Genomic DNA, 231,217 nt, shown 5'->3' with positions numbered 1-231,217 from the left:
CCAGGGTGGAGTCTATCATTTTGTCTCCATACTGCTTCAGGTAGCTGGCTGTAAATCTTGCTTTTTGCAACAATTGTACGTAATCAAAGTCCTCACCTTGTCAGGACCAGAGGTCACTCATTCCCTGGCACTCCTCAGAGGAGCAGCAGGCATACCTGGCTATCAAAAGGAGACACAAGCACACTGATTATTTTAGTGTTTATGCATGGCTATGTGCACCAAAACCAAGACCACACACACAGCAGTGATGCTTCTTCCCTTCAATCCTCAGTGGAGGAACAGAGTTTTTCATTGTATGCGCTCTCATTTCTCCCTGCTTGAATTAATTTCATCGACCAAAAAGCACTATGTGTTAGACTTGGAATGAACTTTGTTCCTTAGAGCTTCTTAGTGATATTCTGATACCCAGTCACAGATGGGGCCTTGACAGATTTTGTACTGATTTTCGTGATTCCTTTTCTCTTCTTTTTTTTTTTTTTTGAAGCAGGATTGTTGCTGCTTGAGAATTCACATGCAAATGGAGACGTTCACTGGCACTGTTTCACAAGGCAGCTTGGTTGGTTGGTTTTTAGAGCTGATAAACTGAATAGTATATCAAAGAGTACTTGGAAAAGGATGATCTTAATATATAACAGTTCTTGAGAAGGATGGTTACAGTAGTAAAACAGACTTTGGACAAATACATAATTCTCTATGCATCAATATTCTTCTGGGCAAGAATGATAATAATAGTATTTATTTATAGTAATAATTAGCATTATTATCTACCTGAAAGCTAGCTATGAGGCTAAATCATTAATATTTTCAAATTATTTCACAGTCCTTAACTAGAATTTGCCCTGAGAGTACTAAATATAATCATTTTCTCTGTATGCCAATTTCATTTTTCTTTGGGAAAAACACACTTAATGTGTTGTTCTCTTTATATTTTTCTACATAAAACATTTTAAAATTCTAGCCGTTAAGCTTTTCTAGAAGTTAATAACAGAAAAATTTGACATTATTGCATTTATTGCTTATTTCTTCCTCTTTTGTCATAGTATTTTATCCCCACATAGATATCATGATATCGTTATCGTCTGGGAGCTTGTTACTGCTTGTACAAATACAGAAGTGGAGACCTACACTTGCTGTTTATTTCCTTGCCTGAATTTGGAGTTGACAATGTAAGCACACATTGGTTCTCTGGAGTCAGAGATCTCTTGATGTACCACTTTAAACATATTGTGTGTACCAGAGAGTTTCTTTAAGTTGCACACTGTTAGATGCTACCCCATAGTACATGCCTGGATATATTTGTAGGTATCTCAGATGATATTTTTTTTTCTTCTGCAGTTTACCAGGTTCTGCATTTATTGGCAAATGTGTATCAGTTACTCACAACTGAAGATAACAACTAAAGGAAATGGATCTGGGTGTCTGTTGGATAGCTAGACTCCAATGGCTGAAATCTACATCTACCAACATAAAAGCCACAGGATATGACACTGGTATCTTGTGGTTCCAATCAGCCTCCTGGTATTATAGCAGTACTTTTATTTAACTGTGTTTCTACTGAGTTCAGCGTGCTCAGCCACGCTGGCTGTTTTACATAGCATCTGCACTGTATATTGTGGTAATTGAAAACTCAATACAGCCTGGAGGCACTAGCACAACAGGACAGGAGTGGGCTGGGGCATAACTCAGAAGAATAAGGCAGGCAGGCAGCAGCAAGCAGGGACGAGCCAGCCCCAACACGTCTCCAGCAGCAGTCGAGCTGGGTCAGGCATCCGGCAGCTGGAGGTCCCGTGGCGTATGGCAGCTCTGAGAGCAGCAAACACGCAGTGCAGTGCATGGGAGGAGTGGATGTCCCTCCATCTGCCATCGTGGGGCTGTCATCTGGAAGCACAGACAGTAGGCAGAGTCCAAGGCTCACCTGGAAAATTACATGGACAGATCAAAACCAGATTCATGGCCACGCACGTCACTGACAGCTCCCATCCTGCACATGCCCAGCCCTTCCCAGGGTGGTTCCCGTTCCTAAAATGTCATCTAGGCATTAACAGAGAATAGGTCAGATATTTTTTATAGTGTTTCGGAAGTGTAACATGTATCAACAAATGTCACTTGCTATTTGAATGCTCATAATTAGAATCAAGACAAATTACGTAAATTAAATGACTGGAGTAAACCACAGCATTTCTTCCTATTAGCCTATGTAGAAAGAAAAAAATGCCTTGAGTGTAAAAAAGAGAAAAGAAATAATGAAAAAACAACTTGTGGCATGAAGAAGATAAATATTTCTTGCCTGTCCTCTTGGCTCTATCTATGAAGATTTTGTCCAACAACCTCAGCCAAAACTATTTAGTGAGTGATTTGTGTGTCTGGCTGATGGAAGGTCCAGTTGTCTCAGGGGCAGCCTTGCAGGGTTTCCAGGAAGCAGACAAGTAGGTCTCAGCAGTGGGAGTCACGAGCTTTTCATGTCAGTAGCACACCTCAGTTGATGGGATGGTTTGAAGGAGTTAGATGTGGCCCTACCTTGTAGCAGCACCCCCAGAAAGTTGCTGATGTTAGATTGTCTCCACAGACTGAAGATCTACAGCTTTCCATGAGTCATTTGGCGAGGAAGGAAGGTGGACTAGTCCAGGAAACTTAGGCTGTAGGGCTGTAAAATTGAGAGAGGTTGAAACATTCCACCCTTTGGGGTTCTCCCTTGAAAGTATATTTGTATGAGATATTAAACCACCCAGTATGTCTTTACAAACACATTTAAAAGCACCCTGAGGAGCAGATCACACCAGTTCCTGCCCTCCCTGGTGTTCTGGCTTTGCTCTCCACTCTGCTCCAATTTGCCAGCCACAGCAGTTCAAGCTCCCGGCCTCCTGCTCCAAGCTGGGGAAATGCCGTCCCGAGCTCTGCAGGACAACCCACACCATGTCACAGGGCTTCACCACCATGGGCTCTGTGCCACCTCTTATCCCCAAGCTCTGCCCTCCAAATGCCAGTGGCCTCTGAGGCACAGGTACAGTGGGTAGGAGCGGGAATCTGGGTATGTGTTCATGTTTTCATCTCCAAACTTTCTGCTTGAAGTGAAGCCATTTAGGGCTCTATTCAGTCTCTGCATTAGGGGTGTGATCATGTATATTTTCTGCTCAAGGCACAGTGTTAATTAATCATTATTTCTAAAGTTCTTTTAAATTCTCAGACAGTGGCATCCATTATTTTCCTCTGACTCTTCTCTTACCTTTTTCTTCTTCTATTTAGTATAAGGAGTCATCAGTGGTGAACTGATTATAAGAAACTAATATACATCATCAGTTCAGTAGTAGGACACACTTCTTAAATCATCTAAGAGAAATACTTTTAATTAAGCAAATGTCCTACTCAATTCACTGTGGACAATCCCATCATAATGGATATTATTTCTGCATGCTAAATCTTAATCTTCATCAATACTGAATGCACAACGCAAAACCATTATATAAAAAAAAAGTAGGCTTACTGTAATATTGCCATTTTGAAGCTGCCAGCTTTTATATTCATTAATATGATGACAACAGACACCTGGCTAACGAATTTTACTACAGATCAGAATTTTTATCAGATATGTATATGAGATCAAATCTATGCTAGCCTATTATTTGCAGTTTTTATTAAAAAGTTAAATTGGGATTATTATAAACTCTCTTCAGGTTCCTTAATAAAAGAAAATGAAAGTTAAAATCTAATGAGATTTCCTGGAAGCATTTTAAAAGGCTGCAACAGCAGTAAAGTCAGCAGGCACCACACAGTGAATGGAAGTATTTACCGACCAGAAGATGAATGCCTCTTCACCCAGAGTCTGACAGGTTTACTTTATATGGATTTTGAGAGACAGAGAGAGAAGGAGAAAGCAAGAAAAACTCCAAGTCAATGCTCTCCTAATCTAAGACATCATATTGCTTCCTGATCAAAGCTTTCAAATTCTGGTGTAAACTGACTTCTTGCTCTTGTGACCAAAATCTCCTCTCTTTTCCCCCCTCCCTCCATCTATTCAGGCTTGGGTTGGGAAGTTCCTACTGCAAAGGAAGAAAGCCTGATCCCTATTGCTTCAGCTGTGGAGTTGAAACCCATTAATATTTCTCTGGCAGGTACCCTGACCCTGGTGCCCTTGAACATGCTCAAAAAAACATAGGGTATTCCTGAGCCTTTGTCCCTGAGAGGATTAACAGGGTTGCCCTGGAGCCAGCCTGAAGGTGCTTTAATAGGTAATAGGGGTGGGCTTCACAGCCAACTTCAAGTTTTGCCTCGGGCTGCCCCTGCTCAACAACACAGATGCAGCCATTGGAATTAGGGGATAAAGCATGGCTCTGTGTGCGAGTTAGAGCGTGAATCCTCAGAATCTGGTGGAGGGTATCTCCAAACATATCCTTCCCCCACCAGGACAGGCATCGAAATCGAGGGTACAGGGACTGGAGACCTGTGATGCTTCTGCCACTGACTACTTCTCTGACCTAGAGAGTTGGTTATGTAAGCTGCCTCTCCCTCTCTCTATTTTTCTTTCCTGTCTGGCCTCTCTTATGGCTTATAAATTGTCTGAAGGAGAGACTGCAGCACTCTCTGTGGTTTTGCTGTGCTTAGCACAAGTAGGTCCTGTGGCTATATCATGGTAAAAGTAAATAAATAGATAATAGTGGTAACAACAGTTATCTTTTTGTGTGTGAACAATAGGTTCCTAATGGAGAAGCCTCTTCTCTAACTTTTTTTATCTGCAAGTAAAGGTCTCTCTTTCCTCACTCAGCTGGAGAAGATACTGCTTTTGTAAATCAGATAAAACTTATGTAAAGTGGAACACATCTTTGATTATGCTGAATACTATCCTGTCTGTAATTTACCCTTGCTGCTGCAAAGGACACAACATGGTTAAGCTAAGAAATGATAGACCGAACATTATGTGTCAGGATGGTAAAAGATTTTTCCTATCTAAATAGGAACCAATCATCAAAAAACAGTGCAAATACACAAGAAAATGTTTGAACATATTATAAACAAGCCACCTCGCTGTTGCCTTATATTGATTTTGCTTTCCTTGCTCAGATTCCTGCAGATACTTCTCCTGTAGCCTACAATATTTATTTTTAAAAAACTACAAACTGTCATGATTTTTTAATGATGTGAATATCCTTGCTCTATAAGTTTATATATACTGTTACCTGCTCAGTCTGTCACCTCTTCTGTGTATCCCTGGGTGAGTCCAGTTCCTCCCAGTGACACTTCTCAAATTGTAGATCTGTGCAGTGCATTTTCCTGGAGCTGTTAAAAGCATTGCTACTTTACTTAATGACAGTGTTTAGCAGTAGCAGCTATCACTCACTATTTGGTATACACCAGGTTCTCTGCACAGGGGCAGAGGGGTCATTATCCCAATTTTACAGACCAGAGAAACTAGGTGTTGCATTTGGCAGCAATTAGCCCAGAACATGCTGCAGAATGGGAAAAGGACAAAACACAACTTCAGCTCACATTTTATTCTTTAGTGTGTTGCTGCTTTTGTTTCCTCCAATATTCCCAGTTGTGCTGTGCCCTCCCAACAGCATTTCAGAGAATGATCACAGTAGAGCCAAGTGCTTTTGCAATAACACATTCACATACTGCAGCAAACAACGCAAGTAACTTTCCTAATTTTTGACTTTGCCATGTATGGTGTTTAGTAACTTCTACCATGTCTCTGATGATTTCTGGGTCTGCTGCCAATAACATGATACATTCCTAGCCAAATTAGCATGTGATATTTTGTGCTCATACTCCAGTGGTAAGGTCTGTTTGTTGTCTCCGTATAGATGTATTTTTGACAGGAAGAGCAATTCTATAAGCCCAGGATGAAAAGCCCATCAATTGAATTGGTACCACATTACCATGGCAACAATATAATGCTAATGAAATTGTGACTGTTGAACCTGTTTTATGGAACTCTACAAAATGGGCTTCATAAAAGGAGAAATCTTGTTGATTAGTAAATGTTTCAAAGCATGATGAAAACCTGAGAACCACATGTGCTGTGACATACTAACCATGTTATCATCGTCATTTAAGATAATACATTGCTCTTTGTATGAGCAATAATGCTCTCAAAAAATAAAATTATATGAGAAAATCTGTGTTTCTCCAGGTTTTAACACGCACCGCAGAAAGACTTGCTCACCTCTCTGCCCTGGTTCACTGGATCAGTTGGCATAGGTGTGTATTGAGTCATGCAGTTTTTGTTGCTTATTTAATCTCTCTCAGAATCTATAAAATTTACTGCTACTGCAGCTGTGATAAACACCTTTCTGTAAGAAAAATGTGGCTTAGTTTATATAAAGTTATTCCACAAAAACATATCCTTTTATATTGAACCCTACACGGAGAAGGTGTGATAGTAGGAATGCACTCTTCACTTCCCACCTCCCTTCTTCTTGGCCCATTTGGCAGCTTCCTGCCATATAGACTCCCAGCACAGAGGAGAGAGCCACCCCCCAGAGGGACAGCTCTCATCCCTCAGCACAGCAGTTCTTGCTGGAGGCAGGGTTTGATATTATGCCTGCTTTTAAACAAAAAAATGCTGAGCACTGGAATTTCCTGGTCGGTCATGTCTCTGGACAGGCTTCTGGAGAGCTGCCTCACCTCTAAGTGTCTGGGGCTTCTGCATCGAGGTTTCTACAGCAGGATTTAATTTTTAGATAGATAATAGATAGATAATAGGTAATATTCCTCTTTGTTTTCAAACCTTGGAAATAACAGTGTGTCTCACCCTATGGAGTCCATCTCCTAATTTGCCAGGTAAATCAGAACAGAAAAGCAGGTGTGCCAGCAAGCATTGAGCTCAGTGAGGCAAGGGGGCTATGAACGTGCATTTACTGTGTTGTGTTGTCTAGGTATTTAGTAGAGACAACTGGGGGGAACACTGCTCATTTTAGTGAAGTCCTGATCTACATGGCACAGAAGTCAGCAGAAATCTTCACGACATTAGATTTAATGGGCTTTAAATCAGGGCTTTAAAGGGCTGTTTCTGAAAGCTCCATGTTTGATCCTATTTGGAAAAGGAAGCCCTGTCTAGCATTTCATTATTTCCATGGTTTTTGGGAAAGCAACACACTGAATTTCTGAGTTGATAGAAATATAATGTAATGTAATTTCACTTAATATATATTTTGCATTGGCTGACAGTTTTATTAAGCAGAAGCAATAATCATCATTATTCAGTGTAATAACCATCTCATTAGAAATGGTCTAATTTTCCCTAATTTTAATTTACCTCTCAGACTAAGCTGTTCTAAAATTACTGAGGTGCCTACAGTTCAGTTTCATAAGACTTCAGCAGAAACATAAGTCTTCAGAAAGCAACTACTGACTTACTGCTGCTAAAATAGTGGTATGCCAGACCTGAGAGAAAAGGAAGTACAGAAAATTCAGATTAGGGAATTGCTATATCACTTTTTATTTCCTTACTGTCTTGGAAGTAGCACTTCCATTTTGCACAATGATAAATTGTATGGTTGCCTTCGAGCCCTGCATGCACTACCCTTTAATAAAGGACCTGGCTAGGGATCACACCAGAGACTCCTGGTAAGGGGGAGCTGACAAGCAGAAATATTTCTTGGAGAGACAGAGAAGGAGATGAAGACACTGATCAAGTTTCATTACCATCCAATGAAAATAGGATGTAAACTGTGACATCCTGGCAGATTATATATGTCAGGCAAGCAGATGTGAGCAGAAAAATGTAGATGCTAAACCTTACCTAATAGGCTTACTCTGTGGATTATTCTCAATGAGCAAGGCTATATTAAGTGTTGCCCTGTATGTAGCTATAGTTAATATACAGGATATAAGGAACATGCATTCATAAGTGAATCTGGGGACATTCCCAGCTGTGCTGAAGTTAATGCTCTTTGATATACCTTGGAGCATCCTAAAAGCACTTTGAGTGTCATATACTTCTACAGATATCATAAACAGCATTATGGCATTTATATAGCTTTAGTTCCAAAATTTCAAAGGGCACTCTGTTTTCTCTAAAAATGTGCTCAAAAAATTCTACACTTAAACAGCACTTGTGCATGCAAACTGCTATAGCAGCTCAGCTCCTTGATTTGGTTGTGCCAGTTCCAAAAACACGTTTGATCAAAAGCATTTTGTTGCAATCATAGCGGTAAGTAACCTCATATGAACAAGGAAGCACTTTTCAGGTTATATTATAAAATAGACAAATTGTCTAAAGGTTTTGTTTATCATCAGATGTTATTCTGTGTATTTCCGAGTCATAAAAAATAACTTTTTTGGTTTGCTGGGGGTTTTTTAATGTTCCCCTAAAACAACACAGAAAAGGCAGTCTCTCCCATGGAAGTGCTCTACTTATAAAATCTCTTCTCTTTGAAATGCTGAGCCTTTTCCAGCTGTAGTATTCTTTGCTCAGCTATAAGAACACAAAGTACAGCAGTGAAAAGCATTACTCTATTATCCCAAGATAATTTGATCGTCTGTAAATGTATTTTCCTGCCTGTGGTTCCAGACATTATGCTCTCATTTGAAGTAATGATTTGCAGTTATTTATACAATTCAAGTTAGCCCACACTGGTTTCACCCTGAACATTTACCTGCATGGTACAAACATGGCTTATTTGTAGTTGTACAAGCTAGATTAGATGGGTGATTTTTGCAAGCCACACTCAATCAGCAGTGCAATGGGTGCCTACTGTAGACAGCCAGCTCCTGCAGGAAGTGGTGCAGTGACTCACAGGCGGCTGTCTCCTGCCCACATCAGTGTTATCACAACCATACATCAGCATGAGTCTGCTGGAGATGTTGAATTTTAAGTTCTGATATAAAACCATAGCTCTGATCTGATGTGGTCAGTAAATACAGCAGGCCACTTTCCAGAAGTACTTACCCTGCTTTTCTTTTTTGGCCTCTGTGTGGGATGTGAAAACTCACCTTAAATTCCTCTTGCATTTCTGGAGTTTATCATACCATTCCCCCCAAAGCTGTAAACAAAGTGGTCCAGTGCTAACTGAATAGTTGTTTCACCTCTGATGCACCCACATTTCAGGGTTATACCATTTTTTTGTAGAATTTGTAATGTTAGTGAGTGTGGACACAAGGCTTTGGTTTTGCATGGGCTCAGAGTTCACCTCCCTTACTCTCACTTGGGAGCCTGTGTTGAGAATGGATTTACATGAGATGATAGTAATTTACTCCTGGCTCCTAACTGGTCAGCAATGGATGGAGCACTCTGTGGTGCTGCCAAAAAGAAAGTCTCATTTCAATCCCTGGTGAGCCTCCTCTGGGAGCCCGGGGTGAATTCAGAGGAGCCATGCACTGGTAACATCCATTGAGCTGCTTGCTCTTGTGGGCGTGAAAATGCTCAGCAACACAAAAGACATAAAATATGATTTTCACTGTCTTTTTCCACTATCATACATTCCTGAGTATCACCCTGATTCATATTCGATACTGGGGAAAATATTAATGTCAAGGGAGTGAATTGCAGAAGGGTGCAGTCCTGACTTGGGGTGGTCAGCAGCCAGGCCAGGAACTTCCACCTCTGCCTTCCTGCTTCTCTTATCTTCAGTTGGAGTGGCTCCCAGAGTGTGTCTGAAAGTGTGTGTGAAAGTTACAGTTCAAATAAAACAAGGGGGGACAGTAAACAGTCAGAAATTATTGTGTTTCTCCTCTCATTTGTTCATGGTATCTTGGATTCTGTTGTGACAATTCAGCAAGTTTCTTTAAAATAAAATTTTTAAAAACCCAAACAAATATTTGGAATACTACTTCTGTTTTGCCAAAAATCTTTAAAGTCTTTTATTTTGAGAGAAAAATTAATATAAACTTGTCTTTCCAGGACACAGTATCATTTAAGAACAGCAGCACTTTTTAAAGTGCAAGAATCCCAGTTTACCATCCTGATGTTGGTTTATGATAACATTTATGACATTAATATAATGGATTATGACCTTTCTTGGCTTGTCTGACAGTTATTCATATATAACACAGTACTTATCACCTTGGTCCTTCCATAATAATAATCCCTTCAATTTTCTGAGCTGTGTCATCAAAACATGGACTCGTAAGTGTTGATCTCATCTGTGGGAAAGTAGCACTAGGAGCTCCTTTTGAGCTTTATGTCACCTAAAATCTAGAGCGAAATTGAAGACCAGTTGCAGAAAAATACCCTGTCTCTAACTTTATCACACAGTCTGCATAATGGCCCTTATGATTTTAAATGATTTACTGAGTCCTGTCAAAATGCTGTGCCTTTCTGTGGTGGAAGGTATTGAAGTTCAGAAATGCCATTATTCTGTACAAGTGGAGCGATCTTGAGGAAATACACAAGAGATGGTGTGCTACAATTACTTACCTTGACCTTCCTTTTTTTTTTTTTTTTTGCTCTTTAATCTCCTCAGGATAGACAGAATAAAATATATTTTCTTCAATATTTAGGGTGAAACTTTGCTGTGCCATTTGTACTTGCTTTCCTCGTGCCCATTTTTACTAAACAGGGTGTCAAGGTATTTCTTTTTTAGATTAGCAGTTTCACATGAATCGTTTGTAAAAGGTGGACGAGGAAAGTGAAAATTTTGTATGTTTCCAAGGACTGATCACTTAGCAAATTCTAATGATGTTTGGGTGGATAAGGGGTCGCTCAGAAGTCCTGGATTAGACACGAAGGTTTGTCACAGTCCTGCTCTGTAACTGTGTTCCTCCCCTGTTTGCACTGAGCCTTCCAGTCTGCTCAGGGGGCACCAAGGCGTTCCCTACCAACCTCTGAGCATGGGAGTCAGGCTGGGGCTGGTGCTGTGGCAAGCAAAAGATGTTCATGCTGCAGGATCGGGTCTGCTACAACAAGCTGATGGTTCAACTCTATCCAAACAAACCTGGGAATTGCGTGAAACACCCCATACCAGCAAAGCAGGAGCTTCCCGTGCATGGAGATGACACCTGCATCTCCCTGAACATGGCAGGCTGTGAGTACAGCCACAACAGCATGCGGTCTTTACATAGTACCAGATGTTCTCATGCATGTAAGGATCCTTCAAACAATGAATGTTAAAAAGAAACATTATGTCTTTAAGCCAGCTGAACAATTCCGTATGCCATTTAGCCACACAGAGACAGGACATTCCCATTCACAGTGGGGCTCTGCTTCCACAGACACACAGGCCTGCCTCTCCTGGGAACGCTGAGGCTCTCCAGCCCTCACTGTTTCCCTGGGGCTGTGCACCACTATCATTCTGGCACAAACATCCCATCTACAGGAATGTCAAGTTCAAGTGAGGACAAGCCTATAGCACAGCAAGGCAGCCCTGGCACACACCTGTGACGATACCGATACCTCTGTCTTCTCCCCGGTATTTTGTCAAGAATGTGGCGTGCTAACTTTTTTTGTTTCTAATTATTTTTTTTAAAATAAACCAGCACTGTGACAGGGTAGCTGCATGCAAGGTAGGAGTAATGCTGTTCTGTGGGCAGAACAGAGGTGCTCTGGTGCTCAGCTGTCACCTTCTGAAGCTGCCTTCAACATTCTGAGTGAAAACGGTTCGTCAGCGACAGATCCTGGGCTGGCCTTTCAGGCTGGGTGCTGATGAGCAGCCATTTCTATCCCTGGGCCTGGTGATTAGTTTTATTCAGCTGAGAGACAAGTACTTGGGCATTTGTCACTGTTTCTTTGAAAAATGTGTGCATGTTTTCTTGGGCTATCAAATGGGACGTATGGGAGCTGGATTCCGTCTTTCATTAGATCTTGGAAATTGTGTCCTCCTGAGACAATTAATTATCATGATGTTCTTGGCTGCTAATGTTTGATTTCAGATTTCAGTGGCAACAGACTTGGCAACACAGATTTTGTGAGGATGGTCTAATGGTTGATGTTATTACCCATGGCCTCTACACAGTTTTCTTCAACCCCTCAGCTTTTGCAGAGTTCCCTTAGGCACGCAGACAAGTCCTGTGGTTTCTGTCCATGTCTTAGATCTCTCTTTGAAAATTAAATATAATAGCATTTTCCTGTTTCACAGGACAGGTGCAGTACAGATTGTACCTCAGCAGAGGCCAGGCAGCACTGCTGCAATCCTCTGCCACCCCAGCTCCATGATGGAGAAGTTGTTCTGCAAAGCTTTTCTTAGATCCTTCCACAGTTTAAGGCAAAATCATTTACAGTAGAAATTTGTCAAATGAACATATTTCTATTTGTTTACTTTCATTTTGCCCACTGCAGATACCTGCAGGCTGTACACACCTTTATCTTTGGAAAGGACATCTGTGGAAAAAGGCTACGTGAGCTATTTGATGTAGGCTCATGTGTGAGGTATAGCCCCTCAGCTGGTGTCTTCCACATGTGACCATTTCCAAACTAGACCCTTCCAAAATCGATGTGATATACAGCAAAACCACACACTTCTAACCTATGAATACAATTCAGAGATATAATCTAGACTGTTTGCTTTGCTTTTATTACCTCAATTATATTCATCATCTTATATAAGAATTCATGGCTAGAAAACAGTGTTAGTTACAACTCCAAAAAAATGTTACGCCTCTCTCAGAGGGAGACCCAAGCAAAATACAAAATATCTATTGAGTACAGTTATACCGTAGATAACACATCCTCTGTGAGGAAGAACACAGGCTTTCCTTCAGTATCCTTTACACAATAACAGAGGGCTGAATTTTCCAGGGGAATGGAGAGGACAAACCTATTTCAGAACACCGAAAGGCTAGTGACATTTTATAGATGCATTTGGTAGTACTGTTGCAAATAAGCAGTTGTGTGTGTAGGAGCTCACTTAAGTGGTCATTTGTGATTTGAACTCACAAAAGGCATATCACAAACCTGTTTGAAACAGATGTGCTCCTACCCTCCATTTAAAATAAAATTAGTCGATGGTCTTAATTTAGGTAACCTTTGCAGTCACTAATCATGATCACATATACAATCACACACTTTTTAAGCATGGATGAAAGGAATTAGATAGAAGAAAAGAATGAAGATAAAAAGAATATACCACTACAATGTTTGATATTCCTTCCAGATAGCTCATTCACATTTAAATGGAATGACAAAAGGCAAAACATTAAATGTAGTATTGCCTATTTTCACTTGATACAGCTAGGAGTCTAATTCAAACACTCTGGGATTGAACCTTGTTTTCATACCTGCCGGACAAACTTTTGTTAATTAAAACAAAAATACAAGCAGGAGAGCTGAATAATTGAAGGTAAATTTATCCTATCTATCCGATTTACTCATGGCATGCTTTTCTATACTTTTTATACTTTTTATCCCATGTTATCTTAATGCAGTGCTTTTTTCAGAATCCCTTATTTCTGCCATCAATTCAAGCACACTGATCCATTTCCACACACCCAGCATTCACCTCCAATGCTCTGACTTTCAAACCGTATCTTTTGCAGACCACCAGGTAGGAATTTGCAGAAGACTGGCTGAAAGACACTTATTGTGCAACTAATAAGGAAGGTTGAAATACCATTAACATTCTGACTTATGCTTTAAAATGTCATGAAATTCAGAATTACGGCTCTGCCTTGCATCCCCGGTTGCACAATCTCTCTGAAGTACTGCCGACGCTGCCGTGCGATCGCAGGCTGCCTGCAGCAGCTGAGCCACACAGGCACTTTGGACCACTACAGCTTTTTGCTCAGGCTCCTGATGGCTTTCCTGGGAGATGATCACCATTAAGGCTACAGAAGAAAGCACTAAGCTAAAAGTTTAAGCTCTGAATTTCTCTGATAGTTTTACTTCAGCCCCTCACATACCACTGTCTTTGAAGCCATAGGAACTCCCTCCCTGTTCAAATATTTAGTTTTGGCCTCAAAGTTACACTTGCCCTTAAATTATTATCAGCTCACAAGGGCAAAGTAAAATGCCTAAAAGTGAATATTTTATCAATCAGCTTCAAAAATTGAAGAGAAAACATATCTACCATTTCATACTGTTCCTTTAAATCACTGGTTTGAAAGGATTTGGTGAGAGGGTATCGCATCTATATGATGGGACCGAGAATTTTCAGTTGATACATGGTTGGTGTGATGGAATCTTAAGATCTGCTGTATGGATGGGAGTATAAAGTTTGAAAATTAAGATCCAAAGAAGCTGCATGAGAAAAATCCTTATGATTAAAAATTGAAGAACATTGATCTACATTATTGACTGACAATTGTAAATCTTTCATTTTACAGGAGAGCTGCTTCCTAATTTGCACACAAAAGTCTTCAAAACCATTGGCTACTTTCTGTACAGGTTTTAAAAATATATTTAACTGGATATGGCATAAATATTGTTTGCATGTTGATTATGGGGCTAGACTAAGCAATACCAGCATAAGAAAAAAAAAGCCCATATATTCCCGTGGAATTGCTTACAGAGCCAACAGCCAGCCTGAAGGGAGCTGCTCTTATGACAAATGTCCATGCATGATGTAAACCTCCTTTTTGGTGATGGTGTAGTAATTTCCATTGCAAGAGGGTATTACATTTTTAATTGATTCCTAGCAGCAAAATCTGTAACATTCACTGATATGTGTCCATTTCACACGGTTATTGAATTTTGACATATCTTGTTAGATGTTATGATGAGACAGATTTTTTTTCTTTGCACAGATTGATGTCTATTGATATTACATTAGTTCATCAAGGTTACAAATCACACTGCATTGCACTACATTTCACATTTTCTGTATCATGACAAGAGGTTTATAATATTCACTCTGGGACATATAAAGTGCCTTCTACCCATCCCTTGGATAAATAATTTAAGAAATTGTTGGGAAATCATACCTAATTAGTAGGATCTGCACTCAATGTGCCCTTTGATTTAAATTGTATTTGTATTTTGATAGGTATTGATTTTAGGAGTAGGAGAGATGAATAATACATTTTGCATTTCTCCACTGTTCACAGCAATAATCTGACAGAAATAATGGAGGAACACTCCAGGAAGCAGCCTCTTTGGGGACCTGCATGCCTTTCCCTAGGAAGCCCATGGGACAGTTAAAGGCACTCCTCTGTGGAATGGCCTGATCCCCTTTTCTCCCATTGATTTGCTGCATAATCCTGGACAAATCACTCAGCCTCTCAAAGCCTCTCCTTTTCCATCAGCAAAATGGAAACAGAATGGTTCCTCATCAGTTCACAGATGGCCACAAGACCTATGGAGAAAAGTAACAGATACATCCAAGTGGGTATTAGAGACATCCTAACTGGCACTGCCACATGGAGCACGGAGCCAGCAAGTGAGGCTTCCTGTGGGCACAGGAGAGTGTGGTTCCCCACAGCAGACCTGTGTACCTCTGAGAGCAGTGTGGCAGAGCTGGGCAGCATGCAGCACACACAGAACACACCCTGCCAGGCTCCTTCTGCACTCAGTTCTGCCAGCAGGAGTGTTCTGGCTGGTTTGGCAACTCACTTTCCTGGGTGAATTGATACAAGACTAATTTGGTTTTCTTTGGATGCTAATCCCTCAGATTGCGAAGAGGGAACAAGGTGAGGTTGTACCATGCAGATAACCTGGGTAACAGGCTGCTATCTTCCCGAGGCAGTGCAGCTCAGCATGCAGGCAGGCAGGCTGCTTGTACGAGTGGCCAGGGGTGAGGAATGCAGACAGACAAAAACACCTCTGAGACTGAAAACAAATCAGAATATATAGGTATTTACAAACACCGATTTCCACCACCCCAGCAACTGTAACAAATGTAGACTTTATGAGATAACCATAATTAGAGAAAAGCTTTATTTTTGGTTTGGTTTTTTTTCACCCAGTATGCCAGCTCTGATTTGAAAGGAACACCATAGGTTCGACTGTGCAACACAATAAACCATGGCATCAAAGCAAGCATCAAAGTGGCCCCTCGGCTGCTGGCAAACAGTACAGTCATAAGAAAAGAGACAATGAAAATACAATAAGTAGAAATAGTGCTTTTTTCCCATAACATAAACACCATAGACATTCTTTTAATACAAAGAGAAGCAGGATCCAATGTGACAGCTTTATATTTGCCAAGTATCATGGGAGAACTGTAAAATACATCCTCCCCAAACCAAGCCAAAGGAGCAGAACGAGCCAAGATGTTCTCATCAGAACAAAGACATCCCTTTTCTTAGGTCTCAGACAGTTAGCAGGATTAATTTTGCTTTTTATTTATTTTAATCATCATCTCTGTCTCCTGTTAGCTCCAGCAAGATGTGCCAAAATATCTATTAGTGCCTGTCTACACAGGTGCAGTCCACTGCACCAAAATCACTTTATGGTCTTCAAATAAGTGAAATTATATTTAAGACTTTTTTTGAATATATAACTTAAAAAAACATTCTCAAGTAGACAACTGAGAGCCAGGACTGTGCAACTCTGATGCAGAGGGATTGCTGTCACATGGAAGAGCAGACGGCTCGTATGTGTTTGAATCCTCAGCCTCTCACAGGGGGAGATTCAAATAATGTGTAGTGGGCTTCTTTGTGATGCTTTTCCTTCTCTCTTTTTTCAGTTAATATTTTACAATCTTTTGGAAGTATCACCTGTACATTAAGGCCTATATTCATATAATCATGAGTGACACTCAACTTTTGTGTCTTGCCCTCTACTTTCAGGCAGATTTAGAGAAATTGAGGCCTGACAACCCACAGCCGAGGTGCACAGGAGCAAACAGCTGAAAGCATAAGGATGGGGCTGCTTGAACATATTTTTTCCCTTTTCTCATTAAAGTTTCATCTGAAGAATTTTTGTGGGAGCGTTAGCCAGTAAAACAGCACCCGTCAGTTTTAAGTTCCCAAGCAGCAGTGGCACAGGGGAGAACAAGTGTCAGATACACACAATCTTTCTTCTTATGCCTGCTGTACCCTCCCAGGTGCAGTAATTCACCCTCTTCTGTATCTTTTCATAAGAGACAAGCTATATTAATTATCCTGAGGTATTTTTAAAGAAGATGAATATTGAAGAAGTTCTTACTTATTTCACAAGACATTCTACTTTTCATGTAAAATGTAATGATTTTCCATGTAAAATTAATGAATGTAATAAGTTTCATTTTAAGGCAGGTCCCTCCTGGGTAGCCCCTCTAGTAAAGTCTGCTTCCAGGTGAAGCCAACATGAGAACCATATTTGCTTTTATGAATGCTGAAATGGCCCATGAATCTCAAATAGTATTGCACCCTCTGTTTTATAAATATTTTATGTGTTTTTCTTCAGTAAATACATATATTTTGCTTTTTGAATCTCAGGGCACCTTTTGCGCTGTGTGGCTCTTAGAATGTTAATAGAGAAGTAGCAACATGAAACCGAAAATAAATGCTTTTAACAAACAGGGAAAGTCTGTATTTCACCAAGGAAAGTGTGGTTTAAAATAAAACAGACTCCTGCAACGTCTAAATCCTGCATATTTTCTGCAGAGCATGCCCCAGCTATTGACATGCTGTTGGTTTTATATGTCCCAGGATGCATGAATTATTACTGTCATTTGACATTTTATATTCCTAGTTCCATAGCCTATAGCAACACTTACCAGCAGCTGTGGTAGACTATACCAGACCTCTGGCAATGCCTCTTATTGATCAAGCACTGCTCAGTGTTTGCCTGCTCAGTAATGCAAAGACATCCTAATTCTCTAAGACAGAAAACCCACAAGTTACTGCGTTTGGGATTTCTAGTCCTTTCAAGAGACTCAAGACACGAAACACAGATTACAGATACCTTCTCCCCCATTGGGAGGCACACTGAGTTATCTCACAAGCTGTAGGTACTACAAAAGAAAGCACATTGTGTGGTAATACTAGAGAGAAAAGCTGGCTGGATGCTAACTAATAGTGCTAATTTACAAACTGGTAATGAAAGGGACCTCACAAATGAGAGAAGTGTTCTGCTGAGAGTCAATGGACTTGCACTGCCAGGTTTATTAACTTCTTTAAAAAGGACCTATACAAAGTAATACAGCGACCCCAGTAGCAGAAAAACTCTGTCAAAGGTGTTGGTGCTTATGATTTGAACGAAAGTTGCCCAGCGTTTACTTAGGTGGAATTCCCCGAAGACAGCAAGAGCCTGAGTTCATGTAAATAATAAAACAGAAATTGCAGATCACAGGGCAGCAGAAGATACCATGACTGTCCATGAAAAGACCCAGTGCAGCAACGACTGGTTACTGGGTCTAGCAAACGCATCTCCCAACACCCTCTTGAGTCAAAGGAAAGCTGACCTACCCTTGGCATGGGAAAAGTCCTGTCAGGCACTGCAGCTCACCACAGCAGTATATCAACCTCAGCCCCTGCCTCGAGGAGCTGGTTTATCACCTGCTCCCTTCTCCTAACCCACACTCTCCCCTCCCTTTGGTACCTCCTCTGATCTCTCCTCCTTCCAGGGAGCAGCCATGGCCCCAGCGTGGCTGTCCAGCACAGCCCTCTGCATTGAATGGGTCAGCAGGGAACAGAGGCTGTGTCCATGCACTGCCCAAGGAGCTCCTCAGTGAGTCACCCATGTGGGAGCATGATGGCCAAGCCCTGACAGTAATATGCTCCATGTCTGCATGCTCTTCCTGCCCTAGCAAGGGCCCTGTACAGGGGCAGCCAGGAGCCAGCTCTGACGCACACCTGGGACCTCTGTGAAAGTTGTGATGAAGCCAAGGTAAGGGACATGCTCAGCTTGGCCAGCCTAAACCAGCAGAAAATTTGTGTAAGACCAGCTTGGCTTTTGCCAAGACTCACAGCTGCCCTTCCTCAGGGTCTAGGGGGAGCATCCTGGCCCTGCACCCTGCACAGGTCACAGCTCACACTCAGGGCACCAGTGCCCACATATTCCCAGGGCTAGTTGCTCAGGGACTGAAACACTCTAGTAACAGCCCATCCACATTTGCCTGGATAAGGATCAGCTTTGATGTGGTTCTTGCGTGGTGAGCGTCCATCCCAGCCTGCAGCAATACCCTATCCCAGCTGGTACTGACTCCCCATGTGGGGAGAGGGCCTGAGGGTCTTCCCTGGATATGGAGACCCATTGGACCCAACTCTCAGGGTGATGCAGATCTTGAATCTGACCCCTGCAGCCCAACCCCATCAGATTGTGACTTTGCTCCTCTCTTTGGCTGCAGAGACAGTGGCTGCAGCACTCTCCTGGCATTCTCTGCTGGTCTTCAGCTGCTTTTTCTGCAGCTATTGCTTTTTGTTCCCCAGCTTTGAATGCAAGAGTAAGCCTGAAGCATGGCAACGGGGTTTTCTGCTTGCATTGCACCTTTCTGTTCACTCTCTCCCACTGTCTGATCCTTCTGCTTCCCTTTCCTGTCCCACCAGTGTTACTCCCACACAAGGAGCCCCCAGCATCTTTGTTTCCTGGTTGCATCTCTTGGAAAGCATCATTGGGTCATGAACCATTTCTCCAAACACTGACTGCATCTGCTGCCTTAGCACAATGATGGAGTTGCTTATACAGTTCAAACTTCCTACAGTGAAAAGCCCCATTTTTTCAACTTATCCAGTGATTTTTTATGATCACTTGAAATACAGCAGCACAGCTCTGTGCCTGTAACATCTTCAGAGCCACTTAACAGCATAGACAGAGAGCACGATTCCAGTTGAGCACAGAAGGTGACTTCTGGTGCTGGAGCACTTCATCACTGGGGTAAGATGGGCTGGTGAGGGAGGCAGCATTTGACTTGCAAAGCCTCTTTCTTTGACATCCTAAGAGGGCAGCATGGCTGCACGTGAGTTAAACTCTTGCCAGCAAACAAAAACGTTTTGCTTTGCCAAAATGTTACAATGGTGATTTTGTTCCTGTCTTTTGAAGAGATGAGATTTAATCGACAGATCCTGTCAGCTCCTCAGCCAGCTTGAAGAGAGCTGATTAATGACAAAGACCGTTGGCATTCACGAAGTCCCACCTCCTTGAATGCATAGTTCCTCTTTGGTTGACTTCTCCCAGGGAGAAACCATTTTTCTGCCTTACTCCTGGAAATGATGGAAGGTGCAAACTTCAGGCTAAATGCTGTTCTTCTCTGCTTCACGAGGCTCAGCCCGCTGGCCTCACATTCCTGTGGTCAAATCTGGCAGAGCAAACATCTGGAACATGCAAACAAACCCCCAAATTCAGACACCTGGTCATAACAAGGACAGGGAGGGTGTTTTCTGCTGCAGTTCATCATTGCTAGGGTGGGAAGAGTCACATTCCAAGCAGGACAGTCGGAGAGACTGCTACAGGCACTGGTGGGACAGGGCATACTCAGAAATGGCACAGACTGCAGGGCCAAAAGCAGCCTTTGGTGCTTCATGACAGTGCAATGTGTACGCAGGTATTTAGGTTTAGAAATATATATACACACACACTTACACACATGCTCAGCTACACATCGTACGTATGTGTGGGTGCACGTACAGGCACACATGATGGTAGCCCTACATTTTCAGTGCATTTTCCAGGGCATCATATGCATCTGTGCAAAAAGATCACAACTCCTGCAGATAATTTATCAGCTGAAATAGGAATTTTACAGCCGTCCAAATCCTTACTTTTGAATCTTTCAGTGGGTTTTTTTTGCAATTTGGGAAGTCTAATTTTGACTTATTGACATCAGTGCACTTTACTCAGTGAGGACTATCTCCTACCATGGTTTCCTCTGAACCCTCATATGAGGAAACAGAATTATTCCATTTATGCAAACACCAGATGTAGTGGTTTTAACAAAATCAAATGCCTTTAAATAAAATACTTCATATAATTTGATTTATTTGTAGTCTTGCTTCTAAGATTAAAAATATCTACTGTCTTCCCATGATCAATAATCCAATTTTTAAGGGGCTGTTACTTTCATTATAAACATATAAAAGCAATCCAAGCTACTAAAATCCTGTATACAGACACATTGTAAAAGCCAAACTACTTTTTACCCAGCAGGCAAAAAAAGAGACATAAACAGGTCTGAATTGTTGCAGGCATAAATATTTTAGACAGACTAGAAAAACCTTTGGGAATTTGAGACCGTAATTAAGCCCCTTTGCAGACCATTCAGTAAACCACAGCCTGAAGGACCCTGTGGTGGGTCCCAGTTGAGTGAGACATTGAAAGGGTGTAAAAGGCAGCACACCCACTTCGCCCAGGGGCTGTTCACCTGTTACTGTACACAGGTCACAAAGTCAAGAATGGCTTCATAAATGTGCCACAAGCATTCCATGCTCCTGTGTGCAACGTGGGGTGCTTCAGCTGACAGAAGAAAACAGAGAAGACGAGTTTCTCCTTTGTCTGCAGTCAGCTGATCTTTCTTCTTCTGTTTCCACCTCTTTCTGCCCACCTCCTTCATCCCTCATCCAAGCTCTGCAAGCTTCCTATTATTCCATATGATTTTAAATCAATTTGTGTTAAATTATTACTGTTCTAGATGCTCTTTCTCTCTTCCTGTTGCTCAGTAGGAAGTAGACTTAGTGGTGCCACCCTAACTAATGAAAGTTTATTTAAGAACAGCTCAAACCCATTAAAAATTAGCAGCTTGATCCCACAGATCTGTACTCAAGCCATCAACCTCCAGCCTGGATTGATCACTGTGGTGTCCAAGAAAGTGCTCTTGGCAGATCCCACACTGTCTCAGATGCATCTTTACATACATTAGTTGCATTAAATAAATCATTATCACTGCACCAAACTACCTTCTGGCCTCATTACATGTTGAAATCTCAGGACCTGCTTGGGACTACTCTGCACTGCTGATATCTGTGACAGTGCCATCCACGGAGTCACCCCGAGCCAGACACTGCAGTCAGGCTCACGCAGCAGCTTGGAAGCACAACAGTATTTTTAACATCCCAGAAACAGTTACTGCATCATCTCTCTTTATGGCTTTCCTGGAATATTCTTTTTATTCTCTGGTTTGTACAAAGCACTGTGTCTAGGACCTTAACTCTGCCTGCTCAGACCCGATGGGTTATTCCTGCCCTGTGAAGAACGCATGGACTTCCTCTTGAACATGATTTTAAAACTGTGTTGATGATGAGGAGAGCAAAGCACAGATTCTGATCAGAGCATTTATCAGATCTCTACTCTTTGTGTGACGGTAGACAATGTTTCTGATTACCAGAGAACAAGTGTACTGGTCTCTCCAAAACACAAAATGAAGATTTACAGAAGATACGCTCTTTACTTTTGCCAGCCTGAGTCTAGAATTCATTCTCGACAGGTTGGAAATGCCAAGCCAAACTCTTTGAAATCTTTTCTTAACCTAGCTTTTTATGAAGGCTGAATCTCATTGACAGGTCTGCTTTTACTATCAGTAGTAGGGCAAAACTCCTCAGGTTGCTCTTTCACAAGGATGCTATTAGTTTACTCCATATTGAAGTTTATTAGGCTTTGGCTTTTTATAAGGCAGCAGCAAGTAATTGCATGGAACACGTGTTTTCATTGTCCCCATCTGTAATTTTAAGAGGGTACAATGAGAGCAGAGATAGTGTATAAACACCTTACAAAAATAATCTTTGGGCTTGGATAAGGATGCATTGATTTCAGTCATCTGGTTATCACCAAAACTTTATGTGAAAGCACTGAATGTATGTTTTATTTTAAACACTTAGCTCCTCTAAATCACAATCACTGATTTTTTTTTCTTTTTGACAGTAGCAAGAAACACCAGCTAGCTCTCCTCTTAGAAAAAAAAAAAAAATAAAAAGAGGACCTACAGCCCAGTGTGTGGCCAGATAGGACATTACTTCATCTTTTGCCAGTTTGGTAAACAGTAAGCCTTATGAGATTTAGCTGGGAACTGCTGCTTACTCATGTTCCTTGTAGAGCTTGGGCTGTCTGAACATGGATGAACATCAGACAGTGCCTCTGACCAGCAGCAGCTCATTAGGGTGGCCATGGGGCACATGAGCCTCTGCACTCTCTTACTTTTCATTCCCTTGTCTCCATTTGCTTCTGTTTTCTTTCTGTTTTTTCCCCCCATTTCTTCTCTTTGTCTGCTATTTCCAGTCATTCCTGTCTGCCCTGTTCCTATTCTATCTTTTCCCTTTGCTCAGGTGTTCTGTCCCTCTCCTCTGCTCCCTTCAGGAGAGGAGAAGGGGGTACTGCTGTAATTTGGTGTTGATTTCTTACCTAGCCTGGGGTAAGCAGCCAAAATGTAAGGAAACAACAGCTATTTTGTTTGAAAAATGTCACAGGTCCTTTAGGGCCCCGATTCAATCCCTCCAAAAAAATTAATCAATTGCAATTTTTAATAGGCATCAGATCACAGCTCAAGGTACCATTCCTTAAATGCAATAATGAGTCAGCTCATTCCAGAAGTTGCCGCATTTGGAAAACATTTTGCCAGTTATTCATGAACAATTCTACAAAATTAATCACAACCATTATTTAGTGAGCTCTGTCACATCAACTTTGCCATTATTCAATCCCCTTGTTCTTACATACCTATTCAAACCGTGAAAATAAAGACTTCTATTTACTTAAGCACATCTTTCTAAACATCTTTAAAATGCAGTAAACTCTTGGTTTTTTGCCTTAAGTCACACAAAGGACGAGACAATAAGAGCTAACAAGAGTTCTCACAAGAACACTAGAGAGATGATAATGCTACTATCACATTTTTAATATGAGATAGGGTTCTGCACCTCAGATTTAATGCACACAGAATAGTTGCAAGTACAATGGCTTTTGGATAATGACATCTAGAAGCATGAAATTACAAGTGTACTGACAGGTTTTTCTGTGCTTCCTTATAGCACAGAAGCTGCTGCTCTTTGTCCCCCACATCCCTTGTGTCAGAAGCAGCCCAATACTAATAAATCTTGAACACACTTTTGAGATTCATAGCAAGGGCTGCAACACCCGGGTGGAATTTATAAACATGTCTTAAAATTGTTTCTGCATCATGCTAGAGCACAGACACAGAAGGAAAGGTCTCTTTGCCCTGTTACTGGGCATCATAAATGAAAATAACTTCCTCCCTCTGCCTGGGATGTGATCTCTGATATGCACAGTTCTAGCTGGACGTGAAGGGGGCAGGTTCCCAGCTCTTGCTGGAGCAGCCCTGGACAGAACTGCATGTCTCTTGCGACTAGTAGAGATGGGGCAGCCCTGCAATGCTGCCTTCTAGCTCACTTGGGGAACCAAAGATCTTTTTAGGACACTTGCTGTAAGTATTTATGAGTATTTATGTAAGGTAGCAGCAGGGCTTTAAAATCTGGCAGTGCCTAGACTTCACAGGCCTCAAATCTGCTACACAATTAAGATTTGGGGTTAAATTTCTTTTTAGGCATTTACATAACCTCAGAAAGTGCTTTACTCAGAGCTGTCAGTCAGAGAAGTTCCAGCATAATTTCTAAAACATTAGCGAGTTTCACACCCAATGTACAGCAATCTGTTTGGATCCAAAAACTAGAACATGCTGTAGTAAACAGGTTTTCTTCCTGATCTCATTTCATGTAATTGGGCAGGAAAACGGAGGTATCAGGGGCTTGAATCCTTCCTGGAAGAACAGCGCTGGGCAGAGAGGGTGCTGCATGGGTTACAGTACTGGATTGTGACTCCTCAGCTCATCAGACCAATTCCCTCTACCTTTCTTCACTCACTTGGTAATCTGGTGTCCCCAGCTTTTCACTGAGCAGCAAGTTAACCCAGAGAACTGCAGGGATTTATTTAATGCAACAAAAGCTTTTGTCTTGTGACTATCAAGTTTAAGTCATTGTATGGATAGATCCTCTGGAAATCATACTCAGACTTCCAGAGCTTTAAAGTAGCTATTTGGAATCCATCAGTAGAAAGATTGGAAGTTCCTAAAGAGAGAGGTCCTTAGCTGCTGTTTCTTTAACCAAGACTCCTCTCTCTTATGATTTCCAGTGAGTTCCTGCTCTCATATTCCAAAGGTAATACTAAATTTCTGGAGGAAAAAAAAAAAAAAATCACTAAACTTTTAAGATTATATTAGCATTAATATTTACCGTAGAAAATAATTTACTGGCTTCCTCAGTTTCCTTCCATGGACACCCTCTTACACCACACTGTGCTTTATGCATACGCAGGAGGAAATCCAAGGCGAAAAGCCCAGGGCCGTGCTGATGCCCTGGGCGCCATCCTTTGAGCCGGGCCGGGAGGAGCCGTGCTGCCCCGGGAGCTCTGCACAGCCTCCCGGCAAGGCCGGCTGCTGCCGCACTGCTCGCGGGTGGCAGCCCGGCACAGAGCCCTCCCCAGCACCGAGCGGGAGGGAGTGCTGCAGCACTGGCTGTCCCCGGGCAGCCCCTGGGCCTCCGGGCAGAGCCACGGCACAGCAGCGCCGACACAGCATCACGCCCTGAGATGAGGAGCAGCGGCACGGGACAAACCCAGGGGGCCATGGCCTTGGCCTTTGAGCAGGTGGTTATCTGCGATTTTTCTGGGGGATTAGGTTGTATCTGCTCATTACAGTAATCTACCACCCTGACCACTGAAGCTCCCTGAGCTCCCAAATGTCCTGGCCCCAGGTGACCCCGCCTGGCCCTCTGTGAACCCCTTCCATCCACCACACACACCTTGTGTTCAGCAGCTCCATGTACCATCAGCCTTTAGCAACATGCATAGAACTGTTGTCCTGCCAAGACCTTTTCCTTCCATAGGAGACCCATTTCCCCCCCACCCCTTTTTCCATTCAGCTTAAAGAAATAAAAGGAAATAAAGGAAAATAAGGGGATTGTGAAATTACACATTTATCACCTGCACATTTGTGTGGGGGAAAATATTCTCACCCAGCACCACTCACACTTCCACGCTGTTTTAAAGGTACTATGCTTGACCCTGTGGGGAGCTGATAGTACATTTTGTACTGCTAGCTTACTACAGCACCTAACTCCGGGCAGTGCTGCAACACTGCAGTTATTCCGTTCACGTGTGCCTGCACAGGCAGGTGCACACTCTGAGTGTAAAACACAGCTGTATTCTTAAAACAAACATGTTCAAATTGCGTCATATTAACAGAGTATCTTTTGGCTTGAAGAAAGAGCCACCTATTTTATATCCTTTATCAATCATGATATCTAAATTTGGAGCATCCAGGTAGCATACTCACTGATATCTCAGTCAGCTCCTGTGTTTTCATTTTGACAGTATTTTTCAACCCCAACACCGAGTAGAGAAGCAATTCATGATCCGACTTGTTAAAAACAAGAGCAATTGCTCATGTACCCTGTGCAGCAGAGCTGCCACCCCACTGGGGACAGCCTGACAGCCTGCAGCCCCTGTGCAGGCAAGGGAGCACAATTGCATGTCCCTAATACTGTCACACCAGTCTCATTATTTGGGGACAGGCTTTTCTGCATGGACAGCATCTGGGGTTTTTTGTTGTAAAAGAAGAGAAATGGCTAAAATATCAGTCTTCCCAAAAGCTGTCAATAATAATAATAATAATAACAATAATAATAATAACTCAAATAAATCAACCTGTTTTGGTTTTCTATATAAGGCCATGCTGAACTATCAAAGGACGATAGTGTTCTCTCTTCCAAAGAGAGACAGGTGATGACTCTTCCCATATCTCATGTTAGATAGGGTTATTCATATCCTAATACTTGTGCTACGTATGTATGCTTTAATGTCCTTTTTGAAATGGTGCAATTGAAGCTCTAATTGCAGTGGCCAAACCCTCAATGCTGTTTCAGTCCATGCTCATGTAACATCACAAACTCAGCAGGGTTGTCCTGCATTTAGACTGCTTTAAGAAACTTTGGTTCCCATTTTTCATGCTGTCCTGTCTTTCCCCCACTTGCACCTTGGCACAGGGAGCAAACAGAGCAGCACAGGCTGTAGTGTGCTCCTATACTTAATTCCCTGAGCACAAAGCAAAGATGCAAGAGCCTGGAGCAAGGATCTATCCTGAAAGAGGCTGGTATGGAATTTGTCACCAGATACAGGAAGCTGCAGAGTTTGGTTTTTTTTGTACCCTGCAGGAGCTCTGAATCAAAATATCTAGAAAAAGTGCAATTCAGTAAAAATTAGATCATCCTTTTCATCATTGTTTTCATCTCCTGAATCCTTGCAATAGCTTTAGCATTTCAGAAAGAGCTTCACTGAGAGACAAAGAGGTTTTGTCCTGAGGAGCCACTGCCCAGCAAGGGTAGATCTCCTTCTGTCACCTCCAGGCAGCAGATCCATGCCACCCCACATCCTGGCTTCCCCTGACCCTGCGTCCAGAGGACCCGCTATAAAACACTTCAGCAGTTCACACAGGCATCAGCATCTGCCTGAGCCCAGACATCCAAGAAGCACCAGGAACAGCAGACATTGCAATGTTTAAATGTGCTAACAAATAAAACAATGCATGGCAGCAATGTTCCAACTGAAAGGTAAAACTCACAGCTGGAGCAGGCTGTAGGGTGGTGGCTCTGTGCACATCGCAGACTCCGTCCTGCTGAGAGGGGACTTGGCAGCTGCCTGTGCCTCTCCTGTGGGGGTCAGCTCAGACCTGCCCGTGGCAGAAGGGATGCCACACAGCCTGGCCCTCCCCCCTGCCACCAAGGCAAGCCACAGCTGCCCCTGCCTTCACTGACTGCATTATTTCCAGCCATTAAAGCATTGCTCTGCAGGCACAGATTTTCATGTCAGAATCTAGGAGCTACAGAATAACCCTACAAACCAAATTATATGGCTGAGACCCCCTTTCCCCACCAGGGCAGAAACAATTTTGATCCCATTTGTCCTCTAGCACTCTTTTCCTACAGGTGAGTGACCCACAGTGCTTCACCACAATTAACCATGGCCACAGCTTTTAGTAGCAATTTGTTTTCAATTACCTCCTTCAGGCAAATCTGAATGATTACCACCAGTTTTTTCAAATTTCTTTCTGCTGCAAAGTCTGCATCAAAGTGTTCAAACGCATCAACTGTTGATCCCGCAATATTCCAAAGAAAGCATCGGTTGCCCCCGGTGGAAACCAGGGTAGCCCAAACCCTGTGTTGCTTTGCCTGGCACAGATCCATGGGCACGGACAGAGATTTCTCCCCAGTGAGAAGCGCAGGTCTGAGTGCCACAGGGCCACCCTGGTGTGAGCCCTGCTAAGTCCAGGGCAAGTGCACACCTACTAACAAAATCACTGTTGCCTGGGGCTGCAGGGCCAGCAGGCAAGTGGCAGCAGCTCCTGTCCCAGCTGAGCCCTCTGGGGTGCTGACTGCTCCCAGAGCAAAGGGTGCTCACACAGGCTTGGGCACACGCTGCCCTCCAGCCCTGCAGCATCACCATCACTCTAAGGTAGCAGGGACCAGACTTAAGCTGATCCTAACAGTAGTTCTTCCAAGGTAGGGAAATGAAGAAAGGAAACTGCAGCGCACTGTGGATCCTAATTGCATTTGCTCTGCAGGCTCTGAAATGTCAGTCAAACAAATACGCCATTGCCTTTACTGCTCTGCAGTTGCCATTTACTATTTTACTGGGAAATTGTCCAGGAAAGGGATACTACCTAGAAGGGACCATTATGCTAGCACTAGAAACCAGCAATATTTCTGAACAACCCCATGGGCCCATTATCTGTTCCTACACTGCGGAAAGACAAGAAGAGCAAGAGTGAGCCAATTTGTGTTTGTGGTAGCAATTGCAGCAGTAGAGGAGATGGAGACAGCCCAGGACCCAGCGGGCACATCTGAACTGGTGCACTCTCTGGAGCTGTGACAATTCACACCAGAGAAGAGCATGATTCCGTGAGTGAAGAAGAAAAAAAAACCATCTTAAAATGAGCTCTTTTATGAGCCTGAGTTTCATTATGCAACTTTATCAGAGTTTATGAGGACCAGAGTAAACAATATGAAGACGCAGAACATGCCCACTCTCCAGCTCTATCAGTCCACAAACCCATTAATTTCCAGGACATGCAGAGACCATGGGCCAGATGGGTTTGCTGAAGTGACGAACCCCCTTTCCCTGGGAACAGCTCCACTAAAACCATCACTTTATCTCTGGCAATGCCTCCTGCCCTCCAGAGAGCTCAATTCCTGCTATAGGCAGCTCCTTGATATTTAACTACCACACTGCTAGACTTGGAGTGAGTGATTGAGATATTTAACAAGCAGAATCATTCTGAATCACCCCATTTTACCAGTACTTTATTTCTCCTCCAAGTCAAAAATGCATTAACAAGGGGTACTCAGCCCACTTCTGCTTACTGTAATTCCCCACCCACTCCCCACAAAGAAACAGATTTACCTAGACTAGATCCCACTGACTTCTAAGCAAAGCTCAGTCTGTCTGTCCTTCCCCCTCTTCAGATAGTTCATCCCAGAGGGCAGCCTCAGACCTACTTATATATTCAACCTCTGTGGGCAGGGTAAGCAGGGGCTGTGCCCAGCACAGGTGAGGAGGAAACCATCCATGGCCAAAAGAGGCAGCTCCCACCTCCCTGGAAATCAGCTTAGCCAGGAAAACTGTGCCCTTCACACCAGTACCTGTGGAGGCTCACTGTTTGCAGAAGGTTCAGCAACCATTTCATTTCTGACATTTTTTGGGTTTCAACACATTGTCTCTGGCCCTGAAAGCACAAGTGGATCAATGCTCGGTTAAGCTCTTGTGTCAGGGCACCCTGTCCCTGGTACTGGGGCAGCCCTAACAAGGCCACAGAGTGTCCTGCAAGCAGGGGACAGGGATGGGGTCACCACCAGCAGTGCTGTGGCTGCTGTCTGGCACAGGGACGGCTGTTCTGCTGTGGTCTGCCGGCTGCGTTCTCTGCCTCACAGGGATGTACACCATGAGCATTCAGTCCCTACCTTATTCTTTGCATACTTTTTTGGCTCTAGGTATATTTTCTGCAGACATACAAGCTGAATGAATGCTATTTTTTTAATCATATTAAACAAAACAAGTGTCATCTTTTATCACCCCTTTGTCTCTCAGATTGGATTTCTTCAATTCACATGGGTTACACATTTTCATAAACCACATTGCTGCAGTAAGCTGTGTTTGAATCATCATTTAGAGAAGTGAAGATTTAATTTCATGGTGGAATTAAGGTTGACATTTCCTTTTTATTTACACTACACCAAGGATTAATAAGGCTACTATAACCTTAATCTTTGATAGCTCAACAATAGAATACTCCGGGATTACCGCAAAAGCTGGATTTTAACTCTTTTAATCCCGTTATTGTTGATAACCTTATCAACACTGTGCTCCACCACAGAGGTGGAGTGGAAGGATCTCAGACTCTGAAATTCCTTACCATGGAGCAACACTCATAGTTTAAACAGAACAGCCAGAGACAGTTGCTTAGTTGATGCCTGCAGTGAGGTTCACAGTTTGCAGTAGGGCTGCAATGCTGGTTTTAAGCGCCTTGTCAGAGATCTTTGCCAAGAAAAACATTGGTCCAGTGGCATATGTTGGCGGAGCAATGCAAGGTTGCTCTAATTCCCTTACTTTGTTTTTCCCTCCTCCCATGCGACAACTACTCCAAGAATCAGACTGGCAGTCTGGCAAGTTGAGATCCAGAAACTTACTGCTAATTACCATGTTTACAATTCCCAACCTGTCTGTTGGTGCCAACAATCAAACTGCATCCTCTTGAGTGCACCAAAAGACACTTCCTGGCAGTAGTTTCCTAAGGTTCCAGGCTGGCTACATTAATTACTGTTAACTTAATTTTTGCGTATTGAAAAGCAGCTTTAATTAGCAATTCCATGGATCAAAATCATCCTTTTACGAGTTTCAAGGAATAGCAGCTCAACTTATAGACTACTTACCAACCTACGAGTCTTTGATTTGGAAACACAAGTGGTAGTAAATTTATATGTGGCCTGATAAATAAGGTAGGCAGAGGTTTAATAAAAATCGCACCAGGAAACGAAAGGTTATGCCTTCCCTTTGAAGTAAAAGAAGCAGCTCTTAAAAGGCAGGTTGGATATATTTTATCATCCTCAGTAAACATTTGACTGCACAGAATGAACTACATTCTGATGGTATATCACTGAATCAAAGTATTTAATAAATTAAAAGAAGAAGCATGTATTTTATGAATTCAGTGAAAGAGAGCCCAAACTCAAATAGCTGCAAGGCAGAGCCTGAGCAGAGAGGATCCCATTTGTGCCCTGTGAGTCCTAGCCTGAGACTCCTGAAGGCCATCGGACTACTCAGTTGGGATCCCTTTTTGTTGAGCACATGCTTCAACCCTGCTGGAGTCAGCAGAGCCCACAGGGCTGAGCAGTACCTGGGAACTGGCTGCCTGCTAAAGGTCTGTGCCCACGGCCATGCCTGCAGAGGCCACCCAATGCCCACAACTCCCTCTCACAGCAATACATTTCTAACCCGGATTTTCCATGGCAATGGGATTCAGTCTCCATGATGGGGCCTTTAAAACAATCAGTTGCTGAGAACTGCACTACATCGGCTCTCTGAAGATGTTTTCCTCTGTTCTCTGGCTGGTGTGAAGCTAAAAGACTGAGAGCAGGGCTAGCCTGAGCTCTGCCCCGATGTAACTTGGTGCTCCTGGGGTGGACGGGCTGCTGGCCGCAGCACAAGGCTGCTCTTGGTCAGTGCTGCCCAACACTCTGGCAGCATGTGGACGCTGCTGCAGCCAACGCCTGGCTGTGCTGAGGCTGCAGTCAGTCTCATCTCTTAGGGACAGTTTGGTGTGTCACAAGCATCTGAACATGGACAGTTTTAAGAGGACCCTGCATTCAGACTAGAGCAGCACCATGCCCATATCTGCTTATAATAACACCGGTCCTCCCTGTAAAGATAGGCCTCGGGGTCTGATTTTAGGCCCCTTTTTCTGAAAACTTGGTCTAACTGGTGCTGTAACAGGCCAGAGTGAGACTGTCTTTTCTGCCCTGCAGCAGATTCTCCACCATCTTACCAAAACCCAAGACATCAACCAACTTCCCTGCTCTCCTGACAGTGTTTCACAGGCTGCCAGCCACTGCCAGGCTCCTGCTCTTGCACCACAATCCTAATCTGTGAGATTGCAGTGGGCTACTAAGGAAAAGATAACCCAGGGCAAGACTCAGGTGTATGAAAAGCAGTGTGGGGTAGGGGAAATAGAGCCAAAGCAGGGAGTAAGCCAAGGAGACAGACATTAAAATCAACAGGCATTTTAACTTACAGGGGAAGAAGGGAAGGAAAATGAATCAGTGCTCCCAGAGGAGGCAGTCTGAATCTACTCAGATCCTAAAGCAAGAGAGTGGAAACAAGCATTTAAGAGCAGTTCATTTATACAAGGCATACTGAATATACTGAGCAAACTACCAAAGGAGGCAATAAACCTGCATCTTGGAGAATGGTCTAAAAGGAGTTAGATTGGCACTTTAGAGCAAAGAAATATTTGAGGCTGCAAAGGCAAGCAGCAGTACACGGAGACACATGGACACAGCTCACATGGCCCACACTATTGACGTGTTTTCCCTTCCCAACCCAGCCTGCTCAGCTTGATTACTTACATCTTGTGTAACTTACATAGTCTAAAGAGAGTCGGCCAATTTCCACTCAATTTATAATTTAGCAACCAGAGGAGCTTGATTCTTCTAATTTACATAAAACATACATAAAACTGAAAACAAAATAGCTTTAGAGCATATGGGCAAAGTACACAAGAGCCACAGAGGAAAGCAGGAGTGGAGAAGGATATGGAGCAAAAGCACTGTCTGGATTATGCTTTGCTAAGGGCTTCTAAGTGCCTTATTTATGATAAATCTCTCACAGACAAACAAGTTTTCATCATCACAGACACGTGTTGGTGGACAATCAGCACACAGACCTACCTAACCAACACCATAACGCTGGAGCGGGCTTTTTTACTGCATCTTTCTTTTTCTAGGTAAAGAAATATTGTTGAAAATCTTCTGCAACCGTATGGCAAGACGGCACCAGAGTGTATCAAGGTAGAACTGCCTTCCTCCCGTTCCCTCTTGGACATCTCCTTTTCTCATGAAGAAAGGCAGGGAGCTCTCACGCTGTGGGTAAACCGAAGTCAGCATTCAGCTTCCCGGGAAGCAGCAACGGGGCTGCACTCTTGTGACCATTTCTCCTGCATTCCTCCTCCATGACTGCTGGGTTCTGGCAGAGCCAGCAAAGGCATTCTCTGAGAGGAGACACCACCTGCCAAGTGTGGAAGCTGGTATTCCTCCCATGGCATGGTAGGCTCCAAATCGTGCCTCTCTTCCCCATTTGCCTGAGGAGTCATCCTGGGTACTAACAATAGACTCCATGGAGGCTGGTGGAGCTCAGGCTGCCTCACCAACTTCTGTCTGAATTCAGTCATTTCCAGTGAGCAATGTATAAATAGATGCTGCCTCATTATTGATGTATCTTGTGCAAAGGGTTTAGCCAGGGATGAAGCTTGCCTGCTTTCCTTTTATGGATGAAAAGCGGGATCCCATAGCCTTTATGTGAGATCTCTGCACATGTCAATCAAACCACACCAGGAGGAAGACTCTGTGCTCTTAGGTCCATGTTAAATGGCAGCCATGCAGCCACAAGAAAAGTCCTTGGGAACAAAATGCAGCTTTGCACGTGTGTGCATCTGTGTATAGGCACATTTAAAAATATGCACAACAAAATCAAATGAAAAAAGAATTCTAATGGTTGCAGCCTAATTTTTCTATTCCTTTTCAAATCCCAAGATCAGGCTGTAGTCTGGGCTACTCTGACACAAATCTCATTTGACATCGTTATAAACCACTGATTTGCACTAATGGAAGAGTTAGCCTCTGATTTAGGAAGCAGACCTTAGTGGCTGGCCCAAGCCTGAGCCTCTCAGCCCTGCAGTCTGGCTGTAGCCCATTGATACTTGCCAGCTAAATTTGATCGTGAAATCCAGTGAAGGTGAGCTATCAATATTTCAGAAAGCCATTCCTCACACTTCTGGGCAGCAAACGGCCCATCACTAAGAAGGCCAGACCCTTGTCAGCATGAGCTGACTTATATGAAATGAAACACTGACCTCACTGCTAGCTCCAGTGTTAATCTCAGAAGAGAGATTTTATTAGAGAAAGCAGAGCTACTCTTCTGAGCCTCTCTATGGGGCACACATTTAAGTTTTGTATCCAAGAAACATGGAATACTTAAAATAGAGTTGCATTTGGTAAAAAATAAAACCTGAAAACTCCGGATAGGTATTGTGTGTGTGGATTTCTTTATTTGATTTGTTTCCCTTGCATTTCTCATCATGCCCATTTCAGCATCCTTTCCCTCGCTGGAGTTTTTCATCCCCCAGTACCAGGGAGGCTGGAGCAGAGTGAGCAGCACCGCCTCACTGCAGCTCCAGCAAAAGAAAATTAAACATGTCTGTGTTCATCTCTAACCAAGGGTCTGGACTGGCCCTGTCTGCTTTGCTGGTAAGAATTTACACAGACAGAAATGACAAGCATCTAAACAAGAGGAGCAAAAGGGAGTGGGTTTGGCTCTTGCTTCATAGAGCAGGACTTGCAGATCCAGTTTTCATCAAGGGGCTCTTTGAACAACCAAAGGCAAATGGATTTATGTTATCACATGTGCGACAGCCACATGATGTCACAACACAAAAAAGGACAATGAGCAGTCAAAAAGAAAAGGATTGTACTGAAACCTTGAAAGTAATTATGTTATTGTGTTCTGCATAACTCATACCCTCGCAAACATGCAGGGAAAAAGGTCTTTTTCTTAAAAATGGAAAAATCACCACCTCTTAAACTGAGGTCTGAGAAAGTTTCCACTGCTCTCCTCTATAGTTCAAGATATTGAGAAGAAGAAATTAGGAGATTAAATCATCCTGACATTTCTAAAATAAAACACATTGAGAAAGAAAATCCCTTCAATCCCCTCAAATCTTTTGCATGTGTTGTAAACAGGAAGGAGGACAGTGAGGCAGCGGAGGAAAGTAGGGGAACAAGAAACAGTTTTTACCATAGCGGTCATTTTGAACAACCAGAGCATCAAGACTGTAATAACAGTTGCTCCAGTAAAACAGAAAGCAATAAATTGTGTAACAGAAGAATGTTTCATGGAAACTTGATGAAGAGGTAATACAAAATGCATTTTTCTTGGAGTAACCAGGTAAGTTATCTCCTGAAGAATGATTGTTAAAGGAAGAGTTTCCAGATGGTGGGAAGCATTAGTGCATCAACCCTCCCTGCTCTTACTATTTGCCACTTAAATTAAAGAAATAAAATAAATCCTTAATAATGCAGTAATTAGTGATGCCTTTTTATTTCAATTTTTATCAGCGTCTTGTTAGGAGAATGTGAATACTTGCACAGCTATTACTATCAGATAATCTAAAAGTAGTCATATGAAATCTACATTATCTATGTAAATGCCTCTGTAAGATGCAGTGAGATGGTTCTTTTTTTGGTAACAGGCTGCACAATTGCATGCTGTACTGTTCTGGTTCAGAATGTTCCTCTTTCTCCAATTAGAGAAGACCAGTCCCATGTTGATCACTTTATCTTTGATTTCCAGTGATTTAAAAGATTGGTTTGACCTGTGATCATAAATAAACGTTGTGATATTGTCCTGATTTAGTAAGGGAACTGCTAATATTCCAAACAAGGTTATGAATCAGCAATTGTTAATATTAAAGTCAGCTATGTTTTTCCAACATTTCATGCCTCATGCAATAATGTGAAAGGGGGGTACACTGCGTGCAACTCAGGTGAGCTGATACAGAACAATACGGTGGTGACAACTGACCCCAAAGCAGATAAAAGATCTACTTAATCTGAAATACTCTTGAGTAGTTTGGAAAGTATAAGTTACCTCTTGTGGGCCTAGCTCTTTCTTTCTAGTGGTATAAAGCGTTGAAAAATTATCGGAGCCATTTCAGCTCTGTGGAGCTGAGTTGCAACAGTCAGAGGCAAGGAGGCCTCCCCAGATGGCTTTCCATCCCTGGTGGGGTGAATACTGCCTGCTGTGTCTTGGCCAAGTTAATTTTACATCTCCCAGGCAAGAGCTTTCCTGCCTGAAGATTTCTCTGTTGCTTTATATCATCCCCACTGGCTAGAGGGGTATTGGGTTCACTGAAAGGAAATGTTTCTTGATAGCCACACTGCATCCGTGCATAATTTCTAGGTCTATTTGCACACACCAGGCTACACTGCTTTCCTGCAGACAGGAGAAATTCTGAACCCCCTGAAATCAATGGAAAATTCCCACTGGTTTTTGCAGAAGAACAATTTCAAAAGCAGGATACTCATTTCATTTATCTATATGGGCATTATTATGTAATTTTGGCTAGGTATGTATATTAATATACATATAAACTGCCTTTCAGCTATATATTCAGGGCTCTTATTTTTCCCATCAATCAACCGCCTCTAGTTTCTGGAACATTTCACCCAGTTTTTTGTTGGCTGCTTATAACTAGATACTGTTTTTCCAGGAAGCAAACTACCAAACGTGTGTGATGTTCCAGCCCTGGTTTCAACATTTCTGGTGCATACTTCCAGCGCCACACTGCGATATCTCCTCACCTACAGTCCCTGGTGCCTCACCTCTCCTCTGCCCTCTGACTCTGAAAAGCTGGGTCACATCTCCCTTCTACCATTACTTCCTGAACTCTTCTCTTTACCTTCCTCAAAATCCTCTCTGTCCTTTGAAGTCAGACTCTTTCCATCACCTCTATGAATTCTGGCTTGTTTTTTCACTTTTAGACTACTTATTTTTGGCCTGTCATTTAAATTTCTTTTGAGTCATTGTTATTATCGAGCCAACATTTATAAATAGCTCTATGCATTGCAGGTATGTGATAATCAAGTCCTTTGATTTTTGAGCAATTCAGTTACTAAATGATAGCAATAAAAAGCATGTAATCATCATGGGCGTTAGCCCAGGAAATGTTTCTACCATTAAAGCTTTCAGGAGGTAGACCATGATTCTGGTAAAAATTTATGGTTCTTAATAATGAGTGTTATGATTTACCTTTACAACACTAAATGGTGAGGTGTCATAACAGCTACGGGTAATACCTGGGGGCGATACTTTTCAGAAAAATAGTAATCTATTAAAAGGAAGAGAAGAAAAAGCCTTTTGTGTACATAAAGACATTATTTATTTTAAAAAAATGCACAAAAATCCAGTTGTGTACATTACTGCTAGTGTGATGTAGAAAGGCAGAGAAAAAGGCTAGTTAGCTTATTCTTACAGCTGCAAAGTATATGTAGAGCTGTGTGGATATTACTGTTTTCAGTTTCCTCAAGAAAACCCTATGAACACTAGAAGCCACCTAAATTAACACTAAAGACAATAACTTGTCATGGGAAGAAAGTCTACACTCCCCTCAAAATCATATGTAGTCTTAAAAGCAGAAAGCAAGCAGAATTGAGCCCAAGGAAAAACATCTGCATAACCGTACATATCTACATGCAACACTGTGGGCATTTATTTTAGGCAAATTTGCCGCAGCAAGAGGAACACAGGTCATAAATACGCACTGCAACAGCATGGTCCCTGCTGAGGTGAGTGGGTGTTGTGCCTCTGTCAGGTCTGAGAGAATGGGGCTTTTCTACTATGCTCTAGCCTCTCCTCAGAGAGGGCTGCATGTGTGTGTATATATTCCATTCAGGGATATATGCATATATAAAGACTACAGATTTAAGTATTTCTGGAAAGAGCACCTGAAATCCAATGGCAGTCCTTATCACTTGATTTAGGGTACCGCTAAGCAGAGAAACGCTTCACGTTATGGGCAGACCCAGGCAGGGCCGTGACCCTGCCTGCACAGGACAGTAGGGAGCAGAACTACTCTTGGTTCTCTCTCTCCCGCCATGGGGCATGATGTGCCCATTGTGCTCGGGGACACAGCCCTTGGGGTAGCTCCCCACTCTGGGAAGGCCCGGGCAGGGCGGGGGACAGCCAGTATCACAGCGTCACCTGCGCTGCACCAGGGCCACTGCCACACCAGTGTCTGCTCTGCCATTAATGCCTGTGCTGCTCTGGGGGCCCTGGCGTGACAAAGACTTACCTATGGCAGCAGCCTTCGAGGCTACTCCAGTGGAGAAAATTACCAGAGATATAAATCTTCATAGGATTATGGCCTTTAAAGACAAGGCTAAGTTCAAGTAATTATTTCTGGGCTAATTTTTTAATTTAATTTTCTACCAGGATGCAGACTACAAAAACCATTTTAAAACACAAATTTAGCATTCTGAATTAATTAAATATGCCCTCACCAAAATAGCTGTTAATGCACAGCTGGTGCTACCACAAACCTCATTCTATAATGTCCTAGGAAATGCTCATACTGGTACAATTAAACCCCCTTATTTATAAAGTAATTTCTTATTATGTTCCGCTATAAACTTTTAGTGTAATTTTTACCATTAATGAAATATCATTAGACTAATAGAGGCAGAGAGGTTTTAGAGTTATTTTTTCAGCACACGGGATTCACAATTTCTAAAGCAAAAAAAAAGTAGGAAGTGTAGCATTGTAAAAAATCCCGTTCACTAGGGGTCTAATCTTTCCCACAGTGAAATCAATTGGGACTTTGCTATTGCATTGGATAGTAGAATTTGGCCCTAAATATTTTGGATTTAACATGAGCAAGCTTGCTTTCCTGACCAGTCCTGGGGAAGCTATGTGCATTTCCAGGATCAGACCCACAGTACGAGTAGTCACTACCTAGAGGTCTGTTGTTCAGAAAGGACCACTTCTGTCCCTCAATACACACAGACCCCTGGAACTGCTAATGAATGGGGAGAGTCTCTCTGAGATCATGCTATTGGGAAACATCATTCCAAGAGCCCTTATTCTATTGAGCATTTACACAATATTCTAGAATCATTTTGGTGAGCATTCCCAGTATTTCTCCGATCGGATCTTACACTTTCACTCTTTTAACCCACATAGCATAGCAATTCCCAAAAGATTTTAGGGAAGAGAAATCTATAATCATCAAAATGTTAATTTTGACAATGACAAAGAATACATGCATTAAAAATGCATCAGCCCTGTCATTAAGGCATTATTCAGCAAAACCATCTCATCATGCTTTACAGAAAGCAACTAGAAGAAACCAAGTATAAAGAACCATTTGCTAAGCTTGTATTTATGGGTACTAGTCCAATGCATACTACACAAGGTACTCAACCAAGCAAAGAGCAAACAAATCCACGTCCATTATGTGATGAAATGGGAACTCCTAATAATAGTCTAAGTCATGACTCAAGGGAAGATGTCAACTAAAAGCTCTGACCAGAGGAAGGTTTGTAATACAAACCTGGATGTTTAAAACAGTGTTTCCATCGCTGTTCCTGCAGCACTTGTGAATGTGGTTGTGTTATGGTGCTGAACTGACTATGATTTAGCAGCTGATCGTGTCTTTTTAAAGCATAATTTAACATTATTTCTGAGGCTGTTGAACATACTAAACTACAAGAAAAAAAATCTGCTTTCAAGTGGTATTAGAGAAACACAAGGATCAGAGTGCTAGCATCAAAGATGTGTCTAAAGAATAACAGATCTGCACGTCTGTTACAACGAGCACTCCACTCACTACTAAAGGCAACAGACTAAGATTCCTTTGGCAGTTGTTGGAAATTATTAAGTAGAACATAGACAGCCTTTCAATCTCTAAGCAAGAGACAGAGAGAAAGACATTCTCCATCATCCCACCTCGCACTCTCAACGATCACCCCACGCCTGGCTCGTCCACATTAAAAATAATTCCTAGCCCCATCATAGCTGAGGTTGGGGAAGGATCCATTCAAAAAGGCTGTCTTATCACAGGACTCCAGATCTTGCTTTAAAATGGCTTCTGATCTAATTCACTTAAGGCTGAAATCTGGTCTCACAATTGTGACTACGTAGCAACAAGACCTGGGATCATATGGGCATGTGGAGAGGTCTTGAATGGCAAAACACAGGGATGATCACACCCTGCTCCTTTTCTCTGCCAGGCTTGTGGGCAGATGAGTAGGGGAAAAAAGACTGGAACTACGAATGCTATGCCTGGACTTTCCTAAGCACAACATCTGACAGATTGATCAGGCTTTTAACCAAAGCCTGTGCCCTGCTGCTGAGATTGGAGAGTGGGACAGATGCACCTCATCTATGTTAAAGCAATGGGGCATGTCTTGGCCAGTTATGGGAATCAACGCTCCCTTAGTTGTGTCTCCCACCCGTTCAGCTGCAAGTAACATTTGGGGAGTCCTGAGCTCTTAGAAAGGGCACAAATAAGCCACCACCTGAGCTGCAGAAGGGAAAAATCCCCTCAGCTCTGGCCCTGAACACGTGTCTCAACCTGGGGCCTCAGATGCTGACAAGCTCTTCTGGGCGGGAGCTGGTGTGAAGGTGGATTCTTAATCCTGCCCTCACCAGGTTGCAGGGTGAGGATAAGAGAGCAAGAGGGGCATCGCTCTCATTGAAAGCAACCGGCCTCAAGCTGCTCCCCAGGAGCGGCCCCGCTGGATGGCCGAACCCCTCCGCAGCCTGGGAAGACGGGCTTCCCCGGGCGTCGGGCGTTCTGCGCCCGTGCGGGGTGTCCCCGGCCTCGCTAGCACGAGGTGCTCGGCATCTCCCCGCCCGCGGGCACCCCCAGCCCCGCACGACTCGGCTGCTGCGGGCGCGGGGGCCATGACGGCCAGGGGGGCGGCAGCCCGGGCTCTACCGGCGGGTGCGGACGGAGCCGGGGCCGCCCCGGCCCCGCGGGCACTCCGTGTCCCGGTGGGAGGGACCCCTGGCAGGCGACGCCGGCCGCCTCGGTTCCCCCATCCGCGCTCCACGCCGGAGAGGGGCGAGGGGCCGCGGACGGAGCGGGCTGGGGGCTGCCGACCGAGTGCCGGGGTACCGGGGCTGCCCGGACGGGGCGAGAGCCTTGCCCCGGCCCCGGCGCAGTCTAAAGAGCGCTGCCCCCGAAGGCGCAGCCCGCAGCGGCCGTGGCTCCCCCGGCCACCCTCTGCCGAGGGGCTTGGCCAGCCTTGCCGCGGCCCTCCCCAGCTCTGGGCTTGCTCCCACGCACACGCACACACCGGGCACCCCCCTCCACAAGAGACAGGGCGTTCGAGCTCCCCCCGCCCGGGCAGAGACACAGAATGAAACATTGCAAAGCGTAGGAAAAGATGGAAAAGGTGCTACCTTGGCAACTAGAGGAGATGAGGAGCCAGCTGGTGGGCTGGGGGCGGTCGCGCTGCCTGCCTGCCTGCCCGCCGCCGGTACTCTCCTCGACTACGCGTATTCTTAAGCAATAACAACGTAATCCGTATTATCCACCCAAGAATACCCGTCACCGAAGAGAGTCAGAAAGCTGCTGCTGTTGCTGCTGCTGCTGCTGGTGGAAGTGCTGCACCGGGACAATAAATCCATAACTATAATTCGCCTCTAGAAGAAGGAGAATCCACAAGGGTTGCCGAGTGATCTTGTCCCATATCCAGTGGACGCTGAACCTTCCCATCCTGAGGAAGCGAACGAGAGGAGTAGGCATTTAATACACACACGCAGTCTCTCTGCTCTCCTGCTCCCTTACTGGAGCGGGCGAGGGCTTGCAGGCGAGGTGAAAGGAAATAAATCAAAGTAAGGCTGAGTTTACCTGGTGATTGCCTGGTTTCTTCCTCTGTGCTTCTCTGGTATCCTATTCCCTAGCTGTATGCTCCATCAATTCTCTCTGGGAGCTTGCAAGAGATGTCATACGCAGCAACAGATTCCTGTAAAAGAGATGCACGGTTAAGCACACAAATATTACAAATCTGTTTGCATAGGTGGGCTTGGGAAAGCTCCGATAAAGCAGCAGACACGCCTGAGAGACTTTTCATCTGGGCTTTGGAAATGCATTTTACAAGTCCTGACTCACACTGACTCGATGTGCTACCAAGAGGAGGGAGGGCGGAAAGGAAGGCGATGGAGAGGAAAAAAAAAAAAAAATCAAAGAAAAAAATAGCAAAGGCTCCGATCTCAGCAGAGGCACTCCTCTGTCAGGCCTCCTAGCACCATAAAAATCTAAGGCGAAAAAGGCTTCAAAGTACAAATTCAGCGCGCTCCTCTCCCCGCGTGTGCCCGAACGGCGGAGCCCGGCGGCTGCGAGGCGCCGAGCCGGGCAGGCGGCTCCGCGGCGACGGGCGGGGGCGGCGGCAGCGCACCTCCGCCCTGACACCTGCCGCCGCCCTGCCAAGGTTTGCAAAAGGCGAACCGGGGGGGGAAAAATAACAATAATAAAAGAAGTTATTTCCGAATGGTGCCTGCGGCTCTGCCTGTCACCCGGAGCAGTTCCCTTATCAGCAGCGCTCGTGCCTGGGGGAGGCGGGAGGGGGAAGCTTTGTCTGATGATCTGCCGCGGTGATAATAAACGTTTATTGTTCGCCAACTAAATAGAAAGGATCTCTGCAACGTCATGGCACAGCACACTTTGCCTAGCGCTAAAGAAACTTCTCCGTGCTATTTCACCCCGGCTCCTGATGCTAAGAACAGCTTCCGTGCGAGTGATGGGGAGGGGGCAATGAAATTAGCACCGCACGGTCCGAACCCGCGCAGGGCAGGGGTACTCCGCACTTCTTCAGCCATGAGTAATTACGCAGCACACAGAGCTCTCATTATCCACTGCACTCGGTGACTGACCAGCTTGTTGATTAGATTCCAATTGAAATTAATACAAGATGCTTGCTTTTGCTACAGATTTCTTCCTTAACATGAGCCCTTGCCTCCGCTGACGTATTACCACTATGCTTCCTACGAAAACATACGAGAAGACAGCATTTGTTTTGTATCACTGAATCTTGTTTGAATTTAAAAGAAAAGAGAAAAAGAGAGAAAGAGAAAAAATACTTTGATAGCTACATTACCTTAAATAATTAAAAAAATATTTCCAACACACTCTCCTCTATTTTAATCTCATTTTAGGTGTAATTTCCTGTATCCACTAGCACAGCAAGCTTTCAAGTCGTATTCTAAATGGCAGCTGGAAAGTAAATAACAAACACTGTAATTTTTCCCCGCTGTGAAACTGAAGGCTATAACCCCATTAGCTGGCGTTGGAACTCAAATAACTGATGCAGTGGGTTTCCTTCAACTTGAACAAAAGCCGTTTGAAAAAGTGAAATGCACCGAGTCGTGGCGAAAACACTCTACGGTGATACCCTAGACCGATATTCTCCGAAATTGGGAGGCGCTCCACAAATGCATCGGGAATTAGGCAGAAATCCAAACTTTGCGTGGGGCTTTTTTTGTTGGTTGGTTTTTCTGGGGGTTTTTTGTTGGTTTTGTTTTTTGGGGTTTTTTTAAATATTAAATAATGCGATTCTCGGGGAAAAGCAGCCCCGCGCGGCGCCAGCGCTGTTCTCGCTGTGTCCATCTGACACTGCCCTTCCCCTCCCCGAACAGCAGCCCCCCCTACTCCCCGCCAATACAGCGCCTGCCGAAACTTCCCGTGCCCAGCCCCGCCGCCGCCGCCGCCCCGCACCGGCCCGGCCCGTCGCACCCCCCGCCCGCGGGCCCCTCAGCACCCGCGGCGACGGACAGCGCCGAGTGCCGACCGCCGCGCCGCTCCCGGGCCGCCGCTGCCGCCGGCGGGGCCCTGCCAGCCCCGCGCCCCTGCCCCTGCCCGCCCCGGCCCCTGCGCTCCCGGCCGGCCGCACGCCCTCGGGCACCGGGGGAGCGAGCCCCGGCCGCGCTGCCCCCTCGCACCTTCTCCGCGGCGTGCGGGAGGTGCCCGTGGCGGCGCGCCGCGGCACTAAATACCTTTGTTCACCGGCTCCGGAAAGCCATGTTTATCGGCGCTGCCGCCCCGCTCCGCGCCGAAAGAGCCCGGGTGCCGGAGCGCTAGCCCGGCGGGGTCGGGGAAGGGCCCCGGGGGCACCTCCGCCTCCTCCGCCGTGCCCGCGGAGGGGGACGCGCACACCACACACACACACGCAGAAGGGAGGGGATCGGATGGAGGGAATTAAACAATTAAGCTATCAGGAGCGGAGCTCCGAGCAGAGCTAGGGCTCTCCATGAAAAGCAAATTTCAGAAGGGGGAATATTGATCCCATCCGTCAATAGAAGGGCACGATGTCTTTCCGTGTAAAAAATTGTTTTGAATTAGGGGGCTCGCTGATGAAAGGGGTGGGGGCACAAGAAAAAAAAAAAAAAAAAGAAGAAGAAAGGAGGAAAGAAGAAAATATTCATACCCGCTCAAAGGGAGCCTCTTTTTAAAATCGCTGGAAGCTCGCTCTTTTTGCCACCTACCCAAGTAACCACCAGAAATCCACCTCTATTGAAGCGCTTACCCTTTAAATCCAGGTTTCGAGCAGAACTCCAACTGTGTGTAAAGCCAGGGAGTCATCTGATGTGTGATGGGGAATGGGCTCTGGGCAGCAGAAAGCAGCTTTCTCTCCTGGTGCCGGATTACCATGTTAACAAACCCCGTGAAGGGACCCCGGCGCCTCTGGCTGGCCATGTCTCGTTGCTTTCACACATCGGCGGCTGCTCTTGCTTCCCATGTCCTCGGCGATCGCCTCTCAGATGAATGTGGGCTTCCAGAAAAGGAGTCGGGGGGGAGAGGAGGAAAAAAAATCGCCTAATGCAATCAAATCGATCTGATCTACACCATCTGTCGCCTGCCACTACACACAAGCGTTAAAATAGGAAAACGGGAGACACTGACAGCTCAGGAAGGTTGTTCTGCAGAGTTCATTTTTAGCAGAGCATAATTGGGTATGGACAGCATACAGTTACCAAAGCTGCTGTTAACCATCCAGTAGAGGATCCCGAACATGCTAATGGTGGATTAATTGAGGAAGATCTGACGTGCAAGCTTCATAGTCTCTTATTCATGACTTCCCAACGGGAAAGGACCAATGCCGTGTGGGACTATGGTAACACAGAGTCAAAGAGCTGCTAAGAAAATGGCTCTGTGTTCATAGCACCTCTCTCTGATAACAAACATATGTCGACCAGAACCGTTTAGCAGGATGGGGAAAATGAAATTTTCTTAGCCGAGGTTAGCAATTCCCATCGCTTGCGCTTAAAGACAAGTGAAAAATGGACTGCGGGTCTAAGGCGCTTTCAAGTGCTGGTCTCAGGCTTTAAGCTAGTGAAAGCAGACGGATCCTGCTCAGACGTGGGGTAAAACCCCAAATCTCTTACTTCTTACTGTGACCAAAGTGCATCCTTAGCAAAGCTCTAAAACAAGCAGCTCTGCTAATTTCATCAGGAATGACGCAAGGTCGTTTTAATGCCAGGAACCCTTTTGACTTTTTCCAGCAGGAATGGCTCTTGGGCAAGATATTTCCGATCACTGAAATTTGACATAATCTCAGATAAATATGATTTGGGGGGTGGGGGGAGAGGAAGGGGGCGGCGAGTTGGGAAGAGACGGAGTATGCATCCAGACCTGCAATCAGCCCTGCTGCCAACACTCCAATTTGGTCGCGTTTCCTAGTCTTTCCTGAATTACGAGGTTACAGAGCCTTATATGTAATTATTAAAGCCATGTATGTACACAAACCACAGACGCCTACGGCAGCCGCGTCTACACACACCGACCGGGAGACAAAGTACGCCCGTCGGGATGCTCTTTTCCACTCCCTGATGAATCCATTGCCAGGGGGGAGAAGGACTGCTAGGACAAGCGAAGACGAGTTCTCATCCGCCCGCCCCAAGCCCGGGCGGAGGCTCCGGGCAGGGCCGCGCGGCTCGGGGCCGGGCCGGAGCTGTCCGCCCGCCCGGTGCTGAACGGCGGCCCGGCCCCGCACACAATGGCCCCTCTCCGCCGCGCAGGGCGCCGGGCGGCTGCCGCCTCCTCCTACAAAGTCTACGCGGTCGCCCTGACAATCGCTACAACAATTAGGAAAGTTCTCCTTCGTTTCCACATCTCCTGTCTGAGTCGCAAGAATAATAACGCCAATAATACGAATCCAAGCAGCTGAATGTAAGCGTTCCGGTAAACAATTATCGTTTAGGGTAATTCTGGAGTCAACCGCATGATTCTCCTGGAAGTTTGTGTTAATCTCTTTAAAATAAATCTAACAGTTATGAACTAGATTAGCCTTGAAAACGTAGCCTAAAGACAAATCAAACACTTTACACGATCTTTTGTTTCAATATACATTAATTAAGCACTGCTGCCTACCTACACAGCATTTTCGGGTCCCGGCCGCGGCGCCGAGCCAGCGAGCCCCGCTGCCTTTGTTGGCATTTGCGTCCAACTATTGCCCTCTGCAGGTCAAGTCCCAGCCGCGGCGAGCGCTCCGCCGCTGTCGAGAGCTCCACGGACAGGAGCCGCCGGGCTCGGCGCCCCCGGCCCCCTCTTCGACAAAGATCCAACTTTTGTTGGGTTTGGTTCTTCACCACGAGGGCTCAGACGTGTTTTCTTTAGGAGGGGCTACGAGTGGGGAGAGCCGGCACCAACACTGCTCAGGCCGTCCTCAGCCTCCATTTCAACCCTAGCCAGGAGAGAAGACAGAACAAGGCGAGGTGCCACTCTGAAGACGTGTTGTTTTCTTTCTCCCCTTGTCTCCGTATGACTACGGCAAGCTTCCTAGGCAAAGCCTGCCCTTCCCCTGCGTTTGCAGAAAAAGCAGGAAGAACCCAGCACCAGACAGGATTGAGCCGGTGGCGACACTCAGGATCCCCCCCGACTTCCCCAGTCGGGCAACTTTTCTTCGGGCACAACTTGAGAGTTTGCTTCTCTCACTCCCGATCCCAGGGCGACCTCACGGGAAGCCAGGCGGGCTGCGGCGGCGGCTGCGAGGGGGCAGCCCGGCAGCAGCCCCTCCCTCCGCCCCAGCCTCTCGCCCCCCAGCCCAAAGGGATGCTTCCTGCTCCTGCGGAGACAGCGGGAACTTTGGGCCCCGCCCGGTGCCGCTCAGGCAGTCGCGCTCTGCCGTGCCTCCGTACGCATCGGCACCGCTCACACGGTAACGAACAAAATGCTGTACCAGAGAAAAAAAAGCTCAACCAACCCAGTGTTACGGCGATCTAGTTACGGTTTTGTTACTTATAATTCAGGAGATTCAGTGCCCAATAAAAGGGGGCCGCTCCCTGTCTTTTTCCCATCCCACCTACACACGGATTCGTAAGGACCCGCTCTAATACCCTCTCTCCGCTTCCTACCCGGGGTTAACACTGTGCACACGGGCTTCGGCATCAGCTCGGGAGCCCGGCACCGAAGCCGCCTGCTCCCGCGGGCTGCCTGCGCCGCGCTGCCCGGCGCGCACGGCCGCCTATCACCGCTGGCATATGACGGTCTTTTCCCGGAGCCGCAGCGAGGCGGGGAGGGCGGCTGGGCTGCGGGCAGGCGGCGGACCGGGGAGGGGGAGCGGCCGCGCACCCCGCGCTGCCGCAGAGGCGGACACGCGCCGGCCTTTTGTCTCCCGGCAGCCGCCGCCCATCCCGGCCGGGGGCTGCCGCTCCGCCGGTCCCGCTTCCCCGGCCCCGAGCCGCACCGGGCGGAAGCTGCGCGGGGGCGTTCCGGGCCCGGCCGGCCCGTTCCGCACCCGCGGAGCCGCGGGAGCGCCGCCGCGGCGGGGGCTGCGGGCAGGCGGGGGCACGGCGGCGCTGCCGGGGGGCTGCCGGTGCCCGCGGAGGGGAGCCGGGCCGGGCCGGCCCCGGGCCCAGCCCGCCTGCGCGGCGCGGGGCGGAGCGGCGGAGACCCCTGCTGGCCGCGCAAGGGGCAGCAGCCGGGCGGGCAGGCGGGGCCAGGGCCCGCCCGAGGAGCGCCGGCCCCGCCCGGTCCCGCCCGGCCCCGCCCGGCCCCGCCCGGCCCCGGGAGCAGCGTAGCGCGGGCGGCCCTGGCCGCTGCGAGGAGGTGCCCCCACCCGGGATGACGCCAGGGGACGAGGGTGTGGGCACAGGCAGGGCTGGGAAAGGAGGCGAGCCGGGTCGCCCATCCCTTCCCGAGACAGGGCGAGAGGGATGCGGGGCTGCGCCAGCATCTGCACTCTCCTATTCTAGCAGCAAGAGCGGTCGCCCGCCCTCGGGAATGAAGGCACTGAAGACACCACCAGCTGGCTCTCGGCAGGGTGTCCCCTCCAGGGGGCTGCTCGGTGGGGGTAGGGTCCAGCCTCTAGAAGAACGCTCTGTGTGCTGCCCTGCCACCTGCCCCTGCTCGCACCCACCCCGCCTCCCATCCTCAGCAGCCAACACGAGGAGTTCCTCGTTCAACGTTACCTTGACCTGTTCCAGGTCTGCTCCCGCATTGGCTCTTGAGAGCAGGGAAGAATTACCTGGAAATGTTGAATAACACTTCAAGTGCGAGGCTAGTGAGATAATCAGGGAATTGAAGAGACTCTGAACAGAGGAGCCTAAAAAAAACCAAAACACACATGATGGAATTTGAGATAGAAGTAGCCAGTCACAATGTTTTCCAGAATATCACCTGATGTTACATCTTGGTGATGTCCTGGCTGTTACCTGGGGACACTGGATTTGCCTGGACTGATAGCCTAGTTCTCTGGTTGTCTCAGGCATGATAGCCAGTTCACAAGCTGATTGAGATCCATTTAGAAGCCCTTACTTTCTCTGGACCTACTATTCCCCTTGGAAAACTGTTCCAGAATCTCATAACTTGGCTTAAGTTTTCCAGGCTATGTTTATTAGGGGCCCGTTTATTTGTTCCATTTGTTCAGATGCCAATTTTGTCCTTGACCTTAATTAGTTCTGGTATTTACTCCCCTCACAGTGTACTAATATTCCTTCTCATAATTTCTTTTGTTTAAATCAAGCTTTTCGGTCTTGTCTCATAAGATAGAATCTTCATTTCCCTGATTATACCCATATCCTAGCAACTTATAAAAACTGGGTCATGACCAACACCCAGAAATTACGGTTTTCAAAAGGGTTCATTATTCTATCCATTTTCAGTTTGACCAAGACACAAGTAGGGAGAATGATTAGCATAAGGTCAGACAAACCACAATTCTCCTGACTTCAAGTTCTTTTGTAATCTATCAGGGACATAAGTTCTGAAAGGCTTGTGGTTTATAACTTGGCATTACATCATTGCACATTTATATACCTATATATCACTTTCTGGAGGGGAAGAATGGCCTTGTAGTTAAGAGGGTACATTAGAAATCTAGAGATGTGGCTTTGAATGCCAGGTCTGCCACAGGCAACAGAGGTATCTTTGGCTAGTCCTTTAGTCTTTTGCCACATTTCACCACTTTTAAAATGGGGACAGCAATCTTCCTCTTGTTGCTTTTTTTTTCTTTCCCATATACTCACTTGCATTGTATGGTCTCAGACCAAGCACCTCCTTTCTGGGTACTCCTGGTGCCTGGCACTCTGAAGCTCAAGTGTGTCTGTGACTTTTAACCTGCAGTTAAAAATAGACCATACTTATAAAGTCTACTTTAAGGGTCTATCATAAAAGCTCTTAGTCAGTAACCATGCTAGCAACTGGAATTCCTGAGATCTTCAGCCCCTTGATTACATTAAAAACATCTTCTGTCATTAAACTAAGCCCAGGGACCAGCAGTAAAACCAGAGACATTTAACTGCAAATCTGCATCCTGGCTCTGGTTTTCAAGTCTTTGCCTGGTTGAAAATCAAGTCAAACTTTTATACTATTATTATTAGTAGTAGTAATAATAATTTAAACATAGGTGCAATTTAACACATTTTCTTCACTGGTTTTCAATTCAGAAGGCTATTTTTGATCAACTAATACTGCACAGAAACAGAACCAGCCCTGGAAGCCCCAACAGCCCCATAGCTGGAGTGGTTCTGGTAATAACAAATGCTATCATTGTTCTTCCCCAGCAATCCAAGTGTGGAAGGTTGAGACTGAACACAGAAACAGAGAGCACTCTCTTGAGCTGAGGTGAAGCGATGATATTTATGGGAGTAATTATCACAGAGAAAAACTGGAAAAATATGATTACAGCAAATTGTAACTCTCTCAGATATGTTCTTTGTTGTTAGAAACAGCTCAGCTGAGACCAAACCAATATGAACAACAGACTGGGAGTGTCAGACACTGATTCTCTGGAGGCTGATACCATCAGACCCTCTGAGCAGAACATGATCCAGCTTTAGCATATTAGAGAGATTGGTGTCAGCAGCCTGCATCTATTCCCAGCCATTCTACTCACTTCAAAACAACCTAACAAAATGTGAGCTTCTGGGCTCCCCACTGGAAAAGCTGACCTGGAGATGCTGTCCCTAAAGACCACTGCCAAGAGAGGCAGCTGTCTCTCAGAGCTGGACAGATTCCTTCCACAGCAGCTGTCTGGTGAGTGCTGCTGAGCAGCCGGCAGAAGACACTCAGGTTTCAGGGTGCGGCCGTGTAGGTGAGTAGGGTGACATGGCCATGCACAACACTCACCACTGAGCTGGTCCTGCCTTCCCATTTGATTCCTGTCTGGGCTTCAGCTGCACTGTTTCAAAAATACATGAAACCTTTGGAGAGCTTCTGCCGTGGGCACAGCCATGGACTCACCTCAGCATGAGGGGAGCGAGGAGCACCCTGGGTGGAGGATGGGCTCTGCTGAAGGAACTACAACTGCCCAAAACCTGTAACAGGGGGTGGAGTCTCAAAGACCTTAGAGGCAATGAACTATATGCTCTGCAAGCTTGGAGGCTTGTGTTGAAGAAGACGATACAGTGAAGAAAAGGAACCTTCAGAAGTTGCTATTGCTCTGCAGCGCTTCTGTGTGCCCTGTATGCAGAAGGGTCTGAACACAGCTTGTGCAGACAGCTTTTGTGCCTTCATATTCATGTGAAGTCCTGGCTTAATGCAAGTCATTTGCACCATGGTAAATGTTGTCTTGCCAAGTCAATTATACTTGGGGAGGGATTTTCACCACACTTTCATGGCTGAGTATTTTACGTTTCATGCAACTAATGTCTTGCAAATGATGTTTAGGAATTTTTAGAAGCAATAACCAATCTTGTGTAAAAACAAAAATATCACCTAACAAAGTAGTCAACAGTTTTCATTTAAATGTACCTAGCCCATTGATCAGACGCATCAAAGAAGTTCTTCAGGTGTCTTGAGAGCTCTGTAGGTGTTATTTCTGCTCTCAGTCTGTGAGAAGAATTATAAATGCTATTTACCTTTTAATTAAAAAAAATACCTTGCAAATTAAAGACATGCTCCTGCACATCAAAATTTAGTTAGCATCCCTTTTTATTGCGCATACTATGGCTCTATAACAGCCTATTGAGTCCACAGCCATCCGAACACACATTGCTGCTTCCCTTTTCCCCTACATTTTGGGCATCATGTGTTAGATCATGTGTCACATCCAAGGGGAAAAAATTCTGTAACTGACTGCTAATACTTAAGCAGATCTCCTGCTTAATATTCTTTCTGCTTACAAACCCCTCAAAATATATTGGTGTGTCCTGACAAAGGCAGAGGAGCAGTTTTGGACACTTGTGTGACATACGTCTTCCTATCTTACGTAGAAAATTTGACAGTGAATGACAGAACACCTTAGAGGGATCTAAGAAGACGATAAAGGCAACAGCTTTCACATGAATACAGAGTCTAGTTCCTAACAGTTACAAGCTTTTTTTACATGCATCCTTGTAATTTGACATTTATAATTCACTGTAGTGCTGAATCGCTGTCATTTTCTCACCGTCAGGTTCTCTATACATGGATGTACATGTCCTTTCTAATTAGTATATCTATTTGAACATTTAATCTCATCTCTCAACCTTATTATGCAGTTGCATATTGATCCGTTATGTATCAACAAATGCTCTTGGTATAACATATACAGTTCTGTGTTGCTCCTCTCTCTGAACAGGTACCTGTATCTTCTCTTTTCCTTGTTGTAAACCCATTTTGTAATTAAAAAAAAAAAAAAAAAGCACATTAATTCACAATGGATTGAATAACAGGTAAAAATAAATATCCTGCAGAGAAACATTAACTCTTGAGATTATATATATGTGTATATATATATATATATATATATGTACATACACACACAGAGTAAATCTTTTATTGTGCGTAACATCTTCCTCATAGGGAACACCTAAGACCTTTTCCGAGACATTGATGCCTTTGCAACACTGATAAACCTTAGACCTATTTTATCCTTAGAGAAGCAGTACAGAAATATTGCAGAACTTGTTCAAGGTAAGCAAAGAAAACAGTGAGACAGCTGCAGACAGAGCAAGCCCCAAGGTCTCAGCACCTGACCTGAAGCCCACTGGAAAACACAATCAATATGAAAATCAGGTTGCATCTGCAGGCCCCAGTTCCAGGACTGACCTTTCAGTGCTCACTCATCATTTTGCATTAGCAACTTGGGTGGTGCCGTGCCATCGCCTGATATTCCTGTTTATTAGTTAACTTAGTTGAGATTTAATTCAATTGAAATGAAAGCTTTTCAGTGTCATGTTAAAACAGGCAATGAAGGACACACCTTTTATTAACAGTCATACTGATCCTGAAGTCAAAGAAAGGATTTATTTTAATGTTTTAAATACTATGGCTTTGTATTTGAAACAGGGGATATTCAAGTGGTTATACTGCTTAAAGCACAGAATTAAAACTTCCCTTCTACTGGTATTTAAAAAGATATCTTAGGGAAGAATTCAAAGCAAACTTTTTACAGCTTTCAGCTGTAATTTATTATATACAAAATACTGCAAACCATTTAAAATGCTCTTAATGTAACTTGTGGTTTTGACAGATAACAGGTTTACATTGAAAAGAAAACAAAAGCCAGTAGCAGATCAGAAGAACTTACCCATACAGTTTAGAAGAGTATACAATGGGGATAAAGACTATTTTAAAGCAAAAGAGAGCACGGTCATGGATGTCAGTCTATTGTTCATACTGTTCAGTGGAAGAGCTGGCAGTGTTACAAGCAACCAGCTCTGTCCTGACAGCCTCAGACTGGGGACACAGGGCAGATCCTGCACTGCCTCTTCTAAAGGTTTCCCATTTACTCACACAGTATTTTCAATGGGGAAGAAAATCTGCTCAGGACACTACTTTCACAAATATTGATCTTTACTTCTGCTAATGTATACAGCAGATATAAGCAGCACAGCAGAGATTTTGTTTATATACTTTTTTTTTACCTTGGGTCTAATTATTGGTCTGCAAAGTTCCACAAAGTTTTCAAAAGTTTAATAAAAGAAATGGAACAAAATACGTTTGTTTTTTCAGCTCTCTAGTCTGAGCATCTATTTCAAATTCCCTTGGTGGTGCTGGTTGGGGGTTTACCTCTTTATATGGCTTTAAGTGTCATCCAAAACACAGTCCTAGTAGCACCTATTAAAATAATTGTTCTTACGAAGAGGTTTCCTGGAAAATATAAATAGCATCAAACAGCATCTAAATGTTCCTAAATGCAAAATGGAAAGCAAGTGATTAATTTATTCATTCTAAATTTAGAAAAAAAATATATGCATCATGTTTGATATTTATACTCTCACTGTGCTTATATACATATATATATGTTAATCTTTAAGAACCACACTAGAAATCCCTTCTCTACTTTAATATCTGACTTGGGAAAAATTCCTATTCAGTCAGTGAAGATTTTCAGTAAGCAGAAAATTATTAAGGATTTTAGAATACATTGCCTGGGTCAGAAGTGTCTTTGGAAACACGACAAGTCTGCGAATTTTTAGGATCTTTTCCACAGCAGCTGAATATGAATTGGAAGGCTTCCAAATCCAAGAAGAACAATGCCTTGCCACAGCCTTACTCACAGAAAGCCATGGAACAGCCCCAAAGAAACAGCCAGAAACACTATCGCTTCATTGCAAAAGTTTGTGTAGCTTAAAAAGTAGGGTAAAAAGTTTTTTCATGAATGTGAAATACAGCTTTTCTTTGAAGATAATCTGGTTTTTGATTAAGAGTTCTCTTGGTCCCAAGTCCCTGTTTTGCTGACTTTTTTGCTTGGTCAGGCTTCCTGTTGCCATTTCTGAGATCCGAGAGCATGAATCTCCACTTCCAGCATCCTTAAATGCAGAGCTCTTCCAGCATTTTGTAAGCCTAAATCAGGCCACGCAACAAAATTACCTCTCGTGTTCTGCTTTATGGCAGAGAATCTGTGCTTTGCCCTGAGGCAGGTGGGCTGCCCCCCGGGGATCAAACAGCCAGGCTTCTCAGAGCCCATGTCTTAGCTTAGGTCTGCAGTAAAATGAAGCACACTTTGTACTTGTGAACATTTACATACAGTATACGAGAAGTGCTGCAAGAGAAAGTTCAGTAGTGTGAGCCTATGTATCATTCTCTTTGATATATCTCTCCTATTTTCTGATCCTAGTACTTCAGATCAGCCCTAAGTCTCATATCTAAACAGTCAGTCCAAAGGGAAAGTGCCTATTTACAAGCTGGATTAAGAGCTTTAACAAAAGGCAAGGCAGAAAGCCATTCATTTACTATATAAGAAAAAGAATGTCTTTGTATTTTATCACTTGCCAGCATCTTCCAAATCTTTTTCTTTGTGTTGCTGCCCCTCCAAACAGAAAGTAGAATGGGAAGTTCCCGTTTTACAGAATGGATCAAGAAAAGGAAAAAAAGCATATTGTGCAACTTTCCCTTTTTGCCTCTAATGGGTTTACTTTTGCTTCACCCCTCAGGGCTCCTGCAAGCATATGTGTTCAGCTGAAACCCCACACTGCTGCCTTGTTAGACCTTTTCCCAAGACTTTTTCTTAAGAAGTAGGCATTTGGAAGCAAACAAGAATGGAAGATGCTGGAATGAGGGGAGACTGAGTTCCCTAGCCAAGCCAAGGACCAGTCCCTATCCAGAGCACAGGCAAAGGGAGGAGATGCCCCAGACACTGGTGGAGAGGACAGGCAGTGGGCAGAGCATAGCATGGCACAGCAAGAGCTACAGCGAGAGAGAACGAAGCAGGTCCAGTCCCAAAGGGTCAATAACACAACACATGGAATGAGCATGGAGAGGAGCAGGGAGCCTCTTCTCTGAGACAGCCACTACACTGCACAACCTGCTCAAAAAAGCACTGCAGGTCCCCAGATACTTAGCAAGAGAGGGGTGAAAAAGTATCTCTCCATCTTGCATTATTTATCTTGGGGGACAAGCTAAGATAGAAAACAATTAAGGGCTAGTTGAGGGTAATCAAAACTCTCCATTTTTTGAGATATCTAAATGTTTGCTTTCATTTCTTTTTCAATCTGTTTGCTGTAGCACTTTTTGAAACAAAATCCGTAATTTCCAAAAGGCTGAAGTGGACCATTTGTAATTATCAATGAAAAAAAAAATCCCTATTTTTTAAAATAAAGAAGACTCAAACTTTCTTTTACAAAGCTTTCGATAAAACAGTAGTCAGTAGTAATTAAGGATGAAATTAAAAAAAAATTTCCAATGATACACCTGAATGGAGAAAAACTGAAGGCAGGCAGAACAGAGTGGAGTCAGAAGTAAAGCATTACTTTGTGAATCTTTACACAGGCTAATACCTCCAGTCTGGCTCAGATTTGCAAGATTTGGCCCACGTGAGCTTATAAACCCTAAATTCTCATTAACTTTACGACTTGCAACTTGCCCCACGCTAGCCTGCAGTTTGGTGAGCTACACCAGAGGCTCCACCCTGCAGCCCCAGATGCTCTCCTGGGCACTGGGGCCCTGTTCCATCACAGCCCTGGCAGGCCCTGCAATGCCCTATTTTTTGTATGTACTCCTGCATCTCCTTACAGTTCCAATTCGTGGCTCCACTCTTCAACCCCAGCACCTTTCTTCACCTTCTGGTAAAATTCCTTTGCTCCAAACTCCACCCTGGCAGGCAGATTCAGGCAAAGTAATTCCCCAGCCTAATGGCCTCTTTGGTGTGTGTATTAACCCAAATCACCGGCCTGAGCCATCCAGGGTGAATGACCCCTCATTACCTCTGCTCTGGGAGATGGATAACACCATCCTGACAGCTCAGGGTGGGTTTCATCTCTACAGACACTTTTGTGATAAAGCAATTAATCATGTCAACCAGCATTTTTCATTAGAACATCAGTGTGGGCAGCATATTTTTAATAGTATTCATTTCTCATCGGTGCCTGTTTGGTTCATCTTACCTGCATTCTCACAATTAACTGAATTACCAATTTCAGAGACTGAAGGGAATTTCTTCCATGTTTTTCCATTTTTCAATTCATCACAACATTGGCAGGGATTCTTCAGGCATTTTGCTCTTATCTGTAATATGACACTTCAGCAAATTTCATTTAAGAGAATCCCTACCCTAGCATGTGGATACGGACCTTGTTGCCATCTAATCTCTTTTAATGGCTCGTTACTGTTGTGGCATTTGATCTCTTGGTCTTTATCTCACTAGCTGTAAGGCTCTGAGATGTGGTGTACGGCACATATTCAGTAGAAAAACACACTTGACTGCAGCAGGAGGGAACTGGCTTTGGTGGCCCAAATGGTCTCTTCCCGAGTGAACTTCCCTAGGACCTCTCCCATCGTCCAGTACAGCTTATGCAACACCTCTGGCTTATTCCAGTAGGAGCTATACCAGTCCAGGATTAAAGCACCTTCTGCTTTCCTCCATTCAAGCATGAAGAGGCACATGACCAACGTGAGCTCCTTCTTCAGAAACAATAAGAGAAATCCTTCATTTTATTGTACTTTTCCCCTCAATGCACATAGCTTCTCTATTGCCTTTCTTAAGTCGCTCGCCTTTTTGCAAAACAAGAGGACTCATCACAGCTTTTAAGTGGTCATAGGCACTGCAATACAAGGTGGTGCATTCCACGTTAAATCAACATTAGAGTGAGGGATGAATACAATCTACTCAACAAATACTTTATCATGAAAATTATTAAAATTCATAGCTTAGAGGTGAGAATGCTTCTTTAAGAAAGGTACTTATGTTATCCCCAAAATAGCACCAGTATCATGTGATGTTCCAGTTACTATGGTTACCACAAATTTGTTATTTAATAGCAAAGAAAATAGATGCACAAAACATGCTAATTATAACTGGTACAAATTTTTCTAAATGTTTTATATGAATATGCATGCATGTTTTATGCATAAGGAATAGGAATGCCCTTTTTCAAATAATTCTTCAAATTTTTAGAAGCATTTTAGTAACAGGCAGGGAAGTACATTGTGTGGTTCTCAGCAATGAAGGAAAAGGAGACTGAAAAATTGAAGATGAGCACTTTGTCTAAAACCATGCAGTTTTCTATTCAAATAGCAGAAGAATCCTGAAAATGCAAGAGGTTTAAATTTGTTGAACCTTGTACTTTCCCAACAGAATTTGCTTTGTTTCTTCTTCTCTTTGCAATGTTGAAATTGCAAAGAGATTGAAGTGCCTGAGAAACAGTTGCAAGACCATTTGAAGAGAAGTTACATTTTATGAAATTATAATGTTAATATAACCCTGATACAGATACCAAAGTGCTCCAGTCACTGCCAGAATCAATACTGCTCGATACAACTACAGCCTCCCTCTGCCTGGAGCTCCCGGCTCCCACCTGCGTGCAGCGGTGTGCTGGCTCCACAGGCGGGTCCCTGCTGCTCCTGCTGGTGCTGGCTCACAGCAGGATGCACCTCAGTGTGCCCCACTGCTGCAGGCTTCTGCTGCAGGGCCTGGGGGGGGCCTCCATGGGCTGGGAGCTCAGGTGGCACTTGGCAGAAGCACAGCCTGTGAGCACAGCATGGAAAGATGCTGCTGTGGACTCGTGTGTATTGCAAGGAGAAATACATGGGGCTGGCTCTTGTTGTGAAGAGGAGAGATGGAAGGGATATGTATGCAAACAGATCTCATATAATTCCCTTCCTCTTTCTGTTCTCCACCAGATGCTCGGGGAGATAAGCCTGGGGGACACAATGCATACAGTCCTTCAAATGCTGGAACTGTAAAACTTGCCAGCCTGACAGGGTTCCTGGGGAGGAGCAAGAGAAATCTCATTCCTTTCCTTGGGCTGTCTTTGGCCACAGTGAAAAGACTCTCAAGCCTAAACTAAACAAAGATATGATTGCGAGGAATGAGATATAATTGTGGGAAGAAAGTAACTGGCTCACGGCTAGTGCAGGAAAGCTGTAGGCACTCATGCTGGCAGTGGCACCATGCGCAGAGCCAGACACTGCTCAGGGCTCCGCTGGGTCGGTGCCTCACCACCCAATGCTGGGCAGCCCTGGCCACTCATCCAAATTCCCACCTCTTCCCAGAGAGAGGAGGATATTGCACATGCCTTTGGGGCAGGAGTGTCATACAGCAGACTCTGCCACACTCGGGGGTCATTGCTGAAAATGTCACCACTGTCACTTGAAATCAAGCCCTCTCCTCTCATGGAGGCTTTTATCTCTTCCCTTATGAGGATGCACCAGCCACAGGCAGAATTAAAGTCGTGTGCATGCATTTTGCTGTCAAATGGCCATACTTAATGGCACCGATACCGAAGGCACTCACTTATGCTGCTGGTCTCTCCCTTTCACACTCAGAGCACATGCTTGCTGGCTGCCGTATTTCAGATGTTGTAGAGTGTCAGCGATACCGACTGAAAAACCTTCTCTGTGGCTTGCTGTCATGCCGTGATTGATATCAGCTGTAACAAGAAAAAATGTTATGGCACTGTAATTCTGCTTGATGCAAGGTAGTCTTTGATCTTTACCATTTTGCAAAGATTGTAATATATGCTTAGTTTGATAAATAATACCCTTTCACCAGAGTCCTGTAAAGTGGAAGAAAAATTGACAACTAAACTTTTGAAACTTCTCTGGTGCAGGTGTTGATGTTTGCAAAGCAAAAGGTTAAATAATAGGATAAAACTCCCACTTGCCTACTCATAAGCAGATGTGAATAATCAGAACTTCCTAGACCAGCCCTTTTGGGCTGGTTTCTATGCATGCATCATATCAGCAGCAGAGTGGCCAGCTCCTGGCAGAGGCACTGCAGCCAGGAGAGCAGTGAAGGAGCTGGGGGCTGCTGGGCCAGCTGGAACTCCCAGCCTCACACAGAAGCAGAGGGGAGAATTCACTCTGGATTTACTTCATATCTCTGTAGAGAAATTCACCCAGAGAAATTCAGAGCTATGGGAGCCACACACATAACAGTGCTCACTCAGTCATCTGGCTATAGAATGGACCCCCAGACAGGGATGGAGGCCCAGCTCTTCCAGCCCCCCAGGACAAACAACAGACAGCATAGGACATCCCCAACATATCTTCTTCAAATTAGAGCTCTTTAGGTGAGCTGGGACTTAAGTTTCCAAGTGCCTTTCTAAAGATTCTAAGAACTTAAATGGTGTTTTTTTTTTCCTGCTTTTTAATTTGAATAGTTATTTGGATGCGGCAAAAATGAGCAAACTCCAGCACCATAGCCATGAGAAAGTGTTCTCATCAGGTAATCATTTATTAAAACATTTTAACCAGCTGGTACGAATATGATTGTCACTGGAAAATGACAGGGAAATATGTGCTTCCATCTGCACTACCAAGCCAGGAAACATTCCACTGTAGGAGTTTTTCTTCATTATCATTGCACTTCCATACACAGAACAGTGCACCTGAGCATGACCCCTCCCTCCCTTGGTGGGGCCTCGGGATGGGAGCAGAACTCCGAAAGGGGAGATGCAGGCCCATGCACTCCTCTGGCTTTGTGGCTTTGTAGTGCTCCAGACTGCTCATCTCAGACCATGACTCTCACACTGCCTGGGGGGGCAGGTCAGTTTTATTTCACCCAAAGGTGGATAGCCTTTCACACAAACCTATTTACAGCTGAGCTCAGGTTTCCAGCAGGGATTTGCCAGGGCTGTCTCAAGGGAATGGGCACACTGGCAAAGGGATTTAGCATCCAATGGGTACTCTGCCAAATCCATGAAAGATTTTGCATGGCAAGAACAGGGTGTAACTCCAAGGCCATGATTATTTTCCATGTAAATGTCTGTTTCAGTTTGTGCTTAAATGATTATCTGTCATTGATTTGTGTGCCTAACTACAACTGCTTCAAGCTGTTTTCAATTATTCTGTTCTCAATACGATGCGATCCCAAGGATTAGCCATACCGAGTGCCACAAACCACCTTGCAGCAACAGAGTCATAAACTGAAGAGGATAGAAAGGATTTTAATAGGAGATTAAAAGGAAGAAGTGACTCACTGGATGAGAGAAAAGAGGGAGTGCGCAGGCTTTGACTGCAGGAGAGCTGCTTTGTGATGCCTCTGAGTGCACTGAGGACCCCAGGTTAATATAATAATTCTTCTTTCCTTATCATGCAGGTCTTGGGTAATGATTTCATAATTAGGGGTGTATTTAAAAACAGGTTTTAAATGAAGCACGTGCTCTGTCTTTGCACTAAGAGGAGCTGGCTAGCTGCAGTGTAACAGGGCTTATTTCCTTGCCTGCTGAATTCTCTTTGCAAATTTTATGCTTATTTTTCTGTCTTTCTAATTAAAAACCTGCACCTTTGGAGAGAAACTGTATTTCTCCTTGGCAGTCCTCTCATTCTTAAAATATCAGGACTGATATTTTAAGACTAAACAACGTTCATCTACCCCAAATCCTGTGTCCTCTGGAGGGGGTAACCTGAACTCTCCCAGACCTAGCACCTAGGTCATACACAACACTGCTTGTCAACAGCTGCTCCAAGGTTTATCAGCTAGGATTGGTAACACTCCTACAGCAATCAGGATCTGAGAGTGCTCCAGTGTTTCTCTTCACACACACTAGGAAAAGTCTTCATATATTTGGGCTAAAACCCTAAATGTTACAGAGTAATTGACTACCTACACTCCTGCGGTAGCCATTTGTGACAGTATCCATCAACTGGGAAAATGTAACTGTTACTGAATTTCTAAGAACAGCCATTAATATTCTGACTTCCAACCAATTTAAATATTTGAATTTTCTGAGTGCACAGTTGAGATGAATAACATGGAGAAGCACACTCAGATGGATTAAATCCTCTATGGATTCTATCAATACAGAGGGTAGAAGGAGAAGTTATTTGTCTGACACACAAATATATATATATATTTGTAGCAGATAAAATCAAATGTGTTATCACTATCTGCACTCTGCTATGTATATTTTAAAACATTATGAGTGGATAGGTACATACACAGCAGTAGTTTACAAGAGATAAGCATCATTAATTTCCACATAGCTATATGTTTTCATGGGCTTCTTAACCTTTTAATACATAATAGCAGCTACAGCACTATTCTATATCCTTGGGAATATCACAGTTTTGAAACATTTCAGTTTAAAATACAGAAAATGCCACTGCAGTAAAGATTTGGAAAGTGAGGTACATGGCGTAGGGAGTTGGGGATTGGATTCCCAGCTGATCTTCAGGATGTGCTTGAGCTGAACTGATCCAAGCCCCAGAGGGAAGCACCGTGCCAGCAGGAAGAGAAGTGCCTGCAGAGCAGGATGCTGGACCCAATGCCACCTGCCAGGCTGCCCTGGCAGAGACTTTCTACCTGACCAGAGTTTCTGGGCATTGGGAAATCTGGTGACAATGTGGAGTGATAACTCTTCTCCTGGAGACAGCTGTCTCACCTTATATGAGAAACTGCTATTTCTTTTTCTAGGCCAACATTCAAAAAGCTGTCAGATCACTTTAATCTGTTGAATTTTGAGCAAATTCAAATAAAATATGCCAGTATCCAAAGCAAAGCCAAAATTTAAATGCCCTAATACTGAATCTATAAGATCAATAAAAACAACAGGGCTGTCTGCAGTAGCTTTTTCAGAACATGGAGCAGTTGACTCTAAACAAAGCTTTTTTTATAACTAGGCTTTTCTCATGGCACACCATATCCTTGTAATCAGTCTTTAATCTCTTCTCTAACTTTCAATAATAATAAGACGCAATGAAGCTTACCTAAATGAAAAAAAAAGAGGAGTATATGCACAAAGGACCAAGCATCCCCATGGGGCAGTGGTGGAAAACAGTGTGAAACAGCATGTCTGATCTGACATTCTCCCATTGCCATATCATAGGCAGAGTGAATGATTATTTTCAAAAAAGAAAGGTAGCCAGCTGAATCTCAGTTATCCTGGTGAGGTTCAACATATCACTACTTTTAAACTGAAAAGGAAAATGATCTGAATAGAAACAATTAGTTGAAGGGGCACGGTAAATAGCTCAGGTATATTTTGGAACTCCAGCTGCAAAAGTATTTCAGAACCTATCAAGCTATGCTCTTTGACCCTCCATGTAAGCAGGATTGCATCTTTTGTGTCTCAAAGTTCTCACTGACAGTTACCATTTAAAAGAAATTGCCTCATTTTTACACAGTCTAAAGCGTACGTTGGTAAAGAAGAATTTCCTGAATGCAGATAAGTGAGCCCAGAGTTGTTTTGACACGACTCAAAGGCTATTACAGATGTAACAAAAGAAGATGAAGAGATTTATCTTACCTTGTGACTTGTACTTGCTTATTAAGACACACAGCAGAAAACCCCAGAGGCAGCGAGGTGCCAGGGGGCACGGTGGGCAGCAGTGGGGCAAACACACCCTCATGGAAAGGGGATTAGAAACACCTCTCTGAAAGGACCCGGGGGTGTGTATGTACAGTGAGTGAATCAAACCTCCAAGTACCCAGCTCACTTCTGCACTGAGAGAAAGCTGCTGACACCAAAAAGTGACTAAACACTGAAAGAGATGAGAGACAGCAAGAGGGAACAGAAAGGGATGGGACACTCCTGCTGGTGGGGGCAGCCTCAAGCTGCTTCAGCTGTGGCTCTTGCTTATGCAAAGCTTGCAAGATGTGCATGAGGAGGCTAGTGGAAAGATGGGGAGGAGGGAGTGTGTCTGTTCCCTACAGCACCTGAAGTGCACCGGTAAATACAGAAATGCTTCAGTAAATACAGACACAGGGCACAGCCTGCAGTTCAGCAACCTGAAATACCACTGTGAAAAGACAGCAAAAAGGAATGATCAAAGTACTATCACTTCTCCGCGATACAATGTGTCCATCCACAGCAATGCCAATGTTTTGGGGGCTGCCAAGTTCTCCACAGTAAATGCCCCTCAGGAGGCAGGAAGACCTGCTGCCCTGGCAGGGCTGGCTCCTGCCCCCCCCAGTCACACTGGGCCAGTGGCCAGCTGATGTGTCAGTGCACATCATCCTTAAATAACACAGCTATGGGAGTGCTTTGAATTGTCATAAAAACACCAGAAATGTCTCAGACCGATGCTCAAATATATGTATTTCATGAGAATTGGGCCATTTGCTTAAGAAAACCCTTGAATTGAATAAGCAATCTATAAAGCAAAATCGTCTTTTTTTAAATGGAGTGCCTTGTCATTGGAGAGCAATAGAGAGCCCTCACCTTATCATGGAGCTCCCCTTCAGCCACAACCCTGGGGCTGGTAGATAGCTCATTCCTGTGATATACTTTAATGGGTGTCATTCCTTTTTAATAAGTCCAAACAAAACAGTTAATAAATCCAAAGAGCTTCCTATCAGTATATCTCTAATTCTTGGCTTTTGCTTCTTCAGCAGTGCCGATCATCTTCTTGAAACCCATGGCATTCTCATAACTCTCTTTGAATAATGATCTGTGTTTCAGGCTTTGATTCAACACTGACGCGACTTTTCTGCATGTTTGGCTGCGCAGCGTCTGCCGCTGAGTCACATCTGATTTACACTTGAGATAAACAACATCATCCAGGGTAGCCTCTGACTCCGAGAGGAGCACCCACTAATCCACAATGCCAACAGGGTTTGCTATCACCATCAGTCTGGAGGATGCCAGCCTGGTTTTGGTCTCCATGGAGATTGTTATGAAATATATTAATCCATCATCCCTTGGTTCCCAAAAGGATCTTTGGGAGTTTTTTAGCACCTCCATGGACCTCACACTCCCTGAAAGAGGCAATAGCTATGGATTTCTCAGCAGGAACAGAGAGGACTCTCTAAGAAGTGGTCACCTTTGCCATGGCTTAGGGGAAATCTCTGCGGGAAGATAGCTCTTCCATGTGTGTACAGTGAATATATCTTTCACAGTATTTTTTTTTCCTTTTTTTTTTGTTGGCAGTCCTCAACATTTTTCTCCTCCCACTTTCTGGTGACATTGCAGAATATCCACACTAAAGTGCATTCTGTTAGCAAAGTAAAATGGCAAAATGGTGTATTTTAGGTGGAAGTGTAAATGATATACTTGCAAGAGTTGGTCCAAACCCAGAACTTGAACAACGGTTCATGGGAAAGGCAGCTATTTCACACCCACTGTAAATGAGAGCATCGTCAGGTATCAAAATGTGCCAGAATAGAAAGAATTAAAAAAAACCCAACTATAACAGTGCAAACCTGAGATTTCCCAAAGAGGCTCTAGTGTCATGCTAGCAGCAGCTATGGATTGCACTAGCTGGATCCACAGAAACCCCCTGTAATCACCCTTTGCACAGCAGGACCACCACCAACTGTAGCATTGGCCTGGCTGGACCTTTCCATCAAAGGAAGCTCCCAGCAATGTCCCCTCAGCTTTAAATTCAAGTTTTGTTAGAGAGTTTGGTACTGAATAGTGAAACTCACAGCATCTGAGGTGGGGGACAGGGAGGCTTCTGACACACCTCATGTGATGAATAAGTTCCCCCAACATATTCTACAAATTATGCAATATAATAGCTGAACTTTCCTGTGATTTCACTTTATATTTACAATGTATTTTATTGTGCTAGATCTTATCTTAAAGATGAAAAATTAATAGTTAAAATCCTATTCTCTAGATCAAAGCATCTCTTCATTGTTTGTAATGAAACACTTTGACTCTTACCTAAGTTTTCTGTTCAGACTGTCCAAGAATCCAAGTGTTTCATTATAACAGAAGTGGGAGATGCTTTGATCTAGAGAATAAGAGGCTTCAAATATTTGCTTAATAGCTATCAAAGCTAATTATTCAAATAAAAATAATAATATAAAAGTTGAGGATAATAGTAGAATATTAAATAAGTAATAAAAGGGCCTGGGTTGATAAATACCTTGCCATATTCTCACACTAATAATATTAATGAAGAATAACAGCTTATATTATCATAATGTGTATGTGTGTGTGTATGAGTATAATGGACTTCTACCCCATGAGACCCGATTGTGGGCTGAGCCTCAAACTATTAGGCAAAATAGAAAGATGGTACATGCTACAACATAAGGCAAGAGACAGACATGGGGCACAGAAAATAAATGGTGTCGTACACAAGGGAAGGTAGGATGATAGTGAGCAACAGGACAGGCAGGAAATGAAGAGCTCAGCCCTAGTTAGGAAAAGCGGGCACAGAGCCTTTCACTGTGGGATGGGGAGGAGGATGAAAGGTGGCTGCTTGCAGGATGGTCCCCTCAAAAGTGGGAGGAGCTGGGGATGCAAGTCTGGGCCCCCAGCACAAGGGCAAATGGAGCTGGCATCAGGGTTACCCCAGCTGGCAGTACTAAGCAGCTGTAGATAACTGGAACCAAACTGTGATAGAGCATGAAAATGAGGACAAATAGGTAACTTTTGGTGCAATGCTGAAAGAGGAGAGGGAAGAGGGATGGACATAAAAATGGGAGATTGATGGCTTAAGAAAATAGTACTTACAGTGTCACTTTAAGTGGGCACCAAAAGGCCCATGTTGCATTTGTCAAGGCTGGATAAAAAATATATGTTGCACTAATTGAGACATAGAAGATGCTAACAAGGGCCTCAGCCACGGGGATGGACAGGAAAGGCAACATCTTAGTGATGCTAAGAAGGAGCAGTCAGCGGGATTATGCTGTATCCTGGATGTGAGGACCTGAGAAAGGGTCTGAGTCAAAGATGACACACAAATTATGGGCCTGAGTGACAAGCAGGGCGGTGAGGTTGTCCGCTGTGATCAAACAGGGGACTAGCAGGGAAGACATGAACTGGGGAAGATTAAAAGTTCTGTCTCTTCCACATTGGGCTTGAGTTGACAGACTGTCTTCTACATGAAATGACAGGGAAACAAGCCCAGAGATGAGGCTGGACAGAGAAGACAGGTCAGGAGCACACAGGTAGATCTGCAAGTTAGCTGTGCAGGGACAGCAGCTGATCGTGTGCTTGCAGATGAAATTACCCAAAGATGCAGAAAGGTGAAGAAAGAGAAGGTAAAGAGGACTAGGTTCTGTAAAATGAGCACAGAAAATAATAACACTAGTGACATAGCATAAAATGACACTGAAACAATAAATACACATGAATAATTTAATTCCAAAAGTGCTTTTAGTTTTATCTAATTTTCCCAAATAGAATTTTCCAAAGGGTCATTTGAAAAGTAGTCATTTTTTGGAAGAAAATGTCATCAAAATTAATGTAATTTCATGAATATGTCAATTTTGACCAAAACCTTATTTTGCAGAGGAAAACCTTTCAACAACAAAAAGCCCCAAAAATTCAGAGCAGTTTGCTTTTAGCTCTAAACATAGATCCTACTACTGCCAAGTAACATCTTTCATGATCATCTTTATGTCTCAAACCACATTAAAAAGGGTCTAGAGGTTTTGCTGATTCTGTTGTAATCAATCCTGTCACAGCAGTTATTGGATTTATCTTGGGATCGGAACACCAGCATTTTTCATTGTTGTTTTACATTTTCTTTATGACTGTACAGCTAAACAGTCAAGAGTATAAGAAAACCTAAAATACGCTAAAGAGAACAAATATATTCAACCACTATAAAATTATCTATAAAGCTTTCTTGGCTCCAAATAAATATCAATGACTTATTTAGTGGACTTTAGTGAAATGCAGGTCTATCCAGGTATGAATTAATTTTAAAATCATATAAGAGTAAAGTGGGCTCATACTTACCTGGCTTCATTTGGTATAGAGGTTATTTTATTTATCAGAATAATAGCATGCAAGCATGGCAGAGCCAAGTGACACCATGAATGAAATCAGGCAAGATTCTTACACTGCAGAAAAACCCACCCAAACCCAAACATCACATGTGCCTCAGCCTTTCAGAGCCCTATATAAAACTGCTCAGCTGATGCACAGCACTACTTATAAATCATGCATACATCTTGTAGGCTTCAATGCAGTACGGACAATAAAAGGGAATTAAGACGCTTAATGAGGTGAGATGCTTCTATAAACTGGTGTCTGTCTTTCCTTATTGCTCACATTCTTTAGGATATCATTTTCTTCTTTTTTCTTCCTATCTTTCATCATTTCTCTGACTAACAAGTATCCCAGCTTTTCTACTAAAGGATATGATTAGTTACAGCATTAGGCACGTGCAAAAGATCCATCTTCCCATTTCAGGTAGTATATGTGCCCTTCATAACATTACCAGCCTCGCTGTATGTGTTAGACAGGTTTGCATGGGCTAGTTCTACTACTGCTGTGCTATTTCTCCAAAGCATATGCAGCTGGTTAGAATTCCCTGACTAGAGCTGCCCTCCCTGCACGCAGGGGACAGAAGCTGATGTGCCTGGCACTGCCTGTGGCTTGCTGCCCCCTCACTGCCATTAGACAGAGTCACATATAATATCGTGTCAGTTGTGTCATTAATAAAACGACAAAATAAAACTTGAATTACCACTCTCGGATGTGGTTTACTGGAGCATTAATACATTTCTTGGGCTACTGAAGTCACTCAGCCTTTGCAGTCATGGCTCACAATGCACCCGATGTATTATTAATGTCCCAGTAAAGCACACCCTGTTGTGTCTTAATGCTGGGGCATAAGATGCCTGGCAAAGTAAACAGCTATGTAAAGCAGAGAGTGATGAGTGCTAGAGAGATGAACAGGGGGACATTACGGCTTCGCTCACCATGCCTGTGGCTCCGGCAGTCTCAGGGATGCCTCGGTAAGGCTCCACTGTGTATATTCTACAGAAGGCTTTTTCCTGAGTGTTTCTAAACATCTATTATTTATAAAGCACTGCTGCTCTGCATGATGCTTCATGGGTAAGTAAGGGAAACATTTCCTGCCCTGAGGAGCTTACACTGGCTGCTCCAGGTGCCATGACCATGCATGGGGCCAAGCAGAGGTGCAGGCAGGACAGCTGTCCGTTTGCAGCCCCCAACCCCGCTGTGCCCACCTCCCCACACGGGCCATGCCTACACCGGCAGAGAAGAGCCTAAGTGAACAGAGGCAGCAGCGTCATTCTGGGCTGCTGGCATTTCCATACTGCTTATGCAGAGTCTACATCTGAGATAAGCTGTACCTCTCTGAAACAAGTGCTCAGATAATCTGTATCCTCATGTAATTCGCTGCTATGCCTGCTGCTACAGCTGCTGCTACACAATTTTCTCCCTCCAAAAACAGCTGTGGATCTAGCAAATTTCTTCAGTGTTGGAGGACAGAAGCAGTGGGTGGGAGAGAGGGAGACAGGAGGCAGAGATGAAGGGGAAAGCCAAGGCACTGTGCAGAGAATGGGAAGGAAGAGCAGAGAGGAAGAAGGAGCCTCGGTGGGGAGCGCACTGTGTGCACTACCTGACACACATACAACCCACATGCTGCCTGAATCAAAGCATCTTTTATAAATAATCCCTGGGAAGAAGGTCTCCGCAATGACAACTGAAAAGATTCAAAGCAAAACATACATGGCAAAGGCAATCCTGTACCTGAATATGAGAATTTCCCTTACTTGCTTGATGATGGGTTATAGATGACTCCAGAATGACTCAGAGAAGCCTTCTGCAGAAGTCTGGAACCTGAGAGTCAGGAATTCATGAAAAACATGGACAACCTCCACCTGTGAGGTTGCAGATTCCCAGAGCAGGAGGAAGACCACATCCCCATAGAAGCAGTGTAGGATCATGCCTTTGAGAAAAGGAAAGCCACTGAGACAGTGTTAATATTACTTCTTGCATATATATATATATATTTAATATCAGTGATTTTGGCCCAGTTTTTGAGTTAATATACAGTCCTTTCATCTTCTAAAAAAAAGGCAAAATGTGGGAAAGGAGTGGAAACAGATGACTACAGTTTGGGGGTCAGACTGAGAAAGAAACAGCCAGTATGTACATTCAGTACAGTTCGTATATGTCACCAGGGGCTCAATGGGTGAAGCTGGGAACGTAACACAAACTTGAGTTCTGCAACTGAAAAAAACCCACAGTTTTTTTTCAAATCAGATCACTCACTCGTTGTCATTCAACTCAACTCCAGACAAAGTTTTCCTTCAAGTTTGGGATTATTTTAATCCTTTCTATAATCTTTTCCCCTTTTTCAGTTCAGTTTGGAATTGAGAAATGCATTTCAAAGCAAAGAGTCAACAGGCTTGGGTTTTTCAAATGTCAGAGTGAATTGTCTCAAGGTTTTCAAAATTTCTTGCCACCTGCTACTTTCCAGGTATGTTTTCCCTGGCTGAGAATGTGTTGAGTCTCATCCTAACCTATTTTAATTTCCCTGAAATGCTGTTTTCCAGAAAATTTAAAGTTCACCACTAAAAAAACTGTCTATCTACCCCTTCCTCTCCTCTTCCTGTGGGCTGCTCAGTTCAGTCCTTCCATGCCCAACTGCCCCTAGTGCCCCTAAGGCTCCCTGCAGGCATTCCAGCACTCCTGGAACTAAAGCAAAGATTTGGAGAGGAGTAAAGCCAGAGAAATTAGATGGAGGGGGTAGGAGCTATGACAGCCTGAAAAGGGAAAGGCCTGGAACACAGAGGGGTTATAAAGGAAAATACAGTAAAGAAATGACCTGCTTGGTGAATAAAGCGTATGGGAAGTAGACAGTCCCCACTCTGTGCTGTAAAAAATGTTGTAAAAGAACTGGTGAATGAATGAAATTATTAAATCAATATATTCTTCTCCTATTTATAAAGCCTTTGCTTCCAGTAGTTTTTGAGTTCGATAACGTATGTGCTGTGAGAAATACAGAACAGTCAATATTAACAGCCCCCCTCCAGCTGCAGTTAAACTTATTTCAAAATAATCTCCACATTTTCATATATGAAGTAGATGTTTAAAATTGATCAGAGTTCAACATATTTATATTAAAACAGATCCTTTTTTATCAGGTGGTTGGAGATTTTCTGATAGTTAGAGCCATGTCCTTTAGCTATCAATATGTTTGTCCTTCAATGAGTAACTGTCTTCTATGCAGACTCTGCATGCAAAAAAGACTCTCCAGACCCTGGATATCCCCCTTTTTAACCACTTGTGAAAGAGAAACAGATCACAGACCTTCTGTGTCCTGAGCACACAGAACAAAATGGCACAGTTCATCCATATAAAGGGTGCTGGTCAGCCCTCATCCTGACCCTTCAACGAAATATTGCTTTCAAACAGAAAGGCGCAGAGTAAGTGACATCTGTTAACCTTTGCAGTGTGTTTGTCTGCTGCCATAGCCTAATCTCTGTGAAAATCAAAAGGGTGTAATTTTTTCAAGTACCAATTTGGCAGGCCCTTACCCCCACTTAACTCCTCTCCACGCTGCCTGCCCAGGGCAAGATTTCAGCGCTGTCCAGGAAAGCTCAGTCTGCTACCACAGACAATGGGCAACCAACTGCCTGTAACTTCCAAGCTGCCAGGACAAGTTGCAAAGATCACTAAACTCTCAGAGTGACAGGTGATCGATATGCTGAACAATTAGTATCAAATATACAGTAAATGATGCATAATATCATTGGTGAAAAATGTTCTATTTAGGCAGAATGTAGACTGATGTCAGAAAATGCTCTTTAGTGTGTGGAATAATCAAGTCAACTGCTTGATGGATGTACTATATAGTCTATTTACATAGTGTGGATTCAATACACTTACATGACATTTGCATCAGAAACATATCTATAGTCAACCAATGGGAAAGAATACATGATTTTAGCAACATGCTTATACATTAATAATATTACTTGGCAATCTGATGTTTCAAGACCCAGGGTGAATTACTTATTAAAAACCCATATACAGCTATCTGTCTTTATCTTTCTTTCTGTGTGAGCCATAATGGCCTTGATTGTTTTCAAAATTACATTTGGCCAGGATATGACTGTTACATGAAACCTCTTAAACCAATATCATTTCCCTCACTGATAAAATACATTATACTGCTGGGTGCATTGAGCCAAACCATTAACGAAGGAAGCTTAACCTAACCTTTGTGCTTCTGACCAGCCGTTCAAGCAAACTAACATTTCAGAAATGGTTTAAAAAGTGGAATTGACATGATTATAAATTTTTATATTAAGTTCACTCATTTCTTGGAGCTTCTCCTATCACACTCACTTTTAATGGTTTGAATTTTGCAGGAGACTTAGTTACTTGGGAAGATACAAGGAAACGTACTCCATTTAACATTGTTTAGAAACGCAGGCACAAGATAAATTAGCTAGATAAGGTCAAATTAAGCAAGGTCCATTTTAAAACTTGAATTCAGGATGCATGAGAAGAAGCAAATACATGCATTCAGTACAAATTGAGGAAAAAAAAAAAAGATGTGATGGAAGTCATGGATAAACCTGAAGTCGAATTCTTCATAGTAATTGAGGTGCTATTTTAATAAAGCATCTCAGTCCAGGCCTGGTTGTAAGAAGAAGTACAGCTTCCCAGACCTGCAGGCCAAGACAACAGAGCTCGTCTGATAGGAAGCAAGTGACAATGTCAGTGAGAAATGCTACTCTCACAAGGAGCTAACGAAGCCATTTTCTGAACTTAATACTCAACTAGATCCCAGTGCTTCTTCCTCTCGCCTCAGCTGTCCATCATGAGATCTCTGTGCAACAGACAGAGGAGACTGACCATCATTTTCATGCTCAACAAGAAGAGCCACAGAACTCAAGCAAAGGAAGGGCAAGACTTACCTGTAAATTCAAACAATGCATAGCTTCTGCATGGCACTTTTTTCTCTTTGGGTGTCCAGTGGCTCTAAGAGCAAGGCCATGGTCTGTCAGATCTTGGGGTAATGGCTTGTCTGTAATGGATACCAGTGGCAGAGATACAAGTGGCCCATCTCAGGACCACTAAGCTGGAGAAGGCAGAACCCAGAATCCTGGAAGAAATGCCGTGCAGTTCATTGTACATGCAAACTGGCAGGCACCACAGAGCAATGCAGTCTTGCCGCAGGCAGCTCGCCAGTCTGAAAAATTTCCAGAGGAAAACCATTTTAGAGGCTTGCTACTCCTAATTTTTTCTCTTCCCTTGTTTTTCCTATTTGTCTGCTCCTTTGCTATTTCTGCAAACACTGAAAGCACCAAGCATATTCCTGATAGAAATATGTAGGCAGATGTAAGACAGAGCAACACATTGCTAATTGTAGGGCACAAAAGGTATGCAGCAGCTCTTTTGCTTGCCAGGACAGAACTAATTTTTGTCTGTACAGCTGTAGTTTTTATCAGTGCAGATAACCAGTTTACAGCAAGTAAAGCACTATTTTCTTACTCTCTGCATGGGAATCTCCTATAGCAGGATGGCTCTGCAAGCGTTACGGGAGGCAAAGCCAGAGAAATGAGCTAAAGCACAGCAGTGTCTACAAACACATCTTTTATTTGGATGCTCAGTACACCATGCTACACCATGGTAGAAGAGGGAATCGTGACATCTCCAGCAGGAGAAATCCCTGCTCCTAAGGAAGATTTCTTAACTTTTACAGCCACCATTTGTTCTTTTTCATGCTGCATCAGCCATCTTTGAAACCAACAGAAAGAGGAAGGGGAGAGTGGTCTCCAGAGATGCAGGAGTTCCTCCCCTCCCCTGTATTGCCCCACAGGCACAGACACTACAACACAGCTGGGCACTGTGTGGCCATGCCCACGCCCAGCCATCGTCGCTGCGTGGTGGCATACTGCAACAGACAGGAACAGGGAAGTGGCAGGAGGCAGCAGCAACAAGTAGCAGGGACCCAGGGGAGCAGGGGGTCTCCATGCGTCCTGCATAGCTGCCTGGCAGGCCAGAAACCAGAGGCACCCCCCACACCACCTTTCCTTCCATGTTCAGAGGAATTCACCTTCTTACAACACATCAGAGCAGCACCTGATTCCCTCTTTGATCTCTTCCCCTGTCTGGAAATAATGCTTCACATCCCAAATCTGGCTAACGGCTCCTGCTGAAATGGAGTGATGCTCTTAGTGCTCTAGTTAGTGCTGTCAAGCAATCTGAAATGGAAGCTGGCAGTTGTCCTTCCAAATGGCTATTGCTATGTGTAGCCCAGAAGTGGTAAGCTAAAAAATCTTTTTGTATTTGAACTCCTTCCAATTTCATTCAGTAGGATACTGGCAGGCCACTTTCTGTGTTAATTATTTCTGTCCTGATTGCCTGGCCACACAGAGCACTGGATCGACAGTATCACACTTCACCATTTGTTAATTCTTCCAGCTGAATGCAGAAAGAAAGTGAAATAAAGAAATTTCACCTAGAGAAAAATCTCCAAAGTCAGGAAATGGGAGAAAATATGCCAGTGGAGTCAGAAGATACATGTATCTCCCAGATATACACCAATCCCTCTGTGATTTTGAAAATCTCTAGGAGCAGAAGAGTGACACAGTATATTACTCATTGGAAAACGCTTAATGGGTCTGATCCTGAAATGAATTACACTGGCTTAAATCTGGAATGTCTCCAACAAAGTCAGAGATTAATCAAGAAGAACTTTTAATGCTTGATTAGGAAAGACTGCCTCTGCATTGCTGGCAGGTACAAATGAGAGGACCTAGGCATAAAATTACCTCATTGCTCCCACAAATCAGTGAGCTAAATGGCTACATCTTGACATTCGCACCAGCAGTAAATTATAGTCAGGCACAAAAATCTTGCAACAATTAAATGTGGGTGCAAATCAGACTAAAAACCAGAGTGTATTTGAATGCTGTTAACACAAATATTACTTTCTAATGCTCTCCATAGTGTCATGTCTTTGGGAGAGCATGAGGGATGCAAGAGATAATGCTGTCCAAAAATACCGCCCTGGAAAACTGCGTCGTAGAATTTGCACCAGAACTTTCCTGTCCTTGGCTTCTCGGCAAGACTACTGCAATATTCCTGGCAAGGGGGAAAGAAACGGATGTTTTCAGCCAGGGAAGCTGTCTACATGAAGAGGAGTTTCTGTTTGTACGTTACTCAAGTGCAGGTTCTGACTGTACCTGCAGACCAAGGCCAGTCTGAGAACAGAAATCACACATGCCACAGGTCTGACATTTTTACAGACTATTCTACTGGCCATTGAGATAGACATCATGTAAGATAAATTAATATTTCTCACGCAAACCAGGATTGTCTGTCCTAAAACCAAGCAAAATTATGTAGGGTCTGTGGTGCGTGCCCTGCAAAACAGCAAGCACATAAAGCAGACATACCACACATTAAATCCATACAGAAATGAAACTGTTTCGAAAAGTGGAGTCTAATAGGCAGAATTCCGAAAAACAAACAAAAAAATTTAAAAAATAAGCACAATTGGTTACTTTCAAAACAGAAAAACTTACAGATATCCTCAATAAATTTTAAAATTAGCATTGAAAGAGTCTAGATAAGATGACCCAGCCTCCCTCTGAAGCACGAGCTTCTTGTTTTGACAATGTGTGAAACAAAGTGGTGGTGAAGAATTCATTAACCAGTTAGTTAAAGCAAACCCATAGCCCTCAGCTTCACTGCTGTTGGGTTAAATAGGACATTTTTTAAGAACACAACTCAGTGTCTTGAAAGAGACCAGTTTACAACAAGAAGTCATGAATATTTTCTGGCAGAAGCCTGAAGAGTCTCTTCTGGAAAAATCTAATGGCAGTATGCTGCTGTGCTGTTGCATCAGGGCTGCTGACTTTCCGCTCACAGATATTGAACTGGTGCTGCTGTAGCAAGAGCACTCCAGAAGTTAATTGGGAAAGATAAATAACATGTCAACGCACCAGGAGCACCTCAGCATGTGGCTTCCTCCCCCCCACGCTCATAGTGCCAACAGTGCCCTTTGAACCAGAGTTTCCTGAAGGACATTTGTGTCACAAAACCAGTAACCTTCCTTTTTGGGCCTCTTCTCCTCGCACAGTAATTCAGTTGAGACTGTTGATAGTAGAGTTCTGGGTGGTAATTAATCATGAATTTGTGCATGGTTGCCAGTAAGGAGGCAAGGAACCCATACTGCCCCATGCAGCCCCAACTCCCACACAGCAGTCTTGCATCCCCCCTCTACTCCCAACCCCAATGGTCTTGGCATGGGAGATGAACAAATACTTGTGTTTAGCTAATAATTAAAGAAGAGGAAGGCAGGTTGGGCAGCAGTGGCACTCACTGTACTGGCATGGGTTTACTGCTGTCCTGCCACGGGCATCCCTGGCACACTGACATGTCACCCAGCTTCCCGGTGTGCGACACCTCCCTGTGACAGTGTGTGTGTGTGTTGGCCTGCCTGTGAGATGGAGATAAGATGATTAATGACTGTGTGGTGTCCATTTTGGTTCAGGAATTTTGTGGATACTGAGGTTAGAATTTCATCTCTTTTCCCTTCATGGATTTAACTAAATCTCACCCAGGATTTTGAAACATGCCAGGATTAGAGAAAAATCTCTTTAAACATGAGCTTATTTCTGACACCAAAATTTCTCCAGCTGGGATCAGCAATAACAGCATCAGTTTTAAGGTCTCCATCTTTATAGTGGTTGGTGTTACTGGGAATCCAATCTGTGCCTGGGAAGCCTGGGCTTTGCCTGAATTTAGCTGAGCTCTGGGTGCTCGTTGTGGTGAAAGCCAGCGCTTAAATTGCATCAACCTTCGATCCAGAAGTACAAACTGCGTGAGGAGAAACACCATCAACTAATTAGACTGTAAGCTCCCTTCCTCAGAAAATCTTTTTTATCTCAAAGCTTAGGAGTTTGGATGTATCATGGCTTGGTTGCTACCACTTAGCAAAATGGGAGTGTGAGTGAAAAGTGGGTCCTTGTGGAAAACCTGTGTGCACAAACGTAAAAGCACCCTTGAAAAATGTAGCCAGAATGATGCTCTGCCTGTTCAACTTAACTATAGGAAACATGTCTCACCCAGCAGATGAATGAAAGCTTAGTGCAAAACCTCACTCATGGAACAGAAAAACAGTTGCAGCTTTACAGCTGCCAAACACAAGTCAGGAGGTGGAGGTTAAACTGTTCCTGGTTCCCCTGTGCCTGGCAGCAACTGGCCTTTTGTCCCCCCTGGCTTCCAGCTGCATAGGAACTCTCTCCTATCAGACTTCCTTGCAAGTACTGGCTAATGGCACAGAAGGGTTAATTTCCATGTCTTAGTGTGTCCAACAGACCCTGCTGTGCCCAGAGAAAACTGCCCTGGGCACCCAAGGCAAGGAGTGCCCTCCCAGGTGGGGTCTGTTTCCATAAAAGTGATGCTTTCCAGTCCTTCGCTGTCCAGTCTCTCAACACAAAAGCCTTTCTTTCCAATACCTTGCGTCCGTGTTCTGCCTCCTCTGGGTCTTGGAGAAAAAAAGCTTTGGCCTGGCAGCTCCACACAGGAGGTCTGTGCTTCAGCCTGGGAGAACGGGAGCAGGTAGTGCAGTGCGTACTGAGCCACTGAAGTCTGGTTCAAACATACTTCAAAGCTTTTGGAAGCCAACAGGGGTCTTATGTATCACTACTGATATTCACATCAATCTGGAGCACTTTGTCCAAGTCCACACAGTGGGATCTCTACAGAGTTATAAATATATCCCAACTCTCAGGACTCCCACTCCCCTGCTCTAAGTCCTCTTACCATTCCCTGGCTATATATGACACTCTTGGATATTGTGTCTTACTTTTCCCTCTGACTACAATTCACTCCTCCTGTTTGTAAGGAAAAATTCATAGTTTTGCTTGGACACTGACTCACCTTTTCATCAAGCTTATCCTTCTTTCTGTGTTCACATCAGGAATGAACTTTCAGACAGGTGGCTGGAGGAGAGAATCTCATCAGAACAGGGCATTGCATCTCTGAAATCTCATGGAAATTTGGTCACAGATCTTTACCAACTTAAATCTTCCAGATACCAATACCTTTCCAACACTCTGCATTTGTCATTACCACAGGTTCAGTTCACGTCAGCTTCATGCTGTCCCAACTCCACACATGGCCAAACCAGGTGTCTTTGTTGAAGGGTCCAGGATGTATCCTGCGTCTGGATGCCCCGGAGTCTGCAGCAATGTTCCTATAATTTTCAGTGAGATGAGGGGAAAGCTCCATGTGGTCCTTATACCTAGAGCTAAGCATAAAGTCTGACGGCAGAAACAAAATAAAAATACAGAGCAGCCAGTTTGATCCAAAATGTTATAGGCTTTTATGGAATCATAAAGATCAGTGAAATGGTCTCTGTGTAACATACCACAATTCCAAACATAATAAAACTAAAATCAATGAACATTCTTTAAAATCAGTGAATACACCCACACAGTTCAAATTTCATTGTATTTAGACATGCAGTAGATGTTCTGATACATCAACTTTGATTTTGCCTTCCCCTCCTCCTAGATATTCTTTTTATCAGGTTGCCTGTACAAAACACATTGAACACAGTGGGGGGGGGGGGTTGGGGAGGGGGAAGCAGTGTTTGGTTTTAAGTATTCATTAAACATCTGTAGCAGTTAATACAAAGGAAGAGTCTTTGAATAGATCTAAGAATTAGGAAATTGTACTTCTGATCTTGACTTCATCCTCATGCATCAATGAACATATTTTAATTTTGTTCATCTTTATTGCGTTTAAACCAAACACTGAAAACAACAACCCTCATCTGCCTGTTATGTATCATTTCTAATGACAGGGTACCTTTTGTTCTAAATGCACATGTAAAAAGACTTTCACTTTAATATTCTAGTTCTTGGCTTTTCAAGTTAAAATAGTGCTTTACAAGTGATCTCTACTGATAATGACATACATTTACATTAGAATTCCAACCTGATTCTCTACCTTTCATAATCTACGTATATCTTTTGTTTTGTTTGAGATTCTTTTCTTGCAGGTTATGTAGATTTGACTGCAGTAGATTTTTCCCCCAAAGAATATCCAAAAATACACGTCTGCACAGCATAAAGTTGGAAGAACTGTTTGTCACAGTCTGCTTAACAAAATAAGTTGCTTTTCTGTTTGCAGATTACTCCTGAGAAGGCATCCAAGTTTTACAAACACATTCATTATTAGAAATCATCCTGTGAATTTCAAAATTTAGGGCCAAAATGGACTCTTAGTTCATTTAGTTTGACCTCTTGTACCATATAGATTACTACATTTCACCCGTGGTCTAAACTCAGAGACTTCATTAGAGTAAAACATTTCAAGTCCTAAGATTAAATTGTGCTTCACTGGTTGAGAACAAGACAGACAAATCTGCCAGGAATATCTAAGCCCCCTGGAATAGCAAAGAATTATTTAGATGAGATATGCCCAGATCATCCCAGCAGGTGAGGCTTAAGTTTAATGAGCAGTAGGACGGAGACACCTGAAGATCATCTTAGGAAAGATGGTACTCTGCACCAGAGCACTCACTCACTCTGGTCCCAGGGATTTGAGTTCCTAATCATGAATGTCTAGTGCCACTTGACACTTCTCATGGGGTAGCCTGGTATGCCTGAAAGCAGGACAGCACTGCACCAGCACCGACCCACAGCCCCAGGAGTGGGTGAGATATGTGAGGCAGAGACAAGGGCCAGCGGACCTTCTGTTTCACAGCATAGAGTCCCAAGGATGGGATTCAGTTCCACAAGCAGCCCCAGGCTTTTTTCCAGTCCGTGGGGCTTTACACTAGACAGCAGAGGAGCCCAGCAAGCTGCTCAGCACCCCCAAATGAAGACACCCATGTTTGGGGAGCTGGCAGATTCCCTGTGTTCTATTCACGGATGAATAGCTTTCTGTTGCCCAAATCTCACCCTGAAAGGCTCTAGGGCTTCAGAATGATGTGAGGAAATAGCCCAGCAAGATCTAGGCAGGGGTACGTGCACACAAAAACTGCCTTGGACTGAAACCCTGACACACAAGTTTTCATTGCACACACTGTCTTAACCCAAGAAGGGGAAACACAAAGACAATACTGACACCAGTGCTAGCAGCCCTCCCAAAGTCCATGACAGGACTCACCCAACCTCCCCTCAGGCTGGCCACCCCGAGTTTCCCCCCAGTCTAATGGCAAATGCCTTCTGCTGTGTTCCCACCCACACTGTGGGTACCTTACCTGGGAGACTGCCTGCCACAGGGCTTGCTAGGGAGGTCTTTTCCCTCACTCTTTCCAGTAGCAAGTGGAAATCTCAGATATTGCCAGTCTCCTCATTATACACCCTCAGCCTCTACCTCAGACACATACAGTGGGCCTTGGTTGTTTGGTCCCTGCCTCTTGCAGGCTTTGACACTTCCTCTCCCTTCATGCTCTCAGGTTTTTGCACATCTGGCCTGGGAGAGCACAAGAGCATGCTGATTCCTACTTAAGAAGATTGTTTTTTCACGGCAAACAGTCAAATTTCACATTGTCTGTGAAAGCCTAGATGTGAAAATAGTGTATTCTTGCATGGCTCCGCTCTCAGAAGTGCTAAGCAGTGAGCAGCTCCCCATAGCCCCACAGCCATGCATTTCCATAAAAAAAAAACAGGAATCAAGGCCTTACCAAGCACTGGAGTTCTTTAAATCGTAGGTAAAACTAATCTGTATTCCAATTCGAAAAAAGTCTCTGAAAGGACTAAACATGCATGTTGATGGCAGAGAAAAAAAATCATATGTCTGCTCATTGGGGAAAAAAAATCCAAGAATATTTAATGTGTGAAAATAGGACTCCAGTTATGCTGTTAAGAATAATGAAATCTAGGGTGCTAAGTACTGTATGTGTTGCTGTACAAGTTAAGCTGCCTGAGGCAGTTTTAATTTCTCTAGCCAATTTTTCTTAAATTTTCTCTTAATTTACACACCCAAGTATTCATCACCTGTAGAGGAGGGGGTTGGATGGGGTAAGTGCAGCCAGAGATGCTCAAGGCAGAGGCGGGCAGTCTGTGCCTGGGGTCCTGGCCATAGGGGAGCTGGGCACTGGGCGAGGGGCTTGCCAGGGAGCCCTGGAACCAGAGCAGAGCCTGGCAGCCACATTCCGGCTCCTCTGAGACCTGCTGGGAGCTGCCCGGTCTCTGGTGTGGTGGATTTTAGTCACAGGCTCAACTATTCCCTCCAGCTAAGCAGAAAGTACTGGTCACAGCAGCCCATGAGGGAGAGGGGTGTGCCCCTTACCGAAAGAAACAGCCTTGGAGGCAAGCTCCAGAGCCCAGGGCTGGCACTGACACACATCAAAACAAATTGCAATTGTTCCCAGGGTTTGGTGGGAACAGCATCGCCAGAGAGGCCAAAGGGCAGGTGGGCAGAGCAAACAGCCCAAGGATGGAGCAGAGCCAGCAGCTGCCAGCCTAAGACTGCAGGATCAGCACTTCAGAGGCTTTTATGGCTGCTTTACCTGCACCAGGCTGACCTGAAGAGCTGTAGCCATTGTACTGATGGCACGGAAAGAAAATACCTAGGATATTCTTCAGTTGCTATTCTAAGAATTTTTGTTATTGTTTTATCTCTTTTGAGGCCCTTTGGTTTAACCTAAATGTGCCACCTTCCAAGAGCACACAAACTGGCTGCTGCAGGACCTTCAGTCCCTGCTAAGTTGCCACTATGTTCCTTTCTCTGGGCAGAACAGATCCGCTTGAATGTTAACATTCTCAATAGTCTCGAAATGTAAGTAACTCGCCATGCAGTATCTTTCTATTAACCTTGCCTGAGCATTTCACTCTTCCCCTTTCTAATTTTTTTTTTATTTATTCCTTGTAGCTACTTTCCTTGTCAAGAACACGCTGAAATTAACTTGTCAAAATTATTAAATTTGAGAGGCAAACATAATTCAAAACTGGATAGCCACAAACAAGTGACATCAGCAGGAGTATGCACTTTGGGGGACTACACCAGACATTGGCATTTTACTGGTGAAGTAAACATTTACCTCTGCAAATCACTGTGGTACTTGCTTGTGGTAATTTTACTTGCCAGGAGCCACTGAGTTTAAGGCAGAAGTCTGCCTGTAGAGTCAGGTTTGCTCCAGCCTCAGCAGCACATGTCCTGCAAGGGCTTGGGAAACGGTCTTCATTCTCCTTTGGTCTCCACCCTGTATCTATGGCCGGCAAATTTTATTTTAGATTTGCAAAATATTCACCATTTGTGATCTACTATGGTGAGCTGTCACTATGTGGGTCTGACTCAGAAAATGGATTAAAGTGAAATAACTGCAGGAGAAATAGAGGTAGGTGCTGTGAGACAATCCACAGGCATGCCCTGGGCAGCAAAGGCTGGCAGTGGCATCCTTGCAGGATGCTCCATGCTGATATCAGAGGCTCCCTGACCAGGGCAGCACAGGGATCAATTGGTGTCCATGATTTTGTACAAAGCCATGGCTGCTGGTAGCTGGGTAGGTGCTGCTGCACACAGGGAAGGGGCCAAGTGCTGCAAAAGGGCCCTGTTGTGCACTCCACCAGCAGCAGCAATGCTGAGAAGCCCGAGCCCCTCTGCCACCACGTGGGGCTTTCATGCCCAGCAAGTGAGGGACAGCTGCGTACAGCCTGCTCGCTTTAACACACCTCTCATCTGTCAGCAGGCAATCCTGAAAGCACCTGGTGACCTTTCAGCCAGCTCTCCGTATGGAACAGCTACAAGCCAACAAACTATCAGCACAGCGATTGAAAAGTCCTTCATTTTCCCCTTTCCTTCTGTGTTTACGTTTCCCCAAGCATGCAGTGCAGCCATTTCGACCGAGCTGCATTTCAGACATTATTTGGGTTACAGAGCAGTAGCTCTGCTTGCTTAAGTCACTAATCCAACCTCAGGTGCGGAGATTAAGCCACAGCCCATTTTTATCACATTCTCTTAAAAAAAAAAGGCTGCTTTTTCTGCACTGCAAAACCACATCAGGGTCTGCACTGTGTTCCTGATTCACAACAGCAACATTCAGGCTGCATCGCTGCAGGGATCCTTTGGTCAGGGTGCTTTCATCCTGTCTTGGGCACAGCACTGGGAAGCAGATCCAGCTTCTTGCTCATCCAGAGGAACAAAACGCACAACCAGGAAAGGAAAAAGCTGCTCTCTGCCCACGCCTCAGCAGCTCCTGCCTGGAATCCTCCTGATACAGGGGAAGCTCCTCCCCGAGGGGAAGTCCTGGGGTGGAGGTCTAACCTTGGATCCTAATCGTAACACCCCAGGTTATTCCCCACCAGCCCCCAGCTGCTGCCTAGTGGAGAGAGGTGGCAGCAGGACAAGAGCCTAAAAAGGTGGAAAACCAGGCCAGAGGACCTTGTGGAAGATGTCTGTTCAGCTCTGGCTTTGTACCAGGGAAATTACTGCACTAATTTGCCTCTGAGTACAAAATGCTTGTATCCGCATCCCTCATCTCCAAGCCTTACATTTTACCCAAAAACTATAGTTGAATTTATCTATCATCTATATTGTGTCTGGTCACAAACCAGTGCAGAAGACCAGTTTCACCTCTAGCGTAGTTTGACTTTCCTACCTTTCTAATTTTTCTTGCTGTTGTATCCAAATGGCAGCAAAAATGGACCTCTTCCATGTCCTCATTTTCCAAACACAAAACTCAGAGCGAAGCAGATTATGTGTGTTTTTCTCCCTTTCAGTGCAAGATCCTCTCTTTTTCCCTGCTCCCATCGGCAACCAGAAAATGTCCTCAAAACTCTGATGGAAAGACAAGACACGTGAGATAGTATATTATTCTGAATGGAGTTTCTGGAGCAACTAAAGTTTTGAGCTCATCTGCTGCTGTCTCTCTAGTTTGATTCAGAATCTAATTTGTCCAAAATTTCAACCGTGATGAACTTTCCCAAAACAGAAGCAGCAAGCTGCTTCCCACCATCACATACTTGGCCTGTATCCCGCCTATCCATATGCAGCAGATGTAAATATAATTTACTGGCACAAGCAGCTTTCTGCACATGGCATCTTTCTAAGTCTTCTTTAGTATCCATGTGAAGAAATAAATGATTTTATTGATGCACTCGAAGGCCCCAATAATGCTTCATAATGACCTATAAATTGAGGTCTTTCTTAATATGCATTGATCAATAGCTCACATAATTACGTCTCGTATCATTTTGCTGAATTGTTAACAATTCTAACCAAAGCTATAATGATTCCTTACAGACAACATAAGTCTTCCAGGAGCCACATTTTGCTGCCTTCCATGTATCATAGACCTGCACAGATACAGATTTAGTGCAGGCACCAGTTGCATCAGCTAATTTAGGACATGGCCTCTTCTCTGCTGTGCCCGGTCACTGCAAGTGGAGCTTGCAAACTCTCCCTCCACATTAAGAGATGTCTTGGAGAACGGATTGGCACAAATACAGACAATTTGTTTTTTCTATCATGTTGAAATAAAGTGGTTAGTAAGATGGTGCTTTAATCAGGGAGAAGACAACTATAAAGTCAGAATGAAATATTTTCAGTGGTGACAACCTGTCTGGTGGCAATGGGAAATCCTGCATGTCAGCACATTCATTCTTGGCTTTATCCTTGCTCACTGGATGTGACTCAAAGGAAATGCTGGGCTTCAGTTTCTTCATCAGCAAAATGGGGATAATATTTCCACTTATGCAAGTCACTTTAAGTGGAAAGCACTGCATTCATGCAAGATAGCTTTATCGTGCCAGTATACCACAGAGTTTTTCACTTTCTGCCTGGAACATTTCATAAAAATCCCTCCACATATGGAACAGAACAAGTATTACAGACTTCCAAAAATGTGATTTTTAGGGAGATGACAGTGCCACTTACATTCGTGCACTTTTGTGTTTCAAATACAGTCATGTTTGGCAACGAAATTCACAATCATCTGGCAGTTTTTATGAAAAAAGCTGACCATGCTGCTCCAAGTTTTGCCAGTCTTGTCACAGTCCCCCTCTGCACCAGCTCTGGCTGCTGCCTGGGCAGCAGGATGTGGCTGGCAGGCTCTTGCTCAAAGCCCCCAGCTTCACATGTGGGTTTTGGAGCAGAGACACATTGTTTATCACTTTAAATTCCCCTCAGCAAGACTGTGCTGCAGCATCAATTGTCATTCCACCACTCACCTTTAGCAGACGGAGGAAAATGATTCTCTAGCACCTTGTTGCCTTGCTTCACAAAAGCAGTGAGACCTGGGGCTTCAGGCAAGTTGCAGACGCTGCCCTTCGCAGGCCCCACAGTCCGCCTGCATACACTTAGCTCCCCATCCACCACGAGGGGTGGTTTGCTGTTCCTGGCCCAGCACTGTGCTGCCAAGGAGGCACAGTTCTGCTTAGCAACTCGCTGCCCCCTTCTCAGTGCAGGGCTTTATTAACAGCAGAATACTGATATATGCTTAAGTAGTTCAACTTCGTGCTTTCCCTCCTATACGAGCTTGGAACAGGACTGTAGACAAGTACCATACACCGCTATCAAAGAAAGAAGAATTATATTTTAATTAGTGTATTTATCTCAGAGAACACAGTGATTAGTTTTTCTGATGAAAACAAATGCAATGAAAGACTAACAGACTTTTGGTAGCAGAGCCATTAAATCCTCTCTCTAAATATGGTCTAGATATCTGGGGTGCAATTAGGACAGCAGCACTGAGTGCTTCTCGGGGTAAGTGTACGGATGCACTCTAACCTGAATCTAATTCTGCTCAAAGGCCAAGGCAGAGGAATGCTATTTGTGTTGTAATGATTTTGTGGAAATAGGCACCATTACATTTCTAATAACTTTTGGTCAACAAGCACCTTGGACTTTCAGTGACTGCCACTAAGGGCCTAATTGCTTTTAGCAACTCTTTCACAAAAGATACACCATCACAGCAAATGCAGAGCACATGTGTGAAAAAGTCAGACCCAAACAAAGCAGTGAGTATCAGGACAACAGGACACATGATACAAGAGCTTTTGTAGCAAACTGCAAAATTCAGATACCACTATTAGGCATTACTTGTAAAAACAGATCTGAACAAATAATTCAAAATGAATAATTTATTTGATTAATTTTGTCTCTCCTTGCTTGGGGAATATATATAAGCCAATCACACCATCTTGAATTTATTATTCAAATATATTCAGTGACTTTATTTTCACTATATTTTTTTACTCTATGGATTAATCAGAATATTTAAAATTAAAAATACAGAGTTTTCCTGTGATTGGCCAGACATGCCACATGACATTACTTTTCTTCTGTAAGCAAGTGAGTATGCCAGCACTTCTGGAGTAATCCTTATGCATGCTAAATTGAAAATTCAGTTTTGACAAATATTTGCATGTGCATCTTTGGAATTCGCTTGCTGCCAAGAAAACTGTCAGTAAAATTCAGCACCTCTTAAATTTGTAAAATGTGAGAACTAAAACATGCATTTTAACATTTCCATTTAATTTTTTTTTCTCTGTTTCATCTGGAAGTTTTAGAACATTGTGTTTTCCCTGAATGGATGCAGCACTGCCTACCAGGACTCAGTTACAGTTTTGAGCCACTCAATATCACTTGACTCAGCCCATGGTCTGTTATCCTAAAAGCCTGTAGTTTTCTAAACAGGCAAATGCTACATGCATCATGTGCAAGGCCTTCAAAAGTCAGGGTGGTTTTGCCTTGATGGATATGTGCATTATTCGTGTATCAAATAACCCCTCAATTACTGAATGACTCTAGTTCTATTGTTAGGAAAAAGCAGATTTGAGAGCAACTCATTAAAAGCCTAAACTACGATGTTAGCATAAAACATAGGTGAAGGGAAAAGTTATTTCACCACAGAAAATTTTCACCTCAACTTTTCAATTAGTGAAGAGCGCCTGCTAAAGGAGCCCTCATTTATCTGGCATGTTACTTTGTGCTATCCCCCACTTTGAGAGCAGAACTTCAGTTAGGGATTCCAGAGAACATCTTTCACTACCTCAGACTTCAGCTCCATGTTTCTGAAAACATGCTCATGTATATGTTTGCCTGAGAACCAATATGGCTATCTACAGGATTTATGTGTTAATATATCCCTGGGTCTATCTTTGAAACTGCCTCCATATGTTCATATGCAGGGACATGAAAAAAATTTAGGGTCTGTCTAATCTTCAATTACATCTGACCCACTGTGACTTGGGATGGGAATGAAACCAAATATAGCCCTGATCACACTTGGAAGAAGTATTTAGGTGGAAACTCTGCCCATAGAGAGATATTTGTTAAGTGATCTGTAGCAATCAGAAGCAGAACTGGACACAACCACTGATGTCCTGGCTCTGCAGAATGCCCCCTTCTTGAGGTCCCCATGTCCTGTTCTGCTGAGTGGAGCCAGTCCTACCTAGCTAGGACACTTTGGGACACCATCAAACAGCAACAAACAAAACCCAGCCCAGAGAGCAGGAGTGTTATCTGCTGGCAAAGATAAGCAGGAGGACATCAGCTAGCTCTTTTGGGCCAGCAAGGATTACAAGTGCAACTGTAAAACTGTGGCAGGTAATAGGGTATTAACTCATTGAATAAACAGAGCCGGTGCTCCAGTTACCATGCAAGATGATTTAAATGGCTTAATTTACACTTCACAGCAAGCCTTTCCTACTGCAAATCAATAAATTTGCATAGGTTTCAAAATAATCAGCAACATGCTCCTGCATATATTTTTTAAATAGGTACAAAATTCCTTAATGAAAGCCAGAATCCCATCATAAACTCAGTTTTTAGCTCACCCTCTAGTTGCATTGATGAGGAAACATGAATACATTAAGGGTTAGAGCTAAGCAGCAGCTTTGCAGCTCATTTCTGCAGACAGCAGGACTGCAGGTTCCCATGGATCCAGGTATGCAGCCCCCTCCTACCACCCCACAATGGTGCAGGCAGAGCCTCCTGAACACTCATGGCCTGAGCAGAGGAAGAAATGCAGCTGAGATATCCTCTGTGTACACCTCTGTGCAGGGTACAGGCACGTGGAGGGAGGGCCAGATAGATGCACAGAGGCCAACTTCCAATAGGAGTAGCCTTTAACCAGATCTAGATACACTTTTTCCATGTAATTTTTTATTTCTTGCTCTCCTCCTTACCTTTGGTCTGGCTGGGATCAGAAGTAGAAGCTCCAAAATGCCACCAGCAAAGCTGTGCTGGCAGTAGATATGTACACAGCTCCTGAGAAAGCCTGCTCCCATCACGGTATCAATGTGATATTGCCAGTTAAAGGTTAAAAACGTTTGACAGAGGCATCCTGGGACTCAGGGTCTTCTCTAAACCAAGGCAAACTTCAGATGTTGTTGAATTATCCCCTTAAATATCCAGGACAGCTGAAGACAAGGCTTTGCACTTGCATGGGCTCTTCTGCTCCCCTCTCATTTTGGTGTCCCCATGTACACACCCACAGCATGGTCTGACCCCTCTGGGACTTGAGGAGCTGGCATAAACTAGTGAGGAAATCTCACAGTTTTCCTGGATCATGGATAGACTGATGGGTCAGTGGGGCATGAATGGAGTGCTGTCAGGGCAGGCTGCAGCAGCAGGGCAAGTTTGCAGTGCTGGCTGTGGGCAGGCATGGTGAAGCTTAGACTTACCAGTCCAGTCTTTCTGTGCTCAGCTGTAACAAACTAAAAAATAAATTAAAAAATAAAATCAAGATTAAAAAAGATTGAGAGGGAATATTTCTGTGCTTGTAGCTGTGCAACGACTAAGGGCTTTGAAGTTAATTTTTAAGCAGATGTTTTTACTCCTCTGCTAAAACAAAAAGCAAGGTTTTTAAACAGAGAAACAAAATGAGGGCAGAGGATGGAAAAAAATACGGGTACTCCTACCAAAAGCAAGAGAGGCGTAGGCAGGGGCTTTGATGGTTTCACTGCTAGAACAGGGGTGGCCTCTTGCTTTTCAGGACATGGGGAGCTCAGGGGTTTCCCTGGGGTTGGCACGAGTTAGCCTCAGGTACTGACCAAAATTTGAACACTTGAATGAACTTTCTCCTCCTTCCCAAGTGTGTGTCATGTCACTGTGGGTCACCACCAGGCATCTTGGGGGCAATACAAACACAATTCAGGTGTAGTTCAAGACTTCTTCTGAATAGCAAGCACATCCTTTCTGCCTCAAGTTCTGCTCCTGGTCTGGTCAGGGAACTGAGGAGCTGGAGCAGGACTCAGATGACCATCATCTCTCCCTACTGCCTAGGACAGGCCTGTTAGCAGCCTTAAATCCTGGAGCAAATGCCCTGTTCTGAGCACCACTGTAGCAGCCCTAACTGGCTCTGCTGGGATAGAGTTGCTGCAATTCCCATTAGCCTGTGCCTTATGGGACTTGCCAGAGAGCAGGTCTGTGTGTGGAGGAGCATGAAGGCACCTCTGAAGAACAGCTCAACCCTTCATCCAACCCCCTGCACTCCCAACAGAACCTAAGGGACACACTCTCCTCACTCAGACCACAGCTACTGTCTCACATGGGTGCAGATAATTAGTGGATATGGAAAATGGACCCCTATTATGGTCACGTTTCCTGGCAAGGTACTAGCCTGCTGTCCCTCATTTCTTTGAGCCTCTCATACTTAATTTGTTTTTTGATAGGGGGTATTTTTAATATTTATTACTCATGGCAGAATGGTGGGTTATAGTGTGTCAAACTTGCCAAAACTTCAAGCAGAGAGAATGATAAAAAGTATCTTGAAAATCATATTTGCCCCTTAATAATTTAATTCTGTAGAAAGGGAAATCAAAGCATCACAAATTGATTGCTGTGAAACAAATTACAATTATTTCCACACATCCAAATAAATCTACTAATTTTAGGCATCTGACTTGAGGCATTAGATTGAATATGCAAATGCACATGTTGAAATGATGGCCGTGTCTCTAGAGCTGCTCACTTATTTCTCTGTTCTTACTCGATGCTCAACAGTTTCAGACTGCTATTGAGACATGCAGTAAAATAGCTGCTCTTAAGCATTGCCTGTTAAAAGTATTAGAAAGCACGTCTGTAAAGCACAACTGACAGCCTTAGGCAACCAACTCTGGCTTATCCTGTCTAGAAATGCAGACTAATGTCCACTGTCACTTTCCCCAAATCTACTGCCAGTTGGGTCATACTGGTCAGGCATACCCTTAACTGAAGCCCTCTGCCCTACTCTACCTTTTAGGAAGGGCATGCCATGACATGAAATGTCCCCCTTGAATGCAAGTTTTCCACATACATTTTACAAAGTGTACTTGTTCAGCTGTCACACTGCTTCACATAAGAGAAGTCATCTGATATTGTTACTGACATACTAGTCTAGTGTGGCATTTAATATTAGGCTTTTTATAACTCACAGGGATGGCAGAGCAATCTCAGGTAATCAAAATAAATGAAGACAGCCTGAATAATGCATTTGTTAAATCTAAATAACATACAGTGGGACACCTTTTAAAGTGTTTTCCAGGCAAATGTGACTCAGGTGCAATATTGATTGAGAAGATAAAGACAGGTGTTTTCAATTCTTATGTTATGGATGCAGAGAGGACTTTGATAATGTAACAATCATCTTTTGTTACTTTGCTGCAGTCCAATACAGCTAGAATCAATTTTTCATTGTACTCATTTACTGGAAAAAGGGATAATGGCAAGGACAACACAGCTTTAATAGAAAGAATAAGTCATGATTTAATTCAGATGTTGTACTACAGCTGCAAGTTGAAAGATGTATTTATATATACCAAAACATACAAAGGAGCCTGCATGCTTTTGAATAGATGCCATGGCTCTGCATTTCTATTTATTGGTAGTTAGGTGGAATGATGCAGCATTATTATCCTGACAGTAATAAGAAAAAAGAACCTTTTTAAGTGCAAAAAGATAGCTGTAGGATTATGAGCGATCTTTACAGAAAAGCAAAATAAAGGGCAATAGCAAAAGGGCACATTTAGGTCTTCATTAATATTAGTATTTAAGTAAAAATGACAAGCAGAAAAACCCAAAGAAAGGCTAAGTTCACAATCAATGTAATGCTTTTCTGCACAATTGAGATATTTCTCAAAGATCTCAGGCATTTTTGATAAATTTTGTTCCTATGGAAAGTACTCAGAATGACGATAAAATAATGATTTTTTTTTTTCCCTAGAAAAATAGATTGCTTCATGACTTCTTGAATGAAACACAAATCTAAGAGTGATAGTGTTTGGGGCTGGATTAGTCTCCTGGGGTTACAGCCAGTGTATGAAATTTCATAGCTTTTCCAAGGAGTTCAAGAGTGCTCTTCTCTGTAGTGAGACACTGCTGAGTGACCCCTGAAAAAACACCCCACAGAATGTGCTTCAAAACGACCACCAAAAGCTGCCAGGAGTTAACTGAGCCTGATAACCAAGAAATACTCTGCATGGCATAGTTCTGAGCAGCACTCATTAGGCAGGCCTAAATCTCAATTTCAGCAGACTTTGGAGGAAATCAGGATCCAAAGTCAAGCTTTAGAGCTGCTTTCTACCTCTCTAATAGAACGGCTCTTGAAATTCAGACTCTCCTTTTAATGAGCATCTTCTACAGAAAAGCAGACAAAAGGAACAAAATCCTTCCCTGGAATCTCAGGCTTTTCTTTAAAAAGAGCCTGATCTAGTCCTAACTCATTGTAAACTGAGCCCACATTCCTCTCTGAGGAGCAAACAGAAAAACTGAAAAGTAAAACAAAACAAAACAAAGAAAGAAAAAAAAATTGGAGAAAAATTAACTCCTTCCTCAGCAGCAGCAGCTTCTCACAAGCCTTTCTCAGTCTCTTAAGCTGATGGATCAGACTCAGCTGCATCTCAGCTGAAGTGGCTCAGGAAGGCATTTCCAGCCTCCAGAGGACATCTGGAATTTACACCAGTGACCCTGCACCGACTTTGCACAGTTCCTGAGATGCTTGGGAAGCTTTGGGTAAGTCCTTTTTCCCCCTGCTGAAAGAGGCACATACTGGGTTATCAGCAGGCAAGGGGCAGAGAGCTGCTGGGCTCTGGTCCCGGGAAGACCAGGGCATTTCTGTAGGATGCAGCAAACAGAAATGCTCTATGAAGTGTAAAAGGTGTAACAGGAGGACTTGGGAGAGTCACAGATGTCCCGACAAGCAGAAACAGAGACACCCCACCTCAGCATAGCTTGATACAGGGGCCAGTAGGGGCATTGCACTGCAAATGTCTAGGATCCCAAACTTACTGAGGGTGGCCTCAGTCTGTGGTGAGTTTGCCCTAAAACTGCTAAGATTTATAAGCCATCTTAAAGAAAGTAAGTTTTCCTTTACACTGCCATTTCTGAGCCAGTAGGCTGAGACTTCAGACTTTCCTCCCCAAGTCACAGGAGAGATGCTGTGTGGAACCTTGACCTCTTGGATTTACTTGCACCCAGCTAGTCTAACCATGCAAGAAAACCCCTAGAATGGCAAGATCCTGGAGGAGACAATGAAAGCTTTGAGCTGAGCACCACTGACTGCAACTCTGCTGACTCCAGAGAGAGGTTAGGATAATGGCATGAGCCTTGTCCTCCTAGCCTTTGCCTGTGCTGCCACAGAATGAGAAGCTATTTAATTAGGGTTTTTTTCTGGGCTGAGAAGCGACTAATACATCAATAGTCCTATACAAGATGGCAAAAATGCCTACCTCTGAACCCAAAAGGGCCTTCAACTCAGTTCCTATAGCAATCCACTTTGCTAGACAATGAAGAATGGTGGCTACCACCTTTTCCTTAATCACTCTTTACATACCCTATTCAAGGTCCTGAGGTATTTGGAAGAATGAGCTCTTGCTCACTATCCAGGAGCTACAGTAACACCTGACAATGGTGAATGACTTTATATATATATGCAATATAATCCTTTTAAGCATAAACCTGCTCTTCATCTTCATGAAAAAGGAAATCCCAGCATTCTCCATTTCCCCATCTTTGTAGATAAAGCTGCCATTATGGGTTAACTTCACCTCCTCTTCACTCCCTTTCCCTCTTCCTCTGTAGCAGCCGGTTAACCCCTCATTCTGCGATGCCATGTTCCCCCTGTTCCCTGCCCCAGCCTTGGCCACTCCCTCGGTTTCTCCCTATTGGCTCCTGTACCCCAACCCCACCCAGGGACCGCCCCTGGGCCCCTGACAAAACCATCCCGCACTCAGACCACGAGGTCTCTCTTTGTCTGCTTCTGAGGGCGCTGGGACAAGATGTGAATAAAGCCATCTTACCACCCTCACGGGAGACCTTTCTCTACCTCCTTTATCACCACTGTGTTGTAACGCTGCTGGAGCCAGATCACAGGGCTGTCCAAAATGGACTCTAGGATGCAACTGATCGCACAGCCCTAGGAAACCCCCGCTGTGCTCACAGGGAGCTGCAGCCTGCTAGGCAGAGTCCAGTGGTTGCAACATTCCTCCCCTTTCTTTCTCAATTCTGTCTCCATTTTCTTTCTTCTTGTTAAAGGTTTCTTAATGCTGATGCCTACTACTTATTTTAGATTTAGATAGTCCAGGTAGGAATTGCCTGTAAAACCAGATCTTTCTTCTTGGGGAGGAGTGGGCATTCAGGTTAGTACTTAGCAAATCACGTGAACTCAAGTTACATTTTTCTCTTAGTCCTGTCTCAGTATAGAAGAAACATTGAACCAGCTCCAGTCTAGGAACTACCTCAGCATGGCAGAAGCCATGCCCTTCCAAATGCCACTCTGAGCTCCCAAATGACTCTTTATTCCCCATATAACTAGTTTTAAGAAGAAACTTAACTCTGCAATAGGAATATGGGGTAAAATCCTTTACACAAGCTTTTCATACCTTGGTTCTGTGCCACTGTGAATGCAGTTGGGTTTGAAGCATGTTAGCAGGCACGCTTCTGGGCTCAAAAGGATCCAAGATTGAAACACCTACATATGTAAGGAAGTCAATTTCCTGGAAAGAAAATAAAACTGATACAAAATACACAAAGGACCCCAATATCAGCAAGAATGTCACCAGCGGTGCAATACATTGAAGATCATTGCAACAAATCAAGCTCCCACGAGTGACTTTCCCTTTCATGTAGAGAATGGACCGATTCGTTCCCCAAACAATGGAAAACTTTGTGGAGGCTCTGGAACAGATTGCTCTTTTTGCCTCCATTACTCACAGATCAGCAACAAAGGCAAGGGCTAAAACTCATCTTATTTGTTGTCCACAATTTATGAAAAAATAATCTAGCTCACAGGAAACGAGGTGCTTCAAGAATTTGCTGAAGTGAAAGCATTTCACTGTCAGCATGGAGTCAGCTTCAATATGATTCATCTGATCTGTGTGCTACTATTTTATGCTACATTGATCCATCTAGGAATTATTGTGAATACTTTACCGAATTTTGTTCACACTAGGAAAAATGCACTGGAACTGTGCTGTCTGACTGTGCCTTGACTTGAGTCTCAGATGGCAGTAGGACATGCCATTGCATTTTGTGGGCATGGGCAGGCCTGTTGTATGACATGTTATCAGTACTGCAGTGACACTGAACAGTGGTCCTGTGTCCAGAGTGGAAAGCAAGATTTCAGCACACACAGCATTTCCTTGAATCCATCTCATACCCATTTTTGATAATTTTTGGTCTGCCACCACTTGGCACTAGTAAAGCATCATCTAAGCATGTAAAAGCAAATGAAACATATTGTAAGTAACCCATTCAGAACTGCCAGCATCTAACACTAATGCTTTCTGACTAAACAGCTTTAGGAATCCTTCAAAAGGTCAGCAAATAAAGGCTCAGAGCTTTCAAACTCCAAGAGAAATATCTCCAAAACCTAGCACACACATATCCCACCGGGATCCACATTTGACTCCCTCCCACCATGGAACCTGCAGCCACGTAGTGTGAACATGGCAGCCAGTGCTCTGCAAGGAGAGCCCACATCAGCTGTTCTGTGCAGATACTCCCACACCAAAAGGGATTTGTTTTCACAACACCATTCAGAGTGGGAGATTTCAGGTTCCCAAAGACCAACCCAGTCTGCATATTGTTTCAATAGCACTGGAGAGACTAAACCAAGATCACCCATAAGACATTGCCAACTGCCCTTTCCCCAAATGATTTTAGTGAAATTTTTGCGCCTAGGAAAAGCTGCACATATAAAGAGATCATTCGTCAACCTGCTTAGGAAAAAGACATAGAAAAAATGGGATATTCACTTTGATTAGAAGAATAAGTCTTTCAGAGACAAATTCTGAGGCTCTTAGCATAATCCTAGCAAAAATTCCATGATAATCCATGCTTTTATTCAGAAGAACATTTTCATTGTTAATACATCAGATTTTGCTTCTATCGGACTTATGCTCAGTGATTATGACACAGTCAGTGTTTGCATATGAAAGAGTCAGAAAGGAGTGAGTGCTATAGTCTACAGAGGAACACATGAGGATGGATGAATGTTTGCCTTGGTAAATAGTATTAGAAGTAATTATTTTTAAAAGTATTCAGGTGCATCTCATTTTGCTTGCATGTAACTAAAAAGGAAGCAATTGATTTGCAACCTGGGATTTGAAAAAGCTGATAAAAAGCCAAAGAATAATTTCTGATGAAGTACTTGTTCAACAGCTGCAGTATCATCCACTACCTATTGGGCAAGTGCCAGGCTACCTGCTTAATGTCTGGAGATTGATAACTGTTCAGAATTTGATGAATGACAGATTGAGAAGGGAGACATAGTGCCTGGACTACAAACATGCCTAGGGATGATATTCTTAAAATAAAAAAATGCAAGTTTTCAGTTAATTAAGACTGTGATTATCACTCTGCTACATTACTTATTTGCTATTTTGAGGTTTCCCTGAAAAGAAAAGGTTCTGAAGGCATCCTGGCAAGTGCCCACTGATAGCTTTTCTTGAAAAGAATTTGAATCCAAAGGACTAAAGTCTCAGCACCTCTCAATTTTTCTCCTGGAGAGTACCAGCACTATTTCATCAAACAAGCTGCTTGACTTTGCCAGTATTAACTAATTCTTTGCTTCCCTAATATTATTTTTTTTTTCAGTATTGTCAAATAACATAGGTGCAGAGAGATGTAGGATTCTAAAAGCCAGCTTCCTCTGTTACAGCAAGTGTTATCCCTGAGGTCAAGGATTGTTTGAATCAGTAACACACCAATCTCAGTAGCCCCATTTAAATGGTGAGTCAGTTCACATAATCCAACCACACGTCAGATGAAAAAGAATGGTTTAGCAAACACTTTGCAGTCATCTGGTTTTTAGAACTTAGTAGTAAATTATTGGATATCAGTCCACTGTTGCAACTATATATCTTTACACAATAGTAATTTTTCCTAGAGTTTTCTCCTGCTCAGCTGCTTATTCAGTATTTTTATATACCCTATATTTATTTTCAAATACCATTTTAAAATTCTCACAGGAATTTTTCCATTTACAGAAGTTATAAGGGACTAAGTTCACAAGAGCATTTCTCAGGCAAGGAAAGCTGATACAAAGAGTTTGGCTGTCCCACTAATTCAGAGCATAAAATGACTTACCTCTGGTCCAGTTCTAATTTACAAACAGCCTCTTCCTTCCAAGACAACTGCATTCAACTGGGCTGTCCTGGACATGCATGCTTCTGCTGGGAGTTTTAATACATACACTAGTTAAATGAAACAAAATTAATATATTAACTATTTTCTATCAGATTAGAAAAATAACCTTACTGTGTAATTATACCTCCTGAGCACCAAGAGCAGCTGGATAAGACTGGCCACGGGGGGCACAAGCAGGAGTGGGAGCCCCAGCAGCACTCCATGGAAGAACACCTGGGAACAGTCAGGAGGGGATCTTGCATTGGAGAGGTCCCCCTCAAAACATCCTGCCCTCTCGCAGGAGAAGAGGGGCAAAGACCACCCAGACACCCCCATCAGGCACAAACCTGAGTGGCCAAGCTCCCTGCCCCTGCATCAGCTCTTGGACATGGCCACACTTACACCCACAGTCACCTGAAGCTTTATTGCTGCTCAAGTGAGGGGTATGTTAAAATTAGTAGCAAGTGGGGAAGGAAACACAAACCAAGATATTTGACAAATAAACCTTTTTTTCCTAGGGAAAAGGCCAAACTCTCCCTGCTGGGCTAGGAGTCTTCTATGCAAAACAAGCAACAAACAAACAAACAAAAAAATCACAAAAAAAGTCTAAAGCAGAACAAAAAAATCCCCTGATATCATGAAATGGACATTATCTAAAGCTACTTTTATAACCTCCTCTTTCATGTTTTCTTTGGGATTACACAAAAAAAGACTGCCAATACTTCATCTAGATATTTGTTGATTACACAAACGCAGAAAAGCTGTTGGTGAACAGAATGACAATAACAAAGACTTTTTTCAGAACATGCTACTTGTGGTGAGCCTTTTAAGATTTGCTCAGTGATCACTCTGAGAAGTACATGTGAATTTGATTAACATTACCAATGCCCTAGGACAGAAAACACTTACACTCGTGCCAGAGCAACTCTGAATCAATAGTCTTGGCCAACACATACACATTTCTCATTTGGCCTTGAGCAGCCCATGTGCTGCACCTGCATTGCTGGCAAACAGCAGGCAGATAAACAAGTTCAGGGGAGAGCAGCATGTGCGTCCGTGCTCGGGGCTGGGAGCACCTACTGCTTCCAAGGAGCAAACGGCTGCGCAGGGGATCAACTCTCCAGCATGGCACATCTCCTGTGAGGGGAGGCTTTCAATGGGTACCATACACATGACAGCACACTTTCTACTTACTTTGTGTGGTGTAGGAAAACCAAATTGCTTCTTAGAATTGAAGATATTTAGCCAGCCACCATAAAGGGGCTTTAAATGAAGGACAAACACAAATCAGTGCTGGCTCTGAAAATGTGCATTGCAGCACATGCCATAGACACGGGACATCTGAAGAAGTGCTGCTTTTTACAGGGATTGTCTTAGCAGTTTCATGGGAAAGAGCAAGTTAAATTAATACTGTGCTTTTTTCTAAATATCTGATTTTACAGGAACATGAAACCTCATGGGAAGCAGTCAGTGCATAAGTTACTGCTTCCCTGCTGAAGCTTTCCAGCACTGAAATATATAGTGGTACCCTGTCTCAAGCAGAGGGATACCAAAACTGATATTAAATACAATGCAGGGTCTGAAAAATACTATGTGAAACCTGACACAAACATCAAACCATGAGATTTTTTTGAAGTTGCACAGGAGAGACAAAGTTTGCTAAGAATGTTGTGTCTTTAGCATGAATATCTGAGTGAGTGTTGCACTTGCACTGCAGGTAGGTCACTGCTGCCCTGATTTCCTGCTCATTTTCAGCATCTGTAAATCCTAGAGATTAGGAGCTGCCTGGTAAAGCTACGCTCTTACCTCTCAATTGGCTGCTGTGGAAACAGCAATTACAAGTTAAATTTCATCATGCTTAAAAATAATCCTCTTTTTCCCTCTGATCTAAGGTTACCAGTCTTAAAAGAAGGCAGCAGACAATTAGAAATGAAGGAAAGCAAAGCCTCAGGCTGGGACGTACATACACACTCCACTCCTCCTGCCCAGGCATTATTTCTTGGCTCCAATGGCATCAATAGCAACTTTGCCGGTGGCAAAGGCGGTTTCACAGCTGAACCTCAAAAGTTTTCCATAACTCCCATATGGATCTGGACCTCCCTAATGGGCAGAAACTCTCAACATTACAATGAATTTCTGGAAAAGAAATTTAAACAATGGATGTCTGCATTGTGCCCCTGCTATGGTCGCCAGAAGAGCAGAGCCACTTGAAGGAAGTGCAACTTGCTCAAGGGACCAAAGAGCTAAACTGCTCCAAACCAAAGCAAACCTCAGACAGCTCTGCAAGTCACACTAAGATATGGTCTTTTGCATCATCTTTGGGTTTGGTTTTCTAGTTAATCTAATTTTAAAAAACAAACCAATTCTCTCCCTTCTCCCAGTTACAGGCAGCAAAAGTGACGGGCACAAATGAGATCCCTGGTTTGGTCTCTGATGTTAGCAGGCTGAGGAGGCTCAGTTAGGGCTTGAGATCTCGCAATTCTATTCTGCTCTTCCAGAGACTTTTCTTCCCTAAAACACAAAAAAAAAATGAACTTGTAAATAGCTTCAAAGAACCAAACCATTTTAAACTGTAATTTATACTTGCATTTTGGTAAGTGCATGTATGCCAGTTCCTTTGTTAATAGTATTTTATCTTCTATAATTTAAAGTTTTTGAAAATGAAATAGTAATTACTTTTTTCAGAACTATTTCTGTATGGAGCAGCCTGATGAAATATAGGGCTTCAGGCAGATATTCTGCATTGATCGTTGCATGGGCATATGAAGGAATTTGAAGAAACGGAGAATTTCACATATTTGGAATCAGAACATTGAAGGTGACTCTTGTTAGGAGCTTTTAGATGGAACTGCCTATTGCTGCTTTATGTTTTCTGTCTGCATCTTTAAAAGAGCACTTTAGGAAAAAAATTGTGCATTACAGTTATACCTTACTAATTTCTAAGGAACAGAACACAGACACTCTTTGGACTGGTCCCAGAGAACAAAAATAATTTGAGAACAAAAACCCAAAAATCACTTAAGGAGAAAATAATTCCAGCTCTTGAGAAGTATGACTGGTGGTAAGATTGCCATCTTATATTTAAAATAATGAATTACAAATCCTGATCTTTAACACCCTGGCAGCAGAACTAAGAACTAATATCATCAGTGGGAATCCAAGCAGAAAGAATAAGTGCTTAGACCAAGGTAACAAAAGCAGAATGAGGAACAAAGCCTCATGATTTTATGTTGTGGGCTAGATTGCAAGTTAGCTATTCGGAATGATATTTTCTTTTCCTCTCTCTGCTAAAAACTTCTGTGTACAATGTAGAGTCACAGCATTCTTAATAGCTGGACTACTTCTGGCTTTTACAGTATGAGAAAATTTTGCTTCCTTGTTCTTATTCCTAAGGCATGTTGAAATATTCTGGACTCACAACTTAACTTTAAAACAAAAATATGAAGTTGTCTCAGCCCTTACAACTTCACTTCTACACTAGATTGTTTCATTTGAAAATTTGGTCTGTAAAAAGACAAAATGGCATTAAAAATTATCACCAATTCCACGTGGTATAAATTATTGAACAAAATCTCCCTGCTTTGTCAATAACAAGAACCAGTTTGGAGAACAGTACAGGAAGTGCATAAAATTCTCTCTTTACAGACTGTGTGGTATCATGATGCCCTATTGCTTGTCAGAAGCTACCCACGTCATTTTATCTCCACATCACTGAGAAAAAGACAATCTGAAGTTTGCTTACTTGTGCATCCTGGTCTGTTTACTCTTCTCCAGCTAGACAAAACCAAGGATGAGCACATTTCACATGTGAGTTTCATGCTCTGCAAGGAATGAAAGGTCAAAGGGTAGCAGGCAAAAGCTATTTGCCATTCAGTTCTAATTTCCCTCATAAATTATTAAACAATCCCTTATGCATTTCCATCTTTGATAGTCTTGTGGTATAAAGTGTAAGTCAATGGATAAGCTAATTGCAATAAGCAGAAGTGGTATTTAATGCACTGGACACTTTCAACAGCAAAGTAGTTCTAATTAGTGTTTCTAACTGATGTGACAGCAGTTTACAGAGCACCAAAATAGTTCCTCATTTGTCAAGTGGGTCCGAAGCTTATGGCAGCTTTCTGATCATCTCCCTTGCCGCAGGACCTGAAAGCACCTTCAAAAAGCTTTCTCTCATTGATCTTTAGTCAGATGCTGACTGAAAGGCACACAGCTTTGCCAGAAAGAAGATAGATATATGCTGTACCAGCATGAAAATGTCACTTACCTAATGAAAAAGGGTACCAGTTCCTAGCCCCTCTGTATGCATGTATATGCACACACATGAACATACCCAAACCCAGAGAGGAGTGAAAAGGGGCATTTCTTTTAAGTTAAGCATTTGATGTGTGTGTAAAGTACTGTTTGCATAAACTTACCACATCAGATCATGTAAGACATATCCTTAAATATACACAAATGACATCACACAGTCTATGACTGAAATGCAGGGATTTTCAAAATTCCATTAAGCTCTTCCCTCTAGATTTTTTGTTATAAGGCATGCACTGCATCAAATGAACTACATCATTAATTTCAAAATATCACCGTTTACTTTCCTTGTCTATTTCTCCTACTGTATCGATAGTTCAGCTATCTTGCTGTTCTCTGAGGGCTGAGGGAGTAAATGACGACATGTCGGGTAAAGAGCAAGTATCTGCCAAATACAGTGTCAAGAAAGTTCAGAACAGTTTTCTCTTTGTTGCACTTGTTTTATAGCCATCATTAAATTAAATATTGTGGTTAGTTATGGGATAAACTATGACATTTTCCTACATGTCTCAGACATTTAAAAGGGCCCATAAAAGCATTTATGAGACTTTAAAAATAGTTTTTAAATTCACTGCCAAGCAGGTCTGTCAAAAGCCACCCTTTACTGAAACATGTACTACATAGCAGGAGCTGTGCTGATGTGTTACAAGCAGCATTATTTGATGGTGCCATGTGTGTACCACAGCCTTACTTGGATGCTGGAGATGCAGCACTCCCTGTGATCCAAACATCATCCAGTTTCTCAAAGTGAGAAGATGATGCACGAAGAACTGTAACAAAACAGCTGAGTGGTATCTGCACATCCAGGCTGCCCATCTCTGCAGTGCCTGCACCACTGGCTTCTGACCAGGTACCTTGGGTTCTGGGGTTGTTCTGGCCATCAAAAATCTGGTGCATCCTTGCCCTGCTGTGTTCCACCAGGAGCCCTTCTTTGCTAGGTCTCTTGGGAACAAGAGTGCTGAAAAGCCAGCAGATATTTCAGGAGTGCTAAGCAGAACCTCCACCAGTCCATTAAGGGAAATTTAGAACTACTTTTGGCTCCGTGCCATATTGAGGGATGCCCATTTCCATTGCTCAGCCTATGTGCTTCCTTAAAAGAAAAGCTGACTTGAAAATGCATTATTTGCGCCATATAGGAGTTAAACCAGAAGAAAGGAATACTAATGGAGAAAGATTTTTTGGTTATTCTTTTCCTTGAGAAAGAAAAGAGATCTTCACTACACATTTCATCTCCAGAATGAATCCTGAGAGGGCAACTACTCCTTCCAGAGACAGAAGACTCAGTATCTAGAAATGGAGAACTAAAGAAACAAAAACCCCCCCTGCATTTAGTTTCAGCACACCCAGTAGTTTTACTTCAGCAGTTTTTCAGTCCCAAAGGCATGAGGGAGGAGCTATTTGGCTGATGTGAACATTTCTTTCTCTCCCAAGGCTTATACCCAGACTGAAAAAAAAACCAAAACAAAAAACCCAAACAAAATTCATTGCCATTGTGAAGAGCTTTGAAGCAAGCATGATAGATACACAAGCATGACCAGCTGAGAAATTAGGCCCACTGTCTCAGTAGGTGATCATTCCCTCCCTCTAAAGTCTGTCTCTGTAGACATTCCATAGTTTTTAAATACTCCGTTTGGCCAGCTGAAGTAACAGTGTCATTTCAAGTCAATCGCGGAGGCTGCTACTCCCAAATCTCTCCTCTTGCAGGAGACCACAGCTCATAAAAGTGTGTGGAAGGCGATCTCACTTAGTGCAGCACAGGCAATTAGGAATATGGAAGGGACTGGGTCAGAAGACAAGTCAGAAATAATAGAGAATATGCACTAATTGGAGAAGCTTTTTATTTTATTAGTGCTTCCATGTCAAATTAGTCAAATGTCTCAGGCACTTAGCGAGTGGGTGAGCTATGAATGCTGTGTGCCTGCCCAGCACAAAGCCATGCGCACCTTCCCATCTCACTACCTGTGCCTTTTCTCTGCTTTCTGGCCTCAGGACTCTGCCTCTCGTGCAGTGACTCTCTGCATCAGCCTGGCCACCTTGCAAAGCAGATCACCTGATTCACAAACCTAAAACAGTTATGTGACTAAAGCACCATCTGACACTCCTTGAGCCAAATCTTAGTTACTGAACCCCATCGGCTTTACAGTCTGGCTTCACTGCAGTGCAAGGGAGGCAGTGCATCCTTAAGTCCATGCAAAATCTGCCCATGCTCTGAACATTCTATGATAAGAGGCAGAATCATTTACATACTTCGATGAATGACAGCCCAATAGCCAAATGACAAGGCAAAAACCTGGTCTGAGCCAAGTGAGCATGGAAACACCTAAACCACTGCACAGGCTCCTGAGAGAGGCAGAAGAGCTGGAAGGGCAGTCTGAGATTTACCAATCCAGAATTTGCATTTGCCCTGGTTTGCTCTAATTTAAGGCATTTTCATGCTGGCTTTCAGGCTAGGCAGAGGATTATCAGTGCCCCTTCTTCCCTTTGAAATTCTCATACCAATTTTCTAAAAATAATCCAGAATACTATGCAGCTTTGTTTAGATTAAAAAACATTGCTGGAAAACTTGCTTTTGCATGGAAGTGCACTCTCTGCTTCTTCTGCTTTGAAAAGCAGATAGATGATAGGTGATGGAATGGGAGAGCCTGTTTCAGTTTCCCCTGTTCTTATCATTTCCCAAAAGGCTTTGCATCACACAGGACAGAAGCAGCCAAAGCACCATCATTTTACCATAGTTTACAATACTGTCTTGGAGAGACGCACATGTCATGGGTCAGTCATAGAAGCACTGTTGCTGCCTGTTTTGAGCTTCCCCTCCCCCCTCCCAAAGACATGTGCTCATAGCTCCTTTGTTCCAAGCGCGGGCAAAGCCAAATGTAACTCAGACTCTTCAGCAGTGTCTGATTGGCCGCTCGCCCCGGGTCCGCCCCCAGTCCTCCCCTTTCCCCTTCTCCTAATAAAAGATCGTCGAGGGAAAGCAAAGGCTCTCTCTCAGCTCAGCTACTTTCCTGTAAACATCTCTGGTCGTCTGTCTCATTTGAAGGCTTCTAACTGCAGGGAATTGAGCGAGCAGGGAGCTATATTTCTCCCTCTTTGCTTCTGCTGATGGTATTTGCTCTGCAGCTGATTCAGGTACCGATTTTAGAGCTACTAAAGTGCTAGATTGCCCGTGCTACCTCTCAAGGCTGCTCGAGGCTTTCTAAGGCATTGAAATACAAGCGCTAGCCGGTATAAAGCTGAAAAGATACCTTCCGCATTTGGCGCCCAGCGTGCTATCTCTGAACTCCGGTTCTGAGAGATTTTCAGGGTGTCCCGGCAGCTGTGTCTGCTGGAGTTAGCTCTGCACGTCCTGCTGTGCCAGCTCTGTGTGGCGAGGTGTTACTTTTTGTGTAACATCGAGCCCAGAGCCTCAGCCTGTACCCTCCCCCACGCCACGTGGCGAGGGAACGGCTGGAAAGCAGAAGACCCTTCTCGCGTTTTTTTTTCTCCGGACCTGCTTTCCTGTGATAAATCCAGAATTCTGGTGAGTATTTCCCTGCTGGTTTAGGGGCTCCTGTCTTAAGCTGGTGCCGGTGCAAACTTTCTCTTTTTTTTCCTCCTTTTTGGCGAGTTGGGGTTGAGGTTTGGTGGTGCATTTATAATGGGATCTGAAGTTTCTGCACACCATAGAGAAATATACCACCAAGTTCAAAGTTACCTTTCTTTAACTGGGCATAAATACCCTAAAAATCTAGTTCAATCTTTTGTACAATGGCTTTTTCAGTACTTTCCTAATCTGACCTCCGAAGACATAAGATCTGCTGAATTTTGGGATAAGGTGGGGAGAAAACTCTCCTCTCTGAGGCGTGCAGGAGATGAAACAGTTTCAAAATTCTTTCCTCTCCTGTTACTAAGTTATACTTTGCCGGATAAAAAGGCAGTACATGAAAAGCCATTGCAAAACCCCCCTGTTAATTCCCTTATACCCTCTTCCAACCCCTGTGTCCCGGACCCCTCTTCCCCTACGCTGGAAAACACAGCTAGAGCAGACTGCTTCTCAGCACAGGAGAGCTATCGTCCTCCTGGCTCACCCGTGTTTCCTCAGCACCCTGCCTTGGATGGGAATCCGGAGCCCATCCCAGGACCTTCCCAACCCCTTTTCTCCACTCCCTTTTCCCCAGTTTCTAGCCCTCATGTTTCAAGCGCGCGTAAAAACCCCTTCTCCCCCGATCTCTTTGTTCCCAGGGACGGCCATTGCCACGTGCTCGCAGGCCAGGAAAAAACCCCTCCCCCCAACCGCGTTTCTCCCAGTTTGTTTGTCTCCAGTAATGGCGGACGCAATGGTCCTTCCTCTCCAAACTACACCTCCCACAATCCCTTTCTCCCCCATCCCACAAATCCCTTCTTGTCCCCATCCCCTCCCACTCCTGCGTCACAACCTGACCCCGCCCCCGACTCCGCCCCCACAGCGTTGTGTTTCACCCCTCCCTCTGTTCCCGCCCACGGCTCAAGTGCCGCCCCTGCCTCCCACAACCCCGCCCCCGACCCCTCCCCTCCTCCGGCCGTGTCCCCGCCTCCACTCCCCGCCCCTGCCCCTCCACTCCCCGCCCCTGCTTCCCATTGTCCCGCCCCAGGTTCCCACAGTCCTGTGACTGCCCCTCTCAATCCGGGAACCCATGGCTACCAGGAAGTAACTCCAACTGCTTCTACTACACTCTCTTGTACTAGCAATGGAGCTAACCCTGACTGGAAACCCCTTTCTTATTCTGATATTAAGGATTTGTGCAAGGCAATTAAGGAGTTTGGAATGCATAGTAATTATTTTAAGAGCCTTTTAAGTGCTACTTTTGCAACTCACTTACTTGTACCTCATGATTTACTTACATTAATGCAAACTCTTCTCACACCTGGTGATTTTATGGTGTGGAAAAAGCAATGGAAAATAATTTTATCTGATTTATTAAAAATTTTGTGGCAAACTCCAGATAATTACCTGGATTTTGAAAACAATTATATCACATTAGACCTTTTATCTGGTGACAATAATATGGCAAATCCTCAAAAACAAGCAATGCTTATCCCTCGTCCAGTTCTTACTGAAATCACACGTGCTGCTGAAAAGGCCTTAACATTATTACCATCTCAAACTCCTCATTCTCATTATACCACCATCAAGCAATTGCCAAATGAAAATATTATTCACTTTTATAACCGTTTGTACGAAGCTGTCTCTTCCCAGGTCCCTAATCCTGACCTCCAACAAGCGCTCCTACTCGAACTTCTCCAAGTTAATACGAATGATGCTTGCAAACAAGTCATTCTCACTCTCCCGCTGTATCCTCCTCCTACTGTTGAATCCATCCTTGAAGTCTGTACGAAGAAGGTGCAGCTGAACACAGCTGCTCCCTTTTTGAAAAAAGTGGGGATGGTTGGGGAGGTTGTGGAGAATGTTACAGGTACAGGAGAAACTCAATCGCGCGGTAACTTTGTATGCTATCGTTGTCAGAAAAAGGGACATGTAGCTCGCAATTGCAGAGCAATTATAACTGCTGATAAAAACTCTCCAAAGACTGTTTCCCCAGGTCAACAGCAGGGAAACTGGCAACTCAACGCGTCCTAACAGCTCCGCGTTCAGACAAATAGGGCTGCAGACAAAGCAACTTGGACTTCTGGACTCAGGTTTAAGGTAACCTGTGATAAAGCACACCATTTCAACAACAACAAACAGACTGTAATACCCATTTCATTCCAGAATGTGGACCACATGCCAGAATTTACATACCTTTTTGTTATTGGGGACACTCGGGAAACACCTGCTGGGATAGAGGTTACACCCACACTGATGAAAGTGGATCAGAACGGGTGTTCTAACCTAATGGTACAATGTATATATCCACCGTACTTTATGCCTAAAGGTCAAGTCATTGCACAGGCCTTTCCACTGCCCAAATACCTGCCGACAGATGATCATATCCCAGCCATCTGTTGGACTGAGGTTTTGGGAAACAACAAACCTGTAATAGAATGTAAGCTCCGTTACAAATCACATAAAATCAGTATAATGGGAATGTTAGACACAGGTGCTGATGTGTCTGTCATTCCATTTGATAAGTGGCCTACGCAATGGGAATTGCAATCTCAGGGCATCATACAAGGGATTGGAGGTACCCAAATTGCAAAGCAGTCCAAACACACCATCCAAATTGAAGGCCCTGAAGGACAAATAGCGACACTTCGTCCGTATGTCCTAGACACCAAATTCACCCTGTGGGGAAGGGATGCCATGTCTCAGTGGGGAACAAAAATTGATATCACGCCTAGACATCAAAATTTTCCCTTGCAGGCCACTGAAGCAGAGTGCCATCCACATAAATTAACTTGGAAAACAGATGAACCCGTGTGGGTTAACCAGTGGTCGTTAAAAAAAGAAAACTTAGAGGCACTCAAAACATTAGTGGCTGAACAATTGGCTAAAGGAAATATAGTTCCAACTAACAGCCCATGGAACACACCCGTGTTTGTAATACAAAAACCGGGAAAGAACAAATATAGGCTACTCCAAGATCTTAGAGAAGTTAATAAGGTTATTGAAGACATGGGACCCCTTCAACCAGGTATGCCATCACCTTCAATGCTCCCACAACATTGGCATTTAGCTGTTCTTGACATCAAAGATTGCTTCTTTCATATTCCGCTCCACCCTGCAGATGCCCCCCGATTTGCATTTTCTGTACCATCTCTTAATCGCGAAACTCCCATGGAACGTTATCATTGGCTTGTGCTTCCCCAAGGTATGAAAAATTCCCCAACTCTCTGCCAAGAGTATATTGCTAAAATTCTATCTCCCATCCGTGCCAAAGCAGAGAAGGCCATCATCCTGCATTACATGGATGATGTGCTGGTGTGTGCTCCCAATAATCAGTATCTCGAGCAGACACTTAACATGGTGGTTGAGGCCCTAGAGGCCAAGGGCTTTGAATTACAACCTGAAAAGATGCAGAGAACAAGCCCTTGGAAATACCTCGGACTCAAAATCACAGAAACCTCTATCACCCCAACACCTGTCACCATTAATAATAACCCAAAAACATTAGAGGAAGTGCAACAGATCTGTGGGACACTGAAGTATTTAAGGTCATGGTTAGGACTCACCACAGAGGATGTAGCTCCTATTGCAAACCTGTTAAAAGGGGAAGGCGGTCCAGCATCCCCTAGATCCCTGACAGAAGAGGCAAGGCAGTCTCTCAAAAAGATACAAGAGCTCATTTCCACCAGACAAGCGCACAGGTATCAGCCCTCCCTACCCTTTAAGCTTGTCATTCTAGGGAAGGTACCACGCTTTCATGGCCTCATATTTCAGTGGGACAAAGAGCAGAAGGAACCCCTCATCATAATTGAATGGGTATTCCTTCCACTCCAACCTCCTAAAACCATCACACAGCCACAAGAACTAATGGCAAAAATTATCATGAAGGGCAGAGCAAGGCTCCGCACCCTGGCAGGATGTGACTTTGCATGCATCTATTTACCTGTAACAACTGATGCATTAGATCACCTACTCCAAAATAATATAAATTTACAATTTGCATTAGATAGTTACTCAGGCCAAATCTCAAATCATTACCCAAAACATGACATGTTTAATCTGCCATTCTCTTTCATCCCTCGAGAGATTCAAAGTAGAAAACCCCTCGATGCGATTACCGTTTTTACTGATGCCTCAGGAAAAAGTAAAAAGTCCGTGGTCACATGGAAAAATCCAAAGACGCAAAAGTGGGAATCTGACATCGAGGTAATCCAGGGATCACCACAAGTAGCTGAATTAGCAGCTGTCGTTAGAGCATTTGAGAGGTTCAAAGAACCCTTTAATTTGGTCACAGACTCAGCATATGTAGCTGGACTAACTGTTAGAGCTGAGCATGCTCTCCTAAAAGAAATCTCAAACAAGAAAATTTATGATTTACTCTCAAAATTAATTTATCTGGTTTCCCACAGAGAGCATCCCTATTTTGTCATGCATGTGAGGTCACATACAAACCTGCCAGGATTTATTGCGGAGGGCAATCGTAGAGCTGATGCTCTGGCTATGCCAGCAGACATAGTTCTATCAGCCGACTTACCAAAGCTCCCCCAAGTTTTTGAACAAGCAAAATTGAGCCATGCCATGTACCATCAAAATATTCCTGCTCTTATCCGCATGTTCCATCTGTCGTGGACACAAGCAAAAGCAATAGTGGCAACATGTCCCAACTGCCAGAAGCTACAGCTTCCATCACTGGGCATGGGGGTCAATCCCAGAGGCATTAATAGTGGTGAAGTGTGGCAAATGGATGTCACACATTTCCCTGAATTTGGGAGATTAAAATACGTTCATGTTTCTATTGATACCTTCTCTGGTGCTATGTATGCCTCTGCACATGCAGGTGAAAAGGCTAAGGATGTTGAAAAACATCTTGTCCAAGCTTTTGCTGTGCTCGGTATACCTGAGGAGATAAAAACTGATAATGGACCTGCCTACACCTCCCAGGAGTTTAAAAACTTTCGTCAGCAGTGGGGATTTCGACATGTTACAGGTATTCCTCACTCCCCAACTGGACAAGGCATTGTTGAACGTGCCCATCAAACCCTCAAGCGAATGCTGCTACAACAATCAGGGACCACCAAACTTAACTCACCTGTCCTCAGACTCAGCAAAGCACTGTTTACCATAAACTTCCTGAATGGCACCTTTGAGGATCCAAACCCTCCCATTTATCGTCATTTCCAGAACACCAGGAGACAGAAACTGCAGGAAAATCCAGAAGTCCTGATCCGAGACCCAGAGACTCAAAAAATCCAAGGACCGTACAAACTTGTAACTTGGGGACGTGGGTATGCCAGTGTATCTACCCCTCAAGGACTGAGATGGATCCCAGGCAAGTGGGTAAAACCTTATGTCACTTCCTCAAAAGTTAAGGAGGTTAAAACTGCCTCCTGGAAGAGACGCCGTAAAAAGAATCCTGATTTTGCACCTTCATGTAAACCCCCTACTGCAGATCTTTATGTCAATCCCTTAAGTTAAGTTGCACTGTTTTGCACTCAGGTTTTTGCACTGTATTTTGTAAATCTTTGTCCTGATACTCCATACCATAGATGTCCTGACTAAACCCCTGAGTTTTGACTGGGGAACTAGTTTAAAGGCATCTAGGTACTGTCGAGTTGTAGGGACGATAGATTACAATTATATTTTGCACTGTTGTTTTGTTACTGTTCTATGCACTTTTAAGTTACTAAGAGTTACAACCCAGCTTTAAAGAAAAAAAAATAGGGAATTGTTGCTGCCTGTTTTGAGCTTCCCCTCCCCCCTCCCAAAGACATGTGCTCATAGCTCCTTTGTTCCAAGCGCGGGCAAAGCCAAATGTAACTCAGACTCTTCAGCAGTGTCTGATTGGCCGCTCGCCCCGGGTCCGCCCCCAGTCCTCCCCTTTCCCCTTCTCCTAATAAAAGATCGTCGAGGGAAAGCAAAGGCTCTCTCTCAGCTCAGCTACTTTCCTGTAAACATCTCTGGTCGTCTGTCTCATTTGAAGGCTTCTAACTGCAGGGAATTGAGCGAGCAGGGAGCTATATTTCTCCCTCTTTGCTTCTGCTGATGGTATTTGCTCTGCAGCTGATTCAGGTACCGATTTTAGAGCTACTAAAGTGCTAGATTGCCCGTGCTACCTCTCAAGGCTGCTCGAGGCTTTCTAAGGCATTGAAATACAAGCGCTAGCCGGTATAAAGCTGAAAAGATACCTTCCGCAAAGCACTGCTACGTAACTTTTGTCTTGCATGCTTTGAAAACTGCTACTCTGTTTAGGTCTCTGACCTCTCTTCCAAGTCCCTGTCTTAATTATTGCTCTTGTATTTTCATTTCTGTTATTTGATCCACTTATTGACTTTTTTCTCTGATCCCATTTTGTGTTGCCCTAGCAAGCCTTCCTATCCTTTTATCAACTAATGTCCTATACTTTCACACTAATTTTTTACTAAACAATAGCTCTCCAGTTTCTTTTGTAGGTCCAGATTTGTTATGAATATTAATAGCTTTTTGCAAGCTCTATTTGTGGGAGAGTGCTGGTCTTTGATCTGTGGCTTTTTCTTGAATACACTACCATCTCTGCAATTGGGTTTTGGGTCCCTTTTATGTTTTCCTACCAGATTCCTTTCTTCATTTCCATCTTTTGCTTTTATTGCAGAGTTGGAAGCTGTGGAGGACCTTTAAGCATTTTTCTTTATTAAGTAAGCCCTCTCATACTGGCACAGTCTATGGCGATTCCAGCCCTCATTGTGGACTCTTTCTGTACATTCCCTAAAGGCATCAAGCCATTAGGTGGGAGCATGTAATTTGTTTTGTACTGTAGAATTCCTGCCATGCCTATATGTATTTAGACCACAGGCAAACCAATAAAGTTGTCATAGAAACAAAGCATTTCATGAATAAATCAATTCATAACAAACTTGTAAACTTCGAAGAATCCACTGTGCTTTAACAACACATCTATTATATAGAAACACTAATCATGTTTGTAATGAATAACGTACATATTCTACACATGTCCATTTGTTTAGTCCTGTTGGGCATCTTACAAATATTACATCTTTCCTGTATGTTGTGCATATCTCCACAGCAAGAAAAGACAGAATTGGATGCTTGCATGATAATCTACCAGCAGGAATTTTTCTATTTCTTTTTTGATGTGTGAGGTGGAGGTTCAGTAAACTCTGAAAGCCTTTTTTACATGCCAGAGAGGATTGAAAGTATCAGTGCAGTAATTCTTTTTCTAGTCACAGACAACTTAATAGGACTTCATCCACTCTTCATATAATTATAAAAAAGCCTAGACAATGAGAGCCTGATAAAAGAAGCAGATAATATTGCTGAGAGCTGATAATACAAGCATAAGTTCACAGGCTGAGAAAAATCCAACCTTCTTTTACTCCAGTTTAGTCTCACTGAAATACATGCACCTGTGGTGGAAATGCTGCTAGAATTGATCATAATACAGCATTGAAACTTCACTTTACACATCATGCTTTTACTAGCACCTAAGAGAAATGGGTGCCAAACACCACCTGATTGCACAGCACTCTGCCTGGGTGGGAATGGCCAGGCCAGACATGATGGGGATTTTTTGGAGTCTCAGTCTAACAGTCCCCTGATTTCAAATGGATAGTCATGCAGTGAGGTAGTACTTGCTGTGAGTTGCACAGTATGTTTGAACTCCAGCTATCAAAGCAAAGGCAATGGAGAAATATTCAGGTATGCATGTGAGAAACATGCCTATGAACAAGATGGAGGAAAAAAAGCACATGATGCAGGGGAAAAAGAGAAATAACACATTATTAAAGAAAAATGGTTAGCATTCAAATTCAGAGGCTGGGTGTCTTCCCACAGATAGATACACATGATACACATACAAGGACAGCCTTATGGGGCCCATCCATATGGGCTCCCAAAGGACAGAGCAGGTCCCTCCCCAGCACCAGACCTTCTTTCCAGTCTCTGCAAAGGAAGAGGCAAGCTGAGGTTTCTGCTACAGTGAAACACCTTTCTGCCTTCTCTGTACAATAGCACTCAGGGAAAAAGATATGGATAATAGTCTTAAGCAACTATCTCAAAAAACGTGTGCCTGAATAACAAATTGCTAACATAAATTGGTAGCATGATACATTATGTATGGCACATGAATCTGCCAGGTGCAAGGCAGAGTCTCGTTCTCCTGATTCCAGTAATTAAGCAGTAGGTTATTAGTTTAATATTGTTCTATAACCCATTAATACTATGTAAGCTTGATCACAAATACCATATTAACTGTATAGATACATCTCACTTCAAGGAGTTATTCTGAAACAGCAAAGGAAACACAAACAAATTGAAGCAATATATTTTATAACTACAAGTTCAAAAAAGTCTCCTTTCTTTGGAATTCATTTAAGTGCCTTTTCTAGTTCTCTGGAATATTCATTATTAGCCTTGCAGTTAAGAAAATTCCAAGTATTTATTTTATTATATCTTGGATATTTACAGGAGACAAAGAAGCACTTTAGAAAGAAAATTCCACAACACATTTAGGTGGTCTGTGTCTCTGCAGAATTTTCCCCTATTCACAACTGGAAGGCTGCAAATAAAGAATTTGGCTCACAGACATATGCTGCAGGATGGGGAATTTTAGTGTAGCCTGTGCACAAGACCAAAGCTCTCACTGAGTTAGTGCTGTCCAGGAATATGCTATAGGGATCACAGCTCAAAAGTAAAAATCATTTGCTTTCAAATTCACAGAGCCTTCTTTTAACTACGTCGTTTACAGATATGTTATTTCCATAGAACAATACATTATCCAGTAATTAGGTTCATTTATGGAATCAAATCAAGGCTGTCTACATTTCTGCTGGGTAATGTTCTTCACAAAACAATCCTCTCTCCTGGCTCCTCTGATTATTTTATGATTCCTCTTGCTTCTTGTCAGTACAGATTAAAGGTAACACACACAGCTGGGAACAAACATAATTTTCTAGCAATAGCATTTTGTTTTCCTTAATAATTAACAAGTGCTGCTGACTAACCTTCCAGTATAAAATGTGCACCTTATCGAAAGGGAGAGGACACAGGTTAGAACAGCTCACTTGGGATATCAAAATAAGAAGTGTGATTAAAGTATTAAAGATTTAGAGGTTGACATTAAGGGATGAAAGGTGGAATTACTGTAAATATAAAACTGTTCAGCATTAAATGCAATGTGTTACACTTGAAACAGTCTCTCAAAGTGCTAACATTTCGGCATTAATTATTAATAGAAACTGACAGCTCATTTTTAATTTGAGCCTAATGACAAGGTTCCTTAAGAGATAAATACAACACACTGGCTCAGAGGGTTTGTGGATCTTTTGAAAGGCTCTCTAGGTTGTCTAGACCTTAATCTGAAAATTCCTCATAAAATAACAGTCTGTCCACAGAGATTAAAAAAAACAAAAACCAGACAAATCAATGCGTACCAGCTTGCTCTCTAGTTTGGGGACACCTGCCCCACCTCAGCAGAGTGCCACTGGCAGCACTCCCCTCCTCTGCTACACATCCAGATGGACATGGAGAAAGTCCCAAGGGTGCACCACCAGCCTTTCATCGCCCCCTTCCCCACCAGACAAGAGCTTTGGAAAACGTGTGTTTCGTCTTCTGAGTGCTTTTCTTATCAGACCACAAACATCATGTTCACCCATCGCTAATCACTTAATGTCTTTAGAGCAACTACCCATCTCCTTTTCCTATTTGTCAATTTTGAGTTATGTCACCAAAACAATGATTTTTAGGACCCAGTTCTGATCCCACCTCAGTCACCATCACTCAGAAATAGAGTCACTGCCATCAGGGATACAAGGAGGACAGATATAGACCAAAATAAAAGGACAGGCCCCCAGGTCAGGCCAGGCAGAAGGACCTTTGGTAAAAACTGCTGTTGCTGCATCACGTCTATTGGTCGGAAGAAACTTTTGAAGTATCAGCTATCAATAAAAATACCATTATTTTATTTCTGCTATTGAAACTTGAATTACAATAGTCAATGAAAAAAATGCATTTTATATCTGAAATAGGATCTGTTAAATAATATCTATATTACATAAAGCATGTTAAATCTTTTGTTAATAGAAATATTTGTAGTAACCCTCAGATGCTCCTTTGGGACGCCACAACTCTCCTAGGAGTGTGAAGTTCTAAATAATCTGTCAGAATGAGGGTCAAATTTAGCTCATTAGCTTTGGCAGGTGTAAAGGCTCATGAGTGACAGTGCAGTTTCCTTCCAGCCATGCAAACTAATTGCAGCAAGGAGACTAAGTGAAGATATATTGCATTCCTACAGGGGAGCTGAGAAAGGGGGGGAGAGGGACAAAGTGGATGGGGCAAGCAGTGGGAAAAATAAAAAGAAAGAAAACAAACACCCCATGTTTTAGGATACAGCTGAGAAAAATTCTGAGAAGAAAGCAGAAGGAACATGCTGATAGTTTTATCTGCTCTTACTGACACATTCAGAATTCCTCAGGGGCTGGAAAGAAACGAAGCAGTTTGTAAGTTGGGCTTTCACCATGCACAACCCTGTCACACAATACGACAGGAATTAACTTGTGTCTACAAAAAAGAAGTATTTGGCAAAGAAGGGCACTGAGGCCATGAGGCTGTCAAATTAAAGGACATTCAGAGAAGAGAAGCACTTGTACACTGGTTTAATTCAAGCATCAGGGTAAAGGAAGGGTAAATAAGGGTAATAAGGAGGAAGTAAGAGAAATCATTGCTTGAGAGTACATTATGATTTCACTGCAAAGCCTGCTGATGTGAATCTTTTTGGACTTGGCTTTTCTGTTTACTCTGTGCTTTTGTTCTGCTTCAAAGGAATTTATGCTAGAAGTAGCATGTTAAGAGGATCAAAGTTACAAGATGACTTTTGGGAAAAACATTTATCTAAAACACTCAGAATTTGACTTCTGGTGCTATCCTGGAGTTAGTGTTCACTCAGTTGCTTTTTGGCACACACAGCTCCTATAGCTTATAGGAAATCTGATGAAATCAGATATATTCCCCATTAGCATCAAACAATCTAATTCTACCTGCTCATGGTAATGTCCAAGTTGTGTATCTGGAGCAATTGAAAATAATATTTGGAAAGGAAGTATTTTTGGTTTTTTTTAAACTGTCTTACAGAGATTTTGCATTATCTCTCTCAATAACTAAACACCTGTATTCTGGCAAGTGAAAAAGCTGAGCTAAGAAAAGCTTTTCAGTTTATATACAAAATAAAATTGCTAAATTCACCTAAATGAACCATTTAAAGCAAATTGCTTTCCCAGTACTACTCAGAACTATTTGCCATTTAGGAGTTGTTAGAGAAGTATGAAATATACCTAATGAAATACACAGCCATACAAAAGTCAAGGCTTTTTTTATAAGTCATTCTTTAATGAAAGATGAGGCATTTTCTTGTAAAAGTATTGCCAGTGTGTATATTTCTAAAGCGTATTAAGAAATGTACAATCAGAAGCAGCATGCTGTTCTACCTTCTGCTCATTTCCTTGAAAAAGTTCCTGTCACAAATAGAAATGGTATCTGAAAAGACCCAGTGAGTGCATCTTTTCTAGGAAAAAGAAAAGATTTCCTCTTCATTTGAAGATTTGATTCCAGGGATGACAAGGCAGTTTGCAATTTCAGCATGTCTCCTGATTTTTATAAAGAGAGGAACAGCAGCTTCAAAGGCCCAGCTCCCAAGTATAAAACCCTTTTTTAAATTTATCGCTTGACTCCTAAATATCTGCTTTAATAAGCTGGTGTCAACACATACATTCCACTTGTACATATGAGGGTCACATATGTCCTCGTGACATGACAACCTCATCCCATTCCAGCTTTCCCATCATGTTTTACAAACACACACACCCCATTCACAAACCTAAACTGCAGGCTTCCTGCATCCCAACACAAGGCAGCTCCCCTACAGAAGGTGAAGATCCATGTTCTGTGCCATGTTTGGAGGCTGCTCATACAACAGCATGTATCTGTATTTTCACTAGCTACAAGACAGGATTTAATCTCTATTTTGGCCACATAACAGATGCACGCCAGACAGAAAAAGCTGTAATATACTACCTACACATACTTCTTTGAGGCTACACAGCCTTCTTCTGCACAAAGTGTACACATCCTATTTCATGACATTTCAAATAAGGGCAGCAAGTGTTGATATTGCACATATCTTACTACATCAGAGCCCTGCGACATCCTCTCGAGGGCTTTTAAACTAGCAATGTATACTGTACATGATCTGCTTTGCATGCAGACTAGAAAGCGTTCCGTATTTCTCACCTCTCCTTCCCTCTTCCTAACCTCACAACCACCTCAACTGAACATCTATAGAAAACCGTAAGTGACTTCAAACAGACAAAAGAAATCACAAACTTTACTCTCCATGATTGCAACAAACCTTGGCTGGCAGAGACTTGAGCTTCTTCCTGACTTCTCCACCACATAGGACAGACTACCACTAGCAAATCTCTCATACGCTTACAGGGTAATGCCTCATGTCAGGATTTTAGAAGACAGCAGCAGCTCTAAGATCATGAACCAAAATATTTTATTTTTCTAACAAGATATTCCTCAATAAAACAAATGTGAAGGGCCATTCTAAAAAAAACCAAAAAACACTGTGTCCAGATTTCGTATTCTTTTTCAGTGAGAGCCTCTCCTGTGGCTTTTATTTTTCTGTGTCTGCAGTGGGTTCCAAAAGAGGTAAAAGGGCCTCAGTAACTATCTCCTGGCTTGTACTCCACAGTCCCCACTAAAGGCCAGCCCTTCAGCTACCACAAACCTGAGCTACAGCCCCTGATGTCACTGGAGCTTTTCTGCTGTGCTGCAGATTGGGATTTGGTTCCTGCAGCCCTGGCGTACACGATAGCCCTTTTCAGTACGTGGTGCTTTATAGAGGCAGCATTAATGCAAACAACTCCTTGCTCTCTGAAAGGCAGACATGTCCTACAATCTGACATCAGCAATTTATACACCTGAAGGCACCATGCTGAAAGGGCACCAGGAAATTTGTTTATTTTTGTTTCATCTTGTCAAGATTGGAAGATTAGAAGGCGTGCATTTTTGAAGTGGCACACAAAGGGTGGAGTAGTGGGAGTTTAAGAGGCTCTGCCAAGGAAGAAGAATGCATGTTTGGAGCACTTGGCAATAGGCCCTGAAAGTCTCTAGGAAGCAGCGAGACATGGGGAGGGAGGAGGAGATGAAACCAAAGCAAACAAGACAAGTCTGAGCCCTGGAGACAGGCAGGGAGGGGCACCAGGCATTAGCCTGGGAGGAAAGGCAAGAAGCTAAGTTCCAGTCTGCAGTGTTGAAGGACAAGGAAACATCAATGGGAGATGTCTTGGAGACAGCTGAAAAGCTGAAATTTGGGGGTAAAAAATAAATCGAGATAGGAGCTATCAAATAGGTGCAGAGGTTAAATCACATAAGAGGAGCTGGCAGGGAGAGAAATGGTCCTGTAAACCACAAGAATCAATAAAACAGAATTTAGGAGGAAAGATGCTGCTTATACCAGTGCTGACTGAAAAAATTTGAATGAGACAATGAAAACCAAGGTAGAGCAAAGTAAATATGAATCCCTGCATAAATTGGAAGTCTTAGTACATATCCTGGAAAACTGAGACAAAAGCCAACTCAGCTAGTGTAAAGTGGCACAGCTCCACTGAGAGGCAAGGACACCTCTCCCATCACTGAGTCAGCCTCAGAGATGCCTTTAGACTTCTCTAGGCTCCTTGTGCACTGTCCCCCAGTACTTTATTAACTACATCACTTATGTGCAGGCATACAAGGCTAACACAGTGGTCTTACCACCAACCTTAAGAAGTGTCCATAAATTGTATTTGAGATAAGTAGTAGAAGTGGCATAAAAATATGAATATTGACTTTTATCCATTACTGACAGATGCTCCCATAAAGAAAAAACTAAGGAGGCTTACTGTGTAATTGTTCAACACAATGATTTACTGTGCAATCCTGCAAAGCTTATCATGTAACTCATTGTGAAAGTCCCTGATTTACTGTGAACACAGCAGAGCTTATCACAAGGTTTCTGTGGGAAAGACTTGGCACCAGCTTGGGATAGGGTTTCACAGACCATTAATGATGACTGACAGGTTCATTTCAAATGACTTATAAAAGTTCACTGTACAAAATCATCATGCTGTCTTTGTGATATTCAGATATTTTAACTTCAGTGCTGTACAAACACTCCTTACCACCAAGAAATTACCAAACAAGCACATGAGACTGGCTTGGTTTACACTTCTCTCGTGTTTTATATATTATCATTAGAGTCAACCATCACCTTTTCGTGGTCTATACATGAAAAATTGAAACTTCACTTTTTCTTCAGGTTGGACTGGGCGGGGGGGAGGGGGGAGGAGACACACATATGTACAACCCTTCAACCCAATTATGAGAAGTTAAATGCCCTCAGTTTAGGTAAAATATTTTCAAAAATCATAAATCTGCATTTTTGAAGGCTGGGAGGCATGTCTATAAAATATAAAGTGGGTGTCTGACATGTCAGATAAAGCCCAGCATAAAAATAATATAAATACCATTTAGCCAAATGTTCACCTGATTTCCTTTTTGCTTGGCTGGGCACATTAAACTTGAACAAATAGGATAAACATCTGATTTTTGTGGAATTCCTGTGCTTGAGGCAGTCCTGACAAAATTGGAATCATGTATTGACTGCTGCAGGTAAGCAGGGAGATACCATCAGATTTTTGTGGCTCTGAACCAGTGCCATCCTAGAACCACACAGAAATAGCAAGTCTGCCTTTCTGTACAAAGACCTGAAAAGGAATGGATGAAAATACCACTTGAATTACATGGACAATATGTTGAATGTTAAATGCAAAGCTGAAGAGGTCATCCAGCAGATACCACCAGTTCAGGGCAATTCACTGTCAAATCTTGCATACAGCACAGGACTGACTACTTGCTTTGCACAGGCCAACAGCAATTTTAAACACTCATTTCCCCCTTCCCCATTTTGTAAACAGTAACCTGGGCTTTACAAAAGATCAAGTCTTCATCTCACCTGGCCACACTACGAATAGCCCATTATTCTACAGTGGAAAAGCTCATGCATTAATCTTTTTATCCTGAGTAAAGGGAGGATCAGGAAATGCCTAATGCCCAGTTTGCTTACAACAGCCCACGGCATGTCAATGCATAGCCCAGCCATGTGATCTTTCCTTGTGTTACTCAAACAGGTGGGTGCTAAGACTTGCTGTCCTTCTACTAGACAAAAGCCAAACCTGCTGTAGCCCTTCAGAGGCTTTCAGTGCACACTGCACTGTAAGGATGCCCAGCTCAGTCCCCCGTGTGTCAGGGCAGGCTGCCTTTCCCGCTCCTGTCGGGGCTCAGAGCAGCCTTACAAGAGGCAAAATACAACCCTGAGAACAAATCAAACGTCCTCAACAAGATAGGCCAGTGCAAATCTCCCACTCCTAAACCCCATTCAGTGCTGATATGAAAAGGCTACAAGTGTGGCTCTGCTGCCATAGCTGTGACCATTCCTAGTCAGTCAGGTCTGGACTCGGTAAATGGATACAGGCTGTAAAAACTGCAGCTGAAAATGGCAGCTTGGATACATTTCAAACTGCTCTGTGCTTCTGTAGAAGAGTTTGCTTAGGTAGCCCCATTAACAGCCTACACCTCTTTAGGCAGTGGGATGAAAGGAAGAGCAAAAGCATGCTAGAGGCATGGAGACTCACACAACCCCAGGACCATGGCAAAGAGCAGGTTTCCTTTACAAACAAGCTGAGTTCAGTACTAAGGTGTTTTTGGATCACAATACCTTAGCCACGACCATAAGAGGAGTCTTAAAGTAATCTGTTTCTAAAAAAACCCACCCAGTTTTCATTGTTCCTGTTACAAAAAAAGCATTTAAACACACTTCGCACTATTACAAGTAAAGAGCACTGAGCCAGCATAGCCACAGAACTGCCTCAGCTTTCTTTCTTCAATGAATCAGTGATTTACTTCCCTTATTTATACTGGAAAACAGCAGGATTTCCAACTCCTGTAATTAATTTTCAATACTGTAGAAGACTGAGCACCTGATTCACTGACTACAAAGGCGACCAAAGCACACATTTCAGTTTCAGCATGTAACAAACTGTTTCAAGTAATCAGAGCCAAGGAAGTGTGCAGTGGTATCTGCTGTAGGTGCTTCCACAGCATCATTTTCCTCCTCATCTGCTAACATGAATCAGTGCTATCTTGCCACTGGACTGGCTGACCTATTAAAAATGTATCTGGACATACAGCTGTAGCCTGTGATATACAGTTAGCTCTGTTCCGTCAGATTGATTTAGAGAAAGGAATATGCTTATCTGGAAAGGTAAAAATCACAAGGCAGAAAAGGAACAGCTGGCAAGTCTTAAAGACAAAGGGGAGGCTCTCTTCAGACACTTTTCTTGTATAATTTATGCTGTAGACATTTTACTCTGTCTAATTGCCCCATTTCAATCTAATGTCAGTTAATCAATGACTTCTGCATAGCATGGAGGTGAACCCTGGATGCAGAACAAATGCATAAATTTGGTCTGCCTTTTTGCAGGCTCTACTTACAGAGCCTCATCTTTTGCATTTGCTTTCTGGAGTTGAAATTTCTTCTCTTTTGACTCATCCCCAGCAAACACCCACGCTCTCCCTCTTTTGAGTCACAGTGTTTTTGTATTTTTAAATCATGATTACACTTCTGTAAAATGTAGATTTTTGAAGTATCTCACCACTGCTTTTTACTATTATTGTTTTATTATTCTGCTATTTTTATTTGGAAGGTCTGCTTCTCAAACCTATCCAGGCGGTAAGATCCCAGATATATCATGAAACAAACATTGTGACTTTTTGCCTTGCTTCTAAAGTCTTGATTTCATGTCTTTCTTTCCCTTACTCAGTATATTCAACTGTACTTTTAAAATGAGAATATATTATCCCAAGTACTTGGAGGGACCCACAGGTTTTTTTAATCTTCTAGGCTAATCTATGTAGAGCACTTGGAAACAAAAAACATTCAGAGATTATGGCCAATCAAACCCCACATGTAAAGGATCTAATTTGGCAGGTGCTCCAGTCTACAACTTTGTGGGATGAAGCCCATATTCTTCTATTACCTTCGCACTAATACTACACTTAAACAGACACACATCCAAACACACTTGTAGATAGCCTGAAGGAGAACCCTGCACCTATCCCAGACAAGCAGACTCTTGCTTCACCTTCAAACTTGCCCTATCAGAATCTGGCAAAATAAATAGAGATTTTTCATATTTTTGAGGAAAACTGGGAAACTTGCCCCAGCAGTAGCTTAACTGAGTGTAAGCCTTGAAACCAGTAGGTAGTTTTCCTCTGTCTTCCTGGAGGCTAGATCAAGCCTTGTATGGAGTTGGGCAAAAATAAAGGCAAACCATTAAAGTAACACTGTTTTTCATATTTTTTTCTAAATGGTGGAGAAATGCAACATAAGGTGCTTTATTTATCCCATTTCTTTAAATGGCCTATACATGTAAATTGTTCTGCTAAATGTATGAAACTGTGCCACAGCTTTCTTAAGAGCTGGATGTTTATTGAGAAGGTATTTTGGAAAATTTTAATTTGATCCATTCTGCTACAAATTATTGTAGTTCTTCTCTTGAAACAATCCATGCAAATTGGACCGACTCATTGTCTAACACTCTGCGCCAAGAAAAGCAAACCAGAGACAAACCCTCCAGCTTCTTCTCAGCTCCCAACTGTCACCACCCCAAATCTTTTACCATGGCCTGCACAAAACACATGGATGCCAGAAGGCTTGTGTTTTGATTTATGAAATTCTTGACCAATAGCTTGGGTATGCACAGAATAGGCAGACACAAGAGCAGGCAGGTGAGCACAACCTCAGCTGCAGCTGTGTGAGCTCAGCTGCCACCAGCACATTCCTGGAGGAGCTGCAGCCCCTATCCATCCCCATGTTCCTGAGGGAAAGTCTGGAACACTAGATCTGCAACATTATTGCAGAACAATTGCTCCAAGATATTAAATCTAGCTATGTTTTTATTCTTCTAAGAAAGCTTGCCTTTCTACTAAGAAAGAGGTTACAGAAACATGGGGCAGGGCAGGTTCCTCCAGGTTAAATAAACTCTGGTAAAGTATTTACTTACCTTGACTAAGCCATGTCTTCCTCCAGCGGGACAGGCAGGCAGGATCAGGACCAGTCACAGAACAGCTGGTGGGGAGAGCAGGGCTGCTTCAGCCACAAGTCCCAACATCAGGCATATTCATAGCAAAGGCACAGGCCTGGGGCCAAGCTTAGGGTCAGAAGAAGCTGAAGGTCAGGGTCAAAACCAGATACAATCTACAGACTGCCAGCCAGGTCCATATTGACAGGACAGCTCTGACACCAAGCTTGGAGGCCCACACACAGGCCAGAGTGCACCTCAGCAGGGTGCACAGAGCAGGAGCTGGAGACCAGCAGCCCTACAGCACTGTTGAGAGAGAGACAAGGGCAAAGGGCTCAGCTTAAATCCTGAGTCCCTGGAGGGGGTGGGATGCCCCAGGTGAGGCTGGTCAGGGTCATTAATACCTATCATTGCCTCAGGGCACCTGACACCTCATTTATTGTTCAATTAATTTCTGTGCACATTTACAGCAAAGTGGGGGTTTAGACTGCATTATACCATGTGCTTAAAAAAAAAAAAACCAAAAAACAAAACCCCACCAAAGCAAGCCCCAGGTACCCTAGTGAAAATATTGAGAGAGACCTCTATTAAAAATACCAGCTGTGATATGCAGCTTCAGAGGGGATATGAAGTTTTATTCAATATTTCCTAGCTGAACTCAACATTCTGCTTGGGGAGCTACAATAGTGCACAAACAAAACCTTCTCTTATTTACCACAACAATCTACTGTATTGTGTCACATTGTTGCTGGTACAGAAATTATTTGATATCATTTTTTTAGTTGTAAATTACAGCTCCAAAATTTTCTATATGCTTTATTCAATACACATTGAACTGTCCTGTTAATTGTTCCAGAATAGGTGGAATTTGTCATAATCAAGATCCCACTAACTTAAAACAGCCTTTTTCTCCTGCCTGAAGAGAGTAGGACTACCTGGGGATATTTTTTTCCTTTGCTAAAGGGGAGAATAAGACCGATGAGAGTTTGGCTCATCAGGAAGATGTATAATGTATTTTATCTTCAGTTTTTGAGAAAACCCTGTGTCAGAAACGTGTATTGTAGGTGGAATAAATTCACTGCTGTATAAAATTAGAAATCATTCTGAGATCACATGTAAAACAAACATGGTCAACAATAAGGTTGTTTTAAAAGCTATTTGATTTGTGGTAATATTCCTCTTCAAATACGCTATCATTAGTATTTTATTGATCTCAAAGTTCTTGGTATTTCAAAGGCTCTGATTTAAATTTTCTCCAAGTATGAGAAAAAAATCTATTGTACCAATTATATGAGCAATCTTAAGTCTGTAGTGTGTGTCACTTTACAGGACAAAACAGTAGCAAAAGGAAATAAAAGCCAATGTCAATCTTCAATGAAATTAACACAATTTAAACCTGCTCCAGGCAAAACAATGAAATCTGTAATTTATCAGCACTGGATAACATCACCAGGAGAATTATTTAATGATTAACTACAGTGGGCTGGAGCCTGGGGTGAGGCGTGTTGGCTTACGGCTGCTCTTGGAGTGTGCTCTGCCTCCGAGCTGAAACACTGGCCATTACCACTGGAGAATGAACCCCAGCAGGGCTGTCCTGCTGGGGGGGACATGACCGTGGCAAGAGGAACATGGAGATGACCTCTTCACCAGCTTTGCAAGTGTAGGAGTGCTCTGGACTGGCAATGAAAGCACTGATGCATTGGAACAGCTTTAAATGCAAAACCAATAAAACCACTCACCATAGGAAGGGCAGAAGCTGCTCTGTCACTGATGCAGATTTTATCATTGACCCTTGCAGAAACAAGATTTCACACCAAGTATTTTTTGCTATAAAGAACTGAAAAGGGGAAGGAGCTTCATGTTAGTATTTAATATTGTAGCTTAAGTACTGGCAAATTACATTTCTGCGCTTCATGGAAGCAATCTGCTTCTGTGACTAAACAGATTTTTGTGTCAGAGCTTAATGATGGGGCTCAGAGTGACCAGGGGAAGCCACGGGGAGAGGTGCCACGTTTATCAGCCTCCCATGGGGCACGGAAACACAGACAGCATTCCAGAACTGGGGACCAACAACCTGTCTGTACCCTAGAAATAAGGAAAACGGGACTAACTATCAAGCTACTGGAATCACAGAGAGGCAAAACTGATGTAACCAAGAGCAGACAGCCTTGGGAACTACCTAATATGGTTTGTGAGCACACATGCACCTCTCATTCTCGCATGTAGTGGGGTTGCTCAGCTTTGGTGACCACTGCTGGGTGTTCCCCTCCCATTCTCTCCCCGCACATTTCACAGCACCACCATGGGCAGGCTGAGCCAGCCCAGAAGTGCAGGGTGCCTGTGGCCAGCACCCTGTGGGGCTGCCGGTGTCCTGCCCACCCCCAGCACGGCCGTGCTGCTGCCTTGGAGCTCAGTGGCCTCGGGTTCACACGGAGGGCACAGCTCGGCTGGACAAGGCACAGAGGTCCACCCCAGCAGTGCCACCCAGAATCTGTGCTTGGGGGCAGCCACAGGCTCCCTACAGACCTGAAAGGGATGAATCGTAAGCAGTATTTGGGAAAGTCAAAGAGCTGTTGGCTTTCCCATGTGGCTGAACAGCTCCCAGCTGAAGTCTGAGCTCCAGACTTGGCCCTGGCCCTGCCACTGTTGCTTGGCTGCTGGCTTAATCCTGGAACCTCCCGGGTTAGACAGCTCTAGGACGGGTATTCTGATTGTAGGTGCATGAGAGACTCCACCAGGATGAAGCCAGAAAGCTTTGGAGCAAGTGTATTTCCTCTCCTGGGAGCAGCACTCTGTCTGTGCAGCTACGCCTCTGCATGGCTTTCTATAGCTGATGAGCAAGGAAAACACCTAATTCCTTTTATTATATTTTGTAGCCTGAAGACAGTGGAAGTGTTGAGACAGAAATATCCTAGATCAACTTCTCCATCATGGTAATCAAATAGTCCATGGGTTATTGATTTAATAACGCATTTTTGCTATATAGAGATGCTAAGAGTGTGTAAAGTATCTTCGTTTTTAAGTATTATAGTCATTGCAATCCATTGGGACATTAGCTATGTGTTACCTTGGTCATTTTGTGTCTGGATTCTTTCAAATTTGTCATTTTTATGCACTCTCCAAAATGTCTTCAGACTGGCAGATCCTTTTCAATCGTAACTTCTGGGATGAACATCAACAAAGTTCTCGTTGCTACATTTAACAAAAGTAAGGCTGTGTCTCCAAAAGACGATCATCAGTAATATCTATACACAGATTGTACTATTCTCCCTCTAAGTCTTGCTGCTGATTAACAGGGTGGGTTTTTTCCTGAAGAATATGTTGTTTTTCTAGTTTGCTATTAGCTTCCACAAATGACTGTGTGATGCAGTTTTGTGTCTCCAAGCCTACAGTAAATGAGAAACATTTTGTAGAATTTTCTTTTGCTCTTGAATTTTTCAACATGCACATGGGATAAGAATGTAACAAGACTCCAATAGAATTTTATAATTGGATCAAAACACAGTTCACCCACATATGAGCTGGATTGGTTGTGATAGATGTCAGGAGAAATTCTAAGGCAATACTAAAATTCTTTTATTCCATAACTGCCAAATAAAATAGTACTAAAAGCCCGTGAGCAAAAGCCTCCTGGTTTGGCTGGGTTTAAATAGGAAAAGAGTAATCAGATAGTGGATGAGGCATCAGTAAAATCAAATTATGAGAAGCCAAATGATACGATTGCCGTACTACCCTCCCTACCTTCATTTCTGTTTCAGTTCTGAACACATTAATCATGGCTAGACCATTTGCACCTTGAACCCAAACAAGGTATGCTATCCCATCTTTGGTAATAACCAAAGGCTGAGACCCATTTCAGGTGTGTGTAATATCTCCTTGCAGCTCCTCTGGCTGCTATTAAGACCTCATCAGATCTGGTCAGCCATCCAGATGGCTGAGTGTGCATGTCCTTTTGGGTTATTTACACTAAAGCTGAAATACTGACTTGCCCGCTTCCGAGAAAGAGGCAGTGATGTTTCCTCAGGGGTCTACAGGATGGTGCCTGGCCCCACGAGTCTGGGCTGAAGGATCCTACTAGCCCCACATTTCAAAGCTGCAGTTTCCCCCATCATCAGTCCTGCCCTGTGTCTGGGTTGTTGCATGGCCCCAGAGCTGCTGCCTGTCCAGCAGCCTCCTGGCACCAGAGCTCAGCTCTTTTCTCTGCAGCGTGTATCCCCAGCCCTTGCAGTGCTGAGCTGTCCCACACAGTGCCATGTGTTCTGAGCCAGGGAGCTCAGGTGGGCGAGCTCCAGATAACAGCAACCCTTCCTACACTGGGAGCCGGGAGCCGTGCACTGAGCCGCCTTCCCGGGCGCTGCAGGACCCAGCTCGGAGACACGGACCTCGGCTCCAGAAGCATGAGCGGAGCAAGACAGCCACTGTTAAAACGCTCACGAAACACAAGGAGAAGCTGTGCTGGCGCGCTCACGGTCCGCGTTAACCCCTCCGAGAGCAGCCTCGGGCAGGCCAGCGCAGGGGCAGCGCAGGGCCGGCGATGAGCTCACCCTGCCCGGGCTGGCCGCGCTCGCCTTCCCTCGGCGGGGATGGCGTCACCCTGACCTGCAGCCCCCGAGGACAGCGAACAAAAGCAGGGAGCGAGAAGCAATCGCCAGCCCTCCCGAAGCCCCGGTGCAGCCTTCCATTGTTGTGTGCAACGCTCAGATTTTATGTCAGCGACGCAACATAATTAATTAGATTTAGATTAGATGAGAATACATTAGACACAGTGAGACGCTACCTTCCTGCCTGTCCATCCCTGGAAGAACTGGGCACAGTTTCTTTCGTTATGCATATTCCCTTAATAATATATTTGTCACAAGGATTCTTCCTACACCCATCTGGCATATAGATATTTTTCCAAATTTGTCATTTTTTATGTTCCAAAACCTACTTTACTTCAGATGCTTTCATAATGAAGCAGCTAAAGCCTGCCATAGCTTGATATATGGAGCAGAAATCACATCTGTGCCAGGCTGTTTTCTAATCAGATAAAGCACTGAATATCTGCAGTGCTTTTTCTTCTGGCCTTTGAATGGATGTACCTGAGTGACTTCCAGTGCTCGTCTAGCTTTGCATTTTCAATTACTACAAAACACCATTCCTACTTTTAGCTTTCAGCTAACTTCTGTGCTTTTAAAGCAAAAGAAAAAGAACCATTAGAATTGCCTAGTGGTCCCCCATACAATGCAAACCATGGAAAGTCATTCTGTAACTTGGGCATCAGCCCAAACACTTGTGCTTGATCTAGAGTGTACTTTTCAGAAGGACATTTGCCCTCATTTCTCCTTTTAATGCTGCCAATCACACCATATAATTTAGATACTGTTACTAGTGAGGAGTGAAATGGGCAACAGAGTGGTGGGGACTTCAGAGAGTGGTTCTTACCAAATTTGGGCTCCAGACAGAAGGAGAAAAAGAGGCGTGATGTCCCATTTTCACAGCATCGTAAGTCTGTGGTGCAAGGAACTTCACTTAACAGAGTCATAGGAAGATGCTTCTACTTTTCTCTGAACCTTCACCTGCCCTGCTGTGGTGTGGCTCCTCACCACTGCCTGGATCCTTTGCATGCACACAAACAACAGGCAAGATGGATTCTGCAGGAGATAATTTCATCTGAAGCCACATTAACTCCCCAGACACACTGTCTGTTTCTCGTGGTACATCCCAGGAGAGGCTTCGCTGGCACAGCAGAGACAGGAAGGCTGATGGTTTGTGGCACTCCCCTATGCCAAATCCCGGGAGAGACTTCCTCCTACTTTGAATTTCCTCTGTTCATATAAAGCAAAAGGACAATCTGAGGCATTGCTCTCAGTATAGTTCAAAACACAGTTTGAAGTGTGAATTTTTCAATATTTGAAGCATTGGCTTTTATGATTTATTTATTGATATTCCAGGACAAGCATCACAGAGTGAGGCTGGCACCTACTCCAAATATAACAATCATTGAATGAATAGCAATATTTTCATAGACATTTTGTCCATTACTATGCAGATAAATTCTGTCTCTGTATAATAACATGAAGATATCAAGATGATAAGATCAAGCATATTGGAGAAACACTAAAAAAACCCAACTCTGAACCACAACAGTTCATATTGTTTCATTTCTGACAACAGCACGCGCTTTATGAACAGAGCCTGACTTTATAGTGGGTGTGACTCAGGCATAGGAGGTGTGCAGGGTTTGCTGTCTTTTATCCCTTGAGTCCACCTTGCAATATTGCTGGTATCCGTGTGTAACAGATAGTGTTGTGCACTGGGCTGGAAGATAATAAATAGATGTGAGCTGATGATTTACAGGAGGGTGCTTGGAACTCCTTGAACCACTGGGGAAGGGAAACTGTGCCGGTACAAGGTTGTGCTGTCAACCTTGCAATAGTTTTTCCTCTCTCCTGAGGGCAATTTCTCCAAGATGTAACTTGCTTCCTGCCTCATCATCTGGAAATTCACAAATCAGAGGAATTGTGGTTAATTACTAAAATGGCTGATCCATAGATCCTTAGCTGTCAGAGCCTGGGGGGAGGGGTTTAATTGTTGTTTTCCTCTGAAAAGATTTCTCCTAAAGTGAGGAAATAACTCACATTAATGAAGATTGCAAATAGAAGACTTTCGTGATTATTTCCAGTTGTTGCAAGAACTGCTTATTTAAAATGTATTGCTTTCTTAACTGAAGAAACTGATATTTCTCCAAATATCCAGAATAAATTTGGCCCTAAAACATTCATAACGAAGGATGAATGCATATCCAGGCTACCACTGCATGTGATCTCTGATCATACAGTAGTTAAGTTATACAATCACAGTGATTTATGGTACTAAACTGTGGAGACTCATATCTGCAGGGGTGTGGGTAAAGGGGTGGAACTCTCATCAATCAAAAGACTATACTTGTTCAGCATTTGGATAATTAAGACAGACAGTAAAAAAGCATGAAATAATATTTTAAAAAATGAAATCAGAATATCTATTTTCACAGTGTTATTAAGAAATAAAGTGCTGAGACACCTTTTCAAAAAGCTTGCCTAGAAATCCACTTATTATCTTGTAGCACTTGATAGATGTGTTCTTCAAATTCATGCTGAGGGTATTTGTAGAGTTGTTATATAATACACATACTGTCCTCGCCTTAAAAAAACAGGATTACAAATAAAGGCTGTCTTTTCAGTTTATTGCAAGACAGAAACAAAAAAAAAAAGAAAGAAAAGAAAAAAAACCACAAGCAATTTTAAAATGCAAAATTCTGAAATTTAACTCATCCTATTGATAGTGCTTTTCTTCCAATTCACCAATCCCAGGTAGAGATAGTCAGGCACAATGAGGGGCTAGCACAGGGGAACTGTATTAATCAAACAATGTTCAAAAAAAAAGTTTAATTAACTGCATATTTTGTAAAAGCCACATTTCATTACTGTTTGTTAGGAAGATGGAAGCATGCACTGGAAACACTAATTCTAATTATTACTTGAAGTGGGAGTTTTTGGCAGAAGGTCAAGGAATAATAGAAGAATGTGTGAATCTGTGCTACAGCATAGCAGTAAGACTAATCATTTGAATACAGCCAGTTGCTTTTTCTTGGACTGTCTGTGTGCTGTTCAATGTTCTGGATGAATCTAACACAATCAGCCTGTTCTCTGGTGTATATCCACTTCCTGCTGACTCAGGGCAGCTTGCCTCTTCTGCCATTTATTAAAATGAAACATTCCTATTAAAACACCATTTTTCAGAGAGATGACCAAATAGATATTAGTAATGACATTATTAAAACTATTTTGTTTAAAATGAACTGTCACACTTGTGTGTTGCAAAGCAACACAAACAAATCTATTTCATTTAGTGAGAGATTGCTTTGAAAAGCTGGATTTCTTTCTTTCTGTTAGAAGGTATTGCAGAGGATATGTGATGTGTGCTCCAGGAAACCTCCAGCTTTTATAGCTATTAGAAAGGAGGAATATTGTTTCTAGTACTCTCCATAGCAAATAATGTATAATTCATGGATTTCATTAACATGCAAATATGATCCATGGTCTCCAATGTTTATATCTCCTAATAATCTATTAATGGTTTTAAAAGTAAAGGGTAATAGAAACATTTTGTATGAGCAACATTTACTTGTGGCTGTGTTTTTCTCTAATTGTATGGTATAAGCATGTATAGAATTAAAACAGAAACAATGGAAATTAATTAACCTACGATTCTGAAATAAATATTTATTGAACATAAGATCACATGGCCAATAATTTGAGATTTGCTAATGAAAGACCCTATTACCATTAGATGACAACATGCCTTAGAAAAATTGTGCTAGGGAATGGAAGGGTATTTGTTCTTATAAGCATTGCTTGAAATGACCCCTAGATTTGGAAATAGGATTTCTATTGAGATTTCAGCTCCCCCATCAAACACAGATGGGATAAGAAACAAAGAAATTTAACATGCATCTCAAAGACTTGGACTTTTTCAGTTCTCTTTGTAACAGCAGTGGATAGATGAGATTTCATGGGGGTGCAACCTTTTTTATGTTTTAGGATCAGCTACTCTCCACTTCCATGCTCTGTCTGAAACGTCAGACTTGTCAGTCTGAAAAAATGCCAAAACCCACTTCTTGCTTTGTCAGAGCAAACATACAGCACTGGCAAGCAGATAATTCCAGATTTTGGTAGTTTTTTTCTGCTCTGAACGCTTGCTGCTTGCAGGTTTGCATGTTTTGCCTCTGACTCTCTGCAGTGCTGTTGCACAACCCACACCCCCCCACCCCCTCAGATGATACCCCAGCCCATCGCTGAGCCCCTCACCTTTCCCCCTCCCTCTCCACAGGAGGATCTGCCAAGGTAGTGATTCACTTCTGTATCAGAAACCACACAAAGAGAAACAGTGCAAGACATGGCCACATCTGCTCTTTGTAAAAAAACACATTTAAAGTAATGATGCTGTAGGCAACAATAAACCATTTTAATCAACTAATGGAAAGAAACATCCTGTCAAGGACAGTTTTGATGATTTTCATATTATAACCCATAAGCACTGGACAGTATTTTAGACCAGGGTTGAGGACTTTTTCTCTGAGTCTGAAGAGTTTGTCTGAGGATAAGGAGAAAAAAAATAATATGTCAATCTCCACAGCATGTCTCTATATTACTAATAAAAAATATTCCTCATATCCCATAAATGTGAGAGGAATGATGGACTTCTGAACATTTAACAAATAAACATAGGGCCTTTTTTAAAGCAAATGCGTATATGATGTAAAAACCCTTTATTGTACCAGCTACTTCCTTCCTAGGAGGCTGATTTCTGAGAGAAATGAGAACATATTATGTAAGGTTGGGAAACACAGACAGGACTTTGAATCAGCACCTTAGCTCACCCCTTTCTGGATAACTCTGTGGCATGCAGATCCTGACCATAACTTATGGTTATGGTCATCCTGACCTGATCTTATGCCAGTGTTTTAATCTTTTTCAGGCTGTGACTAAAATGTCAGTCTCTTATCCCCACTCTTGTATGTTGTACCTCTATATCTTCCTCCCCTTTGAGGCATAGAAGAACACTTCTGCATTCATAACCCTCCCAGAAATGAGAATTGCCTGAAAGCTACAGCTGTGTGAATTTGGGAAGCTGAGTGGTGGGTCCACCAGGAGAGAGGAGGTTCAGAAAACAGTTTCTATGCTACTCATATTGACCTGTATGTGTAGAAAAAAAATTGATTTTTTTAGTAGAGGCTACCTGTCAGTATAAACAATCACAATTGCATTCACAATGAAAATACGCCAATTTTGCACAACAAAGAAGCCTGTTGGTACATACACTTCACCGTTCGTTACAGATTTCCTTAATTAAATGAATGTAACAAGTTTATTAGACTTGAGAAGCTCTGAGAAAAGTCAGATCCATTTATACTGAAAAGTAGAACTCAGAAATAAATTATTCACAGTTGATTAGACTAAGACAAGCATTTCTCAAACATTTCTCAATACTTCAGAAAATGCGACATATTGAACTGTATTTTACTGTGAGGCTCAAAATGGCAATTAACAGTCCTAAGCTGCATATAAAACTCAGTATGAACCACGTTTACAAGAACATTGTGTGTGAATCAAATTACTTTATCTTTGGTTTGAAGAACTTAGAAATAATTGCCAATAAGTATTCATGTATAGGACCAGTTTTTTGAAACAAGTTACTTTAATTACTACTAGTGTCAGGAGTACGTGTAGGCGATTTTATTAGACTTAATGTGTTTAGTGAAGCTCCCTGAACTGTAGCTGGTTTATTTCTGTAGAGAATGAAATATTTAATATATCTTTATTATTCTTACTTTCTGATATTGTATTTATTTCTAAATGAGATCCCAGCATTTGATGCTTTTGTTGCGTTCACAGAGAATACCAGGATGAAGCACAGCAATGTATTATCCTCCAGAAAATCTGAACATCATGTAGATGTGGCTTTCTATAGAATCCACTTGTAAAATAAATTCCTTTCAAGCTGCATGTATTTAGAGCCCTTTCCATTTGTACCCACACCTGGACCCCAACACAATGATCAATGGAAGCTCTTCCATGAAAGAATGTGAATGAGGAAAAAACCGAGAGAGAGGAAAGGTCCCTAAATTGTGAACATCGTGGTCCTGAAAAATGATAGAAATCCTTGATGACTTTAATTGAGCAGCTCTTTCACTTCTAGCAACGTTCTTCTCAAACATGGAGTTCCTTGAACTTTCCACATCCAAATTACTAAGAAAATTAACTAACAAATTATATCAGCAACTCTCTCAGTAAATAATGCTAAGAAGGCAGTTCCAAGATACCCATACAGGTGAATGATCAAACCTTAGCATGTATGTCTAACAATCTTTCAAGTAATACGACTTGTGGATTTGTTTGCTTTTCTGTTTTCCTTAGCCACTGAGGCCATTTTCAGCACTGCAGTGACAGTCAAACTGCCCAGGGCAGCTGCACAGCCCAGGACACTCCACTGTGCTGTGCCACAGCTGCGGGATGGGCAAGGCCATGGCCTGCCTGGCACAGAAACATGCACTGCAGCGTCACAGGCACAGAAACATGCACTGTGGGGTCACAGGCACAACGCCACTGTCTCCTCCCTCCTCCAGGCGCAGAGTCAGCCGGCTCTACACCAACAGGAGGGCTGAAAGAGTAAGGCAATAAAGGTAAAACAATGTGGCACTTCACCATCATCCATATTTTTCATCACCCAATTCCAAAGGTATTATCTTGAACATGTCAATCCCATGCGAAGGTTTACAGACTGCAAACATTCATACTTCAAGGAACACAACAGTTATGCACTTTGCTGGTGTGATATAAATTAGCAGTTTCCCACTCTTCATTGCCACAATAAATCTACACAGAAAGAACTGTTGGTATATACAACAACATCAAAGAGCCTGGAATAGAAATAGTGAATTGCAGTTACAAAAATAAATTTCTATGAAGAAGAGAGAAGCGAAAAGGAGACGAATGTTCTAATCTTACCTTCATCATAATCTTATTAGCATTTCTCAGTGAGTAGTTCAAGTATCAGTCTATACTCTTATGAATCTGTCTCATAAATATGTCAAGTGCAAAGTATAGTTATTTTAATAGTCTGTGTTGGTGGGCCATCATGGATTTAATTAAGAGACAACTAGTGTATGAAATATGACACAAAAGCACCAAACTAAATGGAGAAATGTTTTACTGCAGATTTAAATCAGGGACACAGAAGTAATGATGATCTGGCCTTACAAACCTACCTACATTTAATTAATGCAGACCAGCACAGACCTGTTCATATAGGGAAAAAAAAAGAGGCATTAGGCATTTGCATTATCTCCAACAGCATTATGTTATTCATAAATGTGTGTTGGTTTGTGGCACTTAAATTAATTTTCAAAAGCTGGAAAAGGAACTCCAATAAAAATTAGAAAAATGCTACTTTCAGCTATCTGTTTTTCCAAAATGAAGCCTTTATTAAGCTTCCTGCCTTATTTTGAAGGGTCTCAGAATGCTCAAATCATTATGTTACAAAATTGCCAATATCCCTCTAACATTGCAATGAAAACTGTTATTTTCCACCCAAATCTGCTCTTTCTCCATCTTTCTCCATCTTTTCAAAAAATGAGGGCATGCACAGCACTGTGAGTATGCAGGATTAGATGTTCAAGCACTGCACAATCCCTCCTGCTATCATTTTGGTGCACTGCTTTGACTTGATAGATTTGGCAAGATACACTGAGCATACATTTTCACGTTTAAATTCCTTAAATTCCTACTTATGAGTTTAACACTATTTTAGAAAGAAAGAATCCAATAATTCCATGAAACTATTCCAGTATCTTGAACTGATACTGCAGAATCATTGACTGCCAACAACATCAGTTGCACTGAAGTTGAAAGCGAGGCTTCCTATTGATTTGTAAGGGCACAGAAGCAGACTGAGAACAAACACTTAAGAATATGCCTGTCTGGCTGTAAGAATTGATGCCTGGGTCAACTACAGGAACCATATTTACACATGATTTTCATGTCTAAGACTTTGCTTTTTATTAACACGATCCAACAGGTAGTAGCTATTTCCTGTTAACTTTTATCAATTCAAGTGGCTTCCAGTCATTTAGAATAGAACAACCTTTAATTGGTTGGTTGGTCTAACAGGCAGTTAAAGTATTCAGAGATTTTATTAACCTTTTATTACTAAAGGAGAAGAAAAGACAGTAGCTAGAAAGCATCATTAAGTGAACTTAGTCCTTATTTTCAGAAAACTCAGAGCTGTGGACTCTAGGTGCTCTCCAAACACCATAATTTGGACTGCCAAGAATGTAACAAAAACTGTAAATTGACTCAAAAATGAAAGTACTTGGAAGAAATAAATTCCTAACTACTTTTATTTTTTGGTGAAGAAAACATCAAAGGTTTACAACTCAGCCTGGAAGGCAAAAATGGATAAAAGGATAGTGCCTATAGTTTCAAAATATTTTTCTCTTTAATGAACAGTTGAAAATATCCATAAATCTCTTCCAGTATCACTGTATTTGAAAAGCAGTCAAGTCTTTTGTGCCTGACATGTTTATAGTAAATCTATTATCATCTGTCGTGTTTGCATAAATTGTCTAAAAGTTCATCCTGTCTTGGCTGTCTTTCAGTATTCATTAGTATTGAAGTAATTTTTGGAGTAAATGAAGGGGAAAAATGCCCAGAAATTGAGATAATGCATAGAAAGAATGAGACTTCATGTAACTAACAAGAACAAACAGAGCTTTATTCGGCTAAATTCACAGAAATTTGTTTTTTATTGAACTAACCAGTATGTAAGTGTGTAATAAATAACCACAGACAATCAGGATGAAATTCTAAATAATACATGATAAGGTAGTAATATAGTCCCAAACAGGTATTTATATGGACACCTAACTAATCAAATAGCTCTTGTCACAGGTCTGCTGTGAGCCATCACCTGGATTTAGCATACCTTTGCACCTTCCTCTGAAAGCAAGAACTATGGTGCAGAAACTCAATGTGAGTCCTGATCTTTCACCTTCTTCCTCAAGTAAGAAGACAAATATAACAAAAACGGAAAAAATAGCACCAACAAAGAACTGCCATGGGGGCACAGCCTGAAACATGGGGCTGGCTGAAGCTCCTGTCTGAGGAGAGGCACTGCACAGCTGAGGGCCTCACCTTCTCCTGGAACAGAGGGTTCAGGTGCCTCCAGCCTCCAGAGCTTGTCCTGGCTGAGCCATCTGCTCCATCCAGGATGTTCCCCAGCACCCACAACCCGCCTGTTTCCTCTCCCAGCCTCGGGGTGGGAAGTGTCCTCATGGCCCTGCCTTGCAGTGCTTGGCTATGCCGTGGGTGTTTGCAGGAGGTAGCACGAGCATGGCAGGGAGAAAGGAACAAACAGCTTCCAACTTCTCAACAAACACTATTCAAGAGCTTCCTCTCAGGAATAATTAGTGGCACTTTGGGTGGCATTGTAACTGGAGCACCTAAACACCGTTAAGGTTCCTTGTAGCACAAGGTAGTGACTTGATAAAAAGGGTTGAAAATCAAGGACATAATTTTGCTGAGTTACTCAAGTAACAAAGAGGTGAATAGCTAAGAAATAACTGTACTGCCTCACTGCAACCAAAGAAACAAGGAAATCCAGAGCTTTCCAGTCTAGACTCCCACGGAATCAAACCTGAAGATGTGCAGGAAGAAATTTACCCTGGTCTACACTCTACACTATGTGTTCATTAGATTTTAAAATAATAGCCCACTATATCTCTTAGCCTCAGGGCATGGTTTCTTGTGATTTCCATTAGAAGTCTTGTTGACAGCAGAGTTTGTTCAATGCAGTGTGAACATAACAATGGTTTTACGGAGTTTTACAGAGTAACTTCCATTCACAGAAAGCTCCCCACACCTCTGTATCAAAAACAATTTGCAGAATTAAATATTTAACAAACAAGTTTGAGATTTGCAGTGATTAAATTAGTGAGATAATTTGCAAGATATTTAAGGTTAATGTTTACAAGTAGGTTAATTATATCCTTTCCCAAATCTCTGTTTTCATTTCGTTTGACACATGTTGCAATAACAGTGAAAGTGAGGCCACGCTTGCAGAGGTGGCAGGCAAGGCAGCATGTGTCACCAAAGGTGACTGAATGCACACTTCTGAGGGAACTTTTCTCCAATATACAGTCTTAGAGCTTTATGTTCTTCATGTCTCAGCAATTCTCCATCTTTTAGGGTGAATTCCTTCAAATACCGCTTTCAGATCTGTATAAAGAAACATTTTCTACAGGACTTATGGGATTTCATAGCTTCAAGGCTTCATACAGCTCTCTGATGTTAATTACAAAAGTGACAGCATTTAATGCTCTGTACTGAATTTAGTCTACATGAACAGTTCCTGTGTGCAAGATTGCAGACCCAAGGCAATGTAGAGAGCTGAAATTGCCTCTGATTGGATGTCGATGAGGTTACTTCACATTTACTGTAATGAAATTAAGAACAGAATCTGCTACAATGATCAGCAGGATGGCTGTAGAGAATCAAGAAGGGAATCATGTGCTACAATAAAGTTTTAAAAAAGTATTTTTGTACAGAGGCAACAGGACATGACACCTGGATTAACTTACATAAAGCTATTTTGAAAACATGTCAAGTCACCGTGGCCATGGGCTCTGAGAAAACAGGGAGCATAGCCATGCATGCAGTGCGGTGCTGCCCGGCCCTGAGCTCAGCCACAAGCTAGTGCTGTTGAAGGGAAAGGTACTGAAGTTTTCCAGTAGCAGAACAAACATTTTTTAAGCATCTAACACTGTTCCCTCTTCTGCCTGACAGAGATGGTACATCTGTTGTCTTCCCAGCACACCAGAGCCCAGGACCAAACTTCCCTGATGGGACTAAAATCCTGCATATGGGAAAATCAAAATTTCCACCTCTAAACCAAGGGAAGTTGAGACCCAGATATTGTCAAACATTACAACATTTGATATTCAGACCTTATTTAGACAGCATGTGTGATTTGTAACCATTACATCTGCCCCAGCACATTTTAAAAGGTTTTCTCCTTGGTAAACATAAAACATGTAGTCTGCTGAAGGCCTCCCAGTCCAGCCACCCTCCTCCAGCCACAGGCAGCCTTGGAAAAAGTTCATTTTTCATTCATTGCCAATTTCTGATTTTTCCATATGAAAAGACAGCTGCATTTCCCATAGGGTCAAGGCTGCTGGGGATCCTGTCCTGCCCCAGTCCCTTGGAGTGAGCACTGTTGGCTGTCACTGCACAGCAAGGGTGGCTCCTGGAGAGGCTGTGCTACCTCTCATTCTAACACAGCTCCAGCGCTCCCATCCCCTGGAATAGGGCCCATTTCTCCCCAGGAGGAGGGTGTTATCTGGCTGTTAACTGACATCTGCTTTCCCTCATGTGGACTCATGGCCCAGCCTTCCCTTGGGAGAAGCACAGGCCAGGCTGCCAGGCCCAGCCTGCCCAGCTCCTCCATCCCTGCCCTCGACTGTGGGGTCATAAAGCTGTTACTGGGAAAGCAAAGCACACTCACCATGCCCCAGGGGAGGAGGGAAGCCAGGACTGTGGGGGACAACTGAAGAAAATGGTTTGTGTAAAATTTTCTCCAGCTACCATTTTACTGAGAAAAAGGATGGATCCAGAAGTCTTATCCCTGTCTAGGGAGGATGTGCTTTTCTACACCTCTGCAACTATAGAAATCAACCTTCTGAGCAAAAGGAGTCACCTTTTAAACTAGAGTGAGCCACAGCAGTTGGTTCTAGGGTTCTGCATTCTAAGAAACTCACTGCCCTATGCTGGAACTTTAATTGTTTTCTGAATTTTTTAAGCTGCAATATTTTACTCAATGTTGTTTTGTTTGGTTTTAATTTTTTTTTGTTTGTTTTATTCTAGTATGGTGCTGTTATTTGATATATTATTTGATCATTTTGCCACACCATTACAAAACATTAACGTGCCCATGCCTGCTGGACACTGCTGATAAGGAGGCTCACAAGACAGGAGCTGGTGCAAATCAGTCTCTGTCCTTTTGAAAAATTAGTTGAAGTAATTTCACATTTTTACTTTCCCAAAGAGACACTGCAACCATTTCTCTTCCTTTCTTATTTATTGTTCAAACCACTGCAGTGTAAACATATACTTCTCTATCCTACATCCCTATTACAGCAGACAAGCCCTCCCCAGCAGTATTTCAGGGGCAAGCACGGAGGTGGGGATGCTCTAGGCTGCACTGCATTTGCACAAGTGACTGCTGTGAGTATACATGCAAGTAGAGCAACTGATTTTTGAAAGGCAGTTAGATACCCAACCAGTAATTGTGTGCACAATTACTGTGATTACACATGTAATCACGGTCATTGTGCTTTTAAATGATGCATATGCTATTCTAAAAATTCACTGCTGTATTACTAAAATTAATGGGAGCTTTGCCATCAATTTAAACTGATGGAGGATCAAATATTATGCATTGTGGCAGTATCCAACATATATCCAAGAGCAAATGCAATTTTTGCAACCCAAATGCTAAATTCTCAGTGTATTGAAACAGTAAAAGAGGGATGGAGACATAGTTTTTTAGCGTATGTAGGTATATATTCATTATGCATTCATTAATAAATGAATAGAGTTCTGGATTTGATTCAAACTACACTGACATTAAGAGAAAACCAGGGCCCTGGATCAAGGCTTCTTTCCTTAATGTTTCCAATTAGCTCAGGTTACAGAGCTGTGCATGCATTTGTTCATGACAAAATCTTTGGCTTTTGACTGCCTTGTCTTTCAAGAGTTAAACAAGATTTTGCAGTGAAGATGCTGTGCAATACAGTAGGTATAGTGATATGTAGTATTTCACATCTAGTCTTTGTCCATGTTCTAACAATGTGCATTAAATGTGTTACTATTGTCTCTTTTTCCGATTAGTTTACAGCCCTGTAGTTCCAGCTGTTTTATTCTGAAACTCTAAAACCCTGTCACTAGGGAGTTCTGTGTAATTGCCCATAATATGCACCACATTATCCATTTCAGGAACTGTGCTGAAAGACAGCAGCAATAAGGGGTTTTCTAAAGGCAGTCTGGTTTACACTAATGGATCTAACAGGAAGGAAATGCAATTTGAAAGAAGCTGATGCATATGTTCTATTGTTGAATATAATGTTTGATTTAATTATTAACTGTCTGTGATGGAAAGTCAGATCCTGCTCCATTCTGCTTACAGTTTGGTACTCTGCTACCAGTAAAAACAGACGAGATTCAGTCTTAGGATTTAAGAGTTCTTTGTAAAGTACTGACATTTAATTGTGCTTTTATAAAATATCAGCTGAGGAACTTCAATTGCACACTTCTTCCATGCAGACTGGCTTCCTTTTATCAAGCTAAATATACAATATAGAAGCCAACTCTCTTTCATTTTCCCTTGCATAAATCACGAGAGTCTCAAAGTTAACAATCTGCTGTAATTATTTAAATAAATATGATTCAAAATGAGTTCATATTCACTGCTGTTCATGACCTATTCATTTTTATTTTATTTTACTTTCATGTCATACACATAGCACTGCAGTCAATCTACTGTATCACTGAGGACATTCACAATGGACCCAAGTGAATTTTTAGGAAGGAGTTAAAATGTGCTGGCATGACTATACCTATCCTTCTTTTATCAGGGACAGAGGATTTGGCAGCTCATTTCAGTCCAATTCTATAATTGGTGTTTTGTGATGTCTAGTAAATTGTTGCATTGTGTTACAAAGGTCCCTAATTCCATGGGTGGGTGTTAACATGCTGTAAGGAATGAATTCATTATGGAGAACTCTTACCTGAAATTCCATTATCCTTTCCTCACCATGGTGACTCCTATCAAACTCATTCATATAACGTAATCTGGAAAGAAATATGTACTGATGCTAAATGGCTGTATTTTCAGAGGAGCTTAAAGGTAAAAAATCACAGCTCTTCTGCATGATTCAGACAAAAACAGTAGTTTAACAGCACTAGTAAACAAAATAATTGAGCAGTGTAATTTCAGTTTTGTATTTTGTATCTGTCTGGTGAGATTATTGTCTTTGAAACTATCTTAAACAGATGCCGAACCACAGCTGAAATTAAACAATAGTAATGATATTTGGAGTGCATCCAGAATGCAGCTTTTGTTAAACATACCTTTCTACAAGTAGTGCACACAGCATTAGCTCTGTGGGATGCACCTTACTTTGCAAGCTCCAAAGAGATTGGTTACTTCTGTCAGGAGGGTAATAGAAAGAAATTAAGTTCCTAGGAAATACAGCACCACGCCTCCGATCTCTAATTGATTTGGACATCTTAAGAAAACATAGAGACCCCTTCCCTGGCATATTTGCATTCTTGGTGTCAGTCAGTAAACTTCAGGCAAAGAGTATAGAAGAGCCACTATAGCAAAATCCATCTCACATTTATCTGGAGAGTTTTGCTTGTAATCTGTTCTCTGTTGTAAGGATCTGAGAAGATTTTTTGAAAATCTCAAACATTTTGAATATTTTATTTTAGAGAAATACCTAAGAGCTTAGATCAAAACATATCCAGACAGCTTTAGCCCATGGCTCCCATCAGAGCAGATTTTTGCTGGGTCTTTCCTGGGTCAAGAACATCCTAAAACCAATCTTTCATAGGCTGTTTCAGGACACCAGAAAAAGACTTCTGAAAAGCCTTGCCAGAAACCAACAAATGCCAAGATGCCCAGCTTCTTTCAAAAAGTTTACAACAAACTGGCAAAACAGGTATGAGCTGAGGTCAGCTCTCATTTTGTCTAATTTTCCCTTTGTTACACTGTTATTCCTACTCCCAATTGAAAGTTTTTTGAAGCACTTTGCATACTCTAGTGTATTGAAGAAGCAATTGTTGGAGTGAAAAGGAAAACTGTCAGTTCTGAAAATAGCTTGGACTACTCATGTGTCATTCTCAGTGTATGCTGAAATATCCAGAAAAACGTGGCTCACACTGAGGATTGCATCAGATACCGACACATGTATAAGCAACTCTCTCCCCACTTTCTCTTCCTGAGGCTCATTTTTACAATACACATGGTTAGAACTAAGCTGTGCTTTCTGCCATTGGAATAAACTACAATGGAGCAAAGCAGAAAGGAAGTTTATTCCCCATGCACGTGTAGGATCTGCCTGCAGAGCTCAGTGTGAGAATTAACAGCAGACATGTGTAACCGGCACACTGCAGGGGAGAAGGGAAACAGTCTGGTTCATTTTCTTGAATCCCATGACCATACCTCAGGTAAAGCTATGTATGTGCTGAGTGTCAAATCATTTGCAGCTGACAAACACGAGGCTCTTGCACAGGTCCTGGGAGCTCATCCTCCTGTCTCAGCCATGCCAGAATCTATCCGGCCTGAGCATCCCCCGTGCACCCCCAACACACCTGTGTGACCAATCCACCCACACATTCCCTTCTTCCCTTCTCAACATGCAGCACCCTGCACTATTCATGCTTTGTCTCCATCCCAAAGTACTTCTCTGTGTTTGCTGGCTGAGGCATGTCCAAGAGGGGGATTGAAAAGGGTCTCAGTGGCTACACAGAACAGCAATGGAATAAGGTAATTCACAGGGAGACAGAAATGAACTCACGCAGGTGTTTCTCCATGTCTGCCGTGACTCCTCTAGGCAGCAAAACAGGTGAGTTTGCTGCATGCTAATCAGGAAAAAAACATCTGAAATATGCATCTGCACATGAGCATCTGTGCAGAGTTTCTCCAAACCAGTTCTCAAGTGCATTTTTTTCCCTGTATGGGCCTCTTCTGTACTTTGTTGTGCCAAGAGGCTTATTTTGTATAGGTGGAGAGACCCCTATCCACCAGTCATCAGGGAGTGCTATTAATATGCAACATCTTGAATGCATGAGCTGAATGACAAGCTGGCAGTGTTTGAGAATGTGTGGTCCAAGTTTATGTCTCTCCCTGAAGAGGCGAAAAGCCCCTTCTCGAACTCTCTGCCAAACTGTGCAAGAGATGAAAGAAAGAATGGGCAACCTATTTTTTTGCTTCTCTCTTCCTAATACCTTGACACCATCATTTCCTTCCCCTGGCCATAGTTAATGTGAATGGCTGATTTCAAACAGTTTGCTACTGAGTTTCAATGTTGAAACAGAGCAGGACAACAGAGTGGTTAATTTTTTTTTTTTAAAACATGCTTGTGGAAGAAATCTGGAACATTTATTAGAGTTTTTATACAAAATTTTTCTTTTGGATTCATGCGTCCATCTCTATCCTCTCTCTGAAATGTCCCAACAATAGTGAGTTAAATTGAGGTCCTGAATTTTAGGCATTTTTGCATTTTGCTTTTGGTCACATAGTGTCACCATGCAAGGCTCAACTCAATGAGTTTTTAAGCCTGGAAAAACCTGCTGAGTGTTTTATGTGCCTGAGTAGCAAGAAAAGATACCAGCATGTCTCGTTATGGATTAGCTGCAGTTTGATCTAGGAAGAATAAATGGGTGTTTCTTACACTCCTCACCAAGAAAATGGGGAAGGATGCAAAGGGAAGAGGAGGAGTTAGTCACCATCCCTGGCCTCTAAACCAGCCTGTGGTTGTTCCCAGACATTCAGTAGGGCTCAGGAGCTGGACTCTGCTTGTGCAATTTAGCTGCATCTACTGAGATGTTCACCTAGGTCCTCCTGCACACGAAATGTGCTGGATGCTGTTGTGACATAACATAACAACATAACCATGCTGTGGTTTGTTTGCAGCACTGGTGCCTCGAACACATACCTTTGGCCCTCACCAGCTGTTCAGCTTTGGGGTGCTCAGAAAGAATTAGAGAAATAAAGGCCCGCAGATTAAAAATTTGCTTCAGAGTCTTGTGATGGAAGAACCAGAAGTACCGAGACAGGCCCATGTGTGTCCATGTAGTCTAGGTGCAATGTCCACCGTGCGAGGAGAATGGAAATAAGCCCACCCCAGAGACCTTTCCTTGGTACAGTCACTCCCACTGAGTCCATGTGGTCAAACAAGAAGCTGGTTTTACAGCTCTCCATGGCAGTGCCGAGTTAGGACCTGGTTTTGCCGTACTCGATCCCAGCTGGTTGGGGCCTCCCAAGCCATGAGTTTCAGACCAGCATCTCCCCAGCAGTATCCTTACTAGAGCCTGGCCTGATCAGCAAACAGCTCCACTCCAGCCTCCATGCAGAGCAATAACAGGAACAGCAAACTGGGCTTTTCAGACACCAGCTGTTTCCCTGGCATCACTGTCTCCCTCTCTGCATGTGCCTTTGTCATTCCCTGAATCTCTGCCCACTGCACAACTCTTGGAATCAGTTAAAATGACTTTTGGGATATTTTCCTCTTGCCTTAAAGGACTCATGTGCTTTGTTTTTCCCTCAGTCACAGCAGAACATAGAAAATGGTCTACACGGAAAACGTGAAAGACGGTTTCTATGTAAATTGAAGGTAATGTCAGCCAAAGTAATTTGCTCATTTAACATCTATAAATAATTTTGTATTCTGCATTTACAAATTTATATTCTTTCTTATGGGGAATCTATTTTCTCCATATTCAATTCATTTTTTAACTGCTCCAACCATTTTTCGCCATTCCATAAAGCAGGTTCATTTACAAATTATGCTTATCAATCACAAGGGAAATTACATATTTTATTCCTTATTATGAGATTGAAGTTATATCCCTTTTTTGGTAAGATTACGTAGTACCTTACCAAAAATTCTTTTTGTTTCAGGGAACAGGGGCAAGTAGGGAAGGTCAGACAAACGCTGCCAAGGGAGTAAAATTACTAGCTACAATTATCAGCTTGATCAAAAAACAGTTACAGTTTGCGGAGTGATGTAGAACAAGTACAAATACATATTTTTATAATGTTATGACCTTCCTTAAAATTCTGTCCTGCAAATGTGTTAAAATGCAGGTGAGTTATTAAGAATCCCATAAAATAGACAATGTATTAATGCAGAAGGAGTTAGCAACAAACTCGCATAGATACTTTAAATCTGAGAAATACGGATTTTTATCAGCTTGCGCTCAGAAAGAGTGAAGAGATTTTCCAGGATAAGAGACACCTGAGTAATTTAAACTTTCAGGCTGACGTATCTCTGTTGTCGAGTGCATGTAACCTCCCTGAGATCACAGACAGGTGCTAGGCACAGGTCTTCCACAGAAGAGAAAATCAAAGCTTTGACTCATACATTCAAGGGCTTCTCACTGAGAGACAAGTGAAATAATTTTAAACAAAATTCTAGGTATTGAATAAACACCACAGCAGCATGGATGGTGGCAGCAGAAGCTGGGCTGTACCTGGGCTGTTCCCCAGCTCTGGCCCTGGCTTTGCATAGTGCTGTGTCTGGGATCGGGGCAATTCCTGCTGCGGCAGAGCAGGCATGGGAGTGTCCCCACAGGCAGATGAGCCGCCTCCTGTGGCAGGCAGCACCACCCTCTACCCACTAGAGAGGCAATGCCTGCACTATCAAGCATCCTTTCTCCAGGCACACTGTGGTGTTTTCTAGTTGCAACACCTCTGTGTATGGGCAATATCCTTACAAACATCCCGTTCCTTCTGTGAGCCATGGTGGCTTTACACCAGCAAGCTGCAGTGGAGAGAAAACATCTTCTCAGAGTTAAAACACACCGTCTCAGCCTCCTGCTCAACTGCCCCCCTGCAAACACCACACACACCTAGACTAGGGACTACTTTAATGACACCAGATAGACTCCACTTACCCTGCTGAGGGTATCCTCTGATGCCAATACAGTGGTGAATAACTTCCCCCTACACTGTCAGCAAGACAGATGTGGATTTCTTCAAAATAATAGAGATCTGAAAATAAAAGGATATTGACTTAGGCCATCTTTTCAATCACAAGAAAGAACAGTCCAACAGGTATAACATAAAGGGAATTTGTAACAAAATGTGTTTTCTGAAGACCAGCAGATATACATGGTTTTAATGTTTGTTGGATGCACTATGAACTTCCAAGCATTCCCTCTGAGACAAAGTTATTTTGCTGGAGACAAGCAAGACCAAGAGAACAAGCTCTCCACTGGACCAAAAAAAAAAATTATTTAACCAACAACTTCATTAGCACCTTAGAAAGGCAGGAGCAAGGAAAATCTGAGGAATGTGCTATGCAGCTGAACTGAGCTTGGCAAGCACCTGGTACCTCTCACCTTGCGCAGATCCCTCAGCCACTACTGGCATTCATGTATTGCCCAGGTTCCTGATACTTGGTTGCCTTGAGATGCTACTGACACAAAAGCCTCCACCATTTGGATCTTGCTGTGCTGCCCCTCATTCACAGTAGGAAGGATGCTGCCAGCCTCGGGCATGCTGCTCCATGCTGCCAAGTAACCCCAGATCCTATGGCCAGCAGGCACTTCCTATTATAATGCACAGGGAGGCAGCCCAGGGTCTTACAGCACAGGGCTGCACAGACAGACCCATGGCATGGGACACTACACAGCCTTTATATTACACAGAGCTTCAAAGCTGCAAAAATATTAACAGACACCAAAAAATAGAAGCATAAAGGTCCTTTAATAGCCCTATGCTGCTCTTGCCATGAGCTCAAGCGCTTATTGAGGAAGTGACCTTTACAAAATTATTGTTTATGATCTCTCCGTGTGTGCCAGTATAGGCACAAAGAGTATTCCAATTTATTTAAAAGGTTACATATCAAAACTGAATATGCAGTACAACTGTGTTATCACACTGCATAGCTTTTACACAGGAAATCCAATCCTTGAGTATGACTTCCAGGCACTGGGGCCAGATTCTCTCACTATTCAAATTAGAGATGAAGAAGCAATATGGAACAAAATAATTTATTCATCCTTTGTTTCTTGTTTTTAAATTATCTAAAAATCACTCAGAAAACACCCCAAATAATCCCTGGCTTTAAATTACTCACAAATTTCTTTCAATAAAAAAGCATTTCAGCTTGCAAAATATTTGAACATGGGATTCAAGATACTCAATACCTTTGCAAGCCAAGGCTGGTCAAGCTGAAAAATTTTGTTGTCTCAGTTTCAGAACCTGATTCAATTTCTTTTGAGTTGCATTAACCTCTTATGGTACCTTATGCATCATAAACAATCTCCCCCTGCCCTGCTGCTTGTTAGAGGCACTGGCTGTGCCTGCTGAGGGAGACTGACCCCGCACTTCCTGTTACCTGCCCTCAAGCTGGCTCTAGTAACTAGGTGGGAAACCACTCCCCTGCTCCGAGGGAATACCTGTGTGGAGATATTTCCTTGCTCCACCAGTAAGAAACTGCCCTGAATTAGCCATAGGGAATATGCCTTTCAGTTGCCAAGGTAAAACATGAAATCAGGACACATTTAGCCCAGCAAAAGAAGTGGTTCCACTCCTGTGCACAACAATGGATGAACTCCCAAAATAAAAACTAAACTAAAATTAAAAAGTGCATTCCTAGACTGCAGTTATCAATAAGGACCTCTCCTCCCCTGCAAGATCAGCAGCACAGGGGCTGCCAAGTCCAGGTGCAAACCTCGCTCAGGCTGTTCCCCCTGAGCAGCGCCTTTTCCTTGTTCCAAGTGGGTGAGCTCACCTGCCTGGGCTGGCCCATGGGCTCCTGTGTTCACCTCCACAAGCTGCCAGTGGCTTCTCCTCTGAGCCTCCCCACGCATCGCAGCTCTAGCCAGAACTGATCCTACTACATCTATTGAGGGGTCAAGCATCCTTCCTGCTTCTCCTTGTTTCTAGGAACACAAAAGTACCTGTGCCAATCAGGCCTACACCCTGTCCTCCCAACTCACCTGCTGATGTTGGTTTCTTTTCCTGGTATGGAAGACTTGCCAAAATGTCATTTCTATTGTGTTCCTTACCAAGAATATTGTTTTCAGCTTCAGTTCTTCCTGCAAGTCACAGCAGGCTCTAGATTATGTTTAAACTGGATACACCATGAGAACAGTTTTATACAAGGATCTTATTAGATCTAGAACTTCTTATGTGAAGTCAGCTTCTAATTGAAACCACACATCCTATTTTGGAGCTCCAATGACAGTCATTGCATGTATACCACTTTTTCTAAGCTACCCCAAACTATCAGCCATTGCAATCTATCACGATTCTTGTCTTCAATGGTTAAAAATCCAAATAACCACTTTCCTAAAATTATTCTTCTTCGACATAGTCACTGAACTTGCCTGTGGTCATGTCCTGATGGCACAAATGAGGAGAAATTGGGCTTTAATATTCACTTCATGCTGAAGTAAAACATTCAATAGATTTAAAAAAATTCCTCAAATGGAAATTTGAAACCTGCACAGTTTCTTATTTGCTTGTATATTCTTATTTGTTTCTGCTTCTTGATGAATCCTGCAATTCACAAGGCAAAGGTTTTCCAGTGTTCCATCCAGCTAAAACCTTCCTGGAGGCCTTCAAATATGCAGTCCCACAGAACAGATCACAAATATCAGGCAGCATGCTATAAAATCCAAATCTCACAATTAAATATATCACTAAAAAATTACTTTCTGCAAGTATATGAAATATCTAATTGAAAATTTGCTTTTGCAAATATTCATGAAAGTTAATTTCAAGTGCATGTATGCTCGTAGAGAGCAAATTCACAAAGTCATAGGCATGATCAATTTGGAGTTAATTTCTGAATTTAAATGAATATTCATAGACATTTTCAACTATTCGATTAACTTCAATACAGACTCATCAGCACTCATTTGCACCTAGTTTTTATTAGTGCAAATCAGGATTAAAAACACTGAAATCAAAAGTTGAGCATGTCTGAAAAATCCTTAAAAATCACAATTAAACCAGCCTTTCTTATCTTCAGAATGGAATAAATCTAGCTTTCTTTTTCTAGCTTCCTTTTCTATCAAAATTTGAGAATGATTTGTTAACTTTTGAAGTTATTGTTCTGCTGTCAGCTAAAGCTATTTATATGATTTGATACTAAACATTCCTTTACATAATGGTGTCTCTTCCTCCCAATTCCTTAAAAATTACTCATCTGCAATACTTTCTTCCCCATTTCCTTGGATTCAGTTTAAATGAAGTTTATGAAACTCTCATAAAATTGTCTATTTCAGGCTTACTTCAAATGCTACCAAGTTGAATATTAAAAATTCTTCCACTTATGAAAAATTTAACAGTATCAAGAAAAAGGAGGAATATAATTTAGACAGTAAACTTAAGCAATGGGAGGTCAATGAGTTATTGAACCATTTTCCTGAAGAGCAGCAATAGTCACACTTAGGTTACTTACACTTCTCGTGTTCTCATATGACTGAAGAATTTGTGGGATATGATAATACAATAAAATTGCATTGGCTGAAAAGCTTTAATCATGGAACTTTTTTTTCACATCTTGTGATTTATTCTTTCTCAGTTTGAAGAGAATTCAGCAGTTTCTCATTTTATTTGTCTCCAAATTTATCTGGAAATGCTGGGATGACCTCTGAAGCTGTTTAGAAAGATGGGACTATATTAAAGGTCATATTTTCAAAGATATCCTAGGCGATTTAGAAGTATAAAGGTCTATTGTCCTATAGGATTCAAAATGTCCTAGTCACTTCTAGAAAGGGCATAAATCTGTGACTATTTGGCTCTTTTGACTGTCTCCCTAATATTTCTTCATTAAAGTGATGCACAATGACACACTGAGTTGCATCACAACAGCTAACAAATTACATTAAAGCTAATCAAGTTTGTGCTCTATGATATCAAACATAAGCCTTTTCAGAAAATCCAACAATGAACATATTGCCCATCATTCTTGAAGAGTAACCAATCCTTTCTTCCTCCTTTCCCCTGGAAAGTTGAAGAAGGGATGTAGAACAACATCTCTTAAGAAGAATGTCATGGCACCTTCTGGATGTCACAAATGCAATATTTGCAGTTATTGTTTGCATTTACATGGAGTTGATTGCTTCACTACAAAAGAATTTACTGGGAAGTATTTGCAAGAAATGACAAATCTGAAAAAAAAAAAAAGAAAAAAGGGTTCTCCCTCCCCTTTTATTTTTGAACCATTTTTCTTAGATTATCCTAACATCTAAAATCAATATTTTTCTTTCTGCTTATTTTCTTCAGAATCCAGCTTCTGGGTATGTTTTATACAAGGCAAAGTGAAAAGCTTAGCTTTGAAGTCACAGAAAACTCACTGGCCAAGTGTACCAACAATTCACAGAAATACAGAAGAAGGCACAGAGGGGAGAACTGGTACAGATCAGAGAAACTACCCAAGCTGCTGTATCAGTTCAGCTTCATTTATTAAAAGGAATTGACAAGATACTCTGTATTGGAGTCTTGGATATATTACTTACAGAACAACAGGTCAAACTTTATGAGAAATTTCTGTTGCTGCCTTTTGAGGATGCAAAGGTCCTACTGCAGGTGGATCATTTAACTCCCCTGAGATAAGACATTCTTGTTCCATCCTCTTCACCTTTATTTCTTAGATGATATTCACTCTTGTGCAGTAATCAGTAATTATCTACAGTGCTGAAAATACAAACGAAACATGACATTTCCTTAAATCCTTTCCTATTATTAGAATACTGAGACAGTCAATGCTAATTGATTAGCTAAGACATGTCTTAGTGAAGGAAACTGGTTTAACACAGGTTTTTATTTCAATTGCAGAATTCTGCAGTATTCTTTCCCATTCAGCAGAAATAATTTTCATCCTTGTCCTCTTTGCTTTCTCGTTCACCAAACAGTCATTTATTCAACTCTGCAGTTGTGAAGATTGCAGTAGCTGTTAGTCTACATGAAGAAACTGTTCTCGGCACACCAAATAGATGATATGCAAATATACCATTATGATTCATATGTTTCTTTAGGCTAATTTATATTTTAATGAATTTGGTCATTGGGAATTGAAGTACTTTAGCTTCAGAAATAGAGCTTGTTGAAAACCTTTTGCTGAAATATATAAGCATTGTTGAGATCCTTTGTTTAGTGAACCAACACTTCAATAAATAAGACAGAGATACAACTTTTGTATAATAATCCATAATTTGCTATATGAGAGATGGGGATAGCAGGGAAAGCCATGCCCAGTGGGACAAGCTATTTCTGAGGTACAATGCAGTTACAAACCACAATCTGAAAATTACTCTAAAATCACTTTGCCATTGTTTTGTTGTAGGAGTAGCTTCTTTCAGGAGATAATTTAAAGCTATTAAACTAAAAGCTGTTAAATTTAAAGAAAGATGCCATCAAGATTGAATAGACAAGTTCTAGTCCTAATTGGGAAACACAGGAGTGGCTCACATGTCGGACAGAGGCAGGAACAGCCTGATGGGAACACTCATAAGGTGGAAGTGGTCAGTGTTGCAGCCTGGTGTCACCAAAGCTGATCTGAGGAAGATCACCCATACCAAAACTCCCACAGATCTGAAAGAACTGTAAAATGAGCACACTTCTTACATTAGCATGCAACACAGCATTTTGGGGGGAAAATCCAGAACTCAGGTCGGTGAAGAGAATTCAGGCATTCATGAAATTGCTTTGGGAAGGGATGTAAGCCTTGTCCATGGTGGGTGTGACAATGACTAGCCAGTGCCTTCTGAATTTATACTGAACCTTAAAGGCATTCATTTTCCCTGCAAAAAACCACTGAATTTGAATTTTACCTAGGCTGGATAAAGTCCAACATTTGCAAAATCTAGATTTCCATTGGCAACACTGAGCTATAGAAAATCTGAGCTTTTAAAGAAGCCCCTTGCACAACGGACATTTTGGAGATTGGTTCATTAGCTATGGATTACTGAGCTCACTGCTGCTGGAAAGCCTGTGCTGTTATGGTCAAGCCAGAGTCGTGTGTGGTGGCCGCTGTTGGCTCTTTAAATAGATTACTTCAGTTTGGATGGAAAGAACATGCAGATTCAAGATCACAATCAGGACGATAGGGAAAGACAGAATGAGATTAAGAGAGATATCACTAAAAAACCTCACACGCTGAAAACAATGGCAGTAAAATCACAATGACAGAACAATCATTTATGTCATACCAGTTTGAGAGAACATCGATTTAAAAGGTGTAATCAGATCCATTTATTGCAAGGACTAAAAAATATGGAAACTGTGAAAGTGAATACAAATACATCCTTTGCTGTATTTTAAAGCAGTAGCATAGCTTTACCCAATTAGAATGAAATCCATCTTATAAGAAATATCTAATTAGATATGGTAAACTTATTTTATTTTAAAAGAAAGACATTGATGACTCCTAATTATACACATACATGTTCTCTAAGTAAATTACTTATTGTCTAAGTCACTACGCCCAATACGTCCTTATACAACAGTGGCATCTAGTGGCCAGCGGCCAGGCTCTGCTCCAGCTGGAAGAGGGAATGGTCCAACGCAGGAGTAATAACAAACAGCACTGGGTTTTTGTTTGTTTAATAGATCGCATTATTTCAGATAACAAAATACTTCATGGATTATTATGCTCATGTTAATTATAGGCCTTTCAGCATCCTAGCAGAAGGCACGAACCGATTGATACTTGGACACTGGGAGAGGAAACGGAAAGCCTATCTGCTGCCAGTCCAATGGAAACTAGGGCTCTGCCAGGTGCTTTCTGCCATGGTAGTGACATCGACACATCTAGTCTCTTTCTGTACCTCCAGATTTGTTCCCTGTAGTCCTTTTGGTCCAGGTTTATCACTCAAGTTGGACGAATTTTTGCTGTCAACTGGGTGTTGAGCTGATCTGGCTGGTCCATGCTGACGCACAGCCCTGGCAGACCCACAGCCGCACCTTGCGGGCAGCACTGGGAACAGGAGCCCCGAGGAGCCCCCAGCCATCCCCAGCACAACTGAGGCAACCCAGAGCCAGTCGTGCATTCCATGCACAGTCCACAACTCCTCACACTGAGCTGTTCTGCTCCTTGCCCTATGTGCCTCCCCCGTAGTGAGGAAAGTCTTCTGCAAGCCCCTTTGCTTCCTGTTGGCCACACAATGGCACACTGGTAAGAATACAGCAGCATGTGCTGCCTTTGACTGCAGAGCTAGAGATGAAGCACCCAGTGGAATAAATAATTACATTTTACAGACCTGCATCCTGGAAGTATTTGTAATTAATGAGAAACAGAAAAAAATGATGTGATGACAACATGCTGTAAAAGCAATGCATCACCATGGCCCTGAATAACCTGCCATCAGCTGAGCACTGCATCTACCAGCAGATCTTATTTTATGAAAAATAAGAACTTTATATTCTAGAACTAGCTGCAAGTTCTGGATAACAACATTGTGAGTACGCACTCTTGCTACAGATGCCTACCACAGGCTCCAGTGAAAGCCATGTTTTAAAAAGTATATGCCTCTGAGATCCAGTACTGACCTTAATGGTCAGACATGCAAACCCAAATAGTATTTATCAGTTCCTCACTCTAACAGGCTACTTCTATTCCCAGAAAAGCCTTGGGGCTTGATATCAGAAGTCCTGACAAATAAGACATCATCAAATTGTCAGATTGGCAAGCTGTGATCATGGTTATCTGTGATAACCAAATAAAATTCAGATTCCACCTCAATTCACAGGAATGCAGTATTACTTCCAAGAGTCTACCAATTCAAACATATTCCTGGAAGACTTGAGCCCTTATTTCTTGACAAATGAATATAACAATTGAGATAATTAATCAAATTTGGAAGGTCTTTTTGGTGTGTTCTTGAAAAAAAAAATCACAATACATTGAAAAAAAGAGATTTTCAGCATCAGTTAATTACAACTAGTATTGTCTTACATTTAATTTTTCCTGATCAATGACATTATAGAAAGACAGAAAATCTTGTGGAAATCAGTTGCTTTGTTAAGTTTTTTTGGAGGTAAAAGACAAGTCAAGGATTTCATGCGCCAAACCTGATCTCTAACCAGTCTGGGATTTTCCCAATTCCCTGCTGCTGGGTCCCACTTACCCGCCTTTTCCTCTCAATCCAGCCATCCTGCGAAGGGCTGGACTAAGTCAGCATTCTTCGACTGGATTGTTCCAGTGATCAATAGAGAAAGGACAATGATTTATTTATAAAGCAGCAATGCAGCACTGCAAGAATTAGTTCTCTTCTGGAAACGTTCCCCATTTTACTACATAAAAGAATGCACAATAAACTTCAGCAGGAATTGCAGTGCAAACCACATTTTTTTAACTGTACTCCTTCATTTGCTTCTTTTGGGGAAGTATTGTGTGGTTTTGTTGTTCAGCTGTTGGGTTTTTGGGGGTGGGCGTAGGGGTGTGTTGTTATTATTTATTTATTTAAAGCTTGTTGTGTATTGATTTAGCAAGGAACAGGTTAACAGCCATATCAATTTTCTCACAGTGAGATGTACTGGTAGAAAAACAATTTTTTAACTAAACAGAAATTACTGATCTATTGGCTAGTATGAGCTATTGTATTATACATAGATTATAGAGCTGATATCTATAAATAACTTAAGCAAGATCTGTATTTTAGATATGCTTCAACTAACATAGGCAGTATTTTTAAAAGGAAAAGGGCCACATCAGCAGTGTAACATACACTAGAAACTGATATTTTGCATAGGAAATGGGATATATGTCTTGGAGTTCCTTATTATGTTGATTATTACATTTGGGAGAAAGAACGTTGAGTATTATTATGGCAGCTTGAGAAATAACAATATATCTGAATCTGCAAAAAATACAGCTCATAACAATCTGGGCACACACTCAGTGTTTCAGAAAAAGTAAATGTGATAGAAAGTATGTTTTACATCTTCAAAAAGAGATTTTCCCCCCCCTTTTGGGTTGTATGTTTCTTCATAATCATCATTTTGCAATATAATGTCAGAATGAAGCACAAAAGAGAATTTTTTTCCAACAATTGGAATTGCCATGGCAACACCCCAGATCTCAGATAAAGTTTGGTCCTGTACTGATAGTCACATTAGCATTTGTTTTTGTGCTAAGCGCAATACTGCATGTGAAAAGCACCTCAGTCTTCTAGGTATGTATAAGAAGATGTAATTTGATTATTTCAGAAATGTGAACTATAAAATTTTGACAGCTCCATAGAAAGCTTCACCCTTAAAACTGCGTTTTTGAAATTACATAAATCATCTGAAGAAAATTAGGTATGGCTATCAATATTAAAAGCAGTTGTTTGCATCTCTAGTCTCACTTATGCTGAATCTGAATAACCGTCCACTGTCCCCTTTCCAGCAGGTCTTAACTTTCCCAAACATATTGATCTTCAGTCTTTGAATTCACATACATGTATAAAGAAACTGATGAATTTAAGCAACACCTTCAAGCTACTAAAGAATCAAAGTATTTTTCCCAGACATATTTATAATTTCCTTACACTATTGTAAAGAATCAGTAGAAGATAAAGACAGACATTTCTTTTCTGACACACAAAAATCCTATCCAAACTATAAGGAAACTAAAAACCTTGAAATTACAAATATTCTATGCTGGCAAATCTACGTATCTATAAAACACATACATATCAAATCACTTTAGATGTATTCAGGAGGCTTTTATTCTGTACCATTACTCTGCAGGCTTGTGGAACAACCTATCAGAAACAAAATACAGAGGGACAACCATGACCATTTGAGCTGAAACATGATTCCTCCCCAAGCAGAAAACAACAAAACCAGGATATACTTTCTATCAGAGTAGCATACAGTTCAGATTTCAATCACTGATTTTTTCACATACTGTAGAGCCAAATGCCGTGTTTCAAAAAAACACGATGGAAATATCTAGGAGATCACTATAACTGTTCCCAAATAAACTGGCTAACAAATAGACAGAGTGCCAAATCACTTACTATGAATTCTAACAGTTCTTATGACAAAATAAATAGTAGAGAATGCAAGACAAGACTGAAATTCTGTTGCAAAAATAAGATTTGAGTGTAAGTCATTGGCAAATGTCATGAACCATAAAAACAAAGCAATACAAGTATGTGGTCTTGGTACACTCAGGCAGGTACCACATACTCTGTAATAAATACAATAAAGAATCTACTACACAATGTTTCCAGCTGGAGAGGGAGTAACTCAAAGGCAAGATCTGTGTCTCCTTTCTCTTTAAGGGACAGATAGTTAAACAACATTGGCTAGGAAAGGATCTTTCAGATGCCTGACATTAAACAAAGCAGTCATGCCTGTCATTGAAAAGATCCTAAATTCTAACATTTTATGAGTATACAGGGTCTGCCTGAAATACATGCTGGTGTTTGAAGGGTTACTATTCTCCTGTTCATATTACAGATACAACTTCATGGATCCAGGATGACAGGCTTAACTCCTCAAATTAAAACTGTGACAAGCTGCAAGCTGTATTTAAGGGCAGAATAAGCTAATTACCAAAAGCACAAAGCTAAGAAAATAAAAAATAGTCAGATACTGCTGACTGTTGTGGGGCTCAGTTTCTAAGCACCCAGAAGAACTTTTAAGTCCCTGTTTACTTGCCCCAAGAGGTGTACATTAGAGGTGATACTCCTTACTGGGTATCTCAATACCTTCACACAATAGCATCCTACCCTGACACACAAGTCCTTAGAGTTAGGCAAAGAGTCCTTCACCACTTTTGAGATCAAAAGCCTCCACAGTTGCAAAATCCTTGGCAGATAAATTCTGCATGTACTGGATGGGGTCCTGAGAAGCCAGAAACAAATGCTGCACCACAGTCAACTTAAATGTGATTCCTTTTTAATATTTACAGTGGGATACTAGGGAAGAGAAAGGAACATTATTCTACAATTCTTCAAGATTGCTCAACTTTTTTCTATCCTGCAGAACAGGCTGTGAGCTTTACAATCATCTTTTGGCTTTACCTCTGCTTTAATGCACAAATTCTAAATTAAGATACATTTGTTATGGAAAAGGCAAAACATTCTGTTGATGCACATCATATTGCACTCTCCGAAGCAAAATGTTTACTTTGTACAGGTAAAAACTGGGATCTTTTTGAAGACATAGGCATACTTTGAATCAGCTTTTCCATATTTAACACTGTTAAGCATTCCCTGTGATGTGAGGCAAAAAAATTAGTTGAGCTATGAAAATTCAGTATTTTGGAGATCATAAGCTGAAACAGAAAATTGGGAGGGAGATGGGAAGACAGACAGCAGTATGACTATATCACTGAGCATCTGTTTTTTCACACCTTCCCTTGCTGCCCTACAATTTTTCTATTAGCTCCTCTTTGAAGGGAGTAATACATAAGTAGCTGTGTCACTGGTAGCTCCATCTGCAAGCATGCAGTTGTGATTTGATTATGCAGTGTTGTGTTTTAATAGCCATTTGAAAGCATTACTGAACTATCCCATTGCACATTACAATGACTCTTGTACTAGTAACTAAGGATGTAGTCCCCAGGAAGTGTCATTCGTTTCAGTGGAGCACAGCTGCTCAAGAGGAAAAAGCCTGGGGCACCTGCAGCAACGATGGGGAAGCAAAGGGAACCAGCAGCTTTGATTTGAAATAGGATTCATCTCCTTTAAAGTATTTATTTGCAAACACCTTGCACAACATTCTTAGAGGAGTCTCCATTTTATCTATTCTTAATTATTTTTTTATTCAGGTGTTTTGATTATTTTGCTAATCTTTTTCCATGCAAATATATCTATCCCTTTAAAAAATGTCTACCAGTTCCTTCCTTAGCATCCAGTATGGGCATACATGGAAGTTACACATTGAAAAATGTATGCCCCTTTTCAACGTGTTCTTGAGCTCTAGTGGAGGAAAATCAGAAACCCTTTAAAAGGTCTTTCTTCCTATGCAAAAAATTCAGTTTTCTTTTTTTTTCCATTTTAGAAAAACATTCTGAAATGACAGTTGGAAGCACTAGTTTCTGAAACCATTTCAAAGAGGTTTACAACAGCCACTGTATATAGTTATAATTATTTCTGTAGAAAGGCACAAAAAGGACAAAAATAAAATTCAAGACAATTCCAAACTCCTCACGTCTTCCTAAAAATTAGGACTACGTTTCTGATGACTCCTTATTTAGTAGGATGGGCTAGGAATCTACTTTTCATCCTGTCAAAGTTGTGTGTTGTGATATGGAACAGGTCACTTAATCTATATCTGCTGTTCTCTTTCTCCCTTCCTTAGCTGTCTAATTTATACAGTGAAATATCAGGACAGACTACAACACTGCTGGCGACACAGCACATAGAAAAATAAGGCATGATCTTTTAAATACAGTATTCATTATAACACTGGCACTGGAAATGCTTTACTCTTTTACAATGCAAATAAGCACATCTTAGTTATGGAGGTTACATATACAGATGTCACAAAAGCACATTTAAAGACAGGCAAATGTAATAAAAAACCCAGAAGAATCTGAATGAAGATTAAATTTAATGGGGTAGAACTCTGACCATGAAGGACACTTTCTGCACAGTGCATAATGGAGGGTACAGTGTATTCATTTATATTCCTCAAATGTGTACATTTTCAGTGTGTACAGTTTCAGTAATTAGAAAAGAAATTTGGATGTTAGAGTTTACATAAATAACAAAAACCTTCAAGATGCCTTTTTCTTTGATTTTTTCTTTTTATCTGCTTTATAATTTTTTAATGTCCTTTATGCGATCTCAAGATATTAAAGTCCAAATCACCTAGCTGTATCACTGGCAAAATAAGTCATACGTCATGCTCAATTTTTAGAGTCATTAGCTATCTGTAGACATTGTCTTATGCAGTGGAGTTAAAAAACCTAAAGAGAGAAAACAGAATATATGTGAGGGAAAAAAGGCTTTCTGGGTGTTGATGGGAGTATATGGAAGAGACCAGCAAGAACAGTGGATAATGGAAGATTGGTAGTGCAGGTAGTGGGCTTATCTATATGACAAATTGATGAAGAATGAGGAGGAAAACTATGTTGATTTAATGCTGGCAATTTGAAGCATAGGCTGCACAGCTGTTTCAGACAGAAATACTAAGATAAATTCAGAAGCAACCCCTGCTCTGACAGATTAATAAAAGACCAGGAATTATTTGAGCTTCTTAGAGGAAGGGATCACTAAAGACCCCTTCAAATACCCAAGATATTGCACATAAGAATAGAAGAACGGCTCATCCAGCCTGTCTGTTATCAAGAACATGCTTTAAACTGGGAGTCAACCTTTTCTAGCAGACATGAAAAAATACATATTAGAAGTGAAAAAGTAAAGAATAAAGTGAACATCTGCTATGGATACAATTTTAGGAAAAAAAGTCATTGGTAGAGCCTTCAAACAGGATACCTAAGAAAAGGCTTACCTAAAATAAATTTTTTAAAAAGCTGTACTGGGTCTTCTGTTTCAACTCATTTCTTAAAATCATTACTAGCAAAAGGAACATTTATCCAGGTAAAGTGAAGATAAAGACCTTTTCACTTTGAAAGTAAGACAAACCAACTCCATGTAAACATTTTCACCGGTGCTTTAAACACACCTGTGAACGCTGAGCTCTCCATTGTCTGGTCAAATACGAAAGGCCACCTTTCCCTGGTTCTGCCAGGAGTGCACTACATGTCCTCACTGCTCACTGCTAGCAATGTAAGTCTACATAGTCATTATAAAACACATTTTAGTACATTTTACTAAACAGCCAGCCATGCTTCTTAGCTGGATTTCTGACAGTTTGATTTACTGGCATTTTTGTCCAGTTCTAGACAACCCAGAACTACCAGAAAATTTACACTGCATCAGCAGCTTTCCACTGCTCTGATCCAAAACCCTTTGGAAAAATTATATGGAATTATTTACAAACAAAAGGATCAGAACTGAGAGTTAGTTCTATGTTAGGAGAGAAGGTTCCTATGGAAGAATACTTAGGAAGTGTTAAGACTGCAAGGTAGCATTAAAAAAAAGTTTAAAAAAGCCCAAAACCAAAAGTAAGTAGCTTTGGTATCCCTCCCCTCCTCCCTCAAAAGAAGGCAATATTCAGTGTGATGGCTCACTAATAAATTATTCACGGAAAGGTAGGGCTTTCTTTCCCAGAGGTTACAGCAATGTCAAGTGAAAACATGTCAGTCTGCCAAGAAACACCAATGGTGTGGAATATTTCTATGGAAGATGACACAATCACCCCACTAATGATGTGAGCTCTTTTGATGAGTGTATCTGAATTATATTCCTACAAAGGATGCCTGGCATTATCAATAATTTCATATTTAATTTTGGGAAAATTTAAAGAATTACAAGATCCTCTGAGCAAATTCTAAACCCAGGCTTTATTTTTAATTTATCAGCATTGCCTAAGCTTATTATTCATAAAAGAGTGTTCTTCCAGCACTCATTATAGAGTATAAGCACTCTAAGCAATAATTTTAATACAAAAATGACCTATGTTGTAAAAATGCCCACCACCACCTCATCTCAGTTCTGGAAAAAACTTCTCAAACCTAAGTTCAACAGACAGTCCTAAACTGTGGGGAAGATCACAGGTCACAAAATATAAGTAACTTGCTCTCTGATATTTGGGCTAAGCATATTTTTCTTACAGTCCCAGTAGATATGTATGGCAGAGAAAATGTTGTATTTAGGATGCTTGTCAAGCTATTGGTTCTGATGGTCAAGAAGAAAATTCCTTTGTCTGGAAACCTATTGGGAAAAGATCTGTTCTGGGCTTTTTCACCTCATTCACAACATCACCACTTAAATACAATTTAGAAATATATGTAATTTTTCTAAACAGATTGCAATTCACAACTTAATTTATGCTTAGTGATAGTAAGAGGTCTAAAGCACTTCCCTTCCAGGACAAAATTTGAAATTCATCCAGTGGACTTGATTTTTATGGGAAAATCTTTGTAGACTCAAGTGTCTTCTTCACGATCTCTCTCTCATCCTCAAGAAGAAAGTTAAGATCACTTCACAGAGTTAGCTGCATTCCTAAGTCAGTGGGAGGGGAATGTCATAGAAACTCCATAATCTCTGCCCTGCACCTATATTAAGTTTTGGTACGTTTTAGCCTACAACTGAAATTCTTGTTTGTGCAAATATTGATCTGCCTAGTATGTACGAAAATTAAGTTACAGGCAAGGAATTAAGAATAATTTTTAGACTGAGCCATGCTCAGACACTTCAAAAAAAAAAAAAAAACGTCTAATACTAGCTAAAGGTACAAATTGTACTGTGTTCCAGCCCAAAGCTGGGGTAAACTGTCCCCTGAGAACATGTGGCCTCTGGGGGGGGGTGTGTGCACTGCCTGCAGCATGCTGCCCACACCGGCAGTCCTGCGACAGCCGACGCGTATAACCAAAGCTGGAATCAGTCAAACACTCATTTGCAGGTACAGGAAGGATTTCCTTCAAAAGTTGTTCTCAAGCCTCAAGGTAGGACCAATGCACCCATAAACACTTGGACCATTTTTCTTTCTCCGTAATCACTGTGTATTTGCTGTCACATGATCAGAAACAAGACTTCATGAGCCAGTATCTTTCTGGCCAAGGAACCATCATTCAGTACATCAAACTTCTTGTATCGCAGTTGCAATGATTGTTATTAAGCCTGTGGACTTATTCCTACCATGCAACCTCCATTTTTCACCACAATCAGCAGCAATGTCTCTAATGAAGACAGAATAACACGTTTCATTATTTTTAGGGCAATACATTTAACCTCTGAACAGCGACCACATGTTGTTCTTAGTGGTTTGTTTCTGAAACTGCTTGCTTAAGGCTGAGTAATTTTATCATGTTTGATATCCAGTACGACATCTAGCTCTGCTTGTCTTTAATTCACCTTACTCCTATCCTTCTTTAATTCTTTTGCATACATTTCTATGCCGGTCAGTCCTTTCTGGAATCTTTTTACATTCTGCTAATTTACTTTTAATTATGTGGCTATTCATCCAGTTATGTTATGCTTTTTTCTTCGTTCTGGATATTAATGCTGGAGAGTAGTAAAACTTTTGAATAAGGAAGTTCCAGACCTTTTCCACATTTAAGTTTCAGGGCTTCTTAGATAGATTGATTTAATAATTCACATCTATAGAGTATTGAGCTTTGAAATCCTGAGTTACATACAGATTTCTTTTACTCTTGTCATTTAATTTTATCTGAATCACACATCATACATTCTTCAATCAGCTCATCTAGAATATCTTCCTTACTTAAATGAAACCTTATTGATGAAGTGAAAAAACTGTCAGCTATTACCAGCAGAAATAACCAGTACTATCAGCATTTGTTCTCCAAGCTATTCTGAAGAAGTTAAATACTTCCATATGCAGGGCTGCCCACCCATATGGTCACAACTCCTGGTAGTACTTAAAAGCTTTAACCACGCACAGAATGTTAAAACATGAAATGCTTTAAAAAGATTACAGACTCACAAAACTAATACAATTTTTCTATCATTCTGATTTTGAAGTGTTTTTGATTCAAACAACATAGCTGCACTAAAGCTATTAATTTCTTTTATCCGCCTCATAAATTAATATGCAGTTCTACCTTTTGTGATTCCCACATCAGATTTCTCACCTTTTTTTTTTCCACTACATGCTTGTAATCCATCTAACATAGAATCATTAAGTTGGAAAAAACCTCCAAGATCATCAAGTCCAACCTTTGACCTAATGCACCATGCCCACTAAAGCCTATCTCAGTGCCACATCCCCTCACTTTTTGAACTGTATTTCTGCTCACTGTCAGCTCCATCATCACTAGAAAACACTTGAACCGACTTTTTTGGTTAAAAGGAGGTAGGTTGGGCAGTCCAAAAATCTGTCTTACCCCATTTCTTGGCTTCAGACTCCTTTTGCCCATCATGCCAACCTCAGCCCCCACAGGCAGATTACCAAAGCTATTTCCTATTTTCAGCTTCTTCAGTATGCAGCGTACATACCATTATTTACCTTTTGATCAACTACGAGATAATTTGTATCCATTCCACTCTGCATTGTGGTTACCTAAAAATTAACTGATTCATTTTTTAAATAGACATAGTTTTGTTTAGAAATCATTTGTATTTCAGGCCATACTTTTACTGGAGACTCATTCCACCAACTTCCATACTGATCTGCATGTTACTACATTACTTGGGATTTTTGTACTATAAAAATAATGAGCAAAAAATGCTTTATTAATTAGATATACTTTTAAATATATTGCATAAACAGAGGATTGCTGAAATCTTTTTTCATCTGGGTTTAAGTTCATAACTACCATGTTTGCTTTTATTGTTTCCTTTTACTTCCTTTTCTTACTTCTATCAGGCACGTTTCTGCAAAATTAAAGTTAAAAAAGCATCCAAAACCAGTAGCACATTTTCATGGAAACCTTCAGCTAATTTGTTGTCTTGTGAATAATCTGAATGGGTTCTGCTAAAGTACAGGGATTATGGGGTATGCTCCTAAAGCCCTCAAAAGGCACACAGATATCAAAGGAGATTTGCTCCCATCTACTCAATGACTCTCTTTAGCAGAGGGAATAGCTGAAGGCAAGAATGGCCTTCTTGTGCTGCAGCACTGTATCCAAAATACTTCTGTGTTGCCTTATCAGCATCAGCATAGGGCTTCAAACAGAATCCATACAGCTTATAGGAAATTATATGAAATATTTTTGGCAGAGTGGGAACCAAATGTAAGTCTTCCATTCCTCCTGGTGGCTCGAAGGGCTTTCTAAAACACAGAGATGCAATTTCACATGAAGGCACTCCTAAAGTATTCCAGCCTGCTAAAAAGCTGGAGTAATTCCCATCTGGTTCAAAACCAGATGGATTTTCCACTGAGACCCTTCCCCCTACACCCAGCTATTGAGCCTGGCTTCAACGGAATTTGCCAGTCTATGAGTCTCAAAGGTGCTAGATGGTTAAACTGGAGTTTCTCTTGAGCAAAACCAAAGATACTTTCAGACATGTTGCACATGGAAAATGTACCCTTTCCAATAGTTGTGCTCTGTTCATTGCTTTTTTCCTTGTGTGTATCACATGAGAACAAGAAAAATCTAAAATTCTAGTCTGTTTCAATAGCCTCATATACAGTTTAGAAATGTGAACAATTTGGTAGTATAAATCATTAAGTCAGTTTAAAGAGAAATTTTTACAGAACACCAAAACAGCTATTATAATATATGTGGCCACAGGCTGAGAAACACAATCTAGCAGATGGTCATTTGCTGTCTTACGTGATATGGCACATAGAAAAAATATAGTATTCTGTTAATGCTTCAGAAGCTCAACAAAGCCAAAAATAGCATGCAACTTTGTGTCACAGATAAGAAAAGCAGAGTTATATACTTAAGATAGAAGGAACTGACATCTCTGATTTCTAAACTTTTTCAGAGTATGGAGTGGGTTAAGTGTAAATATTGTACTACATGCCTCTTAAGTTCTCCTACATTCCTTCCTATAGTCTTCCTTTTTAAAGTCCACAGCACCCCTCCAGCAATTGCTTATCAGAAAGATGAATAAATAAGAGAAATTTAATGTATTTAAGCTTTCATCTAATATGACAGGGATTTAATTCCTAGGAGCTGGGGAGGTACACCTACTCTCCCCTGCAGTTTCAACTTGCTTAACAGCTTTTCTGTTTCTCTCAGTGGTAAACAAGTACCAATGCTGTCTAACTACAGAGCTCACTGCAACTCACCAGAACACAGTATTTCAATGCCACAGTCTAGCCACAAACCTCATTTTAAACAGAAGTTCTCTTGCAAATCCACAGGGTCGACATCATCAGTGCATTCCTATCACATCATCCCTAAGTGAAAAATCAGTTGGATATAATAATGACTTAATTAATCCCATTGTTTCCCTCTAAGACACAGACCAATCTGGTCTTCTTCATTTTCTCACAAAAGAGAAAACTGCAGGAAACAAATGACTGCTTGTGTTGCCACTGTAAATCACATCTGCTGGAATACTTCCTTCCCATCTGATCTAGAGCTCTTGCAGCTGCAGTGTGACCATACCATCCGAAGTCACTCTGCTCTTGGTTTGCATCATGGCATAAAGTCTTGAAATTTATATTGTTTCCCCTGCTATTCTTTTCTAGAATTTGGCCATGGTGGTTCTCAGTATTTGGAGACAACTACTTCTCACTTTTCAAGACACAGAGCCTCCAAAATTGTACACAGTGCAAACACACTAAGACATGCTAAGCGGAAATTAAAAAAAACCCCAATCCACAAAACTACTGAAGTCTACTCCCTTGTGTACTTGTGCCACACCTCACTCACACATTTGCTGTATAGCATTCCCACCAGATATATCACATGCCTTACTAATCCCAAGCACGTCATGCAGTGGGGAGAGAACAGACAGTAGCTGGTTTGTTGCCTTTTATGTGTTCTAAGCTTAGGGAAACAAATACTCTGTCACTTTACTGTCCACCAGAAGCAACCGATATTTTTAAAACATGAAGACATTTGGGGGGTGTAATATACAATTAGGGGACACTAGTACAACAATTTTCTTGTATACTACCAGTTTTATATGTATGCACGCTGGCAGAAAAATTTTGAGGTTTTCTGAGAATTTTTGCCTAAGGAGTAAGAGATCAAGCCACAGTGTAAAAAAAATTCATTTTACTATAAATCTATCTCAGCTCTTTTTGAGATTTAGGCATCTCTTTAAAAGGTGTTGAAACTATTTTGAGCTATTTAGCAACTTTATAACAAATAAAGTTAGGAGAGGAAGAGGATGTCAAGGAGAGGAAGAATCTTCTGTTAGACCAACTGCCAAATTTTCACACAAGGGTTTTTCCCCATATTAATATTCGATAAAGAAAATATCCTAAAATATTGTAAACACAGCTGTTTCCATTTCAGGCTTGACGTCTTCTATGTTGGGCAAGCTCAGTGCTCACAAAGGACCTCAATATTACTCCTTTGTATCTTTAAATTGTTCATAAGCCTGCTTCCCTGACCAGTCAGATTGTCTGATAACATACATTGTTCTTTGGTCACTTCTGAGTCTCACCAGTTTCCAGATTTTTAAAACAACCTCCACTATTAACTGAAATGCATCATTTGTTTGCAAGGACTTAACAGCTGTTCATACACTGAGAACAGTTTTGCCTTATAGATTACAAAAATAAATACCAGTTACAGTCTGTGCAAACGAAAAGAAAGCTATCCATGAAGTAAATTCAGAATTTATACCTGAAGATACTTCAGGTACCCTGTCAGGCTGTGTGGATTTTCCTCCAGCACTGGCAGACTGTAATTGTTTACTTAACCTGGATATTGATTGGAGTTACACCGCTGGCTCACTTCCTTCAGCTGCAATTCTCATTTTGGCAGTTTCACATACATCACTTAAAATTCCCCTCTGCAGCCATGCTGTTCACATTCTTTCCTCTGGGTCATAATCTACGAAACATGACCATACTTTTATTTCTGCATTATGATGATGGGGTTTTTTTTAATTTTCTGATGTCTGTAGAAGAAAAAGTGGAAGCTTTTAGCAAGAATGACCTTGAATCACTGCCCTTTACAATTAGTATTATACAGAGTTTTATGGAAGAGCTCAGATAAAAGCGAGAGATTCTCTAACAATGTAGCTGTAGCATGAATTTTCCACGTGTTTTATGAATACCTCTATACATGTCACTTTCTATCAATTAGTATTAAAGTGTTAATTAGGTCGCATGTAGATACAAGTTTTATGTCAATAGTTCAGATGTGAATTTGAGGACTAAAAAAACCCTCTTATATAAAACTTTCTTAATAGTCATCCTGTTAGTAACAAACTAAGGCAAAAGGCACACAAATTTGCTATCTAAAAAAATAAGTCTATTCAAACATCATGAATATGGAGTGTTAGTTCACCCACGATGTGTCTTCTGTATTGGTTTAAGCGCTCACCTACTACAAACCTACTCAGGCTCACCTACTAGAAAGTTTTTAAGGTTACTGAAAGCATGTGTGAACATTAAAGGTTGCAAAATCCTTACAAAGCAATTCTTTAAAGGCTAATTAACCTTGAAATAGTGGCAAAACCTATGCCTAAAAGATCAAAAACTGGTCACCAGTTTGCACAGCATTTTCAGAGCCATTACACTGTACCAGCTAAAATACAGAATTCTTCAATTTAAATGGATTATAAACAGTCACACCTGTAAAGAAATACCTTTCATATCAACCACTGTCATTTTTTTTCATTTATTTAACAAACAAGACCATACCTGGTCATTGACAAACAGAATAACTGAGGTCCAGTATTAATCTGTTTCTCCTTACCTAGAGTTCCAAACTAGGCATCAGAAAAATTACAAATAGAGAGAACTCCGATTCATGTATCAAATTAATTCAATATGCCTTTATATGTATGTTTATATGAATATTTTTTGCATACTTTCTGACTAGGATATACTCCAGTATTTCACGCCATACAGAACAGATTGCTAAATGTACAGTCCACCAAAAAACAAGAACAGAAGTATTTATTTGAAAACATGAAACCATTTCTCCAGCAGAAAAGACAATGCTAGATCAGAACAGGTAGAGTTGATTTGACAACAATGCAAAGTATTACCCCCCCCCCCACACACACAAAAAAAAAAATCAATGCTTTCATATCTAATGAAGCTTGGGAACTGTTTTTAGATATTGTAAAATATATGAAACCCAATAGTGCTTCACTTGGAATATTTTCATGTCTAAAATTTGGCAGTCACATAACTTAAAAGGATAGCACATCTCCAGATATCGATCAGGGTTTTGTACAGCTGCAATGCCATAAAAATGATCTGCAGCTATAAAAGAGATAACATGATTATGAGTACACTACATTGTAATTTCCTTTGGGCAGTCAGAAAGGAAAAAGAGTCTGATAGTCTCTGAGAAAAATAAGCTTGCAGGATATCCACCATCTGACAGATAAATCATTTTACAATATTCCAATTAAAGAATCTTCCAAACTTAAATTAACAACAACAAAAATAAGACAAGAACTTAACAATTACCTTTCAACCACAAAACAAGAGGCAGCTGAAAAGCTAATCAGCTCACAATGTAGAGAGTTTTAATGTTCCAACTTCCTTGTGAGTTCAGGCATGGAACGTAAATAGTTAACCTTATTCTGAGCCATTAAATGGAGCTTACTAAAAAGCTTGCTCTAATAAATGGTATGATATGAAGGTCAGCCCTTAATTCACCATCAAAATATCTTCTGGGTGTAAACATAATGACTTCTGCTTATGCACTACACAACCCTGACAAGAATGCTACTTGACAATCCATTTCAGACCTAGAAAAACGCTCTCATTTGCGTCAAGGTGCTGAATGTCAGCAGATTCGCTAATACGCTTATTTGCACTGCAGTGGTGGAACAGAGTAAAACACCATGAGCCCTCCATACCCCGCTGCTGCCTGGCTAGGGAGACGGCGAAATAAAACAAGATTTAATCCTGTCCATATCACTGTGCAGTTGGTGAAACTTGACAAGTCAACATTAAGTATTCAAAGTGGTATTGTGGCCTAAAGGGATCACATGCAGCCTGCACATAAGAGCAAAGGAATAGCTTGGTTCTGCTTCGGTGTTTGTAAATTTAATTTGTTCAAGGAAAAGCAACTCTGGAAGGGATTACTAGCTAGGATCAACACTCTTACCAAAGAAAAAGAGAAAATGCGAGTAGGAATAATATTGACGTTTTTGTAATACAAAATAGCTTTTTGGGGTTAAGTGAATAAATAAAATTTGGAGGTGATTGCAGCTCAACCCTGGCACATGAGAATATTCCACTCAGTGCTCCTGAGTAGGAGGGCCTGGAAAGCTTGAGTATTTCATGAAAATTGCATAGGCATTTGGAAAACACCATATTTTACAAAATGTTAAAATTTATTTAGCAAAGTATTGTCAAGTATTGTTTCAGTGCAATACCTATTTCTTTAAATAAGTGGGGCAACAATATTCATGGCATAACAACATCTAATACATTGACTCTTAATTATTGCCAAGACCTCATTCCACAGGTTCAAGGAAGGGTATCTGCAGTAAAATGTGTAAATCCCTGGTGCCCAGGAAACATAGAGCCTGTGAATATACACACATGGAAATGAAGAAAAACTAGGATCTATAGCAATGCACTTCTGAAATAAAAGTACGAGAGAAATGTGCAAATCCCCTTTGCTAAGTGTAGCTCTGTATTTACACTATCTGCAATATCTTTGAATAGAACAATTATTCAACTATTTCAAGTCATCTCTGGTCCTACAGCAGAAAATGAGCACGAAAATTCCTGAGTCTGCAAAATGCTCTTTGTGCTAAATACTGCAGGGGAGAGGTGCTGGCGAGGCCCTTGGGACTCAGCATGGGTGGGAAAGTGCCCTGAAGCTGCTTTTGCTCACTGGGCCCTTTCAATAGAAATTAGGGACAACTGCGGTTGAGGGTGGGGAGGGCAGCTGAAAGTGATCGCAGAACAGTCTCTTATTTTATTTTAGCAGGGGTCCTTTTGATGATTAAACCTCCAAATAACTGTTAAATGCAATGCATATTTTTCTGAGTGAAGGGCAATGAATACCTTTTCCTTACAGATTGATACTTCAAATATAAAGCACAGAAAGATAAGCACTGCCAGCAAGGAATCTAAAAATATGTCTTCTTAAGCTTGATTAATGAGCTAATAAAAAGCTATAATAAGAAAAAAATCCAATTAAAGCATCTTATGATATTTCTCTCAAACAGAAATAAAGAATCCAAGAGCACAGTAAAACTTTGAAAAATTAGTATTATTCAGACAACAGCCTTGGTATTCAAGCCTACAGTACATCAATTTTATATTTTCTTTGACTGGCTGTCCTTTATTTATCATCTCTGATGTGTATTGTCTAAAATTGTGATCCTTGATGAGTTTTATTTTGTTATTGCTTCACAAGCATATCATCTGGATTTAAATACAGACATATTAAAAACTCAGGCATTATACGGGTTGTAGGTACTTATTCTATTCAGAAAACCTGCAGGCCTCTAGCACAACATGTGGTACTTGGAAATAAGGGCAAAGCCAGTGGAAACTATATGCTATCAGCTATATATAAAGTCAGAAAACTAACTACACTCCTCATTGATGTACAAAAGACAGAGTAGAAAATTTATATTGTAATAGTCACTTTTCATCAGTCTTTTGTACCTGAAGGTAATCAGAAGATACAGGAGCAGCGAGGACACTGGAAAGGAACCGTAAAAGACACAGAGATGGGAAGAGCTGTAGATTTGACACCAGATGAGAAGCACCTGCACCTGAAGGAGCCCCAGCCTGCCCCTCGCAGCACCTGGAGGTGAGCAGCTCTCAGCCGAGGGCCCATGGCAGTCTGCGGGGAAGGCAGCGCACCCAAGGAACCCCGGGCTCCTCAGAGGCGCAAAGCGAGGCACAGCAAAGAGGAGTAGGGCAGCGACAGTCTACACAGGGTCGGAAAGAAAAGAAGCCTGGGGATCTCGTACCAGAGTCAGTTGTTATTTTAATACTACAGAAATAGTTTCTTTTCACTTACTGAAACGTTCTCAGCCATCAGCGAGTGTCCGAGGCTCCAGGACAGGCGCATCCCATCTCCCTCTGCCGGCTGATCCGCGCCAGAGACCCCCCGCAGCAAACGCTTCTGGCACCTAAAGCCCACTGCCCCAGGCTCCTAATGAATTTTAGAGTATTTTTTAAACAAGAATTAAAAAGTCTTTGTAAACATCCTCTAATTAGGCAGACATAGTCTTTGTCTCCTTGCACAGTTCAGTGAACATTTAGCGTTTATTTTAATCCCTTTATTTCAAGTTGTGGTTCAAGACTTCGCTGAAAAGCATGAAATATCAAGTGTATTTCCTCATCAGCTGCCAGCAGTGTTTCACGAAGGAATACTTTTCAAAACGCGTTCGTTTGATTACGGGGTTTGCCTTTTCTAAATTAACAGCAAGGGAACCAAGATACACAAAGACAATGTTGTGTCTGCCTGTTTAAGAACCCGCCCAGGACTCCTGAAATTTACGTTAATGACAAAGTTGGCTTCAGCTATTTCAGGCGGCGGCGCCTGCAAAGACGTGCCCTGTTCCGCACTGAGCGAACGCGGGCCTCGGAAAGGAGCCCGGCCCCGCAGCGGAGCTCGTGAGTCCGGCACGGAGCGGGTGTCAGGGAAGCGCTGAAGCCCACGGCAAGTCAGAGCTGCCTTCCCTGCCGCCACCTCCCTGCTCGGCCCTGGCTCCTGCGATGAATAGCGCCGGCCATTACTTCCAGTTCAATACTGGCAACTTCGAAATCTCACAATTCGCATGTTTTTACTTTAAAAAAAAAAAGACAGCTTTGCTAGTTTTAAATGTTTGGTGTCTCTCTCCCCGCTGCTTTTCTGATGTAATGTGGTGTCAGTTTGCTCTCACAAGCACATTTCTGACGCCAAAGTAGTCCCTGGCCTCAGCATCAGGACGACCCCACGGCGAAGGGGTCCAGCTACGAGCGGCACAGCGGCTGACCAAGGCGTACGAGAGGCATGAGGCAAAGCAGCAACGCGTGGCTTTTGGTTGCTGCCCCGGTGGCGGGACCTGGGCGCCTACCAGGAAGGAAAAAAGACCAACCCGGAGAACGCAGGAAAGAAAGCCGGGGTACGGCCCTCCCGGGCCCGAGGGCTGCCGAGAGCAGAGCGGGCGTCTGCCTACGGCCGCACAGAGCTCTCCACACCGAAGCACTTCTGCCAGCAACAGCCCCGGGGACGGCCCGGGCGGAGTCGCCCGCGCCGCCACGAACACGCCTGTGGGCGTTGTGCCGCCCCGTCCCGCCTCCGCAGAGGCCGCAGCCGCAGTCCCCCCACCCGCTGTCCGGGCCTGGCGGCACACTCGACACGTCCCGGCCCCGCTCGCTCCCACCCCGGCCCAGCAGCGCGGCCCTCCCGCCGCCGCTTCCACTCCTGCGCACTGCTCGCGCCCCCTGCGCCGGCCGCGGCCAGGAGAGGGCGGGGGAGCGGCCAGCTGCGGTCCCGCGGGGAGCGGCTGTGGCGGGGCCGCCGCCCGCGGTCACAGGGCAGGATGGAGGCGGAGGGCCGGGTACTGGGGCCGCCGCTCCCTGCCGGCGGGGAAGGGCCTGGGGCCGACTCGCACCTCGCTGCGGGTGCCCTCGGCACGGCCCGGGGGCCGCTGCTCGCCGCCGCCGAGGTTCTGGCGCTGGACGATGAGGAGGACGACCTGGAGGTGTTCAGCAAGGTACGGCAGCGCCCTCCGCGGGTTCCGCAGTGCTGGGGGCGGCCAGGCGGGCTCGCCGGTACTTTGCCCTGGCAGGCGCCCGGCGAGCCAGGGTGGCGCGACGGGACGGGACGGGACGGGATGGGATGGGACGGCTCCGCCCCGGGCGGCGATTGCGGCTTCTGCCCGCCCGCCCCTCGCACGCACGGTGCTCCCCGGTGCCACCGCGGCTCCGTGACGGGCCGGGCTGCCCGAGGGGGAAGCGCTCGGCGGTCCCCGTACTTACGGGTGACTTCTCGAGCACGAAACGCGGGGTTGCTCCTTCGGACCAGCACTGCGAGTCATGACTGCGCTTACCTTAAATGTGCCATCTAATCTGGACTCACTGTACCCTTATCATCACTTATGTTCAACAGGTCATGTATCTGTAAATTAAATAAACAGTCCTGTTTAGTAATTGCAGTTGTGTTTGAATGTAAATAAATGTCTCCAAGTTTCAGTTTGAGTTGAAGTCTCACACCTTCACATAGGAAATTTGATAACATCTGAATTTTGATGAAGGGGATAAAATGAATGTAACTGACCATGTATCAGGGTCCACGTTCAGAGAGCACACAGCCACGTACATGGTTGCCAGTCTGGCTGATAGTGCTGGCTTTAATTAAACCAATGAAGGGGGGTATGGCTTCCACGTATATTGTTTCTCATTTAGTACTGATTTAGTACAGGTTAAGACAAGACTTACCTCTTGCCTTCTCAGCAGTGAAAGAAGAGAGCATGTCATGGATCTATTTGCCTTATCAAGGCAGCATCTAAAATACAACAAAAGGACATACAGAGAGCTAGAGTGGAAAAAATATATATGGGGCTAGGGTGTCATTCACCATCTGAGACTTGAGAACTGCTGTGACAGGATGTGTGCCATGGGAGAGAAATAGCAGATACATTTCCAATTTGAAAATGCAACAAGCTATTTATATTCAGTAGTACAGATTGTCATAGGGAGTAAATGTGTGGTTTTTATATTTCTGTAGGTGAGATATACTGTTGTGGTATGCATGAATACTATTGGAATAAGGACTTCTTTCTTAGGAACCATGTGTTTAAACTGTAACTGTAATAGAATTCTTGAAACACTTGGCTTTTAAGACCAGAAGGGACTATTAGGTGATTTAATAGTCTGTAACATGCAAGAGACCAGGCTAAATTTCACCAAGTTACCTGCATTTTTCTGAAGCATAACTAGGGTCAAGCTGAATTATATTTTCTTGGAGAGCACCAGTCCTGATTTGACATAAAAAGATGAATGATTCATTGAACTTGCATGCAAAAGCAGTGCTGAAGTATAGTTTTAGTTGTTTATGCTCACTTTGCATCCTTTTCCTTTTATGAGTGAAGTTCAGGCAGTTCTGCATGAAGCTATCTACTTATCAACACAGTGTATTAATGGTTATGCTGTTTGCTTGTCAAGAGCAATTCTCCTTGGGAATAAAAAATTAAAACAATTGGAGTTGATACAAATTACTGCTGCTTTATGGTAAATATCGAGATCTTGAAATTCCTACCTGGATTCATGCCAAATATTTTTTACATATATGAAATAGTAACTACTATTAATGCATGCTACATGATAAGTTATTCCTGCAAACAAGAAAAATTGTCATATTATATGAAAATACAGCTTTCCTTCCAAACCTTGGACACCTGCATGTAATGGCTATATATATATCAACCAGAAATTCATGGTTTGTTTTCAAGTGCAATTTGAGATCTGATCTTTTGAGCTGATGAAAATCTGTGAGGTTGTTTGGGCTTTACACCCTATTTATTCATGTTCCATACATTCAAGGGAATCTGACAAGCTAAATGTGGCTTACGACGGAGTTTTGTAAAACCAATTTTTCCATAACATACTGTTCCAGGACTACCTTGTTTTAAATTGCATCTTAATGGGGTTCCTCATGCACAGTGTGTAAGGTAGTAGTGCAGCCTTTACAGGCCAAGTGGGACGGCAGCAACCGTGCAGGGCTCGGTGCCTGCCACTGTCATCAACTTCGTCTTTCTCAGTCTAGGCAGTGGAATGTGCCAGCTAACAAAATGGTGAAAAATGAGATTCTTAAAAATTGTCAACCTCAATACCCTAAGTTATTACTCAGAATGTAAACACTGGGCTTTTATTTTATGAAAATCCATAGACGTTTAACCTGATAGTGTTATAAACCATTGACCTGGTATCCTCTGACATACCTCAAATATTACAGACCAGTATCTTCAGCAGCTCTAATAAAGCATTTAATGATGTGATGTGCGTTTCACTTTATCCTAGTTTCCACTACCACTGAAAAGGTTCTGAATTTTCAGCAGAGACAAATTCTGGGAGTTGAGTTATGAGTCACACAGATGCAATGTTTTCAAGCTGCTTTCTTCCTTTAGCTTCAAAGTATAGAGTGCTGCCTGTATCACAAATACCCATTCAGTTAGCCTTTGCTTGATAACTGATATGTAGCATTGACAAAGCTGTCAGCAGTTTGGTTAATACTTAAAATCTTTAGCACCTCTGCTTTCAAACTCTGTTTCATAGTGTTTGTCTACATTTCATAATTACAGAAAACTTAATGATATTTCTGACAAAGATGTATATGCCACTTCAGAATTGCATAGACACTAATTTTTCTTCAAGATTTTTATTCAAGTTCATCAAGGATTTGACACAGAATAGTTTCTTGGCCAAAAAATTCACTTATAAATCAGTCTTCCTGAATCTCTTTGCTTCTTTGAAGAATGCTCCAACAACCAAGCTATTCACTTATAAGACAAACTCTACCCCATGTCCTTTACTGGGAGGTAGGGATGGATGGATGGATGGGGCACAGAGGCAACCTTGGGTCAAGGACCTGTGCTCTGGGAGAGAGCATTGTTTAGACAAACCCCCAGGCTTAGTGTCTTCTCCAAAAGAGCTGCAGTCTCAGCTGTGTGCGTACCCTATTTTGAGGCTGCTCCTGCTGTATGAGTGTTTTCCTTCCCTTATATATTTTGGAGTCTTAACTGACCAATTGCAGTCAAACGAGATAGGGTAACTGCAAGTATTAGAGAAAGGAGACCCAGAAAATGGCCCTCATACTACCAGGAGCTCACTGATTTTCTATCACTTTGGTCTCTTGGCCAGTAAATCAAAAGCCATGAACCTGTTTGTGAACTGGCACACACAGCTCTGCCAGCTGCTCTGTCAGGAGTGAAGGGCCTGGGAAAAGAAGGGGTACTGCAGGTAGGTGGGAATGGGGGAGGCGTGGGAAAGGACATCGTTTTCTGGGACAGGGCCTTGATGCTCTTTGCATGGATGAAGAGGAAGAAGGTTCCACAACCCAAGAGCTAGAAGAATTGTCTGTTTTTTCCTGTGCTACAAAACTCCTGCCCTCATCTGTATGCACACAAAAACATAGTTCCAACCACAAAATTACAGCTGTATAGAAAGTTATCATGGGGTTTTTTACTGTGTTTATGTGATGATACCAGACTTAGGTCACAGGAACTTCAAGAATTACTGGAAGTAAATCTGAGGTATCATGAGGATAAAGAGACAGATGCTTGTTTAAAACTCACATGCATTCATTCGTGTGCACGTGACTACCAGAGCTACATTAAACAAAACTGAAGACTTGCTTATTCTATGGATTTTTATTGTCCATATTTTGTTTCTCAACCACATATTCATAAGCCCTTCCACATAAAAATATACTTTCAGACACCTGCATGAATAGAGCAATTTTTAGTAGCAATCTAGAAGAAGGAATGAAACATTAAGACATTAATGCCCCATAGAAAATAAGAAAATATGAAACACATTTACCTTGATCCAATTTAGGCCTTGCAGAGTCATTACTCCTCAAATTATATGGCCATTCAAGTCCCTTACGTGCTCACGTGCATTTTTCTTCCCTGGAAATTTCCCATTGTCTCAGCACTTTGAATTGCATGGGCTGCTCTGAGTTAGCAGTCCTCATTCGTCATCTAGACCATGGGCAGCCAGTGCTAGCAGGCTCTGAGAATAGCTCTATTTATTCTGCACCACTCAGGATAGTGCTGGCTGTATAGAAATCGTGTAGAAACACACTGAGTAAAAGTAAAATGACTGACAGGTGTACAAGGAAGCCACTATGTAATATTTAAAGTGTTGTCTTTAGTCTTCTGTGTTGCTTTTTGTCTCCCTGTTCAAGGAACTTAATGTAAGTGATGGGAGGAGAACTGGTACATAAGCGCTTTCTGGGCATAATTCCTGGTATAAATGTCTCTTCCATATTTGTGGGAGTACATTGATAAATCCAAAGAAAAAGAGCAAGATAAGGCGTTCCAGAGAAAGTTTTGATCCAGTTGAATTCAAACTCTCACCCAGCTCAGCAGCACTGCAGTGGGGTGCTCTTCATTCCTGTGAGATCAGCCTTGGGATGATGCCATGACTCCAGTTAGTGTGGACTCGCACTTTTCCAGTCCTGGCATTTGAGCAGTTTTCTCTTTAATTGCATCCCTTTTCTCCTTCCTCCATAGTTAACAGGGCACTGGAGAGGGCGACTCTTTGCCACTCATAGTCAGTGTAATCTAAGTACCCTTTTAGAAAACTTGTAGAAAATGGATTAATTTTAAAGTTTGTTATGAAAATAATTCTTTGCATTGGATATATTAAAAAAGCTGTATACCATACTTGATATTTAAAATACAGTGATTTATTTCAATTTCTGTATTATTTCTAATAGTTTATTAATTTATTGTGCTCTTATGAATTAGTGACTTCAATTTATTTTCATAGTAACTGTATCATTCAAGATTTTGGGTTAGTAGATCTCACCCAGACTTACATCTATGGAAGAAAATGAGATTTCTTGTCTGTTTCCAATTTCCACCTTGTTTCTCAGCAGTTGAGTGAGCACCATTGAATGTACTTGCTGAAGCTCTGGGGGCATATTCTTAGACAGTTGTGTGGAAGTGGTCAGTGGTATCAAAAAGTGGTTTTCACTTTAGCAAAACAGTGGTTTGACTTTTTTTTTTTTAGAAATTAAGCAGCAAATTTGTACTGCATCCTTACTTACTGTTTTCCTTAAAAAAATATGATTAATTTATGTACCTGTAATTGTTTTCCATTTCAGCTTTTATTTTAAAATAAATGCAAACTGAAATATCCAATTCCAGTAAAAATTCTGATTCTGATTTTGGCTTTTTTTTTTTAAATCATCATTTTTTAATCTGTGCATTTTTAATCAGGTAATTAGGGATAATTCAATCATAAGTTCTCAGTAACCGGCTTCTAACAATTTTATTAAAACTGGTAAGTATCCTACACAATGAATGGATGCTTGGTTCATAACTAATTTTACTGTTCATAGGCAAGTTCTCTTTCTAGCTATGCATAACATTCTTCTCAAATGATAGTATTTTGTTCTTTCATCTGTTTTAGAATAAATCTCATTTCTTACATCTTCACCAAAGCAAATACTGAAAAGGATAATGGATTTGCTATGTCCTACATAATTCTTTCATCTGCTCCAAGTTTTATCTGTTCTATCAGATTATTTAAAAGCTTGCCATTTTAGCATCTGAGACATGTTTGTATATAAAGATGTATTGATGTGGATGTTCTTATGTCTTATCTGTAGGATACATCTCTGGCTGAGGTAAACTCATTCAGTCCTTCAGTGCCAATATCCCCCTCATCAATAAACCAGTATAAATTTGAAGATGGACCAGAATTAAGAGATCTCTTCATTACAGTCGATGATCCTGAAAGCCACATTACAGCCATTGAAACATTCATTACATACAGAGTAGTCACAAAGGTAAGTATCTATTCATGGCTTTAATGGCTTACTTTGATAACAGTTGGCATTTTCACTCTTCTTGCACACCATTCTCTGGGATATTACTAAATTTAAACTTTAATTTTGCCATTTTTGAGTTACAGACAACTAAAACTGCATGAAAGTGTGGTAGAGAATGGAAAAAAATCAGTGTGATTCTGCATACAGATGTGTTTCGATTCTTTATGTTGAGAAAATAGTTAATAATTCTTCAATGGCAAAATGAGTGCTATGAGAGAATAACATTTTCTGTTGTGATCTTCAGCTGGAACAGGAAACAGCCAAAGAACTGATTCACTTTGAAGACACTATATTAGCACAAATCTTGATGACTTTTGGATCACTTACAGGCTACCAGTCTTATGTCTTGCATAAATGTTACCAGCTACAGTCTTTCAATTCCATTATTTTCTAATTGCAGCATCCATTAACATATGGATGTTTGCTTCCCCTTTAGAGTTGCATGTGATTTCTGAGGAAACTGCCACAATTCTCTAATGAAAAAGTAGTATTAGGAAACAATTAAGTGTATTTTTAATTGTCCTGAATGCAAGTTATTTACAGGAAATAAGGAAGAAAGTCAGCCTTGCAAGATCAGTCTTCTCAGGTCTTCTGAGATTACCAGCAAATATTCTGTGGGCTGCATTTTGAGAATGTTAATTTATTTTACTTTCAGTTCTTCTTAAAAGATTCATTTAAAAACAGATTTTCAAATGGGAATTATTCATCTTTAAATAAGAGGAGATATCAATTCCTCATAAAATATTTAAGGAGTAGGAAGAGAGCTATCTTTGTTAGGTTGCTACCAATAATTTTCACTTTATGCCCGTTTCTGTAGATGAGAGAACATTTTTTCTTCAGGCAAGCATGAAAGGGCTGTAAGGTGGATTGCTTTTGCTTTTTTTATCTCTTTTTTCTTATAATATTTAATTTGGAGTGCTGGTTGTTGATGATAAAGTAATAGCATTCCTCCCACATACCTTGAAAAATTTTTATTCGACCCTCAAAAATGTTTAGATTACAAAAGCATGTTTTGAGGCTTTTGGAATTTACTTGCATCACATTGTAAATCTCCGTGCAACAATGAGTGGTAAATAGCACATGTTAATGAAAACATGGGCTCTTTGTGGCTTGCCTCCAGAAGACAGAGCAGTGGTAAAATAAATCTCACGGTCTTACAATTTTGTAATCTGTAAAAAGCATTTTTTGTAGGCATTAAAGGTTTGTTGGCAAGTTCTAACAGAGGGCTGCAAAACTGGAATCGATGATGGGCCGCAGAATCCATTAAGCAGTGCAGGAAGTATTATTGCTCTGATATGCTGAAGTTTTCATGTTTTGAATGTTAGGCTTATTGAGTAATGTCACAGGTCCCAAGGACATATGTCAGCTCTTTGGGCTTTGTTCAGAGTGCTAAAAAATGGACATTCCTCACTTGTAGATTACTAATCACTTTAAAAGAAGTCCCCTAAAAGTAACGAACATAACTGTGATTGCTGAAAGGAAAATGCCACACTAAAGTAATTATTGCAATAATTTGGAAACATTATGGTAAGATAATCATTATAAGTCACAGCACAAAGTGCAGCTTAGTGCTCTTTTTTTTTTCCCCCCAATAGAACTTTGATTTCTTGCTAAAATAGGATGTGTTAACTCTTCAAGGAATTGATGATCATGGTTCTTTAAAATAACAGCACGCCAATAACAGGGACAAAACAGAATGTATGTACTCCTTTCAAGTACTCAGTTTTCTCCAAAATCTAAACCGTTTTTTTTCTGGTATTCTAACCTAAGCCTGTTTTTTCTGCTTTTGGTTTTCAGACAACCCGTGGTGAGTTTGACTCCAGTGAATATGAGGTTCGAAGACGGTATCAGGATTTCCTTTGGTTGAAGAGCAAACTTGAAGAAGCACATCCAACACTGATTATTCCTGTTTGTTTGCTAAAACTTAAGTTATTTTTATTTGTTTGTAAGATGGCTCCAGTTTTATACAGAGATGTTTGAGGTCTTTCTTCAGCTTCTGAAGCTTCACAAACATTAAGCCAACCTATTTGCCTTAGCTTTATATGTATTTGACAAAAATCACATAAAGGTATTTCTTAGGTTTTTAATTGTGGCATTTGCAGTAATTTATGTCCTTTCTTAGTTGTACTCATGTTCTTCTGCACTGTGTATTACAAGAACCATGGTATACCTTAGTTGAAGATGATAACTTTATATAGCTTTTGGGTTATTGCATGGTGGATTTTCCAAGGTATACCTATGATTTTTAGTAAGCAGAACTGTTATAATACCCTGAATACTGTGCAAATTATGCGATATATTTCTTCTTTTTTTCCTTAGCCGTTGCCTGAAAAATTCATAATGAAGGGAATGGTGGAACGATTTAGTGATGAATTCATTGAGACTCGAAGAAAAGCTTTACATAAATTTTTGAACCGTATTGCTGATCATCCAACTTTAACTTTTAATGAGGACTTCAAAATTTTTCTTACTGCACAAGCCTGGGTAAAATGACTTTGTTTTTATTTACAGTTCTGTGAAACCACATGTTGTGTTAGTAGGGTATATCAGGAGCCTCCCTGGTTCAGTATTCAGTAGTGTCATCCCATGGCTTGTTACCCAAGTGTCAGAAGCAGGCAGGGATTTATGGAATATTCATAACCTGAGATAACTTTTCTTCTGTGGTTTTGGTAATCATGCACATGGCCATAAATATTGCTGTACCTTCCAAAGTTGTTTTTGTTACTGCATTTTGGATTTTTGTGGCAAATTCATAGTATTTCAACTCTGCATGTTTTTTGGTACACATATAAGCTTCCAAGATTATGAGGAGAGCAGTGCTTTTAATTAATTATTGTTTTTGCATGGCACTGTCTTTTTCATTTTTTTTTTTTAAGTTTTACTGATCTCATAAAAGAAAAATACAGGCTTTTCCTGTTGCATTGTTGCAAGATGTGTCCAGTTGCAAATAGGAGTTTTGTACTCAGAAAAGAGTGCCTCTGAATTTCAGCAAAGATTATTCTAGCAACATATAAAAAGAGTTAAAAAAATAGATGGATTCTTCCCCCAGCAGGAACATTGAGAAAAACATAATCTTTTCTCAAAGACTTACCTCTGCAATCGTTACATCTGCTTTTCTGTTCAAAAAGCTAAATTGCAAACTAGCTAACTCACCCTGAGGAGTGAAGGGGTAAAGGTTTTCTGCCATCTTCAACCATTCTTGTGAGACTGTCATAGATGGCATGCTTGTGTCTGCTCAGAAAGGCTTAGCTAATAAATGCACAAGACAGGTATGGTTCTGACACTGGTCTAATAATTATAAGATTTATATACTAAAAAGACACAGGTTTATGTATGTAGTTTTGTTAAAAAAAAAAAAAGAAAAAAAAGGTGCTTTATTTATTATTTTCAGAGAATTAACAGAAGTACCTGGAAGTAAACAGAGCTTGTTTTGTCTTTAGGAACTCTCCTCACATAAGAAGCAGGGTCCTGGTTTGCTGAGCAGGATGGGACAGACTGTCAGAGCTGTAGCATCCTCAGTAAGAGGAGCAGTTAAAAATCGTCCTGAAATGTTTACAGAAATGAACAATTACATGGAAACATTTAGTCAGAAAATAAACTTACTAGATAAAATAGCTCATAGGATTTACAAGGAAGAAAGGGGTAAGTAGAAGACATGTATCAGTTTTATTGATTTAAGAAATGAAAAAGTAGTTTTCATTGTGGCAGGCAAAATACTCTTTCCAGCAAGCAAGGAAAATGGGAGATTTTTGTGTTTATGCTGTGTTTTTCTTTCTGGTCATGTTTTTGACAGACCTTCACGTTAGTTTGAATCATTTTTTAATAGGAAGAGTTTTAACATGTCATTCAGTGACTTATAAGGAAGAAGAAAATGTAAGTATGGCTGTATTTTAACTTGCGCTTTTTGGAAAGCTGCATGACCTTTGGTTTTGAACTTTGAAGGGAATGTACAGTTTTCTGTGCAATCTCATAATGACACAAAGCTGTCTTGATTCCAAATCTCTAAACTTCTCTTTGTTTAGTTTTGTTCTGCACCTTTTTTCTGTTGACAAAGTAGATTTTAATTTTTTTTTATAGCTTTACTGTTGGCTATAATTTTTGTCATGGTAATCTGTGCCTGTTAGAGTTTTCTCAAGAAGGATCGCTTAATCTTAATTTTTTCCTTAAGTAAGTGTAGTTCACACACCCAGTTGGAATGCTAAGTTACTGGCTTTTCTGAGATTCTGAGATTATTCTGATCTCAGACCTTGTCTGTTCAGTAGAATTTCCACTGGGCAGCACTTGAAGTATTTTTTTGCCTATATAGTATAATTTGAAGAGCTGCACTGTGTTAATAACTGAGTCCTTGAGCTTTTTTGTGCAGTACCAGATTTCAGTGTGTCTTCACTGAATTGAAAGGGTGTTATAAAAGAAAAATACATGTTGGTGAAAAGAGTTCCTTTTGATATTGTTCCCTCCAGTGAAAGTAGCTGTCTGAGGTCTGTAGGTTCAAGGTATCAGTGCCAAAATATTTCTTGGAAAAGCTCAAGAATTTTGAACATGCTCCCAAATGCTGTAGGTTATATCTTCTTTCTAGATTTTTCAAATAGCACTTGTCAGAATGCTTGTGTGCAGGGCCTCACTGTTGTGAATAGGAATGGTGGATAGCTCTGATACAGAGAACATTCCTGGTTGCAGTACCTTAATGTGGGATTCTTGATTACATCTTCCATAGAGGTTTTTTTTTTTGTCCAAAGAATCTCAAAGTAAATATTAACTCTTCATGCCACATGACTGCTTTTACCTTTCCTAGGACATTTCTTCATTATAAATTTAGTAGTGACAAAATTGCATTTTCAATACATGACCAGTGTGTTCACAGTATCCTCCTGTGAACTGCAGTTTGCCCATGTTTAGCCCTACCAAATGGCTCAGTGATCTGTGGGCCTTCTCCCTGGTTATGGATTATCACTAGGTCTAGAGACATAAGTAATTCGTAGGATATCCCTGTATTTAAATTAATAAAAACTACTGAAGGAGATAACACTTGCAGAGCAGCAGTGAACTTCAGTGTTTCTTCTGAAGCTTTTGAGACATAACAAAGCTTCTAGTTTTAATAACTGAGACTGTATTTGGAACACTGCTGTTACCAAGAAGCAGAGAATTCAGGGCAGTAGAAGTCAGCAAGTCAGACCAACTGCCATGGCTCCCGTTGCTCTGTATGCAGACAGTGTGAAGTAATGCAGCTCATTGGGTGTCTGAATGCACCTCTTCAGGTCTACCTGAGTATGTGTGTCGTTGTGAAATGACTGGGGCATTTTTGCTGTTAGATTTCTCAAAGCTACTTAATTACAATACATTATTTGATTAGTTTACTCATAAACAATGAACTGGAGTTTACTTATCTTGGTCATTTGAGCAAATTTAAACATTAGCCTCAGTCTCTTGCTTGGTTCACAGTAAATACGAAGTTCCAATTAGTATCACTTAGACATCTATTAATGAACAGAAGACTAATATGTGTATATGTTCCTCTTAAGACTATTTTAATGAAATGAAGGAGTACGCCCCCATCCACACGCTGTGGTCGGCCTCGGAAGAAGACATAGCAGACTCCCTAAGGGGCATTGCCAGCTGCATCGACCGCTGCTGCAAGGCCACAGAGAAGCGAATGGCAGCGCTCTCAGAACACCTGCCCATTTTACATGAATATGTTCTCTACAGTGAAATTCTCATGGTAAGATTTCCTGAAGGACTCTTTGTGGCTCAGTATAAAATTTGGCTTAGTCCAGTGACAATGTCCAGGAGAGAATTTGTAGCTGATGAGAATGACTTTACAGTTCCTTTATTTACTCATTACCAAACATGCACAGCATAGGATACCTGTCCATTGTCGGGGAATCCAATTGGTCCTGTTTCCCTTGCTAATCAGGCAAGAGGTGCCCCTTCCAAATAAGAAGAGCTTGATAGTTTTGCCTGGCAGGCAGCCCTGGGTAGCTGTGCTAGGGTGTCTAGTTTTGCCGTCTTCAGTGAGCTCTGCATTGTAGCAAAGAGGGTTTGGGGACAGCAGCTGAGAAACACCTTCCCTGACACTGCCAAAATATGAACTCATTGAGTAACAGATTGTGTGTGGGAAAAGGAGTGGAGAGGTTTTTCCCTTTCTAGGAGCTCTTCCTATGTTTTCTTTTTCCAGAACAGCTGGGAACTTCCAGTTCCTGCAGCATTATGTAAGCATGTGTTAGTCTTTGCCATAAGCTACTGCTCTCAGTTCCCTTTATGTATGTATTTTTCTTATGCTTGGAGAGGATGTAAAAAATCAGACTCCGGAGTTGATATATTCAGTGCTGGTGGATAATCAACATAATTAAGTAACTGAATTCAGTATGTCATAATTCCCACTTTGCTGCCTTCAGAAAGCAGAACATGTGTACAAACCCCTCTTTGTCTAGGTTTTGAGCAATGCCAGCTGCAGAATCTGCTCTTGTGTTACTGCTGGGAACCCAGCTCCTGCTGCAGTGGTTTCTGAGTAGGGGCTGAGTGAGTCTTACAGGCCGTGGATAGAGTAAGACCCAAGCTAACCGAGCCTTTGGTGGCACTGTGAAGAGTATTGCCACTGCCTCAGTACGGCTTGACTACCAAGAGTTAGGAATTCCCCGCTGCAATGACTGCTGTCTTTGAAACAAGCTTCACAGAAAAAGGAGCTGTACAAAATGTCCTGTATCTCACAGGCCTCATTATTTGCACATACGTGCTGGTAGATGGAGGTAGGTACTGCTTTGCTTAAAGATCTGAATAGGTTACTGTACTAGCAATTGCAGGTCTTCTTCTCCCCCACTTCCAGCCTTATTTTTCAGAATTTCTAAGTCTGTTACCCATGAGCAATTGTAGTCTTCATGCTACTGAGGAGATGTTGCCTGCCCATTGCCTCCTATTTTGCAGCCTGGCTCACCCTCACCCTTTCTCAGACGTTCTGTTTTGTCCAGAACACAGAGAAGTTTCTGGAGACAAGCCCCAGGATGACTACCTGGCTCTTCCTGCACACCTTACAAGTAGCTGTTGCCCACTGCATTTTTTTTCCTGCTTGTAGCTTTCTTGAAGCAGCACTTGTAACACAGTATTAGGCTGCTATGAGGTCCTGTCCAGAGGAGAAATCTTCCTTCAGTAGCTCATTCTTACACTACAACCCTTCAACCCTTCCTTTCCCTTCATTCACCATGGATTTTTATTTTTACTTACTGCCTATTTCCCTCTTGCACTTTGGAGAGGGAAATACTAGTCACTAAAGTAAAATACCTAAAAACACCCTGCGGAAGTCACCCACTAGTAAATCTTTCAGAGGTGTGGTTAACCCCTCATTGCAGGGACCTTGTATTTTCCAGTGTTGCGAGTTCAGCCTTTAACTGGGAAAAGAGGTGAATTTATAGCTGAAATATTTACATCTGGACCAACCCCTTCCTAACTGACCCACAGAGCAAATCTGCTATCCCTCAGGGTACAAATTACAGCATTAATTAGTTATGGGTCCACATAAAATTATTTGTGGGTTTTGTGGCAGAGTACCATTAAGTATTACACAAAAAAACCTATAAAAGTATAATAATATGTTTTAAAAATAGAGTGCTTCTGTTTGCCATTAGAAGTCAGCATTTGTCTGTAAATGTAGCACCTTAGTATTAAAATAATTGGTTTTGTCTTGTAATTCAAAGTGTATTTGTGATAAATGTTGCCAAGCAGTCATTAAAAGTTTTAAAAGAGGCAAAAGAAATAGGAAAAAAGAGAAAAAAAATTGTATTATGAAGGAAAGCTTTTCGAGATATTTGTTTTGCTTCTGTGCTTACAGCTAAACATTTTCTTTATTTATCTAACCAAAAGATTCCAAGCTATTGATGAACATCTGTCTGTATTGCTAATCTATTGCTCAGAAATGCCCAAAGTCAAGTTTACCAATTTTTTATAGTGACTACCTGTTCAAAAAGAAACATTGAAAAATTATTTAAAAATTAACCTCCTAAATTATTCTATCGTGTTTGATAAAAGTATCAAGATTTCAGAGAGAACTCAGTCAAATAGGAGAGCTAGAGAAGGTAGAGCTGCTTGTGCCCTGTGCTGTTTCAGCATGCCCTGTGCTAGAGGTGAATACTGAACATCTCTGCAGAAGCAGCAGTAAAACCAGTTGTGGTGAGGTAATGTAAAAGAAGGTTTTGAGATTTTTAATTATATATGTCGTGCTTCTGATTTTTTTTCAAAAGGACCAAAGCCTTGCAACACTTCTGCAAGATAAGCATACCTGAGTGTACTTTTACAGGTGAGGAAGCTAAGACAAAGAGACATTTGTAAGGCTTCATCAAGGTCTCAGAGCAAATGAGCATTGGAAATGGACTAATCTGTAATACTTAACAAGTAATGTTCCTTCCCCTTTCTAATTTTTTTTTGACATTATGCTAAAAACCCAATACCTGCTTAGATAGTTTCAAAGGAGGTAAAAATTACATATGCTGAAAATAAGCACATATATTAATGGTAGAAAAGCCATCATTTCTACCATAACTTTATCTGATTTTCCTGATTTTTTTTTCTGATTTGTCACAACTCCATTTGGCACTTACAAAATAATATTAAAGGTCAAAGTCACAATTTCAGTAATGCTTTGTATACCATTTTTAGTCTACTTTATATTGTAAATTTTACTCAAAGAAGATACTTCTGTTTGTGAGATTTGGCAAACTCATGTTGCTGATTTAAAATGAATATATGGTAAGTTAAGATGATACCAAATAAACTGCTGTAGCAGTTTTGCTCACACAACTGGCAGTGATACTGTGTATGGCAGATCCTTGTGACACTGATTTTGGATTTAGTAAGATTCTTGACAAACATGTAAGAAAAAATAGAGGTATGAAAAAATAAGTCTTTATGGTTTAATTTTTTTTTTTTTGATAAAACATATGTCAAAATTATTAAGTGGTATCATTCTGTGATCTTGTTTATCAAATAGCCAAGTTGTTTGATGGTTTTCTGAAAGAGCTAAAATTTGGTGCAGTTTACTTTTTTTTTCCCCCTCTATATTAAGGGTGTTTTGAAAAGGAGAGACCAAATCCAAGGCGAGCTCGATTCCAAAGTGGATGCTTTAGCCCATAAAAAGACAGAAAAGGATCTGGTGAGTATGTTCAGAAAGCTGGAATCTTCCAGGCCTTACTGTAACTGCAGGAGGTGCGCAGAAGAAGGACATGTCCCCTCTGAAGCCACGTGCTGGGACTGGGCACTGTCTCTACTCCTCTGGTAGCTGCTTGTGCCAGGCAAAGGCCATCATGAGAAAGAAGCAACACTTCAGTAGCTGGGCTGCTGGAGGGAGGGGCTGCTCATAGTGGGCGACCACTGGGCTTTGTCAACACAGACTGTACCACAGCTTATTTTCAGCTTTTCTATATACTTCCACACTTGGAGTTAAAAGAAGGTAACAGTTGCTGCAGTGCTCTTGTGGCTGCTGCTTCATTGATGTAGGAGAGGGAGAGGAGGTGATTAGGATCAGCAAAGCTGTTCATTAACTTATTTAAAATAAAATGTTCTGCATTCTGTTCTTTCAGGTTTCTGTTTTTTCTAGTTGGGCCCAGGGATATTTTTTTTGCTTCCACTATGACACCTTCATTTGTTCTAGTGAAGTCAGACTGTAACTGGTAGCCCATGGGGATAGGCATTCCCAAAACCATCAGGAAGGCTCAGTGAGCCAATTAAAAACAACTTCTGGGATAAGAATTGGCATTTTTTAAATTTTTGATTGTTAAACTTTCCAGCCTAAATAATGTCCTTTTAGCACAGCATTAACGCCAAGTGTTATACAGTGTAAATAATATGCAAAAATGACTAGTAACTTTTTAGTACATCAAAGGACAAAATTCTTAACATTTCAGATACTTTTTATTAGGCTTGTTGTAATTAGTTTCCATGTAAAGATGAACTGTAGATCGTTTTTGGTGCTTGAAATGCGTATTTTCATTTGATTTTTTGGCACTGAGATGAATAAATAAGAATATATTACTGATCTCTGATACCTACAATGGCTATGGTATATTATATAACAATTTGCCTCTGTGTACTGCAGTGGGACATTAAGTAAATATCTCTGGTATTGGTTTTTTTTTCCTGAAGCAGAAATTTTTACTTACTGCCTTTGTGTTCTCTAATTTGTTTTTGTTTCTCTACTTTCTTTGCTGCTTCTCCTGTCCTTTTTCCTTAGTTTAAAGCTTGAAGCTCTTATGTATGGAGAATGGTGAGTTGGAGAAGCCCCCTAGGCTGGGAGTTGGGTACCAAGGCAGGTGAATTCAGCGATGAATTCAGCTCCATACAGCTTGTTTAGCAGTCAGATTGATTGTTGTTTACTGTAGAAAAGACAACACAGCCGGGCAGGATGTGCCATATTTTCAGGATGCATTTCTGTTATAATCTGATGGAGTTCTCAGACAATGTGCATGCACTCCCTTTTCCTGAACTGTTACAATTAAAAAAGGAATATTGTTATTTTAGCATAGTATTGGTCATACCATGTTGATTTGATATTGACAGTACTCCATCATGAGATGTTTGTATTTGCTTCCAGTAGGATTTTGAAATCAGTTTGCCCAAACTTTTTTTTCACTGTAGATGTGTTTCCATATCTGCATTTACAGTTTGGTAAAGGCTTTGGACACTGTGATTGCCCAGGTGTTCAGAACTTTGCTTTATCTATCCAGCCCCTCTATTTCTTACTCATTTCAGAGAATCCTGTTTTTGAGAGCCTCATTCTCCTTGCAGTCTCAGAAGAGCAGTAAAACAGATGTCTGTTAGTCTAATCTGATAATAAAATCCTGTGTTCTCTAATTCAGTGGCAGCTGTATCCTGAAGACTTTTTCTTAATTAGAAGCTGAAGCCTTTTTCTAGTAAGGGTAGTTTGGCAACAGAGAAGGGTGTACTGCTATTTTTAACCATTCAAGTGACTTAACTATTTTCTTGGTCATTTTTTTACTATGCTTTCATTTTTGTGTTGAAATATTTTTCTGATGCTTCTAACCGGACTGATTTCATAATAAAAGGTGGTTATAACACAGGTGTGTTGTTGGAATGGGTGTCAAACACTGAGTTAGGGTGCATCTGCACATATCTATTCCTAAGCAGAACTCCTGTAGCTTCTAATGATCTCATAGGTGTCAGACTGAACTTGTCAGTGCAATCTAGTAGCCAGAAATTTTGATGACAATGAGTGGCATGAAGCCTAATCTCATTTGAAGTACATTTCCACCATAGATAAGGAGTCTCAGACTGTCATTAGAGCTGATAAAAGGCTGTGAGATATTTAGCATTGGTCACGGCAAACATTAAATGATTTAACAAACATGAGGTTGTACAGCAGAAGAATGCAAAACATCCCCAAGGTCAGTGCAGATGAAATAGGCTGGAATTGCAAATTAAACCTTATGGGACATTAGGCTCATTGGCTGGGAAAGAAAATGCTTTCTTGAACAGTGTTAGAAAGCTGCTTGTGGTGCTGCTAAAAAAGCCAGAACCTTGGTTTCCACTCCAAAATTTGGTCCACGAAGGAGGCAGTTGTTCAGGGTATGGATAGTTTGAAGACTGATTTTAGATGCGGGCTCTGACAGAGATCTTGGAGAGGACTTTGGTAGCCTCCTGCTTATCTAGACATTTCTTACCTCCAGAGCTGTGGCTGTAAAGATACTGGGATATGCGGCTCCATCACTTCCACACCCCATCCTGAAGGCTACACAGAAATGCTAGTGTATCCCTTTATGGTTTGGGCATTTTTAACAGTTTTAGTCTTGCTACTAGGGCTGATAATAATTATGACAAAAGGTTGGTATAATGTGCTCTGACAGAGCGAGATAAGCATTAAATGCCAACTTAAGGATTCTAGTGTTCAGGCTTGAAACTGAATAGTAAAAGAGATGAAATGCTGAATCTATTACATTCTGAATATATTTTGTGTTTTAACTCCAGGTTAAAAGGGGGTTAGTATCACCAAGCTGTAGGATTAGTTCATGTAGCAGATAGAAATCCATGCTATTTTGTATAGTGAGATAGTGTAAAATGTGTCACTTACCAGGTGATTTGGCTATTTTGGGTCAGGTCGTTTGGCTGCAGGTCACACCATTCATGTCTAGTAGCACTCTGCCCTAGCAACACCTGGCTCCCACCCTCCTGTGCCCTGGTCCCATGTCTGATTAGCGCTGTGCTGGCCTCTGGCGATCACTGATGGGAGATTTCATTTCTCTCACTGGCTGCCTCGGTGAGATCAATGTAAGCAAATGGATTCAGAATCCTGTTTAATTTGCAGGATCAGTTGCAACAATTTACACCTTGTAAACGAGGAACACACTTGGTAGGTGTTTTTGTTATGACCAAGCCATTCTTCTTTCACTTCTGCTGTCATGGCAGCTAAAGAGAGTAGCACTGATGGGTTTTTTCATTTTGAAAAAGTAGATTTTAAATGTCTCTACTTGACATGGTGACATGGCATAATGCTGTCTTCAGACCTTAATACAACTCTTGCCTTAATACAAGATGTGGTTTCTTTGGGGCTTTAGAGTGGGATGTTTAACCTGATATCCAGGCAGAGTTGTATAACAGAGTCTGCCTGTCCACATCATGTCGTGACTACAGTGTGGAAGAAATTCTTAGTTCCTAGAAAAGGCCAGATGAAAAAAACCTGTAAAATAACTTACTTAAAGTTATAGAGAATGAGGTAAGGGGAAGCCACTGCAGCCAGGACTTCTAAGTCAGAGAAGTTCTTTACCTGTGTAGACTAGTGCAATCCCATATAGGAACTTTTTTTTTTTTGCAAAAGCAGAGAATGTATTCAACTGCCTTTCCTACTCTAAATCATCTTAAAAATGTCATCATTTTCAGTATTCTGTGCGTATTCGTTTTTTGGTATTTGAAGGAAAGGCAATTAGCATAGACCTTGGTTAAAATACTAAATCCAGTTGTCTGTAATTCCTTTAAAGGTAATTTCCCCACATTTAAATTTTGGATTAACCTTTTTATTTCAAATACAGTGTTGGTAGTTGAAATTACCCTTGTCTGTAGCTTGATTAGTGGTCTGGTCAGATAATTGAACTTGGACTTTTCAGTAAAGTAGAAAGTTTTTTTTTTTTCACTTTGTTCCTGATTAATAACCAGTATTTCATTAATCTAGAAGTGTGGCAAAGAAAATCAGTATAGAAATCAAGTCTAATTAAAAGTGTTTATTATGGACTGTGGATAACATCCATTCAGATGAAATTTTCAGTGTTACTAGCTAAGTAGTTTTTGGCTCCTTTAAGAGCTGAATGGGATCCAGATTCCATGACCATTTCAGGCAGTGTTTGATGATTCAGTTTGTGTCTGATGGCAGCATCACTGCTGTTGCACTGGATCACTGTTCTCCCTTGCATGGTCCAAGCTGGAGGCTGTGCACCAAGACTTTCCATGTCTCACTCTGAATTCTGACGTTTCTCTGTTCTACTAGTAGCGTAAGCATTCATTAAAAATTCTGGAAGTTAGTCCTGGAGTCCTGAACTTCTATCAATGAAAACACCAGCTCTGCAGAAAGCAAAAGTAGCTATCCAACTTTACACAGGCGTGGTATGAGGAAGAAACTATTTGCTTTATGGCAGAATATAAGGAAGAAGAAGAAATTTATGGAGCCTGAGTTGCAATGGAAGCAATTCAAGGAATTAAGTTCTCCTGCTTGATGTTCCTTATTTTGGTGGTGTTTGTGCCTGCCCTGCCTCCTGCTGCAGACAGTGGCTCTGCAGTCCCAGCAGATGATTTTGCACTGTAGCCACAGGAGATGTACCTTGTTCTGTGACTAGGTGCCAGCCAGAACTGACACAGTGGATTAGTAAATGACAATAGGTAACCAAATTACTGAGAAGACCAAAAAACTCATTAAAGAGAGGGCTGCTGTCCACTTACTCCCATTAGCTGGAAAGTCAGTTTGTGCATCTATAGTAATTAGAAGCACGTAATGTTTGTAGAATACCCCTCAAGGTTTTGGGTCCTGGATTGCTGTGAAAGAGTTTCTTCTCTGTAGAAGTCTTTTCATTTAATTTCTTTCTCTGCTTCTGTATTTCTTTTCCTCTCATATGGTCACACACAGTTCCACAAGAAAAGATGGTAATGTGACAGGCAAGAAATCAGAAAGTTTGTGATTTTGATTTCTGCTGTCTTCTCCCTATTCTGTTTTCTCCTGTTGTCAAAGATTCTGTCAGGGTTTTCCCAGTTTTTCTGGCCAAATCTAATTTGTACAATTGATTCTGCTTCAGTAAAGCCCTCTATATTTTACTTTTTAAATGCATTACTGTCAAGTGCTAGTGGAGAGGTGCCAGACTCTGTAACTTCTCAGAGAATAAAAATATCTCCAGGAATACTTTAATTCTGGTCTATATTTTCTGTTATTAATATTTCAGAAATTGTAGTGAGTTATTAATTAAGAATTAATTTTAAACTTATCCCTGAGGAATGACTTTTTTTGCTAAGTTAAATACCAACCTTAGTTCTGCAGTTCTCTTTGTCTCCACTACAGTCGAGTTCAATAATTTTGGAAATGGTGATTTTCCTAATTTTTTTAATGTTTATAATTAATATTTAGTTCTCAGAAGAGATTGGGAAACTTGAAGACAAAGTTGAACGTGCCAATAATGCTCTGAAAGCGGATTGGGACAGGTGGAAGCAGAACATGCAGTGGGATATGAGATCATCATTCACTAATGTGGCTGAGAATAATCTCCGTTATTATGAAGAGGTAATACACTTTCTCACAAAAGTGTTATCTTTTCATTATTTTAGTGAAGAAGTCCATGTGTTCTCTGTAAAGAGGAATTTTTCCATCTTAGTTCAAACATTTGGTAACTTCAGAATCAGTTTCTGTGGGAATAGGGAGGCAGTTACCCTTAATTTGACCAATTTCAAGCAGAATAGATTTTATTTTGCCCAAGTCGTTGATCCTGAGTTCATCATCGACAGAGGGCACTCTTGTTTTACTAACCACAACAACTTGGAACATATTTTTCAGTTAAATGTCAGCTGCTATATTTCAGTTTGGAAACATTTTGCTGTGAGAGCATGAAGAAGCCCTCTGTAAGGCTCAGATCTGCATGAATAAAACCTTTAAGTGAGATTCTGTCAGATTTTTATTTTCAGCTCAAATGCTGCAGGTAATATTCTTGGTAAGAATTTCCAAGAATATATACTAAGAAGGAGAATTTGAAAACATGTAACAAAATACATTAAGCATTCTGTGAAGTTTCCTCATGGGGAACACAGTGTTGACTGACATGCGCATTTTGAAAATATCCCAGATGTCTTGAAGTTTTTTAAAGGATTTCTCCTTACTTTTGGAAAAAAATTGGAATGCACTGAGCCATCTATTAGTCATAAATTAGTCATTTTCACAGATATATTTTGGTACCTGTAACTTCAGTCCTGTAGTCTGAGTCTTTTATGGATTGTCCATTATCCAATGGCAGTGGCCTGATTTTACAAATCATTTTGTTAAAACATAATTGAAAAGACAGAGCTCTTGATCATCAAGTCTGATTAATTAACATGCAGTCTGTGAGATGCATGGACATTGACAATCTGTTGTTACATATTAAGATCAAAATATTTTCTGAAATCAGGCAGCCAGCTTTTGGCATCCTCTCACATTGTCTTCATTTATTGATGGTCTCCGACTTCTATAGCAGCCATATGTATAATAAAACAATGCTGAATATATTGGAATATTTTCTTTGTGAATGATTAGCTAAAACATAAAAATAATTATTTGGTTCTTTTTCCTGTCTAGAAATGCTTTTTGCTGAAATAGAAGTTTAATTCAGAATACCAAAGCTCATATTGTACATGAAATTACTACTCTTAAGGCAAAAACTGCAGAAAATTATTCAGCTGTCTCTGTAACTGCCAGAGGTTTTTCTTAAGTAGCCCCTCAAATACCAGAAAAATTGGTTTATACTGATCCTTTGTTGGTGCTTTTCTCGAATACTGAAATCTTTAAATGATTTTGCTGCTACATCTTTGTGTAGATCTACATTTTAGAAAAAGCACCTTATCTTACTACAGCAGTTGCAATAATAAGCAACATTGTGCTAACTCTATCACTCCTTGTTTGCAAAGTGAGGGCTTACCAATTTCATTCTGATTCATCAGAAAGTCATTATCTAATCCTGATATTCAAAAGAACTTGATAAAGTTAATATTTTGATTGGGAGTTTTGACCTAAAATGCATTTATTTAAGAGCCATGGTTAATGTTGATGGTTAATTACTAGAGAAGGGATTACTGATTACTATCAGAGGCTCATATATTTCAAACTACAAGTGTGTACTCCTGAAAGCAGCAGGAGAAGAAGCTCTGGCATCTGCTCCTGCTGTTTGGGAGTGAAACTTCAGGAAGGGAATCTCAGAAACCTGAGAAACAGAATATTATTTTTATGCTTTCAGTAGGAAAGAGAATCCTACTTTAAATGTAATAGTTTGAGTCTGACTCATTAAACTCATGCACAAACACAGTGTCTGTTACAGTGTTTTTCACTTTTACAATTATTACTTGCTTCATTAGCATTCTTTCACATGTCTGAAGTTACTCATTCAGACTTTTGATGCATCATTTGATGCTTACTAAGCCTTTTCTTGCTGTTAGCATCCCTCGTGTTATTTCCTGCCTTTTCTTTTCCCCAGACCATGTTCTGTGCATTTTAGCACCATGGATGCTATGAATATGATTCAGTTGCCCAGCTCTTCTGTCCCACTTCTATGAGGAATCATCTCCTGCTTTCTTAGTGACTACCTGCTTCTCATCCTTTCCACAACTTCCCCCACTCCTCAGTTAACCTATTCTTGCCTCTCCATGAGCAATGTCCCCTTCTCTTCTCTACAGCTGCGTTTCACTGTGCTTCTCCTTATTCCCCTTGCTGACTGCATTTCCCAGGCACACAACCAAACCAGGAGTCATTTCTGTTCATGATCATTCTCTGCATCCATTAAATTTCCACGAACAGAGTAATGAGAGACAGGCATCCTGTATTTTCTGATGGTTGCTGCAGTAGAGAATGCAGTCCTTCAAGACTGTATAAAACTCAAGCCACTGCGGTCAAAAACAACATAGCAGCATGTCAAAGTACACTAGAATTTCTAAAATGTTACTTCATCTTTGTCACAATATGGGGAAAGAATATGACCTTACATTTGTTTGGGTTTTTTCTTAATTGTAGTTGCCTAAGGATTCTGCTGTCAACTTGTCAAGCATCACTTAGCTAGCATAAAAGAGTATCTCTTCCTTAAGCTGAATTAATGTTCACATTAATGAAGTGTTATTCTTGTGTTACCTGTAATTACATTTCTCTGGATTTACAAATTTAAGAGCTATTCCTGTAGTCTTCTGGTTCATTGGCTATCTGCAATTATTATACTTGAATAAGAAGTGTTCCTTTGTTTCTGTGGCTGTTTTGTGTCTCTCAGTGCTGTGGTAACAAAGATGTGAATGAAAGCCCAGTGTTGCAAATTTACGGGGTGCTCCTGTGCAGGCCTACGAAAACAAAAGCTTTCATGTGATAATGTGCAAGCTTTGTTATAATATATTTAAAATCATTTAGGAGCCAAGAATTACCGTGACTGACCAGTCATTTGGAATTCCTGTAGCTGGTCTCAAGGGTTCATACAGTTCTGTACGTCCTTTCCTCTGGAAAACAGTTGAATACATCCTTAAGTCTCTCTGTATTCCACAAAGTCCTAAATCAAAAAAAATACTCTACTAATAATGACAGTAAATGCATTGCTAAAATGAGGAGGACTTTCTGAAACAATATGAAAAGGTTTTAATTTTTAAAAGTTCATAACTTTACTCCTGTTTCTGAAGTAAATAGCATTGATTCAGCACGTGTTAACACTGTACCATTTATTTTATTCCTTTTCATCGTGCCTTAGGCATGACACCGTTGTCTGACGGCTTAGTCCAGAAGAGGTATCTGCCAAACAGCTGGAATCATAAACTGTCCACAGGGTGGAGCTTTCATCTGAGAAACTGATTGTCACCATGAGTATTTTCATTAATTTAGAAATAGATATTCTAAAGATGCAGCATTACTAAACCCAAAGCAGGATACAGAGTTGGTGGTGGTGCTGGCAAGATTATTTAGCTGGCACATTTGAAGTGTTGCTGCTGCAGATTATCAAAACCAAACCAGGCACTGTGGAACTCTGGCTTCAAAGAGCAGAAGCAATTAAACATATGCTAAATTTGTCTTTTTTTCCTCATGTGTTTAGTATAGTGCCTAGAACATATACAGCATCAAAGGAAGAAAACCACTTCAATTTTTCTCAGCAAAGAATTTTGGTAACCCATGCTTTTCAGGAACACCACTAGAACAAGTTACTAGGTTTTACAGCCCAACCCAAAGGCTAGCTAGACATTGTAAATCCCGCAAATATACCGGAATTTGGGTTTACACTGCTTGTTAGGCACTCTAGGAAATGCAGACAGATTGGTGGTTTTTCCTGCTCTGGGATGATAGTTAGTTTTGGCATTAAAAGAATGTGTTTTTTCTTGAGGATGGATGAACCTTTGTTTTAAAGCATAGCATCTGATTTTATTTATCTCATGTGAAATTAATCCTGTTAAACCCTTCCATTGTAATCAGATAATCAGTTACCTTTGATATAGTCAGATTCTTGGTATTGACACACCCTACTATTTTTCAAAAATATAAATAATTTCCTGATTTTCTCAAGTATTTCAAGCATAATTTGGTATATTTCTGTGACCTACATTGTTGTACAGGCATAAATTGATCCAAAAGATTCATTGGGGCAAACCAATACTCGTTCCCCATTACAGCAACTTCCTTCTAACTCCAAAGCCCTTATGTACCTCTCGGTCTGGTAAAAGCTGTAGAAAAATAGATGAGATTTGTTGTTTGCCCTAGAGGCCTCTGTAGTGATGCATTTAGGCAGTCATTTGGTCGTGTAGCAGAAAGTTCCTGCGTGTTGATCACATCCTACCTTAGCCATGCCTGGGAGTTCAGCTACCAAACTTCACGAGATTTTCAAAAGCTCTCACGTCTGAGCCCATTTGTCTCTGTGCATGTTGCTTCAAAGGCAGATCCATCTTTGAACCCTCATTCACTTCAGCCTCTAAAACTTTCTAAAAATAATTTTAGGAAGACATTTTTCATAGTGGGAATTAGTATTTCTGTGCAGTCTAGTTTTTGTTTCCTTGCACTCAGAAATCATAAAAATAGTTTCTGTTTCTCTCAGACACAAAAAAGACTTCATTTTCAGATTCCTCTCCAAAAAATTCCATCATAAATGATATTTTTAAGGTATCAGCCATGGATAACTGGGAACTGGAACACAAACACGCATGGCACGTGACACACTGCTTCTGCTAGCATCCATACTTCATGTTCTATTTTTATATCTCCTTTTTCATTATATATGCAATTGTATTATATGAAAAGCTTTTTTCTGCTTTTTCTAAGAATGATGTTGTAGAATAGATACGTGTCCTGCAGTAGTAATCAGAATACTTTAGGTAAAGTAGCCTTATTTAAGTTCTTGCTATTTCATTTTGTGTATTTAGGCTTTTTTATGTTTTCCATTGGGCTTTTGCAAGTAATTGGATTATGAATTTCAATCCTGTGCAAACACATTTCGTTTCCTCAGTTTGGATTTTCTGGGGTTTTTTCCTTTCTGTCTCCTTTGTGAAAATTGGCTGATCCTCTACTTAGATCTCCATTTTCAACCTCCCAGGAGAATGGAGTAAAATCATTTTGTAATAACGTTGAAGTATACATCACTAACAAAATGTCGTTTATGCAGTTCATGCTTCACAATATGAAAAGCTTGAGCCTAAGGCAGAGAGACCTAGTTTTGTTTTGGTGTGGTTAATTATAAAACTTGTCAGCTGTAGCAGCACTGTGATGTCTGGCAGTGAAATGAGCCACCATTGCTCTTACATTTTGAAAAATGTGTTTTGGTTATATAATCAGAGATAAATTAAAAGCTGAATAACTTGTGTGAAAAAAATGCTTTACATCTTTGTCTGGACAGACTTCAGAAGATTGTATCTATCTGGTTAAGCAATGTATTGTGATTGCATTTTAACATGTGCAGTTTGGCTCAGTGTTGCAAAGGTAACACAAAGCCATTTTTACATTGCAGCCAGTGCTGATACATATATTTTAAAACACATTACTGAAATTACGGGATGACAAAACATGGACTTATGTGGTAATTAAATTAAACTGCGATTCAGAAAAAAAATTTGTCATTGATAACAAAAGACTCTTCAAGAAAAAGTGATGTTTTCTTGCATCACACTTAGAAAAAGCCTAGAAAAACAGCTGTGCCTTGCAGCTTTCTAGGATGGTAAGCCAGGCTGGGCTCAACAGAAATTGATGAGTTTGAGTGCTGTAGTGAAGACACATTGCTAGCAGCTGCCTCACTGCCATCTCAAAACCAAGATGCTGTGTTCCAGCTCAAGCCTCTCAGATAGACTCAGCTGCCACAGTGTCACATGAAATAGGGGAGTATCTAATGATCAAACTTAAAGGCTTTATACAAAAGGTCAAAAAGACCTTTTAAATCAGAAATCAGTTTTCAACACTTGCAGTTCACTGTTCATACTGGCAGTAACTTCACTGTTTCTCCATGGTGTACCATTTCAAAATAACATTTCTCCAAAAAGTCAATGAAGAAAGCAGATTTCCACATGAATCTTATCCTGTTAGTCCTCTCTTTTCACAGTAATTCGAACCTTAGATGTACTCTGAACAGCAGCATAATGTTGTTGTGTGCAATAGCAGCAGTAGTGACTTGGAAGCAAGATCAAAAGAGAAAGACTGGGGAAGTAAATTCATGGTATCCATAGTCTAGGGGACAAAATGTGAATAACAGAAATTATCTCTACTGTGTCTAATAATAACCAAAAACCTATGCAAAAATAAGCTCAGACTTTTTTCTTTGTGATCTTTTAGTTCAGTTGGCTGTTTAACTGCTCTCATTTTTTTGCAGACCCACATGTTCTACTTTCTTATGTCTTCAGAGACAAAGCCACTGCTGACTTCTTTTTTTTCTTGTTACTTTTGTCACCCTTAATTTTATGGGTATCCCTGGTTCTGCATCCTTGTGTCATCACGAATTCCCCCAGCTCCAGTCATCCTGTGTGTATTCTTTTTCTCTTTGAGCTTATACTTTAACATATCAGATCCTCCCACTCATCTGCTTGCACACAAATAGGCAGTTATACCAGGACCTAGGCTCTTCAGTGTAGTATGACTATATCTCCATATTTAATCACGGAGTTTGGAAGTCATTCACAAGAAATGTCTAATAAAGTTAGGTGGCTGCAAGTTCAGGCTGGGTCATTTCCATGTCTCCTAAGCCATGACAGATGGATATGAGATGTTCCAATGAGCTGGGCTTAGCAAATGTCTGTGGCTTGAATAGTTTATGGCAAAAGATTTCAGTTAGGAAATGATGCTGTTTTCAGGGCACTGATTTAATTCAAAGTTCAGATAAATGGAGTCTGCTGTCCAGATTTTAATATATATTTCCGGAGAAATTTCAGAAGACTTATTTATTGTGCATAATAAAGATTCTTCATGGAAAGAACTGTGTAGAGTAAGTAGTAAATAAGCTGCATTGTCAAGAACAATAGGTATGAATGTATAAGTCAAAATTTTGTTAGAACATTTCAGTTTCAAGGGCTTTTTTTCAACAGCATCAGAACAAGAAAATTATTGCAGGAATTTGCCTTTCCTGTTCTACTGCCAGACTTGAAATAGTACAACCTGGTGCTTTGGGTAACAAGCATCAGCTCACTAGAGGTTACCTCGTGATAGCTTTGCCATGGCTCTCAACACTAATTTATGATTTAGAATGGCTTGCCAAGCTGCCAACACTCATTTAAGCCAAATTGAACCAAAGTCATTTGGGGTTGGGGTTGGTTTGTTGTTTTTTTTTCATTTTACTGCCTGCAGAATTGACGCTTCAAATAAAAAAAATAGTTTTTACAATTGTAAATACATTTTTCCATAAAGAGAGAAATACCACTTGAAAGGAATAACAACTTCCCTACTCCTAGCTCCTGCCTTTCTGGTCCTATTTCTTTCCCATTCTCTCCTTATATAGAAAAAAAAAAAATGGTTTCATTTAACTTGCAAGGAAATTGGGTATACAATAGGAATCCACAGAGATTACAAGGGAACAGTGCCTGACAGTGTGCTTTCTATTTGGAAGAGATTTTTGCCTGTAACTAAAGGAAGAGATTAAAGAAAAGCATAATTAATGTTAGCATCTTCCATACTACAACATACAATTACAATGCTCACAATGTGTGCTTGTCATTATGTAAAATTGACCTTTACAGCTCACTCAGCATGTTAGCTAACATTTTGCATATCACTGAGCTGCCTAGGAAACCGTAGTTTGCTCTTACCACGGTCCTACAAAAGCAGCTTGTGACAATGTGTATGTATTCTGCTATTTTTTTAAAATTCCTTTTCTCCTTGGCCAACAGTTTACAGAAATCTGTCTGCTGTACTCATATGTATGTGTTCGGTTTTTTTAAGTGCCTTGCTACGTGGGAGTCCTTCCTAGCATCTCAGTCAGTGGATCTTCATGTGGAAGAAGATTCTGAAGACAGGCCTTGAGTAATATCTCTGCTTGATCTCTGCCTTTTCCGTGCAGTTTCTCCCAACCAAAGTGCTTTATTTGAGATCAGTTACATTATTAAATTTAACTGTTAAAAATCAGTGAAATGCAGGAAACCAGCTTATTGAACACTCAGGTATTCTAGTCCTGAAATACATTTTGAAACATGCTTTATGTTGCTTTATATTGCTTAGCTCTGATTTTACATATTTTTATGCATTTGCATACAATTGTTTTCGTAAATATTGCGTAATTTGGATATAAAATATTTTAAATATGTAAAAATAGCTCCATTTTAATAAAAATTTTAATGAGGAAAGTTTGTCATCATTTTGTATCCTAGTCTTTTTTAGAAGTATTTTGGTATTTTAGCATACTTCTTCAATTCTCTTTCTTGAGTAATTTCTTGTACTTGTAGAATTACCTTGTGTAGTCTTTAAGGGCTAGGATTTTAGGATTATTTTAATAGATCTTGCTAGTTGCCCTATGACAACACAGGACATAAAGATGCCAGACGTTTTGTGAGATTAATGCTGCTTTAAAGTATTGTTAATTCAGTTTTCAGTTTGCAGTATTTACATGTTTATTAGACATCTTCAATTTGACGTTTTTTGAAGCATAAAGAAAAAGTGACAGTTCATGAAACAGACTGTTTTTACAGTGTACAGTGACAGCACTGATGCCAACACAAGAACTTCCATTTGGAGTTTGCAGGGTGAAACCTTCTGCTCCCATGGCTGACCCTCCTGTAATGCTTAACTTCTTCCCTCTTTAGATAGTCAATGTGGAAGAGAAATAAAAGAGGTTTGCATTAAAATGATCAGCTGATTCACTCATGCAATATGTATTAAAGTCTTCCAGTCACTGAATTATTCCACCCAAAAGGTCCTCCAGACTGCAGCTGTAGTTTCTGCAGTTCTCCCTGGTGGTTAAGGTCTGAGCAAGCCACAGGCTCTGTGTGGAAGGAATGAGGTGCAGGAATCAGAGACAGTCTGACCAGGGCTCTGGCCTTGCAGAAGAGCAGGGCTTCAGCCAACACCTTCACCTTTTGTGGTGGCATTTTGTACACATGCTCTGATCAGTCAGCTAATGGCTGCAGGAGACAATTCCAGAGCACATGGCTGCTGCTCCTGGGTGGCTGTGGACCTGCCCAAGCTGGGCAAGGATTTTGTGGCTTTGATCTTAAAAAATGTATATTGCAAGTGAGATCTGGAATACCAGCACGACCTTTTCAGCAGTGCTAGGAAGAGTGTTCTCATGCTGCCCCCATGAAGTAGTAGTGAAAGCTCGGCTGTTTTTTTCATCTTTAAAGTGGCAGTTAAGCTGCTCCTGAAATCCTGCAGGGAGCATGCATCTCTCCCAGTGTGGACAACTCCCCGTGCAGAGGTGAATCTGTGTCAGGAGGAGGGCAGTGCAGTGCTGAAGGACTGTGCCTCACAGGGTCTTCTCCAGCCGTGCTGGCAGTGGATCCTTGCAGGAGGCAGGGAAGAACAACGTGGCTGGACTGTGCTCTTTTCCCACTCTACCTTCCTGATGATTACTTTTTAACATGAGAACTTCTATCAATGTGCTTAATAGCCTTAATGGCTTTCCCTTTCATTTTTTTTTCCACCTAAACTCATAGGATTTACCATGCTGAATATCAGTGAACTCCACAACTTAATATGTAGCAAAAATCAATTAATTTTGTAATTTCCTAAACCAGCTGCCCAATAACTTCAGGTAATGCCTTCTGCCTGTTAAATTTTGAGAAGAGTTGAGCAACTGTTTCCTATTTGTCTTCCCTGTGCCACTCAAGAATTTACAGACCTCTTGTGTTTTCCAAGTTTCCCAGAGGAAAAACCATAGCTTAATACCATATTGTACAAAAGGCACTTGACATCTGTGCTCATTGTTACTGCTTTTCACTGCTGCAACCAGTACTCAAAATGCAGACACACCAGAAATGTACATGTTGTCATAATTATGCTTTGATTTTTGTCATCATATTCCTAATTTATTTTTTGATGTACCACTGAATGCTGAGCTGCCATTCCACAGAACTGTCCACTAATATTAAGAGCTATTCTGAAGGTTACTGAATAATTTAATATCCATCAGTGTGTATATATAGGAGAACTGGCTTTTCCCCAGTGAGCATTTATTTGCATTTATTAATACTCAATTTAGCCTGCTGTTTTTAGCTCCTAATCCCTCTGTAGTGTACAGTTCTATAAACAGGATTGCAGCAAGACAGACAGCAGTAACACTCTGAATACCAGGTAAGTTAAAGTTCAAGGAATTGGGCTTGAACAGGCTTACTGGAAGGATAGAAATTTGTAAGTGTAACCAAGAATTACTATCATGCTGCTAATTTAGGCACCTCTAAGGACATACAATCTTGGGTTAGCTGAGATGGCATTACAGGCATTGATTTTACCTGCATAGTCTGCCAGACTAATAGGTTGCTTTCTGAGACATTTGGGAATGAGAAGCACCATTGGACATTTTCCATTCTTGGTAAAACATTCATTATTATGTTCATGATTTATTTTTAATTTCTTTTTCTCTTTAGCTAGGCCATAACTTATGGGGGAAAGATTTTAACAGTCAGTTTTATAGAGGCCTTCTTGTGACCATGTATTTGTTTTCCCGATTTTTTAGTAGCTCTATCATCACGTAAAAATAAGGTCTATTGTTAAGTACAATCAAACATTGTCCTTTTCATGTCATGCAAATACTTCTGAAACTTACAATTTTAGAAAGTCTATTGCATATTTAGACTTATTTCCAAAGATTTTTCTTTTATGGAGTCTTGCTTTTCTTAGGCTGATGATTAGAAAGTGCTTAAGGTATTTAATTACTCAAAATCAGTCTGCCTCTTACTGGATTATCACGCTGCCTCTTTGTATGTCAGTGGTTCATACCTAGGGCCTTTAAATAATGCATCTCTCTCTTGTTAGAGTGAAAACACATACAAAGAAAAGAACAAAAACCTTCTCTGGTACCTAACAGGGGAACTTTCACCAGAGCAAATTGCTGGTAGTAAAGGTAAAACAGGGATGTGGGTAAGAAATCAGTGGCTTTCAGTGCTGAGTGATTTTAAAGGGTTTCCTGATACAGATTCCATCCCTTTACAACTGATGTGTGGCAAGATGCATGTCCAGAGGAAAAAGAAATAAATACAGGTTCTTCTGGCCCCTGCTGCTGTCAGCCTCTACCCAAAATAGTGACCTTTTAAAAAGATTTGTGCTCTATGTATTGAATTTTTTTCATTTACCTGATAGCTGTGGGCAGGATTTCACTTCTAGCATCACTAAAATAAGGATAATACTGGCATCAATTAATCATTAAAGCAACCTTTGAGCAGGAGCTTTGAAGGCCATGAGGAGTATGCAGTGGTTTTCTTCCATATGTCTAAATCACATTTTCACATCACACATCAGCACTGCCCACTATTTTGGACAACTGTCCCTTGCACATTCAAGAATGGATGAGGGCAGAGGTGTATGGAATAGGCTACTCTGATATGTTTTAAATTTACTCAAAGAAAATGGCTAAATAACCCTTTTTCTAACAAATGGAGGAGCTCCTACCTGCCAGCTGGTGTGACTGACTTGAGTGAGTAGAGGATGAGATAGTAAAACCTTTGCAGAAAGCACTTGGACAACAAAACATTCATAAAGCACTGCATAGCTGTGAAGCTTTTACTGTGTGGACCTTCTGTTAACTGGCTGTATGTCACAAAGCCATCATCTTTACTCTAGTCCTGCCATCACTGTTGGGAGAGAGAAGCCTTATCTGTGCAATCCCACAGAGGCTCCTTATTGAGTACAGAGTGATTGAAAGAAGTGCTGGCCAACAGGATGAACCATAAACTCCTTCATGAAACCCACTATGTTGCATTTTCAAGCTGCAGCAGTGTTTGGATGCAGCCCCCCCTGTTGGCAGCGGCTCTGCCCCACTGGGAGGAACAGAGCAGCAACAACTCATCTGAACCTGAAAGGGACAGACACAAACTTTCAGCAGATTTGGGAGGTTTTGGGGACCTGAAAAGTGAGGGTACATCCTGGTTTAGGTAAGACACACAATTGAACAAATGAAGAACAGTAAGAGGATGTCCTTGTTTAAAATATAATTGGAAAAACATATCAAAACCCCATTGTACTCATTTTCCTACAGGCAAAAAAGCCGTATCTGAGGTTTGAAATTTTTTACCTGGACTGTAACATGACAACGAGTTTTCAGCAGGAATAATTCATTTGATAGTTGTATTGCTTAGAAGTTTAGTTAAGGAATAAGCATTCTCATGTCTGCATTCATATTTAACCAAGAGTTGCCAGAAAGCCATTACTCTTAAAGCCAAACTAAGAAACTTGCTTGGAATCAAAGCAACACTGAATATGTGACATGGGGAAGATTGACTGTTCTTTAACTATGGCTTAAAGAGCAACTGAACTGCTTTTTAAAATTAACTTCTTCAATCAAAGAAAATAAATAGCTGCAATGTTACAATGTGATTTTCTCCTTTTTTTTTTTTTTTGCAAAGTGAAGCATCTCACCAGGTTCTTTTTGCAAAGGAAAACAAATAAGATGTTTATTTTTTTATTTGTACCCTGGAGTTGTGTTCATTTAAATAATAAATTAAGTTTTCACCAGGAGGTAAAGAAATAGTACGTAAAATGAGAGCCGAGCAAGATGCTCTGTACAACATGTACGACTACCACAAAGCTCCTCACTTCTAAGTGGAGAAATGTTTTTTCACTCATGCACTGCATTATTTGTCAGGTTAGAAGGCAAAGCCAGAGCTGCTCTGAACATCAGGACCTCCTGCCCACGAGCCTGTAAGAATTGCTTTGGCCCCACAAAGCTGGTACCAAGCCCTTAAGGCTGGCAAGGTCTGTAAATGAGCAGCAGCTCACTGAAGTTTCAGAATCACGACTACTCTTTCATCTCTTTTCACTGCTTGATTCTTCAATATACACAGCACAAAAGTCCAAAGTTTCTATCTAATAAAAGGTTAAAGAGGGAAATTTATGAGGGTCCTTTTGAACCTAAAAAATACCATATGAGTCTACGAAATAGAGTGGAAATTGACAGTAATTATATTATTAAGAGACAAATTATTACAAGAATTCAGTACATCCTCTCCTACTTTGACCCACCTGCAATATCTTTTTGCAATAAACAAAACAACCTGGCAGATACTCAGCTGACATAAAAGCAAAGCTAAAGCAAGGTTAGAAAAAGATTTGTAATTTGGTTTGAGAGAAAATACCTAAATGAGAATAGCTCTTTGGAGACTGTGTTCGTTCACTGACAGGACAGGAAAAATTTTATAAGTGAATTAATTGTGGCAGCTTAACTTTGTAAAGTAAGTTGTTCAATATTTATTGGTGCATTCCAGATGTTCCTTTATTCCTATGATTGCACCTGTTTTGTTACCATCTCATTGTAGGAAAGAAAATTAATGAAGTATAAAAGGGGAGGTGCTAAAGTGGAAAAATCAACTATCATCTTCTGTGGTGATTATTGTGCATTGTGACACTCATCTGTCAAAAGAATTTAAAAATATTACACAAATACAGCTGTGCCTCATTTTGTCACATGCAGGTACAGCAAATGAAGAAATACACTTCTGCTAAAGGCTGAACCTAGAACCTTTTATTTCTATTAGCCTTTTATGCGTGAGTTTTTGCTGAAACAGAGATACTCTCAGTACAGATGATCATCAACCCTATCCAGAGCATCTAATACAGAATGGCAGTACTGGGTCAGCCTGGCAACTCTCAGCCAGGTTCTTATAACCAAATTGAAAAAACCCATGCCCTATCTGGTTAAAATGCAGTGACACCAATAGAAAACATTCCCTGGCATTGTTTACAGGTTTTTTTCCCTTTCCATAAGGGCTGTAAAGCCACTTCTGCCCCTGGTTCCTGCTCACACACTGAGCACCTCACCCAGGTTTAATAAGGACTTTTACAGCCATGCTAGGACAAGGTACAGAGTCCCCAAACTGAGGAGGTGGCACAGAGCAGGGTGTGGAGGGCTGGGAGCCTGGCACACGCTGGGGAAAGGTAACTCCCTTTCTCCTGGCCACCCCAGTGCTGAGAGAGGTGCTGAGGAGCAAAAGGAGGTACTGCACTTTGTCTCTTATTCAGATTCTGGGAGTGGTACAAAGATAACTGGCATCTGTCACTTGGATTGCAATTTATACATAGATTTCAGAATATAGAAAATCAGAAAATAGGATGGAAGGAAAACAATACTTTGGATACAATTAGAGGGTTATTTGGTTTCAAGGTTTAAATTATATTTAGCTTAGTTTTTAACCCTTTACTTGAAATGTTCCTGTTCCTACATTATATGGCTTGCTACCTACATCAAATGTGTGTGTGTGTGTATGAGAAGTTTGTGAGGGTTGCCATGGGAATTCTGGCTTCCATGCTTGGAAAATCATCTGCAATTTGACAAAGCTCATCAATGCTATTGCTATATATGTACATTTCTCCTTAAAAGCATTTGTCTTCTGGATGACCTTTATGGAAAAAAGTATTACTTCATCTCTGCTTTGTAATATGTCATCTCATTTATCAAAAGTATTTATTCAGAACAAATAAACTGCAAGGTTTTGAGGATTTTCCTTTGGAGTCCCTCTCCAGTAACACAGATCCAGATGTTAGATTGTTCTAATCCATTATTTGTGGTACATCTATTTTATTAATTTATTAGTATTAATTTTAGTTTTTAAAAAATATTTAAGATTGGTTCAGAGTAGAAATGAGTCTCTCAGTAATTCTAAGCATGCAAATGTATTTATTTGGTGCCTCTCAGGTTTTTTGGTTTGTTCATTCATTCTGAAATACATGAACATTCCCAATATAATTGGTGACCATACCATCACCATGCTGTGATCCAGATTCCATGGAAATGAATGAAGAGACCAAAGACTGTTCAGCTGTTCTAATATAAAGTCTCCCAACTAAGCAACATTCAAATTATTAATAGTATTTGGGGAAAATATGCTCATTGAAAAGAAACAGGAGCAGAAAACTATTATCAGTAGTTACTGATTACTTACTCATATATTTGGTAGTGACCAAAGTCTTTCTGCCACCTTTTTCTAAAAGCTTGGAAGGTGATTTTTGGGGGAGGGGGCAGCATTTTCCATTGTTTCATTTAAATTATCTCAGCTGTTCTTCAGCAGTGGCAATGTGTTTAGAAGGGAAGCAATAAAGTCTTAATTATAGGGCAGTGTAACAGCTACAAATGCATATTCTACTGCTACATGTTCTTCAGAAGAATGTAATCAATTCACACTGTTTTTGAATGATGTTTCATATTGTGATCTTGTAAACAGATCTTAAAATATCCAGTTTATAAAGACAGCTAAATCTCTATAATTATTAGAGCTTTTCTTTTTCCCCAGTTAATCCTAAAAGAAAAGGTGGAGGCTGGAGGTGCAGCAGCTATGATTATGAACCCCCTACTGAAGTAAAAGAATGTTAATAATTTGAAAGTGGGTTTGGTTTTTTTTAAGAAGAATGTACAGCCATTAAACAACATACACAACAAAATGTGGTATGTCAGAGATGAACTTAAAATGGTGTTTCTGTAATGCCAGATCACCATGACTTTGTTCATATAGTGAACAGTGACACATTGTTTTGGATTTCAGTAAGAAAACAAGAAAACAGAGTTGACAGAATTCAGCATTTTCAGAATTTGTTTTGTTCTGTATTATTTAACTAGTGGCCAGTGGCTTCTGATCCACTGTGAGGATCTGGCTGAAAGCTCAGATCTCTCATGAATTGAAATGTAATCTTGGGTTTTAAACACACCACCAACAGAGGCTGATAATGTACTATCCATTAAAAACTTAACTAATGTTTCATTACAACAGATTTTGAGAGAAGCTGCAAATCCCTTGCCATGGAGATGGAACTATAGGATATCCAGAGTATATTGCATTCTATGGGGTGAACTTTGAAGAAGCTGGGATCAATGGATAAATCACGGTTTTAACAGCTCTATTTTGTATCTATAGCAAGGTGTCATAGGTTAGCAAGCATAGTCCCGGAAGGGACGTCCTTGCTAAGGGGTGCTTACAGTTTCCTCTGGGAACTGATAGAACCTATCAGCTGGCCAGTTTGAATATGGACAATTCTTTAAGCCACTTAAAGTTGTGACCACCTCTGTGATCCACATTTAAGAATAGGCAAACTCCCCCTCCAAGCTCTCTCTCGTTTCCGGCGCTGGCACAGGTGGCTGCGGGCCCCGTGTGGGGGCCAGCGGGCCCGGCCAGGCCCTGCTTGGGCCAGGCCGGGCCGGGCCACGGCCATCCTGGAGCCATGGACCTGTTCCACCTGTGGAACCCCCCCCACTGCCTTGCCGTGGGCAGCCGGAGCGGCTCGGCTCTCCCCCCTCTCCACTGCGATAAGAAAAATTCAACATTCCAGCTGCAAAGCTGCAAGGCCGAGGTGAGAGTAACCCTTTTTATTGCTGTGAAGAGCTGAAAACCTGAGGGAAAAGAGAGAGAGGAGATGCTTAAAGCTGAAATTCTCTTGTGAAGCTATGATATATCAGAGTATCCTGTTGTAATTTCATGAAGATATGGGGGGTGGAGTGTTCAACTCGTAAGCAAAAGCACCTGCGCTGAGATAGGCAGATGCTGACGCAGCTGTAATTTCATGAGAAGTTTGGACAGGGAGAGATGAACCAGATGAGGACTTTTGCTCCAAACGGGAAAGGAGAAAACCTCAGTCCGTAGAGATGAACCAGATGAGGACTTTTGCTCCAAATGGGAAAGGAGAAAACCTCAGTTCCTAGAGATGCTCCCAGAGATAGTCCTAACGATGAAGATGATGAAGACCCTTTGCTCCCAGGGAAGGAGAAGGGCCTCTGTTTTTGTTTCTGAACGGCTCAACCTTAAAATTATACCCCAAAAAACTTCAAGAGTGGACCCTCGAAAGCAGTTGCGGGAAAAGCTGCAAGTCGGGGGAAAGGACTCACACGCAGGCAGAGAGACTCCTCTTCCTAAATGGACTGAACAATATTTGGAAGTGGGCGGCTGTCTCGTTGTGATAATGTTTTCATAGCATGAGCAAGAAGAGACTTCTCTTTCTAAATGGACTGAACAAGGTTATTATGGCAGTGGTAAACAGACTGAACATCTTAAGGGTTGTCCTTGAACATTGTCAGTGGGAGAAGGGAGGAAGGTGGGGGGAGGAGGAGAGTTCTGAAGGTGGTATAATTTTTTTTTCTTCTTTTAGGTCTGTTAATAAACTTCTTTATATTCTTTCAAGTTTGGTGCCTGTTTTGCATTTCTCCTAATTCTTATCTCACAGCAGATAAACAGTAATGAGTATTTTGGACCAAACCACTACACTAAATTGGTGTTTCCGCCCGGTTCAAACCGAACCCGCGACACAAGGTAATTAATGTTATCTAGTGAAAAAAAGTGCAAATTTTAAAGGATCCTGACTAAAGTCCAAGGGAGTTACACCAGCCCTCTGCTCATCCCTTTTGCAGAGACATGTCCAGTGAATGCAGGGGCTGAACACTGGTGAACATGGAACAGTTCTACCCACGAGCCAGTGGCACAAAGGTGCCATTGAACCAAATTTTGGTTGCTGAGGTAGAGCTCCGTTTGGGACAGCAAATGCCTCTCTCCTTTGCCACTTGCCAGCAAACTTGAGCACAGCTGTCAAAAACCTGATCAACAAGCTGAGTTTCCATATTCAGTACATATGAGTGTCATTTGGTGTAGCAAGAGCTTCTCATCTTGAACTCCCATGTCAAAACTTCTGATGTGGCTCCCTGTCCATCTTATTTAACATTTCCTTGCAAGGATATGTTCGTAAGTATTTTAATGAGCAGGAAAAGAAGGTGTGCCTATTTGAGGAATACTATGTATTTTAAAACCACATATTATTGTTCTGAAGTGAACACTCTTAGAACAAACTATAAATTGCTTTGCCTTATCTATGGAAGTTGCTTAGGACACGGTGATATCCCCACCCTGTGGCAGAGGGCAAGAAAAGCTTCTCTCTTTCCTAGGTCTTCAACAAAATACTCATAGTATGAAGGAGAAAGGCTGTCAAGTCTCTTGGCCTTTTCTGGTTTTTATCATGTACTTCTGCAGCATATGGGTATAACTAATTACATTTTCTGAGCAGATGTGCAAGAGATGGATTGATATGCCAAGGCTGGTAAATGTCCAATGAGGAGGCGACTGGTGTGCCCATAACAGATTTTGTAAATGAGACATTTACGGAAATGACGAACATAAAACATTTCATTTTAGTATGTTACTCCCGAGGTTAAAAGAAGCTCAAGTCCATTGTCAATAGGGAAAATATGTGTAATGTGTCTCCACTTCTACTTTTAGAAAAAGAAATTGTTTCAAAATATGTGGAGTATGTTGGGATTTTTCAACTTCTTTCTTCTCTCCGATTTTCTACTTACTGTTGTAAAAGAAAGGTCAATAGGCAGGTATTTGGAACGAAAAAAACCAGGTTAAATTCCTCTCACACACAAAAATAGGACTTAAAAAATGGGGGTTTTGAATGCTAAAATGAAGAGTCAACTGATAAGACTAACAAGAATCTGTACACACTACATCTGAGCAAAAGAGCAAACCTGGAATTAACATTGTTGCTCCTCGATGCAGTATGTCAAAGCAGGTTTCACTGACCATTCAGACGTGATCAGTGGTAGAGCAGCTAAACCTGCTGAATGTGTACCCAAAGCACAACAAAAGCCTTATGGATTCTGTCCTTAAGAAATACACAATCCTGTTATCCTACTTCACTATTAAGCTGTTGGGAAAAGTCACTTTGCCAAGTAAAATAAGACATTATTTGTTATTAAAAATGGTATTTTTCTCCAAACATTACAGCCCTTTTGTAAATCAGTACCTCTGATTTTGTAACTCCCTTAGCCAGATCTAGATATGTTCCCACCTGGCTGACTCTAGGGGGTCTTCCTTTGTTTCCCTCATTTTGTTTTTAGACAGAGCTGAAGGAGATTTGAGAAGTTTGTGTATTCTCTGTAGAGAAAGCATTAAAGAGGAAGAGTATTTTGCCTCTTGAACTGACTCGGAGTTGTCACCCCTTTTATTCCCCGTTAAGTCTCTTCATTATTATTCACATAGCTCAAATCTTTGTATTCACCTTCTCCAATTTTCAGGTGCTTTTCCTTCATAGTTAATTTCTTTCTTCATTTCAAAATTCTTCATTTCCCTCTGACACTATGTAATATTTATTACATCAGTGCTAAAGCTGCATGAATAATTCATCAACTATTTTGCTTCTTTTCCTATTCAAGTATGGCCCATAATAATTCACTTGAAATATTCATTATTTGAAATGTGTCACTGAATAATTTTTTGCAAATAATTCTTGGTCTGTGTATTGTTCAGAGGTGCAACCAAAAACCCAAGTGGCAAAACCTCAACTTTGATCCAACCATCTCCTGATGGAAGCTCTTCTTTATCTGGTGTTTGGTGCACTTGGTGAAAATGTCCCCACTTGCAACAGGCTTCTTGAAAATACTCCTCAACGTTCACTTCACAAGTTCTGATATAGAATAAAATACCCACCAAATAAGTGAATATTTTTCAGACTGCTTGGAAAGGAAGAACATGAGAGCCAATGGGCTGTCATGCTCTCTTTACTCAGTTACTGCCTTTGCTCCTCATCACCATCAAACAGAACAGGTTACACCAAGTGACAAGTTCCTTAAAAGTGAAATGTACCTATGACTTACGTTCTTCTCTGCGAAGGCGGTGAGGCCCTGGAACAGGCTGCCCAAAGAAGTTGTGGATGCCCCATTCCTGGAAGTAGGCCAGGTTGGATGGGAACCATGGTCTAGTGGAAGGTGTCCCTGCCCATGGCAGGGCAGCTGGAACTAGATGATCTTTAAGGTCCCTTCCAACCCAAACCATTCTGTGGTTCTGTGATTCTGCATAGCCAGAGATAACACTGATATCAAGAGCAAGGGCAGTGCTGGGGTTTCCCTTGCAGCACTGTTCCTGGAGTGCAGACATGCAAACCAGATGCTTCACTTACATTCAGCCATATATTTTTCAGCCACCAGTGGCAGCCAGGGTGTTCTGACCTCTGTTTACACAGATGAGTGATACCACACTTTGGGGAGTGAGGGGCTGAGCTTTCAGGAGTTTGAAGCCTGGTGGGATCAGGAGGTCACATTTCTACACCTTATAAACAGGTGGCAGTACTTTCTTGGCTACTTTGGCTTCTTGATGGAAAAATTGGTGCCAGAAATAAAAAAGTGACAAGTTTTAGTAGTAGCAAGGTTGTTTCCAGGCATTTGTGTAAGCATCTATGTAAATACTGCAATCCTTAGATTGATCCTTTCAAGGCCCAGGTGTTTTATTTTTCAGTTTTGTTGAGAAATCATGAACACAGCAGTTTTTCTGCTCTAAGGTTGGAACTCCTACTTGCTGCTACAGTGGAATTAATATTTACCTCTGCACAGGTATTTTTGGTGTGTCCTAGGGTGCAGGCTATTTGTGTCTGTAGCAGGAGCAAGTCCTCATTGCAAACTCAGGGCTAGGCCCCATAAAAGTGTTACCTGTAAACTGCAGTAAAGCTGTTTTCAAAATACTGTCAGATATGAAGTTAGTTCTCAATGACATTTCTCTTGCAGTGAGAAGGCTGCTTTTAATTTAATTGCAAATTGAAAGTTAAATCATTTACTGCTTAATATTCCCAATTTAGCACTAAATTAACATTAAGTGATATAACGGCTGCTGAGGTCCCTGACCAAATTGTAAAAGGAGGGATGGGGGCAATCTTTCAAAGCATCAGGGCTTGGTCTGTGCTTATGTCAGTTTTACACCTTCTCCTTTCACTAGCAATGCTAAGCTGAGAATGCTGACCCTCAAGGTTTGCTCCTCTTGAGCAACAAAATCGGAAGTGAAATGAGTGTGGCAATCTGCTGCAGTCTGTGAGAGCTGCCAGCTGTACCTGTGCTCCGCAGAGGCTCTGGGAGCGTGTCCAGGGCAGCAGGGAGAGAAACATTGAGAGGGAGAGACAACATGTATCTAATGCAGCTGTGCTTTGAAGAGGACCAAGGGAAGGTACTATCTTGCACACTGAAGAAAACAAGTGGGAATAACCTAGAAGACAGAAGAAAACAGATATATTTTTTTCTTTTGAATTCCTAGGAAGACCTTGATACTTAGAAATATATATACAAGGAAGACCACAAAGTAGACAAATGGTACTGAGAAGTGCCTGTAAATCATTGCCTATAAAGCTGTGACTTTTTGGAATCGTGTCTTTTTTTCTGTTAGGCTGAGCTGTCACACACCATAACCAGATTCTGTGGATGAATGTGTATCCTGTAATTAATTATTACTTATTGTTTTTCTGTCTGACCCCTGGAGTTGGTTTTTACAAACTGCAAATTGTCAGAATCTGACTCGCATTCAGTGCTACTGAAAGTGGGAAAGATCAGAAGAATTCACTTAACAAATGTAGATGATAAAATAAAATGTCACATTTTATTACATACTTTCATTCCATCTGTCTGAGCAATTTTAAATGCCAGCTTTAAAGAAGTGCCAGCAGGCCATGTCTTTCAGGGATGCTTGCACATGGCTGCACTCGCTTTTAGCAGTTCCTTTCTATTAAGAGGATAATTTGGTGGCATGGTAAACTCCTAGAAGGGTGCAAGAGCATGCATGTTTGCAGTGGGACACCTACTCACACTCCTGCCCCTGTGCCAGCTCCTGGAGAGTGCACTGGGAATCACCACCTCCTGACTTCCCTCCCCCTAGCTCACATGATTGGTTTTCATGGCACTGCCCCAGCAGGGAAGCTGCATCATGGTCTCCACGCAGCATTTGAAGGTCACCATTGCTCACCTCTGTGCTGATTGCTAGTAAGACACTACAAGAGCATGCCTCTTACTGTAGGCTTTCTATCAGTCACATATTTCTCTTGTTTACCTACCAAATATCGAGGCTTGGGAAAATTCCAGATTATGTTTAAAGTATCTCTGTTTCCATCAGTGAGGCAGAGGAATGGTGGCAGTGGTTAGGTGTGAGGTTTGGGTGCCATTTTTAGCTCCAGTGAGCAGCTCCCACCCAGGCTGCTCCTATTTTGTTCTGGTTTTTTGCTGGGGACCGTACCTGCCCTGCTTGCCATGGCTGTCTGACGAGCCAGATACTCTGGGCCCACCCCATCCTCCTCACCAAAGAAGGAAGTGAATCCACATCAGCCCAAAAGTCCCTCAAAGACTGTGTGTTTTAAAGTTCACTTCAAACTCAAATCATCTCTGATGTATTTTTTGCTTCAAAAATGCTGTGAAAAAATGAACAGGAAAAGAAATTCCCAAAGGAAATAACAGTAGAGCAAAAAAAAAAATTGGGAAATGGAGCACAAGGAGGTAAAATAAAAAATGTAGGGAATCTCCAATCAAAGAGTAAAGAGGAGAAGAGAAAAAAAGATAATGAATAAATAAATAAATGGTACATACTACATGTCCAACTCCTGCTCTCTGTGCCTGCTCAGTGGCACTCCAGCTCTAATGCACAGAACTGGCACTGCACGGGGAGGAAAGGTTTCTTCTCCTTGGTAAAATCTCAAAGGGGACAATGGTACTATACAGGACAATCTGTTACTGCCCCAGTATTAGTGCAAGTAATGTATGAACTAATGAACTGCCAGAAGTACCTCTGTTGCCATATCCACCCCATGAAACAAAATTCTCTTTCCATTCTTCTCCCTTTGCCATTGTCATGGTTTAACCCCAGGTGGCAACTAAGCACTTTGGCTGCTTCATGTAAGGCTTGTCCTCCTTTGGTTCAGGTGTCTCCTGCTACAGTAATTCCATAAAATGCAATTCAACAATTTAAAGCTATTTCCATTACAATGTCCACTCCCAGTTCCTTTGGACTAGACCACCATGTTTAACACTGCAATGAACTCCTCTCTGTACCCCCGCGCTGGCTTGGACTTACCTGGAGACTGCAGTCCCTCAGGGTTGTACCTTCCCCAAGAGCAGCCATTTCTGTGAGCCACAGGCTCTTCAGGGCACACCTGCTGCTGGATTTATCCACAGCCACAGTGGCTCTGAGGGGCAGCTGTTCCAGCACGGCCCTGTCCATGAGCCTCATTCCCCTCAGAAACAGATCCGCTCCAGCACGGCCTCACCCACGGCCACCATCCCCGCAGAAAGCAAACCTGCCCCACACGGCCTCGCCCCTGGCTGCAGTCCCTGCAGGGTGTTCCTGCTCTGCTGTGGGTTTATCCATGGCCATGGCTTTGAGGCGCTCCAGCAGGGCCTCGTGAACAGCCGCGGGTGCATCAGGGTGTGCGTGCTGCAGCACGGCCCTGTCCTTGGGCCCGGCGCCGTCAGGGGTGCACCTGCTGTGGCACAGCCACAGACACCTTGAGATGCACCTGCTGTGGTGTGGACTTTCCCGTGGCCACAAGCACTTCCAGATGTACCTGTTCCACCGTGGACTCATCACCCACAGGTCAGAGTCCCTCTGGCTCGAGTCCACACTGGAGTTGCAGCAGCGCAGGAAGAGCAGCGCTGCCCCGGCCAGGTGCCAGCCCAGGCCATCGCCAGTGCCGGGATCAGAACGTCCCAGAGGGAGGGGACCAGCAGCACAGGCTGCAGCAAAGCAAAAAGCAGCCACTAATGAGTCCTAGACTGAAATGCACAGGGAGGCGAGTGAGCCCCATGGCAATCACAGGAGCCTGCCAGTTATTAGCCAAACAGCAGTAACAGTTATGAATTCCATCCAGCACATTCCAATCAAACCTGTCATTATTTCGAACCCTTTGAGCCCCACAATGAACACCAAAAATGGCTGTCGTAGTTTTACCCTAGATGACAACTAAGCACCCCACAGAGGCTCACTCACTACTCCCTGGTGGGTGGGGGAGAGAATGAGAAGAATAAAAGTGAGAAAACTCATGGGCTGCAAAAAAATCAGTTTTATAGATAAAGCAAAAGCCACACATGCAGGCAAGCAAAGCAAAACAAGGAATTCATTCAGTACTTCCCATGGGCAGGCAGGTGTTCAGCCATCTCCAGGTAAGCAGTGCTCCATCACACATAATGGGGATTTGGGACGACAAAACATTGTGACTCTGAATGTCCCCCCCCCGCCTTCCCCTTCCCCCAGCTTTATGTGCTGAGCATGACTACATATGGTCTGGGATATCCCTTGGGTCAGTTGGGGTCAGCTGTCCTGGCTGTGTCCCCTCCCAGCTCCTTGTGCACCACCTTCAGTCTCCTCACTGGAGTAAGGTGAGGAACAGAAAAGGCCTTGATGCTGTGTAAGTGCTGTCCAGCAACAGCTAAAACATCCCTGTGTCATCAACACTGTTTTCAGCACAAATCCAAAACACAGCCCAGAGCAGCTAGTGTGAAGAAAATTAACTATACCCCACCCAAAACCAGCACAGCTGTCCTGTATGTAATTCCCTTTGAGACGTTCACAACTTTTCAAAGCATGTAAAAAACCCAGCCATGTTTTAGACTGGTGAACATACAGTTCCCTCTATAGACACACACATGCATTTCAGATGGAAAGACCTTGAAAGGTGCAAAATTTCAGCCCACAGATCCCTAGCACTGACTGAAAAAAGGGTTCTCTTCTTGTATCACAAATACCCAGCTACTTGGAAATACAGGCAACAAGTTTTTATGTGGTCTTCCAGGGAAATTTAAATTGCATTTTAAAGTTGAAATTTGCACTTTTTTACAAGTGTTCACGATCTTGCTTTTAAAAAAAAAGTGTTACTTCAGCTCTTTTTAAGTGCATGTGTGGAGATAGGCATAATTGTGAAGGCATAACCAAAGATATTTATTACTCTTGGGACTTAATTTTCTATATTGAATTAATTAGCGTTTGACTTCCCAATAGCTAGAAGTTAAACTTTCATATCTGTGAACTGGAAAGCAAGATGGTAAATTTCCTTGGCTGCCTTTGAGGAACATAATGTATTTTTCAACCTTTCATTTAAAAGCTGGCAGTACAAGGGTAATGGTCAGAGGAGAAGGTGCCAAGCATTTATCAAGTTAAGGATCATTTAAAAAAATATACCAGAAAATATGTATACTGGAGCAAAATATGTCACATATTTAAGCAACCATTAAGCACAGTTTTGCTGAAAGAAAACACTGAATTTAATAAATACTCCATCTTTCCATACTAAATCTTTGTAAAGACCCTGGTTTCTTTTTCTTGTTTAAACTTTCATCTTGATGCCTGATCCCTGCACATAATACCAGAATAATGTAGATTATTAGGGGAGGTAACTCGAGAATTGGGATTTGAACGTGAAAACTTTGCTGACTCCAGGCTACTATTAGTTTTGCACCCTGCCAGTGAGTAAAGTATGGATTAGACTCACAGAAATACCCCCAACTGTGCTCATGCTTTGGGGAGGATTTAGATCAGACTGATTGTTCCAATAAGCCCCTAGTCTGGTGAGAAGTCACACTAGTAATTTGCATCTTCATTAAAGAATTAGCAGAGTTGTTGCTTTGAAGTTCAATTATCTATGTGCATGTTTAAAGCAGAATATTGGAAATGCATTGTGCTGTTTGCACAGCTGCAGAGAGCTGAATACACGGGATGTTTGCGGCTTTGCTACTGAACTTTCCATGCACCCAGGGAAACAGGGCTACTGGGAAATCTGCAGAGGACCTAAAACCATGGGCAGGCACTGAAGAGAAATGAAGCTCTAAAGAAAGTTTATAACTGCATTTGTGGACATTGAGGATAAATTCAACACACTACTTAAGTGTTATGAGGTGCCAGCTCCAGCTCTATAGTTAAGGCTGAATTGAGCTTTGAATTTAAATCAGGGGTTAAAGTTCATTATTTCTCTGGATGATGTGGCTTCCTTTCTTACCCTGTCTCAAAATTTACCATACTTGCTCTTTGAGAACATGATGGATTTCCTACTAAATAAAAAGTAAATCAAGCAGTTAAGGATTAAAATTACACTGTAAAATAGGCCCTTTGTGAATTTAGATTTTGTTCAGAATCCTACTGAATTTTTTACATTGTTATCACTGTTAAAATTCAGTTATATAATACAAAAATAGCTGAAAAACACTATGAAAATAATTAATGTTTATACAATTACTGTGATCAACAGCTCATTTATACTTATAGGGGTTATTACAACATCAAATCTTATGCAGCCTATTATCCCTTCATGCCAGCACAGCCATTCACTGCCACTATCCTCCAGGTTCCAGCTTTCCATGCTCCAGTACTTCCACTCAGAGGAGGGCAAGAGACACCTTGGCCCAGCCATTCCAGCCCTGTGCCACTGGGGAGCTCCTGCCCCCTAGGCTGCTCAGGTGTGAGTGACCCTGAAGGGCTCTGTCACACTCTCTGCACTGGCACAGCCCTGCACTTCCCTCGACAGCTGGGGCTGGATGCTGGTTGGTAGTCTGGCCTTTTAAAGCCTTGTCCTATGGACCTGCCTCAGCTCTCCATGCGGAGCCCAAAGAGTCCTAGGGGAAGCCTGGAGCTGCAGCTCCCACCTTGCACCACCTGTGGCTCTGGTAGCAAAGAGACCGCTTGAGAAAGCACCTGAAAAATGTACAGATACTGGCCTGCTCACCTCAGTGAGAGAGATCCCACAGCTGAATGGGGCTTTAGGGAAACCACACAGCCTAGATGATCCACTAGGAAACAGGATGCACTGTGAGAAAAATTGATACTAAAAAGATTGACCGAGGTAAACTGCAGCTATTGCTGTCTATGCAAGGCACTTCATGTATGTATTTTTTTATGCCCTTCATCCCTACATAACTGACATAATATTTCATGGACCACTCTACTGCTTGCTGCTACTGTGCCACACAATGGCTGCTGGTCATTTTTGCCAAGAACAGGAGGGATTGCTTCAAAAGAGACAGGCATGACACGTAATATTTATCTATGAGTGAGGAGGATGTTTCGGTATGACTTCTGTATTTATTGCTAATGACTAATCAAAGTTACAGTTTGGCATGAGAGGACCAGCATTTCTAATTCACTGGCTGCCTATCTCTTAATCAAAGCACTATCTTAACATTAAGGATTCTGCAGCCTGTGGCATTTGTTATGGGAAGCTACTTTGAAAACCTAAGAGAAACAGACAGATCAGATCACAAGAAAAAAAATACTACAGTTGTCATGTTATCAAAATTAAATGACTGCCTTTGAACACACTACTATTCCTATAGCAAAGAAAATTACAAAGGGAAATACAAGTGAGGAAGGTTTTTTGAAAGATGGTAAGTAAGGGAGGAAATTTCATGTACGAAAATCCAGGTTATTCTCTACAATTTCATGCATTGATTAATCTTTGCCAAAAGGAACAGAATACCTTAAGCTTACAACTGTACATGTAATTAACCACATCAAAATGATAACCCACAGGAATACAACTGTTTGCCCCAAAACATCATCTCCTTGCATATTGTGGCAAACTATATGATACACAATAAGCTTAAAATGTTAGTCAGATCTGCTCAGTTCACACAATGTGTTCAGATAGCTGTTTCTTCTCAAATGAAAAACCCCAGTGGAAGAGATAACAATATATTTATTTTATTAAAATACTACTGGTTCTCAAAGAACTAAGTTTGAGAGTAATCAGATTTATTGCAGTTCATTACTTTTAATGTAGGACTTATTGGAAAAGCATCAGATCCTGGCGCAGTCAAAACCCCTGAGTAAACTGCTAATCAATATAAAAATTGATCCAGTCTCTTTCTACAAGTGCAAATAGAGCAAGTGTAACTGTTATACAACTTGAACTAAAATACCCCAAAATTTTAACATTATACCTGATTTCTGGCTACTGCTAAACAGCTCTAACCCTGAAACTACACTTCCACTAAGTGCACCACAGTCTCTATACACTGCTTTTCAGTGATTCACATCCTCGTAATCTACACAATAATTCATTTATCTCTATTTAGCACTGCAATAAATAATGTCTTTTCTCGGTATTATAATTTCTTTAATATTCCATGCAGTTTGCACTACTATTAAAAAATAAAAAAGAAAAAGTTTTCCATCGTTTTTAGTATTAGAAGGAATTCTCTCTGGCAAAGAAAACAACCTATAAGAAATAGCAGTGCATTACATTATGCCCTACTATGATTTATGTTATTTTCCTTAGCTGTTTATGATCTACACACTATTTTCTGTCTACACAAATCATGTTTGCAAACTTGCACTATTATTGCCCCCTAATGAAGTGACTTCATCTTGTATTTTATTACTGACAAAACCCACTTTGACAAAACAACTTAAACCACGAGTCTGTTTTAACAAAGCGTTTGTATATTTAGTCAGGCAGAAAGCAGGAACAATGCTGCATTCCTGATTTTCTCACTTCCAATCAGGATAGTCTAAACTGTAAATACTGCTAAACACCAAAGTCCCTAGTGAGAAAAGCCTCAGAGAATAAGGACTTTTGTCCCAAAACGTACACATTGGAGAGCAGCGGCTACAAAGAGCCCAGCTCCAAGTTCAGCAACTTCAACTTGCAATTCCATCAGGAACTTTTCTGAACCATTCCTATTCACAACAGAAGGTGTTTTCTGCAATACAGTATTTTAGATCTTCCCAATAAAATGTCTAATGAACACTGTGGGGGCCACAATTCCTGCTGAAGCACTAACTTCAGAAGTGCCAGTGCCAGGACTGCTCCAAGCCCCGAGGAGCACTGGAGGGTGTCCATTGAATAGCAAGCGCTCCTTGCACTGATGTGGCAGGACAAGGTGACAGCGGATGGGCGACAGCTTGAGTCATGGCACATGTCTGCATCCAAATCCAGCAGGAGCAAAGAGGAGGCAGAGGAAGTCACTAGGGTATGAAAATTAGCTCTCAGAAGCCCACAATGACATTTGTAGAATTAAATATAAGTCTGTTGTAACACCCACATGCACAGAAGGTGTACTGTGGACAGAGTCACAAGTGGTTATGAACAGTACACAGTACTTACAAGTGTCAGCAATAACCATTAAAATAAATACTCAGTAATATGTTGGAAATAGCTGTAAAAACTGTGCAAGGTACACAATTGAGTAAGAATAATTTTCCTATACCACTGCTAGCATAAAAAGCTATTTCTGCTACCAGTCCCCTTGAAAAATAAATTGTTTTCTAACTCCTGAAGGGGAAAAGGAAGAAAAAGAAAAAAAAAAAAAAACAGTTGGCAGCAATCCAGTACAAGAGAGAATTTACTGACACTGAATCAACAAAAAACAAACAAACAAACAAACAAACAAACAAAACAAAACCTCTGCATGCTCTGTTTGGTTCCCTATCCACCAGACTGTTTCAGAGAGGTGATGTGTGGACAAAAACTATATAGTTTAATTGGATATTATTATCTATAAACTACTAGGTAGGTCCTGAGGTGTTCTGAAGTAACTATAAAAGCATCTGCAGTAAAGAGCATGAAGAACATAATTCTTTGTTTATTTACTACTTGTAAATATTTTAAATCTTGTTTTTATTTCCAAGTGATCTCAGCCTGCAAATGTACAATGCACTATTATAACAGCTGCAGATGATATTGGAAATGAATTGCAAGTACACTGTGCAGCACTGCAGTGAATCATCAACGAGTGCTGCAGAACTGTTCTTCCATTATTTTAAATGTGTACACATTACCAAGTAAAATGAAAATATCATGTATTATTAATATTGTATTACAACACAGTGGGTAGGTTGCATAAAATCCAGAAAGTGATAACCAGAAAAACTCTATAAAGTTAAAATATTTTAATAAAGTTTATAGAGTTTAACTCATTATTTGAAAAAATTACAAAAATGAAATATAGATACAGAATCTACACTTAATCTCAAAACAAATTTCATTATATTAATTGCATTACAGAAGAAACTCAGCTTTTGCATGACTTGGTTTTTTCATATTTTAATCATCACAGGCTTCTCTAAATTAAATTGCATGTTCAATTGTTTGGACAAAGAAGCCTAAATTATCACTAATACATTAGAAAGTCTTTTTAATAAAATCCTGCTAGGCTCTACAAATGAATGATGGTAAGGACTGCAAAATTTCATTTTAAAATGGACTCTTGAACATCAGAGAAACATTCTCATGCTTAAATGCAAGGACACAGATTCTTCTCTAACATGGGAATATTATTATGCAATGAAATGCTAGAAATGCCATAATATGTCATAAACACAATTTAATACTTTTTTTTTCCATTAGAAGACTGCTTGCAGGCATGAAGATAAACTTATTACAGCAGAACCATTGGTGCTTTCAAAGTTGATTGCATTTTCATTTCAAATTTGTTTATTCTGTGTTTTGTACCTTAAATAATTTGCCCTGGACTAAAACCTGGTTCTCAAGAACTACTGGTAGGGCCCTAATTTAACAAATTACATTTAAGTATGCATTTTTAAAATAGTAGAAAAACGTTTTCAGTGACTGGATCGTGATAGCTTGTGACAACCACTGAGGATGCAAGGGAAGCTGATAGGGTGGTCAACATCCACAGAGCAGGTTAAATATTTCTTTTTCAGCAGCATCACGAGGGTTACCAACCTGGCCCTGAAAGTCGACATCCCTGCCTATAGGAGCCATTGCTTTGTTCTACCACTGAGAGAAACAACTGACACTGGGAGGACATGAATGAACATCCATGCTGTGATGTGTGAGCAATCAAAGCAGAAAGGGTTCTCCATCCTCTGAAGGGTCAGCCCTCCTCCAGTACTTCCTCTTAATTGCCTGCTCAGTAGCTGTGGGATAAGTCACAGGCTTTTCTTCCCAGTGACTTGCCCAGGTTTCCACAGAGGTTAAAAAACTCCAAACCTCCAACCCTCAGCCTGCACGCCAATAAATAAGCTCTCCAAACTTTTTCTTCTCTCTTCTCTTCTCCTTCCAAAAGATACTCATCTAAACTGGAAGTTTCAAGTCAACATCAGAGATATTGGAAAATTAAGCCTTGTGTTGTTTTCTTTCTGGTTTATTCAAAGACAAGTAGGGGCAGAAATATTACTAAATTACTTGTGCTAAGTGCAGCAGAACTAGGTTTCCCAAACTGAACATTGTATAGCTCTTTCCTGTAAGCATGTGAAATATCCTCATGCCACTTAAAATTCTCAAATGAATAGCACAGACTCTGCCTTTCATAGGCACGCTAAAGTTAATCTACTGAACTCTCACTGCAAGCTAAAGCATTTGACATTCGGTTTCTACAGCCTCTTTAGCAAATCCCTCAGCTATGGTATATAAACACCTTTTCCTGGCCAGAAGAAACAGCTTCCTGCAGAGACTATTTTATGGCCTAGCAGGAGCTGGCTGGGCAGTCTTTGACATTGTGGCCAGCACAAACACCTCAGAAGGAAGAAGCAAGGTCACTCCATGCAGGAGAGCACTCCTTGCCACGTCTGTCCTCAGAGCACATGCTAGAAGGGGGAATTCAAGGCCTGCCTTCAGAATCAGAATTCAAGACCTGCCTTCTCCACCACCCTGCTGGAAGGAGGTATAATCTCTGCTTTTATACTTTTCCTTCCTGGGAATCTTTCCAGGCTAATCTGTCCTGCACGGACTGTTTGGGTCGCCTCTGCCCTCGCTAACTAAGTGATGAGCCACTCATTGCTTTCAGTTCCTGCTGGCTGTGTCCAATGAGCTCATCAAGAGCTTGAGAGAAATCCAAAACCTCAAGCTGAGCTCCTCAGCATGTCTGGAAGCCCTTCACTGTGTCTATCTCATAGCAATGTACTGCCACAGCCCAGCATCCTATGCAATCCTACTTCACTGCATAAAGCCAAAAAAACTAAGCTTTTCAAGCTGACCCTTGCAGGATCATTCCAGCATCAGCTCATAACTGCCAGCACATTAAGCCCAAAACCAAATTCTTAGCCTAATATTAGACTGCTTCATCCGGACATAAGCACATTCAAGTAGATATGGGCAGTTAATGCCTTTGAAAAAATACTAATATTTGAAAGTTAAAATGCATTTGAAAACTTTGGCCCAACAACAGAAAAAATTAAAATTGCTACCAACAGCTTGGAAAAGCCAAAGTCAGCTGTAGCTCACCTAAGCTAGGTCTACTACCATCTGTTCAGGCCTAAATTCAAGCTTATAGTAATCAAAAAGAGATCTATTTGTATAAAAATAGCTATTAAATAAACTTAAATACTTTTAGAAGTAATGTAACTTTTTATAAGCACTTAGAGAACTTCACTGACTTTACAAAATAATAAAGAACAACTCCATACAAAACTCAAATTAGAATGTGATTTCTCTATGAAGAATGACTTTCAAAGCACAGGCATCTCATTCTTATATGCACTGCCTTCCAGACTGAATGTCCTGCTTTAAACATACTTTCCATATTTCCAAATCTGTATTCCCCATCTATCCCCCTTTCCTTTCACACTTTATAATAATATGTTTCATGTATTTATCCGACTGTTCTTCCATTAGTTCTGTTTTTTATAGTTAGACAGATATCAAGGTGTGAGAAAACTCAGCAACCAATCTCTGCCACAGACTTCAGCCAAACCCGGAAAGGCATTGCTGCGTTGGCTACAGAATATGCAAATATGAAACCTAGTAATCTATTGATGCCTTTCAGAATTAAGTTATGTATCTTCCTGCCTTTAGACAGAGCTTTCCTTGTAATATTTCTCCTATGGTTCTTCATGCTTTATGAAACTGTTTCCAAACAAGGTAAACACGAGGCAAATTTCATGCTCAAAAACCAGTCTGGACACAGTTTATGCACCTGTCATCCTTGTGAAAGCTTTCTAAGGACCTTGACAACAATATCCCCTAAGCTAGTGAGGCCAGACCACCAGCCAGCACCATGCTGCTGGGTGCTGGCTGGCTGGCCCAGGGCAACCTGCCTTTTCAGCCACTACCATTTTTGCCCAGTGACCACCTAGAACTAGCTGTTTCAGTGGTGGACAACACTATACCAAATGGAAGAACAGGAAGCAAAAACTCTATCAGTCTGTTGGTGGCACTGAGTAAATTAAGCCAGGCAGAACATACTTGGAGCTTAGCCAGAATACAGAATGTACTACAGATTTTCTCATCCAAATGACTAAGATCTTGGATGACAAATCAGGCTAAACTCCATTTAGCAAAGGAAATAAGACAGCTACAAACATATCTGCAACTAAGGTGACCTTTAAAACACAATTTTTGAAGAATAGGGGAAGAGAAAGATGGACTCAGATCTTTTTGCTGCTCTCTGCAACATCCTGCTTCTCTGTTACTAGCTGGGGGGACATGGAGACCAGGAGAAGAGAGAAACAGGAATAAGAGAAATGCTCATTTCTAACAGCTGCTTCTTTGCTGCTGAAAAGAGCAGGTTTACAGAGGAGTAGAGTCCCAAAGGCAATAAGCAGTTTTTAATTACAGTCAGGGGAAACAAGCCAAGGGAGCAGGTCCTTTGCTATCAGAATTAATGCATAAGGGTCAAACTGGCTGCTTTTGCTGAAAAACAAGTCGAACTGCAATGTGTTCTGCTTACCTGGGTGACCACACTGGTCGATATCCAGCCAACCACAATCCCCTGCTCATTTTAAACATCGGTTTAAGCATTATAAGCAAGCATATATTTGAGGGTTCTTTCGATTGTTTTAGGATTGTGGTAGGTGAAAGAAATCAGAACTCAGGAAAATAAAACAACTCTTGAATGGTATTTTTGTTTTGAGGAAATACAGCTTTATATGTTTCCTCTATGTTTAGTCTTTGTCATAAGAGTATCCAGTAAATTAACAGAAAGGAGAAATGCATTATTTTTTTAGTTTTCAAGAAAATTTAATGTATGTCCCGTAATTTTCCTGTCTGCCACCAATTCTTAATGATTTATTATCTGCCAACTCAAGCTAAGATTTTCTATTGGCGGGATCTTGCATTTCCACTTCCCAAGCTTTGGTTCATTAGGCTAAGTCTGAGGGCAGGTACTAAAAGATGCAGAAGACACCTATTAAAGAGAGAAAAAAATTCCTCAGTTCCTTCAAACTGAACTTTCACTTCTCTGGAGTCTCCTAGGTGCTTCAGAAGTATCTAGGGGCTGGGAGGTGTGGCAGGGAGCAGATTAGTATACTAGGATGAGAAGAAGATCTCTTACCATGATGTAGATGATGTTGCTTTTAGATACCATAGTGACCAAATGCTTTAATAGAAGATGAGTGTGAATCCTCCTATGGCACCTTCTTATAGCTATAGAGTCCTATAAAGCTGAGTACCTTATCCGATAAATGGAGCCCTATGTCATTACCCAAAATGCACTCACCTGGCTGCAGAACTCTTTCCTGATGTTCCTTCACCTTCTGCCTGACAGATCTTGCTTCTAGACCTCTCCAGAAATAAATGAGCAGCACGAAACATCAGAACTCTGATACCTAAAGTCAAACTGTACCTAAATTGCCAGTTTGTCTAGAAGCCTCTAATCACTGCTGTAATTAGAAACTGTAATGCTATTATCAACAGTTGAAATTTCTATTGGTCAGGTCATAAATTGAGTGATTTTGTTATAGTATCTTTTTGTAGGAGCATGGGTATGTGATAAGGGAATCAGGGAATGATGGATTCAGTAGTCATCACCCCCAGCTGCTAAGCTGTTTTTTATCTAGCTGATATCAGGAAGTCCTGCCTGCACAACTGTATTCAGCAAAACTCCACTTGATTGCTCATAGTGATCATGATGAGCTCCATTCAGGGAACAGCGGGTCAGAAAACAAACCCCTGTTACATAACTATAATCTATAAATACAGTCAATTTATACTTTTGTACACTGAGCATATACTGCAATTTCCTGCATAGGATGGCACAGCAAAAGGCTCAGTCTCAGAGAAAAGGCAGAAATCTATTTGCATTTCTCTGAATTTCTACATTGTTTCTTCAGTGAAATATCTGGAAAGCTCCCTTTTTGGCAGAGATTTTTTTTGGTGATTTTTCACCTGATGTGCTTATCATGGTTTTACCCAGCAATCAACTGACTACCACAGACCCACTCACCCACTGCATCCCCACTGGTGAGACAGGGAGGAGAATCAGAAAAAGGTAAAAACTGTAGGCTGAAATAAGAACAACTTAATAATTAAAATAAAGTAAAAAAGGACGAAACAAAACAAAAATCACACCCCCAAAAAACCCAAACATAGATGATAATAATAATAACAACAAGAAGAATGGAGATGAAAAAAGAGAGGACTAAACCACAGGAAACACATGTGATACACAATGCTCACCAGTCTCTAACTGATGCCCAGCCCATCCCCAAGCAGTGGTCAGCAGCTCTTGGCCAACTCCCCCCAGTTTATTGACAGAGCATGACCTTCTGTGGTGTGGAATATCCCTCTGGCCAGCTTGGGTCAGCGTTACCAGCTCTGCTCCCTCCCAGCTTCTTGTGCACCTGTTTGCTGGCAGAGCACGGGAAACTGAAAAAGCCTTCATTTAGAGTGAGAACTTAACATCTAAACCATCAGTGTATTACCAGCAGTATTCTCATACTAAATCCAAAACACCCAAAACACAGTTACTAGGAAGAAAATTAACTCTCTCCCAGCTGGAACCAGGATTTAGTAAGCTTTTCTCCTTCAGAATCTTAATATCTAAATATCTCTTTAAATCTTTAGACAAATTTCTTGCTCCTTTAAAATTTATTTATTTTATTAATTAGTTAATCAATTTTATTTTCATGCCTTCCCTCTTTCACAGAAATCAAGCCTTCAGCAGAATAAAAGATGTTCATATATCCTGACTGCTCCTTCATGTTTTTAGACTGGCTGGAGCACCCCAGTTCTATAGCCACTATTCCAGGTTTGCAAATACTGTGCTCAGCAATGGGATCCAAATGTCTCCTAGACAGATACAAGTTTCTACAGAAAATGTGGATGACGCTTAAAGGTCCCATATGGGATGAAAGTCCCTTTCATAAAGTGCCTTGCAGACTCAGATACAGACAATTCATACTGCAAAGGATCTACAGTCTAATAGATATAAATCACACCACACTTGTAGCCAGATGTGTAGTAAGCAAATACAGTCATAAACAGTGCTACTTCTGTTGTGTATTGGTCTTTGCTAAAATACAAAGTCAAAAGGAGTAACAGTAGTGAGTAAAGGGAGGGAATGAGACAAGGGAGAGAGTCAACATTGTGTTGATCCCTTGGCAATGACACGGTCAGTGGTTTCTGAAGGATGGATGTGACAGCAGATGAGGTGATACGTGCACTGACACAGTAGCATGTTGCAGATTGGCACATGGGGCAGACAGCAGAAAATGGAAGTGTCAGGGGCCCTCTCTATTTCTGGCATTACTTACTCCACTTGGACCCCACTGACACAGAAACAGAGATGTATGGGCAAAACAGCAAAATACAGCTGTTACTGTGACAATAACACTGAATATGAGAGCAGGACCACACCTGCCTATGTCAGAGCTTCCCAAGTCTTGTAAGTGACTGTGCCATAAGAGCCATGAGGACACTGCTGCCCAGGACAGGAGGTCTCTCCCTGCAAAATACAGCTGTTACTGTGACAATAACACTGAATATGAGAGCAGGACCACACCTGCCTATGTCAGAGCTTCCCAAGTCTTGTAAGTGACTGTGCCATAAGAGCCATGAGGACACTGCTGCCCAGGACAGGAGGTCTCTCCCTGCTGTTGGAAAGTGTCACATTTCTCCTTGCCCGTACCTCTGCACTGAAACCAGCACTTAAACCCAACAATAACAGCAGCTGGCAGAATTTCACAGTTCCACCACTGACGCAGCGAGACAGGAGCCCAGGTGTTGAAAAGTGCAAGGAGAAGGTATGTGTTTATCTATGATGTACTGCAAACCAACATCAAACAATGAGGAAGATGAAATGCTTAAACACTGCTGAGGTGTAAAACTCAGCAGAGAGAAATGGCATTGAAGGGAAATGGAAAATTTTTGATGTCAGGTTAATGTATGCTGCCATCTGGAACTAAGAGCATTATAAAAGACCAACACGGAAAAGTGAATAAGTTCAAAAACTAATCATGAACAAGAAACTGGCGTATGAAATACAAGACATCATATGTTACAGAGAATGAATAGAAATCACATCTATCTCATACTCACGGAATAAGGCAAATTGAAATCCTATTCTGATAACATACCGTCCTGGAAAAGGGCTATGCCAGGACATCTGGAAGATTCTGGGAGCCATAGCTGATAAATTCTCATCATAATTCTAGTCCCCATCTGGCAGGTGAAAGGGCCTTCCCATATTCCAGGGCTAATCATTAATCACTTGCAGCCTCTTGCAACAACCAAGTCTGTAAGGAAGAACAATACCAATCTAACAATACAAGTGTGCAAAAACTCATCAGCAACTAAAACCATGGCATGGCTTCCCACAGCATGCTGTCCTGCTGAAGACATATGCTATCCTTTTACCCCAGCAGGAGGAAGCACGGCTGTGTACCTCAGCTCTAGCTACAGATCAGCAGTGACAGGGGAAGGTGCAGCTCTCCTGTGTACTCCTCAAACGAAAAAGCTGTTTCCTGATGGTCTATAAGCACAGGCTGGAGTAGTGGCAAGAGCAGAGATGTGCAGGAGAGGAGGTACAACTGGATTTGCAGCAGGTGGCCTACATCTGAGGTCTAATTCAAAGCCAAATCAGGGTGGGGTATGGGTTGCCTCTCAAAGCAGGAGGACACAAGGTGGCTGTCCAATTTGCAAATGATAAAAAGATGAAAAACCAGCATCCTCCCTCCCCAACTCCCACCTAGAATTAAACAAACCAGAATCAACAAGAGCACTATCTAGGCCTTTCCTGACCAATTTTCTTTCCTGTTATATTGCAGAAGGTATGATACACACAGTCTTGAACATCTTGGCTTTCCCATTAGTTTTTGACTCGTCACAAATTCAGGCCATATTTGTCCCTATAAACATGATGGTCAGACAACTCCCTGTGGGATCTGCAGTGTCATGAATTAATCTAGTATGATCTATTTGCTTTACCAGCTGTGTAGGAAATTCTTATTCACTGTCCATAAAGTCATTGCAAGTTGTATCCTTTGTAATCTGAGTTGTATTCAGAATTCTCTTTAGCTTAAATTACCTCATTCACATTTATTATCAAATTTTCATCATCACCCTTCATTTTTCTTCTGAAACAATCTTATTTTCTGCTGTTGCTCTACTACCATTAAAATAATTGGTACCACACCACATTTTTCTATTTTTATATTCATACCTGCATCACAAAAAGAAATTTTATGCTGGCAAAGGCCTAAGTCCAATTCACTTGCTGGTTATTATACAATGTGACACAGCAGTATGTGACATCTACTGAGACATACAAATGCCAGAAGCAGGGTCAGAAAGTGAAGACTGGGCACAGAGCCATGTAGCAAAAGGCAGTAATGCAGGTATACTAAAAGCTAATGAGGATGAAGAAGAAAGCCATAGTACTGTTCTCTTTTGTGTTAACACGTATGCTTCTCAGCAATCTTCCTTCCAAACGAAACCACAACCACAGTGCAGTGAGTGGGACATTTGAAAATCAAAACACATGGGATCAAGCAAGTCATAAAGAAACTCCTAGGTGACCAAACTCCTGTGGTGCCTTCCACCACGGTGCTCAAGGTTTGTAGGCTCTTCCATTGAGCCCGTAGAGTGACTCTTCCCCTCAACTATAAGAAGCTTTTCGTTTCAGGTTTATAGCGGTATACAGGTAGAACTGAGTTTACAATCCCAAGTTTCGAAAGAAATTACATCCACGAGAGAGATTTTCTTAAGCTCTATATGCAGGTCACCAGATTCCTGAAGTCCATTTTATTAATTTTATTAAAATGCAGTATACAGCCTTTTACCTTCAATATGCAGGGAAGCCAGGTCATCAGGCAGAAAATAAAAGGCAGCAGCATAGTTTCCAATGCCATGGGAGTATCAACTTTGCTTAATCTGACGAAGAACTAAGGATCAAACATCTAAAAATTATCTGTTCTTCTAAACAAAATGTTAATTGAATGAAACATATACACTGTAAGCAGGCATTCCCATAGGAGACCCAGGATGACAGAATTCTGCCACATAATCAGTTGATATCAAGTCTCCCTACTCATTTGGTTTCCTGAAAAGACATAGCGTGGGAAATCTGTCACCCTCCAACTGACAAGAAATAGTTTGTTTAGTGTTTCTATTCCCCCTCTACGGGGCTGGTGTTCACTGCCTTTGAGGGTAACTCCACAGAGTACACCTAATACAAAACCAACGACATTCTATGTTTTTCTTTGTAAGATTATGCTCCAAGCCAATATCCTTACAATGTTTTCTCTAAATTCTCAGGGGACAAAAAAAAAAAAAAAAAAAAAAGAGTATTAATCTCAAAGAAGATCTATCACCTTGTCCTGATAACATTGTAAACTGCTGGCAAAAGGCAGGGGTCTTATCTTCTTCCTAGTTTCCTACTAGGACTAGCTTCAAGTCCCCTGTCTTCAAAGGGAACTAAAGGACATTTTCTTTTGTTTTGCTAAATAAGCACTTTATTCTCATCACATCAGACTTATTTTTAGAATATTTGAATAGAATATCTTTGTCAGTTGCTACTTTATAAATAGAGGTTGCTAAGGAAGGAACAGTAGCTGCTTTTCCTTAAGCAACAGTAGCAAAGAGTATGAAACAGCAGATGATTTCTTAGCAGAAACAGCAGACTAAAAGCAGCAGTTTTCTTCTACTGCAATATTCAAAAAACATAGAAATGCCATCCACTAAATATTAATATTTTATGTTAGAAAAATACAGCAAATCTACCTCAAATTGGCACACCTGCTAACGAGTATAAGAAGGCTTTTCCCCTGCTTCTGAAATTCATCCTCTTCTCATTTTGTAGCTCTAGTTTTTCTTTTACTGTTGTAGACATGTTCACTCCCTCTTTTTTAGAATTATTTGCTTACTTTGGAGCAATCCTAGGAATTCACAGCTCAAGGATCTTGCACTCAGAACTACATTAAAGATTGCCACCAAGATTACAAGTTCCCTG

General features: G+C 41.6%; 1 protein-coding gene and 2 long non-coding RNA genes across 17 annotated transcripts; 1 reads left to right on the top strand and 2 right to left on the bottom strand.

The window, feature by feature from the left end:
• Positions 1-401: 401 nt before the first annotated feature.
• LOC116447940 lies at positions 402-45,422 on the bottom strand. Of its 11 annotated transcripts, none has more exons than XR_004241749.1 (7): positions 44,077-45,418; positions 42,652-42,767; positions 41,406-41,520; positions 32,665-41,271; positions 32,010-32,074; positions 2,518-20,043; positions 402-1,915 (listed from the first exon to the last, which is right to left on the bottom strand). It is a non-coding gene; the product is annotated as an uncharacterized LOC116447940 (long non-coding RNA). The 11 variants fall into 11 exon arrangements; XR_004241750.1 differs by lacking the exon at positions 42,652-42,767 and having other exon boundaries at positions 2,518-2,644; positions 5,172-20,043; XR_004241746.1 differs by lacking the exon at positions 42,652-42,767 and having other exon boundaries at positions 2,518-15,161; positions 44,077-45,422.
• Positions 45,423-49,932: 4,510 nt separating this feature from the next.
• On the bottom strand, positions 49,933-169,572 carry LOC116448061. Of its 2 annotated transcripts, XR_004241795.1 has the most exons (11): positions 169,017-169,572; positions 144,340-144,436; positions 98,784-98,862; positions 92,296-97,552; positions 83,662-84,003; positions 82,092-82,270; positions 76,582-76,800; positions 76,418-76,479; positions 71,440-71,714; positions 68,258-68,456; positions 49,933-58,282 (listed from the first exon to the last, which is right to left on the bottom strand). It is a non-coding gene; the product is annotated as an uncharacterized LOC116448061 (long non-coding RNA). The 2 variants fall into 2 exon arrangements; XR_004241796.1 differs by having other exon boundaries at positions 71,440-71,627; positions 76,418-76,800.
• Positions 169,573-169,998: 426 nt separating this feature from the next.
• Positions 169,999-199,527, top strand: SNX7 (sorting nexin 7). Of its 4 annotated transcripts, none has more exons than XM_032118037.1 (9): positions 169,999-170,700; positions 176,325-176,504; positions 178,344-178,454; positions 178,866-179,030; positions 179,987-180,188; positions 182,066-182,262; positions 185,566-185,682; positions 191,146-191,298; positions 199,126-199,526. In XM_032118037.1, exons 1-9 carry the CDS (start codon positions 170,527-170,529, stop codon positions 199,204-199,206), a joined length of 1,380 nt encoding a protein of 459 aa, XP_031973928.1. In that variant the 5' UTR covers positions 169,999-170,526; the 3' UTR covers positions 199,207-199,526. The 4 variants fall into 4 exon arrangements, with proteins under 4 accessions (XP_031973928.1, XP_031973927.1, XP_031973929.1 ...); XM_032118036.1 differs by having other exon boundaries at positions 170,290-170,700; positions 185,596-185,682; positions 199,126-199,527; XM_032118038.1 differs by lacking the exon at positions 191,146-191,298 and having other exon boundaries at positions 170,290-170,700.
• The last annotated feature ends 31,690 nt before the right edge of the window (positions 199,528-231,217 follow it).

The sequence above is a fragment of the Corvus moneduloides genome, chromosome 9 (genome assembly GCF_009650955.1).
Source record: "Corvus moneduloides isolate bCorMon1 chromosome 9, bCorMon1.pri, whole genome shotgun sequence".
In the NCBI taxonomy this organism is placed as follows: Eukaryota; Metazoa; Chordata; class Aves; order Passeriformes; family Corvidae; genus Corvus; species Corvus moneduloides.
This window is presented reverse-complemented; position numbering and strand designations above follow the sequence as displayed.

Coding starts and splice junctions, on each gene's coding strand:
- SNX7 (XM_032118037.1), top strand. CDS start 170,527: ATGGAGGCGGAGGGCCGGGTACTGGGGCCGCCGCTCCCTGCCGGCGGG. Junction 178,455..178,865: donor ATCCAACACTGATTATTCCT/GTTTGTTTGCTA, acceptor TTTTTTCCTTAG/CCGTTGCCTGAAAAATTCAT. Junction 179,031..179,986: donor TTCTTACTGCACAAGCCTGG/GTAAAATGACTT, acceptor TTTTGTCTTTAG/GAACTCTCCTCACATAAGAA.